We start from the raw sequence: 261388 nt of genomic DNA on the forward strand, positions 1-261388 counted from the left end.
AAACTCTAATCAAGAAGTGGAAAATAAGGGGTTCTGTTGAAACGAAACCACGGTCAGGTAGACCAACTAAAATTTCAGCCACAACTGCCAGGAAAATTGTTTGGGATGCAAAGAAAAACTCACAAATAACTTCAGGCGAAATACAGGACTCTCTGGAAACATGTGGTGTAACTGTTTCAAGATGCACAATAAGGAGGCAATTGATGAAAGATGGGCTGCATGGTCGAGTTGCCAGAAGAAAGACTACTACTACGCAAATGCCACAAAGTATCCCACTTACAATACGCCAAACAGCACAGAGACAAGCCTCAAACCTTCTGGCACAAAGTCATTTGGAGTGATGAGACCAAAATTTTGTTTTTTGGCCACAACCATAAACGCTTCATTTGGAGTCAACAAGGCCTATGATGAAAGGTACACCATTCCTACTGTGAAACACGGAGGTGGATCTCTGATGATTTGGGGATGTGTGAGCTACAAAGACACAAATTTGGACAAAATTACTGGCAAGATGAATGCAGTATGTTATCAAAAATACTGGAGGAACATTTGCATTTATCAGCCAGGAAGCTGCACATGGGACTTACTTGGACATTCCAACATGACAATGATCCAAAACAGAAGGCCAAGTCGACCTGTAATTGGCTACAGCAGAATAAAGTGAAGGTTCTGGAGTGGCCATCTCAGTCTCCTGACCTCAATATCATTGAGCCACTCTGTATTTACAGGAACTGGAGGCTTTTTGCCAAGAGGAATGGGCAGCTTTACTATCTGAGAAGATAAAGAGCCTCATCCACAAATACCACAAAAGACTTCAAGCTGTCATTGATGTTAAAGGGGGCAATATACGGTATTAAAGAGGAGTTCCACCCAAATTTGGAACTTCCTCTTAACCCACTCCTCTCCCCCTTACATGCCACATTTGGCATGTAATTTTTTTGGGGGGGGAGTGGGGGCTTCAGCAAGAGTGGGACTTCCTGTCCCACTTCCTCCTTCCTGTAGGCGACTAAGCTTAATCGCCTTCAGGAAGGGGCTGCTGTAGGCGATCACCTAGGACACGTCACAGGTCCTAGGCGATCTCCTGGCCAATTACACGGCGCCGGGCCGCGCCGCGCCGCTCGCGCATGCGCAGTGCCGCTCGCGCATGCGCAGTGGGTGCCCGGCCGTGAAGCCGAAAGCTGTCACAGCCGGGTGCCCACACTGAGAATGAAGACGCCGGCCGGGGAGGGGGGAGAGGAGCGGAGCCCCGGCCGGCGCGTCGCTGGAGCGCTGGAGCAGGTAAGTGTCTGTTTATTAAAAGCCAGCAGCTACACTTTTTGTTGCTGCTGACTTTTAATAAACATACAAATGGCTGGAACTCCCCTTTAAGGACTGGGGTATGTAAACTTTTGATCAGGATTATTTGGGTAGTTTCTGTTGTGATTTATGATTTAAAAAGAGTAAACACAGTTGATTGATAATAAATGTCTTCAGCCAAACACTAACCATGAGTGAAAGAAAAGTTTTTTGTGTTATCATTCATATTCTCTGAAAAATGCCCAAGAAATGGACATCCAACACTGGGATGGGAATGTGCAATTTCTAATGTTTCCCCATCGCACCAATATAGGGTTGTGTTCCATAACAGCTTTGCTGTTTTCAACGACTTGGCATTTTATAAGGCCTCTTCTAGATTATGGTGCTTAGGGAATTTCTGACAGACTTTGTTGAGGAGTCTCCAGAGTCCCATGACAGGAGTGTGATACATTGAAATCTGATGTCTTGATAGCTGGTCAACCCCTGGTGGGTTTTTCGTCACTGGGTTGAACTTTCCTTGACAGAACCGTGCTCTAGAACAGTCCTTACAAAGGGAAGGTTCTCCAGTGAGCAGGTTGTGTGCCTGTTGAAGGGCCCCAGGGCTAGAGCCTGGGTTTAGAGGATCTGTCCCTCTTACAGGCTGTGTGCCTGGATGCCATCTAATTTAAATAGCGTCCTTTGAGGCAGTTAGAGAGCCAGAGACCTGGAATAGAGTGACCAAAGAACCTTCTGTTTTGTGCCTGGATTGCTCCGGTGTGCTCTTGGATGAAGGAACTCACCAAACAACTGTCAACCAGAGAAGCCGTAGGAGCCCTGGAACAGATTTGGATAGTTTGCCTTCTTCTGTCCTGCTCTACCTTCATTTTTGTAGTTAAATGTTGCAAAGCAGGGGTCAAGTCCTGGGGAAAAAAGTGTGGGAACTCCCACCCAAGATCCACTCCCCCACCAAAAAAAAATAAAAAAATTATACGCTCATATGCATAATTACTAAACCGCATTTTTTTTTCTTCCGATCTACTGTACCTTAGTAATCCTTTATGTTACTGGCCGCTTCCTGTATATGGATTCATCGGGTAGTGTGCAGGTATTCCATCACTTCCTCGATGCCGCAATGTCTCCTGGGAGCTTTTGTCATTGTTCCCAGGAGACATTGCAGAGGTCTGTCGCGAGTTATCGCAGGATTTAGAAAGAAGCAAGTTCTTTTTAAATCCTGCGATAATTTGTGGCAGACCTCCGCAATGTCTCCTGGGAACAATGACAAAAGCTCCCAGGAGACATTGCGGCATCGAGGAAGTGACAGAATACCCGCCCACTACCTGATGAATCCATATACAGGAAGCGGCCAGTAACATAAAGGATTACTAAGGTTCTCATGCCCCTGACAGTGACTCGAGCTGGGCATCGCCGCTTAGTGAAGGATTGGCTAGGGCGGCTCGGCTGCTCTTGTCCTGCAAAGGGAACTGAGTTTCTGCTGTGAAAAAAGTGCAGGGACGCCGTTCCCACACGTTCCCGTAGGACTTGAGCCCTGTTGCAAAGGCATTTGAGGATTGGACCTCTATTTATTGTAAGATGAAGTATGTTTATCTTTGTGGAATAAAGGTCATCTCCACTTTCAAGCTCAAGGCCCTTCTAACCAAAGGCAATGTAAGAGAAAGAATAAAAGCACAATCCCCAATTCCCCACTTTACAGAGGCCTAAAGCTGAACTCCAGCTATACTTTGAGTTTTGCACACTGTTGTAGGTGGGGTGCAGCATGATGCAGGGGCAATGACACACTCAGTCTTGTATTGAAATAAGGCAAGGACATTTCACGGACCACGGTGGGAAGGTAGCCCAGCTGGCAACACTCACAGCTCCAACAGCATGTAGAGAGCAGGATTCAGCTGAAATGACAGCACCTGTTGAGAGGGGTAGAATTCAGCCTGGCCATCTTGTGCCCAATCAGGAAGATGCCCAGAGAAGTTGCTACCCCTACGCTTTCCCTTCTCATCAGAAACCTCTCCCTACAGCTAGTTCTGTCCCTACCAGATGAGGTTCCTGTCTCTACTAGACATGTGCATTCGTTTTCGTCAGAAAGCATTTTCGTTCGAATTTCCGCGCTTGTTTTAACAAATGATAACGAACGCGCAGAATCCGAAATCCGAAAAATCCGACATAAAAAATGGTTTATTTTCGTTTTGCTGCGACAACAGTTCGATATAGATAGAAGATTCGACATGATGGTGACAGTAGAGATCTGTGTCTATCGAATCTGCGGTTGAATGTGCCTAACCTGATGCCGCGTACACACAACCGTTTTTCGGGTTCTAAAAAATGATGTTTTTTTTTTTATGTCATTAAAAACGATTGTGTGTGGGCTTCAGTGCATTTTTCGGGTTCTAATTTTTTTTTTTCGAACGTGCTCTATTTTTGTCGTTTTTAAGGTTGTAAAAAATGGTCGTGCGTGAGCTTTAACGACGTGAAAAATCCGCGCATGCTCAGAAGCAAGTTATGAGACAGGAGCGCTCGTTCTGGTAAAACTACCGTTCAAAATGGAGTAAGCACATTCATCACGCTGTAACAGACAGAAAAGCGCGAATCGTCTTTTACTAACACAAAATCAGCTAAAGCAGCCCCAAGGGTGGCGTCATCCGAATGGAACTTCCCCTTTATAGTGCCGTCGTACGTGTTATACGTCACCGCGCTTTGCTAGAGCATTTTTTTTTTCATGATCGTGTGTAGGCAAGGCCGTTTTAATGATCGGGTTGAAAAAAACATTGTTTTTTCTAGACCCTTAAAAAGTAATTTTTTAGGAACCCGAAAAACGGTCCCGTGTACGCGGCATAACTCCAATAGTCCAAGATTTTTTCGACACAGAGAGAAAAGATTCGACATTATAGAGACATTAAAGCGGGAGTTCACCCATTTATAATTTTTTTTTTTTTCTCCCCTTAGATTCCTGCTCGTTCGGTCTAGGGGAATCGGCTATTTGTATTAAAATATGAGCAGTACTTACCCGTTTTCGAGATGCATCTTCTTCCGTCGCTTCCGGGTATGGGTCTTCGGGAGCGGGCGTTCCTTCTTGATTGACAGTCTTCCGAGAGGCTTCCGACGGTCGCATCCATCGCGTCACTCGTAGCCGAAAGAAGCCGAACGTCGGTACGGCTCTATACTGCGCCTGCGCACCGACGTTCGGCTTCTTTCGGAAAATCGTGACGCGATGGATGCGACCGTCGGAAGCCTCTCGGAAGACTGTCAATCAAGAAGGAACGCCCATTCCCGCAGCCCATACCCGGAAGCGACGAAGAGGATGCATCTCGTAAACGGGTAAGTAATGCTCATATTTTAAAACAAATAGCCGATTCCCCTAGTAAAAACGAGCAGGATTCTAAGGGGAAAAAGTGCCCTCTAAGGGTGAACCACCGCTTTAAGATTATACATAGAGAGAAAAGAGTCGACATAGAGAGAAAAGATTTGACATTATAAAGACATGAAGATTCGACAAAGCAGCTAAAAACATACGATTGTCGCGAGCAAACTTTTATGGTCAAATGCTCCACCCATAGGCTGTAGAATAATTCTAATGTTGGTTAACTAGTAATAATAAATATTAAATATAATTTTTAGAAGTCATACAACATTAGAATTCTACTATAGCTTGTAGGCGGAACATTCCACTGTAAATGTATGATCGGACTAATGCATTTTTTAACAAAACAAAATAAATAAAAATGAATTTCGAGAGTAACTAAATAAATACATTTTTCTGATGAAACCAAAATTTGGAAACAAAATATTTCAGTGTGCACATGTCTAGTCTCTCTCTACTCTACCAACTCACAAAATGCACACCAAACTTGGGAGTGAGGGCCTTATAAAAGGCTCTGCCTGACCCAAGATGAGTTTTGGAGTCACATGGGAGTCAGCATCCAATAGAATAAGTTCCCAAGTGACCCAAGAAACCATAGAGGAACCATGTTCTTCTTGACTTTCTCTCCAACTGTGGAAGAGCACCACCTGCACTTGAGAAAGTAGACTACATCTGCCTAGAGAATTATTTTCTGTACTGAAATTGCTTCTCACATTGGAAGCATTGAACTTCATTTTTTTCAGCACGTCGTTGTGTTTTACGTCACCACGTTCTGACACGATCGGTTATTTAACCTATGGTGTGTATGCGTTACGGACCATCAGTCAGCTTAATCGGTTAACCTATGACAACGGTCCTTCAGACCATTGTCCTCTGGTTAACCTATCATGTGTACGAGGTTTTACTATCCCTGGCCCACCCATTTTAATAACCTAATATCAGTTCAGTCATGGAGGTTCAGCATCACATGGGGCTTTATCAATGTCACCTTGTGACATTGTTTCACTGTTCAGCTGCTAAGGTTTCCAGGAATATGGCTCTACTGCCCAACTGCTAGTATTCCCAGTGACATTGCTCTACTGCTCAGCTGTTAATGCTTCAATGACACCTTTCTACTGCCCAGCTGTATATATTTAGGATGACACCTTTCTACTGTTAATATTCCAGTGACACCATTCTGCTTAGCTGCAAATGTTTCCAGTGATATTGTTCTACTGTCTTGTAATAATAATCTCTGTGATATGGCTTTACTGGAAAGCTGTTAAAACTTTGAGTGACATCGCTCTGCTTCTCTGCTGATAATATTCTTAAAGCGGTAGTTCACCCTCTCGTACTTGATGTTACCATCGAGACAGGCATTGTAGCGCGAGCTACAGTATGCCTGTCCCGATTTTTTTAACCCCGTACTCACCTCGTAGTCGTCCATCGTAGATTTCGGCTCCCGCGGGGAATGGGCGTGCCTATGGAGAGGGAGGATGATTGACGGCCGGCCCTGGCACGTCACTCTCCCCGAAGACAGCCGGAGTAGGTCTCGGCTCTTCACGGCGCGTGCGCACAGGCTATGCGCACGCGTCGTGAAGACCAAGCCTATTTCGGCTATTTCCGGAGAAGCGTGACGCGCCAGAGCCGGCCGTCAATCATCCTCCGTCTCCAGAGGCACGCCCATTCCCCGGTATCTTCGATGGACGACTACAAGGTGAGTATGGGGGGAAAAAATTCGGGACAGGCATACTGTAGCTCGCGCTACAGTGCCTGATTTAAAGGTAAAAGAAATTTTTTTTTTTTTTTTCCTGTCGATAGGGTGAACCCCCGCTTTAAGGATAGGGTTTGATTTTCCTGCTGCTAAAACCTTGAGGTGAAAGAAGTATGTGCTGGATTTTGCTGGATTACTAGCGGCTGCACTAGCTTCAGGTCAGACACGTTGCTCAGCCTGAGTTTTTCAAAGACATAATGTTATTTTATTCTAAGTAATGCCAATGCTTATGTGGTGTTTCTATTTAGATTAAGTTATAAATGGACTTCTTTTGAATCAAGAATGAAGGCAATAGGATTATTAAAAGACTGTATAAAGACTGTGGATGTTTAGAATACTGGAGGTTTAGGCAGGCTTTAAATGGGTTGAAAAGCTTCGCGTTTTTCCGCCTTAATGCATCCTATGAGAGCGCTTCCCAGAGGGAACTAGGGTATGGAAATTCCGATGTGAGCTTTTGGTCGAAAATTCCGACTGTGTGTATGGTCCATCGGACTTTTACTGTTGGCATTTCACAACAAAAGATTGAGAGCAGTTTCTCTATTTTTCCGACAGAAAAAGTTCCTATCGAAAAATCTGAGCCAAACTGCCTATTGAACTTCATTGATCCCGGCTCATTGTACGTCACCGCGTTCTTGACGGTTGGAATTTCCGACAACATTTGTGTGACCGTGTGTATGCAACACAAGTTTGAGCCAACATTCTGTCAGAAAAAATCCACGGTTCTCTTGTCGGAAATTTCCGATCCTGTGTAAGCGGCATACCTCTTTCAGGAAGCCATCCCATTCGGCTCCTCAAGACAGATGCTGTCAGCATCTCTAAGTCTTCTGACTGCTGATTCCACTACTGTACCGCTTGTGAGTGACTGCAAATGGGGGCTTCCTGACAAGCTTGTTTGCATTGGCCTGCCCACTGCTTGCATTTGAGGTGGGGGCTCTTGAAAGGAGTACTGAGGCAGGGTTCTTTAATGTTTTCAGGAAGCTATGTACAGTAGGGTGACCAGACATCCCCGGTTTCAGGGGACAGTCCCCGGATTGAGCACTCTGTCCCCGGACCAAGTCTGTCCCCAGTTTGTCCCCGGATTGGATTTAAAAGGGGCTGGGGCAATTTCAAAGACAGTCAGTGCAGAATAAAAAAAAATCTGAATTACACCCCCCCCCGCTCCGCTGCTCTTACTAGCTTAGGCGGGTGTATTTTTTCCCATTATCTGTGCCCCTTTCTGATGATCATGTGCCGGTCAGAGCGGAGGGAATATTTCTTCAGTTTCGGGCGCATGCCCATTCAGCTCTGCTCCCATGTTCTTCTGCCTTGGCTCAAGTCCCGGCCAGCCACCTGCCTGCTTATCTCCATGCCTTCCCATGGCGGAATGATCTTCCTCCCCTCCCCACCCAGAAGTAAGCGGGGTTTGGAGAGTAAGACTTGACAGGCTGTGAGGTGTGCGGCGGCGGCGACGGGCAGAGAGTCGTTGATTTGCTGCCATTATTAGTAAAAAAAAATATGTCCCCGGATTTCATTTAAAAAATCTGGTCACCTTAAAGCGGGGGTTCACCCTTAGAGGGCACTTTTTAGCCTTAGATTCCTGCTCGTTTTGTCTAGGGGAATCGGCTATTTGTTTTAAAATATGAGCAGTACTTACCCGTTTACGAGATGCATCCTCTCCGTCGCTTCCGGGTATGGGCTGCGGGAATGGGCGTTCCTTCTTGATTGACAGTCTTCCGAGAGGCTTCCGACGGTCGCATCCATCGCGTCACGATTTTCTGAAAGAAGCCGAACGTCGGTGCGCAGGCGCAGTATAGAGCCGCACCGACGTTCGGCTTCTTTCGGCTACGAGTGACGCGATGGATGCGACCGTCGGAAGCCTCTCGGAAGACTGTCAATCAAGAAGGAACGCCCGCTCCCGAAGACCCATACCCGGAAGCGACGGAAGAAGATGCATCTCGAAAACGGTAAGTACTGCTCATATTTTAAAACAAATAGCCGATTCCCCTAGACTTTCCATTGGGGAAATTTCCCCTCATTTCTTCTTCCAGTGGCACATTTAACTGAAACAAGGAGGGACAATTTCCCTACCCTCGATACATCTATCAGTAGAGTCCAACCTTTCCCTTCCATCCAAACTGAAGAAAATAGCTTGAGCGGAATATTTATTAAAAGAAAAAAACGAAATCTACCATACAAAATCTGTTACTTTAAAGGTGGAGTTGGTCAACATTGAAAACAGAGAAAAAAAGGCCATACAAAATATAAAAAATTGGCCACCATGTTAAAGCGGAGGTCCACACAAAAAGTGAACCTCCGTTTTTTTAAACCCTCCCCCCTCAGGGGGAAGGGGTGTAAGACAGGTATTTGCACCCCCTTCCGGGAATAGATTACTGCGGGAGTCACGCCCCTTCCTGTCGTCCCCCCCTTCTGTCTTCTGGGAAACACACTGGTCCCGGGAGATAGCAGGGACCAGTGAGAATGGGCCGCGCCGCTCGCACATGCGCAGTAGGGCACGGGGCAGTGAAACCGCCAATCCTTCACTTCCTGATGCCCTCACCTAGGATGGCGGCTGGGGCAGCTGAAAGATGAGCGATTGCTCTGCTTCGGGTGCTGACATCGCGGACGCGCTGGACAGGTAAGTGTCCATTTATTAAAAGTCAGCAGCTGCAGAATTTGTAACTGCTGGCTTTTAAAATAAAAAATCGGGTGGACCTCCGCTTTAAATACACCTATTAATGTCTAAATAGTTTTCCAGATATATGCATCAAAAAAAGAACAAACCCAGAAAATAACTCAATCAGAGACCTCTCTATGCCAGCCTGGGAACCATTGTTGGTATTCGGTGACACTTTGATCCTTCTGCTGTTTCGGTTGAAGTAATTGTGTTCTGTAATTTGATGTCCTTTTGAGCTTAGTGAGGAACCATGATACGACTTACCATTGGAGGAACCATGATATGACTTGCTAGGATTTTAATACAATAATGTTTTTGAAGAATGCCAAAATTATATTTGGAAAATACCAATAATGTGAATTATTCTGAGCTCTTGAAGTAATAGAGGCTGATGATTTATGGCTCTGGTAATTGTGGAAAAAAGAACAGCAAAGAACACTATAATGTTGTTGTGTTAAGGAATTACTGTATCTTAATTTAGAATTCCTGTAATGGACAGTCAGAATGTAACTACATATAGGTTACTTTTAAATTTTTCAGGCATATGTTATCCAGTCCACTGATGTGTATATTAACACCTTCCCACCCGGGTTATAGCGGATTGACAGCCGGGCGGTGGCTTTACTGTTCTGACTGAATGTCATATGACATCCTTCAGAATGGGCCGCTCGTACGAACCCCCCAGGGCATGCAGCGCAGCAATCAGTGGTGTGTCCCTCGGACACACTGCATCGCCAATCATGGTAAAGAGCCTTGACGTGAGAAGAGGACAGCCGATAAGTGGATTTTCTCAGTGGGGACATCTGCGCTGATAATCAGTGCCCTGATAATTAGTGCAGCCATACCAGTGATGCCTACCAGTGATGCAAATCAGTGCCCATCAGTAGGGATGAGCCGAACACCCCCCCGTTCGGTTCGCACCAGACCAAAAGTTTGTGTGAACTTTAGAACCCCATTAAAGTCTATGGGACTCAAACATTTGAAATCTAAAGTGCTAATTTTAAAGGCTAATATGCAAGTTATTGTCCTAAAAAGTGTTTAGGGACCCGGGTCCTGTATGAATGCAAAAAAAAGTTTTTTAAAAACAACCGTTTTTTTGGGAGCAGTGATTTTAATAATGCTTAACCACTTGCTTACTGGGCACATATACCCCCTTTCTGCCCAGGCGAAATTTCAACTTTCAGCACTGCGTCGCTTTAAATAAAGTTGCGCGGTCGTGCGACGTGCCTCCCAAACAAAATTTACGTCCTTTTTTCCCCACAAATAGAGCTTTCTTTTGGTGATATTTGATCACCTCTGTGGTTTTTATTTTTTGCGCTATAAACAAAAAAAGAGCGACAATTTTGAAAAAAAAAACACAATATTTTTTTCTTTTTGCTATAATAAATATCCCATTTTTTTTTTTTTAAAACATTTTTTTTTTCTCAGTTTAGGCCAATACGTATTCTACATATTTTTGGTAAAAAAAAAATCGCAATAAGCGTATAGTGATTGGTTTGCGCAAAAGTTATAGTGGCTACAAAATAGGGGATAGAATTCTGACTTTTTTTTATTATTTTTTTTTTATTACTAGTAATATGGCGATCTGCAAATTTTGTCAGGACTGCGATATTGCGGCGGACACATCGGACACTTTTGACACATTTTTGGGATCATTCACATTAATACAGCGAACAGCGCTATAAAAACTCACTGATTACTGTATAAATGTGACTGGCAGGGAAGGGGTTAACACTAGGGGGGGCGAGGAAGGGGTTAAATGTGTATCCTGGAAGTGATTCTTACTGTGGGGGGAGGGGACTGACTGGGGGAGGTGACCGATGCTGTGTCCCAATTACAAGGGACATAGCATCTGTCTCCTCTCCCTGACATTGCCGTTCACGGGTACCCAGTGGCCGGAGGACATGAAGACGGCTGGAATTTATAGAGCCACCTTGCCGCCATCATTTGACTATATGCCGGGGCTCAAGTAGTTAAAGTGAAACAATAAAAGTGAAATATTTCTTTAAATTTTGTACCTGGTGGGGTGTATAGTATGCCTGTAAAGCAGCGCTTGTTTTCCATGCTTAGAACTGTCCCTGCACAAAATGTCATTTCTGAAGGAAAACAAGTAATTTAAAATCACTCGTGGCTATAATGAATAGTCGGCTCCCGGCAATAAAGAAAAAAATCAATTATAAAAAAAAAAATGTGTGGGGGTCCCCCCAAATTCAACACCGTTGGGAAAGTCCTTTATTAAAAATAAAATAAAAAAAATGAAAAAAAAAGATTCCAGTCTTTTTATGAATGACTTTCTCTGTATTGCCGGGAGCCTGTGACAATTCACTATAGCCGCGAGTGATTTTAAATGACTTTTTTTCCTTCAAAAATTACACTTTGTGCAGGGACAGTTCTAAGCACGGTACGAAATTTTAAATATTTCACTGTTATTGTTTCACTTTAAGCATTATTAAAATCTTTGCTCCCGAAAAAATTCCAGTTTTTTAAAACTTTTTTTTGCATTGATACATGTCCCCTGGGGCAGGACCCAGGTCCCCAAACACTTTTTATGACAATAACTTGCATATTAGCCTTTAAAATTAGCACTTAAGATTTCTCCTATAGACTTTTACAGGGTGTTCCACGGCTTTTCGAATTTGCCGCGAACACCCCAAATTGTTCGGCGAACAGGCAATGTCCGAGTCGAACATGAGTTCTACTCGAACTCGAAGCTCATCCTTACCCAACAGTGATGCCTGTTAGTGCTCTTCAGTGACTCTTCATCAGTGCCTCCCATCAGTGCCCATAAGTGCTGCCCATCAGTGCCGCCTATCAGTGTCCATCAGTGCTGCATATCAGTTCCGCCTATCAGTGCTGCATATTGGTGCTGCATATCAGTGCCCATAAGTGCTGCCCATCAGTGCTGCCTATCAGTGTCTATCAGTGCTTCATATCAGTGCTGCATATTAGTGCCTCCTCATCAGTGCCCATTGGTGCCACCTCATCAGTTCCACCTCATCAGTGCTGCCTATCAGTGCCCGTCAGTGCAGTCTCATCAGCGCACATCAGTGAAGGAGAAAAATTACTTATTTACATTGTGTAGCATAAACGAAGAAAAATTTTTTTTTCTTCCAAAATGTTTGGTCTTTTTTTCGTCTGTTTAGCAAAAAATAAAACCCCAGTAGTGATTAAATACCACCAAACAAAAGCTCTATCTGTCTAAAAAATGTTTATAAAAATTATGTTTGAGTACAGTGTTGCATGACCGTGCAACTGTCATTCAAAGTGCAACAGCGCTGAAAGCTAAAAGTTGACCTGGGCAGGAAGGGGGTAAAAGTGCTCAGTATTGAAGTAGTTGATGAAGAATTGTGGCCAGGCAAAGGATATTCAATTATTTGCATATTCCTAACAAGTGGAAAATAGGCTTTAAAGCAAGCACTCACTGATCTCTGTAGCATCACACACTGTTGCACAATTCATCCTCAAAGCTCATAAGAGAAGCAGTAAAATCCTCCATGTCTGGTCTCAGCACTCTGCTCCCTCCTATTCCGGTGCTCCTGCACTGTTGTTACTTTAATCCCTGATTACACATGTGGGCGGGCAATGCCGGGCATGCATTCCCAAAGCATACAGTCCAATATCGCATCTTTCTTCTAGGTGCACTGTGGTGCAATTCATCTTTAATGGCATAACAAAGCATCAAACATGCATGTTTTGTTGCGTTGCCATTAACCAAAGAAAAAAAAAACATTGATGTGTAAATATGCCGCACTGTACCCAAGCCTTAGAGATTACAAGGCTGGTAGGCTCCCACGTCACTGTATTTTTTTTATTTATTTATTCTGCACCGACTGTCTTTGAAATTGCCCCAGCCCCTGTTCAAATCAAATCCGGGGACAAAACCGGGGACAGACTTGGTCCGGGGACAGTGTCCTCAATCCGGGGACTGTCCACGGAAACCGGGGATGTCTGGTCACCCTTAGCTAGGCTACAGAGAGAACCCTGGCTGAGAATGGCTGATTTGGTTGTTTGGAGCTGACTATAAAACGGTGGCGGCTGGTGCTCCAAATTTTTTGTGGGGCACAAACAAACGATAAAAAAAAAAAAAACAATTGCAGCCTCACTGTGCCTATAAAATGCAGCTACTATACCCATCAATTGCAACCACTGTGCCCATCAAATGCAACCACTGTGCCCATCAAATGCAGCCACTGTGCCCATCAAATGCAGCCACTGTGCCCATCAAATGCAGCTACTGTGCCATCAATTGTCACCACTGTGCCATCAAACGCAGCCACTGTGCCATCATTTATCGCCACTGTGCCCATCAATTGTCACCACTGTGCCATGCCATCAAACACAGCCACTGTGCCATCAATTGTCGCCACTGTGCCCATTGTCACCACTGTGCCATCAATTGTCACCACTGTACCCATCAATTGTCACCACTGTGCCATGCCAAACGCAGCCACTGTGCCATCAAATGCAGCCACTGTGCCATGCCATCAAACACAGCCACTGTGCCATCAAACGCAGCCACTGTGCCATCAATTGTTACCACTGTGCCCATCAATTGTTACCACTGTGCCCATCAATTGTCACCACTGTGCCCATCAATTGTCACAACTGTGCCCATCAATTGTCACCACTGTGCCCAGCAATTGTCACCACTGTGCCCTGCAATTTTCGCTGCCACTGTGCCCAGCAATTTTCGCTGGCTCTGATAGGCACTTCCACAGCCAACCAGCTGCCGTCATTTAGATGGCCGGCGCTCACCAGGGGGCCGGCCATCTGAATAGTCGGCAGCAGCGGCGGATACATAGATTTATGCAATCTATGTATTGTATCAGCGGTGTGTGCGGGAGCCAGAGGGGGCGGCACTCCGGCGCCCTCTATGGACGCACCGCCACTGCTATAAAATGTTTATCTGGGTTTACCTTTAGATAGATGAAACATACTTTTCATTTTTGTGTAGATTTAAATATCCCTTTTCCATGTTTTTATATTTTAGAATGCATGAAGTGATTTATTCATGGGGCTGCCTAGTCTTATCCATCATTCTATAATCCATACTACAAGCCTTTGGACAGAGATGAATGATAAACGCTGTGTGCGAAGTATCTGAAGATATTGCTGTGAGCAGATATACTGCAATGTTCCACTTTTTGTCATAAATAAAGTGAAAACTCATCGCAATGTGGTGGAGCGATGTCTATCACAGGGTAAGGGTCATCTGCAATCTCTCCTGATATGCAGTAAAAGACCCTACAAAGCTTTTCCACCGCCGCCACCTAGAACTGCAGCTCTTATACCTCACCAATACTCTGTTTAAAAATGCGGAACAGAAGCAACATCAGCTCGGTATTATGTTCCAAGTGTCAAAATGGTTTCATCAATCACCGCGTTGCCACCAGGGGTCGGGAACTCATCAATCAGGCGGATTTACCAGGTGTCAGCTCCTAGCAGCATGCAACAATCCAACAGACACACCAGGGTTTATTTAAAGTAAATGTAAATTCTTTTGTTTTGTTTTTTTTCCATCAGAGTTTTCATTGTGATTTTCATAATGTAGCAAAAAATAAATATATATATATATATATATATACAAGGAAAAACATTACAGGAAGATCCGCGTAATCTATGTGATTTACGATCCGCCGGCGCACTTTTGCGAGGCTTGTGCAGTATTCACAAAGCACTTACCTCCAAACTTGCGCCGGCGGATCGTAACTCCCCCGGCGGAATTCAAATTCCGCGGCTAGGGGGAGTGTACAATTTAAATCAGGCGCGTTCCCGCGCCAATTTAACTGCGCATGCGCCACCGGCGATATTTCCCAGTGCGCATGCTCCAAATGACGTCGCTAGGACGTCATTGTTTTCGGCGGCAACGTAAATTCTGGCCATCCGTATTCCCGACCGACTTACGCAAACGACGTAAAAATTTGAAACTCGGCTCGAGAACGACTGCTATACTTAACATTAGCTACCCTTCACCCAGAGGCGATTAAGTTTGCATGTGCTGCGCTATATACGTTTTCATTCATTCATTCATTCATATAGCAGGGGTAACTATCCGCCGGAAAAAGCCGAACGCAAACGACGTAAAAAAAAAACGACGGGCGGGCGTTCGTTTCTGAATCGGCGTATCTCCTAATTTGCATATTCGTCGCGAGTAAAACACGAAACGCCACCTAGCGGACAGCGGAAGATTGCAGCCTAAGATCCGACGGTGTAAGTCACTTACACCAGTCGGATCTAAGGGAGATCTATGCGTAACTGATTCTTATGAATCAGTCGCATAGATCCGACCGTCGGATCTCAGAGATACGACGGCGTATCAGGAGATACGCCGTCGTATCTCTTTGTGAATCTGGCCCACGGTTTTCAAACATAGGAGCAAAGGAGGTTCCTGGTTTGACTTCAAGATGGCTAGCATACAATTTCCATTGTTGATTGGCTAGGCTGGACGGATTGATAGCCGCGCAGCCATTGGCTGGAGCTGCTGTCAATCACATCCGATGACGCGGTGCACCGGGGGCGGGGCCGAGTGATACAGTCGGCGGCTATGCCCGCCGCTGTATCACGGGAGCGTGACCGCAAAAGCTTTCCACCATGCTCGCTCGCTCGCATGAAGGTGGAAAGCTTTTGCGGGGAGGAGCCGAGACAGCCGCCGAGGGACCCCAGAAGACAGGGTTCGGGGACACTCTGTGCAAAACGAGCTGCACAGTGGAGGTAAGTATAATGTGTTTGTTATTTAAAAAAAAAAATGTTTTGCCTTTAGTGTTCCTTTAAAACAGTAATATATCGATTTAGAACAGTAGTCAATACAGCAGATACCGTCAATATAGAAAAACTCTGGCCCAGATTCACAAAGCACTTACGCCGAAGTATAACAAGTTACGCCGACGTAAGTGCAAATGTGCGCCGTCGTATCTGTGCGCCAGACCCACAAACAGATATGCGCCTAAACTCAGGTTACACCCCGCCGGCGTAGGGTGGGCGCACATTTAGGCTGGGAGCATGGTGCCGCTCCCATTGATTAGCCATTCAAACATGCAAATGAGGGAAATACGGCGATTCACGAACCTGCGTGCGCCCGACGCAGGCTACGAGAGGTGCGCGTAAGTTGTACGTCCGGCGTAAAGTTATTCCCCATAAAGGAGGTGCAACCCAGCAGCAGACATGCAAAGGTCTGCACCAGGGAACACAAGCCGGCGTATTTTACGTTGGACGTGTGTCTGGCTGGGCGTAGGTTACGTTCACACCGTACGCAGTGATCCGGCGTAGTTGTGAGCAGGCGCAGGGGGATGCGTCCACGTCACGGCGCATGCGCCGTTCGTGATACGCATCTGTCTGGCGCTCGGCCCATCATTTGCATGGGGTCACGCCTCATTTGCATGGGTCACGCCCACTTCCACCTACCCCGGCGTACACCTTGGAATCCCACGCCACGCTGGCGCAGCGTTGGGAGCACTGGCTTGCTGAATGCATTGCTTGCCTCTGAGCGCTGCGTTGGCGTAGCGTACATTGGTTACTCTACGGCGGCGTAATGTGCGCCTTGCTCTCTGTCAATCTGGGCCAGTGTCAGCAATTTATACATCAACCATGACAACAACTCTGTCATTTACTGCTGATTTAAGAATAGATTTAACATCTTTTGTAAAGTAAGCAAAAAAACGTAGTTTGTGTTACGCTGCTGAGAAAAGCAATTTCTTTTGTGTTGCCACAAATAGCAGAAGGAACTTGATTGTAATTCAAAAGATTTATTTGACAATGTGACTAAGAAAAGATGTAAAAGAGAGTGGATACAAGCATAGGTGTGTGCAGCCTATTACATTAGGGTGTGCACCCCAAAGCTCAAACACACATGCGTATATATATATATATATATATATGGTTATGACGTATAACCAGCGGCCCGAAATCCCGCGCATGCGCCGAATTGATTTGACGCATGCGTGGAAGCATTGACCTTCCGTGTCAGAGAATGTCGGTGTCGTCTACGTCACCGCGTTCTCTGTCCGCGGGGATTTTGGTCTGATGGTGTGTACACGCATCAGACCAAAATCAGCCAGCAGACATGTCCGATGAAAACGGTCCGTGGACCGTTTTCATCGGACATGTATGGTCGTGTGTACAAGGCCTCAAAGTAAGGCATGTTGAACCTTACAAAGTGAAACCAGGATCAGAAGATGGTTTTCTGACTTACAATGATAATAGACACCTGGTGACACCTGCCCTTAGATTAGGGTAACCAAATGTCCCCGGTTCCCAGGGTAAGCCCCTGGACTGCCCCCAGAGAAAATCTGTCCCCAGTTTTTTTCTTGAATTCAGGGCCGATCCTGAAGGGGAGGGGGGATTATACAGATTGTGGATCTACTGCTTATCCGGCTGTCAGACGAAGTCCCGTCTCCTGGGTCAACTCCTATGATAGGCATCACACTGGTGACGTCTATCATAGAAGGCGGGACTTCGTCTGAGGACATCGATTGCACAGGGTAAACAGGATATCCCCGCTCTGTATAATGCGTTTCCTCTCCTCTCTACGCACTGATCACAGGTAAGGCTGAGCTGCTGAGCACTGAACAGGCTGCATTGATGGGCACGGAACAGGCTGCATTGATGGGCACTGAACAGGCTGCATTGGTGGGCACTGATGAGGTTGCATTGATGGGCACTGATGAGGCTGCATTGATGGGCACTGAACAGGTTGCATTGATGGACACGGATGAGGCTGCATTGATGGGCATGGATGAGGCTGCATTAATGGGCACTGATGAGGCTGCATTAATGGGCACTGATGAGGCTGCATTGATGGACACTGATGAGGCTGCCTTGATGGCACTGATCAGGCTGCATTGATGGGCACTGAAGAGCCTGCATTGATGAGCACTGGTGAGTATAATACACTCTTCAAATGTGCTTTAAAATGCATGGTTTTCCCTTTCATGAACTAGAAAATAATGGTGTTTTGCGGTTGGGCTGATATAATAATGCTATAGGGCTGGTATGAACTATTTCTATAAATAACGTACCGTATAAACTATAAGCCAAGTTTTTCAGCACATTTTTTTGTGCTGAAAATGCCCCCCTCGGCTTATACTCGAGTCACCATTTTGCGCCTGATCTCCAGGACTTTGGGGACCCGGTACCGGCGAAACTTGGCACACATGTAGCCCCACTCTTCCTCTATCAGTGCGCAAAGTTTGTTATCCATGGGACCTACGGCCGGGGGGCATCTATTTTTCAAAGCCGGGCACCCCTTCCATAGACTCCAATGTTAAACTGCCATTTCTCCGGTGACTTTGGGGACCCGGTACCGGACAGTCGTAGGTCCCCTGGACCTGAAACTGGCACACATGTAGCCCCATTTCTCCTCTACAAGTGTGCAAAGTTTGTTGTCTGGGGGACCTACAGCTGGGGAGCACCGATTTTTCAAATCCAGGCACCCCTTCCATAGACTCCCATGTTAAACGTCAGTCTAGGCATGGGCATAGTGAGGCATGGGCACAGTGAGGCATGTGCATAGTGAGACATGGGCACAGTGAGGCATGGGCACAGTGAGGCATGGGCACAGTGAGGCATGGGCACAGTGAGGCATGGGCACAGTGAGGCACAGTGCCTCGGCTTATGTTCGGGTCGGCTTTACTCGAGTATATTCAGTATATATCATACAATCATATAAACACATACCACATACACTTCATATATCATTTGAGGGAAAATATGCCTATAAAATAGTTTACAATTTGCCAATAAAAAATATATATATGTCCCCGGATTTCATTTAAAAAATCTGGTCACCTTACTCTAGATGGGACTTTAACTTATAGAAGTCTAAGGCAGGGACAGACTCTCTTTAGGACAAAGGCTAAGTACACAAACCTTTTGGCTTTGGCAAGCAGATATGAGTGTTCTGCTCTGCTTTATATACCAAGACTGTTTATCAGAATAATCGCACATTATGAAGGATTTGGCCCCAACTTCATCAGATAACTTTCCCAGCAAACAATTTTAAGAACCACAGTGGTATAGAAGTGACAACTTTAATAAACTTGAGCATAAACTTATTGCTGCTTCTTGCTGGCGGAGGAGAAGAGCCTTGCGAAAGCCTGCATAGCTTTGGTATTAGATCTGTCAAAAGTCTGGAAGACATAATTGAATTTTGGATAATTAGAAACCGACTGTAGATAATGAGAAACTGAATCGTTTCCACAACTCATACGGCAAATATTTTGTATCTGTGATGTTAGCTGGAGCTGTGAAAAAAATATCATCTTGAATGTGGCTGACAAATCAATCAACAAGAAAGGCACAGCATATGTTGACTTACTTTGTGTTACATATACACTGTTATGCCGCATACACACGACCATTTTTTATGGTCTAGAAAAAACAATGTTTTTTTCACCCGATTATTGTTAAAACGGCCTTGCCTACACACGATCATGAAAAAAAAATGCTCTAGCAAAGCGCGGTGACGTACAACACGTACGACGGCACTATAAAGGGGAAGTTCCGTTCGGATGGCGCCACCCTTGGGGCTGCTTTTGCTGATTTTGTGTTAGTAAAAGAGAGACGATTTGCGCTTTTCAGTCTTTGTGCTTTTCAGTCCCTTACAGCGTGACGAATGTGCTATCTCCATTACGAACGCTAGTTTTACCAGAACGAGCGCTCCCGTCTCATAACTTGCTTCTGAGCATGCAGATTTTTTTTCACGTCGTTAAAGCCTACACACGACATGAAAATTTAGAGCATGTTCTAAATTTTTAATGCCCATTTTTTACGTCGTGCAAAATGCTCTGGAGCCCACACACAATCATCGTTTTTAACCTCTTGACAACCGAGGACGTCCCTGGGACGTCCTCGACTTTGTGCGGTGATATCTGAATGATGCCTGCAGCTACAGGCATCATTCAGATATCACCGTCTTCAGCCGTCGATTCTCTGCACGATAAGAATGATCAAATCAGCAGTTTCGCCGATTGATCGTTCTTATAGGCAGCGGGAGGGGGTGTTTCTCCGGGCTCTCCCGTGCCATCGGGGGGCCCGGAGAGTGAATCGGTCGGCACTGGCTGGGAAGCATAGAGATAACTGGTGACCAGATGGTCACCAGTCATCTCTATGACCGTCGGAGGCCCGGGCGCGACGTTATGACATCACGCCCGGTACCCAGAAGTAAACAAAGCCGTGATCGGCGATTATTTTTTCACGATCTCATGCTTGTAAGCCTGGAGGAGAGATGTGGGGTCTTATTGACGTGGTGACGTCAGCACGATGCTTCTCCCTGCGCGTTTCGTCACAACTGACGTCCTGGGGCACAAGCGGCGTGCTGACTCATCGCCTTAAATACATCTTTCCTTCCTGAAACCACACCCAATCTGAGTTTTAAATTATGTTTCAACCTCAGTTGAAGTGTTTAAGCTGGGCCAGTACACAAGTCTCAGGCAGCTGGACTTGTGCAGCTCATAATACACTACACGAATGCTGGTGGACAGGGTCCTGGATACAATGTACACAGTGTAAACCTGGCTGGGGCTGGAGTGGTGGTTGTCTGGGGAAGAAGTCACCACTCTGGCAGTGATGAGCAGACCCCTCTTTGGAACATGCACTAGGAGACCTGGGCCCCCATGTGACATGAGCCCCAGGTGTTCGGCTGGACTGTTTGTAGGCAGGTGCAGACTGTACTCCCCTCTGTAGGTGGTGCTCGACCAAAAGTGCATTGCAGAAGAGTGAAGGAAGTCGTGAGGAACTTGGTTCCTCTAGGATTTCCTAAGGTCACTAGATGAACTGCTGACAACCAGAGAAACAGCTGGCAACCAGAGGAATAGTAGGGAAAGTGGAGGAACTATTCTATATCCACTTAGGAAACCCCTCATTTGGGTGTGGACCAGCCAGGCCACATTCCCGCTCCTCGCTGCAGAAGCTGTCGTCACCATTCCAAGATTCCAGTCCTCTACTACTGTTTGTAAGTGGCTGTGGTCAGCTGTGCCTATCTGGTGGGCCGGATTGTACATTGTAGAGACTTTTTCTTAATAAATTTAACTCATCCACATTGGCCTCTAAGTGTATTCTTTGCCTCCACGCTTTACCTTGCCAACATGTTGGAGCCCTGACCTGGAACCATGGAATAATGTAGGGCCCTGCACAGGGGCGGACTGACAACTCATGGGGCCCCCGGGCAATAGAAGATTATGGGGCCCCTGGGCTTACAGATGGCCACCACGCCAGGAGGCAGTGCAAAGGCAGGGCAGCTAAAATCTCGGGATTTTCATATCAGAAGCATATTGGTTTCACACATATCAGGGACAGATGTAAAAAAAACATAGATTTTTACATACTGTCCCTGGTTTTACTGAGCCTGAGCCTAGTGACATGGGGCCCTCGGGCAGTGCCTGAGTGACTCAATGGTCAGTCCGCCCCTGGCCCTGCAACATAACTACTCTAGAACATTTTTGGGTCAGTGCTATGGTGGACCAAGAATAAGGATTTTCAACCAACCATTGTACGCAAGTTGGCAGACAGTGCAGTCTGCTTGGGCTGTGGGCTTAAAGGGGTTGTAAAGACAAAAATATTTTCCTCTTAAATTAAAGTCTGACAGTAGTTGATAAAATAAAAAGTAATGTTTTGCATTATAACTAGTTTGATACCTGTTGAAATCAAGCTGTTTTATTCACCTCCGTCACTCCTAAATCATTATTCTCACTGACTTCCTGGTTTGCGGTGCGCATTCATTCTTGCTACATCACGGCCTAATGGGAACTACAGTTCCCATTAGGCTTAGCCTCCATGCATGTGAGGGATAAGAGAGCATCTTCACGCAGGGCTGTAGTCATAGGGAGGGGGTGAGCACATTCTGCTTTCCACCATGCAAAACGGCTCAGATGCTGGTGGAAAGCAAGAAGAGGAGAGACAGGAAATGGCATTTTCAAACCTGGATTACTGTATTTTGGAGGTCAACAGGAAAAACGAGGTAAGTGATATTTAAATGCTCTAGCTTACAGCAATCAATTGATCTAATAAAAAACGAACCTTTAGTGTTCCTTTAAGTGTAAGGTCCTGGACAGCCTTATAACTGTGTGTCCCCTAGTGATGTGTTCAGAGTTTGTAATGCCTAGCGACTTGACAACTGCCGTATTGGGTCACAGGTTGTACTATGCACATGTGCAGAACTTCGGGCAAGGCCATTCATTCGATCTTCCTGACAGAAGGTAGAAACATGAACCAGCAAAGAGGTGAATTCAATCCCTGTTTTCTGACAGCGACCTTTCATCTATATTTTTTGTTAACCTGACAAAGTTGCTTTAATGGAACGGGCATGTACAAACTAGTCATGGAAAACATTTTCTTTTCAGCAATATAGAACTATTAATACTTTCCTGTTCCATCACTCGTGCCTTCAGTCTATGCTATCTTGGAGAACTATGGGGTTCTTCTGCATTCTTCTGCATCCATGACCAGGGCTGGACTGGGACAAAAATTTGGCCCTGGACTTCATCCAGACTGGCCCACTTTGACAGGTCTCTCCCATGGCGACCGGACAACTCCCACCCCCCCCCCCCCCAGCCACCCAAGCCCCCTCTCCCCCTTCACTAGCCGTTCTACTTTATTAGAGTACAATGGTTGGTACTGGTACTCTTATAGGCAGTACCAGTGGGGAAGCTAGACATTATTTCACCCGGGGAAAGAATCAGTTTGGTGCCCCCCCCCCCCATGGGACAAGATTAGGCAGAAGTGAGAAACTTCGAGGGCCATAGCTGTTGAGTCAGCTGTCTGTCCCCTCCCCCGTGCTCATTCTGGTCCCCCCCTGCTCCTCTTGTCCTCCCCCTGCTTCTCTGTTCCCCCCCAGGTGAGCGATGCAGGGAGGGAGAGGAGGTGAGCGCTGCGGGAGGGAGAGACAGAGGAGCAGAGGGGGGTGGTCCGCTGTCACTGAAGCCGGCCCACTGAGCCATCGGCCCACCGGGAAACTCCCTGTAGTACCAATGGCCAGTCCATCCCTGTCCATGACACATTTGCAGGTGGCATCTCTTCAGGGAATCAAATACTTAAAGGGGTTGTAAAGGTTTATTTTTTATTTTCTAAATTGGTTCCTTTAAGCTAGTGCATTGTTGGTTCACTTACCTCTTCCTTGGTTTTCCCTTCTTAATGTTTTTTTTTTTTTGTCTGAATTTCTCACTTCCTGTTCCTCCTCAGTAAGCTTTCCACCATCATCTTCGAGTCGTTCTGGAGAGGGCACGCTGACTAACCCCCAGCCAGAACGGCTCAGATGATGGGGGTAAGCTTACTGAGGAGGAACAGGAAGTAAGAAATTCAGACAAAGAACATTTAGAAGGGAAATCGAAGGGAACCAACAATGGACTAGCTTAAAGGAACCAATTAGAAAATAAAAAACAAACCTTTACAACCCCTTTAAGGCAACAGCAAAAGGACAGATAAGTATCAAAAGTCTTTATTTAATGGAACTTTTATTTTTTAGGAGGCTACAGAGTTGCTTTAAACTACTTTAGAAACCTTAAGAAAACAAAAAAAATGTGAGACTATCCATTTGTTTGATAAATTAATTTCAGGCATTAATTGCTGTCAATGTAGCTGAAAGGCTATTGCTCATTTCTAAATAATTTTCTTTTGGTGATAAATATGTTTTGGTTTCTTCCTAATTCACCAATGCTGTTTACAAAGTCTTTGCAAGCAGATTAATGACCTAAAAAAATCAGTTCTGTAAAACTGAAGTTTAATCTGCTTCTATTTTGCCTTGCCTTGTTCCTTCTTGCATCCTCATTAAGATGTTAATGACATTTTTAAATAAAACCTGTTTTATTTGCATATCTTATTTTTGACTCATTGGAATCATCACTCAGGCCTCGTACACACAACCGTTTTGTTTGACAAAATCCATCAAGAAACTTGGTGGCAGAGCTTTTTTGCCGAGGAAAATGGTCGTGTGTATGCTTTTCGTCAAGAAAACTGTCGTGGATCTTGACGAAAAAAAAGTTCTCTTTTTTCTCGCCGGGAGTCTCAATTTCCTTGTCGTGTTTCTCGTCGGGCTGGTTTACGAGAAACACGTTTGTGTGTATGCTTAGAAACCTGCGCATGCTCAGAATATAGTGTGAGACGGGAGCGCACCTTCGGTAAAAGTAGCGCTCGTAATGGAGATAGCACATTCGTCACGCTGTAACAGACTGAAAAGTGTGAATCGTCTCTCACTAAACTTTTACTTAACACGCAGTAACATGAGATTAGCAAAAGCAGCCCCAAGGGTGGCGCCAGTGGAATCGAACTTCACCTTTATAGTGTCGTTGTACGTGTTTTACGTCACCGCGTTTGAGAACGAAGAGATTTTGTCTTGACAGTGTGTATGCAAAGAAAGCTTGACAAGATTCTCGTCAAGCCTGTCAAGGAACTCGTCGAGGAAAACAATGTTTCTTTTACGGCAAGTTTCTCGGTCGCGTGTACGAGGCCTGAGTCTCTGTGCTTGGCTGGTGGGAGGGGCCAGCTGGGTGCTGTACATGGCTTCCTGAAAACATCACAGCGCCCTACTTAAGTATTCTTATGAAGAGTCCTCATCCCTGATGCAAGCAGTGGGTTGGTTCTTGAGAGGCGTTATGCAAAGATAAAAATGCCTTGATGGTTTGATATTAGTCTGGAGGAGTGGGCATTCCTAGGCACACTGGCCCAGATTCAGATAGAGATACGACGGCGTATCTCCTGATACGCTGTCGTATCTCTGAGTTACGTCCGTCGTATCTATGCGGCTGATTCATAGAATCAGGTTCCGCATAGATCTCCCTAAGATCCGACAGGTGTAAGTGACTTACATCGTCGGATCTTAGGCTGCAATTCCAGGCCGGCCGCTAGGTGGCGTTTCGTTTTTTGTACGCAAGGAATATGCAAATGAGGAGTTCTGCCGATTCAGAAACGAGCGCCCGCCCGGCGCTCTTTTTTAACGTCATTTGCGTTCGGCTTTTTCCGGCGGATAGTTACCCCTGCTATATGCGGCGTATCCTTTGTTAAGTGTGGTAGTCGTTTCCGGGTCGAATTTTGAATCTTTTACGTTGTTTGCGTACGTCGGTCGCGAATACGGATGGACGTAATTTATATTCACATCAAAACCAATGACGTCCTAGCGACGTCATTTGGAGCAATGCACGCTGGGAAATTTAGCCGGCGGCGCATGCGCAGTTCGATCGGCGCGGGGACGTGCCTGATTTCAATAGTATACTCCCCCTAGCTACGGAATTTGAATTCCGCCGAGGATTTACGATCTGCCGGCGCAACTTTAGAGGCAAGTGCTTTCTGAATACAGCACTTGCCTCGAATACTTGCGCGGGCGGATCGTAAATCAGATAGATTACGCGGATCTAAAGATCCGCTAATCTATCTGAATCTAGCCCACTGTATTTGCATGCAGCCCACCAGGGCCGTCTTAATAGCATCATGGGCCCCTGGGCAAAGTAATGCTCTGGGGCCCCTACAATGATGACAGTGCAGGTAAACAGACATCAAGAAGGTAGGAGGCAGACTGCCTCCCCTGTGTATCTATCACTCTCAGTACCATCATGGGGCCCCCAATTTCGGGGCAGCGTGGGTTCAAGGTCCAGCTGCTTTGGGGAAAGTGCAGGTGCCCCCATGCAGCTGGGGCCCCTGGGCAGTGCCCAGGTGTGCCCTCTCATTAAGACAGCCCTGCAGCCCACCCTACGTAACACCCACATGCAGGGCTGGACTGGGACAAGAATTTGGCCCTGGACCTCATGCAGACTGGCCCACAACTCCCGCACCCCCCCCCCCCCCCACGGCCACCCAAGCCCCCTCTCCCCCTTTACTAGTCATTCTACTTTATTAGAGTAGAACGGCTGGTACTCTTATAGACAGTACCAGTGGGGAAGCTAGACATTATTTCACCCGGGGCAAAGAATCAGTTTGGTGCCCCCCCTTATGGGACAAGATTAGGCAGAAGTGAGAAACTCCCAGGCTACAGCTGTTGAGTCAGCACTCTGTCCCCTCCCCCATGCTCCTCTGTCGTCCCCCCTGCTCCTCTGGTCCTCCCCCTGCTTCTCTGTTCCCCCCAGGTGAGCGCTGTGGGAAGAATGAGACAGAGGAGTGGAGGGGGCGGCGGTCTGCTGTCACTGAAGCCGGCCCACTGAGCCATCGGCCCACCGGGAAACTCCCTGTAGTCCCAATGGCCAGTTCATCCCTGCCCACATGTGATGCTGAGCCTCCACGACTAGAAAATTAATTAGTGAAAGGGGCAGGCCAGGGATGGTCAGGCAGGGGAGGAAAGAGCTAGATCAGCCTTTTTCAACCGGGGTGCCTTCAGGTTTTTTCAGGGATGCCTTGGCAAAATGCCTAAAAATTGCCCAAAAATTGTATACAAGCCAGTTGGCAGATCAAGCCTGCCTGAACAAAGCCATGTGTTTTCATTGTGCACCATTACAACCTTCCAGTTGCCAGCATCCTAACAGCCAATGATGTCATTGGTTGATAATGGGGATGTCGGGTGCCTGCACAGCATCCTTGTTTGCCCCTCCTCTACCCTTCTCCATTAGCACTGGGGTCACGTTAGCTGAAGGGGGGGAGAAACTGAGGGAGAGGAGAAACACTGGAATACTAGTCAGTACCAGAGTGCAAAGGTGTATTTGCTTTGGAAGAATAAATCACCTTTAATGTTGTGTGTCCTACACGTTTGTATGTTACTGCATCTTGTAAAACTATTAGTTTATTCTTTTTACATTTTAGAATGGATTGCCTTGACATACCTCCCAACCTTTGAACTTTAGAATGAAGAACACTTGAGGGAGGAAGTGATCTGTGACACGCCCAGAAGTGGGTGTAGCCAAACTCTTAACAGTGGGAGGTGCTTAAGAAGTGTTAATAAACAAAACCCAAGTTTCCTTGAACCTATAAAGCAGTGGTCTCAAAACTGCAGCCCGAGGGCCGGATGCGGTCCTTGGTTGCCTTTATCCGGCCCTTGGGGCACTATCCCTCCCACTGATACAAGACACTATTCTGACATCTGACACCGACAATGGAGCACCATTTCTCCCACTGACACCACTAATGGGGCACTATTCCTCCCTATGATACAAACAATGGGGCACTATTTCTCCCCCTATTACCATATGTTAAGTCCCACTGATGCAACGAAAATTTCCACCTTCCACTTGCCAAAGTCCAGCCCTTCAAGAGTCTGAAGGACAATAAACCGGCCCTTTGTTTCAAATGTTTGGAGACCCCTGCTATAAAGTATGCTTTGATTGCTTTGTCTGAGCTTACCTTAAAGAACTTCATTAAAATAGTCAGGGACTGCATAGCGACCAGCAACTGTTGGGATAATGAACACTTTCGTGAGAAGCAGGGCCGGATTTAGTCTGTCTGATGTGGGGGTGAAGTAAAAAATGTCAGGGGGACAGAGGATGCAAGGTCAGCAGGGCAATGTATAGGAGTCAGCAGGGCAGAGGATGAGAGGTCAGCAGGGCAGTGTACAAAAGTCAGTAGAGCAGAAGGCAGGAATCAGCTGGGTGGAAGACAGGAAACAGCATGGCAAAGGAAAAGGGTCTGCTGGGCAGTGTAAGGGGGTCAGCAGGGCAGAGCCCAAAGGTCAGTATGGCAGAGAAGAGGGTACACAGGGGAAGAGAACAGGGATCAGCAGGACGTTCGAAAGGGGGTCAGTAGGGAAGTGTAATAGAGTCAGCGTGACGGAAGAGGCAGTTAGTAGGACAATGTACAGGGGTCAGCAGGATAGAGGACAGAAGTCAATAGGGCAGGGTACAGGGGTCAGCAGGATAAAAAGACAGGGGGTCAGTAGGGCAGGGTACAGGGGTCAGCAGGATGTAAAATGGGGGATCAGTAGGGCAGTGTACAGGGGTCAGCAAGATAGAAGACAAGGGGTCAGTAGGGCAGTGTACAGGGGTCAGCCAGATGGAAGACAAGGGGTCAGTAGGGCAGGGTACAGGGGTCAGCCAGATGGAAGACAAGGGGTCAGTAGAGCAGGGTACAGGGGCCAGCCAGATGGAAGACAATGGGTCAGTAGGGCAGGGTACAGGGGTCAGCCAGATGGAAGACAAGGGGTCAGTAGGGCAGGGGTAAAGGGGCCAGCCAGATGGAAGACAAGGGGTCAGTAGGGAAGGGTACAGGGGTCAGCCAGATGAAAGACAAGGGGTCAGTAGGGCAGGGCGCAGGGGTCAGCCAGATGGAAGACAAGGGGTCAGTAGGGCAGGGTACAGGGGTCAGCCAGATGGAAGACAAGGGGTCAGTAGAGCAGGGTACAGGGGCCAGCCAGATGGAAGACAAGGGGTCAGTAGGGCAGGGTACAGGGGTCAGTCAGATGGAAGACAAGGGGTCAGTAGGGCACAGTAAAGGGGCCAGCCAGATGGAAGACAAGGCGTCAGTAGGGAAGGGTACAGGGGTCAGCCAGATGAAAGACAAGGGGTCAGTAGGGCAGGGCACAGGGATCAGCCAGATGGAAGACAAGGGGTCAGTAGGGCAGGGTACAGGGGTCAGTCAGATGGAAGACAAGGGGTCAGTAGGGCAGGGTACAGGGGTCAGCAGGATAGAGGACAGGGAGTCAGTAGGGTAGGGACAGGGGTCAGCAGGATGGAAGACAGGGGGTCAGTAGGGCAGGGTACAGGGGTCAGCAGGATAGAAGACAAGGGGTCAGTGGGACGGTGACAGGGTCAACCAGATGGAAGACAAGGGTTCAGTAGGGCAGGGTACAGGGGTCAGCCAGATGGAAAACAAGGGTTCAGTAGGGCAGGGTACAGGCGTCAGCCAGATGGAAGACAAGGGGTCAGTAGGGCAGGGTACAGGGGTCAGCCAGATGAAAGACAAGGGGTCAGTAGGGCAGGGTACAGGGGTCAGCCAGATGGAAGACAAGCAATCAGTAGGGCAGGGTACAGGGGTCAGCAGGATAGAGGACAGGGAGTCTGTAGGGTAGGGACAGGGGTCAGCAGGATAAAGGACAGGGAGTCAGTAGGGTAGGGACAGGGGTCAGCAGGACGGAAGACAGGGGGTCAGTAGGGCGGGGTACAGGGGTCAGCAGGATAGAAGACAAGGGGTCAGTAGGACGAATACAGGGTCAACCAGATGGAAGACAAGGGGTCAGTAGGGCATTGTGCAGAGGTCAGCAGGACAGAGGACAGGGAGTCAGTAGGGTAGGGACAGGGACCGGTGAATCCAGGACAGATGGGAAGTATGTTTTGAGATTGCTTATAATAAGTGTCCATTGACTGAAAAAAGGTTGATAGACACTGAGCTAGATGAGGCTGGATGTCCTCCAGCCAGGAAATGAGGCAAGCTAATGTGATTGCGCAGCTTCTAATGCAAGCTGTGATAAATCTCACAGTGTGCAGTTAAATAAAAGTAAGGAAGTTCAGTGCAGAAGAATAGCCCGTGCAACTGTACAGGACTAAAGGGAAGGCTGAATTTCAGCTTCAAAAGCTGCCGATTTCATTGCGCTGGCTGCGGTCTAATTAAAACTGGCCTTAAATCCCTCTTCCTTGAGTGGAAAATTCAGCGTAAAATCAGCAGTTTGTTTAGACACAGACCCGTTGATAAAACACTCCAGTTAAAGTCAGCATTTATTTTTTCTGAGATTAAGGAAAATGAAAAGAGCCGCTCAGTTGTTTGATGCAGAGCGGTGACTGAACTACCCCAAACCATTTACAATTTAGATTTCTGACTACGGTGGCGGACAATGTAATCTGTGCAGCTTCCAGCGGGTGTTCCTGGCTGGAGTTTATCACCAAACCCAAAGCTAAACCACCTGCGGCCTTCTCAGCCAATATAGAGTCTTACCCGTTTATATCAATTTTATTATCATTTATTAGAAGAATAATCTTTGTTTCAATTTTGTTTTATTATTAAGGTTTTCAAATATAGATAAAAAATAAATAAAAAATAGAGCCTTCATTTACCATAGACAAAAAAGTTCCATTATAAGAAGTTACAAACATTTAAGATACGATGTCTGCTTAACCACTTCAGCCCCGGACCATTTTGCTGGTCAATGACCTGGCCACTTTTTGCGATTCGGCACTGCGTCGCTTTAACTGACAATTCCGTGGTGGTGCGACGTGGCTGCCAAACAAAATTGACATATTATTTTCCTACAAATAGAGCTTTCTTTTGGTGGTATTTGATCACCTCTGCGGTTTTAATTTTTTGCACTATAAACAAAAATAGAGCGACAATTTAGAAAAAAAAAAAAGAATATTTTTTAGTTTTTGCTGTAATAAATATCCCCCAAAAATATATAAAAAAAATTTTTTCCTCAGTTTAGGCCGATACGTATTCTTCTACATATTTTTCTTAAGAAAAATCGCAATAAGCGTTTATTGATTGGTTTATTGTTTATTGTATTCCCAACTTCTTAAAGCGGAGGTTCACCCTAAAACAATTATATACCACATTACATCCAGCATACTTCCGACATCTACAGTATGCTGGTTTTTTTTGGCCGTACATACCGTTTTATTGTTATTTTCCCCCCGGCTTCCGGGTTCTGGCTCCCGCGGGAGTGGGCGTTCCTATTCAGAGGTAGATAATTGACGTCTGGTGAAAAACTTCCCCTGGCGCATAAGGCGCGTCACCAGTTTTCCGTAAGTAGCCGACCTGCGAGTCGGCTCTATACGACGCATGCGCACGCCGTATAGAGCTGACTGCGCAGGCGCCATATAGAGCCGACTCGCAGTTCGGCTATTTACGGAAAACTTGTGACGCACCTTATGCGCCAGGGGAAGTTTTTCACCAGACGTCAATCATCTAACCTCTGAATAGGAACGCCCACTCCCGCGGGAATCAGAACCCGGAAGCCAGGGGGAAAATAACAATAAAACGGTATGTACGGCAAAAAAAAACAAAAAAACAGCATACTGTAGATGTCGGAAGTATGCTGGATGTAATGGTATATACAGTAGATGTTTTTTTAGGGTGAACCTCCGCTTTAAGTGTGCATTGCGGTACTATGAAAAAAATGCAGCAGGACCAACATTTTTAGGCATTGATAAGCAAAAATGCGCTGCTACTGTGCAGCCCTCTGGAGGTGTTAGGGCTGAAACTGAGTCACTATATTCCAGTTTCCCATCATTGCTCTAGTCTAGAACTTGGAAATCAGTAGTAGAACCTGTAGCAGACATTACTACTCCAGTCATCTCTGTTTGCTTCCAGGTCCCTTGCCAAATGGCTGGCTTTCTGCAATCTGAACGCAGGAGGTCAGCAGCTCGGCACAGGTACCATTCAGAGAATGCTTTGGGTAAGGTGGAGAAACAGGGTGGTGCTTGGCTGGGGGCACAGAGGCTAGTAGATATCACTGTAGAAGTGGTGCCTACTTCAGTGATTTACAGCTTCTAGAGTAGGGGGACCAGACATCCCCAGTTTCAGGGGACAGTCCCCTGATTGAGGACACTGTCCCCGGACCAAGTCTGTCCCTGGTTTTGTCCCCAGATTGGATTTAATAGGGGGCAGGGGCAATTTCAAAGACAGTCAGTGCAGACTCCGCCGTGCCTACTAGCATAGGGGGGTTGTATTTTTCCCATTATCTGTGCCCCTGTCTGATGATCATGTGCTGGTCGGAGCGGAGGGAATATTTCTTCAGTTTTGGGCGCATGCCCATTCAGCTTTGCTCACATTTTCTTCTGCCTTGGCTCAAATCCTGGCCAGCCACCTGCCCATCTCCTTGCCTTCCCTGGCGGAGTGATCTTCCTCCGCTCCCCATCCAGTAGTAGCCGGGGCCCGAAGAGTAATGCTGCGTACACACGACCGTTTTTCGGGTTCTAAAAAAATGACATTTTTTTTAATATCAATAAAAACGATCGTGTGTGGGCTTCAGAGCATTTTTCGGGTTCTAAAAAATGGGCAAAAAAAAAATTCGAACATGCTCTATTTTTTCACGTCGTTTTTAAGGTTGTAAAAAATGGTTGTGTGTGGGCTTTAATGACGTGAAAAATCCGTACATGCTCAGAAGCAAGTTATGAGACAGGAGCGCTCGTTCTGGTAAAACTACCATTCGTAATGGAGTAAGCACATTCATCACGCTGTAACAGACAGAAAAGCGCGAATCGTCTTTTACTAACACAAAATCAGCTAAAGCAGCCCCAAGGGTGGCGTCATCCGAATGGAACTTCCCCTTTATAGTGCCGTCGTACGTGTTGTACGTCACCGCGCTTTGCTCGAGCATTTTTTTTTTTTCACGATCGTGTGTAGGCAAGGCCGTTTTAATGGTCGGGTTAAAAAAAATGTTGGGCTAGATTCAGAAAGAATTTACGCCGGCGTATCTATTGATACGCCGCGTAAATTCAAATCTTCTTTCTGTATTCAGAAAGCAAGATACGCCAAAATTAGGCTAAGATCCAACTGGCGTAAGTCTCTTACGCTGTCGTATCTTAGGGTGCATATTTACGCTGGCCGCTAAGTGGCGCTGCTGTCGATTTCAGCGCAGAATATGCAAATGACCTGGATACGCCGATTCAGAAACGTACGCGCGCCCGGCTGATTTTTTTACATCGTTTGCGTAAGGCTTTTTCCGGCGTAACGTTACTTCTGCTATATGCGACATAGCCAATGTTAAGTATGGACGTCGTTCCCGCGTCAAATTTTTTTTTTACGTCATTTGCGTAAGTCGTTCGCAATGAGGGCTTTGCGTAAATTACGTTTACGTCGAAAGCATTGACTATTTGCGACGTGATTAGGAGCATGCGCACTGGGATACGTTCACGGGCGGCGCATGCGCCGTTCGTGAGAAACATCATTTACGTGGGGTCATGTTTTATTTACATAAAACACGCCCACCTCTTGACAATTTGAATTCGGCGCGCTTATGCTGGCAGATTTACGCTACACCGCCGCAACTTACGGAGCAAGTGCTTTGTGAATACTGCACTTGCCCGTCTAAGTTGCGGAGGCGTAGCGTAAATAGGATACGCTACGCCCGCACAAACTTGCGTCCCCCTACGTGAATTTAGCCCGTTGTTTTTTCTGGACCCTTAAAAACTTAATTTTTTAGAACCCGAAAATGGTCGTGTGTACGCAGCATAAGACTTGAGAGGCTGTGAGGCGGGCGGCGACGGGCAGAGAGGCGCTGATTGTTGCCATTACTAGTAAAGAAAAAATATGTACCCGGATTTCATTTTAAAAATCTGGTCACCTTATTCTAAACGCATCCCACGGGTGTGGTATTTGCAAGCTTGGCCCAATGTAACCAGGTAAAAAATGCCATACCTGGAATTCTTCCTGGAATTCTACCTGGTAAGCTTACCATGTTCACATGTATCAAAAAAAAAAAAAAAAAAAGAATACACTGTTAGTTCCCTTTAATATTTATTCCTAATATTTTTGCAGTGACCTCTGAAGTTTCCTCAAGGAGTTTGTATGTGTCCTGCGCTGTGGAAGCAGACAACGCCATGTCTGCGATTCCCCTGGTAAATGTCCCTATCGTCCTTTTCTATAGTCTTATTTTTAAAGCATGCATGAGCATGTGTTTATTGTTACAGCAGAGTGAGCAGCTGACCAGTGAGGCATTGTAAGCGCAAATCATTTTATCTTCACATCCAACAATAACTGACATCGTCCAATGAACGCTATGCTGCATGCTGACATTTGCTCCCTCTCCCGGCCTAAAGAGCTGTAAAAACGAGGACAAGCAGACAACGTGGATCAGCCTGATGCGCATAGATCATGATTCTAAGTGAACGAAAGAGCCAAGAAAAAAAACATCTCTAACTTTAATAACTTGCTTATCCTTCTCTGCCTTTTTGGGATATGTTACGTTGTTGGAATTTATTGGTTGCATTTTGTTAAAGAGCAGCTCTGGACAAACAAATAAGCTCACAACCAGAAACCTGTATGGAACATTGGGGTAGATTCAGGTACCGCTGCGCACTTCTTACGGAGGCGCAGCGTACCGTTTTTACCCTGCGCCTACGCAAATTATCTGCGATACGCTTCATTCATGAAGCAGTAGCTACGTAATTTGCGCGGGCACTCCTTAAAAATGCCCGGCGTAAGGGCGCGTAATTTAAATGATCCCGTAGGGGGCGTGGATCATTTAAATTAGGTGCGTTCTCGCGCCGAACGTAGTGCGCATGCTCCGTCTGGAAACTTTCCCGACGTGCATTGCGGCAAATGACGTCGCAAGGACATCATTTGCTTCAAAGTGAACGTAAATGGCGTCCAGCGAATTTTAGTGGTAAAAAAGAAGCACTTGTGGGTTTAACCAATCTTGTTTTTTTGTACAATTCTCCTTTAAAGGGGCTTGGCAAGGGATGTGTCCTATGCCTGCATAATTTTGCTGATAGGTGTCCCTCATTCTCATCTCAAAAAGTTGGGAGGTATGACATACCATCCCTAGGCAGCAGATCCAGGAGGACAGGAACACCCGCAGACAGCAGACCCAGACAGGAACACCCGCAGACAGCAGACCCGGACAGGAACACCCGCAGACAGCAGACACGGACAGTAACACCCGCAGACAGCAGACACGGACAGGAACACACAGCAATGCACACCTCACCATACAGAGCCTTGGAGGCAAAAAAGCTTTCCAAGGTCCCCACCACATATTTACATCCTTCCCCAGCATGCAACACTGGGAGATATAAATATTCATAACTTAGGTTATTGTATCTTCTATTGCCAGTGACACTCCCCAACAACAGGCAAAAGCAGTAACATTGAGATGTACTAGAAGGTTTACATACACTAACAAACTGAAGCCAACCTTCATACTTTATAAGCAGTTACAGCAACATTTTTTTTTCTTTTGGGATAAGGGAGAAAGTGGCTACATTCCTACATATAGTGGGATCATAGAGAATAAACCTAACCACCCTCTAACACAGGGGTCTCCAAACTTTCTAAACAAAGGGCCAGTTTACTGTCCTCCAGACTTTAAGGGGGTCGGACTGTGGCCATCAGGAGTACAAAATCCCCCATCATTGATGTCATTGGATCCCATCATTGGTGTCATTTGAGGAATTCTGCCCTATCATTGGGAGGAATTCTGCCCTATCATTGGGAGGAATTCTGCCCCATCATTGGGAGGAATTCTGCCCTATCATTGGGAGGAATTCTGCCCTATCAATGGGAGGAATTCTGCCCCATCATTGGGAGGAATTCTGCCCTATCAATGGGAGGAATTCTGCCCCATCATTGGGAGGAATTCTTCCCCATCAATGGTGTCATTGTGAAGAATTCTGCCCCATCATTGGGAGGAATTCTGCCCCATCATTGGGAGGAATTCTGCCCCATCATTGGTGTCATTGGGAGGATTTCTGCCCCATCATTGGGAGGAATTCTGCCCTATCATTGGGAGGAATTCTGCCCCATCATTGGGAGGAATTCTGCCCTATCATTGGGAGGAATTCTGCCCTACCATTGGGAGGAATTCTGCCCTATCATTGGGAGGAATTCTGCCCTATCAATGGGAGGAATTCTGCCCCATCAATGGGAGGAATTCTGCCCCATCATTGGGAGGAATTCTGCCCTATCATTGGGAGGAATTCTGCCCTATCAATGGTAGGAATTCTGCCCCATCATTGGGAGGAATTCTGCCCTATCAATGGGAGGAATTCTGCCCCATCATTGGGAGGAATTCTGCCCTATCAATGGGAGGAATTCTGCCCCATCATTGGGAGGAATTCTGCCCTATCATTGGGAGGAATTCTGCCCTATCATTGGGAGGAATTCTGCCCTATCATTGGGAGGAATTCTGCCCTATCAATGGGAGGAATTCTGCCCCATCATTGGGAGGAATTCTGCCCTATCATTGGGAGGAATTCTGCCCTATCAATGGGAGGAATTCTGCCCTATCAATGGGAGGAATTCTGCCCCATCAATGGGAGGAATTCTGCCCCATCATTGGGAGGAATTCTGCCCTATCAATGGGAGGAATTCTGCCCCATCAATGGGAGGAATTCTGCCCCATCATTGGGAGGAATTCTGCCCTATCATTGGGAGGAATTCTGCCCTATCAATGGTAGGAATTCTGCCCCATCATTGGGAGGAATTCTGCCCTATCAATGGGAGGAATTCTGCCCCATCATTGGGAGGAATTCTGCCCTATCAATGGGAGGAATTCTGCCCCATCATTGGGAGGAATTCTGCCCTATCATTGGGAGGAATTCTGCCCTATCATTGGGAGGAATTCTGCCCTATCATTGGGAGGAATTCTGCCCTATCAATGGGAGGAATTCTGCCCCATCATTGGGAGGAATTCTGCCCTATCAATGGGAGGAATTCTGCCCCATCATTGGGAGGAATTCTTCCCCATCATTGGTGTCATTGTGAAGAATTCTGCCCCATCATTGGGAGGAATTCTGCCCCATCATTGGGAGGAATTCTGCCCCATCATTGGTGTCATTGGGAGGATTTCTGCCCCATCATTGGGAGGAATTCTGCCCTATCATTGGGAGGAATTCTGCCCCATCATTGGGAGGAATTCTGCCCTATCATTGGGAGGAATTCTGCCCTACCATTGGGAGGAATTCTGCCCTATCATTGGGAGGAATTCTGCCCTATCAATGGGAGGAATTCTGCCCCATCAATGGGAGGAATTCTGCCCCATCATTGGGAGGAATTCTGCCCTATCATTGGGAGGAATTCTGCCCTATCAATGGTAGGAATTCTGCCCCATCATTGGGAGGAATTCTGCCCTATCAATGGGAGGAATTCTGCCCCATCATTGGGAGGAATTCTGCCCTATCAATGGGAGGAATTCTGCCCCATCATTGGGAGGAATTCTGCCCTATCATTGGGAGGAATTCTGCCCTATCATTGGGAGGAATTCTGCCCTATCATTGGGAGGAATTCTGCCCTATCAATGGGAGGAATTCTGCCCCATCATTGGGAGGAATTCTGCCCTATCAATGGGAGGAATTCTGCCCCATCATTGGGAGGAATTCTTCCCCATCATTGGTGTCATTGTGAAGAATTCTGCCCCATCATTGGGAGGAATTCTGCCCCATCATTGGGAGGAATTCTGCCCCATCATTGGTGTCATTGGGAGGATTTCTGCCCCATCATTGGGAGGAATTCTGCCCCATCATTGGGGTCATCGGGAGGAATTCTGCCTCATCATTGGTGCCAATGAATAAAAAAGCACCCCAAGGGCCGGATAACATGAAGCAAAGGGCCACATCTGGCCCCCGGGCCGCAGTTTGGAGGCCACTGCTCTAACAGAAAGTCAGATCACAGCAGTTAAAAAAATAAAATAAATAGGAATTTGGAGATTTGGATGAGGCTGAGAGCAATAGAAGGGACTTTTTGCTGTAAGAATGCATACTTGAAAAGATATATATATATATATATATATATATATATATATATATATATAAAACCAGAATTTAGTGTCACTTTAAATGAGTCTCTTGCATGAAAGAGCGCTCTTCTGCGGGATGACGTGAGGACTGAAAACACAAATAGCGTCTCTTGTACACAAACTCACAAGGTCAGGATGAAATCAGGTCATCCTTTCCTGGAACACATGTGTAGAAGTTTGCTCAGTATTAGAATAAATGACCTATGAGCACTAGTCTCGCCTCTGTAATATTGCAATCAGAGTTGTTTTTCTGGTCTCGTTAAAAAGAGTGCAGCTGCAGAATCCAGATTTGTTCTCTTCGACGCTGATGTGCTGTGACTGTTCATATTTTAATGTTTTCTCCAAGCGCAAAAGACTGGAACTTTGGAGATTTAGGCATTGCCGGATTAAATGCAGATCGCTGTTAAACCTGTAGAATAAATGTGAACAAATTCCAATTTCTATGTTAATCCTTTTCCTGTGTTTCCCAACAAAGTTCACAGTCTGTGTGTGTGTAGAGACAACTGATATGTTGGTGTAGCTATAGTCCTAAATATACCTAAATCCAATCATTGGCAGTGCGTCCATAAGGGGTGCACGGGCGCCGCCCCCTTTCTCCTGCCACCCCTCTATCACCATAGATAGATTCATGCTTACCCTGGAGAGCTCTGGAAACTCTGGGTCCAGCTTCCCCGACCCCTCTTATGTGTACATCACCCTGTGTCTCTAATAGGGGCACAGGGTAAATGAGAACTCCATTCTGATCTGTACTAGTCGGACTCTCTTTACAGCCACACTGGAACCTTGTTAAATGTAAATATTGTGTATTGTCTCATGCTGTTGGACTATTTGCTGTGATGGTTTGGGGTGTGACTGTATTCTATTGTCTGCTCCAACTATTATGGGATGTGTAAGTGTCTGTGAGGAATGAGGGAGGGGGAAGGGCCGATCCTAGGCAGGGTGCACAGGGTGCTCCGCACCCAGGCACCTCAGAGGTGGGGGCGCCGAAGCTCCAAAGTGCTCCCCTCCCTCCTCCTTGTCTGTGTCCAGATGCGGAGCGCATGTAGCGGCTGCTGCGGTTCCCCATCCCGCTTGCTCTCTCTCCGCTGGCAACTGACAAGAACGCATACCTTCCGCTGTCCCCGGAATCCGGGCTGGGTACCACAGCAGAGTCTAGTACCAGAACACGTTCCGGCACTAGGCTCCACTAATTAATTCTGTCCGGTGTGCATGTAGCAATCTCCTGTCTGCCCCGTCCCCTCTGCGTGTGTCGGCTCTTCTCCCATAGGCGGTGTGATGAGAGGCTTCTGAGTTGGCTGGAGCTGCTGCCAATCATCCTGTGCACTCCCAGAAATGCTCTCCGAATGCTTCCCTCCAAGTAACCAAAGATGCCACGTATTCCCCGCCCCCTGTAATGTGCTTCTGCTCCCAGCGCACCCGAGCTACAGGGATCTATTGGACAAGTTCTGATCTATGGGGACACCTGCTGTGGGGGGCTCTGATGGGCACACCTGCTGTGGGGGGGCTCTGATGGGGGACACCTGCTGTGGGGGGCTCTGATGGGGGACACCTGCTGTGGGGGGCTCTGATGGGGGACACCTGCTGGGGGGGGCTCTGACGGGGGACACTAATGAAGACTTCTTAGGGGAGCATCTCTGTGTTTGAGTCATAGCCATAAAAACATTTGTAAAGGGGAGGAGTTAGTAAGATGACAACGCCCATGTGGGGGCGCCAGAAATATTTCTGCACCCAGGCGTCTGTGACTCTAGGATCGGCCCTGGGAGGAGGGATTCCTCCAGCAGCCCCCTGCAGATAAGACTGCTTACTGATGAGAAGTTTGAATACACCTGACCTGTGTGTCCATTGTCATTGGACAGTTTAACCCACCCTGTTTGGCATGGGTGGGAGGGAAGTGTTTTGAAGTGAGATATCTGTTGTGTTCATGTTGTTTGCCACTCTACACTGAGGTGTTGTCTGGTGACTGGGGGGGGGGGGGGGCTGGAGAGTCTTGGATGGTGCTGGTTCTGGACAGAGGAAGCATTGACGGCGGACCAAGTTTTGTTTGAGGACAAGGGTTCGTCACAAGTAGTCACATAAAGAGGATGATTTTTTTTGTTTTTGTTTTTATGTATTGGTATGCTTACCCAATGACGCCAGACCTAGGTTGGGAGTGGAGCAGTCTCTCATTTTGATTTTTCTTTTTTTGTAATGTAAGATCGATGTTTCAGAAGCAACAAATTGATGCATTTTTTTGGTTTGCATGTCAACAGAATATGAATTTTAATGAGTTGTTTTCTTCTCATTTCACAGAATGACAACTATGGAACTTGTATTTCTGCAAACAATGGAGGGAAAAACAAACTCCTGCTGCTTCTTCTTAATCATTCTTTTAATTGTAAGTATTTCCAATTGTTTTTTTAAATAACTAAGTTAATTTTCAATAAAACGCTTAGCTCCTTGATTATATTCAGGCAAATCAAGCAAACTTGCAAACATACGAGGGCCGGACTGAGATCAACATGGCTCTGGACGGTTCAAATGTCCTTCTATTTTACCTTTGTTCTCTGCCAATGGAGTTACTTCGGCAAATTCACAAAGACTTACGACGGCGTATCAGTAGGTACGGCGTCATAAGTCCGAATCTGCGCCGTCGTATCTTTAAGCGTATGCTCAAATTGAGATACGCTTCTCTGTTGCTAAGATACAACCAGCCTAAGTCTCCTACGCCGTCGTATCTTAGCTGCATATTTATGCTGGCCGCTAGGGGCGTGTACGTCGATTTACGCCGAGAATATGTAAATGAGCAAGATACGCCTATTTACGAACTTACGTACGCCCGTCGCAGTAAGCTACACCGTTTACGTAAGGCGTAAAGATAAACAACCAAAAAGATGGCGCAGCCAATGTTAAGTATGGACGTCGGAACAGCCGTCGAATTTCACGTTGTTTGCGTAAGTCGATTCAGAATGGGGCTGGGCGTAGGTTACGTTCACGTCGAAAGCATTGACTATTTAAGACGTGATTTTGAGCATGCGCACTGGAATACGTCTACGGACGGCGCATGCGCCGTTCGTTAGGCGCGTCATTTACGTGGGGTCAGGATTCATTACCATACAACACGCCCACTACAGCCTACTTTGAATTACGCGCGCTTACGCCCCGGCCCATTTACACTACGCCGCCGTAACTTAGGACGCAAGTTCTTTGTGAATACTGTACTTGCCTCTCTAACTTACGGCGGCGTAGCGTATATGAGATGCGCTACGCCCGCCTAAAGTTAGGCACATCTACCTGAATCTGGCTAACTGTATGTAGAATAAGCCATCCCTAGAATCCATCTAGATAGTTCATTGGACTTACTCAAGATTGCTTGATGAGCACAACTATGAGATAAATACATTTAAGGAAATGCCAAGATTGTCTTGATAGTCTTAAAATAAAAATGTATTTTTAGGCCACTAATCTATGGTAATGAAAGTCTGAGGCCCCGTACACACGGCCGAGGAACTCGACGTGCCAAACACATCGAGTTCCTCGGCGAGTTCAGCCCTGAAGCCGCCGAGGAGCTTGGCGGGCCGAGTTCTCCCATAGAACAACGAGAAAATAGAGAACATGTTCTCTATTTTCTCGACGAGTTCCTCGGCGGCTCCATCGGGCCGAAAGTGTACACACGACAGAGTTTCTCGGCAGAATCCGGCTCTGACCGAGTTTCTCGCTGAATTCTGCCGAGAAACTCTGTCGTGTGTACGGGGCCTAAAGCTAGCCATATAGACCAGTCGAATTTTGTTCGAAAATGTTAAGTTTTCAGAATGTTCCTTCAATTTTCCAATTGTTACTGGATGACATTTTAGGGACTTTCAAACAAAATTAGTTGACTCAATATCGGCAAGCTTGAATGCTCTGATTTACAAAATTTAGTTTGAAAGTTTAAACAAAATTCAGCCGCGGAACGATGATGGACCGAGTGGCAGCCGGAACAACCGCCGACAGGAACCAGCAGACGGAAACACCCGAGCGTGACGTCACACACGCTCGGGGAGCACAGGTATGGGTGCGGGTGTCACGCTCTGGTGTTTCCATCTTCTGGTTTCTGTCGGTGGTTGTTCTGGCTGCCTTTTCAGCTCCTCATCATTCCGTTCTAGTTTTACGCCATCTTGCCATTTACCACCGGGGCTTTGATTGAAACTCCATACAGTCCATCCAGCTCGGCACATGCTGGTTTCTTCCTTCTCAGTGGATCTCTCAGGAACGCATGAATGTTTTTCCATCGCAGCATTGCTTCACCAAGCCAACCCACCACCGACCGACCATGTTCAAGGTATTGTCATAGTGGGGAGTTAGCAGTTTAGTAGATCCATCTATGCAAAGATATTTTAACTACCGCATTTATCGGGGTATACCGCGCGCCGGTGTATAACGCGCACCCCAAATTTAGAAAGGTAGTTTTAAAAAAAAACTTGATAAAAAATGGGAAATCTAGTTAAGTGCGCCCTGCTGATAACCCACCGCAAAAGCTCAGGACCATTTGAAGGAATTTGGGGGCCCCAAGCAAAATGGACAATGACAAGGCGGGGTTGAGAAGCTTGGGGATGTGCTGCTGTCGGAAATGACATCCGAGTCTTTTCAAGTTCAGGAGCGGGGGTGGGGGGTTTGGCTGCTACCGAAAATGGCTTCTTAGTTCTTCCTCCTCCCTCATCCTCCTTCCTCCTCCCATGCAGCGAGTGAGTTGCAAGGGAGGGGGGCCCAGCATGCCAGCTCGGGGCCCCAGGCCAGCTCTGGGGCCCCAAGCAATTGCTTGGTTTGCCTGTCCTGTCGCAACGGCCCTGACTGCGCTGATTGGAAAAAGGATAACTGAATAAACCTAGCTGCTGTTTTAAATGAGTAGTGAATGAAAAGAAAATAAATGCCTAATCCTTTAAACCAAGTGTTAGTAAATATTAACAGCGCTAAAAAGAATAAATTAATTTTCTACTAAATAAACAGTGATGTACACAAATTACACAAACATGCAAAATGAATGTACAAAGATATATCACAAACATTCGATTGGAAATAAATAAATATAATGAACCCGTGAGATAACTAAATAACGTGAAGTAGCACAAAAAAAGTTCATAAAGTAAAAAGTGATCTTCCAATCTTCAAGGACTTCCACCACACCTCAAGTGTTTAGTGCTCCAATCACCCATCAGAATGGCCACTCACCGCAACAATATGCCTTACACTCTCGTGCTTGGCTAATGAGCATATACCACAAATCTCTCCGATGTGTCACACAGTTTGCATGATCCAAAGATATGATCCAAAACGTTTCCAAACGAATAAAGAAAAAAAGAGGAAAGTGCACAATAGTGTAAAATCGTTTAACCAGTTTAATAAAACACTCTGTACAAGCTCCAAAAGTTACACTCACAAACGCAATAAAAATGCAGACAGTGAATCACAGCAACAATCGTTTTTCTCAAAATCCTTAGCTGATAAACGGTGGTCACGGCGGACCTGCGATCAACCAGAAGCTCTCACCACAACTTGGCACTGCACCCCACTCGAACGGAACTTGCTTGCTCGGATAACCAAACAGCCGATAAGATGTCAATACTATTTCTCCTTAGCGCGTCACATAGACATCTTATCGGCTGATTTTCCCCTGATTTTAAGGGGAAAAGAGTGCGCGCTATACGCCGAAAAACATGGAGTCTTTGTGATGCTTCACTGCGCTACTGCTAAAGGCCCTGACTAAGCGGATCTGTCCACGAAATGCGTAGGCCACCTTATCACAACTGCTAGGGATTCACACACCATGAATTTAACAATTCCAAAACTGTAACTTATTTACAATTGATTCTATTTCTAGACTGTACTGCCTTATGGCAGAAAAATAAAATGTGTTTACTTTTCTACAAATCTATGTATTCGTACTCTATTTTCTACACTCGTCAGAGGCACAATTAAAGTCCCACCCCCGTTCCTATATTTTTTTGAAACACAGTTACATTCCATGTTTGGACGTGTCAGGGCACAGACCTTTCACGGTCACATTCCCCAGTTGGTTCTGGGTAGAATCGAACCTGAGACCTCTCCATTTTCAGGTCCGGCTCTTTGTCTCTGAGCCACTGCTCAGTTCTAGTCTGTGTGCTGTCCGTTGGAGCCTGGTTCTGAACCTGTACTTCTGTGGACCAATCAGTGACCAGTGCGGCCTATTTAAGCCAGCCCCTTCCCCTTTGCTAATTGCTGGTTTGTTGTCAGCTTTACCCTGTGAGAGAACCTTGAAACCTGAATACCCTGACCTGTTTGACCCGGATTGGACCTTGACTATTCTCTGCCGTCTCCTACACTTGACCCCTGCCTGCTTATCGGATTTGCTGTTGTCTCCTGCCCCTTGACCTTGGCTTGCTCTCACGGACTTCCTCTGATCTCTCCAACTCCTGACCCACGGCCTGTGACCCGGATTTGCCTTTGTTTCCTGTTGGTCCCTTCTGGACTTACCTGCCTGTTCCTGCCTGATCAACGACTGTCTCCAGTCCTCTGCACCTGCCCTGTTTTCGTCAGCTGCACCAAGTCTGCCTACCAGTTCCCGGCACCGGTGCCTCCTTGTGCCGTCCCTCCTCTGTTCTAACTCCAGGGAGTGGTCTGCACAGGGTCGCAAAGGTGAGCTCCCCTCAGCATCTCGGCCTCGGTGAGTACTTACCTTAATGGTCCTGACAGGACGCAATTTTGAAGCATCACATGTCGGGTATCAATTTACTCGACGTAACATTATCTTTCACAATATAAAAAAAAATTGGGCTAACTTTACTGTTGTCTTATTTTTTAATAAAAAAAAAGTGAATTTTTCCAAAAAAAAGTGCGCTTGTAAGAAGGCTGCGCAAATACAGTGTGACAAAAAGTATTGCAATGACCACCATTTTAATCTCTAGAATATTAGAAAGAAAATGTATAATGTTTGGGGTTCTAAGTAATTTTCTAGCAAAAAAAAACTTAAGTGGTTAACAAAAAAAGATTAATTAACTGCTTGCCGACCGCCCACTGTCCTTTTACGACGGCAAGTCGGCTCCCCTGCGCGAGAGCCCGTTGTATAACATCGGCTCTCACGCAGGCCACTAGGGGCACTCGCCCCCCCACCATTCGCCCCGACTTTCGTGCGCGTCACCGGCGGGCACGAATGCCGCCGGGCACATGCGATCGCTCGTTAGAGTGAGGACCAGGAACTGTGTGTGTAAACACACAGCTCCCGGTCCTGTCAGGGGGAGAAATGCTGATCTTCTGTTCATACAATGTAAAGTGTTCATACAAGTGATTTCCCCTAGTGAGGCCACCCCCCCTACAGTTAGAACACACTTAACCCCTTCCCCGCCCCCTAGTGTTAACCCCTTCCCTGCCAGTGGCATTTTTATAGTAATCTAATGCATTTTTATAGCACTGATCGCTATAAAAATGCCAATGGTCCCAAAAATGTGTCAAAAGTGTAAGAAGTGTCTGCCATAATGTCGCAGTACCGAAAAAAAACGCTGATCGCCACCATTACTAGTAAAAAAAAAATATTAATAAAAATGCCATAAAAATACCCCCTATTTTGTAAACGCTATAACTTTTGCGCAAACCAATCAATAAAAAAATAAATAAATATGTAGAAGAATACGTATCGGCCTAAATTGAGGGAAAAAAATGTTTTTTTTATATATATTTTTGGGGGATATTTATTATAGCAAAAAGTAAAAAATATTATTTTTTTTCAAAAACTGTCGCTCTATTTTTGTTTATAGCGCAAAAACTAAAAACCACAGAGGTGATCAAATTCCACCAAAAGAAAGCTCTATTTGTGGGGAAAAAAGGACGCCAATTTTGTTTGGGAGCCACGTCGTACGACTGCGCAATTGTCAAGTGCCGAATCGCAAAAAGTGCTCTGGTCTTTGGGCAGCAATATGGCCCGGGGGTTAAGTGGTTAAATCCACATAGGCTTTTTTCTATCACTACTATTCCTTTATATTGGCTTTTAAAATTGACAAATTCAGCAATTTAGAAATCAGATGAAAGGTTTAGCTCTGGGAAACACTTTTTGAAAGATAAAAAGTGCATTTTTATACTATATGGATCAGATCACAATGGGGAACAAATGAGGAGGAAAGAGGGACAAAGGGACTTTGCTCCAAATCAGGAACATTTGTGAGCTATGGGACAACCAATGCTGGGTGGATTGGGAGCAAAAATGGCCCCTGGCACGGGCCTGACATCACCCCAAGGGGCAGGTCCATGACAGCCTGGGCTCACAGGAAGAGGATTAAATTCTGACAACTAATGGTGGAGTGGAAGTACTTGAGAAAACAGCTACATTTTAAAGCTGAGTGTTGCAGCAAAAGCTTTTTTTTTTTTTTTTTTTTTTATTGTGACAGATGAAAGGCAGCAATGAAGAACAAAAATTAAATTCTAGAGTTTCAATTTTAAACTGAAATGCTTGAATTTGTTTCTTATTACATAATTATTCATTTCATATGCAGGCGATTATTTTTGGATTATGAGAGTAAAGAGAACGTGGATCAAACCCATGCAAGGATTTCTTATCAGTAACACAATTAATTAAAAAAATAATCACATTAATGCTATATAAATATATCCCGAGTAATGGCACGTAACAAGTATTAGTGCTGAGTTTCAAAGTGACATCAAAGTCAACTCAAGATTCATCTTTAATTAAACAAACATTTTTTTATATTTTAAATATGTATTTAGTTTCGCAATTTTTTTAGTTAAAGCGGCATTTGCGGGGGGAATGAGGGCTCCAACCTTAATGTGAAATGAATCACCTTCATCCCCCCCAAACCTTCAACTGGACAGTAAAAAGAGCACACTGATAACAACATCTTTCTACCATTCTGTTCTCTCCTCCTATCAGCATGCTCATTGCACTGTAGCACACCTGATTGACTCCTTGTGCTGCTGATTTTTCCTCTCTTTCTCTGGGCTCAGCTGTACAGGCTGTTGCCAAATCCGATTCAGGTACTTATACTGCTTGCATTTAAAAAATACATTTAAAGGGGTTGCAGTCCTCCTTCACTTACCTCCTCCTTCCATTTTGCTTTTAAATGTCCTTATTTCTTCTAAGAAATCCTCACTTCCTGTTCTTCTGTCTGAAACTCCACACAGTAATGCGAGGCTTTCTCCCTGGTGTGGAGTGTCGTGCTTGCCCCCTCCCTTGAGGGGGCGAGCAGGAGAGTCAGGATGCCCACTAACACACAGCTTCTTTCTCTATCTGCAATGTAGAGAGCTTCCTGAAAGTCAGCTTCATCGGATATCCGTCAAAAGAATCCATCGGATTAGATTCCATCAGATATCCGATCGTGTGTACAAGGCTTTAGAGTCTGCAAAAGACTTAAGACTGGGGTGGAGGTTCACCTTTCAGCAGGACAACGACGCTAAACATACAGCCAGAGCTACAATTGAATGTTTTAGATCAAAGCATATTCATGTGCTAGAATGGCCCAGTCAAAGTCCAGACCTAAATCCAATTGAGAATCTGTTGCGAGACTTGAAAATTGCTGTTCACAGACGCTCTCCATCCAATCTGACAGAGCATGAGATATTTTGCAAAGAAGAATGGGCAGAAATATCACTCTCTAGATGTGCAAAGTTGATAGAGACATCCCCAAAAAGACTTGTAACTGTTATGCCCTGTACACACGATCGGTCAGTCCGATGAAAACGGTGTGATGGACCGTTTTCATCGGTTAACCGATGAAGCTGACTGATGGTCCGTCACGCCTACACACCATCAGTTAAAAAAACGATCGTGTCAGAACGCGGTGACGTAAAACACAACGACGTGCTGAAAAAAATGAAGTTCAATGCTTCCAAGCATGCGTCGACTTGATTCTGAGCATGCGTGGATTTTTAACCGATGGACGTGCCTACTAACGATCATTTTTTTTCTATCGGTTAGGTATCCATCGGTTAAATTTAAAACAAGATTGCTTTTTTTTAACCTATGGATAAATAACCGATGGGGCCTACACACGATTGGTTTGGTCCGATGAAAACGGTCCATCAGACCCTTCTCATCGGTTTGACTGATCGTGTGTACGCGGCATAATTGTAGTGAAAGGCGGTTCTACAAAGTATTAACTCAGGGGGCTGAATACAAATGTACACTTTTCACATATTTATTTGTAAAAAAAATTTAAAAACATTTTCCTTCCACTTCACAATTATGTGGCACTTTGGCCGCGTACACGTGGTCGATCCATCCGATGAGAATGGTCCGACGGACCGTTTTCATTGGTTCACCGCTGAAGCAGACTGATGGTCTGATGTGCGTACACACCATCGTTCCAAAAAACGATCGTGTCAGAATGCGGTGACGTAAAACACACGACGTGCTGAAAAAAATGAAGTTCAATGCTTCCAAGCATGCGTCGACTTGATTCTGAGCATGCGCGGGTTTTGAACCGATGCTTTTGTGTACTATCCATCGGTCAGCAGTCCATCAGTTCGATTTTAAAGCAAGTTTTCTAACTTTTGTCCGAAGGACAAAAGACCGATGGGGCGTACACACGGATGGTTTGGACCGATGAAACTGAACTTCGGTCCGTTTTTATCGGTTTGGACCGATGGTGTGTACGCGGCCTTTGTGTTGGTCTATGTATGGCATAAAATCCCATTGAAATACATTGATGTTTTTGGTTGTAACATGACAAAATGTGGAAAATTTCAAGGGGTATAAATACTTTTTCAAGACACTGTAAGAAGGAATGCTCAAAGCTGCATATGTAATACAGTCTTAAAAATGGGAAACATCAGGCATATAAAAATTTTACAGCAAAGTAAACCTTTAAATATTAACTGGAAATGTGTGCTTAGAGCAAATAAATTGCAGTTTTCCTGTAAAAAGAGGCAGCCGGGCTTCTTCTGCATTAACTTTCCAAACTGCATTAACATGCGGCCGGCCATCTGCACCTGTAAAACCTTAAGACGCATCTCTGTACGAAGCGCCCGCTGAAGCTGGAATTTATATGGAAATGAAAACGGTGTGTCTCTCTGCATACTGTAATAATTGCTTGTATTTCTGTCTGGGAGCACAAAGTGGCAATTTATTTCGGTCTGAGCTGCGGCGATAATTCAAGCCCGGCTGTGGTTATAAATTCAACTTCATAATTGAGGTTAAAGAAGGACTCTAGTGAGAACCATTATGCACAGTCATAGGTATATCACAAGTCCTTGGTTAAAATTCTAAGCATTCCTGGTTTAGGATATTGACACGCATTTCTGGTCGATGTCTGTAGCCTTCTATCGCAGACAAATCAAGTTTTCCTCTTTTATGTGTAGTTGCACAGGAAAAAACTGCCATTGGGCATCATCAGAAGACAGAACCCCAGTCAATCGGTGCTGATTGGTTGGCTTTCTGTTGAGTTCCTCCGGTTGAACTGTCTGTGGTAGACATGTGCAATTCGTTTCCTTCCCGAATCGAAATTCATACCAATTTTTCATTATAATTTGGATACATCCAAATTTCTGAATTACAATAGTAGCGAATTTAACCACTTCAATACCAAGCACTTTCCTCCCCATCCTTCCCAAGCCAATTTTCAGCTTTTTGCGCTGTTGCTGTTTAAATGACAATTGTGCGGTCATGCTACTCTGTACCCAAACTACATTTTGGAGCTTTAATTTTTGTGGTATTTGATCACCTCCGAGGTTTTTATTTTTTGCAAAAAATGTTGTCAGGACTGCGATATTGCGGCAGACATATCGGAATTTTTTTTTTTTTTTTTAATTCTTTATTTTTCCATTTTTTTCCCCTCACACAGGGATAATAACACATCACAATTAAACGTCATACATTTCAGCCAGAATTCAGGTTTTCTTAATCGAGAATAACCTTTCTCTTAACAACATTTTCTTATTCCTAATTAAGCAAAAAACAAGTAGAGGTTTACCTCACATTTCTACTACTTCCCATTAGCTAAACACTTAACGTGTTCTCTCCCTGTTTAAGGTGTCAGTAACCTGAGGTCTCCCCCTGTTATACCCACCCCCCCCCCCCTGCTCCAAAACTGTATGTCCAACCAGCAGAAGCATAAACAAAAAAATATATATATATTTTCCTTCTTCCCCACTACCCCTCCTCCCTACCCCATTCCCCTTGTTCCTTGTATCTAATATAGGGAATATCGGAAATTTTTGACACTATTTTGGGACCATTCACATTTATACAGCGATCAGTGCTATAAATATGCACTGATTACTGTATAAATGTGACTGGCAGGAAAGGAGTTAACACTAGGGGGGCGATCAAGGGGTTAAATGTGTTCTCTGGGAGTGATTTTTACTGTGGGAGGAGGGGACTGACTGGGGGAGGTGACCGATCTGTGTCCCCATGTACAAGGGACACAGCATCGGTCTCCTCTCCCTGACAGGACGTGGAGCTCTGTGTTTACACACAGAGCTCCACATCCTGCCTCTGTAACTGCCAATCGCGAGTACCTGGTGGACATCGTGGCTGCCAGGCACGCACATCGGCATCACGGGACATGGCGGGCACAGCTTTTCCCTGCCGGGCGCCCTCGGCGGCGTGCGGGGGGGGAACGTAAAAAGGAAGACGTCCAGGGACGTCCACCAGGCAGTTGGGAGCCACGCTGTAGACATCTCTCGAGAGAAGATACAATGAAGCACACGCATGTACCCGTGGAGTGGTGGAACGCACCTTTGGCATCCTGAAGTCCCGTTTCCGATGCCTGGATAAGTCTGGGGGTACCCTGTTGTATTCCCCAAACTTTGTGTGCAAGATCATCGGTGCATGTTGCATGCTACACAACTTCGCCGTGAGAAGGGGCCTGGAGATTGACATACGTGATGACCTGACCCCTGAACCCGACAATCCCCCCCTGACCGAGGCTACCCCGTCTTCTGAGATAAGAGCAGTCAGGAGATGCCTCGCATTAGGCATCTTTGCACGTTAAACCCACACATTAATCATGGCACAATGAGAATGCATGCATGCACACCACTGTGGTCCCTAGCACAGACACATCACATCCTCATCAAATTGGATTAGCACAAGCCCACCATGCAGGACTTGGGAGCAGCAACGCCACGCCAAGGCTCCAATTATGTCACTGTACATTCATACACCATTCACACGGACCTAGGGATCACTTCTCCCTGGTCCTGGGGATCCCTTCTCCACCAAAACTGAGGGTGACACCCCTTTTCCGACAGGAATGTCACCCCCACAATCATACATCATTCACAAACATAAAACAAATCATAAACACAGTAAAAAAAAAAAAAAAACACTGGAAACAAAAAAAGACAAAAACGTAACGCTGCTGGCGTGACCCACGCCTGGGACGGCCACGGCCACAGCCATGGCCCCGGCCCCCACTCCGCAGGGGAGACTCATGGGGGGGGAAATCAGGGGAAGGAGGAGCATCCCCTGGTTTCTGCCCACCTGGCGGCCTGCTCTCCAAGGCCACGGCTATTCTACTGAGGCCCACATTGAGGGCTGCCGTGTTGGCCTGGACTGCCTGGGTCAGGGCACGCACATCCTGACCAACGCCTGCTGTGGCAGTCTGCAGGTCGACACAAACCAACAAATAGCAACAGACAACGGAACAAAAGCACCTTGCTTCAGGAAGGGAAACAAATGGATGTACTTTTGCAATGGAAGGGCGTATGTCTGGGCCTATTTATGCCCTGGGCGTATCTCACTAAATCCTCCGGGCCTAGTTCCTATCTCACTGATTGTGCCAGGCCGAGTTCTGAGCATGCGCAGAGAGGCTCTGACCATAGTCGGCATCATGCGCATGCGCAGTCCGGCCGGCCCTTCATTTGCACGGGGTCATGCATTTGCAGGGGGACTATAAGCTCCTTCAGGTGCTGAAAAAGACAAAAAACAATATGAACCTTGAAAAGCAACTTTTCCATCTTTGTTTTTTGTTTCTGAAACACGCTTTCAAAAGAAAATGTAATGGTCAGTAATGTTTTGGGATTTTTTAGTAAGAAGCAAGGCTCAACTTTGAGAACTTATTGTTAGGCCCCTTTCACACATGCGGACCGTATGTCCGCTTTTTCATCCATCCGTTTGGACCGTATGTCCGCTTTTTCATCCATCCGTTTGGACCGTATGTCCGCTTTTTCATCCATCCGTTTGGACCGTATGTCCGCTTTTTCATCCATCCGTTTGCAGATGAAAAAGGGACATACATTGGTCCCTATGAGATCACGGATGTCAGCGGATGAACATCCCCTGACACCCGATCTCGTCCGCCTCCGCAAAGATCCGATTCTGCAGACGGAAGAAAACCCTATTTTTCCTTCCGTCTGCGGATCGGATGAACACGGACATACGGTCCGTGTTCATCCGATCCCCCCATAGGGGAGAGCGGAGAAAAGAGAGGGCGGTCCCTGCACAGTGTGCGGGGAGCACCCTGTCATCCGTTGGCTCAGCGGGGATCAATGGAGCGATCCCCGCTGAGCATACGGAGCATACGGAGGCGGAGCATTACTGATACGCCCCGTGTGAAAGGGGCCTTATGGGATGTGTATTTTTCCAAGCAATGTATCCAAAAACACGCATGAATAAAGAGATTTGTATTTGCACATTTATGGCACAATTTTGTGTTTTTCCTGGATGTCACTTTTAACGAATGTTCTTTTTCAGAAAACAATGATACGTAGTGGATTGTTAGTGCATTGTTAGAAAGATTTACAGTAACCTGGATCTCATCTATGATGAAGAAGAGAAGCAGCTCCGAGACACTGGTGGTGGCTTAGTGGTCGTATGTATGACGTCATTTACTTGGTTTTTTAGGAGTGACATCATATGTACGGCTGCTAAACTGCTGCATAATTCGTCTTCCAACTTTCCTCTGAAGTCATCTCTGCGACGGGCTTCATATTTATATCTTGACTCAGTTTCATGTCACTATATTCTGTTCTGGGGTTACCAAATCCCTCTGGTGAAGAATGAAAAAAAAGATGTTTTCGATTTGTTATTTACATAAATTTGTTTAGTTAATTTACTTTGTTTTCAGAATTTGTTTTGTTTATTCGAGTTCAAACCAATTCAAATTTTCCAAATTCGTTTCGACCAAATTTAGAAAATTTGAATCAATTTGAATTCCAATCAAATTTCATTCAAAATCCATTCAAAATCGCATTCATCCTTTTCGGATTTCGAATTTTGGAAGATGGTTATTTTCTTTCTATTCCATTCTATTCTATTGTTTTTTCGATTCTAGTCAATTATTTTCTATTCTATTAGTTTATTTTCTAGAATTGTTAAATATTTGTTAGATCACCAACCACAGGATGGACTGTGGGGGCCAGATTCAGGTAGGAGATACGACGGCGTATCTCCTGATACGCCATCGTATCTCAGAGATACGACGGTCGTATCTATGCGCCTGATTCATAGAATCAGGTTACGCATAGATCTTCCTAAGATCCGACAGGTGTAAGTGACTTACACCATCGGATCTTAGGATGCAATACTTCGGTGCCCGCTGGGTGGAGTTTGCGTCGTTTTCCGCGTCGGGTATGCTAATTAGCTGTTTACGGCGATCCACTAAGCTAGGCGCGCTCGTCGCATTCTCTTACGTTGTCGCTAGTCGGCTCTTCCCGTCGTAAAGTTACGAGTCCTATTTCTTGGCTTATGTTAAAGTATAGCCGTCGTTCCCGCGTCAAATTTCAATTATTTATTTTTTTGCGTAAGACGTCCGGGAATACGAAAGGACGTTACGCACGTCGCCGTTCAAAAAACACACAATACATAACATCAAATACATTTAAAACTAAAAAAGCTACAGTGACAACTGCAGTAACCAAAGATGATCCAATAGAAGTCCAAAACTGGTCAGCACATTTTACAAAGAAAAAGTGTGACTGTATTGTATAGTAGGATAAATTATTTTAGCTTGACATGTTTCGCGGAGGTCGCTTCTTCAGGAGCTAGTAGTGTTTCTAAGAAAAAGCAGACTATTATTGGTTTTGGGGTTACATAGCACAGTATAAACATAAAAGTACATAGAAAGCATAAAAAATAAAAGATAACAACAAAAGGTTGTTATATAGATCAAGTTAATGTAGCACGTGCAATCAAGCACTATTTAAAAAACAGTCAGGACGTACAAGACAGAACCAGGGAGCACCCAAAGGTAGAATCACCATAAAGGAACCACCCACACAAGGTACCAAGGAGGAGATGTGGGGACACACCTAGTAGTAGTTTATTTTCTATTCTATTTGTTTCTTTTTTATTCTGTTCTTTTCTAATATATTTTTTTTCTACTCAAATTTATTCTATTTGAAAATCGAATTTAGGAAAATGATAGTATTGTTATTTTTTTCTTTTCCATTTTATTGTTTTTTCAATTCTATTATTTACTATTCTATTATTTACTATTTTATTCGAATGCTAATGTGTTCTATACAAAATTAGAAATTCTGGAAGATGGTTATATTCTATTTTATTCTATTGTTTTTTCTACTCTATTCTATTTTATTCTATCATATTCTTTTATTTTCTAAACTATTCTTTTCTATTCTATTTGAAATTCGAATTTCAGAAGAAGGTTATATTCTTTCTATTTTATTATTTTCTATTGTTTTTGTCTATTCCATACTTTTCTATTCAATTTTTTTTTTCTATTTGAATTCAAATGTATTCTATTTGAAATATGAATTTCAAAAGTTGGTATATCCTTTCTATTTTACTTTATTTTATTATATTCTTTTTTTATTCTATTCTTTATTTTCTATTGTATTCTGTTTTTTTTCTATTCTATTTTGTTCTGTTTTACTCTATTATTTTCTTTTCTATTCTATTATATTCTTTAATTTTCTATTCTATCCCTTTATTTTCTATTCAATTTTTTCCATTCTTTTATTTTCTATTCTGTTCAGTTTGTTCTATTATTTTCTTGTCTTTTATTTTCATTTTTTTTTGTCAATTGGTTTTTATTAAAGTTTTAACAGTTACACAAAATAGTAACAATAATACTGAGAGTTACATAATATTGAAGAATGCACAAGGTACCGTCCATGGGGATATTAATGATACATCAAGTAAGTTGAAAGAATAGGAATTCTTCCCTTATGTAGGTTACTTGGTTATGTTAGCTTTAAATCGATTCTAGGTGCGGTATCGACCTCGTGCTTCAGGCACCCCCAATGGGATCAAACGCCATAGGGGGTGCCACAGAGTCGCACCATTATGTAGTGCTGTACACACCGCCAACTAATTATACTTCATAATACCTCAATTTTTGTATTGTTCCCTATTCCCTATCCCTATTTTTACTATGTGTAAATAAAGGTATAACTCCCTCAAGACAAAAAGAAGAAAAAGAAAAATATAACCATATCAACATAAATATCATAATAAAAACAGAAAAAAATTCACATGTACCACTATTTTCTATTCTTTTTTTTTTCTATTCTATTATTTTCTATTCTGTTTCTTTATTTTCTATTCTATTTTATTCTCTTCTGAAATTTGAATAGAAAAGTATTCAAATTCGATTTGAAAACGATTCTAATTTCGACCAAATTTTTTGTTTTGTTATTTCAGATTTGTTTAAATTGGTTACTATTGTAATTCAGAAATTCGGATACAAAAACAAAATGTTTCCGAATTTCAATTCAGAAAGAAATGAGCCGCACATGTCTAGTGAAAATACATATTACTTCTATTGATGCAGAATACTAAGGGCCAGATTCTCGTAGAATGGAGTAAAACTTGCCTAATTCAAATGATCCAGGTAGGGGGCGTGGATCATTTAAATTAGGCGCGTTCCCGCGCCGATCGTACTGCGCATGCGCCGTCCCTAAAATTTCCCGACGTGCATTGCGCTAAATGACGTCGCAAGGACGTCATTGGTTTCGACGTTAACGTAAATGGCGTCCAGCGCCATTCACGGACGACTTACGCAAACGACGTCGATTTTTAAATTTCGACTCGGAAACGACGGCCATACTTAGGCACAACTTTACGCGTCGCAAATGCTATGGAAAAGTTGTAAATTCACTGCGTTGACCGCGCGTACGTTCGGGAATCTCACGTAAATAGCTAATTTGCATAGACGACGGGGAAAACAACGTCGGCGACACCTAGCGGCGGGAAAAAAAATTGCATCTAAGATCTGACAGCGTAAGAGCCTTACGCCTGTCAGATCTAAGGGATATCTATGCGTAACTGATTCTAAGAATCAGTCGCATAGATATGTCGGGCCAGATTAGGACTTACGACGGCGCAAATGGCGTTGCGCCGTCGTAAGCCTTTTGAGAATTTGGCCCAAACTGTCTTGATAGCAATCCTTTGGAAATGTCCAATGATATATACACATTTATATTATCCACGTTTGTTTGCCAGATGCTAATGCCAATTGTACAAATATTGGGGAATATGCAGGGCCCTCTCTGCTTCCAGGCCCCATAGCAGTCTTGTGATTTTCCATGGCTAAAGTTACACCCTTGTATCCATGAGGATCTCTCCTTATACCTCTTAAGCTGTGTACACACGATCGGATTTCTGATGGACTCAAATCCGATGGATTTTTTCGGCTGATACCTGATGAAGCTGACTTTCATCAGTCTTGCCTACACACCATCAGACCAAAATCTTGTTCGTGCCAAAACGCGGTGACGTAAAACGCTACAACGAGCCGAAAAAAATGAAGTTTAATGCCTCCGAGCATGCGTCGACTTGATTCTGAGCATGCGTGGATTTTTCTCTGATGGAGTTCCACACAGACGATCAGAATTACCTATCGTTTTTTTATCCATAGGAAAAATGTAAAACATGTTCTATTTTTTACACCGATGGAAAAAAGACCGATGGGGCGCACACACAATCGGTTTGTCCGATGAAAACGGTCCATTGGTCTTTTTTCATTGGACAAACCGATCATGTGTACACGGATTTATAGTGGTCCTAAAGGGCAAGTTGCAAGTGTTATTTTTATTTTAACCGGTTCCCGACCGCCGCATGTACATATACGTCCACAGAATGGCACGTACAGGCACATGGGCGTACATGTACGTCCCCGCCTTTCCGCAGGTTGGGGGTCCGATCGGGACCCCCCCCGGTACATGCGGCAGTCGGAAACCCGCGGGGAGCGATCCGGGACGAGGGCGCGGCTATTCGTTTCTAGCCGCCCCCTCGCGATCGCTCCCCGGAGCTGAAGAACGGAGAGAGCCGTATGTAAACACGGCTTCCCCGTGCTTCACTGTGGCGGCTGCATCGATCGAGTGATCCCTTTTATAGGGAGACTCGATCGATGACGTCACACCTACAGCCACACCCCCCTACAGTTGTAAACACACACTAGGTGAAGCCTAACTCCTTCAGCGCCCCCTGTGGTTAACTCCTAAACTGCAACTGTCATTTTCACAATAAACAATGCAATTTAAATGCATTTTTTGCTGTGAAAATGACAATGGTCCCAAAAATGTGTCAAAATTGTCCGAAGTGTCCGCCATAATGTCGCAGTCACGAAAAAAATCGCTGATCGCCGCCATTAGTAGTAAAAAATATATAATTAATAAAAATGCAATAAAAATATCCCCTATTTTGTAAACGCTATAAATTTTGCGCAAACCAACCGATAAACGCTTATTGCGATTTTTTTTTACCAAAAATATGTAGAAGAATACGTATCGGCCTAAACTGAGGGAAAACAAATGTTATATAGGTTTTAAAAAGTAAAAAATATTGATTTTTTTTCAAAATTGTCGCTCTATTTTTGTTTATAGAGCAAAAAATAAAAACCGCAGAGGTTATCAAATACCACCAAAAGAAATCTCTATTTGTGGGGAAAAAAGGACGTAAATTTTGTTTGGGAGCCACGTCACACGACCGCGCAATTGTCTGTTAAAGCGACGTAGTGCCGAATCGCAAAACCTGGCTTGGGCATTTAGCTGCCTAAAGGTCCGGGGCTTAAGTGGTTAAAAAAAGAAAAAATAATTAAATTTTAATATCTGATTAGTTGATGAAGGCAATGCAGATGACACTTTTTATACCTCCATTTGTAATTTTTGCTTTTGCAGAATAAAAGTATATAAATATATAGAGAAAAAAACTCCCCCACCTTTACCAGATTATGTTCCTTCTCAGCTTTAGTCTTTATCTTTGTCTACAATCATTAGCGTACAGTTAGTCATTCTCTCACTAAGAGAAGAATTAGTCAGTAGATGTACCCACAGGTTGCCTAGGAAATTAAGATCTAGATTATTTTGTCCCCTTGACATTATCCCTTTTTAGAAAGAATTTCAAATATTAAAGGCTAATAAAAGGTCCATCATTAGTTGGTAGATTTTGCAGGAACATCAAGGAACTTTTGTTAGAAAAATCATTAAATGTGATTGGCCTTGTACACACGGTCGGTCAAAACCGATGGTGTGTGGGCCCCATCGGTCAGTTATCCTTCGGTCAAAAATTTTAGAACTTGCTTTAAAATTGAACCAATGGGCTCATAACCGATAGGTCAAAACCGACGGTTACTATGCAAAAGCATTGGTTAAAAACCCGCGCATGCTCAGAATCAAGTCGACGCATGCTTGGAAGCATTGAACTTCATTTTTCTCAGCACGTCGTTGTGTTTTACGTCACCGCGTTGGACTCGATTGGTTTTTGAACTGATGGTGTGTAGGCACATCAGACCATCAGTCAGCTTCATCGGTTAACCGATGAGAACGGTCCTTCAGACCGTTCTCATCGGATGGACTGATCGTGTGTACACGGCCTGACACTCATATTTGATTAATAGGAACAATCAGAAAAATATGTAAATTAAAAAATAAAATAAAAATTAGTATGTAAAAAAATACTAGATAGATAGATAAATGAGACATACAGCACTGTGTAAACGTTTTAGACAGTTGTGAAAAAATGCAGAATGCTTTCAGAAATAGTGTTAATAGTTTATTTTTCTCAATTAACAAAATGGAAATAATGCCGCGGAAACACGATCAGTTAAAACAATGAGAACGGTCTGATGGACCGTTTTCATCAGACCAAACCGATCGTGTGTAGGCCCCATCTGTTATTTATCCATTGGTTAAAAAAATTCAATCTTGTTTTAAATTTAACCAAAAAAATCCACGCATGCTCAGAATCAAGTCAACGCATGCTTGGAAGCATTGAACTTCGTTTTTTTCAGCACGTCGTTGTGTTTTACGTCACCGCGTTGGACTTGATCGTTTTTTTAACTGATGGTGTGTAGGCGCGACGGACCATCAGTCAGATTCATCGGTTAACTGATGAAAACGGTCCATCAGACCGTTTTCATCGGATGGACCGATCGTGTGTACAGGGCATAAATCAACCAAAGAGGAATCCAAATCTAATCAATATTTGGTGTGACCATCCTTTGCCTTCATAACAGCATCAATTCTTCTAGGCACACTGGGCCATATTCTCAGTGAAGTTACGATGGAGTAAGTCAGATACTCCATCGTAACTCCGGGCCATATTCTCGTAGATCGGCGCATATTTACTCAGGTGTAGCGCATCATAGTTGCGCTACGCCGGCTTAACTTGGAGAGAGCTCTCCCATATTCCCGTACCACATGCGTCCTACGTTGCGCTCGCGGAGCTGAAATGTGTCGGCGTAAGTAGGCGCAAGTGACGGTAGGAGGGATGTGGGCGTGAAGAATGCTAATGAACCGTGACCCCATGCAAATGATGTCCAGACCGAACGGAGCATGCGCCGGACGTGCCCCGCCCTCTGCGCATGCGCAAAACAACAGTAGGCGTAAATCCCTGCTGAGTTGGGCCGGCCCAGTGTATAAATGCGTCACCACATGCGCCCAACGAGTGCAAAGTGACTCCATTGATTCTGTTGGTGGAGATTTTTCTCTTTAGCTTTGCAATGCCTGGACCCAGGAAGGAAAGGAGAAAAAAGAATTTCAGCCAAGATGAGAGGGCCATCGTAGTCTCTGCCATGGAGAGATACGATTCAAGACTCCATGGTGCTGACAGTGGCAGCACAAGTAAAACCAAAAAGGAGGAGATCCTTAGGAAAGTGACTGCCCAGGTCAATGCCTTAGGCCATGAGGCAAGGACCCCCCAGGAAATTCAGAAAAAAATGAATGACCTGCGTGGTGTGGTCAGGAACAAGATGGCCATCATTGCAAAGCATGCCAGGGGCACAGGAGGGGGGCCACCCTGTTCTACCCGGCTCACTCAAGAGGAGGAAGTGATTGCCCACTGCCTTCGGAGGGAGCAGGTGGAGGGCCTGGAGGGCCATGACTCAAGTGAGCCACCCATGAGGACAGGTAAGTGTGTTTTATCTTCTGGTGTGTTGCATGTGTGGTGGGGGTGGTGGGTTATGTGACAAGTGTGTTGGTCCACCAACATGTGACTGTTTTGTGTCATCCACAGGTGAGCAGGATGAAGCGGGGCCATCCAATGCTGCCAGTGGCCGTCACAGACCATCATCCACTGAGCAGTCTGCTTCTGTGACTGACCTCCTGGGAAGCCAACAGGCCTTGGTGGAGGGGAGTGGTCAGTCCTCCGCGCAGGAGGTTGTTGAGGAGGAGGTCCATGAAGAGGAGGTCCAGGAAGAGGAGGTCCAGGAAGAGGTGGTCCAGGAAGAGGTGGTCCACAGCGAGCAGGAGGTCTTCCTTTTTTTGGAGGAGTCGCATGTGGTGGCAGGACCATCACAAAGCCCCCGCATATCCAGCCCCTCAGGGTCCTCCAACACCCTCTCCAGTCCCTCCCGTCCCATCCCCCTCATCTCCAGCCCCTCCAGGTCCTCACTCTATGCAAGGGGCCCAGCCACTCCTGTCCCCAGGAGGGCTACCCACAGGACAAGGGGTGCGGCAGAAATGCTTCATGAGAATCTGGCCAGGCAGCAGGACCAGCAAACCCGTCATATGGGTGAAATCTTGGTGGAGTTGAGGCGCCTGTCCGACAGCTTGGCCTCCTCGGGAGCAGTACCAGATGCTCTGCAAGATGTGGCTGGAAACTGCGCAGCCACAATCACCAGCCTGGGTGAGCTGCAGACTACAACTGCCGAACTTGTGGGGGAGGTCAGGTGCCTGCGAAGGGCTGTTCAGGCCCAGACAGCTACCCAGGAGTCATTGCTCACCCGCATAGCTCTAGCTTTGGAGGGCAGACAGGCAGGCAGGGAGGCACCTGGGAATGTTCCTCCACCTGGAGATGTTCCTCCACCTGATGCCCCAGCTCCCCCCAGGCAAGTGAGGGCCAGGAACCTGGGCACCAGGCGTAGCCCGCGCCGGGGCAAGTGATTATTTATTGTTCATTTGCTCTGGTTAAGAGCTTATTTTATTATTTGCTCTGGTTAAGAGCTTATTTTATTATTTGCTCTGGTTAAGAGCTTATTTTATTATTTGCTCTGGTTAAGAGCTTATTTTATTATTTGCTCTGGTTAAGAGCTTTTTTTTTTAGTTTGGGTGCTGCACACAGGCAGTGTTGCAGAGTACAGTGTGAATGGTGTGTGAATGTGGGGTGGTGACATTCCTGCCAGTAAGGGGTGTCACCCTCGGGCGCTGGTGATAAGTTCTCCCCAGGTCCGTATGAATGACGTATGAATGGACAGCAACATCATTGGGGCCTTGACGCGGCGTTGCTGCTCCTTAGTACCGTGCGGTGTACTTCGGTCTAATCCAATGTTCTGTGCATGTGGGGTGTGTGTTAGGGACCACAGTGGTGTGCATGCGTGCATTTTCTGTGTGCCATGTTTAATGTTTGTGTTTAACGTTCAAAGATTCGCTCCACGAGACATCTCCTGACTGCTGTACCATCAGCAGACGGGGTAGCCTCGGTTAGGGGGGGACATGGTGGTTGGGGGGTCAGGTCATCACGTAGGTCAATCTGCAGGCCCTTTCTCACTGCGAAGTTGTGCAGCACGCAACATGCAGCGATGATTTGGCACACGAAGTTGGGGGAATACAGCAGGGTACCCCCAGTCTTATCCAGGCATCGAAATCGTGACTTAAGGAGGCCAAATGTTCGCTCAACCACTCCACGGGTGCGTGCGTGTGCTTCGTTATATCTTCTCTCTCCTGGTGTTTGCGGATTGCGGAATGGAGTCATGAGATGAGGTCCCAGGGCATATGCAGAGTCACCTGGAAGGGAAAAGACAGGAGGATGTTAGTCATGCATGTGCCCCTCGTGATGTCTGCATCATGGGGGGGGACAGTCATACCTGACACCCATGTCACTCACCAACCAGCCAACTGTCCCCATACACATTCTGCTCAAATTGTCTTGGGATGTCACTTTGCCTGAATATAAAGCTGTCATGGCTGGATCCGGGGTGTTTTGCACGGACGTGCCATATGAGGCCATGTGCATCCACGATCACTTGGACATTGATAGAATGCCAATGTTTTCTGTTGCGGTATATGTGCTCGGTCTCGTGGGGGGGCTGTATTGCCACATGGGTACAATCAATTGCACCCACAGTGCGTGGGAAACCATCAATTAGGCAGAAATCTGTCATTGCCTTCAGCCGCATGTCCTCCTGGGTGGGTCTGATTATGTGGTGCGACATGCGTCGGAGTATTGCGGGGACAACTTGGTGCACGCATCTACTCATGCTGGTTTGGGATATCCCAACCACGTCTCCACTGGTTCTTTGAAAAGAGCCTGTGGCAAGAAAATGCAATGTTGCCAGGACCTTCACCAGTGGCTGCACTGCATGGGATCGTTGTGTTGGGCTGCTGATGTCATTCTTCAGGGCTCTGGTAATTTCAAGTATGGCATCAGGGCTGAATCTATAACGGTGAAACACATCCACATCAGCCATGCCAAAGAGGCTAATGCGCTGTGGGTAGATCCTCTCACGTGCCCTCCTCCGTGCCCTCCTCCTTCTAAGTGCCTCTTCCTCCTCACACACTAGCAGTGCTAAGACCACGCCTGCCCCTGGCATGTTGGCATACGAATGTGTTGTCCGCAAAATTTGGTTGCTCAGCTCGTCCGGGATGGTGCTGCTGTATTTGCTTTTTTCAAGCTAACTTACTCAGGTCTGGAGCAAAGTTAACCGAGCTTTATAAGGGGTAACTTTCCGCCGGACAATCGTCTTACGCGCACAGCGCGTAGCCTAAGCCGATCGCGCGTAGGTTCGGGAATCAGCGCATCTACATCATTTGCATATTTGAATACTAATTCTATGGCAGCCTAGGATGCCATCAGCTGAAATATACGCCTACGCTGCGTAAACTTAAACTAGTTAAGACGGACAGGAGTAGCCTGATTTCTGGCGGATCTGGTTCTGTGACTACGGCGCATAGATAGGACGGCGCATCTTTACACTTACGCCGCGCATCTCCATATACGCCGGTGTAACTTGTTTGAGAATATGGCCCTCCCTTTTTTGGCCAGTGTATCTATGCTCCTGATTCTTAGGGCCAGATTCACAAAGAGATACGACGGTGTATCTACAGATACACCATCGTATCTCTGATTTTTACTGGTCCTATCTATGCACCTGATTCATAGAACCAGTTACGCATAGATAGGGCTGAGATCCGACAGTGTTACACTGTGTTACACTGTCGGATCTTTTTTTGGATTTAAAAATGGCGCCGGGGGCGTTCCCGCTGATTTACACTGAATAATATGTAAATCAGCGAGATACGCGAAATTCACTAACGTACGCGGACCCGACGCTGTGTTCTTACGTCGTTTCCGTAGCGCGGTACCCGTCGTATACTTACCCATGCTAAAAGCAGGGGTAAGTATTGTTAAGTATGGCCGTCGTTCCCGCGTCGATTTGTATTTTTTTACGTAGTTTCCGTAAGTCGTTCTCGAATACGGAACTACGTAGTTTGCGTACGCATCGAAACCACTGACGTCCTAGCGACGTCAGTGGGAGCAATGCACGCCGGGAAATTCCCCGGACGGCGCATGCGTATTTAAATCGGCGCGGGAGCTCGCCTGATTTAAATAGTACACTCCCCCAGCCGCGGAATTAGAATTCCGCCGGGGGAGTTAGGATCCGCCGTCGCAAGTTTGGAGGTAAGTGTGTTGTGAATTTGACACTTTCCTCACAAACTTGCGAGGGCGGATCTTAAAACACATAGGTTACACGGATCTAAAGATCCGCTAACCTTTGTGAATCTGGCCCTTAGAATCATTTTTGCATAGATACACTTAAGATCCGCCATCTGTAAGTCACTTACACTGGCGGATCTTGAATACGACTTTACGTCAATGACGCACACGTCGGCGTCATTGACGTTTTCCGCCGAGAACTGGAGCATGCGCACTGGGCTTTTTGCAGCCCGGCGCATGCCCAGTTCTTTTGTATCGGGGGCGCGCTTCATTTGAATAGAAGCCGCCCCCTTGGAGATCCGCCAGGCTACGCCGGGACACTTACACTCCGCTGTCCCAACTTATGGAGCAAGTGGTTGGGGAATACAACACCTGCTCCAGTAAGTTGGGACAGCGGAGTGTAAGTGCCCTAAGCGAAGCTGGCGGTCATTTACTCAGAATATGGCCCCAAGTGTTTGGGGAATACAACACCTGCTCCAGTAAGTTGGGACAGCGGAGTGTAAGTGCCCTAAGTGCAGCAGGCGGATATTTAGAGAGAATATGGCCCACTGTTTTTGAAGGAACTCAGCAGGTAGGTGGTTCTTAAACATCTTGGAGAACTAACCACAGATCTTCTGTGGATGTAGGCTGCTTCAAATCATTCTCTCTTCATGTAATCCCAGAAGGCTCCATAATGTTGAGATCAGGGCTCTGTGGGGGCCATGTCATCACTTCCATCAGTTCTTCTTTATGGCAAAGATAGTTCTTAATGACATTGGCTGTATATTTGGGGTGATTGTTCTGCAGCAGAATACATTTGGGACCAATCGCAGGTCTCCCTGATGGTATGGTATGATGGATAAATATCTAAACAACAGCATTGTAAGGTGCTAGACTGACTCCACCTTGATGAAAAGTCCACCGCCATGAGTGATCCAGATATCAATAGTCATTTAGAAGGGCTGCCTCAGAGTGACCACTGGGATAGTGATGAGAAACACATGAGAACATAATACTGACAATGTGTAAATAGGTTCCTTTAAGCCAGTGCATTGTCGGTTCACTTACCTTTTCTTTCCATTTCCCTTCTAAATGTTTTTTTTTTCTTTGTCTGAATTCCTCACTTCCTGTTCCTCCTCGGCAAGCTTGCCCCCATCATCCGAGCCGTTCTGGCTGGAGATTAGTCAGTGTGCTCGCCCCCTTCCTTGCGAGAGAGGACAGAGTGGGGAAGAAGAACTGTCAATGCCGGCTCTGAGCTATATGAGAGAGATGCTCTCAGCTCAGAGCTGTGCTGAGAAGGCCGATGGCATTGATGAGCAATGATAGGCTGCACTGATAGGAAGCACTAATGGGCACTGAAAGGTGGGATTGATGAGCACTGATAGGCTGCACTGTTGAGCACTAATAGGTGGCATTGATGGGCATTGATGAGCACTAATATGTGGAATTAATGGGAACTGATAGGTGGCACTGATAGGCATTGATGGGCACTGGCAGTTGGCACTGATGTGCATTGTTGAGCACTGATGGGCAGAACCCATAGGCAGCATTGATGAGCACTGATAGGTGGCACTGATGGACATTGAGCACTGATAGGCATCACTGATAGGTGGCACTGATAGACGTATTGATGAGCACTGATAGGTAGTGCTAATAGACAGCATTAATGAGCACTGATAGGTGTAATTGATGGGCACTGATAGGCAGCACAGATAGGCGGTATTGATGGGCACTAATAGGTGGCATTGATGAGCACTGATAGGTGGCACTGATGATCAGTGTATACAATTTACCGACGGCAGTCCTTTCTTCGCATAGACACAGTGTGGGAGGAAAGGGCTGTGGATAACCGGCAAGTCTGTTTACATGTGATCAGCAGATCACATGGTAAAGTTGAGCTATGATTGCTCTGGATGCACGTCCCAGGGGACACGCAGGAGGCAGGGTTCTGGGATGATATCCAAGGACAGCCTCCCAAAATTGGAAGCCCGGGGCTCAGGTAGAGGGGGCCCCATCATGGTTTCTTACGCCGAGGCCCTGAAGGTTCTAGTTACGCCTCTGCTACAGACACTCATTATTGTACCGCTCTCCAGCCCGTCGGTGAACAAACGGCGCCCTGCTACAGCCAAATATTTCACATTTTAAATCATCAGTCCAGAGCACCAGCTGCCTTTTTTCTGCACCCAGCTCCTATGTTTTTGTGTATAAGATATAGGAACAAAGCTAAGCGACTCACCTATGCCATGCAGCATTCCCACCCCACCATGAAAACACTGCACCATGGGCGGCTGACCCCCCTGATCCCCCCATCTTCACATGAAAAAAAAACACTGCACCAGGGGCGGCTGTCCCTCCTGATCCCCCATCTTCACATGAAAAAAAAACACTGCACCATGGGCGGCTGTCCCCCCTGATCCCCCCATCTTCACATGAAAAAAAACACTGCACCAGGGGCGGCTGTCCCTCCTGATCCCCCCATCTTCACATGAAAAAAAACACTGCACCATGGGCGGCTGTCCCCCCTGATCCCCCCATCTTCACATGAAAAAAAACACTGCACCAGGGGCGGCTGTCCCTCCTGATCCCCCCATCTTCACATGAAAAAAAAAACACTGCACCATGGGCGGCTGTCCCTCCTGATCCCCCCATATCTACATGAAAAAAAAACACTGCACCATGGGCGGCTGTCCCTCCTGATAAAACACTGCACCAGGGGCGGCTGTCCCTCCTGATCCCCCCATCTCTACATGGAAAAAAACACTGCACCAGGGGCGGCTGTCCCTCCTGATCTCCCCATCTCTACATGAAAAAAAAACACTGCACCAGGGGCAGCTGTCCCCCCTGATCCCCCCATCTTCACATGAAAAAAACACTGCACCAGGGGCGGCTGTCCCTCCTGATCCCCCCATCTTCACATGAAAAAAACACTGCACCATGGGCGGCTGTCCCTCCTGATCCCCCCCTCTTCACATGAAAAAAAACACTGCACCAGGGACGGTTGTCCCCCCTGATCCCCCCAACTCTACATGAAAAAAACACTGCACCAGGGCAGGGTCATCTTAATAGCATCATGGGCCTCTGGGCAAAGTAATGCTCTGGGGCCCCTACAATGGAGACAGTGCAGGTAAACAGACACCAAGTAGGTAGGAGGCAGACAAAACGAAGCTTGTTCTTTTGGGTGGAGATCTGCATTAACTACATGAACAATCATTCTGTACAGCAAAGAAGCAGGGGGGGGGGGGAATAATACATACATAAAGTAACAAAGCTGTCCTTTGCATATAATATATCTGCTAGAATGATGCCTCCCCAGCAGTCTGACCCCTCTATGCCCTAGATATCCCCCTAGCACTCCGACCCCTCTACGCCCCAGATATCACCCAGCACTGTAACCATATACTATAAGATTCCCCTTGTATTGTGACCCCACTACATTCCTGATATTCCTACACTGTGGCCTCTTTACATCCCTGATACCTCTAGCACAGTGGTTCTCAACCTTCTAGTGCTGTGACCCCTTGATAAAATTTCACAAGTTGTGGGGACCCCTAACAGTTGTCAGCACCCAAGGCATGACAAGTAATTTGCGCCTAAACGACAGACATTTAGCGCTCCCTGAGTCCTTTTAATGGAAACTATAATCACACTCACTGTGACTTTACTGTGTCTCTGACTTTGTGGTGTCTCTCGGTAGTGACACTTATGCCAAAATCAGGAGATAGGGTCTCCTCCAGCCCATCCCACTTCACATTCCTCACCAGTCAGCTGACCTCTAGTCTCTGCCCCCAGCCATGCTGTGAACTGAATGGGTGCCTGCAAAGAGGCTGAGTGGACGGCCGCGGGCTCCAGAAACAGCCCAGCTGGGCAGCCACAGGATCCAGGGACAGCCCTGCTGGGTGGCCGCAAAAAGGCTGGAAGAGTGGTGCGGGCTTCAGGAATAGCCCAGGATTCGGTGACCCCTGGCAAATTATCATTTGACCCCCGAGAGGGTCCCGACCCCCAGGTTGAGAACCAGTGCTCTAGCACTATAGACACCCAAGCTACCACAAGCAGTGCTACCCTCTATACACCCCAGATCCCCCCTCAGCATTGTTTTCCCTCATATACCCTTGATTTCCCCCAGCACCATTATTCCATCCACGTAGTACCCTCTTTTCCAGTGTAGATACAGTGTATATAAACTTTTGGCTCTGTGCCCACCTCCAGCACTGCACTCACCTATACCAATCAAGCAGGCAAAAGGAGGGGCAGAGGAGGGAGCATCCCTCTGGGCATTCCAATCCTTACAGTGCAAACAGTGCTGGACAGCTGGGCTCACCATGACACCACCCACAATGCTACTTCCGCAGGTGGGCTCTCAGTACTACCGACTCAGCAGCTCTCACTCCAGATCCTACCCCACAGCCTTTGAGTCTTGAGCATTTAAGCTGCATGGGGGGGGGGGGGGGGGTCAGAGCATCACTGACGCTCCGGCCCTGCCCCTCCCTGCTGACTGTGAAATAGGTGTTTTTCTGCACAGCATGGCAAATCACTCTGAGTGCCATCATAGGGCCCACAATTTCCAAACAGTGTGGGCTCAAGTTCCAGCCGCTTTGGGGAAAGTGCAGGGGCCCCCCATGCAGCTGGGGCCCCTGGGCATTGCCCAGGTGTGCCCTCTCATTAAGACCGCCCTGCACCAGTGGCGGCTGTCCCTCTCCCCAGTCCTGTAGAAATGCATTAAAGAAAAGCTTATGATACAATAAAAATCATCTCACTTTGATAATGAAATGGAATTGAGCTTTGAACATTGTGCGTGACCGGGAATAAAGAAACATTTCATGCGAAATAGATAAAGTTCAGAGCAATCTTCTCTTTCTACATCTCAATGCAAGTTTTTTGGAGATTTCAAATTCTGCCCTTTTGAAGGTAAACATAATACTAAAACAGGAGCCAACTTTATACATACACAGAGGACAGTTTTAAAGATGTAAGATAGTAAAGATGCTTTTGCATGAACAAAAAAAGCGTTTTCTTCAGTGCCGACATTTTTTGCAAAACTCTAAAAGAACAGCTGGATTTTTTCTGTAAATGGGTTTGATTACTTTATGTGCTGATTCTATTTGGTATTCAAAGCAAGAGTAAAGCGGTATTAAACTCAAAACAACTGTATAGCACCTTGCCAGTCCTTGGATGTGGCGCCTGCATTTGTTTTCTTTATGTTTTTGGGCTTTTTTTTCACCTGGTGATCCAGCCAGTAACACACCTCCTTTGGGATGAAGAAGCAACAATGGCCCAGATTCAGGTAGCAATTGCGCCTGCGTAACCATAGTTACGCAGCGCAATTGCTGACTTGCGCCAGCGTAACGAGTTCTCCTGATTCAGAGAACTCGTTACGCCAACTGCAGCCTAAAATCTGCGTGGCAGAAGGCTCTTATGCCACGCAGATTTTAGGCTGCATTCTAGCGATGACCGCTAGGGGGCGCTCCCATTGTGATCTGTGTATAGTATGCAAATTGCATACTAACACCGATTCACAACGTTGCGCGAGCCCTGCGTATGCAAATTACGTAGTTTGCGTACGTCGGGTTTCGCGTAAGGTTACACATCCTAATAGCAGGCGCAGCCAATGCTATAGGATACCCGGCGTTCCCTAGTCGCGACGTTTGAATTTTACGTCGTTTGCGTAAGTGAATCGTGAATGGCGCTGGACGCTATTCACGTTCACTTTGAAGCAAATGACGTCCTTGCGACGTCATTTGCCGCAATGCACTTCGGGAAAGTTTCCCAACGGGGCATGCGCTGTACGCTCGGCGCGGGAGCGCGCCTAATTTAAATGATTCCCGTCCCCGGCGGGATCATTTACATTGCGCGCGCTTACGCTGGGCAATTTTGCCGGCGCGCCCTCGCAATTTACTGCTCCGTGAATCGAGGGCAGCGCAAATTATTTGCGGGGGCGTAGGGCAAAATCGTTGCCCTGTGCCTCCGCAAATAATGCACAAGTCGTACCTGAATCCGGGCCAGAGACACGTTTGGGCAGCAGCATTGTCAGTCTGGGGAGAGAGCAGTGTTAGATGGACTTGACTAATAAATTAAAGTTGAACTCTAGCTCACACTCCTTTTTTTCCTTAAAAATTTTACATTAATGAACCAAAGCTGACCATTGTAAGCACCCTTGTCAGTGCTAAATGATTTCTCTCAACTCTGTAACACCCTGGAGCCTAACCTGCAGCCCAAGGGCCGCATACAGCCCTTGGGTGTTTGATGTTCAGACCTCAGCAGTCTGTAGTGTGAACCTTGATAGGACAATGGATATGTGCAATTTGTTTAGTTCCGAATTCGTTTTTTAACAAATTTTGACAAATTAGTTAATTCCGAAATCTCTGAATTTTTAAATTTCCAAATTTTTCGGATTTCCGAATTTTCGGATTTTAGAATTTCCAAAATTTTGAATTTCCGAAATATGAATTTCCGAAATTCCGAATTTCAGAAATATCTGAAATTTGGAAATTCTGAATTATTGAAATTCTGAAATTCAAAAATGCAAATATTTGAAAATTCCAAAATCTGAAATTCCAAAATTCAGAATTAGAAGATTCTGAAATTAGAAAATCTGAAAATTTGGATTTTCAAATTATTGAATTTCCAAATTTCTGTATTCTGAATTTTCAAATTTCCAAATTACCGAAATTTTGAATTTGCGAAATTAGAAAATGCTAAAATTTGGAAATTCCAAAATCTGAAATTCGAAAATTCAGAATTCGAAAAATTCGAAAATTCTGAAATTAGAAAATCTGAAAATTTGGATTTTCGAATGACTGAATTTCCAAATTTCCGTATTCTGAATTTTCAAATTTTCAAATTAGAATTTCCGAAATTCGAGTTTCTGAAATATCGAAAATTTGGAAATGCAGAATTTCCAAAATTTAAAAATTCTGAAAATTGAAAATGCAAGAATTTGGAAATTCCAAAATCGGAAATTTCAAAATTCATAATTCAAAAATGTGAAAATTCTGAAATTAGAAAATTAGTATTTTCGAATTATTGCATTTCCAAATTTCCGTATTCTGAATTTTCAAATTTCCAAATTCCGAAATTCCGAATTCTGAACTACAAATTCCGAAATTACAAATTACGAAATTTTGAGTTTCTGAAATTTTGAATTTCCAAAATTCGAATTTCAGAAATATCGGAAATTTGGAAATTCAGAATTTCAGAAACTCGAATATTCGAAAATGCTAAAATTTGGAAATTCCAAAATAGGAAATTCCAAAATTATTTATGTAGTATTCAGAATTTTCAAATATCCGAATTTCCGAAAAAAGCTAAAAAACGAATGAAACTAAAGTGAACCAGTTTTTCGGCAGTGCACATGTCTAGTCCTCAGTTTCTTAGGCCTCGTACACACGATAGGTTAACCAGAGGACAACGGTCTGATGGACCGTTTTCATCGGTCAAAACCGATCGTGTGTGGGCCCCATAGGTTATTTAAACTTTGGTTAAAAAAAAGCCAACTTGCTTTAAAATTTAACCGATGGATTGCTAACCGATAGTTATATTTAGAGTTACGATTGCCCTGGGGTGGTAATCAAACACCCCTTAGTATAAGGTGCCACATCCTAAATAATGTAGATATATAGAAAAAGACTGTGAAGTCTGAGACTAAGAGAAAGTGGACTTTGTAGGCACCAGATTTAAAAGATATAAATAATTTTAATTTGAACAGTACAGAAGCACAAAAACACTGAACAATTGCTCAATAGGATAATGAAAGAAAAAGAAAACAAAAAATACAATAAGATGCACAAAAAACTCAATTCCTATCCCTTTCTGAAGACACCGCTGATAGCCACAGGGCTGGATGTATGAAATACACAATGAGCGCTGGGTGGCGTTGTAACTTCGAGAGGTAGTACAGGATGAGTTTTGATAAAAGTGGGGTTCAGCTCGACATGTTTCGCGACGTTGTCGCTTCTTCGGGAGCTTCTGGGTATTTAAAAAGACAATACAATGTTGCCATTAGAGATATGCATATAAATAAATACAATACAATATTGTTTTACATTAGGCATATTGTACATAAGTACATAGAGGCCTCTGAGCATGTTCAAAAAAAGCATTTAACTGTGACCATAATACTCACCGAAAAACGGTGTTTAGTAACTTTGGAGAATGCTCAGCAGCGTCCTGATACGACCAGACCATTTGCCTTAGAAGATGGAATAAGATACCATGGGTCACACCCACATTGACCAAGCACAGCCGGGCAAAATTGAACCAGTTGGGGTATCTAAGAATGGGTGGTAAACAAAAGTAATGGGTCCAGATTGAATGGGACCATAAAGGGTAAAACACGGAATTTAGAAAAAAGGAAAGGGCAGGTATAAAGAGAATATAAATAACACAGTATGGATATATATATTTAGCTAATATGGCATACCTTAGAAAGAGGTATAGGCGCCTGGGCACTGAGAGGACAATTCCAGGGGTTAGAAAAGGGAACACCCTTAGGGAAAAATTGTTGTTGGGACAGCAGAAGGAGAACAGTCCATATGAATCCCCTCCTAACTGTAAAGAATCCAAAGAATAAAGAGTGAAAAAAATATATATATGTGTGTAAAAAGCAGATATATATAGTATAATTAATTGCCAAAAGGTAGGCTTAATATTGATGGACACTTGATTTGTAAGGAATGTTGTTAATGTTTTTTAAAAACAAAACCTAGCATTGTGCAAAATGTTGATGTATTAACAGTCTATTACCTTAATCGTGGAAGACTGGATGACAGGTCAATTCAAAAACTGCCACAAGATGGCAGCGGTGAGCGTTAAGCTGATGCAAGGAGAAAAGAAACCCCCAGGGAGGAACAGCAATCAGCTGTTGAAGATACAGAGAAAACGCTCTTAATGGAAGCATGGTCATATACAAACGCTGACAAAGGTAGTGAAGGAAAGGATGTACATACCCAAAGTTTTGCTAACAAGTTGGAAAATCGTGGGCAGTGGGATGGCGTGCGGTCCCGCTGGACATCCGTCCTAGCTAGCATTCAACAAGAGCACCTGCAGACACAGGCTCTTGTTGAGTTTAAATACCCCGCACGGATGACGTCATGTGATTGACAGTCATCCGGCTGGCCAGAGAAAGATACACCGCGCGTGCGCATGCGCACAAGGAGCCACGATTGGGCAAAGAGCCCAATCGCGGCTCCTTGTGCGCATGCGCACGCGCATGCGCGGTGTATCTTTCCTTACAAATCAAGTGTCCATCAATATTAAGCCTACCTTTTGGCAATTAATTATACTATATATATCTGCTTTTTACACACATATATATATTTTTTTCACTCTTTATTCTTTGGATTGTTTACAGTTAGGAGGGGATTCATATGGACTGTTCTCCTTCTGCTGTCCCAACAACAATTTTTCCCTAAGGGTGTTCCCTTTTCTAACCCCTGGAATTGTCCTCTCAGTGCCCAGGCACCTATACCTCTTTCTAAGGTATGCCATATTAGCTAAATATATATATCCATACTGTGTTATTTATATTCTCTTTATACCTGCCCTTTCCTTTTTTCTAAATTCCGTGTTTTACCCTTTATGGTCCCATTCAATCTGGACCCATTACTTTTGTTTACCACCCATTCTTAGATACCCCAACTGGTTCAATTTTGCCCGGCTGTGCTTGGTCAATGTGGGTGTGACCCATGGTATCTTATTCCATCTTCTAAGGCAAATGGTCTGGTCGTATCAGGACGCTGCTGAGCATTCTCCAAAGTTACTAAACACCGTTTTTCGGTGAGTATTATGGTCACAGTTAAATGCTTTTTTTGAACATGCTCAGAGGCCTCTATGTACTTATGTACAATATGCCTAATGTAAAACAATATTGTATTGTATTTATTTATATGCATATCTCTAATGGCAACATTGTATTGTCTTTTTAAATACCCAGAAGCTCCCGAAGAAGCGACAACGTCGCGAAACATGTCGAGCTGAACCCCACTTTTATCAAAACTCATCCTGTACTACCTCTCGAAGTTACAACGCCACCCAGCGCTCATTGTGTATTTCATACATCCAGCCCTGTGGCTATCAGCGGTGTCTTCAGAAAGGGATAGGAATTGAGTTTTTTGTGCATCTTATTGTATTTTTTGTTTTCTTTTTCTTTCATTATCCTATTGAGCAATTGTTCAGTGTTTTTGTGCTTCTGTACTGTTCAAATTAAAATTATTTATATCTTTTAAATCTGGTGCCTACAAAGTCCACTTTCTCTTAGTCTCAGACTTCACAGTCTTTTTCTATATATCTTGCTAACCGATAGGTCAAAACCGATCGTTAGTAGGCACAACCATCAGTTAAAAATCCACGCATGCTCAGAATCAAGTCGATAAATGCTTGGAAGCATTGAACACGCGTTCTGACTCGATCGGTTATTTAACCTATGGTGTGTAAGCGTGACGGGCCATCAGTCAGCTTCATCGGTTAACCTATGACAACGGTCCTTCAGACCATTGTCCTCTGGTTAACCTATCGTGTGTACGAGGCTTTACAGTTTTCTCTTAGGCCTCGTACACACGGGCAAACATGTCCGATGAAAACGGTCCGCGGACCGTTTTCATCAGACATGTCCGCTGGGATCATTTGGTCTGATGGCTGTACACACCATCAGACCAAATTCCCCGCGGACAGGATACGCGGTGACGTGGCAGCGCCGTGGCCGCGCCAATGACGCAGCGATGTGCGCGACCCTGGAAGGTCAATGCTTCCGCGAATGCGTCGAATCCGCGGACCAGTTTCAGCAAACATGTTCGGTCGTGTGTACGAGGCCTAACATACAGTATCTCACAAAAGTGATGTACAGTGTGTGATGTATGATGAACGGACAGGCAGATAACACTGACAGGTCTTCAGGAGTCCTGCATGGAATCAGAGATCTGCTGATTGCTGGTATAATGCTTTCCTGGCTCCTAAAACAAAAAATACTAAAGGCACTTTTTTACCTGCAAAAAAATGTGCATTTATTATTTTTTGTTAAAAGATGAACTTATCCTTTAATCAGGGTTTAAAGGTGAGGGCAGCGAGATCAGAAATGACACCACATCCCAATTTAACATATAAAAAGAGAGGAGGAACAAAACACAGGACTTTTAAAGTGCCAAAAAAAATTTGATTACAATTGATAAAATTCAATAAATGTTATTATAACAATAACAATTGATAAAAAAACTCCTTGTTATATCACTTGTTCAATTCATAAACCGATACAGACACTACCGCTCTACATGTTTCGCTCCAAAAGAGCTTCTTCAGGAGACTCACGAGCGCTGTATAAATGTAATGCTATAAATGACAAAGAAACATAGGAATAATTACACAAAGTTCTGAACAATGACGTTGAATCCATCACAATATTGGTATACAAAAGTACACATTTTTCATTGTATTTATATGTATTATCATCAAAGAAAAAGAAATTTAAGTAGTATGTGAATTGAGAAAAAGATGGACCTACCGGATATACTTGGACCTAGGTTAGTCAAAAAAGCAGAAGAATCCTGATTGATTTCAGTAGATGTCCAATCAATGGGATATTGTCTGACCACAGGGAAGAGATCGATATAACACCTACAGTATCTCACAAAAGTGGGTACACCCCTCACATTTTTGTAAATATTTTATTATATCTTTTCATGTGACAACACTGAAGAAATGACACTTTGCTACAATGTAAAGTAGTGAGTGTACAGCTTGTATAACAATGTAAATTTGCTGTCCCCTCAAAATAACTCAACACACAGCAGTTATATTGAGGGGACAGCAAATTTACACTGTTATACAAGCTGTACACTCACTACACAGCATTGTAGCCAAGTGTCATTTCTTCAGTGTTGTCACATGAAAAGATATATAATAAAATATTTACAAAAATGTGAGGGGTGTACTTACTTTTGTGAGATACTGTATATCCTATAGTAAAAATATATATACAAGAGAAAGTTTCCATATTTTATATAATTAACTAAAAAAAAAATTTTCCCACAGATAGAGCTTTTTTTTGTGGTATTTGAACACCTCTGCCTTTTCTTGTTGCGCTATAAACAAAAAAAGAGCGACAATTTTGAAAAAAATATTTTTTTTTTACTTTTTGTTATAATAAATATATATATATATATATATATATATATATATATATATATATATATATATATATATATATATATATATATATAAAAAGATGAATTTCTTCATCAGTTTAGGCTGGTATATATTCTTCTACATATTTTTTGGTAAAAAAGAATCGCTGATCCCCTGCTTGTTGTTTACAAGTAAAAATCTGTATTTTTTGCTAGAAAATTGCTTAGAACCCCCAAACATTATATAACATATATATTTTAGCAGAGACCCTTAAGAATATAATGGTGGCCATTTACAATATATTATGTCACACTGTATTTGCACAGCGGTCTTTCAAATGCAATTTTTTTAGAGAAGAAAAAAACACTTTAACCACTTCAATACCGGGCATTTTCATTTTCTTCCTGCCCAGACCAATTTTTAGTTTTTAGCGCTTTCACAACTTGAATGACAATTGCGCGGTCGTACGACGTGGCTACCAAACAAAATTGACATCCTTTTTTCCCCACAAATAGAACTTTCTTTTGGTGTTATTTGATCACCTCTGCGATTTTTATTTTTTGCGCTATTAACAGAAGAAGAGCGACAATTTTGAAAAACAAACAATATTTTGTACTTTTAGCTATAATAAATATCCTCCAAAAGTATATAAAAATGTACTCAGTTTTAACCGATATGTACAGTATTCTTCTACGTAGTTTTGGTAAAAAAACAAAACAACGCATTAAGCGTATATTGATTGGTTTGCGCAAAAGTTATAGCGTCTACAAAAGAGGGTATAGATTTATAGCATTTTTTTTTTTACCAATAATGGCGGCGATCTGCGATTTTTATCATGATTGCGATATTGCAGCGGACACATCGGACACTTTTGACACTATTTTGGGACCATTCACATTTATACAGCGAACAGTGCTATAAATATGCACTGTTAGGCCTAGTACACACGAGAGGATCGATCCGCGGAAACGGTCCGGAGGTCCGTTTCCGCGGATAAATCCTCTGGCGGATTTTGATCTCATGGTTGTACTAACCATGAGATCAAAATCCCCGCGGAATTCCCTCCACGGTGACGTGTCGCGCCGTCGCCGCGATGATGACGTGGCGACGTGCGCGACGCTGTTATATAAGGACGTCCACGCATGCGTCGAATCATTACGACGCATGCGAGGGATGGATTCGGACGGATTGATCCGGTGAGTCTGTACAGACCAGCGGATCAATCCGTTGGACTGGATTCCAGCGGATCGATTTCTTAGCATGTTAAGAAATTTTGATCCGCTGGAAATCCATCGCGGAGAAAAATATCTGCGGAAAAATATCCGCTGGATCGTACACACACCAGGGGATCTATCCGCTGAAACCGGTCCGCGGATAAATTCCAGCGGATAGATCCTCTCGTGTGTACAGGGCCTTACTGTGTAAATGTGACTGGCAGGGAAGGGGTTAACACTAGGGGGCGATCAAGGGGTAATGTGTTCCCTGGGGAGTGATTCTTACTGTGGGGGGAGGGGACTGATCCACGGTCCTGCTCAGTTACTGGGCCATCGCGGGTGCCCAGCGGACATCGCGGCAACCGGGCACGCACATCGGGTTCCCAGTGACGCGGCAGGCGCACCCCCTAGTTGCTCAGGAAAGCGCAACGTCATATGACGTCCGCCCAGAATAATATGCTCACCGTCCCGCCGTCATATGACGGCTGGCAGTGGAGTAGTGGTTAATGAATAAAAAAATTAAAATAAAAAACAGTAATGTTAGCCCAATTTTTTTGCAAAATGTGAAAGATGATGTTACACTGAGTAAATAGATACCCAACATGTCATGCTTTAAAATTGTGCACGCTTGTGGAATGGCGACAAACTACTTAAAAATCTCTATAGGAGACACTTTAAAAATGTTTAAAGGTTACCTGTTTGGAGTTACAGAGGAGGTCCTGCACTAGAATTTTTGCTTTTGCTCTAACAATAGTGGCAGGGCCAGATTAAGAACATCATGGGCCTGGTGCTGAGGATTTTGGTGGGGCCTTTTAGGCTGCATTCACACGTATTTTGCCGCGAATAGTGTAACTTTTTTTTTACAAATCCTTCCTATTGCTTTGTATGGCCGAACGCCAATGTCGCCTGAAAAAAAGGGTCCGGGACTTTTTTTCATGCCGCAGGTGTACGGCGTCTATGAGATGTGAACCATCTCATAGACAGCAATGGGAATTCTCCCCTCCAGCGGCACGAGCGGCCGGCGTCGGGCGTTCTGTCGCGGAGGTGTGAATGGGGTGTAATAAATAATAAATAAATGCGTGGGAATGACATGAACGCAGCCCAGCCAAGGCAAGCGACCAAAGGCACAGAACAGAAGGAAGACCGGGTGAAGGTGAAAGTGTCCAGGCCCCGCCTGATTCATCGCAGCGCAGCACTGGAGGGCTCAGTCTGAAAATGTAAGTGTACACTAATGTGCTAATATGCTGTGCATACTTGTACGTTGTGGCATAACCTACCCCAGGGCCTCTAAAAAGTAGTAATGTCAGGAAAGTTTACTACTGCTTTATTATCACAGGATCCCAGGAGCCTCTCATGGGGCCCCCTACTGACCCGATGGACGGTGGCCCTTGGGCAGTGCCTAAGTGCACAGTTGCCAACATTTAAAAAATATTTTCAGGGCCACTTTTTTATATAAGTGCTATATTTAGAGTAGCCGAGATCCCCGATGTTCCTCTATACATCATAGTAGTAATCACAAAATTAAATGAGTACTAATAATGGGGCAGAACAAATATGAGAACTGATATTTTCTTTAGTTGAACTAACAAAAGTGTGTCCATTCTAGAGCTGGTAACATTGAGGATATTCAGTATAATTTTAAAGAACTGTTTTTGTGGGTAAGCGACATAGGGGAGGAGTATGGACGGTATATAAGTGGGAAGTATGTGCAGGTGAGGGAGAGGAATGTGGAGGGTCTAACAGTGAGCACTATGTACAGGAGAGGAGTTCAAAGGGTACGGAAAAAAGCACTATGTACAGGAGAGGAGTTCAAAGGGTACGGAAAAAAGCACTATGTACAGGAGAGGAGTGTGAAGGGTATGACAATGGGCAGTATGTACAGGAAGAGTGAGGGGGTATGACAGAGGGTAGTACGTACCAGAGAGAAGTGTGGAGGGTATGATGGGGCAGTATGTACAGGAGAGGAGTGTGGAGGGTATGACAGTGGGCAGTATGTACAGGAGAGGAATGTAGACGGTATGATAGTGGGCTCTATGTATAGGAGAGGAGTGTGGAGGGTATGACAGTGAACACTATGTATAGGAGAGGAGTGTGGAGGGTATGACAGTGGGCACTATGTATAGGAGAGGAGTGTGGAGGGTATGACAGTGAGCAGTATGTACAGGAGAGGAGTGTGGAGGGTGCGACAGTGGGCACTAAGTACAGGAGAGAAGTGTATGACAGCAGGCACTATGTACAGGAGAGGAGTGTGGAGGGTATGACAGTGGGCACTATGTACAGGAGAGGAGTGTGTAGGGTATGACAGTGGGTACTATGTATAGGAGAGGAGTGTGGAGAGTATGACAGTGAGCTCTATGTACAGGAGTGGAAGGATATTTAGGGACGGAGTAGTGGTTAAGCGGGTCATACATGGATTGAAATTACGCCAATTATGCAGAGACCAGCCATAGTCAATCTATGTATGGGCTAGCTGGTTTTACACAAGTCAATCTATTAATCAACTTGAGTACAACCAGCCTGTTTTTTTTTTCTTAAAACAATCAGTGCTGCCAGCTAAAGTTAGCAACACTGATCATTGTACGCACTGGCAGAACACAATAACACTGCAGGAGTGATTCCCCCATCCACAGGTCAGCAGGTGAGAGGGTGTGTGGGGACAGGCTGGGGAGAGATACTAGTCAGTGGCTGGGTAGGCACTGGTAGTATCAAAGCCAGATACACACAGGTTACATACACCACGATCGTTAGAGCGAGAACAATAATTCTAGTACTAGACCTCCTCTGTAACTCTAAACATGTAACCTAAAAAAATGTAAAGCATCGCTTAGGATACCAAAAAAAATTGTGCTAACTTAACTAACTAACTGTTTTTTTAATGAATGAAACATTTTTTTCCAAAAAAACATGTTTGAAAAATTGCTGCGCAAATACCGTGCTAGAGCTGCACAATTAATTGTTAAAAAAATTGTGATCTCGATTCAACCCCCCTGACAATCTCCAATGCAGAGTTTGCTGATTCTTTCATATAACAAGTGGAGAGACTTTCAGCTGTCAAAAGAAAATATCTGGGCAGTCTGCCAAGTTTTTAACAGGAAACATTGGGCCAAATTCTCAAAAAGTCTGCGTAACTTAAATTTCAGCAGTTAAGTTACACTGACTTAAAATTTCTACCTAAGTGCCTGATCGTCAAAGCACTTAGGTAGAAATTACACGCTGTGTAACTTAAGTGCCGCCGTCGTAAGGCGGTCCTCCTCTCCTGGGGGCGTTTAAAATTTAAATGAGGCGCGCTCCCGCGCCGGCCGTACTGCGCATGCGTGTGACGTCATTTTCCCGACGTGCAGCGCGCGAACGTAATTAACGCCGGTCGGCTTTGAGAATTTCGACGGGACACTAAAGTTGCGACGGGTGAAAAAAAAAGACGCGCCGGGAAAACAAATAATTATAAAAAAAAATGTCAGCGTCGCTCAGCATGCATTCCTGAGAGGGAGAACTCCATGCCAATTTTCAAAGAAAAAAACGGCATGGGTTCCCCCCCCAGGAGCATACCAGGCCCTTAGGTCTGGTATGGGTTGTAAGGAGACCCCCCCACGCCGAAAAATTGACGTAGGGGGTCCCCCTACAATCCATACCAGACCCGTATCCAAAGCACGCTACCCGGCCGGTCAGGAATGGGAGTGGGGACGAGCGAGCGTCCCCCCCCCCTCCTGAGCCGTGCCAGGCCGCATGCCCTCAACATGGGGGGGTTGGGTGCTCTGGGGCAGGGGGGCGCACTGCGGGCCCCCCCACCCCAGAGCACCCTGTCCCCATGTTGATGAGGACAGGACCTCTTCCCGACAACCCTTGCCATTGGTTGTCGGGGTCTGCGGGAGGGGACTTATCGGAATCTGGGAGTCCCCTTTAATAAGGGGGCCCCCAGATACCGGCCCCCCACCCTAAGTGAATGGATATGGGGTACATCGTACCCCTATCCATTCACCTGGAGGCAAAAAGTAAAATTTGGTAAACACACAACACAAGGCTTTTTAAAATAATTTATTATTCTGCTCCGGATGCCCCCCCTGTCTTCGTTATTAGCTCAATTAGCCGGGGGGGCTTCTTCTTCCACTCTCCGGGGGTCTTCCGCTCTCCGGGGGTCTTCCGCTCTCCGGGCGTCTTCTCCGCTCTCCGGGGGGGGTTTCTTCTTCCGCTCTCCGGGGGGGGGGGCTTCTCCGGACTCCGGGGGTCTTCTTCCATCTTCTCCCCTCTTCCGCTGTTGACTCGGCGAACCCCGGTTCTTCTGCAGCTCTCCGGTGCCTTCTTCTTCAGCGCTGGCTGCCTGCTATGTTTGTGTGTTAGCTCGATTTCAAACAGGCAGCCGGCGCGGTCTTCTGTGACGTCATCTTCTCTTCTGTTCTTCTCCCCTCTTCCGATGTTGCCTCGTCGCCTGTTGTCGCTGTAATGATGGAAGCGCGCCTTGCATCACATTTATATAGGCATCACCGTCCCATCATGCTCCGGTAGGTACCCACGTGGTGGGTGCCTACCCACGTGCACCCACCACGTGGGTACCTGCCGGAGCATGATGGGACGGTGATGCCTATATAAATGGGATGCAAGGCGCGCTTCCATCATTACAGCGACAACAGGCGACGAGGCAACATCGGAAGAGGGGAGAAGAACAGAAGAGAAGATGACGTCACAGAAGACCGCGCCGGCTGCCTGTTTGAAATCGAGCTAACACACAAACATAGCAGGCAGCCAGCGCTGAAGAAGAAGGCACCGGAGAGCTGCAGAAGAACCGGGGTTCGCCGAGTCAACAGCGGAAGAGGGGAGAAGATGGAAGAAGACCCCCGGAGTCCGGAGAAGCCCCCCCCGGAGAGCGGAGAAGACCCCCGGAGAGCGGAAGACCCCCGGAGAGTGGAAGAAGAAGCCCCCCCTGCTAATTGAGCTAATAACGAAGACAGGGGGGGCATCCGGAGCAGAATAATAAATTATTTTAAAAAGCCTTGTGTTGTGTGTTTACTAAATTTTACTTTTTGCCTCCAGGTGAATGGATAGGGGTACGATGTACCCCATATCCATTCACTTAGGGTGGGGGGCCGGTATCTGGGGGCCCCCTTATTAAAGGGGACTCCCAGATTCCGATAAGTCCCCTCCCGCAGACCCCGACAACCAATGGCAAGGGTTGTCGGGAAGAGGTCCTGTCCTCATCAACATGGGGACAGGGTGCTCTGGGGTGGGGGGGCCCGCAGTGCGCCCCCCTGCCCCAGAGCACCCAACCCCCCCATGTTGAGGGCATGCGGCCTGGCACGGCTCAGGAGGGGGGGGGGGACGCTCGCTCGTCCCCACTCCCATTCCTGACCGGCCGGGTAGCGTGCTTTGGATACGGGTCTGGTATGGATTGTAGGGGGACCCCCTACGTCGAATTTTCGGCGGAGGGGGGTCTCCTTACAACCCATACCAGACCTAAGGGCCTGGTATGCTCCTGGGGGGGAACCCATGCCGGTTTTGAATTTAAAAATTGCCGTGGAGTTCTCCCTCAGGAATGCATACCAAATGCCGTCGCTGGAATGGGCCTTTACAAGGTTTGGCTAACTTTCCACATTATAAAACCAGCCCTAGTTTTGCGCCGGCAAATTCGGAACTTAGGCAGAAATCAAAGTGCTGAAATGCTTTGAAAATCTGCTTAAGTCCTCATTTGCATACGCAAAGCTGCATTTCAATGAGAAATGCCCCCAGTGGCGGATGCGGTACTGCATCCTAAAATCTGACCGTGTAAGTGTCTTACACATGTCAGATTTTCTGCCTAACTTTGGAAAAAGCCTTTTGAGAATCGTTTCCAAAGTTAGGCACAGGGATACGCAGGCTGAACAGCAGTTAAGTCTGCGTATCTCTTTTGAGAATTTGGCCCATTGTAACTAACACTTCCTTCTTAGATCAAAGGGATACACTTCTGTGTGTAAAGAACAAATCTGGGCAGTCTGCAAAGTTTGTAAACAAAATGAAACATTGTAACTAACTAACATTGTAACTAAATTTAACCACTTAAAGTCCAACACTTGTTTCTTAAGTTAGAAAGCAATATTATTTGCTAGAAAATTACTTGGAACTGCCAAACATTATATATATTTTAGCAGAGACTCTAGGGAATACAATGGCTATTGCTGCAATATTTTATGTCACACTGCATTTTCCCACTTCAATGAATAATAAAAACCATAAAAACAAAACAGTGAAGTTAGCCCATTTTTTTTTTTTTTTTATGTGAAAGATGATGTTACGCCGCAACAATCGTGAGAGAATCGTGATCTATCTTCTAAGCAAAAAAATTGCAATTCTCATTTTAGCCAGAATCGTGCAGCTCTGTACCCTGCAACATAAAAAGTGCAAAGACCACCATAGAGTAATTTTCTAGCAAAAAACAAATGATGATTTTTACATGTAGTAGAGAAGTGTCAGAATTGGCCTGGGTGGCAAGGGGTTAATTACCATGAGTAATATACAAATAATTATTATAAGCACTGTGATCCTATCAGTCTGCTGTAGTGTGTCAGCTTGTATTTATATTGGCCGCTCTGAATGTAGCTTCTGACAGGCTGTGCAAGCAGGCCCGTATCTCCGGAACCATAAATGATAGCCGTCCCATATTTTAACCAGTTGTGGGGTAGCTCTTCCCATGCCTACCCCCAAATGTGGGGTTTCTGTGACCTCTGGTCATCGAGCTACAACCCCCCAAATTCGATCTTAGAAAAAAAAAATCTTAAAAAAAAAAAAAATTTTTTTTTTTTTTTTTTTTGGGCAAATGGGCCTATCTTGAGAAAGGGGCCTGGAGCTGCAGCTCCATCAGCCCCATTGTTAATCCGGCCCTGAATAGTGGTGATACCTCACATGTGTTTACATATGAGGGCACGACTTACGTATGCGTTCACTTCTGCATGCGAGCACGGGGCGCTTTCATTTTTCTTTTTTTCTTTTTACATTTTCGTTTTTCTTTTTTCTTTTTTTTTTTTACACTGTCTCTTTATTTTTTATTTATTTTATCACTTTTATTCATATTACAAGGAATGTAAACATCCCATGTAATAGAAATAAGCATGACAGGTCCTCTTGGGGTGGAAGAACTTGACTGGCACGCAACCCGATAGAACAACTTTGACATGAATTAGAGCAGAGACTGCGAGCCAGGCCTTCTCTTCCAATATCAGTGCCTGACCTCACAAATGCTCTTCTGGAAGAATGGTCAAACATTCCCATAGACACACTCCTAAACCTTGTGGACGGCCTTCCCAGGAGAGGTGAAGCTGTTAGGCCCCGTACACACGGCCGAGGAACTCGACGTGCAAAGCACGTCGAGTTCCTCGTCGAGTTTTGGGATGAAGCCGCCGAGGAGCTCGGCGGGCCGCCTTCTCCCATAGAACAACGAGAAAATAGAGAACATGTTCTCTATTTTCTTGTCGAGCTCCTCGGCGGCTCCATCGAGCCAAAACTGTACAGACGACAGAGTTTCTCGGCAGAATCCGGGTTTTGACCGAGTTTCTCGGTGAATTCTGCCGAGAAACTCTGTCGTGTGTACGGGGCCTTATAGCTGCAAAGAGTGGGCCAACTCAATATTGAACCCTACAGACATTGGGGCAGATTCACAAAGATCTGCCCCGGCGCATCGTATCTGAGATACGCTACGCCGCCGTACCTTACCTGGCTTTGGTTCGAATCCATAAAGATTTTGCGCCGTAAGTTACGGCGGCGTAGTGTATCTCAAGCGGCGTAACAGAGCGGAATTCAAGTTGGGCGGGTAGGGGGCATGTTTCATTTAAATGAAGCGTGTCCCCGCGCCGAACGAACGGCGCATGCGCCGTCCCTAAATTTCCCGCTGTGCATTGCGCGAAATGACGTCGCAAGGATGTCATTTTTTTGAACGTGGGCGTAAATTACGTCCATCCCGATTCACGGACGACTTACGCAAACAAAAAAAAAAATTCAAATTAAACGCGGGAACGACGGCCATACTTAACATGGCAAGTCTAACTATACGCTGCAAAACAGCAGCTTTAACTATACGCCGGAAAAAGCCGACTAGAGACAACGTAAGAGAATGCGACGGCCGCGCGTACCTTCGTGGATCGTCGGAAATAGCTAATTTGCATACTCAACGCGGAAAACAACGTGAACTCCACCCAGCGGACGCCGAAGTATTGCATCTAAGATCCGAAGGCGTATGAAGCTGTACGCCTGTCGGATCTAACCCAGATGCCGTCGTATATTGGTTTGAGGATTCAAACCAAAGATATGACGCGGGAAATTTGAAAGTGCGCCGGTGTATCATTAGATACGCCGGCGTACTCTGTTTGTGGATCTGCCCCTAAGACTGGGATGCCATTAAAGGTCATGTGTGTGCAAAGGCAGGTGTCCCAATACTTTTGGTAATATAGTGTATCTTAGTCTAGGATGGCTTAATTGCCAGGTAGCACATCATAAATGATATCGCTGTTTGATAAAACCGAGCCTCACATAACATACTTCTCACCTTCTTTTTTAAATGCTTGTTGGCTGTCTGCCATGCTTATCTTTTTGGCTTCAATACATTCTGGGTCACTGACCTGGAACAAGCATGCAGCCATTGAAGTGATAGCTTCTGATTTGCCTATTTATGGGTCAGGGACTCAGAAAGTGTTGGGACAGTCAGGCATGTTACATTTTCACAAGTAGGTCAGCAAGTTTTCCTTTAAGCCCAAGAAATGTTGACTCTTTCTTCCAATGTTGCTGTAACATATTTCCTTTCTGTGCAGAGAATGGTTCCAGGTCACACCTCTACAGTCAACTATGCCGATCCCACCCTCATGCCACTCGCCCACGAGGAAGCCATCGCCAGGCAAAGAATCATAAACTCCCAGTTCAAATGTTACGAGAAAATGAAAAGGGATGCGCCGTATTCCAAATCAGGTGAACCACCTTCATCATTTTTCACTTCTGTTCTACTATGTTGTCTTTATATTGTTGCTGGATTTATTTTATATCACAGCGTACTGCAGATTCAGGATTTATTTCTCACTCCTCCATAGATAACAATTATGTTAAGAAAAAAATGTATGTTGATAGTTCTTTTTTTTAGGGGTTTATAGCTGAACTCCAGGCAGATTAAAATGGAAACTGGAAAAAATGGAACCTCCACTTTTTGGAACCCTCCCCCCCTCCGGTGTCACATTTGGCACCTTTCAGGGGGGAGGGGGTGCGGATACCTGTATAATACAAGTATTTGCACCCACTTCCGGGGAGAGACTCCCACGGGAGTCACGCCCCTTTGTGTAACCCCTCCCCCGCTCCCTTTTGGGAAACACACAGGTCCCAGAAGGTAGCGGGGACCACTGGGAACGTGCCGCGCTACTCGCACATGCGCAGTAAGGAACCAGGAAGTGAAGCCGCAAGGCTTCAGTTCCTTATTTCCTCACCCAGGATGGCGGAGGGGGGCAGCAGAGAGATGAGCGATTTTTTTTTTTTTTTTTACCAAAAATATGGATATTTATTATAGCAAAAAGTAAAAATAAAAATATATTTTTTCACAATTGTCGCTCTATTTTTGTTTATATCCCAAAAAATAAAAACCGCAGAGGTGATCAAATATCACCAAAAGAAAGCTCTATTTGTGGGGGGAAAAAGCACGTCAATTTTGTTTGGGAGCCATGTCGCACGACCGCGCAATTATCATTCAAAGCGTGACAGTGCTGAAAGCTGAATTTTCACCTGGGCAGGAAGGGGGTATATGTGCCCAGTAAGCAAGTGGTTAAAAGTCAGCAGCTGCAGTATTTGTAGTTTCTGGCTTTTAATATTTTTTTATATTTTTTATTTCGCGGAACCTCCGCTTTAAATGACAATTGTGCAGTAATGTTACACTGTACCCAAACTTTGAATTTTTTTTTCTTTTGTTTCTGTTATAAAATTTTGTAAATAAGTATGTTTTCTCCTTCACTGATGGGCACTGATAAGGCGGCACCGATGAGGCAGCACCAATGAGTTGGCACTAATGGACACTGGTAGGCAGCATTGATGGGTGGCACTGATATGCAGAACTGATGGGCATTGATAGGCGGCACTGATGGCCACTCATGGGTGGCACTGATGGGCACTGAAAGGCTGCACTGATGGGTACTTATGGGTGGCACTGATAGGCGGCACTGATGGGCCCTTATACATTGCACTAATGGGCACTGATATGCGGCACTGATAGATGGCACTGATAAGCATCTCTGGTGGCACTGACACTGGCACGCATTGTGGATGGGCTTTGATTGGCAGCTGCCTGGGCACTGATTGGCATATCCCTGGTGGTCTAGGGGGGCATACCTGGTGGTCCAGTGTGGGTGGCCATCCCTGGTGGTCCTGGCGGCATCCTGGTGGTCCTGGGCGGGCATCGAAGGGGGGAGGCTGCGCTGATAAACAATCAGCACAGACCCCCCCTGTCAGGAGAGCAGCCAATCATCTCTCCTCTACTCGTGTCTGTCAGGCGCGAGTGAGGAAAAGCCAATCAACGGCTCTTCCTGTTTACATCGTGATCAGCCGTAATTGGACAGGGCTGATCACGTGGTAAAGAGCCTCCGTTGGAGGCTCTTTACCGAGATCTTTGTAGCGGTGTGTCAGACTGAGCACGAGGTGGCTGTTATCCTTCGTTTGTAAGTTTATTAGGGAAAAACAGGTGTAAAATTACACTCACATTTAATAGTGCCTATCGTCCTGGCACCCTGTGTGTACAGCATGTGCTTTTTGGGCGGGAAATCGGGCCGAAATCTGCCGATTCCCAGAAGTAGCATGAGTGTACGTGTGTCGCGATGACGAGATCAAGTCTCGACGCATTTCAGCCAATCCATGGGCCGTCATCAGGAAGCTCTGGGACGTCCATCTAGGTAAGTATGAATCTAAATTAAAGAAAAAAAAAACAGACTTCTCTTTTAAATGTTTTTCATTAGTAGATGGCACTATAGAGTACCATAAGCACCATAGAAAATGCCATCTAGTGGCCAAATGCATTATTTTCTGTTTTAAAGCACTGCAAAACATTCAACCAGTGCAGCGTAATAATATTTTTCTTTTTGTTTTTTGTGCCCCATTAGTACAGAACATACATACAGTACATATGCTTTCACTGGGTGTATTTTTTATCCATTTTTATTGTAACGTGAACCCGGGCTCCCTCTACCACCCTCTCCTATTCAGCCATTGAATTACCTTTAATAAAATATAAGTAATGTAAAGCTCTTGCTCTCTTACGTACAATAAGCCAGCATCTCAGAGAACTGACACATATCACATTTAAAAGCTGTATTAATACCAACACAGCAATGCGCTTAAATGTATAACGTCTATAGAAGCAAAACTCATAAAAGTGGCCTATTTCGCCAAACCGTAAATTAAAAAAATATTATCTTTGGAAATCCGTACAGAAAGTCGTTTTGGATACGCGCTGATAAAGATCCCACCATATTCCGATAAATCATAATCCCCCCCACTCTATACATTCATAATTACAGATGTCAGTCACTTTCACCTGTAGGGAAAACACATCTACACGGCACGTCTGGCTCGAGTAATTCGAATGTCCCCCAAACAACCTTCACCGCTTCTCTAAGAACAGATCTGGTCCAGAATCCAATAAAGTTCTGTGCTTGTTCCTGGAAACGTTTTTATCTCGGCGATAGGAAATCCAATAGAAATTCTTAGAGGACAAAGCCGGAATGTAACGATATATTTCCCAGCACCGTGCTGGAGGAGGATTGCAGGCCGCCGAGTGGCATTTTGTAAGCTTTTCCCTTTTTATCACTAAACTGTTGAAATTGGATAATAGAATTCTGATTCTCCTAAAGCTAAACCAATATTTTATGGAGCAGCTGAGGGGGATTGGATTTTGGTTAGCTTTCCTTTTGCGGTAACACGCTTGAAAAAAGTAACATTGATTTTACTGTTGTGGGTTTAGTAACACTTTAAAGGGGTTGTAAAGGTAAAATGTTTTTTCCCTAAATAGCTTCCTTTACCTTAGTGCAGTCCTCCTTCACTTACCTCATCCTTCCATTTTGCTTTTAAATGTCCTTATTTCTTCTGAGAAATCCTCACTTCCTGTTTTTCTGTCTGTAACTCCACACAGTAATGCGAGGCTTTCTCCCTGGTGTGGAGTGTCGTGCTCGCCCCCCCCCCCGGACTACAGGAGAGTCAGGACGCTCTCTACGTTGCAGATAGAGAAAGGAGCTGTGTGTTAGTGGGCATCCTGACTCTCCTGTAGGCCAAGGGAGGGGGCAAGCACGACACTCCACACCAGGGAGAAAGCCTCACATTACTGTATGGAGTTACAGACAGAAGAACAGGAAGTGAGGATTTCTCAGAAGAAATAAGGACTAGGGATGAGCTTCGAGTTCGAGTCGAACTCATGTTCGACTCGAACATTGCCTGTTTGCCTGTTCGGTGTACAACGAACAATTAGGGGTGTTCGCCGCAAATTAGAAAAGCCGTGGAACACCCTGTTAAAGTCTATGGGAGAAATCTAAAGTGTTAATTTTAAAGGCTAATATGCAAATTATTGTCCTAAAAAGTGTTTGGGGACCTGGGTCCTGTCCCAGGGGACATGTATCAATGCAAAAAAAAGATTTAAAAACTGACGTTTTTTCGGGAGCAGTGAATTTAATAATGCTAAAAGTGAAACAATAAAAGTGAAATATTCCTTTAAATTTCATACCTGGGGGGGTGTAAAGTTAGCATGTGAAATAGCGCATGTTTCCAGTACTTCGAACTGTCCCTGCACAAAGTGTCATTTCTGAAAGGAAAAAAAGTATTTTAAAACCGACTTTGCGGCTATAATGAATTGTCGGCTTTCGGCAATTCAGAGCGAATTCATTCATAAAAAAGAATAATAATAAATAGCGTGGGGGTCCCCCCAAATTCCATTACCAGGCCCTTCAGGTCTGGAATGGATATTAAGGGGAACCCCCCCGTCAATTTAAAAAAATGACGTGGAGTTCCCCCAAAAATTCACACCAGACCCCTTATCCGAGCACGTTAACCTGGCCGGCCGCAGAAAAGAAGGGGGGACAGAGTGCGGCCCCCCCTCTCCTAAACCGTACTAGGCCACATGCCCTCAACATGGGAAGGATGTCCCTATGTTGATGGGGACAAGGGCCTCATCCCCACAACCCTTGCCCAGTGGTTGTGGGGGTCTGCGGGCGGGGGGCTTATCAGAATCTGGAAGACCCCTTTAACAAAGGGGACCCCCAGATCCAGATCCTGCTCCGCAGCTTTTCGAATTTGCTGCGAACACCCCTAATACGTCACTGGGGAAGCCCAGCAATGTACCCCATTACCAATTCACATAGGGGGGCCAGGATCTGGGGGTCCCCTTTGTTAAAGGGGTCTTCCAGATTCTGATAAGCCCCCCGCCCGCAGACCCCCACAACCACCGGGCAAGGGTTGTGGGGATAAGGCCCTTGTCCCCATCAACATGGGGACATCCTCCCCATGTTGAGGGCATGTGGCCTGGTACGGTTCAGGAGAGGGGGGGGCGCACGCTGTCCCCCCCTCTTTTCTGCGGCCGGCCAGGTTAACGGGCTCGGATAAGGGGTCTGGTGTGAATTTTTGGGGGAACTCCACGCCATTTTTTTTTTAAATTTGAGGTGGAGTTCCCCTTAAAATCCACACCAGACCTGAAGGGTCTGGAATGGATATTTGGGGGGAACCCCACGTCATTTTTTTTAAAGGGCCTGGTAATGGAATTTGGGGGGACCCCCACGCTATTTTTTTTTTTTTTATGAATGAATTTGCTCTGAATTGCCAGAGCCGACAATTCATTATATCTGCAAAGCCGGTTTTAAAAGACTTTTTTTCCTTTCAGAAATGACACTTTGTGCAGGGACAGTTCTAAGTACTGGATACATGCGATATTTCACATACTAACTTTACACCCCCCCCCCCCTAGGTACAAAATTTAAAGGAATATTTCACTTTTATTGTTTCACTTATAGCATTATTAAATTCACTGCTCCCGAAAAAACGGCCGTTTTTAAAACTTTTTTTTGCATTGATACATGTCCCCTGGGACAGGACCCAGGACCCAGGTCCCCAAACACTTTTTAGGACAATAAATTGCATATTAGCCTTTAAAATTAGCACTTTAGATTGCTCCCATAGACTTTAACAGTGTGTTCCGCGGCTTTTCGAATTTGCCGCGAACATCCCTAATTGTTTGTTGTTCGCCGGCTGCTGCAGTGTATTGTGGATGGGGGGTCCACGAGTGGTTAATTCCAGGGATATTGAATTACCGGTAACCAAAAAGCTACCATTCTGAAGTCAGTGACACATTGGGGTTTATTTACTAAAGGCAAATCCACTTTCCACCACAAGTGCAGTCCCTGTAGATCTGAAAGGGACATGCAAGGAAAATAAAAAAACATAATTTTTGCTTGTACGTGATTGGATGAAAAAATCAGCAGAGCTTCCCCTCATTTCAGATCTTCCCCTCAGATCTAAAGCGACTGCACTTCCAAGTGCACTTGTAGTGCAAAATGGATTTGCCTTTAGTAAATCAAGCCCACTGTTTACTAGATGTGGGTAATATCATTTGACATTTGATGCAAACCTCATACTCAATAGAGTTTGGCTTCCTTGACTTGAAGGTCCACCACTGCATTTCTTCACATCTCAGCGTTGCTGATCTCCTCCAACTTCTTTCAGCCGCTCCCTGTATGTATCTACTTCAAGCCGCAGATTTTCAAAGCCTGAAAACAGCTTTTGTAATTGCATTAGTTAAAACTTATGTCAGATGTTGATGATTAGGACTAAATCTACATTGAATAGAGACACATGTTTTCTTATGTAGCGCTGGCCCTGACCTCCAAAGGCCTAATGGTGACCTCTAGGATCAGGGAGAGCAGACATCCTTCCTTTTGGGTGTGGATTACGAGGCATTGTGGGTGTAACACAAGATGGAATGATTTGGCGCAAATCACTTTTTGGATGCAAACAGAAGAGATTTATTCACTCTTAACAAGAACTGGAGGAGAGAGGGTTAGGGCCAGGACACCCTTAGGCAGATGCAATGGTAATTGGCAGACTCCGAGACAAAATAGACAGACAGCTATACAGGTTAAGGGCCTTCCAGCCGGATACGGTCCCTGTATTTGTAGAACTGCTGTCTCCTATGACAGTGTTCCCCAACCCCCGGTCCCCGGCCCACTACCGGGCCGAGGCTCTTCTTCAGCTGGGCCGCAGGTGCGGGCGGCCGGCAAGGGAGATGCTGGGCTGCCGTTGTCTTCCCGAGAACTTTCCCCCGGCGCATAATGCCCGCAGGACACCGGCATGAGAGCGCTGTGTGGATGGGGAAAAAGCGAGCGGGCAAGCAGAGATGATATCTCTCTCCGCCCCCCCGCATCACCGCTCTTCCGCCCTCAGTGCCAGTGCTCTGTATGTCGGAGATGCGGCGGGGAGCAGAAAGATGACATCATCTCATACCGCTCTCCTGCAGCTCCTAATGGCATCCAGGTTAGTACCATCATATCCCTTCCTTTTTGTGGACTCAGATATCTTCAGCCTCTCTTCCTTTGAACAAGAAATCTCTCTGCCACTTAGATTCCTTGTTCAGCCGGCGCAGATTGTGGTGACAGGCAATGTGGTGACATCTGGTGACAGGCAATGTGGTAACATCTGGTGACAGGCAATGTGGTGACATCTGGTGACAGGCAATGTGGTGACAGGCAATGTGGTGACATCTGGTGACAGGCAATGTGGTGACAGGCAATGTGGTGACATCTGGTGACAGGCAATGTGGTGACATCTGGTGACAGGCAAGGTGGTGATATCTGGTGACAGGCAATGTGGTGACATCTGGTGACAGGCAATGTGGTGACATCTGGTGACAGGCAATGTGGCAGGTGGCAATCCACATCTGGTGACAGGCAATGTGGCAGGTGGCAATCCACATCTTGTGGCAGGCAGCGTGGCATGTGACATTCCACATCTGGTGACAGGCAGCATGGCAAGTGACTATCCACATCTGGTAGCAGGCGACAGTGGCAAGTGACACGCCGGGGCTTCGACTGATTCTACATTATGGTGAGTTGAATAATTTAATTCATTACTACAATGTAATAATAGAAAAAATGCGCTTCAATCACCCTGACACCATAACAAGCATGGTGCCGGCATGATTGAAGAGCTAAAAAACAGCCATTGCCCGCGAAAAATAGTGCCCCCAATCCTTGGCACAATTTTCTTCTACGCAGCCGATCCCCGGGGCCAAAAAGGTTGGGGACCACTGTCCTATGACACTTGTAACAGTCAGTAGTGATCCTTACATGTAACTCACAGTAACTTGGTATAGATCTTCTCTTACATCTCACAGTGTCCCACTGTAGATCTTCACTGACAGAGCTCCTATTCTTTCACTAGACTTCAATATCCCAATTGTCATTGGATGCCCTGAGCTCTTCCACAGCTATCCTGCTGTATACTGCTCAAGCGTCACCCCCGCTATCCTGCTGGGTCCCTGGCTTGGCACTTGCTGAAGCTTTCCCACTTCATCACCATCCCTAACTAGTGAAAAACGCTGCTCTGCTCTGGTAGTTCTTTCAGACTTCCATAACCTGGCTTGTGATAACAGTCAGTCAGTCCCTTGGTGTGACTGCTTTCCCTTTACCTCTGGCCTTGATTGCCGTTGGCAAACATAATGATCATCCCTGATAGCAACAACTTGGTACCCCATCTGGCCGAACCTGCAACTTGGTTGGACTCCAAGCCTGGAGTCCCGACCCCACTCTGCTTCTCCTACTCCTGGATAGACAGCCTAGCAACCAGGTACTCCCGGGATGGGCCTCTGGCTTCTGGCCCAGCAACCCGGGTCATTCCATCACACGTCCACCCAGACAGCCGTCTAGGTGGCACAGAACAGCGATCACCCAAATAAATAGGATCCCCCAGCAGGCCAAGGGACTAAAGAGACCCCTGCCAATTGGCTGAGACAACCCATCCACTGATAAAGATGTCCCCTGGCACAACTCCAGGGCATTACCTAATCTGCCTCTGAGCCAAATTTCATAATAGTAAAACATGCAAACAAGAGGGAAAATCAATTCAGTCTGCATCCTTCACCATCCCAACAGCAAGAGAAGGAGCTTTATTGAAAGTCACAGCTTTATAGACAGAGTGACATAAGCAACCATCATTCATATGGGTGCATCTGATTGGCTGATTCATATAGTCTTCTCTTGTTACATCTTCTGCTTGCCATGATGCTTTACTCATGGGGGCCATCTTTCCTTTGCTTGGTGGAAAGAGGGAGGAGGGGTAGCAGCTGGTTTGGAGTGCAGTAGAAGGGGTGTTTGGAGACGTCTGTTTTCAGTTTTACTTCCCGGGCCGAGATTTAACTCTATAATGACTCTTTCAAGGAAAACAATGCTAGCGTATTACACACATACACTATACATGTATATATATGTATATATATATATATATATATATATATATATATATATATATATCAAGAAATAAAAGAAACAAAACAATATGAGAAAGAAAGCAATATTTGAGTGGTTAGGAGAAAAATAACATAAACCCAAAATAATCATTTTATCAACTCCATCACACCACTCATAGTCCGACTTTGCTAGGCTCTCGTCAATCCAAAGTCACCCGCAACAGTTCCACCCAGTCACAGAAGCGAGAAGTGTGGCAAATCCAGATTTAAGGAGAAAAAACAGTGGTTCCTCTAACAAATAGCCAAGACCCTTACTACCTGGCAGACTACATTTTATAGTAAACACCAGGGGGCTACACTTACCTGAATCTTGGTGTCATTTGCGCATTTCATCCAGATCTGTGCAATAATCCAGCATCAAACTATTCTGCAATTTACCTCTGTGTAGGAACCTCCTGTAATAAAGACCGGTCACTGCTTCTCTCACTCCTTGTGCAGGGTGACCAGTCTTGTCTCCGCCCCTTCCTGTATTTATCTATAGGCAGCCTGTATTGGGTGGAGCTGCTAGGTCCCTCCCAAAGCTCTACTCTCAGCACAGGCTATGTACAGCACACTGCTACTTTTACAATGCATTATCTGGTTTTGTTCAGTCAAAATAATGCACACAAAGTGGATTTACATCCTTTGTGACTGTAAAAGAATACCGTATATGTTTAAATGACATTTCTTTTGCCCAGAGTTCAGCTTTAAAGTGTTAGTAAACCCACAACAGTAAAATCAGTCTGTATTTTCATTATACTCATTGTGAAACCTAAGGGGTTAAACCACATTGTGTAATAAAGCTATTTGATCCTGTAATATCTGATCCTCCCCTTCTTCCACTGTACCCAATCCACCTCCTGATAGGGCAGAGCCTTTGGAGTCACTCTGCACATGCTCAGTTCAGAGTGTGTTGCTATAGTATTTTTTATTTATTTTTCCTAGGGATGGTGAATGTGATCAGCACAGGGCCAATCCAGACAGAGGGTCAGGGGATCTACAGCTTCATAGGACAGTCAGAGTAGAATGAAAACTCCTCCAACAAGCTTTAACCAGACATTCATAGAGGTCACAAGACTGCTATATAATACTAATGAGAAAAGGTATTTAGCAATTAATATTTATGAAAATAATTGCATTTTCATGTTCTGTGTACTGTGGGAGACCAGATATAGTGAATGCAGGCTCCTGGGTTTAGTAACACTTTCAGTATAATTGATATATTTTATGTTTGTACAAAGGCATATCTGCCAGTAAATAAATCTGTGTATTCTTTTAATGAATAGGTCTGTATTGTAACCGCACCTGGGATGGGTGGCTTTGCTGGGACGACGCTCCGGCCGGACAAAATGTTACCCAGAACTGTCCAGACTATTTTGCAGATTTTGATCCTACAGGTAGATCACTGATTTATTTTCTGTGATTGTGTTTCTGTAAATTACAGGCTTACTCTCATTCACAGTGTTGTCTTTATGCATTTGAGTTCACATCATTTTTTATGCATACACACGGTCCTGTACCCATGAATGGAATTTGTGGCAAATTTCCTCTTGAAATGGCTTTAAATTACTTAGTAAAAATGCACTTTCTTGCACTAACACGTCAGTGTTCTATGCTGGCAGAGCTGAGTAACAGCTACACCCCCAAGCATCCTCATAGAAACTTCTACTATAAGGCTCCATGTTCACTGAAGCTGATAAACTGCAGTTTATTGGCGTTTTGGCTTTTTTTTTTAAGCCCATAAACTGAACTCTATGTTAGCCTATGTGCCCATGCACACCTGGGAGTTTTTTAGTGTTAATGAGCTTTGGAGTTTATTGGCTTTTTTCTGAACGCCCAAAATTTGCGTTTAAAGTGCCGTTTTTTGGCGGGGAAAAACGCTCAAAAACGCAAAACGCTGAAAAACGCAAAAAAACTCTCAAAAACGCCAGTGCCAGCGTTTTTTAGCGTTGTTTTAATCCATTGTTAAAAAAAAAGGAAAAAAAAAAGCTACACTGAAAAACGCTGATTAAAGCTATTGCAAAAACACTAAAAACCGTTGAAAGGCTCCCTGCAAAGCTACTGGCGTTTTTTAAAGAGAGGGAGCATGTCTGACCAGATCTGTTGCTAAGAGCTGATTACAGAGAGTGCTGGCTCTAAGGCCCCGTACACACGACCGAGTTTCTCGGCAGAATTTAGCCAGAAAATCGATGGGAGCCGTATTCTGCCGAGGAAACCGGTCGTGTGTACACTTTTGGCCGAGGAAACCGACGAGGAACTCGTCGAGCCAAATAGAGAACATGTTCTCTATTTCCTCGTTAGTCAATGGGAAAACTTGGCTCGCCGAGATCCTCGGCGGCTTCACAAGGAACTCGACGAGCAAAACGATGTGTTTTGCCCGTCGAGTTTCTCGGTCGTGTGTACGAGGCCTAATTCTGGTGCAGTCATTTCTAGACACATTACAAATGGCCTTATGAAAGTGAAGGTGTAAAGGTAAAGCCATGAAAGTTGAGGTTTAGCGTTGTTTTAATCCATTGTTTAGTTTAGCGTTGTTTTAATCCATTGTTAAAAAAAAAGGAAAAAAAAAAGCTACACTGAAAAACGCTGATTAAAGCTATTGCAAAAACACTAAAAACCGTTGAAAGGCTCCCTGCAAAGCTACTGGCGTTTTTTTAAAGCTTTTATCAGCTTCAGTGTGCATGGAGCCTAAAGGAAGAGAGGGAGCATGTCTGACCAGATCTGTTGCTAGGAGCTGATTACAGAGAGTGCTGGCTCTAAGGCCCCGTACACACGACCGAGTTTCTCGGCAGAATTTAGCCAGAAAATCGATGGGAGCCGTACTCTCCCGAGGAAACCGGTCGTGTGTACACTTTTGGCCGAGGAAACCGACGAGGAACTCGTCGAGCCAAATAGAGAACATGTTCTCTATTTCCTCGTTAGTCAATGGCAAAACTTGGCTCGCCGAGATCCTCGGCGGCTTCACAAGGAACTCGACGAGCAAAACGATGTGTTTTGCCCGTCGAGTTTCTCGGTCGTGTGTAGGAGGCCTAATTCTGGTGCAGTCATTTCTAGACACATTACAAATGGCCTTATGAAAGTGAAGGTGTAAAGGTAAAGCCATGAAAGTTGAGGTTGTTAGTTCAATGCCTGGCTGACTGCATATCTATTTCGGTGATGCCAGTTGGGTCTAAAAGGCTCACCATCATCTACAGTAGGCCCCCAAACTTTTAAATAGGGACTCGACTATATCCAAGTAGTGATACTTTGCGGTGCAATTTACATCCCCAGTGCTCATGGGTGATTCCAGGCTTGTCATAGTGAATTTGGTCTGGGATCACACAGGAGTGGTATGGGAAACCACATGCAGTTCGGACAGGAATCGCACCGCATTCCTGTTTAAAATGCATGAGATTTTTTGCAGTGCATACATTAATTTTGTATGGATGCAAATCTCAATGCAAAGTATCGGTTTTGGTATCTGGAGCATTTTCACAAGTACAAATATTTGTGAAAATACTCAGTATCGTCACCGATACTGATCCCAACTTTTTAAACAACGAGTTGGTTTATTGTCCAACAGCCTGCTTGAGATTTAGGCTGAGCAAGGAGGAGTAAACAAATTTCCCCTGCATCAAAAAAAACAACAACCCTTCATCAGAGAGTAAAAAATGCATGCCCTGGTGTCAGATGTCAGTAGGGGTAATAAAGCATCAGAGGTCAGTGGGAGAAATAAATGCCCATGCTTTGGTGGTCAATGGGAGTAATAACTGCCTCTGTGGTTACTGGGAGTAGTAAATGCCCCGCTGTCAGTAGAAGAATTAGTATCAGTGATCAGTGGGAGGACTTTTGCTTCTGCAAATGGGAGGAATGGTCCCCTATCATTTGTGTCAGTGTCAATTGGGAGAAATGGTGTCCCAGCATTGGCATTCATGGTTAATAGGAAGTATGGTGCCTCATTATTGATGTTAGTGGTCAACAGGAAGAATAATGACAGAGCAATGGGGTCAGTGGTGGGTGGGAGGAAGGATCTCCTATCATTGGTGCCCCTGCATTGTTGTCCAGTGGTCAGTTAGGAATGGTGTCTCATCATTGATGTTAGTGGTTAGTGAGAAGAATAATGCCCTGACATTGGTGTCAGTGGTGAGTGGAAAGAATGGTCTATCATTGGTGTCAGTGGTCGTGGGAGGAATAATACAATGGCTTTTGAGTCAGTAGTGAGTGGGAAGAATGGTCTCTTATCATTGGTGTCAGTGGTCAGTGGGAAAAATAGTGTCCCAGCATTGGTTTTAGAGGTGAGTGAGAGGAATAATGCCTCAGCATTGGTATCTGTGGTGAGTGGGAGGAAGGATCCCCTATGATTGATGTCAGTAGTCAGTGAAAAGAATGGTTCTCCAGCATTGGTGTCTGTGGTCAATAAGAGGAATGGTGTCTCATCACTGGTGTCAATGGTCAGTGGGAGAAATTGTGTCCCCAGCACTGATGTTTAGTTGCTCTTCCTTCTATGCAGGCTCCATGTCCTATGCCAGTCGCTGTGGTACCATCACGGCCAGTGGTGGCTGGTGCTCAAAATTTAAAAAAAAACACATTAATTGCAGCCACTGTGCCATCAAACGCAGACACTGTGCCCATCAAACGTTGCCACTGTGCCCATCAAACGTTGCCACTGTGCCCATCAAACGCAGCCACTGTGCCCATCAAACGCAGCCACTGTGCCCATCAAACGTTGCCACTGTGCCCATCAAACGCAGCCACTGTGCCATCCAATGCTGCCACTGTGCCATCCAATGCTCCCACTGTGCCCTCAAACACTGCCACTGTGCCCTCAAACACTGCCACTGTGCCATCATACACTGCCACTGTGCCATCAAATGCTCCCACTGTGCCATCCAATGCCGCCACTGTGCCATCCAATGCTCCCACTCTGCCCATCCAATGCCGCCACTGTGATCCGCCCACTCATCGTCTGCCCGGCACTTACCCTGTCTCGGTGGGGCAGTGGGTGGCGGCGAGCGGTATCCTCCATGGGTCTTCTCCCCTCTTCTCCTCCCGTCTTCTCCTATAGGCGTCCAATCACAGCGCCTGACATTTCAGTCAATCAGGTGACGGGTAACAGACCCGAGCACCTGATTGGCGGAGAGACAGTTCAGTGTTAGAACAGAGAATATTCATTCGCTGTTCTAACACACCTGGGTGAACTATGGCTCTTACCAGGTGCTTCAAAAACACCACCCACCAAAAAGGGGCCAGGGCGCCTGAATAGGGAGTGTCAGCAGTGGCCATGGATAGATTCATGCAATGCATGAATCTATCAATTGGTCATAGAGGGGGTGGCTGGAGAGAGGGGGCGGCGCCCCTGCGCCCTTAATGGACGCACCGCCACTGGGATTTTACAGGCACCATTGACATAGTTGCCAACATTGCAAAAAATTAATCCGGGACACTTTTTGCATGTAGGCGGAGACTTGCTATAATTAGGGGGAGTGACATTCGTTTAAATCAGAGTCCCCTCCACACTTGTGTCATCAGAGCCCCTCCACACTTGTGCCCCCCGCACATTCCTTTCCCCACTATCGCCTGCTATAGATCTGTGTGAATAGCTTACTGGCCAAGTTAGAAGCCCCGCGACTCCGGCAACTCAACCAGAGTCCGTACCTGCACTAAGTCTGATGACTCTGCAGGCCGGATAAAAGCACATAGCGGGCAGGATGATCAATCGTACCTCGGGGACCCATGAACTTTGCAGACCCATGAACTAGGTGGCGGCAGCGACGGGTAGAGGAAGATCGCATCCCATACACATGTTCAGTGGATATCGGGGAGGGGCCGCCAAAAGAGAGAAGCCGATTGGCTGCCCCTCTCCTCTACACTGAACACAAGAGGACTATAGGAAACAACACAGTGGCGGCCATTTTGGTGTAGCCGTTGCCGTTTATTGGCAAAAACATTTTTGAATTTCCCGGGACAAAGTCTCGGGACAAAAACAATCCGGGACAAGGGTCCTAGATCCGTGAATGTCCCGGGAAATCCGGGACTGTTGGCAACTATGCATTGAGCAGGAGATCCCCCAGCCTGATAATTGCTCTTCTTTCTAGCCATTGGCACAACAACCAGAGAGCCGTAACCTGCAGGCCATAGTTTGGGGACCAATACATTTGGCCATATTCTACAGGTGTATTGTTCAGTTGTCCACAAACTTGTAAAGGTGCACTTCCATTAATCCTCTAATATCCAGGAGACGTTTAGCAGCCTTTGTCAGCAGAGATTCTTACTTTTAAAAACCAGGGACATCATTGCATATTATTTACATGATTTGAAGACCTTCCGCTTTGATACATTAAAATGTATTTATTATGCTTAAGCATTTGTGAATTGGGAAAAAATGGCAAATCACCATCAAACAGAAAAAGGCCTTCTTTGCTTTCACATTGCCATCTGCTCAATGACAGTTCAGCTGCGAGGCATCCCATCTACATGACAGAAGCAGGGCACCATTTCTTAATTCATAAAACATCCTCGAAAAGTGCAGCGTGCCGGCGCCACCGTGCTGTTAGTAAACCAAAGTCAAATCTTTTTCCCTGCAGGCAGCACATATTTCCCTATGTGTGCTTCTCCGTGCACAGATGTAAGATGAAATAGCTCTAGGCATGTTCTCCAGTATGTTTAAATATAAATATGATTTTACTAAACGACTTTTTGATCTGCGATTTTCAGCCTAAGTTGAAAAAACTGTAACATTTCCGGTGTCAGAGCCAAAGAAAATGGGAAAATCATTCTAAAATATAAGATAAATGACAAATGTAAGTCTTTTTCATATTGGGTTTTTTCCCGGTTCCTGTGATGTTATCCCTGAAGGGGCTGCTTTGTTAATATACAAATGTATTTGGGCAGATATACAGTATATTCCCAAGAATGATGAGTATGTAGGATTATAACTAAGGGCATAACTCTAGTCATAGCAGACCAGGCAAGTACTATGGGGCCCAAAAATAGAGATGAGCCAAACGTTCCATTTGAGCAGGGCTTGGTGAACTTGGCCAAACTTTGGGTGCTGAATCTGAACCCCATTGAAGTAAAGGGTAGCCAAGTTTTTTTAAAAAAAAACTTCTGCCCATTTTATAGACCAATAGGCAAGGGATTGGTAAAGAGGGCTGGGCACTGATATAGAAAACTAAAGCAAAAATAAAATAAAAAAATAAGTATTAATAAAATCACTGCTCCCAGCCAAACAAAATGAAAGTAAAAAAAATAAAATGCAAAACTTAATTAAATACAATGCCTGGGAGATGCGCTGACCCTGTATGGGAGGTGGTGCATGATCCATGTGTAGCACCCTCTAGTGCTAGAAGTGTAGAACGTTTTTTTGTGTGTGTATAGTGTAGGTAAATTTGTGCAAGCTTGGCTGGCAGCCAAGCCTGTCTCGGTTTTTCCTGGGTTGGGAAGAGATCTAGAGATAGCTAGATGGCTCAAAGGCAGCATCACTGAGACCTCCCCCCTATTTCTAGAATGTACTGGAACCTTCCAGAAAGATGGGAGGGGATGTAAGGTGGAGCCATCTGAAGTATTCTGAGGGACCTAACCAATCCCCAACTTGGGTTTGCAGGGGGTAGGCCCCCTCAATTACACTGGGTCAGCCCAGCTGGGGAGAAGAGTTTGGGTGGGAGCTGGAGATGGAGTGTTAGGTTGTCATGGCCTTTGAGGGAGCTCCCCAGTCTGGGGGATGGGTGACCTTGGGCCTGGGCTTGGGTGCGGACCTGACCTTCCCAAAATTCACGGGGTGTCCAGGCCAGGAAGCACTGAGAGCAAGGAGAGGACAGTGGAATAACACTGCCGGACAAGTCTCCAAGAGGAACAGCCAAGAGGACTGGTGCGTGACACACAGTCAGGAGGACTGGGAGTCAGGCTTGAGAGGACTGGGATGGAGCAGTCTGGGATGAATGCAGATCCAGTCATGAGGGCTGGCAGTACCTGAAGAGGTGGTACTGGGAGTAGTAGCCACATATAGGATAGCTGGCTATTGCTACACAATAGGGGCTAGCGGTCCCTGCCTGCAAAGGGCATTCAACCAGACCCAGCTGAGATTGTGCTGGGCCTGAAACCTGTGCTAGCTGGTCCTGGGAGTGATAGTCTGCAAGCAAGTGTGTGCTGGGGGTAAAAGAGAAGAAGAGAGAAGAGAATGTATATAGTGTATATAGTTCAAGCCCCTACAGAGTTTCTTTGATCAAATAGGCATCCCTTATGCACCCTTCCTCATCCAAGTTCAATTCCCCTAATAAAAAATAAAAAAACAAAGCTGTAAGGACTGCTTCTTGTCTCTGAGTGACTGAAAATGTGTGTGCCTGGCTGTGCAGGGTGGGAGATGACCACATTCACCAGCGGCCCTTACAAGGTATACAACCTACTACAGGAACATTTCCAAAGTTTCAATTGCTAGCAAAATGACAGGTACTACCAGCCTCCTCGTTCTGTTTCTTAACAAAGCAGACAGAGATTCCATTCATTCATCTATACCAGAATCTTTCCTAGATGATGGTCTGGTATAGATATCAATGGGGAACTCTCAAACACAAAAAACAGCATGGGCTTCCCTCCTAGTTCATACCAGGCCCTGGTATAAAATATATAGGTATAGTATGAATATGAATAAGGGGGATCCCCCCAAAAAAAACAAGTGGGAGGCCCCCTGAATTCTGTCCGAACAGTCAAAGTTCTAATCGAACCTTTGCTCATACCTGCCCAAAAGCACAGGGAGTTCAAAGTTGATTGGCTAATGCATTTGGATTAAATGCATCTATGTAACGCAGGGGTAGGCAACCTCGGCACTCCAGCTGTGGTGAAACTACAAATCCCAGCATGCCTCTGCCTCTAGGAGTCTTGCCTGTGATTGTCAGGGTCTTGTAAAGTTTCATGGGACGTGTAGTCTCACAACAGCTTTGGGGCCGAGATTGCCTACCCCTGACCTAAGGCATGGGAATTCTTCTACAATTTCTATAAAAACAATTAGAATTCGATCTCACTAGGTGCTTGCTGAGCTGGAGATTAGAAACAATAGGGGGGCCCTTAAAGTGATTGTAAACCATTTTTTTTTAAATAACAAACTTCCTTACTCATACTTTCCTGTTCTGTGCAATGGTTTTGCACAGAGCAGCCCTTATCCTCCTCTCCTAGCTCCTTCTCCCCTGCCGAGTGCCCCATAGCAATCTGCTTGCTATGGGGGCACTCCTGCGGACCCAATCCTGAGCTGTGCTGTGTGTGTCCATTAAAACACATACAGCAGCATGGCCCCACCCCTCGCTTTCGTCACAGGTTGTGATTTATGGAAGCAGGAGCCAATGGCTCCCATTGCTGCCTCCATGTCAGTGAGGAGACAGGGAGTGGGGAGAGCACAGGGAGCCAGTGCTCTGGGGCACAGCACTGGACTGAGGTCAAGCTTAGGTAAGTATAAGGAGGGGCTGGGGCAGGAAACTGATCATAGAAGGTTTTTTACCTTAATGCAGAGAATGCATTAAAGTAAAAAACATTTTACTTTTACAATCACTTTAATGGTTTTATTGCATTGTATTTGGCATAGATGTGCCTGCTCACAGGAGCATAAGCAATGGACCATCAGTTGTAGTGGGACCATAGAATAAAATGCTACTGTATTATATCACCCCTAAACAAAACAAGCATTTACGGTCAACACTGAGGACAAGGGGGCACTCTTTACGTCTAGAGGAAAAGAGATTTCACCTCCAAATACGGAAAGGTTTTTTCACAGTAAGAGCTGTGAAAATGTGGAACAGACTCCCTCCAGAGGTGGTTCTGGCCAGCTCAGTAGATTGCTTTAAGAAAGGCCTGGATACTTTCCTAAATGTACATAATATAACTGAGTACTAAGATTTGTAGGTAAAGTTGATCCAGGGTAAATCCGATTGCCTCTCGGGGGATCAGGAAGGAATTTTTTCCCCTGCTGTAGCAAATTGGATCATGCTCTGCTGGGGTTTTTTGCTTTACTCTGGATCAACTGTGGGTATGGAGTTGGGTGTATGGGATTGTACTGTGTTTTTTATTTTGTTTGTTTATTTTTTGTGGTTGAACTGGATGGACTTGTGTCTTTTTTCAACCTGACTAACTATGTAACTATGTAACAATGTAAATCCTTTATTAGCTGGGGATAGGATGTGGAGGAATGGGGCCATTTTAATAACTTTAGAGTTTATCTTTAAGAGCAGAGATTCGGATTCTTACTAATCCCATTCATGATTGGTTGCTTGCAAAGGCAATGTTAACACCGCCACACCCTACACAGCTCAATTTTCTCCTGTTCGGCCTGTAACAATCAATTGATTTACCCATCCATGCTAACAGCATGAATGGAGGGTTCAGCCCTGCCAGGGTAGCCTGAATACAATGACACTGTTGAACAGTCACCCCATGACAGGAAGTGCCTGAACAAGAACCTTCATGGCAGGATCACCAAAGAATTCTATTAATAAAACCTACAAATTAAAAAGATTTTTTATTTTTTTCTAATCCTATTAACGTGATAAAGCTTGTATGAGATTTGAGTAATCGAGTTTACATCTGCTTTAAAGTGGTTGTAAAGGCTGAAGGCTTTTCACCTTCATGCATTTTATGCATGAAGGTAAAAAAAAACTTCTGTGTGCTGCTCAGTGTCGGGACAAAGTCATCCAGCACCCAGGCAGGTGCCGGTGCTACCACTAGGCAAACTAAACAGCCACCTAGGGCGCCAGGACAATGGTGTTCCCACTCTCTTCTCTCTGCGGCAAGAAACTAAGTCTCAGCATCAGCAGACAGCTGACTGTGTCTGTGTCCCGATTCCCAAATGAATGGAAGCAAGCAAACATTCATTGATGGACTCTGGTAGGCTGCATTGATGGGCACTGGTAGACTGCATTTGATGGGCACTGGTGAGGCTGCTTTGATGGGTGCTGATGAGGCTGCATTGATGGGTGCTGATGAGGCTGCATTGATGGGCGCTGGTAGACTGCATTTAATGGGCGCCGGTGAGGCTGGATTGATGGGTGCTGATGAGGCTGCATTAATGGGCACTGGTGAGCTGCATTTGATGGGCGCTGGTAGACTGCATTTGATGGGCGCTTCATTAAAAAGGTGGGGTTTACATGGGCAGGGTAAATGGGATGGAGTCCGTGCAAACGTAGTGGATCCTACACCCAGCAGTCACTTGCTTGTCAAAATCACTGCCACTGTCACTACTCCTGTCAGCCTTAAAGCAGAAGGAAGGAGCCACCAGTAAACCATTGCGCACGGGGCAGCCCCCCCTCCTGCCCACCCCTTGTCCCGGCCCTGGTGATGCTCCCCCCCACAGCCCCCCTTATACTCACCTGAGCCCCCTCTCATTCCAGCGATGTGCAAGGGAGCCTCAGCTGTCCCGGGTCTTTCTTTCCTCATTGGCTGACACAGGAGCGGGAGCCATTGGCTTCCACTGCTGTCAATCACAGCCAGTGAGCCAATGGGGAGAGAGCAAGGGGCGGATCTGATTAGTGGCTCTATTAGCTAGATTCAGTAAGAGTTAGGCCGGCGTATCAGTAGATACGCCGACCTAACTCGGAATCTGCGCCGACCTAAGTTTAAGTGTATTCTCAAACAGAGATACACTTAAACCTATCTAAGATACGACGGCTTGCGCCGTCCTATCTTAGGGTGCAATATTTAGGCTGGCCACTAGGTGGTGCTTCCATTGCGGTCGGCGTAGAATATGTAAATCACTAGATACGCCGATTCATACGTCCGGCCGCCGCAGTACAGATACGCCGTTTACGTAACGCATTATCAGGCCTAAAGATATTCCATCGAATAGCTGGAATAGTAATGTTAAAGTATGGCCGCCGTTCCCGCGTCGCAATTCGAAAATTTTACGTCGTTTGTGTAAGCCGTCCGTGAATAGGGATTTACGTCATTTACGTCCACGTCAAAACCAATAGGGCCGTGCGGCATACGTTGCCGCAATGCACACTGGGATATGTAGGCGGACGGCGAATGCGCCGTTCCAAAAAAACGTCAATCACGTCAGGTCAAACCAAATTAACATTAAACACGCCCCTTCAGCCTATTTTGAATTAGGCGCCCTTACGCCGGCCCGCTTTAGGCTAGGCCGTCGTAACTTAGCAGGCAAGTACTTTGTGAATCATGTACTTGCCTCACTAACTTACGGCGGCGTAGTGTAAACACGATACGCTACGCCGCCGCAAAGTTAGGACGCCCTTTGTGAATCTACCCCTATGTGTCTTATACATGCCTAGAGCATGGCTCAGGAGCGAGCACACATCAGTGCCCCCATAGCAAACAGCTTGCTTACGGGAGCACTGGTCAAGGGGGAGGAGCCAGAAGCACTAGACCCAGAAAAAGAGGATCAGGGCTGCTTTGTGCAAAACCACTACAGAGCAGGCAAGTATGATATGTTTAATATTTTTATAAAAAGCTTAAGCTTTAATATCACTTGAACAGGTGTATGAAATCTTTAATTCATATCATGCATTGTGCCTTCCACCATTCTGTCCAAAGTATATCTCCCGGGTTTCTTAATCATACTTGTTTCTTCTTCTACATAATAATGAAGGACTGCAGCCATAATTAAGGCAAAACCAATTCCAGACATCTCCAGCTATTCATTATATTTTAATTTAATGAACGAAGGAGGGATGAATTTATTTTCCTGCCATTTTTTATTTTGCTTAAATACATAATTTGCTTATCGGCTCCAGAATAGATTAAGTAGTATGTAGAAGAGAAAAATAATGCCGTTAATTATAATTTGGTCAAAGAAAGAACATTAGACGATTCTTGATGCTATAAAGATATTCCTTCTATTACTGTACAATACAACACGCTGTGTAAAATCTACATAAGAACAGAATGCAATGATTTGCAAATCTCATCAACTCATTTTTTATTCACAGTAGATTAACCACTTGCTTACTGGGCACATAAACCCCCTTCGTGCCCAGGCGAAATTTCAGCTTCCGGCACTGCGTCGCTTTAACTGACATTTGCGCGGTTGTGCGACGTGGCTCCCAAACAAAATTGACGTCCTTTTTTCCCCACAAATAGAGCTTTTTTTTGGTGGTATTTGATCACCTCTGCGGTTTTTATTGTTTGCACTATAAACAAAAAAAGAGTGACAATTGTAAAAATATATATATATATTTTATTTGTTGCTATAATAAATATCCCAATTTTTTTTTTAAAAAAATATTTTTTTTCTCAGTTAAGGCCGATACGTATTTTTCGACGTATTTTTGTAAAAAAAACGCAATAAGCAACTGGTTTGCGCAAAAAGTTATAGCGCCTACAAAATGGGGAACAGAATTATGATTTTTTTTTTATTATTTTTTTTTTACTAGTAATGGCGGCGATCTGCGATTTTTATTGGGACTGCGATATTGCGGCGGACGTATCGGACACTTTTGACACAAATTTGGGACCATTCACATTTATACAGCAATCAGTGCTATAAAAATGCACTAATTACTGTATAAATGTGACTGTCAGGGAAGGGGTTAACACTAGGGGGTGAGGAAGGTGTTAAATGTGTATCCTGGGTGTGTTCTAACTGTGTGGGGGGAGGGGGGTGACTGGGGGAGGTGACCGATGCTGTGTCCCTATGTACAAGGGACACAGATCGGTCTCCTCTCCACTGACAGGACAAGGAGCTGTGTGTTTACACACAGAGCTCCACATTCCTGCAGTGTTACCAACGATCGCGTGTACCCGGCGGACATCGCGGCCGCCAGGTACACGCATCGGCTCTTCAGCAATGCGCTGGGACAGTGTTTACCCGCTGCGCGCCCCCCAGAGGCGCGCGCGGGTAATGCACTTTAAAAGACGTCCAAAGACGTCCACTTGGCACTTGAGAGCCGCGCTGTTGACATCTTTTGTCAATAGCGTGGGTCTCAAGTGGTTAAGAAAAAAATAAGGTAAAATTGAAATTGATGGCAGCAACACGTCTCAAAAAAGTTGGGACAGGGCAACAAAAAGCTGGCAAAATAAGTGGTACTAACAAGGAAGAGCTGGAAGAACATTTTGCAACTAATTTGATTAATTGGCAATTAAATAAAACTCTATGAGAAGCTAAAAGAAAACCTAAGTCCTACAATAAGTACATTTAGTTGGGCTCCTGTTGTAGCCAGAGAAACCAGGGTTATTCTGTTTAGATTTAGGTTGGCAGAGCTCCGACGGGTGAGTCTTTGCTGCCTCACCCTGGCTTCTAGAGCTCAAAAGAGTTCTAGAACTTAGAGAGCCGAGGGGCAAGGGTAATGCCTGAATATGTATGGGGTTTATTCCAATCCTTGGGTGAGGACAGCCCAGAAGGTGGAGAGATAGCCTATAAGTTTTCTGCAGCCTGGCCGTGTGGGAGCAGAGTCCAGGGTTCAGTGGCCTGGGAGCAGTGGTGGTGCATCCATAGTGGGCGCAGGAGCGCCGCCCCCTCTCTCCTGCACCGTCACTCAACAATATATAGATTCATGCTTTGCATGAACCTATGTATTGTCGCTGCTGCCGCCCACTATTCAGGTGGCTGGCCCCCTGTTGAGCGACGGCCATCTGAATAACAGCGGTGGGTGTGTTTTGGAAGTGTCTATTAGAGCCAGCGGCCAGTGGGTTCTAATCGGCTTCCAAATGGTTAACTAGAGGGCGCACAGGGTGTGCGTTCCCTGGTTAACACTGAATCAGGTGTCTGGTCACCGGTCACCTGATTGGCTGAAGCAACATCAAGGGCGGGAGAAGACATTGAGGGAATCGTGGAGGAGGATGGCTGACCCGAGAAAGGTAAGTGCCGGGCGGGGGGGGGGGGGGATCAATCTGGCGGTATTTTGGGGAAATCTGGTGGCATTTTATGGGGAAATCTGGCGGCATTTTATGGGGCAAACTGGCGGCAATTGATGGGCACAGTGGCGAAAATTGATGGCACAGTGGCGACAATTGAGGGCACAGTGGCGACAATTGATGGCACAGTGGTGACAATTGATGGCAGAGGGGCTGCGTTTGATGGCACAGTGGCGACAATTAATGGCACAGTGGCTGCGTCTGATGGCACAGTAGCTACGTTTAATGGCACAGTGGTGAAAATTAATGGCACAGTTGCTGCATTTGATGGCACAGTGGCGACAATTAATGGCACAGGGGCTGTGTTTGATGGCACAGTGGCCACAATTGACGGCACAGTGGCGACAATTGATGGCAGAATGGCGACAATTGATGGCACAGTGACTGTATTTGTTGGCACAGTGGCTGCGTTTAGTGGGCACAGTGGCGACAATTGATGGTACAGTGGCTGCGTGTGATGGCACAGTAACAACAAAAACCTGGGGAATGCCCAGGGAAAAACCAAGCCTACTTACCGACCAGCTTGCAGAAAACCAATTAACCTGTCTACAGTATGCGTTAAAAACAGGGGTTCAGTCCGCACGCATTTGCAAACGCATGCGTGAGCCACAGAGCCGCGCCAAGGCACCCTGTAATATCTGTGGTCCTAACACTAAACAATGAGCGTCCCCACAGTGGAGGCACATGCATTTTAATGGATAGACAGGGGCAGGTGAACTGAAGGGAAGCCACCCCTCCTTTAAAGGTACAAGAGCACACCAAGCACCCAGCATATAGCACAATGGCTGCAAAGGTGTTGGTGCACTGATGGACCAATATAAACACCACAGGTGAAGCATAAACATGTCCACTGCCCCCGTCTATAGCTGGCCATAACAGTAAGTAGCATTGGAAGGCTAAAGCAGATAACAACAAAAACCTGGGGAATGCCCAGGGAAAAACCAAGCCTACTTACCGACCAGCTTGCAGAAAACCAATTAACCTGTCTACAGTATGCGTTAAAAACAGGGGTTCAGTCCGCACGCATTTGCAAACGCATGCGTGAGCCACAGAGCCGCGCCAAGGCACCCTGTAATATCTGTGGTCCTAACACTAAACAATGAGCGTCCCCACAGTGGAGGCACATGCATTTTAATGGATAGACAGGGGCAGGTGAACTGAAGGGAAGCCACCCCTGTTTTTAACGCATACTGTAGACAGGTTAATTGTTTTTCTGCAAGCTGGTCGGTAAGTAGGCTTGGTTTTTCCCTGGGCATTCCCCAGGTTTTTGTTTGATGGCACAGTAGCTGTGTGTGATGGCACAGTGGCTGCGTTTGATGGCACAGTGGTGACAATTGATGGCACAGTGGCTTCATTTGATGGCACAGTGGCTGCGTTTGATGGCACAGTGGCAACAATTGATGGGCACAGTGAGGCTGCGATTGATGTTTTTTTTTGGTTGCGCCCCCCCCAAAAATTTTGAACACCAGCCGCCACTACCTGGGAGGGGACCAATGTGCTGGGGGCTCTGCCTCCAGGCACAAGGAGGCAGAAAGGGAAAGGGAGAAAGCAGCATAGGGAGCTTGACACCCTTTCAGCCTCAACTAGGCTTGGCTGAGTCACCCTGGGAGCCATTGGGACCTGTCAAGTAGGAGGAATGTTCAGTGGTCACCACGTGAGTTACAGGATCTTAAAAAGGGACTGAGTGAGTAACTTCAAGTACTATGCCCCAGAGCCTATAGAGGAGAAGCAACTCGTTGTAATACCCAGCTAGCTATCATTAGGGGGACAGCTTAGGGCCATCCAGAACCAGAATAGCTACTCTACACTTCTTGATTGGGGAGAAGCCAGGTGCCTTGGTAGGTTCCACAGAAGTAAAGCACCTGCATTCAGTGTTGTTAAACTCGTTTCTTTACCAGTCAAGCTGATCCTACATGAGGACAGCCATGTGATTTTTAATAGCAGAGACAGGTTCAAGTCCTCAAGTTACAATCAACTAACAGTTCTAGGCATCCCATATCTTTCCATCGTCATCCATGTTTATTCCCCAATATACTAAAAACAAAACACCTTGGACTGGTTTTTGACTACTAAGTGAATACCTGAAAATTCCTGTTGCCTGGCTGTGCTTGCAAAAAGGGGTCCCAAACATTCAGCAACCTCCATGACGGTAGCACTAAATAAGCATACTGCATGTCTAATAGTAAAAACAGGGTGTGTTAGATAGTGAAGGTAAAACCACTTTAATTTACAAAATTGCACTTGTAATGAAGTGACTTGATCAAGACATATCACCAAGACAAATAATCCAGAGGAACATAAGGACACTCCAACGAAAGCTGGAACTCTCTTGCAAGGTAGCCGGCAAGAGCAGAAGATGCTAGCCAAGATAGATTCTCAGGGTGGACCCTGGGAGAACCAAAAGGAAAAATATCCCAAAATAGTGCAGAAGGGGGACAAGAATTGTATACTAGGTGGTAATAGTACCTTCACTTTAAACTGACATGTTTCAGGACCATGAACTCAAAACCTTATGTATTTATACATGCTGATAATATCCCCCCTTTATTCTATCTTTTTTTTTTTTTATGTGACAACACTGAAGAAATGACACATAGTTAGTCAGGTTGAAAAAAGACACAAATCCATCCAGTTCAACCACAAAAAAATAAACAAACAAAATAAAAAACACAGTACAATCCCATACACCCAACTCCATACCCACAGTTGATCCAGAGGAAGGCAAAAAACCCCAGCAGAGCATGATCCAATTTGCTACAGCAAGGGAAAAAATTCCTTCCTGATCCCCCGAGAGGCAATCGGATTAACCCTGGATCAACTTTACCTACAAATCTTAGTACTCAGTTATATTATGTACATTTAGGAAAGTATCCAGGCCTTTCTTAAAGCAATCTACTGAGCTGGCCAGAACCACCTCTGGAGGGAGTCTATTCCACATTTTCACAGCTCTTACTGTGAAGAAACCTTTCCGTATTTGGAGATGAAATCTCTTTTCCTCTAGATGTAAAGAGTGCCCCCTTGTCCTCAGTGTTGACCGTAAAGTGAATAACTCAACACCAAGTTCACTATATGGACCTCTTATATACAGGGAGTGCAGAATTATTAGGCAAGTTGTATTTTTGAGGATTAATTTTATTATTGAACAACAACCATGTTCTCAATGAACCCAAAAAACTTATTAATATTAAAGCTGAATATTTTTGGAAGTAGTTTTTAGTTTGTTTTTAGTTTTAGCTATTTTAGGGGGATATATGTGTGTGCAGGTGACTATTACTGTGCATAATTATTAGGCAACTTAACAAAAAAAATATATATACCCATTTCAATTATTTATTTTTACCAGTGAAATCAATATAACATCTCAACATTCACAAATATACATTTCTGACATTCAAAAACAAAACAAAAACAAATCAGTGACCAATATAGCCACCTTTCTTTGCAAGGACACTCAAAAGCATGCCATCCATGGATTCTGTCAGTGTTTTGATCTGTTCACCATCAACATTGCGTGCAGCAGCAACCACAGCCTCCCAGACACTGTTCAGAGAGGTGTACTGTTTTCCCTCCTTGTAAATCTCACATTTGATGATGGACCACAGGTTCTCAATGGGGTTCAGATCAGGTGAACAAGGAGGCCATGTCATTAGTTTTTCTTCTTTTATACCCTTTCTTGCCAGCCACGCTGTGGAGTACTTGGACGCGTGTGATGGAGCATTGTCCTGCATGAAAATCATGTTTTTCTTGAAGGATGCAGACTTCTTCCTGTACCACTGCTTGAAGAAGGTGTCTTCCAGAAACTGGCAGTAGGACTGGGAGTTGAGCTTGACTCCATCCTCAACCCGAAAAGGCCCCACAAGCTCATCTTTGATGATACCAGCCCAAACCAGTACTCCGCCACCACCTTGCTGGCGTCTGAGTCGGACTGGAGCTCTCTGCCCTTTACCAATCCAGCCACGGGCCCATCCATCTGGCCCATCAAGACTCACTGTCATTTCAGCAGTCCATAAAACCTTAGAAAAATAATTCTTGAGATATTTCTTGGCCCAGTCTTGACGTTTCAGCTTGTGTGTCTTGTTCAGTGGTCGTCGTCTTTCAGCCTTTCTTACCTTGGCCATGTCTCTGAGTATTGCACACCTTGTGCTTTTGGGCACTCCAGTGATGTTGCAGCTCTGAAATATGGCCAAACTGGTGGCAAGTGGCATCTTGACTTTTCTCATTTCATGGGCAGTTATTTTGCGCCTTGGTTTTTCCACACGCTTCTTGCGACCCTGTTGACTATTTTGAATGAAACGCTTGATTGTTCGATGATCACGCTTCAGAAACTTTGCAATTTTAAGACTGCTGCATCCCTCTGCAAGATATCTCACTATTTTTGACTTTTCTGAGCCTGTCAAGTCCTTCTTTTGACCCATTTTGCCAAAGGAAAGGAAGTTGACTAATAATTATGCACACCTGATATAGGGTGTTGATGTCATTAGACCACACACCTTCTCATTACAGAGATGCACATCACCTAATATGCTTAATTGGTAGTAGGCTTTCGAGCCTATACAGCTTGGAGTAAGACAACATGCATAAAGAGGATGATGTGGTCAAAATACTCATTTGCCTAATAATTCTGCACTCCCTGTATTTGTACATGTTGATCATATCCCCCCTTATTCTCCTCTTCTCAAGAAAGAATACAATCAGTTCCTCTAATCTTTCCTCATAGCTGAGCTCCTCCATGCCCCTTATTAGTTTGGTTGCTCTTCTCTGCACTTTCTCCAGTTCTCCGATATGGTTTTTGAGAACTGGTGCCCAAAACTGAATCTCATCTTCTCAAGAGAGATGTTGCTCTTTCTCCAGTTGCAAAACTGAACTGCAAATTCTAAATGAGGTCTTACTAATCATTTGTACATGGGCACAATATATCTCTCTCTGGAGTCCATACCTCTCTTATGACAACAAAGGATTTTGCTCACTTTGAAAACCGCAGCCAATGTTAAGCTTATGATCTACCAAAACACCCAGATCCTTTTCCACCATTGATTCCCCCAGTTGTACTCCCCTTAGTATGTATGATAGATGCCATGGATCCTGTTTTAATATGGCAGTGTCGCAGAATTTATTGCCTGACAAATGGGTGGGACAAGGGAACATTTTGAAAAATGCTGGAAAGTGCCAGGCAACAGCCCCGACACCATCATGTGGGTAATGACCAGCATTGATTTATTGGAGTGAGAATCATGAGAGAGAAGCTCAATCCCCCTCTTGATCCTGATTGCATCAAGGGACGAATCCAACACAGGGTAAAACTTTGTTAGCCAATTTTTCCAAACATTACAAGATTGGTCGAATACAGAACAGGTTGCATAGTTAGTCCGGTTGATCCCCCCCCCCCCCCCCCAATCTTCATGGTCTAAATCCAGCTCGGACTGTTTCCCTCCATTTTGTAAAGAGCTGCACAAACTGTTGCCGCAATATAAATCTTGAATAATAATAATAACTGGTGTCTACATTGTAAGAAAGCATATTTTGGCACAACTCAAAGTTTCTCTGTAATGGGTAATATCAATATCAAGTCACTTCACTGTGAGTGCAATTTTACCTTCTAAAGTGGTTTGGTACACAGTGTTTCTGTTGTTTCTACATTTGAAGATTATATGCTATCTATATTAACCATAAACTGCCTATTAAGCTGTGTGTTTGGAGACATAATCTCCTGTATGTATTGTCTCATTCATACCCATCTGCCTATTTTATTTTAAAATAAATGAGACGCCTTCATGGTAATGCATTGCCGACATTAGGCATTTACGAAACGTGAAGACTTTCGCAAGTTCATCATTTAGTTTCCCATTAAATTACTAGACCCACTAAATCCTTGCAACCAATACTGCACTTTATTTTCTTGAAAAATACAATACACCCAAAAAAAAACTGTACTTGTGTTTATCTCAATTACCGAAACCGTTCCAGTTTTGTCACGACCGCTGAAAGACTTCTCTGCTGAAATCTCCTGATATGATCTTGGTTCCCCATTCAAAATGAAACCAAAATGAATGCCTCAACACGAAATGATAAAACTACTTTATAAGACCGAGCGAAATGCAATACCGTTGGCGGTCTTCTAATAGATTAGCCGTTCATACCCAACCGACAGTTCTGCTTGTACAGAAAGTGCAGAATCTATAAACATTTTAATTATAGCTGGAGGTGAAGAGAAATGTTATTTGTAAGGATCATTACAATGAAAAATGGGAGCTAAAAATCATAATTTTCTCCGGTATTAAGCCGACACTTGCAGCGCTCTGAAACAGATTGGTAAAAGTTTCCTAACTCAATCAGCTGAGTAAGCCAAAGCGGAGTGAAGCTGCCGAGAACCTCAGCTAGAACTTTGGTGTGAAGAGTTTTTATGATCAGTGACTGTCCCCGGTGAAGGTGCATTAACCACTTGAGTACCAGCCTGTAATTCCTTTTTATTACCAGGCCATTCTTCAGTTTTCAGTGCTGTCATAGTTTGACTGACAATTATCCTGGTTATGCAACACTGTACCCAAATGAGTTTTATACATTTTCATGAGACAGATACAGATTTATTTTGGTGGTATTTAATAACCACTGTTTTGTTATTTTGTTGTTGTTTTTTTTTTTCTTTACAATAAAAAAAGAAAAAAGATCAAAGATTTTGAAAAAAAAAAATCCTTAAAAACACTAGCATAGTATCAAAGCTCCAGAAATGACTCTTTTGCGGAAAGTAGACACCAGCAAAAGCCGATCTTGTTTTTCGGGACAATTTTGGAAATAAAGAAGCATCCCAGTACTGGGGGGGGGGGGTTAAACCCTAACAATGATAATGGTACACTAGATACATTAACTGCTTGGCGACCTTTTGCGCAATTGTCAGTTAAAGCGACGCAGTGCCGAATCGCAAAAAGTACTCTGGTCTTTGACCAGCAATATGGTCCGGGGGTTAAGTGGTTAAAGTTGTTGTAAACCCACTTTAAAAAAAAAAGACAAATCCCCGGCAGCCGTCCTCGTACACCACTCCGGCGGCTGACATCTCTCCCGGGGGTTACTTCCGGGTTTCGCGGCTCCAGCGCTGTGATTGGCCGGAGCCGTGATGACATCACTCCCGCGCGTCATGGCATGACCTCCTTTAGAAACGACACGATCGCCGTTTCTGAAGTGCTCCTGCACTGTTGTCTACGGCACATGCACGTCAGACATCGGCGCAAGTCTCTAGTGTAAATATCTCCTAAACCGTGTAGGTCTAGGAGATATTTTTTGCACCACAGACCGCTACATTGGCAGCACAAGGCATCACAGGCACTTTGTGCAGTGGGGTCCAGAGGAGTGGCCAGGATATTTTAAGTTAGGGAGCCGCCAGTCATGGCATGACCTCCTTTAGAAACGACACGATCGCAATTTCTGAAGTGCTCCTGCACTGTTGTCTACGGCACATGCGCGTTAGACATCGGCGCAAGACTCTAGTGTAAATATCTCCTAAACCGTGTAGGCATCACATGCACTTTGTGCAGTGGGGTTCAGAGGGGTAGCCAGGATATTTGAAGTTAGGTCACCTTTTAATTTTTCCTTAGGGAAAAATCCTTGAGGAGGTAAGTTGCCATCTAGATAAAGGAAGGCCCATAGACGTGGTGCATCTGGACTTTGCAAAAGCATTTGACACAGTTCCCCATAAACGTTTACTGTAAAAAATAAGGTCCGTTGGAATGGACCATATGGTAAGTACATGGATTGAAAACTGGCTACAAGGGCCAGTTCAGAGGGTGGTGATAAATGGTACTCAGAATGGTCAGGGGTGGGTAGTGGGGTTCTCCAGGCTTCTGTGATGGGAACAACCCTATTTAATTTGTTCATAAACGACCTGGAGGATGGGATAAACAGCTCAATCTCTGTATTTGTGGACGATACTAAGCAAAGCAGGGCAATAACTTCTCCACAGGATGGGGAAACCCTGCAAAAAGATCTGAACAAATTAATGGGGTGGGCAACTACATGGCAAATGAGGTTTAATGTAGAAAAATTTAAAATAATGCATTTGTGTGGCAAAAATATGAATGCAATCTACTCACTGAGGGGAAAAACCTCTGGTGGAATCTAGGATGGAAAAGGACCTGGGGGTCCTAGTAGATGATGGGCTCAGCAATGGCATGCAATGCCAAGCTGCTGCTAACAAAGCAAACAGAATATTGGCATGCATTAAAAAGGGGATTAACTCCAGAGATAAATCGATAATTCTCCCACTCTACAAGACTCTGGCCGCACCTGGAGTATGCTTTCCAGTTCTGGGCACCAGTCCTCAGGAAGGATTTACTGGAAATGGAGCGAGTACAGAGAAGGGCAACAAAGCTAATAAAGGGTCTGGAGGATATTAGTTATGAAGAAAGATTACGAGCATTACAGATGGGACGTGATTTCAATTTACAAATACCATACTGATGACCCAACAATAGGGATAAAACTTTTCCGCAAAAGGGAATTTAATAAGACATGCAGCCACTCTTCACTTTACTGTAAGAGCGGCAAGGATGTGGAATTCCCTTCCACAGGCGGTGGTCTCAGCGGGGGGGCATTTGATGGTTTCAAAAAACTATTAGATAAGCACCTGAACGACCACAACATACAGGGATATACAATGTAATACTGACATATAATCACACACATAGGTTGAACTTGATAGACTTGTGTCTTTTTTCAACCTCACCTACTATGTAACGATGTAAGTAGGCATGGTCCACTATGAGAATCTGGAAACTCACCCTGAGAAATGCCATGCAGCCAGTGCAGAGTGCATGTAGGCAAGTAGTGGTTGCAAAGAGGCCACAATAGATCAGAAGTACCGAAATGTCACACAAGATAAAAAAAAATATGAAAACAAATATTTAATTGGAAAATAAATGCCAATGGTTTATGCTACACATTGCTTTAGTAAGTTAATCGTCATTATTTTAGAATTTACATCTGAACTATAATGTATTTCTAGTGTGTTCACATTCTTAATTATCACTATAGCATTTTCTTGGAAGTAACTGCTTTAAAATATTTCTGATTTGTAAAAGAAATTATCTATATACCAGATTTTTTTTTTTCTACATGCTTCTTTTTTTTTCAGAGAAAGCTTCCAAATATTGTGATGAAAAGGGAGGTTGGTTTCAGCACCCGGAAAGCAATCGGACATGGTCCAACTATACAATGTGCATCACCTATACTACTGAGAAACTGAAGGTGAGTTAAAGGTGTGTGTGGGACTTTTATCCAAATAAAGAAAATATCTGGCTAATGTTGTAAAAGGGAACCCCCCCCATCCTTCCAAAAGAAGGAAAGCCAGGATACCTGCACCACCCCATCCCATAGAGTGGACCTCATCCCCCTGTTTATATGAAACAGCAACCATTAACCCCTTCCCGTCTGCCTCGGTGTCCCTTTATTGAACTGTTTTGGGAAAACGTTTAACCACTTGAGATCCGCGCTATAGACGAAATACGTCCGCAGCGCGGCTCTCAAGTGCCAAGTGGCCGTTTAAACACGGCCTCTTATGTGCATTACCCGCGCGCGCCACTGGGTGGCGCGCGGCGGGTAAAAACTGTCCCGACGCATCGCCGAAGACCCGATGCGTGTACCGGGCGGCCGCGATGTCCGCCGGGTACACGCGATCGTCGGTGACACGGCGGTGACAGCAGGGACGTGGAGCTCTGTGTGTAAACACAGAGCTCCACGTCCTGTCAGGGGAGAGGAGACCGATCTGTGTCTCTTGTACATAGAGACACAGCATCGGTCCCCTCCCCCAGTCACCCCCCTCCCCCCACACAGTTATAACACACCCAGGCTACACAGTTAACCCCTTCCTCACCCCCTAGTGTTAACCCCTTCACTGCCAGTCACATTTACTCAGTAATTCGTGCATTTTTATAGCACTGATCGCTGTATAAATGTGAATGGCGCCAAATTTGTGTCAAAAGTGTCCGATACGTCCGCCGCAATATCCCAGTCCCAATAAAAATCGCAGATCGCCGCCATTACTAGTAAAAAAAAAAATAATAAAAAAAATCATAATTCTGTTCCCCATTTTGTAGGCCCTATAACTTTTGCGCAAACCAGTCGCTTATTGCGATTTTTTTTTTTTTTTTTACAAAAATACGTCGAAAAATACGTATCGGCCTTAACTGAGAAAAAAAATAGTTTTTTAAAAAAAAAATTGGGCTATTTATTATAGCAACAAGTAAAAAAAAATTTATATTTTTTTTAAATTGTTGCTCTTTTTTTGTTTATAGCGCAAAAAATAAAAACCGCAGAGGTGATCAAATACCACCAAAAGAAAGCTCTATTTGTGGGGAAAAAAGGACGCCAATTTTGTTTGGGAGCCACGTCGCACGACCGCGCAATTGTCAGTTAAAGCGACGCAGTGCCGGACGCTGAGATTTCGCCTGGGAACGAAGGGGGTTTATGTGCCCAGTAAGCAAGTGGTTAACCACTTGCCTACCATGCATTAAAAAAAAACTGTAAAGTTAGCCCAATTCTTTTTGCATAATGTGAAAGATGAAGTTACGCCGAGTAAATAGATACCTAACATGTCACGCTTCAAAATTGCACACGCTAGTGGAATGGCGCCAAACTTCGCTACTTAAAAATCCCCATAGGTGATGCTTTAATTTTTTTTTTACAGTTTACATGTTGTGAGTTACAGAGAAGGTCTAGGGCTAGAATTATTGGTCTCCCTTTAACGTTCATGGCGATACATCACATGTGTGGTTTGAATGCCGTTTACATATGTGGGCACGACTTACTTATGCTTTCGCTTTTGCGAGCGAGCACACTGGGACAGGAGCACTTTAAATTTAATTTTTTATTGTTAATTTTACTTTTATTTTTTCTAGTTTGAGATGTGGGCATCCCACATCTCACCTTTGTCCATTATTCCATTAGTTAATGTTGGCCAAGAAGTGTTTTCCATTTTTCGTGGACCTCCCTAAACCTCCCTAGAATTAATACTGAGAACATAGAGAGACTGCCCGCTCTTCTAGAAGCATCACCTTATTTAGTCTTTTGTACCTAGCATTGAACAGTACTGTTGATTTATGAAAGACCTAAAGAGCATTTGTCTGGAGTTGTCTAATGCCCTGTACACACAATCAGAAATTCAGACAGCAAAAGTCAGATGTGAGCTTTTGAGCGTAAATTCCGACCGTGTGTAGTGTGACAGGAAGTCAGGTAAATCTGTGGGTGTTGTCACGGACGTGTTAAATCCAATTTGGGGGTCTTAATTAAGACGATCAGATTAGATGGTAGATAAAGATAATAAGTAGGTGCTTTAATTAAGACATTGCAATGGAGAAAGACAACACAGATCTCGGCTACTATAAGCGAGTAAAAGTGAAAGTGTTTCTGAGCTTACAACTACAGGGGAAAACAATTTATACGTATGAATATTCATAAGATATGGGTATGTATCAACTGTATTCTAGGCGTGATAAAGGTGTGATCGTATAGTTTTAGTCCAATCAAAGTCCATATCTTCTTTATAGCATGGGAACAGTTAAATGGGGGGTTACATCACGTGACTGGCAGAAAAACCTTCCCCAAGAGTCTCTGGTCAGTTCAAACTGGTTTAGTAGAAAAGTCTATTTTCAACTGGTCTTATCAGTCTTCTGTCTGATTCCCAAGGACAAAACGAAGAAGCTGTGAACATCTGTGAAAAAGCAAACAAAAGTGCATTATCAATCCTTAAAGTGAACGTCTATATTATATATCTATATCAACATTATCAGACCCCTAAATTATACTCATTTCCCTCCTCTTGACCCCCATGGCGGGGTCACTACCATATCTTCTCTACCTAGTATGACACCAAAGGGTCCACAGTACTACTTCACATCTATGTGGAGTAAAGCTCTTCTTAGGGTGTATGTGGATACATATCTTTACTCATTCGTATCACCCATTTTGGTATCATACAAATTTGCTAATCTGACAATCTGATAACACTCTATTTCTTCCTTGGGGGGTCATCTCCCTCAGATCTAACTGTCATTGTATTTCACATTTAGCACACCTAAAAAAAACAAATAAACAAGCAATCCTCTAACGATAATTCCTATGAGGACAAAAACATATCTGTTGAATCCATGAAAATGTACCATATCTAAACAGTGTAATCTGAGTTTTTCATATTTCCTATCATAATGTCACATTGTATACCTCTTTTCCTTACTAAACAAGGAGGTATTCCAAAAGGCCTCAAGTTATATTTAGCATAAAATGTATTTTCACAATAATACAACATTTGTGATATTCTTGACATACTAGTTTGGGCAGCCTTGTATTGCTTAAACTCAAAATGAACGTAAACGAGTACTAGGTGTGTGCCTTTTTTTTTTTTTTTTAACTGTCTGGCCTATGTGAACATATCTAGCAATTACTCAAATGGCTCCTTATGCCTGTCAGCGTGTGTAATTTGTACAGGTGATTTTCCTCTATAGCCTTGACTAAGATCAAGCAAAGGCATAACAGTAGTTTACTCATCTTTTGAAATTAGCTGTACTTTCTTGCAATGGCTGGCATGTATCCACATCACTTTACAGCTGTAGCAGTTGTCAGGAACACTTGGTAGGGTCCTTCAGACTTTGGTCTCAAAGGTACTTTCACATGTTCTTTTACTAGGACCCAATCATCTGGCTGTAAATCATGTGTTCCAATTTCTTGATCTAGAATTGAATCAAAAACAACTTGTGCATCGCAGTTAGTTGCTTGTATTAGACAATTACATAACAAAACAAAATCATTATACATTACAGCAGTCTGATGTGGAAAATACAACCCTGTCTTAGGTGGGCCCCCAAATAAAATCTCATAAGGGCTCAAATTTTCTGACCTATAAGTAGGGGTAATCCTGATGTTGTAAAGAACCAAAGGCAACAATTCTGGTCATTGTTTCCTTACTGACCTGTCTTTCCTTTCCCTGCATTAATTTGGCTAGCCTGTCTTTAATGATTCCTATATGTTTCTACCTTTCCTGAACTCTGAGGATTATAGAGGCATGAAAGGCCTGCTCAATTGCCAAGTCCCTGCATGTAATTTGCATGATCTGTCCAGTGAAATGTGTTCCTCTGTCATTCTCTAGGATTTCAGGGACTTCAAGCGGCATATTACTTCGGAAAGGAGTTTCCTTGCTGTTGTCTTGGCATTTGCTTTAGCCACCAGTCAGGCTTCTATTCAGCTTAAAAACATGTCTACGCACAACAAAACATTTTGATATTAGCCTGATTTGGGCAATTGGATTTAATTACTCTGAAGTCTTTGGAAAAGGAATAGTGACTTGGCCAAATGTCTTTGTTTTACTCTGGTTGGGTTTCCTGGGTTATTTTTAGCACAGATTATGCATCCATCAACAAAGTCTTGATATACATTTCTGGAGTATCGAATAAACCATCCAGCCTTGCTTATGTCTCTCTCCATTGCTTAGGGCATACATGACTCAGTCCATGAGCTAGTGGCATGATCATCTTCTCCGTTTGAGACGGGACACATATTCCTTTTTCCTTGCACAAGTCCATCTTGATCCTTCTTTGTTCCGTCCCTTTACATGATTTTATTCCAATCGTCAGGTGCAGATTCTTGCAATTTCTTAATCAGTTGCTTTACTTTCAGTATTTGTTCTTTTCTTTTCCTTCAATCTGTTTCGGGCTTCTTCTTATTCCATTGCAAAATCATTTATTAGGGTCATGATTGCTTCCATGGGTGTTTCACAAGTCTTCCTGGCAGTATGATCAGACAACGGTTTCCTTTGTCTTCCTTCAGTATGTGCGTTGACCTTCGGGGGTGGCTACTTTCTTTGGGAGGGTGACTGGTTCAAAAAGTTCTTGAACATATTTTCAGTTTTGAATTGGTTCTCTTGCAGCAGTTGTGAGTCTTTTGTTCTTCCTTATGGGTCCATAATCATGGATTACTTTGACAGCATGCTTGCTATCAGTGTAAATGTTGGCTGTTTGATCCTTTGCAGTCTCACTAGCTCTTTTGAGTGCTACCACTTTGGCAACCCGCGCTGAAAGTGATGAAGGGAGTAGTTGGATCTCAATCACTTCCTCCAATGTTGTCACCGCATATTCCATTCTTGGGACTCCATCTTTTGTACAGGCATGTACCGTCCACAAACAGGATCAGATTGATGAGGATTTTCAAGAGTAGTGTCCTTTACTGGGGAAATTTGCTGCATTTCTTCTTCCATAAGTTTTAAGCAGATCTGGTCACCCTCCTCTTTGAGGTCTTCTTCTCTCTCTAGGAAAAATCTGGCAAGCTTGATTGTAGTACATCTTTTCACTTCCATTTCTCCAAATTCAAGCAGTATTGCTTCATAACATTCATTCCAAAGCATGTCTTCTCTTTTGTACAGCACCACTGTCACAGGTTGCAGCTGCAGTTTTCTTTTTGTGTTCTTCCCACAGCATGGATCTTGGTGCATCCACCAACCAGATCTATTTTATACATGGCTTCGAAGGGGTTGCAGTCAACAGGGCAGGATGAAGAGGTTTTACACCATTTAAGATTGCAGGATACAGAAAATGTGACAACAATCTTCTGGAAAGTCAACCTTCAGAGAAAGACTGTTCAGACAAATTGGACACCTCTTAGTTGAACTTAATGTTAAAGTACTGGCACCAGTCCCATCTTTGCCTTCGTCACCATCTTTTTCTTCATGTTGCTGGTCTTTCAGATGAGCATAAACGCTTGCTCCTCATCCTTCCCACTAAACCTAATAATGTCATTTATCTCAGCAGGATCAGAAATGAATCCAACCATAAAATCACCATTCAAACAAAGGCTATCGTAGCTTTGATTTCTCAACTGCAATTCTATTATTCCATCATAACGTTAGTTGAAGTGGAAAGCGTAATGTTACAAACATTCTTTACCATCCGTCTCAGAGATGCACAAATTAACTTCTGTGTGCTCAGAAAGTTCATGCTGCTTTACTATTCATTCATCATCTTTCTCTTTCTTCTGCTTACGTCTGTCAGGCAATCTGCATTTCTGGCCAATCCTGCCACAATTCTAGCATTTCCTGGTTTCTTTTTGAGAAATGGCTCCTTGACCATCATATTGGGCTACAAAAGCATTCAGCCTTTTCTCTTTTCTCACATCCAGCAATCCTTAATAATTCTACAACATTCTGTCCACTTTCTTCATAATGCAATTCACTTTAATGTTCCTTTAAACCTTATCCTCTTATAAATAAACTTGCCTTTCTCCACTTTCTTGTTTCTTGAAAACATTTAAATAATTATAATAATCATGGCTACCTTTTCTTTCTTTTTTTAAAAAATGAATCCAAGAGTTACATAACACAAACTAACTATTTTAACTAGGATTTCACGTTGCCACATAATTAAACATTTCTTAGATATTCGGAACTATCTGGCTCTATTACACAGGAATTTAAAGGGGGGAGCATCTCACTCTTTTCTTCACACACTAACCCAAGCACAAAGGAGGGGGGAATAAACTGCAAAAAGCAGCAGGCTCATCTCATCATTATCTTACAATTATCCAAAAGTAGCATTGATTTTCTGCTTCTCAAACATTTCTTAAATATTTATATAACAACAATGGCATTGCCTGGTCTAATTCTCTAACTTTGACAGGCTCATAATTAGTCAGTTTCATCACATTGCATACTTTCAAAAACACATTGTACATTTTTAATTACCTTATTCAACTCTGTCATAAAAATGAACATACACAGATACCCAATTTGATCATAACTCCTGCAGGTACAAGATCAGCTCTGTTTTGGTCCAGCCTATAATAGTCTTGGTGTCATCTTAACCATTGTCCACATCTGTCTGTCATGTCAGTCATAGGACTTACTTGTGCCACTTCTACCTTTCCCGGTTTGAAAGGTCCATGGGAGCACCGTACTCCCAATCTAGAGAACTCACTCTCGAGTCTCTACTTAAAAATTTATGGGTCGTCACCCAAAATTTCTCCTGGGCTACACACAGTAGCCATCAAATGGCACTTCTTTTACACTTGGCCACACAGGCCTTACTCGCCACACAGGCTCACTACTACAGTCCTCTGGTCAGACCTTTTCACAAGTCTCATAAAACTATTGACACCCCAAGCATATAAACAAAACATTAGCAATCCACCAACAATGATTATTATAGACTCTATTATTTCTGCAACAAGTGAAGTAGAGGAGTTATTTGGGTCAAACTGTGTAGCATTTACATTACTCTGGTTTGCATCAATTTTATCTCACCATCTCATCAAAGAAAAACAAACACATCAGACGTCAGCCAATAGACTTCAGACACCGACTGGTACTTGCCGTGGTGGGCAGAAAGAGTAAGAATAAAAGGTTTTCTTACCGTGGCCACTGGTTCTGCCCAACATGGGTTTCCCGTCTCTTTGGTCGGAAGTCCAACGGAACTGAATCCGAGTCACAGGCACCAACTGTTAAATCCAATTTGGGGGTCTTAATTAAGACGATCAGATTAGATGGTAGATAAAGATAATAAGTAGGTGCTTTAATTAAGACATTGCAATGGAGAAAGACAACACAGATCTCGGCTACTATAAGCGAGTAAAAGTGAAAGTGTTTCTGAGCTTACAACTACAGGGGAAAACAATTTATACGTATGAATATTCATAAGATATGGGTATGTATCAACTGTATTCTAGGCGTGATAAAGGTGTGATCGTATAGTTTTAGTCCAATCAAAGTCCATATCTTCTTTATAGCATGGGAACAGTTAAATGGGGGGTTACATCACGTGACTGGCAGAAAAACCTTCCCCAAGAGTCTCTGGTCAGTTCAAACTGGTTTAGTAGAAAAGTCTATTTTCAACTGGTCTTATCAGTCTTCTGTCTGATTCCCAAGGACAAAACGAAGAAGCTGTGAACATCTGTGAAAAAGCAAACAAAAGTGCATTATCAATCCTTAAAGTGAACGTCTATATTATATATCTATATCAACATTATCAGACCCCTAAATTATACTCAGACGGGACATACATTTCTGCCTTGTTAGACAATACACTAATTGTTATTAGGCGTCGGCTGAAAAATGTAGCCAGGAAAGGTTTGAGGCCATTGAAAAACTTCAGCTGTTCAGAATGAGGCAATTAAGGCCTCTATAAGTAGTCAAAAGGATTACCACTAATTGGCTGCATCATTCCTGAGGCTTTATGAGTAGGAGAGCAGCACTGAAGGTCTTATGAGGAGGTGAGGAGAGGATTGATTTTTCTGTGTGATAAAAAATCAAAATGTATGACCAGCAGTGTCTGCCCAGTGCTAGGCTGAGCCAGAGTCCATAGATAGGTTCCTGTGTGGAAGGTAGACGCCCAGAGTGGCTAGGGTTTATTTTATGTTTGATTTGTTTATGCTGTTTGGATGCTTGCAATTGTTTTCCAGCAAGATGGAAAAATAAACCAAAAACGTTGTTTTCAACCGTCTTCGACTGCCAGTCTGTATAAATTCATGTGTGGGGAACCCATCCAAGGGATCACACACCCCGCTACCGAGCTAACCCCTTACAGTAGGCTCCATCGGACTTTTGCTGTCGGAATTTCCGCCAACAAAAGATTGAGAGCTGGGTCTCAAATTTTCAGTCTGTAGCAATTCCGACTCGCAAAATTCCGGCGCATGCTCGGAAACATTGAACTTCATTTTCTCGGCTTGTCGTAGTGTTGTATGTCACTGCGTTCTTGACAGTCAAACGTTCAGAGAACTTTTGTGTGACTGTGTGTATGCACGCCAAGATTGAGCGGAATTCCGTCGGAAAAAACATACAAGGTTTTTCTGACGGAAAATCTGATCGTGTGTACGCGGCATAAGAGTCTTGTGACTCATTCTTCAGTTCAGCTTTATTCATTGTATCTGTAAGGTTTGGTCTTAACAAATATATTTGCAGTGTAGTTTGTTGCATACAGTAATATTGGGAATGTTAAAACTGATCATGGTTTGTAGGCAAGAGGGTTTGGGATTCCTTAGTTAAACTTGATGGCTGACTGTTTTGCTCCAATGGGTTAGCTGTGCTGGAGAGTGATACTGCAGTCCAGCGATTGATAAATCACTTCCTCCTTGTCTTTAGCAGTAGATGGAGTGATTGCTGCTTTCTCCAGTTAGTACTGGTGCTAGGAGGAACACACCATAGGATTATTTTGTCCTTTGCTATGGGCTAAAGCATGGATGCTCGCCCTGTGGCCCTCCAGCTGTTGTGGAACTACAAGTCCCATCATGCCTCTGCCTTTTTGAGTCATTCTAGTAACTGTCAGCCATGCAATGCCTAATGTTCCGCAATAGCTGGACAGCCACAGGATGGGCACCCATAGGCAAAAGGCTCCATCTTGGTGTCCAGTTTTTGACATGGAGCAGAGATGTGCAAGATGGAAACATTTGTTTTGTTTCAGTCTCATTCGTTAAAGCGGAACTTTACCCAGAACAAATTGTTAAAAAAAGAATGTTCTTTAGCAAGAAAAACACATTCAACATTAATAATTATGCCAACAAATAGTAAGTGCTGTAAATTGCCTCCAGTATGTTTCTTGCAACTGAGCATTTGCCGAACAGGGTGAGACAGTGCATTACTGGATTTTAAATAGTTTAGAGTTTACTTATCTTTCTCCGAAGCTCTAAGTGCCATTCTTCTCTGGTGCTCCATTTTAATGTTTTACATACCTATACCTGCAAAAGAGGCCAGCCTGAAGTCATCTAGCAGGATTTAATTTTTCTGACTAAAGTTACATTTTAATCTGTTACAAGAAATAGAAAAATAACGGATCTACTGGCAAGAACGGGTTAAAACTGTGCCTGGAAAAACAAAAACTGCTGTTCCACTTTAATCGTTAAGTAAGAATGATTTCGGAATTTTTTTTGTGTATTTGTTGTTCTGAATCAATTCGTATTTTCAGAAGCTCTGACATCCTTTCATTATTTTGAAAGATTGGCTTTATCTCTGCTAGTTCAACCCACAAAGAGAAATGGAATGAGCTGATTGGATGATATTGATTAGAATTGTGGATAAATACTGCGCAAATGTTAATGGAATAAATACAAATGAATAAATTTAAAAAAATAATTTGCAGAATGAAAAACGCTGCTGCAGCAATAAATGTTAGATATAAACACGTGCCGATATAAAAGTGAAATTTGCTGCGCTGCATAAGCTAATTAACACATATGTGTCAACACTGATATAGCTATAAACATATTGTGACAACACCTGTGCCAAAAAATATAATCCAAAGTGATAACAGTATAATGAAAACAGTATCATGAAAAAATCGGTGACTTAAAAATAAAATTAAAATTAATTTTTTTTTATATATAAATAAGTCCATAAAAAATTCAAATCCCATGTGAGTCCAAAATAAATATAGAAATGTGCAGACAAAAGAGATCCCAGGAAGAAAATATCCGATAGCAAGATAGACAAGAGAGCCTCCACCTCCTATTATCTATCTGCTTACCGACTCCATAGATCTCTAATGAGATCACTTGCGCGTATAGCTGTGTCAGCCCTGCAGTTTCCCAACATTAATTTCTGTGTACACTCCACCTTCAGATAAATAGGTCTCCAGCAAATATCTCAGCAGTGGATGGCCAATAAAGAAAAGAAGGATGCCAACATAGAGTAGTAACGTAGAAACAGTCAATTTATTAAAAATACAAGTTGCACTCACGGTTAGGCAGAATAAAAGTAGCATAAAAAGTTTTGTAGCTGGCCGGCTCTCTCTTTCCGCCCGTCCTTCCGGATGGTAACGAAGAGTGTAGTAGTGGCGTCAACACGCCGTTCCTCCCTACGTCGTTTCGTCCAATGACCTCCTCCATTGGACATAGGTGGATGCAGCATCTGTCCCCCGGCATCTCTGCACTGAGAACCATGCCACCGAACACCGCCGATAGCTCGGTTCTCTCAGCTCCCCGAGAGGAAAGCTGCTGCCTGTCAATCAGCAGCTCTCCTGCTCTGCTCCTCCACGCTCACTGGAGCGCTTAGCTGTGGAGGGGCAAGGAATTGCACTCCTGTGACCCTTAGAAAAAGCCCAGCCAAACAAGCTCAGGCTGGACTTCCCTTTAAGGAGCTTACAGCCTTGTTGTAAGAACTGAAGAGCTTTATTCCAACTTGTGCCGGTTGGTCAAGTTGTTTGCAATCTTCAGTTGCTGGGTTAAGCAAGTCATTGCTAAGCAATGAGAAGGAACGGTGGTGTTGAGATCTGTCTTTTACACTTTCACTGCCCAGGTTATACCCGCTACAAGTTACCACAGTGTTAAAGGTCATGTTACCGAAATACCACTTGCTACATTGTTATGGGTTCTTGATGTAACTGAACCGAATAGTTTCTATTATTTGCACACTTATCCAATTGGGGGAAAATGAACATTACAATTAAAATTGTTATGCACTATTAGAATGTACAAAATGTAAGACAGGAATTACAATTTTGCGCAAGGAGGGTCTCATGTAATGTGCCCAATTTTTTTAAATATAATTTTACTATTTATAGAGAAACTACAAATTAAAAGTCAGCAGCTAAAAATACCGCAAATATTAACTAATTTAAACCACCATTCTCTTAAAAACCTTAGGCCGCGTACACACGGTCGGTCCAAACCGATGAAAACAGACTGAGGTTCAGTTTCATCGGTCCAAACCGACCGTGTGTATGGCCCATCGGACTTTTGTCCTTCAGACCAAAGTTTTAGAACTTGCCTTAAAATCGGACTGATGGGCGCCTGACCGTCGGTCAAAACCGATGGTTAGTACACAAAAGCATTGGTTCAAAACCCACGCATGCTCAGAATCAAGTCGACGTATGCTTGGAAGCATTTTCAGCACGTCGTGTGTTTTACGTCACCGCGTTCTGACCCGATCGGTTTTTGAACTGATGGTGTGTACGCACATCAGACCATCAGTCTGCTTCAGCGGTGAACCGATGAAAACCGTCCGTTGGACCATTCTCATCGGATGGACCGGTCGTGTGTACGCGGCCTGACTGTTGTTTCATAGTTATGCTCAGAACTATTAAACTTTCCAAATTAAAGAAACCACGTATAACATGGCGGCAAAATTTACAGCTTTAATAATAATGTGCAAGCTAAAAATAAATAAAAATTCTTGAATATTCTCACAAAAAAAATAGTAATCACAGAGAATACTGTATATCTACTTTTTGGAATCTTGCTTATTTTTTATACACGGTGGTCAATTTAGTCAGTAAACCAAAGTAGTTTTTCTTCACTGACCATCATTTGCTATTTTTGATAATTGACATGTTCTATCCACTAGAGATTTTATTGCATGGCTCAGTTACATTTTCTATTTAAATAATCAACTTTTTGTGGTATATTGATTGTAAAAATCTATTTTGCAGAATACTGCATGGGTTTTCACTCTTACGCACAATTAGCTCCTAAATGTCAATAATCATGATTGTTTTCTGTGGAGGAGATGACATTTTTACTTGTTATCAGAAATACATGCTTGGAGTAATTATTTCATGCAACAAAAAAAGATATGTAATATTTATGCATGTAATTGTTTTGATAAGAAAAAGTATTAAAGTTAAAGGAGTTGTAAAGGTAAAAAAATGTTTTCCTAAATAGCTTCCTTTACCTTAGTGCAGTCCTCCTTCACTTACCTCATCCTTCCATCTTGCTTTTAAATGTCCTTATTTCTTCTGAGAAATCCTCACTTCCTGTTCTTCTGTCTGTTACTCCACACAGTAATGCAAGGCTTTCTCCCTGGTGTGGAGTGCCGTGCTCGCCCCTCCCTTGGACTACAGGAGAGTCAGGACACCCACTAACACACAGCTTCTTTCTCTATCTGCAACGTAGAGAGTGTCCTGACTCTCCTGCAGTCCAAGGGAGGGGGCGAGCACGACACTCAACACCAGGGAGAAAGCCTTGCATTACTGTGTGGAGTTACAGACAGAAGAACAGGAAGTGAGGATTTCTCAGAAGAAATAAGGACATTTAAAAGCAAAATGGAAGGATGAGGTAAGTGAAGGAGGACTGCACTAAGGTAAAGGAAGCTATTTTTTACCTTTACAATCAGGGCCGGATTTGCTCTCCCTGACGCCACAAGGCCAAGTTCCGCAATGCACCCCCTCCCCGCCAACCGGACTACCCCCCCCCCCTCAAATCAATGGAGAATGGCAACCGGATGGCAGGGGCGGCACGGTTAGTTCAAATATTTTTTTTCTTTTTTTTTTTACTTTTTTTATCACTTTTTTTATTTTCTATTAATTTGTAGCTTGTCGCTTACTTTTTTTATTTTTGTATAATTTTCTTATTATTTTTCTTATTATTTTTCTTATTCTTTACTTTTGAATTACTTTTTTATTTTATTCATTTAATTATTATTTATTTTTTTTTATCAATTTTTTTTCACTTAACTTTATTGCTATCATACAGTAGAAGACACTTCCCTGTGTGATAGCAATTGGAGGTGACAGGTTCTCTTTATTGACCATGTCACCTCCAAAACAGGAGTCCTAGCACTGTGCTAGAACTCCTGTCACAGCTGAGATGGGAAGAGCACAGCTCTCCCCTCTCACTGTGTACATCGACAGCAGGAACAGGAGACAGACTCGGTGGCCGGGGGGAGGACAGAGTACCGAAGACAGAGCCAGCAGAGATAGGTATGTGGGGTGGGGGGGGGAGGGGAGGACGGGCGGGAGCACACATTTTACAAGAGATTTCGGCGACATCGCCGCAATCACTTGTTAACAAGGGAGCGGATTCCCCCATAACTTACCGCCCTTAACTGTATGTTACGGGCGTCAGGGGAATCCATGCCACTGCCGCCCCTTGGCGCCCTGCCGCCCCAAGGCCTGGCCTCAGTGGCCTTGTGGGAAATCCGGGCCTGTTTACAATCCCTTTAAGCCTAGGTTCACACTGCTGCGAATTCAAAATAGCGCTAAAATGCGCGATTTTACCGCGATTTCGCGGCTGCGATTTTGCCGCGATTTCGGCCGCAATTTAATGTAAATCACGGCCTGAAATCGCAAAAAGTAGTACAGGAACTACTTTTTGAAATCGCAGATGCGGTGTCGCACTGATTAGGACAGTGCCATTGCCGACAATTGCCGCCGATTTGAGATCTCAAATCGTTCCAAATCGTACCCAGTGTGAACCAGGGCTAAAGGGCGATTCACAACACGTCCAACAGAAAGGCACCCGACCGGAAACACTCAGGCCCGTACACACCATAGAATCCATCCGCAGATAAATCCCAGCAAATGGGTTTCAGCGGATAGATCCTATGGTGTGTACACGCCAGCGGATCTGTTTCCGCGGATATTTCTCCCCTGGGATGGATTCCAGAAGATCGGATATTTGCTGACATGCAGAACATATCCATCTGCTGGAGTCCATCCCAACGGATGGATCCGCTGGTCTGTACAGACTCACCGGATCCATCCGTCTGAAGGGATCCTCCGCATGCGTCGTAATGATTCGACGCATGCGTGGAATTCCTTATATGACAGCGTCGCGCACGTCGCCGCGTCATAATCGCGGCGACGGCGCGACACGTCATCGCCAGAGGATTTCGGCGCGGATTTCAATGCGATGGTGAGTACACTCCATCGCATTAAAATCTGCTGAAATCCTCGAGAGGATTTATCCGCGGAAACGATCCGCTGGACCGTATTCGCGGATAAATTCTATCGTGTGTATGGGGCCTCACACAATGCAAAAGACATGTGTAGCAGAGCAGGTCTCAGATGTGCCAATAGTGTCTGTCTTGAGGGGTGGAATACAGCCTGGCCAGTCCATGCCCAAATGGGAAGGTCTCCAGGAAGGATGTCCCTATCCTTTCCCTACTTGTCTGGAACCTCTCCCTGCCGCTAATCAGTTTTCCTCTCACACAGGTGACCTGTCCCTACACTGCCCACATGTGAAATGTGCACCAAGCCTGGGAGCCTGGGCCTTAATAGACATGTGCAATTTGTTTCAGTCCGAATTTTTCAGTACACCTGAATCTCTGAATAAAATAGTAACGAATTCCATTGAAATTGATTGAGATTTATTTTGTTTAATTGTTTTCTAATGAATTCAAAATTTTCAGGATGGGGGGGGGGGGGGGTGTCACGCTGTTTTTTCCGGAATTTTCTATTGCCTGCATTATTTTGTTAAAAAATCAGCACTCAGTGAGGAAGACTGCTGCTGAGTCATCAGTTTTTAAGCATGTGGCGGCCGGCTTCCCGGCCCACTCCTTAGCAACCAGCTATTCTTCACATAGAATTCGAACCGGTCAATTATTTTTTAACCAGTCTGATTTCATCGTTCAAAAAATTTGGTATTAGTTCTAAAAATTGTTTACATTCTGCACATGTCTAGCCTTAAAAGAGAAGTATGGGAATGTTTTCTATCCCATAATTATACTTACCTAGGTGGATGCAGCATCGGTCCAATACTGCATTTTCCCCCACCCGCTGCCTCTTCACTGAGAACCGAGCCACCGAACACTGCCAATGTCTCTGTTCTCTCATCTCCCTGAGCGGAGAGCTTCTGGCGGTCAATCAGCAGCTCTCCTGCTCTGCTCCTCCATGCTCCATGCTCCATGTCTATCAGTCCAGGCACCTGGCTGATCCAGACTTCCAGAGTTGGGATGACGCGGAGCCTGGACTGATCTTGGTGACATCAGCAGAGAAAGGACTTCAGACCACTCTCTGCTGAAAACGAATTGCACTCCTGTGACCCATAGGAGAAGCCCAGCCAAATGAGCTCAGGCTGGACTTCTCCTTTAAATATGCTCTGCCTGACCCAAGATGATTGCCAGTCACTTGGGGTGGCATCATCCAATTAGATAGCTTCCCCAATGATTCAGGAAACCATAGAGGAACCATGCTCCTCTTGACTTCAACTTTACCTGCCTACATACAGCTATGTACATAAAAAATCCTGTACCTGCACAGAGAACGAAATATCTGACTCCTAATTACAATAGTGGAGCACCCCATGGTGTGATATTAGCTGCCATTATAGACTTATAGCTAGATTCAGGTAGATACGCTGACCTAACTCGGAATCTGCGCCGACCTAAGTTTAAGGCCTCGTACACACCACCGGATCTATCCGCTGGGATTGATCCGCGGATCATTTCCAGCGGACAAATCCGGTCGTCTGTACGGCCTAGCAGATATTTATTCGCGGAGATTTCTCGGCCGGATCGATTTCAAGCGGATATAAATTTCTTAGCATGCTAAGAAATTTATTTGCTTGAATCGGGTCCAGCGGATTGATCCGGTGGTCTGTACAGACTCACCGGATCAATCAGTCTGCTCCCCTCCCTCGCATGCGTCGTAATGATTCGACGCATGCGTGGAAGTACTTACATTCCAGCTTCGCGCACGTCGCCGTGTCATCATCGCGGCGATGGCGCGACACATCACCGCGGATGAATTCCGCACGGATTTTGATCCGATGGTGAGTACAAGCCATCGGATCCAAATCCGGAGGAGGAATCTCCGCTGGAAACGGTCCGGCGGACCGTTTCCAGCGGAGATCCCCTCGTGTGTACGGGGCCTAAGTGTATTCTCAAACAGAGATACACTTAAACCTATCTAAGATACGACGGCTTGCGCCGTCCTATCTTAGGGTGCAATATTTAGGCTGGCCGCTAGGTGGCGCTTCCATTGCGGTCGGCGTAGAATATGTAAATCACTAGATACGCCTATTCACGAACGTACGCCCGGCCGACGCAGTACAGATATGCCGTTTCCGTAAGAGATAGGCCGCCTAAAGTTATTCCATCGTTCCCGCGTCGAAATTGGAAAATTTTACGTCGTTTGCGTAAGTCGTCCGTGAATAGGGATTTACGGCGTTTATGTCCACGCCGAAATCAATAGGCCGTGCGGCGGACTTAGCCGCAATGCACACTGGGGAATGTAGGCGCCCGGCGCATGCGCAGTTGATAAAAAAACATCAATCACGTCGGGTCAAGCCTCATTATCATAAAACACGCCCCCTCAGACAAATTTGAATTAGGCGCCCCTACGCCCACCCGCCCGCTTTAGGCTACGCCGCCGTAACTTAGCAGGCAAGTACTTTGAGAATCAAGTACTTGCCTCGCTAACTTACGGCGGCGTAGCCTAAACACCCTAAGCCGCAGCAAAGTTAGGACACCCTACGTAAATCTAGCTATAAAAGAGTGACAGTTGCCTCCACTATAGGATTACTGAACAAGAAGACAGCTACGTGTTTGAAAATATCTTATCCCACTCGTTCATTTTAATTACCTTCTTCCTGAGAATTTCAAATATTCATGGCACATTATTAAAAGCTTTATTGACTAGCTTGTGATGGATGTTTGGCTTTGCTTCAGTTCCAATAAGCTATAAAACTTGGAGCTTGATTTGTCATTTTTCCATCACTAAGGAACTTACATGGAATTCCACAGCAATTATATACCGAATACATACATAGCGTCCCCTGCGTTAGCATGTCTAGGAAATCTCCTAATATAATATAAATGGTTTGGAATAATGAAGCGTATGAGTGGTCGGATCCATCTAGCACCTGCTGATGCAAATCTCGTTTTCCATTCCAAATGCACTTTTCATGAGCTCCATACAAAGCCTTAATGGGCTGACACGCATACATTTTTCTGGGTAATTAAATGCATTTAAACATATTAAAGTAGCACATGCAGAGTCTGGGTCATTGTCCCCGTGGCCGACGGTTCTACGCTGTTTGTTGGACATGGAAATCTTCCTTGGCATTCCCATTGGAAAATATATTTGGCAAGAAATAAATGTAGCTTCCTGGGAAGCTGGGTTAAGAAATATCTGTACACTGAGCTGTGACAGCACTATCCATTATTGCAATATACTACCCACTTTGTCTTCATATAAAGGGGAAAAAAGAGGGAAGTCAAAAGCAGGACTTTCCGTGTAGCACAGGGAGGATACACACTACAACTTGGATAAAAACGTCTCACTTTATTACATTGTTAAAACGTTAAAAAAGTCACAGAGTAGTCAGACTGCCACAAAGATTTCGATAACTTGGTGCATGAATCAGTGTCCCAAAATGGTGTAATGGATCAACGCGTTTCGAAGTAACACTTCCTTCATCAGGATCCACTCCTTTTGGATACAACCAATATATCTCTAAGTATATAACAAAAATACATCATATTAATGTATGCCCAAGACTGAGGCCCGTATCCGCGGATAAATCCTCTCTAAGATTTCAGAGGATTTCAATGCGATGGCGTGTACACACCATCGCATTGAAATCCGCGCTGAAATCCTCTGCCGATGACGTGTCGCGCCGTCGCCGCTATTATGACGCGGCGACGGGCGCGACACTGTCATATAAGGAATTCCACGCATGCGTCTATTCATTACGGCGCGTGCGGGGAATCCCTTTGGACGGATGGATCCGGTAAGTCTGTACAGACGAGCGGATCCATCCGTTGGAATGGATTCCAGCAGATAGATATTCTGTGCATGTCGACAAATATTTATCTGCTGGAAATCCATTCCAGGGGAGATTTATCTGCGGATAGATATCCGACGGAGTGTACACACCATAGGATCTATCCGCAGAAACCCATTTGATGGGATTTATCTGCGGATAGATTCTATGGTGTGTATGGGGCCTGAGAGTTCGATTTGTGGTAGATGCTGAAAATGTTTATTCAGATGCTGGAAAAATAGTACTGGACCTGTAAGGTCCTCCTTTTTTCTTAAAGTAGTTGCAAAGCTTTTCTCTTTTTTGTATTAAAATAACAAACATGCCTATACTTACCTGCTCTGAGCAATGGTTTTGCACAGAGCAGCCATAATTCTCTTCTTCTGGGGTCCCCCACCAGTGCTCCAGGCTCCTCCTCTTCATCAGTTGCCCCCCACGGAAAGCCGATTTCCATGGGGGCACCTGTGCAGGCTCGATCATGTGCCCCCGTGTCACAAGATCTGATTGACAGCAGTGGGAACCAAGGGTTCCTACTGCTATCAATCTTGCCAGTGAGGAGAGTCTTGTAGCGGGCCTTGGGGATTTGGAGTAGATTTTGGTTAGTTGATCGAAGAGCGCGATTGGGCTTGTGGTTTTTTATTTCCTCACATAAATATTGGGGGGCGATTCCTTGTATACATTTGTGCGTCAGGCAGAGGGCCTTAAATGTGATCCGGTCCTTTACGGACAGCCAGTGGAGGGACCTCAGGGAGGGAGTAATTGATTCCCAGGGTTTTTTCCCTGTTACCAGTCGTGCCACCGTGTTCTGGACGACTTGTAGACGTGCAATCTGGTATTTTGGGAGTCCCAGGTAAAGGGAGTTTGCATAGTCAAGCCTGGAGTTGATTATTGTTCTGATGAGAAGGTTTGCATAAAGATGGCCTAGGCTATAAGAAGATTGCCAAGACCCTGAAACTGAGCTGAAACATGGTGGCCAAGACCATATAGCCAGTGGCGTATCTAGGGTATGGTAGATATGGCAAGTGCCATGGGCGCCATCTGATGGGGGCGCTCATGAGTGGCTGGGCAGCAAGGCACTTACCAGGGCCAGCAGATATGATTTTGCTGGGACATTCCCAGGTTTTGTCCCAGGCTGGGATGGACTGGGTCGAGTTGTCTGATATCTCCTCCCCTTAAAAAAGATGAACCGCTCCAGCTCACCCGGCGCCGCCCACACAGTATGCTGGGAGGGATGTAACAACCAGCTACTAGCTAAGGAGATAGCAGGGGCTGCACTGGGTCCTAGCCAATCAGTGTCTGGGGTACAGAAGGCTCTGCCCTCATAGGTGTCAGCTGACTGCCATCACAGGACAAGAGAGATGACCGTCACGTGCAGCATGCTGCTGAGGCTGTTGTTGGTTCCCCAGGTGTCCGTCATCCGGAATACGCTCTCCGGGAGCCCCAGCACTGTGCCAGGTAGAGGGGGGACACCGTGGCTTGGGCTGCACTGAAGGACACCATCAAACAGGGCAGGAGAACGGGTGAGCAATACAGGCTGACCGGCGGAGGGAGGGAGATCATAGAAGTGATGACAGGGATTGAGCTCTGCTAGATAACGTGATGGCAGGAGAACGTGGAAGTTCATTATAGAGCTGATACCAGGAGGAGCTCCCATTTTTTTATGACACCTAATGAGGCTGGAGGAGCACTCATAGCGAAGGTGATACCAGGAGATGGGTCTCTCTCATTCTCTCTCTCTCTCCCTCTCATTCTCTCTCTCATTCTCTTTCTCTCTCTTTCTCATTCTCTCTCTCATTCTCTCTCTCTCCCTCTCTCTCATGCCCTCTCTCTCTTTCTCTCTCTCTCGTTATCTCTCTCATTCTCTCTCTCTCTCATTCTCTCTCTGTCACACGTAATGCCAGCTGCAGACGTCTAAGTAGCACCTCGCCCGTCCTGTATGCAGATCAGCCAATGCTCACACTGGTTAGGAAATGAATCCCCTCGCTCTTCTCTTTATTTACACTGCACACAGGATGGGTGAGCACACTGATTATTTAAAAAAAAACTTTATTTAAACGTCAAAAACTTATTTAAGTATGAAAAAGAAAATCCATGCCATTCTTGCTTTGTACTTATTCTTAATTTTCAGTGCTGTGTTACTGTAAACAAAAAATAATCTAGACATATCACCCCAGCTACTTCTGCCAGAAATGGCTTAAAGTGGATGTAAAGCCACTCTCATCCTTTCTGAACTACTGCCATAGTGCTTATCTACAAGGATATAGATGCCTCCTGCATGTATCCTTACCTGTCAAATGTTTCCCCTCTGTCTGTTATAAGAACTGAAAAACTTCAGATTCTGTGGGTGGATCTGTTGTCTGGAGCTCGGTGGGTGGAGTTGTGATGTCAGTAGACTCCCCGCCCTCCTCTACACTCCCCTTGTCAACGTGCATTTTTTCCTGTATTTCTTACACTATATTCTGCTATGATCACTAACATCCAGTCAAAATTCAGAAAAGTAACCACATGACTTCAGAAAAGGAGTGGGGGTTGGAATTCAAAAATAATGCCTGTTTCCAGGCTAGTGCATGAGATATGTAAATAACCTGTCACTCACAGCAAGGGGGCGGAACGGACTAAAGTTTTTCTCTATAAGTCTGTTTTATTTCACTGAACAATAAAAGAGGATTGCTCAGAGCTGGATTAACTCTGTGTGGCAAGACTGGGCACAGATTATAGGAAATCTTATACTGTACATTGTGACATTAAAAAAAAGTGACTTGGGACGCAAAATCGCAGTTCCAGAATAAATGTTTTACAGTTTCTCTCTTTTCCCGCCGCGATCCTCTGCGTGTTTTTTGCTTGGCAGTTTTCCTATGGGAAACAATGCAGTGGAGCATACACACGGCTGGTTTTCCCGAACTAAAGCTGTCATGGCAGTTTGTACATGGGGAAAAGCAACCAAGCAGGTTCTCGGTTTTCCCCTCGGTTTTCCCAGCGGACTTTTGACCGCGGGGAAACAGATCGTGTGTAAATTTCTGGTTTGGCAAGCATTCGTGTAAGCCCATCCATACAATGTCCCACTGTCTTTTTGTGACCCCTTTTACCTGTACCTTTTTCCAATCTAAGCTGCTTTGATTAGAGTTTAATCCCGATATAGGGGACACCAGTTCATCTCTTCTTAGCCAGTTCTTGAGAAATTGTTTGTCGCCCATCTTTTCTCCTAGTTCATCCAAATGATATTTACTTCTCTAAATTTCTTGAGGATTGAGTAAAATGGAGGTACCACTACTGCATATGGTTTGGTTAGATCTTTTTGAACCAGTCCCCATTTAATGAACCACCAACCTGCTATATATCCTATCATAATTGCTGCCCGATCTCCCTCTTTCAACATTCTGGGCCAGATTCACGATCAATTACGGCGGCGTAACGTATCCCGTTTACGTTACACCGCCGCAAGTTTTCAGCATAAGTGCTTGATTCACAAAGCACTTGCGTGTAAACTTGCGGCGGCGTAGCGTAAAGCCGTCTGGCGCAAGCCCGCCTAATTCAAATGGGGCGTGTACCATTTAAATTAGGCGCATTCCCACGCCGGACGTACTGCGCATGCTCCGTTTTGAAATTTCCCGCCGTGCTTTGCGCGAAATGACGTCGCCCCGACGTAATTTTTTGAACGGCGACGTGCGTTACGTCCTTTCATATTCCCGGACGACTTACGCAAAAAAAAAAATTGGAAATTCGACGCGGGAACGACGGCCATACTTTAACATGGGCTGTCTATTGTTACACCACCTAAAGAGCAACCGTAACTTTGCAACGCGAAAAGCCGACTAGCGACGACGTAAGAGAATGCGACGAACGCGCGTACCTTCGTGGATCGCCATAAACAGCTAATTAGCATACCCGACGCGGAAAACGACGCGATCTCCACCCAGCGGCGGCCGAAGTATTGCATCCTAAGATCCGAAGGCGTACAAAGCCATACGCCTGTCGGATCTTAGCCAAATGCCGTCGTATCTTTGTTTGTGAATTACAAATAAAGATACAACGCGGCAAATTTGAAATTACGCCGGAGTATCAGCAGATACTCCGGCGTACTTCTTCTCTGAATCTGGCCCTCTGAGTATAAGGCACCAGTAGTGCAAATGTTTAAAATTCCTTATATTCGGAAAGTCAAAACCACCATTCGATTGTGTGAGCATTATTAGCGGGATAAGCGCTCCATTTTAGATCCCCAAAAAAATAAGAATATTTGTCTTGTGATCCTTTGTATCCCCAAATCTGAGGGTGAAAAAAAACTAGTGCAGTATACAGTAACAGGGGTAATATAATGACTTTAACAACTAAAGTCTTCCCAGACAATGTAAGTTCCCTTAATTTCCATAGGTTCAGCTTCCTATTTATGTTAGCAGACAACTCCTTTAGGGCCCTTTCACACGGGCGGACCATCATTAGGAGCTCATGTCACATGACGTGTGAAAATCAATGTCTCCCTATGAGACCTGTCTTAACTAACCCGACACAAGTCGGTCCGACTTTGAAAATGCTCCCTGTACTACTTTGGTCCGACTTTGTTCCTACTTTAGCCCATTGAATATCATTGAAGTCGGATCAAAGTAGGAGCCTTGTCCTTACTATCCAACTTTTGACATCCGACATGTGATTACAGCAGCAGTAAAAGGAATTTATCTCACACTGGGATTGTTTTGATTGGTCAAAGGACAAGTCAGACTATCACAAAGTCGGATCAAAGCAGTATCCTGTTCATTCAAGTCGGATGGATGTAGGACCAATGTAGGACCGATGTAGGACTGATGACGCAGAGCAAAGTAGGATGACTGTTTTGTAGTATCAGTGTGAACCCAGCCTTTGGCCCCTTTACACTACTGCAACGTCAAGGGACTACTTTGAAGTTGGCTCGACTTAAAGTCGTGCCAATATGAATGGTAGTCATTGAAAATCATGGAGAATAACTTGTCATGCGATTTTGAAGTCCAAAACAAGTCTTATAAATGTGAAAGGGGCCTTAGGCTGGTCAGGTTTGGAGCTTCACAGACTTATTAACCATTAACCATTTATTGTCTTACTAACTGTGATTGGAAAATGGACTGTTAGTAAGACAGAAACTGCAGTCTCTGATCTCTTGAATCATGTCTGCAGTCTCTGTCTCCTGCACCATGTTCGCACACTTTCTAACCATCTCTTGAATCACCTCCGCAAACTCTAATAATTATCTCTTGTATCACCTCCGCACACTCTCTAATTATCTCTTGTATCACCTCCGCACACTCTCTAACCATCTCTTGTATCACCTCTGCACACTCTCTTACTATCTCCTGTATCACCTCCGCACACTCTCTAATTATCTCTTGTATCCCCTCCGCACACTCTCGAATTATCTCTTGTATCCCCTCCGCACACTCTCTAACCATCTCTTGTATCACCTCCGTACACTCTCTAACCATCTCTTGTATCACCTCTGCACACTCTCTTACTATCTCCTGTATCACCTCTGCACACTCTCTAATTATGTCTTGTATCCCATCCGCACACTCTCTAACCATCTCTTGTATCACCTCCGTACACTCTCTAACTATCTCTTGTATCACCTCTGCACACTCTATAATTTTCTCTTGAATCACCTCCGCACACTCTCTAACCATCTCTTGTATCACCTCTGCACACTCTCTAATTATCTCTTGTATGACCTCCGCACACTCTAATAATTATCTCTTGTATCATCTCCGCACACTCTCTAATTATCTCTTGTATCACCTCCGCACACTCTAATAATTATCTCTTGTATCACCTCTGCACACTCTCTAATTATCTCTTGTATCACCTCCGCACACTCTCTAACAATCTCTTGTATCACCTCTGCACACTCTCTTACTATCTCCTGTATCACCTCCGCACACTCTCTAATTATCTCTTGTATCCCCTCCGCACACTCTCTAACCATCTCTTGTATCACCTCCGCACACTCTCTAATTATCTCTTGTATCCCCTCCGCACACTCTCTAACCATCTCTTGTATCACCTCCGTACACTCTCTAACCATCTCTTGTATCACCTCTGCACACTCTCTAATTTTCTCTTGTATGACCTCCGCACACTCTCTAATTATCTCTTGTATGACCTCTGCACACTCTCTAATCATCTCTTGAATTACCTCCGCACACTCTAACCATCTCTTTTACCTGTTTGATGGGATCTGCCTAGGGGGATGGTGTTTGGAGTATCTTTATCTGCTTATCGTTAAACTTTCTGGAATACACATGTAGCACTACCCCCTGAAGGAGCTGCTGGTTTGTTTTGGGTGGCACATTTACCTCGTGGCTCTCCGAATTCCTAGTGGTGTATGGTGCATATAGCAGAAGTAAAGGAATATCCGCGACAGGTGTGCTGTGCTCTTTATTACCCAGCCAGGTAAAAACAAAAAAACTTGTGGTGAAGAAGGTAGAGTTGAAAGAAGAAGGAGAATAGCAAATTCAGACATAGCAATAGGGAAAACAATCCTGCTCCCACATGTAATACTTCTTGCGCCACTCCTGCTTGAGTGGGAATAGCGTACCTGGACAGGCCCCTTTCACTGACCGGGCAGCCAGAGTATCGCTCGAACCTTTGAGGAGAAGTCTCTGCCACAGATCCTCCTGATGGTGATTTCGGGGATGAACCTCCTTGGTGAAATTACGCCTGGGTCTCCTTCTGAATTCTTTCAGGTACCGACTGACAGGTGACCAACCTCCCAGTGTCCGGATACCTCGATCCCCGGTGGATTGTCGAGACCCTATTAGATCGCCAGCCTCTCATTGGCTCTCCTCAGATGGATTCCCCACCGAACAGCTATACCGCTTGGGATCTTCAGAACTGGGAACCCAGTCGACCACTAGGCTCCCTGCCACGACTCAAATGTTCCGGACCAGCCTGGCAGGGAGCCCAGTGGTTGACTGGGTTCCCAGTTCTGAAGATCCCAAGCGGTATAGCTGTGGGAAGAACACTCCACTACAACAGAATGAGCCCACAGTACAGACAAGCTGAGACAGAGACCCAATTTGAACATATTAACCACATCAGAGTTTAACTACACTCTGATCTCCCTCTAAATTTAAATAGCACCGGTACTTTGAAGTAACCAGGCGCTACACACATATTGCTATTGTGGTGTAGGAGCTGGGGCCACTGTCCTTCCTTCCTTCTATATCTTTCTTTCTTTCCCTTCACTTTCTTTCCCTCCCTTCTCTTTCTTTCCCTCTTTCATCTCAGACTCTAACAACCCCTTTAGGTTATATGAAAGATGGGTTTTAAATGTTTTGACAGGGGCGCAGTTTCAATGTTTGCCATAGGTGCCATTTTCACTAGATATGCCTCTGCATACAGCGGTTTAACAGGACAGGTTCGACTCAGAACAGGCCTCGCCATGGTCGACCAAAGAAGTTGAGTGCAGGTGCTCAGCGTCATATCCAGAGGTTGTCTTTGGGAAATAGGCATATGATTGCTCCCAGCATTGCTGCAGAGGTTGAAGGGGGTCAACCTGTCAATGCTCAGACCATACGCCGCACACTGCATCAAAGATCACATGAAAAGATATTATAAAATATTTACAAAAATGTGAGGGGTGTACTCACTTTTGTGAGATACTGTATATATTAACCAATATAGTTTTGTGAGTTTATTAACAAATAATTAAGGTCTCCTCTACATTGAAACAATATGCTCAATTACAATGTATGGCAAAAAATGTTACATACGTTGACGCATTGTAGTGCTGTTCATTTAAAAAAGCACCCTGGTGTGCTAAGATGATGTTGTGGTACATTTGCAAAATGTCTGATATTTGAGACATTTTGTGCATTGAAAGCCTATTAATTTCAGGATTACAGGATGTCGCCAATTTACAAGCCGACCTCAATGCTCTGTCTAATTGGGCAACTATGTGGCAGATGAGGTTTAATGTTGATAAATGTAGAGTTCTGCACTTGGGGACTAAGAATATGCATCATACACACTAGGAGGAGTACAACTGGGGGGATCCGTAGTGGAGAAGGATCTGGGGGTTTTGGTAGATCATAAGCTCAATAATGGAATGCAATGCCAATTTCCAAAGCAAGCAAAGTCCTTTCTTGTATTATGAGCGGTATGGACTCCAGAGAGAGAGATATAATTTTGCCCCTGTACAAATCATTAGTAAGACCTCATCTAGAATATGCAGTTCAGTTTTGGGCCCCAGTTCTCAAAAAGGATACCGGGGAACTGGAGAAAGTGCAGAGAAGGGCAACCAAACTGATAAGAGGCATGGAGGAAAGATTAGAGGAACTGAATTTATTCTCTCTTGAAAAGAGCAGGTGATCACCATGTGCAAATATATAAAGGGTCCATATAGTGAACTTGGTGTTGAGTTATTCACTTTACGGTCAACACAGAGGACAAGGGGCACTCATGTCTAGAGGAAAGGAGATTTTACCTCCAAATACGGAAAGGTTTCTTCACAGTAAGAGCTGTGAAAATGTGGAACAGACTCCCTCCAGAGGTAGTTTTGGCCAGCTCAGTAGATTGCTTTAAGAAAGGCCTAGATACTTTCCTAAATGTATATAATATAACTGGATACTAACATTTATAGGTAAAGGTAATCCGGGGAATATCCGATTGCCTCTCTCGGGATCAGGAAGGAATTTTTTCCCCTGCTGTACAAAATTGGATCATGCTCTGCTGTTTTTTTTTTGCCTTCCTCTGGATCAACTGTGGGTATAGAATTGGGTATATGAGATTGTATGTTATTATTTTCTTTTCTTATGGTTGAACTGGATGGGTGTTTTTTTCAACCTGACTAACTATGTAATGCAACACACATTAGCATATGCTATAACACGTGTTAATGCATATGCATTACCATATAGCACAGATGTAAATTAGCCCTTTATGTATTTTAAATCCAACTGTAATGTAAATTGTAATGTAGTGTAAATATTTGCATTTCACTTGATTACAGGCTATTGTAATCCCAAGTAAACCAGTCTAGGTATGAGGGGGGGGGGGGTGTATTCGGGTATTCTGCACATGACTGACAAGGAGTATGCTGCAAGGGTAAGAGCTTCAGATTACAGAAGCAAATAAAAGAATTTGGAGATTTGGTTGAGTCTGGGAGCAATAGAATGGACTTTTTTTGAGTTAGGATTACATACGTTTTTGTTTTGTTTACCAGAGTTTAGTGTCACTTCAAGTCAGAAAGTCCATTCAATTTACCTATAGGTGTAAGCTGGGTTGACATATTTTTCTAGCTCCATTGCGCTGCTCAACTTGCTTGCAATCGATTGTGCAGATTAGAAATCTATTGCTAGCTGCTGCAGTAAATAACTCCCTGTGGTGGGTGTAAGCTATTCCATAGCTTGTGATAACAATTAGTGGCACACAGAGCACAGTGCATGATCGTGTATCTCACGCCTTATGAACCATTTGGTTCCATTGATCTCTGTTCTTCCTATCTGTTCTCATAGCATGTGCTCATCAAGTTTGAACTTTGGTGGATCGATGGCTTCACAACAAGAAGCAGTTTTATGTGTTGCCATTTTACTTAAACAGCAAAGTGCGCCCCCACCTCCCCAAAACCCTGCCACTACCCTCAATTTTGTTTTATAATGATTATGTAGATCTACCCCCGAAGGAGCTGCTGGTTTGTTTGGGTGGCACGTTACCTCATGGCTCCTCCTCCGTCTAGGGGTGTATGGTGAATGTAGCAGTAACGGAATATCCACGAAATGTGTCTTTTTCTGTGCTCTTTATTACCCAGCCGGGTAAAAACAATAAAACTTGAGGTGAAGAGTAGAGATGAAGTGGAAGGAGAAATAGCAGACTCAGGCGTAACAACAGGGAAACAGTCCTGCTCCCAACAACACTTAATTTTCTTTGCCACTCTAGCCAGAGTGGGTATAGCGTACCTGGACAGGCCTCTCTCACTGACCTGGCAGCCAGGGTATCACTCGGAACTTAGAGGAAAAGTCTCTGCCACAGACCCTCCTGGAATGCACTTATGGAAAAGTCTCTGCCACAAAACCTCCTGGAATTGCGATAGCGGAGATGATCTTCCTTAACAGATTTTGCGCCTGGATCTCCATCAGGTAGTAGGCAGGTTACCGACTGATAGGTGACCAACGTCCAGCCTCTCAGTGTCCGGTTACCTTGATCCCTGGTGGTTTGTCGAGACCCTATTGAATCGCCAGCCTCTCTTGGCTCTCCTCAGATGGACTCCCCACCGAACAGCTTCCTCGCTTGGGATCTTTTCTGGATTTAATGTTTCTGGATTGGGGACCCAGTCGATTACTGGGGCCCAACCACAGCTCAAATGTTCATTAAAGATTTGGGGTCCATGTGCAGGAAACTCCCCAAACCTTAATCCCATTGAGAAATTGTGGTCAATCCTCAAGAGGCAGGTGAACAGAAAAACCCCACAAATTCTGACAAACTCCAAGGGCCAGATCCACAGACGAAGTACGCCGGCGTATCTACTGATACGCCGGCGTACTTTCAAATTTCCCACGCCGTATCTTTAGTTTGAATCCTCAAACCAAGATACGATGGCTTCTGGTTTCGATCCGACTGGCGTACGGCTTCGTACGCCTTCGGATCGTAGGTGCAATGCTTCGGCGCCCGCTGGGTGGAGTTCGCGTCGTTTTACGCGCCGGGTATGCAAATTAGCGAATTACGACGATCCACGGATCCACGCATTTTCTAACGCCGTCTGTAGTCGGCTTTTTCCGGCGTATAGTTAAAGCTAGTATTTTGCGGCGTATAGATAGACTTGCCATGTTAAGTATGGCCGTCGTTCCCGTGTCGAAATTTGAATTTTTTTTATTTTTTGCGTAAGTCGTCCGTGAATAGGGATGGACGTAACTCACGTCTAAGTTAAAAAAAATGACGTCCTAGCGACGTCATTTAGCGCAATGCACTTCGGGAAATTTCTGAACGACGCATGCGCAGTTCATTTGGCGTGGGGACGCGCTTCATTTAAATGAAACCCGCCCAATTTGAAATCCGCCGCCAGAAATACACTACGCTGCCGTAACTTACGGCGCGAAATCTTTGTGGATTCGAATATACGCCAGGTAAGGTACGGCGGCGTAGTGTATCTCTGATACGCTGCGCCGATCCAAATGTATGTGGATCTGGCCCCAAGTATTTATTATGCAAGAATGGGCTGTCATCAGATAGGATGTGGCCCAGAAGTTGATTGACAGCATGCCGGGGAGAAGAGGTATTGAAAAAGAAGGGTCAACTCAAGACTGCAAATATTGACTAAACCTAATGTAATTGTCAATAAAAGCCGTTGACACGTATGAAATGCTTGTACTCATACTTCCGCATACCATAGTAACTTCTGACAAAAAGATCTAAAAACACTGAAGCAGCAGACTTTGTGAAATGTAAAATTTGTGTCATTCTCAAAACTTTTGACCATGGCTGTACATACAGAGTTTCTGTTCTGCTTAGTACTATCACATTAACCACTTCAGCCTCGGACCATTTGGCTGCCAAATGACCGGGCCACTTTTTGCGATTCGACACTGCGTCGCATTAACTGACAATTGCGCGGTCGTGCGACGTGGCTCCCAAACAAAATTTCCTCTATTTTTTGTTTAAAAAAGCATTTTTTTCTCAGTTTAGGCCGATGTGTATTCTTTCACATATTTTTGGTAAAAAATTGCAAAAAGCGTATATTGATTGGTTTGCGCAAAAGTTATAGCGTCTACAAAATAGGGGATAGTTTTATGGCATTTTTATTATTAATATTTTTTTTTACTAGTAATGGAGGCGATCTGCGATTTGGATGTCGCTACCCTTGGGGCTGCTTTTTGCTGATTTTTCGTGTTTAGTAAAAGTTTGGTGAGAGACGATTTGCGCTTCTCAGTCTGTTACAGCGTGATGAATGTGCTATCTCCATTTACGACGTTAAAAACGACAACGTTAAAAACGACACGAAAAATTAGAGCATGTTCTAAATTTTTAATGGCCATTTTTAACGTCGCAAAAAATGCTCTGGAGCCCACACACGATCCTTTTTAATGACATTAAAACATTTTTAAATTTTTTACATCGCGAAAATAGGATCCTATTTTGAGAGACATCCAGGACTGCTGCTTTTTCCACCTATTGTCTTGCAAGCTTTTATCTTTGATACGTAAATATAGATTTATGGCCAAATTCTGGTGACTTGCGGAATGGTAATGATGCGTAAATTATTCGTGCTATTTTACAGCCCGTCATTTGGTTAAGGTGGTTATGTACTTATTAAATCTCTGTGTTTCTCTGAGAACACTGTGTAACTCACAATTATTTGTTGGGACACAAAACACTTATTTTTATTCCGCGTTCGATCCCAGGCACAACGTGAGCTCGCAGCGACTGGCAATGCAGACAGGTGTTTGCATCCCTGTAAATCAGGAATATGCTTAACTCAATAACGTCAGCCAAGTTTTCCAATTATTCAGCGGCAGTGCATTCAGAACAAACTGAGTTGTGACCTTGAAATTGTAACACTTGAGGATAAGACACATTCTGCAATGAAAAAAAAATGATAATTTCAACAAAAACTGCCACAATACACCACAAGACAGCAGACATAAAAAATGTGTTCCTTGTCATGAATTTTAGATTAAATTGGCGTTCGTTTAAAGGTTCTATTTATAAAAGATTGCTCTGCGATTTGCATATTGATCTTACATTTTACCGTATTTATCATTTTCAAAGAGGACTCACCTATCAGCATACAAAACAAGAAAATGTGTACATATGTGGGATTTTTAAGGTGCCAAACGTAAGGAAAAATTATAATTAAAATCTTTTTTTTTTATTAAAAGAGAAAATCAGTAAAAATGCCTGGCCGAAGTCAGGTAATTTATACTGACCCAGCGCCCTAATGGATATTGACTTATGCGATTTTTGGCTGATTGGCTGATTTGGCTGAATTTTTTTTTATTATTATTGTAAAGAAAAACTCTCAGTGAAGCAGTTCTATCATAGATTTTAACAATCGTGCAACTTAAAAACATCACAGAATTGTTCCCCCCTAATTTAATTACAACCTTATGTATCTTTATTACATTACATATGCACCATTACATATCCAAATATGTTGTATGGGTAATTAAGTAGTTCCAGTAGAATTTCATTAAAGTGAATAAGGTACAGGTGGCGTCTTGTTCTTCAACGCATTTATTATAAAAAAAAAAAAAAGATTTTAATTATGTCTTTGTCTCAGTTTTGGCACCTTAAAAGTCCCAAATATGTTCACCTTTTTGTTGTCTATCAAAATGGGGATATGAGCTGCCGGCCCCGAGTTGCCCCCCTCCGCAGGAAATGGGTGGGGGACATACCGGAGCTGGACGAGGACGACTGGAGGGAGATTTGGGACTTTCCCTTCTCCTCTCTGGTCTCAGCTAGGGACAAACTGGTCCAATACAAAATTGTGCATAGAGCTCACTACACGCCTCACAGGCTGCACCAGATGTCCCCGGCACATTCTCCGGCGTGCTGGCATTGCTCCTACTAACCGGGTGACTTTTTCCAATTTTTTGGGGTTTGCCCAGCAATCGAACATTATTGGAAAGAAGTACTCCAGGTGATTGCTAAGGTCACTTAGGCCCCGTACACACGACCGAACATGTCTGCTGAAACTGGTCCACGGACCAGTTGCAGCAGACATGTTCGGTTGTGTGTACGGCCGATCGGACAGGATTCCAGCGTACATTTGCCCGCCAGACCGTTTTCGAGCGAACAAATGTTTCTAAACTTGCTTAGAAACATGCCCGCTGGAATCCTGTCCGTCGGACATGTTCGGTCGTCTGTACAGACTTACCGTACATGTCCGAGCGGCCACCATCCCTCGCATGCGTCGAATGACTTAGACGCATGCGTGGAAGCATTGACCTTTCAGCGTCGCGCAGGTCGCCGCGTCATCGTCGCGGCGACGGCGCAAACACGTCACCGCGCTGTCTGTCCGCGCGGATTGTCTCTCATTTCTGTATGATGGTGTGTACAGCCATCATACAGAAATCTCCGGGCGGGCATGTCCGCTGAAAACGGTACGGCGGACCGTTTTCAGCGGACATGTTTGCCCGTGTGTACAAGGCCTAAGACTCGTGTTCCTTATGATCCTAAATATTGTCTGCTGGGGCTGGTGGAACAACTGTCATTGCCCAGAGCCAGGAAAATACTCATATCCCTGCTATTGTACTAGGCTGGTAAGGCCATTACTATAAACTGGAAACAATCGTCTCCCCTCTGTCAGATTCCGTAAAAGCCTAGTGAATGCCAGTTTACCCCTGTAATAAAGCCACCTACTCGGACAGGGGTTGTCCACAAAAATTTGAAAAGATATGGACCTGTTGGCTAGATGACAATACCACGGCAACTGATGCAGTAACCAATTCCTAGATCAGGGATCTTCAAACTACGGCCCTCCAGCTGTTGCGGAACTACAAGTCCCATGAGGCATTGTAAAACTCTGACATTCACAGACATGATTAGGCATGATGGGAATTGTAGTTCCTGAACAACTGGAGGGCCATAGTTTGAGGACCTCTATATCTCTAGTCTGTTAGTATATTGACCCAACTATTCTCATGTTGCATTATCCTGTTGGTACCAATTTGAACACAGATTCTCCTGAACTGAACCTCACCCCACATTGGGGTTATAGTATTAGTTAGTTTGTCTATGTTGTATGTTGTTCCCTGTTGCGGTATGTTGCCGCATCAGGCTCCTGCGTGGTCAAAGGTTTGGCCCCTGCGTGGGCTAATTTTGTATGCTAATGAAAAATGTAATAAAAAAGATTTTTGCAAAAAAAAATAAAAAATGGGTATATGATGCCAGTTGATAACCCATTAATCCTTCTTCTGTATATACACCGATCGCCTATAACTTTATGACCACTCACTTAACATTGAGAAGGTCCCCCATTTTCTGCCAACACATCTCTGAGTCATCGAGTCATGGACTCTTCTAGACCTCTGAAGGTATGCTGTGGTATCTGGCACCAAGTGATGGAGTGATGGACGCCGGGTCCCAGGACATCCCTTGCTTTACCAGGCATTGAGCTACCATTTTGCTATCGCCCTTCCTGGCTTTAGTGGGATAGATTGCGTTTGACTTCCCACCTCACCAGCAGCAATCGCTGCTTTTTGTAACTAATTGCCACGTTTTGAAGCACCAGCCCAAGCTGGATCCCTTGTCCTGGGACCCCCTACCTCTGCTCCCTATCTTTATAGCTGATAGGTCCATCTTCACATACATCCCCCTTGGTCGCCGCGGGAGACCCCATTGGTGGCCCCTGGCATTTCGAACTGACGGGGTATTTTAGAATTTCTCCTGACGAAGCGGAAACTGGCCGCGAAACTAGTAGACACGTTTCCTGTGACTCCTACCTCCACCGCAATTTTCCCCTCTCGGGAATCATTAGTTTGGTGACACGTATGGTTTGTCACAACGTTTTTAAACTGTATATTTTTGTTTCTGTTTTATTTGATGTTATATTAATAAAAATGTATACTTTTTCATACTGTATATGTATCTACATATTTGAGTCTACTTATTTATCTGTACCGCAATAGTCCAACTGTCCCCCTCTTCTGTTTTTGTTTTGTTTTGGAGACCAAAAGTCCCATCTATTCGTATCTGGCACCAAGCCGTCAGTAGTAGATCCTTTACTCTTGTAAGTTGTTAGGTGGGGTCCCCATGGATCAAATTTGTTTTTCCAGCACATCCCTCAGATGATAGATTGGGTTGAGAACTGGAGAATGTGGAAGTCAACACTTCTAACTTGTTATTGTGTTCCTCAAACCATTCCTGAACCATGTTTATGGTGTGGCATGGTGTATTATCCTGCTTAAAGAGGCCGCTGCCATCAAGGAATACTGTTTCCAAGAAGGGGTGTACTTGGTCAGCAACAATGTTTAACTAGGTGGCATGTGTCACCACCTCTACTGTCTTGCCTTTTTCCCATAGTGCATACTCGTGTCATCAGGTAAGCGACCCACCTGGGAAGGTGGTTGCAAATATCCTAGAGTTGGGCTTTAAAAATCAAGAGTCGCCCAACACATTTCAAAATCAAACAAGACTTGGCCATCAGAACTACATATGTAGCAAATTCTGTAAAAAATGATAGCCGATTGCTGTAAAATATAGATGAGCGAATGCCCAGAAAACATTTGCCGTGCCTGACAGCTACTGAAAGAGCCATTCTGTCAGTCTTTGCTCTGCAACCACATATAATGTTATATCCAGTGGCAGCTGGTGCTCAATATTTTGGGGGCAGTGGGAAACAAACCTGCCCCCCCTCACCTCGCACAACCACCACCACTCCATGCAGGACGGACGGAAATGTGGCGATCTGATGGGAAGGCGGCGATCATTCCGGCATTACCTGCACTTCGCTTCAGCTTGCACAGGTGTTGCTCTTCCTCCCGGCAGAGCAGAAAGTGGGTCCTGAAACCCGATTGGTCAGGAGTCGACTCCCTGGCCAATCTGGTCTCAGGACCCACTTCACGATTGGCCGGGAAGAGAAGCAGGAAGACATCAGCAAATATAAATTCGCTAATGTCTCACAACTGGCTCGGGGCACAGTTTTCTCCCCCCTGAGCCCACCCTTTTTTGAAGCCAATTAGAGCCTTATTGAAAACCCCATTGAAATCTATGCATCCGGCACCCTGCATGTAGATAAGGAGTCGGATGCATGGATTAACGGGACTACACCCCTAATGGAGCAGCCACCACTGGTTATATCTTTATAATATTGTTTGTAATCCAGCAATGCAGAAGTGTCCATGCCAGCCAGTCTCCAATGGTCCCCTTTTTCTGACGTCAATACTGAGATTCCTCCTCTGGATCCTGAGAGAACCATGCTGCTAAATAGCTAATAGGGAGTACCCATGTCATGCAGGTAGTGAAAATAGACACCTGAAGAGGGACCCCACCTTTTGTACACAGAAAAAAACTTAAGATCGCAACATCACTAGACAGCAGATTTAGGTTAGTGAAAAGGCAGGAGTAGGGCTTTAATATATGACAAAGGATTCCTAGAGCACAATACACGATGCAAAGACATAGCTCCCAACAGTCCCTGATTTTGAGGGACTGTCCCTGATTTGGAACAAAGCCCCTCTGACCCTCTTTCCTCCTCCTTTGTCTCTGATTTTAGTCTGATCTATATAGTTGTGTATAAAGTACACTATTTATCGTTCAAATAGTGTTTCCCAGTGCTAAACCTTTCTATCAATTTCTTTGGGTTTAACATTTTTTTTGGTTAAATTCTCCTTTAACCACTTAAGGACCGCCTCCTGCACATATACGTCGGCAGAATGGCACGGCTGGGCACATGTACGTACAGGTACGTCCTGTACTAGTACCCAGTACCCAGCCGTGGGTTGCGGGCGCACGCCCAGTCCCAGTCCGAAGCTCCGGGACCGCTGGAGTGCACTGGAGTGCGGCGATCGGTCCCCGGAGCTGAAGAACGGGGAGAGCCGTGTGTAAACACGGCTTTCCCGTTCTTCACTGTGGCGGCTGCATCGATCGTGTGATTCCTTTAATAGGGAGACACGATCGATGACGTCACACCTACAGCCACACCCCCCTACAGTTGTAAACACACACTAGGTGAAACACAACTCCTTCAGCGCCCCCTGTGGTTAACTCCCAAACTGCAACTGTCATTTTCACAATAAACAATGCAATTTAAATGCATTTTTTGCTGTGAAAATGACAATGGTCCCAAAAATGTGTCAAAATTGTCCAAAGTGTCCGCCATAATGTCGCAGTCACGAAAAAAATCGCTGAGTAAAAAAAAGAAAAAATTATAAAAATGCAATAAAACTATTTTTTTTACCAAAAATAGGTCGAAGAATACGTATCGGCCTAAACTGAGGGAAAAAATGTTTTTTTATATATTTTTATATATTTTTGGGGGATATTTATTATAGCAAAAAGTAAAAAATATTGCATTTTTTTCAAAATTGTCGCTCTGATCTTGTTTATAGCGCAAAAAATAAAAACCGCAGAGGTGATCAAATACCACCAAAAGAAAGCTCCATTTGTGGGAAAAAAGGACGCCAATTTTGTTTGGGAGCCACGTCGCACGCCCGCGCAATTGTCTGTTAAAGCGACGCAGTGCCGAATTGTAAAAACCCCTTGGGTCATTTAGCAGCATATTGGTCCGGTCCTTAAGTGGTTAAGGGGGCATGGCAGGGTGTGTGTCCTATGCCTACATACTTTTGCTAATAGTTGTCCCTTGTTCCTAATTTAAAAAGATGGAAGGTAAGTAGAGGAATGGTTAGTGGGGGCGAAATCACAACAATGACTGCCATGTGAATTTCAACTTGAGCCACTGATCTCTGTGAACAACAGTGTATTTACATCAGAAGGGAAAAGGAAACTGGAAATCATGAAGCCAAAAACTCCTACCTTCTCATTGGTTATGAGAATACATGCTAAATATACACAAGATTTCATATTTACCTGACCATAAAAAAGAAAATATGTATGAAGCTCTAAATCCCTTTAATGTCTGTTTTTCCTTCCAGAATGCCTACATCCTTTATTACATGGCAATAGTTGGACATGCCCTCTCTATTGTCTCCCTGCTAATTTCCCTTGGAATTTTCTTCTACTTCAAGTAAGTGCCACCAGAATGCATAATTTCGATTTTAATTGTTTTTGATTTCCAGGGTTACATATTAATGAAAAACAGGAGGGGAGGAATACTGATTTGTGTGGAAATGGAATTTGTTCACTAGCTAATGTAAGTCACATCGTATTTTTCTCTCCAGCCTCAATACCCAAAACACAAAGCTCATTTTGAACTCCAGACAGTCTGCAGAACTTCATGCGCACAGATGTGGATGATTCAACTTTTGTAATGCGGTAGATTATGCTGGGGTGTCGTGGGGGCAAGGTGATGTCCCAGCACTTTTTTCCCAAGAGCATATTAAGAAGGAGGTGGCACGTCTCCTACCTCCCGTCTGGGGCCCCTCATGTGTATATACAGTATATATATATATATATATATATATATATATATATATACAGGGCTCAAAATCAAAGTCTTGAGCCACTAGCCAGGCCTCAAGGGTTACTCGTCATCAGTTGCCCAACCCCATACCTACACTGCTCACACCCTCATAATTTATCTCATGAAATTAGACTTACATTTTTTATGCAGAATTAAGTTTTAAGTTACGAAAATAAATATTAACAACAACTTTATCAGTTCCCCCCAGCTCAGCCCCACTGTGCCCCCATTGCAAACTCATTGTGCCCCCATTGCAAAGTCCTTGTGCCCCCTATTGCAGAGTCATTGTGCCCCCCATTGCAGAGTCATTGTGCCCCCCCTTGCAGAGTCATTGTGCCCCCCATTGCAGAGTCATTGTGCCCCCCCCTGCAGAGTCATTGTGCCCCCCCTTGCAGAGTCATTGTGCCCCCCCTTGCAGAGTCATTGTGCCCCCATTGCAGAGTCATTGTGCCCCCCCTGCAGAGTCATTGTTCCCCCCCTTGCAGAGTCATTGTGCCCCCCCTTGCGGAGTCCTTGTGCCCCCATTGCGGTGTCCTTGTGCCCCCCATTGCAGAGTCCTTGTGCCCCCTATTGCAAAGTCATTGTGCCCCCCATTGTGAAGTCCTTGTGCCCCCATTGCAGACTCATTGTGCCCCTCATTGCGGAGTCATTGTGCCCCTCATTGCGGAGTCATTGTGCCCCTCATTGCCGAGTCCTTGTGCCCCCCATTGCCGAGTCCTTGTGCCTCCCATTGCCGAGTCCTTGTGCCTCCCATTGCCGAGTCCTTGTGCCCCCCATTGCGGAGTCCTTGTGCCCCCCTATTGCGGAGTCCTTGTGCCCCCCATTGTGGAGTCCTTGTGCCCCCCATTGTGGAGTCCTTGTGCCCTCCATTGGCGGCCAGATCATGACAGGATGAAGAGGAGAGCCACGGATCGCCTGGGAGTGGGGGGGAAGCACCACGGTGGGCTGGGTTGATCGTGAGCTGTCAGAGATCACGGAGGAAGAGGAGAGCTGTGGATCGCAAAGCAGTATTGCCCGCTGTTAGAACTTACATTGAAATTTCCTCTGCTCTGCTCGCTCACACAGCCCCGCCCCCTCCTGACCCCGTGCCTGTGATAGACAACACGTCCCAGCATTGGACCCGCATTCTGTCTATCACAGGTGTGGGGTCAGGAGGAGGCGGGGCTGTGTAAGCGGTATCTTACATGCGACGGGCGTGCGTACGTTCGTTAATAGACGTATCTTGATAATTTGCATATTCTCTGCGTAAATCGACGTCCACGCCCCTAACGGCCAGCGTAAATATGCAGCTAAGATATGACGGCGTATGAGACTTACGCCGGTCGTATCTTAGCAACAGATAAGCGTATCTCAGATTGAGAATACGCTTATAGATACGACGGCGCCGCATTCGGACTTACGATGGCGTATCTACTGATACGCCGTCGTAAGTGTTTCTGAATCTAGCCCTATATTGCCAAAAGTATTGGGCCACCTGCCTTTACACATACATGAACTTTAATGGCATCCCAGTCTTGGCCCGTAGGGTTTAATGTTGAGTTGGCCCACACTTTGCAGATATAACAGCTTCAACTCTTCTGGGAAGGCTGACCACAAGGTTTAGGAGTGTGTCTATGTGAATGTTTGACCATTCTTCAAGAAGCGCACTTGTGAGGTCAGGCACTGATGTTGGACGAGAACACCTGGCTCGCAGTCTCTGCTCTAATTCATCCCAAAAGGTGTTCTATCGGATTTCCTCCCCCTCGCCTACCTGTGAATGTGACCATAAACAGCTTTTACCAAGTTAATAGTCTTTTATGCAGGAAGGAAAGTAGGTAGGTATAGATGAAAGAAGATATAGGTGGAAGGTAGGAAGAAAGGAAGATAAAGATGGATAGAAGGAAGGAAGGAAGGAAGGAAGATATGGGAGGAAAGAAGGTATAGAAGAAAGGAGGGAAAGAAGATATAGATGGAAGGAAGGAAAATGTAGATGTAAGGTAGGAAGGTAAAGAAGGAAGATATAGATGAAAGGAAGAAAAGATGGAAGATATACATGGAAGGAAGGAATAGAAGAAAGGAAAAAAATAAAGGAGGTATATATAAATGGAAGGAAGAAGATATATATGGAAGGAAGCTATAGATGAAAGAAGGAATATATACTGTAGATGGAAGGAAGGAAGGAAGAAAAATATAGATGGAAGAATGGAAAGTAAAGAAGGAAGGAAGATATAGATGGAAGGAGGAACATATATAAGACACATATGAAAGGAAGGAAGGTATAGATGGATGGGAGGAAGATATAGATGGAAGGAAGGAAGATATAGTTTGAAGGAAGGTATAGTTGAAGGAAGGAAGATATACTGTAGATAGAGGGGAGGAAAGAAAATATGGATGGAAAGAAGGAATTTAGAGAAGGAAGGAAGATATAGATGGAAGGAAGAACAGATGGAAGGTATAGATGGAAAGGAAGGAAGATATAGATGGAAGAAAGGTATAGATCAGGGATATGCAATTAGCGGACCTCCAGCTGTTGCAAAACTACAAGTCCCATCATGCCTCTGCCTCTGGGTGTCATGCTTGTGGCTGTGAGAGTCTTGCTATGCCTCATGGAACTTGTAGTTGTGCAACAGCTGGAGGTCCGCTAATTGCCTATCCCTGGTATAGATGAAGGAAGGAAGATATATTGTAGATGGAAGTGAGGAAGGAAAATATAGATGGAAGAAAGGAAGGTAGAGAAAGAAGGAAGATATAGATGGAAGAAAGAACTGATGGAAGATAAATATGGAAGGTATAGATGGAAGGAAAGAAGATATAGATGGAAGGAAGGAAGGCATAGTTGAAGGAAGAAAGATATACTGTACATGGAAGTGAGGAAGGAAAATATAGATGGAAGAAAGGAAGGTAAAGAAGGAAGGGAGGTATAGATGCAAGGAAGAAAGGTATAGATGAAGGAAGTCAGATATACTGTAGATTGAAGGGACGAAGGAAAATATAGATAGAAGAAAGAAAGGTAGAGAAGGAAGCAATAGATAATGTAAGATATACAGTATAAGGAAGAAAGAATGGAAGATATATATGAAAGAAAGGTATAGATGGAAGAAAGGAAGGAAGAAAAGAAGAACGGTATAGATGGATAAAAGAACGGTATAGAATGGAAGGAAGGAAGATAGAGATAGAGCAAATGTTGAAATAGGATTGGTCATAATGAAATAAAAGCATATTTGATAAATAATTGAAATGCCGCCCATGTTTTGTGTTCTAGGAGCCTAAGCTGTCAGAGGATTACACTTCATAAAAACTTGTTTTTCTCCTATGTCCTGAATTCCTTATTTACTATCGTCCATCTTACAGCTGTGGTCCCAGATTTGGACCTGGTGAAAAGAGACCCGGTAAGCATTTACACCTTTCCTTTGTAAGAAAATGTCCAGCTCTCATTTATTGCTCATCTTCAGCCATCTGACAGATTTCTATATACATTAGCCCGGATTCACAAAGCACTTACGCCGACGTATCTCGAGATACGCCGCGTAAATGCAAATATGCGCCGTTGTATCTGTGCGCCGTGCCCACAAACTAAGATACGCCAGAAAATAGGCTTCATCCGACCGACGTAACTTGCCTACGCCGGCGGAGAGTGGGTGCATATTTACGCTGGACGTATTTGGCGCTCCCATTCATTTTCTATTCGTATATGCAAATGAGGGAGATACGCCGATTCACGAACGTACTTGCGCCCGGCGCATAATATATGCGGTTTGCGTAAGTCGTTTGTCCGGCGTAAAGTTATTCCCCATATATGAGGCGCAACCCATGCAAAGGTATGGACCAGGGAACGCAAGCCGTCATGCGGTCGTATTTTACGTCGTTTACGTTGTACGTGAATATGGCTTGGCGGAGGTTACGTTCACGCCGTAGGCAGTGATCCGTCCTATCTTAGGCATTCGTTCCGACCTGATTATGAGCATGCGCACTGCGATGCGTCCACGGGACGGCGCATGCGCCGTTCGTTATTCGTATCTATCTGGCGCTTGGCCCATCATTAGCATGGGGTCACGCCTCATTAGCATGGCTCACGCCTACTTCCACTTACGACGACTTACATCTAAGAAACCCAGCGCAGATTTGGCAGCACTGGCTTTGTGAATCCAGTCCTTGCCTCTCTGCGCTGCGCCGGCGTAGCTTAAAAGAGATACGCTACGGCGGCATAAATATGCGCCGATGTATGTAAATCCGGGCCAATGTTTTTTTTTTTTTCTTTTTTTTTCAACTAAACATTGAATACACAAGGCAGGATTCCCTCAGCACTAGGAATTATCTAAAGAGACAGCACAGCAGTGACAGCCTGCCTTGCAGCACTGCTTAGTCTGAAGCGGTATTAAACCCAAAATAAAACATTTATCACATAAATACTCAAGTGATATTCACTAGATTCTGGGTTCTATGTCAAGTGGATTTCCTTCTGTATTGTAAGCACAGAAGGTCGGACGCTCAGAATGCTCACCATTAAGAGGATGCTTTGCATTTCTTCTGCAAAGCATTATCCGATTAGATGAGCTGGAGAGCATGATGACACTTATTATCTAATCATATAATGATTTGCATTTATTAACAAATTGCAAATTATTCTCTGAATGGAACTCGTGCCAAGCTGTCGACCTCCTGGCTTCACCATGCAGCAGGACAGATGCTTAGGATGGGACCCAGAAGCTAGTGGAGATCAGTGGAGCAGTGGTGTCTATTATGCTGATTTCCAGCTTCTAGAGGGATCACACAGGTTTTGTGTATACATAGTTTACATTGGTCCAAGCCAGTGTTGCCAACCGTCTGTATTTTTAAGGACAGTTTGTAAAAACGGGCACTTTTCCCCCCGTTCATAAATGTCCGTGGTTGGGGAAATGCGCCAGTAAAAATAGCCGAGATCAGTTCGGCTTGGAACTGCGCATGGAGATTGGAGGCATGGGGTGATTGGAGGGAGGGGGTGACGGTGGCTGCAGTGGCACCGCAGAGGGTGATGGAGGCAGGGGGTGTTAGTGGCAGGGGGTGATTGGAGGCAGGGGGTGTTGGTGGCACCGCAGAGGGGGATGGTGGCACCGCAGAGATTGGGGGATGGAGACAGGGGTTGTTGGTGGCACCGCAAAGGGGGATGGAGGCAGGGGGCCTAGGGGAGATTGGAGGCAGGGGGAGATTGTGGCACTGCAGAGGGGGGTGAAGGCAGGGGGTGTTGGTGGCAGAGGGGGATGGAGGCAGGGGGTGATCATGTGACTAAATAATTTGCTCTTATTATATCGAAAATAACAAAAATATGTTTTTTTACCTTAATATCTTACCTTAAATCACATTGCCATTTGCCTAGCGTACTTGTTTGTAGCCTAAATACAGAAATTTGCACCTAAAAATTTAATTTAGTAACTTTTGCGAAATGTCAGTAAAAACGTGACTGCGCCAGTAAATTTTGGGTGTCGTGCCAGTAAATTTTAATCTGGTAGGTTGGCAACACTGGTCCAAGCCTGACCAATGTAACTATGAAAAATAGCCATACCTGGAATTCTTCATTAAAGTAGATTGAAACCCTACCTGGATTAATATCAGCTTTCTAAAGCACGGTGTATCATGAACAGTTCTCATGTTATGCTTAATCAAGCAGTGTAACAGAAGTTGTGGGGTTTTAGGGTTATCCTTTTGAAAATGTTCATCTCTTCCACAGTCTTAGGCCCCGTACACACGACCGGATCTGTCTGCTGAAACTGGTCCGACGGACCAGATTCAGCGGACAGATCCGGTCGTGTGTAGGCCCGACCGGACAATTGTCCGGCGGATCGGGCAGTTTCCAGCGGACAAAAATTTATTAGCTTGCTAAGAAATCTGTCCGCTGGAAACCTGTCCGCCGGACGTGTTCGGTCGTCTGTACAGACTCACCGGACACGCCCGACCAACCGCCATCCCTCGCATGCGTCGTACTGATTCGACGCATGCGTGGAAGCTTTGAACTTCACGTCACGTCACGCCACGTCACCGCGTATTGTTTACGCGCGGATTTCTGTCTGATGGTGTGTACAACCATCAGACAGAAATCTCCGGGCGGACATGTCCGCTGAAAACGGTCCGACTGTCCGTCCGTGTGTACGAGGCCTAAGGCCCCTTTCACACAGGCTTATTGATCAGGTCCGCTTGTTAGTTTTTCAGGTGGACCGGATCGCATGCTACATTCAGCCCTATGGAGTGGCTGATGTTAGTGGTGACATGTCCGCTGACACCCGCCGCTATCCAATCCTGTCCATGAAATCCAGATGGATGGAGACCCTATTTTTCATCCATGGAGGATGGGGTCCATTTTCATCCGATCTCCCCATAGAGGATAGCGGGACTCTGACAGATCCGTCTCTGTACCCTGAGCGGAGACGGACCTGTCATCTGCCTGCTCAGTGGTCGGTGAGCAAAACAGTCTGCCAGGTGGAAATTCCGTGTGAAAGGACCCTTATGCCTTGTACACACAATCGGGTTTTCCCGGCGGTAAAAAGTCAGCCGGGAAAACCGTTAACCTGCATGGTAGTTTTTCCTGTCGGGAAAACTGCTATGGAGCATACACATGGCCGTTTTTCCCAGCCAAAAGCTTTCATTGCAGTTTTCCCAACAGGAAAACTGGTCGTGTGTACGAGGCATTAAACAACTTTTCTCAACATTTTACCCCAGAGGAAACCTTTAAATAATTTTTACGTCTCAGTGAGCCTGCTAAAACCAATTCATTGGTGGTCAGTGGGAAGCAGGCCTCTTACATTGTTAATCAGTGGGCAGAATGCCCCTTACATTTGTGGTCAGTGGGAAGAATGCCCCTCAAATTGGTGGCCAGGAGGGGAAATTCCCCCCTTATAGACAGAAGGAAACATCATTAGTGTCATGCAGTTGCATCTGCTCTGGAACTAGGGAGGCATCATCAGAACAGAGGTCAATCATCAAGGAACCCCTATCAACCTCTAGAGCAGCTTTTCTCAACCTTTTCAACAGAGGAATCCTTAAAAAAAACTTTACAGTCTCAGGGAACCCCTGCTAAAAACTACTATACCTACACAGTGGTGGCTGTTGCTCCACATTTTTTGGGGGGGCGCAAACAAACTGAAAAATTCTGAAAAAAAACCCATCAAACACAGCCACTGTGCCATCAAACGCAGCCACTGTGCCATCAAACGCAGCCACTGTGCCATCAAACGCAGCCACTGTGCCATCAAACGGAAACACTGTGCCATCAAACGCAGCCACTGTGCCATCAAACGCAGCCACTGTGCCATCAAACGTAAACACTGTGCCATCAAACGCAGCCACTGTGCCATCAAACGCAGCCACTGTGCCATCAAACGCAGCCACTGTGCCATCAAACGGAAACACTGTGCCATCAAACGCAGCCACAGTGCCATCAAACGCAGCCACTGTGCCATCAAACGCAGCCACTGTGCCATCAAACACAGCCACTGTGCCATCAAACGGAAACACTGTGCCATCAAACGCAGCCACTGTGCCATCAAACGCAGCCACTGTGTCATCAAACGCAGCCACTGTGCCATCAAACACAGCCACTGTGCCATCAAACACAGCCACTGTGCCATCAAACGGAAACACTGTGCCATCAAACGCAGCCACTGTGCCCATCAAACGCAGCCACTGTGCCCATCAAACGCAGCCACTGTGCCCATCAATTGCCAACACTGTGCCCATTAAACGCAGCCACTGTGCCATATCAAATGCTTCCACTGTGCCCCATCAAAAATGCTCCCACTGTGCCATCAAATGCTCCCACTGTGCCATCAAATGCTCCCCTGATAGGTGTCCAATCACAGCACCTGTTGTTTCAGCCAATCATTTGACGGTAACAGACCCGAGCACCTGATTGGCGGAGAGGTGGTTCAGTGTATTATTCATTTGCTTTTATAACACAGCTGGGTGAACTCAGGTGCTTCAAAAAAATATCCCGCCGCTGTAATATAGGCAGCCGGTGCCCGAAAAGGGGCCGGGTGCCTGAATAGGGGGTGGCAGCGGCGGCCATAGATAGATTCATGCAATGCATGAATCTTTCTATTGGTGATAGAGGGGGTGGCAGGAGTGAGGAGGCCACTGTATCTACAACTCATAATGCATAAGTGTGATGGTTAGTGGGAAGAATGCTCCTTACACTTGTGGTCATTGGGAAGAATTTGCTCCTTACAGATATATAAAAATATCAATGGTGTCCGGGGGAATTTATCTGAGAGCGGCAAAAAAATTGCTGATTGCTCAAGGAACCCCTAGCAACCCCTGGGGGAACCCTGGTTGGGAAACCCTGCTCTAGAGGAACCCTAGGGTTCCACGGAAGCAAAGTTGAGAATGACTGCTCTAAATCCTACATACTGAATCATATTAATGAAGGAAGGACAGTTTTTTACTATTCCAGGGTTTTTTCAGCTGGAACTTGGTGGAACTCAGTTCAACCACCTCTGGCTCAGGCCTTCTGCTTCTTATTCACCTCTATCACTTGTAAACACAGAAGTTCGGCTTCTGTGTTTACAAGTGACAGTTTGTCTCCCAATGGCTCCCACTGAGTGCAAGATCGGGGCAAGGGAGATGCAGGTACCCAGGGTACAGTGCAGATGCCCACACCCCCACTGGATGATCTCCTTGCATCCTGCCCCTTTAAAGTGGAGGTTCACCCGGAAATAAAATTTTTTACCCTTAGATTGATGCTCATTTTGTCTAGGGGAATCGGCTATTTTTTTTTTAAATCAGAGCTGTACTTATCGTTTTAGAGATGCATCTTCTCCGCCGCTTCCGGGTATGGGCTGCGGGACTGGGCGTTCCTATTTTGATTAACAGTCTTCCGACAGGCTTCCGACGGTCGCCTCCATCGCGTCACGATTTTCTGAAAGTAGCCGAACGTCGGTGCGCAGGCGCAGTATAGAGCCGCACCGACGTTCGGCTTCTTTCGGCTACTCGTGATGCGATGGATGCGACCGTCGGAAGCCTATCAATCAAATAGGAACGCCCAGTCCCGAAGACCATACCCGGAAGCGGCGGAGAAGATCGCTCTCTAAAACGGTAAGTACTGCTTCGATTTTAAAACAACTAGCCGATTCCCCTAGACAAAATGAGCCTCAATCTAAGGGTAAAAAAAATTGTGAAAATAAGCCCTGACTATTACCATTACCATGTGTAGTCTTTGGTGACCTTCAAACCCAGAACCTTACCGCCACTATGGCTTTACAATTGGCCTTGTATTTTGCCAGGTCAATATTGCATTTTGTGGTTCCATGTTTGAATACCAGGATTGCATTAGCCACCCAAGAGAGTGCTCTGAGGTCTGCCACAAGGATGATGCAGTTGGTATTTTAGAACTAAAGACAACTATTATAGATTGCAGCATAACCTTTGCAATAATGGATGAGCATTAGCTCTGAAAAGAATAAAAAAAGTCATCTACATACTATTTAGCCACTTGAATGTATATTTAAATATATTGAGCGGACTGTCAGATCTATACATTTTTAGTGGAGTAGAACAAATTAAATTGCAGCCAGTCGAGCTTTTCTCATTATCACACTCAATGAAGTGAATAATTAACAGTATTTGAATAACTGGTGGGGAAAATAGGTATAGGAGGAGGTACAGGTCCTCTGGTAGAAGAATTACTCCCTGTAATAGAATTATGAACTTGTTTGAAATGCTCAGGAGTCTCCGTAATTATTAACATGTGCAAAAATTGGGTCTACGTTTTAAAGTGTGCATGTACTTAACTGCTTGCCGACCAGCCGCTCTGTAACGAGCGATCGCGTGTGCCCGGCGGCGATCGCGGCCACCGGTCACGCGCACTGGAGTCGGGGGAGAGAGGGGGGCGCGAGAGCCGACGTATAGCTACGGGCTCTCGCGCCCCCCTCTCTCCCCCGACTCCAGTGCGCGTGACCGGTGGCCGCAATCGCCGCCGGGCACACGCGATCGCTCGTTACAGAGCGAGGACCGGGAGCTGTGTGTGTAAACACACAGCTCCCGGTCCTGTCGGGGAGAGAAATGCTGATCTTCCGTTCATACAATGTATAAACAGAAGATCAGTCATTTCCCCTAGTGAGGCCACCCCCCCTACAGTTAGAACACACCCAGGGAACATACTTAACCCCTTCCCCCAAGTGTTAACCCCTTCCCTGCCAGTGGCATTTTTATAGTAATCCAATGCATTTTTTATAGCACTGATCGCTCAAAAAATGCCAATGGTCCCAAAAATTTGTCAAAAGTGTCCGAAGTGTCCGCCATAATGTCGCAGTACCGAAAAAAAATCGCTGATCGCCGCCATTACTAGTAAAAAAAAATATTAATAAAAATGCCATAAAAATACCCCCTATTTTGTAAAGGCTATAACTTTTGCGCAAACCAATCAATAAACGCTTATTGCGATTTAAAAAAAAAAAATAGATAGAAGAATACGTATCGACCTAAACTGGGGGGATATTTATTATAGCAAAAAATATTGTATTTTTTTCAAAATTTTCGCTATATTTTTGTTTATAGCGCAAAACAAAAAACGCAGAGGTGATCAAATACCACCAAAAGAAAGCTCTATTTGTGGGGAAAAAGGGACTCCAATTTTGTTTGGGAGCCACGTCGCACGACCGCGCAATTGTCAGTTAAATCAAAGCAGTGCCGAATCGCAAAAACTGGCCAGGTCCTTTACCTGCATAAAGGTCCGGGTCTTAAGTGGTTAAAGAGTAACTGCAGTCTGCTCACATAATTTGTAATAAAAACATCTTTGCCATTCTGAAGCTTCCCTCCAACCACTTTGGATATTATTTTACATATACTGTGATTCTGTACTTATCAAATTTGCTGCAGAAATCTCCCTCCACCGAGTCTGGCTGCATCCATTTTAACTGTGGGCAGCTGAAGCTGCTGCCTGTTCACTTCCTGGATTTACACACAGACACACATCCAGCTCTGTAGCTCTCATTAACCCTCTTATGACTCAACGCCTCCCTTCCTGGCAAACTCTCACAAGAGAGAGAGAGAGCTGTGCATGATGTCAGCAGCCTAGGCTAATGACCAGACAGGAAACAGGAAGTGGGTTGTATAAGACTGCTTTTACACTGAAAGCACTATGTTTTAGCAGCGCTTTAGCGCTGTTCAAGCAACGCTTTTGCACTGATTTTCAGCCGATACCAGGTTAAAAACCTCCCGTTTGTTCTGCACTTTCGAATCGCTTTTCAGGCGCTTTGAAAGTGCTGCCTATTCATTCCAATGGCCAGGGAGTTTTGGGAATGCTAAATACAGCGCTCCCAACTCGCCCCAATGATGCTGCTTGCAGGACTTTTCGCAAAGGTTCTGCAAGCGCACCGCCCGAGTATGAAAAGTCACACTTGAATGAATGGGAGGCGGTTTTCAGGCACATAGCAGAGGCTATTTCAACCACTAAAGCGCCTGAAAACCGCCCCAGTATGAAAGGGGTATTTACTGGCAGAAAAAAAGGGCCAGATTCACGTAGAAGAGCGCCGGTGTAACGTAACCCGTTTACGATACACCGCCGCAAGTTTCCAGTTTTAGTGCCCGATCCACAAAGCACTTACCTGGAAACTTGCGGCGGTGTATCGTAAAGACGTTCGGCGCAAGGCGGGCCAATTCAAATGGGCGTGTGCCATTTAAATTAGGCGCGCTCCCGCGCCGGACCTACTGCGCATGCTCCGTTTCGCAATTCCCTGCTTTGCGCGCAGTGACGTCATTTTTTCGAACGGCGACGCGCGTAGCGTAATTCCGTATTCCCGGACGGCTTACGCAAACGACATTCATTTTAAAATTTCGACGCGGGAACGACGGCCATACTTTATACAGCAATACGATTGCTGACTAAAGTTAGGGCACCTAAAACGACAACTAACTTTGCGACGGGAAACTAGACTAGCGGCGACGTAGCGAATGTGAAAATCCGTCGTGAATCGCCGTAACTCCTAATTTGCATACCCGACGCTGGTTTACGACGCAAACTCCCCCCAGCGGCGGCCGCGGTACTGCATCCTAAGATCCGACAGTGTAAAACAATTACACCTGTCGGATCTTAGGGATATCTATGCGTAAGTGATTCTATGAATCAGTCGCATAGATAGAAACAGAGATACGACGGTGTATCAGGAGATACGCCGTCGTATCTCTTTTGTGAATCTGGCCCAAAATGTTTTACTATTCAAAGTTAAAACAACAAGGGCAGAAGATTTAATAGATGGAAAGATGAGAAAAAAATGCCTGAAGTTCCGCTTTAAGCTGTGCAGCAAAAACGGCGTTTAGAGGCCTGGAAAATAACATATTACACCGGCGGCGTTCTTAACATAATCATGTTTTATTCATATGGCTAAAAATAAAACAAAACCTGTTGCTGTAACTGCTTAAAAATGAATCACTCAAGTTAGGATTTAATGTAATTGTCGTTTTAAAGTCCATTTAGATTACATGTCCATCTAAATGTTCCTTAACCACAGGAAGACGATCGTTCCTGCTGTGCCAACTCACTTTAGAAGGAACAGCGCTGTAACCCTATTACAGGAATGGGAAAAGCAACGGATCTACTGGCAGGAGCAAAAAGGGTATTAAACGATGTCACAGGGAGAAAAACAAAATCTGTCGTTTCATTTTATTAACAAACTACATCATATACTGTGTGTAATTACTGGTTTTGACCATAAGTTCTACTTTAATCACTTCAGCCCCGGAAGAATTTACCCCCTTCCTGACCAGAGCGCTTTTTGCGATTCGGCACTGCGTCGCTTTAAATGACAATTGCGCGGTCGTGCGACGTAGCTCCCAAACAAAATTGACGTCCTTTTTTCCCCACAAATAGAGCTTTCTTTTGGTGGTATTTGATCACCTCTGCGTTTTTTGTTTTGCGCTATAAACAAAAATTTTATATTTATATTTTTATTTTGAAAACAATTCAATATTTTTTACTTTTTGCTATAATATCCGCAAAAAAAGATATACATTTTTATTTTTTTCTCAGTTTAGGCCGATACGTATTCTTCTACATATTTTGGTAAAAAAATCACAATAAGCGCTTATTGATTGGTTTGCGCAAAAGTTATAGCATCTACAAAATAGCGGATATTTTTTGGTCATTTTTATTATTATTATTATTTTTTATTAGTAATGGCGCCGATCTGGATTTTTATTGTGACTGCTACATTATGGCGAACACATCAGACACTTTTGACGCTATTTTGGGACCATTGTCATTTATACAGCGATCAATGCTATAAAAATGGACTGATTTAACTAGCACCGGTACTTTTTTAAGTAACCAGGCGCTACACTTTCAATGCTGTATTTACTAGACCAAAACAAAGCAAATAACAGAAGTTTATTGTTAGGGTTTACATACACTTTTGCTACCACTTAGGAGAAGTTCATAATTTAGTACATTAGGAGTTAACATTTGTTTAGGAAATTTCCTTTTATTAGAGAACATTCTTGCACGTTTCAAGGTTCTGTTTGAAATGTTGTGCCATACCTTTTCCTTTTCTATTAGTGAACAGAGGAACTTTCTTGACTTTTAATGCCACCGGTGTGTGGATGACAGACAGCTCAATCTCTCGGTGAGCCAACCTGACACTTGCAATAGAAGTTCAGGCTTCCTACTGACTCCTGGCAATTTATTTCTCTATGGATCAAACATACTTCAAAGACAACATGTCAGGAAAAGACATTGACCCACTCGGTGCCAGAAGCAAGTTCCATTCCAGAGCTGGCTTCTTCATTGACCCCTTGTAATGTGCCTTGCTGTTAAAAGACAACTATGTCTTTGGTACTATAGTCCTTTAATTAATTCCTCCATTCACCAGTGCAATTCCCCTATTCCTGTCAACAAATACTTACCCTTTTCCTCCATCTAGAGATCATGCATGCACCCCAGTCATTACTATGGATAAACTGTACTACCTAAGGCCACTATGAGTACAACTTACCCATTGGAATAAGTAAGTCTATAGTACTGATGCTCATTAAAGCGGAGTTCCGGCCACAATTTCACTTTTTAAATATAAATACCCCTGTAATACACAAGCTTAATGTATTCTAGTAAAGTTAGTCTGTAAACTAAGGTCCGTTTTGTTAGGTTGTTACAGCATTTAGACACTTTATAAAATAGAAATTGACTGGGGCCATCTTAAGTGTGGGCATCATGAAGCCAGACTGTATGACTTCCTGGATTTCAGCCTTGCAAAATCTCGCACATGCTCAGTGCGTGCTGCACAAGCAGTGTAATAGGTTTCAGATCAGGTTTCAGCACCTGTACTGTCCAAGTCACATGATTCTTCGAGACTGGGGAGTGCACAGACTCCTGGAAAGTTACACCCACTACATTCCCAGGAGTCTGTACGGTGTAGGTTAGGAAGCTTAAAGCGGAGGTTCACCCATGGAGAACACATTGTCCCCATAGCTGGATGCTCGTTTTATCTAGGGGAATCGGCTATTTGTTTTAAAATATGATCCGTACTTACCCGTTTACGAGATGCATCTTCTCCGTCGCTTAAGGGTATGGGCTGCGGGACTGGGCGTTCCTTCTTGATTGACAGTCTTCCGAGAGGCTTCCGACGGTCGCATCCATCGCGTCACGATTTTCCGAAAGAAGCCGAACGTCGGTGCGCAGGCGCAGTATAGAGCCGCACCGACGTTCGGCTTCTTTCGGCTACGAGTGACGCGATGGATGCGACCGTCGGAAGCCTCTCGGAAGACTGTCAATCAAGAAGGAACGCCCGCTCCCGAAGACCCATACCCGGAAGCGACGGAGAAGATGCATCTCGAAAACGGGTAAGTACGGATCATATTTTAAAACAAATAGCCGATTCCCCTATACAAAACGAGCATCCAGCTATGGGGAAAACAGGAAAAAAAACACAAATGGGTGAATTCCCGCTTTAAGCACCTAGGTGCAGGAAGAGGGAAGATTAACTATTCTGCCTAGCAACAACACTTTGAAGGCATCTAAAAAACAAAAAAAAATTCTTAAAGGACTAATGACATTTTTTTAAAACTACTGATGTAATATTATATTTATGGGTGGAACTCCACTTTAAGAGGAAGACCCAGCTGGGACATTTTCACCTTCTTTTAAGATCCCCTATTCTTTAAAGTGAATACATGTAAAAAGGCTTCTGCGCTACTCAGTGACGTCTTCCTATATAGACAGAGTGAATAATTGCAGCAATAACTATGAAGTGTGTACACAACAACAAAAATAGAGCAATGGTGAATGGGTTATTGCGCAGAAAAATTCATAATACATAAATAATATTATATATCTCAAGACACATAGATAGGTGTATAAAGCAAGTGAAAAGGGTGATCAAAATAAATCAATTGATTCCACTGGAAAATAAGAGTGAAAAAGTCCAAAAGATGAAAGTGCAGATAAACTGCTAATGTGAGGTGTCCATTAATCCCAAGAGGAATGAAACTCCACCAAAGACAGCAGTCTGGTCTCCCAGAACTCTCACCTCAATGAGGGCTAGAATCAGCAATCAATGTGAAATACCACCATGCATCAATCTCCTTGATATCCCCTGGTAAAGGCAGATGGAACACTGGTGCCTTAACAGAGTACCTAAATTGCTCAAGCCGGGGGAACAAGAGGGACAAATGAAAGGCCTCCAATAGTGTAGTACGTAAATAAACAGGGCATTTATTGAAAAACAGTTGCGCTTACATGAAAATAGATAAAAACGAGCATAAAATTGAACAGTGGCGTCCACAGCGCCTTCTCACGTGACTCCTGGTGTACGTCTGTCCACGGCCAATCCCTATGCATTACGACACGGTCACGTGTCTTCATCTGGGGACAAGATGAAGACACGTGACACGTGATATTATGAGAAGTCATGAGCTGACTCAGCCCACCAAGCACCACGTATTCCTAAATTATAATGTTTAAGTAAATACTATCTGAATTTTACCTAATAAAACTGTATTGTAAGGTTGTTGTTCTACTATGTGCTGCTATTAGTTTGCATTGCCTCTGTAGCCCAGATTTGACATTGTAAAAGTAGCAGTGGCATCATTGTCACTATTGTGCTGTACATTAAAGGGTCACTAAAGGATTTTTTTTTTTTAGCTAAATAGCTTCCTTTACCCTACTGCAGTCCTGGTTTCATGTCCTCATTGCTCGTTTTTGCTCTTTATTGTTGCTGTAATACTACTCTGTTCTGAACACTTCCTGGTTGTCTGGCTCCTTATGAAAAAAGTCATGGGAGAGTTTAGTTTCGTTTTCCTAGCCATGGCTCTCTATTGCACTGTCCAGCACAGAGGCATAAAACATGCAAAGACTAAACTAGTTTCAGTTTCGTTTTTGCATCTAAGGCCGCGTACACACGGGCAAACATGTACGATGAAACCAGTCCGCCGGACCGTTTTCACCGTACATGTCTGCCCGGGGATTTCTGTACGATGGCTGTACTCACCATCATACAGAAATCCGCGCGCAAACAACACGCGGGCCTGTCCGCGCTGTCGCGGCGACGATGACGCGGCGACGTGGGCGGGCCTGCCAGTTAAATGCTTCCACGCATGCGTCGAAGTCATTCGACGCATGCGAGGGATGGCGGGCGCTCGGACATGTACGGTAGGTCTGTACAGACGACCAAAAATGTCCGAGCGGGCAGGATTCCAGCGGACTGTTTTAAAACAAGTCCAGAAATATTTGCCCGCTGGGAAAAGGCCCGGCGGGCAAATGTTTGCTGGAATCCTGCACGCTCGGGCCTACACACGACCGAACATGTCTGCTGAAACTGGTCCGCGGACCAGTTTCAGCAGACATGTTCGGTCGTCTGTACGGCCCATAAGAGGCACATTATATGATTGATTTTTATCTGTTTTTATTCGTTTTTAAAAGGAATCAGTTAACTATTATGTCTCTATACCCTGTAAACAGTCATTTCAGCAAAAAAAAATGTTTCCTTTAGTGATCCTTTAAGGTTCTTTGCGGTAAAATCAAGGAAGCATAAAAACCTCTATATCATGTATCATGATTTGCTTTACTAAACAATAATTCTACACTAAGTTGTAGGAAAAACAATTCATGGCATACAAAGTATCACAAAATATGCATACAATATACACATTCACAAACTATCTATCCTTCCCAGCAAATTACCTTGCATAATGTGTGCAAGAGGAATACACTAATAGTTACCGTACTTAACGTGGGTTGTAGATTTAGGGCCAGTTCACACCAGTTCAGTTCCATGTGCTTTTTATTGCACAAAATGCACGCAGAGTGTTTTCCATGTATTCCAATGGCTCTAGTTGGCTCTAGTTCACACCATGCAGTCAGTTTCCGGTCAGTTTCTGCACTGGAAACTGACTGCATGGTGTGAACTAGAGCCAACTAGAGCCATTGGAATACATGGAAAACACTCTGCGTGCATTTTTAGTGCCGAAAAAATGCACTGTACGGAACTGTGTCTGGTGTAAACTAGCCCTTAGGGTCAACCCCAGGTAACTTTCCTATTTTCAGTCTTTCTTTATGATGGAGCTGTCTTCCAGGATCTTCCAGACAACTTCTTGTTTCTTGGAGTCCTGTAAAAGCTTCTACCAGTTCCTTATGTCCTCAGCACATGGTTTGTTCAAGTCTTTTGTTCCCTCCTCCTACTTTCTGTAGCATCACTTCCTGTCCTGAGCTCATGAACTAGTCCAACAAATTCATTTGCTTATGACTAGATGAATAGGGGAATCCCAGTCTCCAAAAATAACAAATGCATTACTCCTATATCTATGCTATATAAAATCACTAAAATAGCCATAGCAACATAATAACCTTTGCAGAGAGCAGAGTTCTAGAAGGGACTCTGAAGTCCCCACCCATTACAGGCTGTCTGCAAAAAAATACAGACGGGGTGGAGACTAGATCAGTCACTCTGCGCAAGGAAAGAGAGCAGCAGTGGCTGGTCTTTATTACAGGAAGTTTCTACAAAGAAGAAATGTCTGTTTCTTTTATATCTATTATTACGATGTGTTTCATTTCATCATCAGTAATAAAAATACACGTAGAGCAGCCAGACAGAAAAACCCTGCTCCAGGTGTCTAAGTCACAGAATCTCCTCCCCCCGATATATAGAGCAGCGCTTGGTGGCAAATATGCTAAGTGTGCCACTTTCCTTATACTTTTATCTATTTAAATATCTCAGCTTACTGTTTACACTAATAAAGTGTGAGTTGTAGATATAGTAATTATTATTAAGGTTCCCTAACATCTTTTCAAGGGTTCCTCTATGTTAAAAAGGTTAAAAAGTCTGCTCCGTGGAATTTGTGGGTGTGTTCTGTGCATTCCAATTGGCTATAACCCAACAAAAGTTTGGCCCTTAATGCTGATATCATAAGACATAGGGAGGAGAGGGAAGTATTATGCCGCGTACACACGACCATTTTTCTGGTTCTGAAAAATTACGTTTTTTTTTAATGTCATTAAAAACAATCGTGTGTGGGCTTCAGAGCATTTTTCGGGTTCTAAAAAATGGCAATTTTTTTTCGAACATGCTCTATTTTTTCACAATGTTTTTAACGTTGTCGTTTTTAAGGTTGTAAAAAATGGTCGTGTGTGGGCTTTAACGACGTGAAAAAAAAGGCGCATGCTCAGAAGCAAGTTATGAGACGGGAGCGCTCATTCTGGTAAAACTACCGTTCGTAATGGAATAAGCACATTCATCACGCTGTAACAGACTGAAAAGCGCGAATCGTCTTTTACTAACACGAAATCAGCTAAAGCATCCGAATGGAACTTCCCCTTTATAGTGCCGTCGTACGTGATGTACGTCACTGCGCTTTGCTAGAGCATTTTTTTTCACGATCGTGTGTAGGCAAGGCCGGTTTAATGATCGGGTTGAAAAAAACGTCGTTTTTTCTAGACCCTTAAAAGTGTCAACTTTTAGAACCCGAAAAATGGTTGTGTGTACGCGGCATCACTCTCATCCAATCAAACTCTGCCGATGTATGACTTTCAGATGGCCTTTTTACTTTTAGTAGGGATGGTTAGTCACTCACAACTATACAGGGTGGTAACTTAGATGCCGTTTTGTTGCTTGAAAACAACAAATAATCTTGAATTTCCCTTTACATTTTTTGAAAATAATATTGCATCATGGCAAAAAGCTATTACAACATGTTTGTATTGTAAAAAGCTAAAACGAATGAAATGAAAGACTCATATTTGCATTTACTGATACTGAAAATATAAAAATCTAGCTCTAAATTGTGCTTGGCAGTTTGCCAATGTATTATTTTTTTACCGACTCTTCACATTTGAGAAGCATGCATAATATACCGAGTTATATTGAGTGTATTCATGTGGTACCGAGGATCACTCCATCCCAGAACTTTAATGGAAAGGATTAGCGTAATTATTATCGCTTGTTTATGAGTCATTGCAATTACGCCGCACTGTTTTACGGAGCGAGTCAAACTCCTATCTGGATCCCAGCGTAGCGCTGATTGAATACCGAGACGTAAACTAGCAATTATTGGCATCGTAATACAAGCATTAACCTTCTTAATTGTTGTACAATAAAAAGTAATACAGAAATAGATTTCAGTATATAAAAGCTGAAATGGAGCCTTATGCCGCGTACACACATTCATCTTTTGGCTTGTAAAAAACAATGTTTTACAGCCTCTAGAAAAAAACATGTTTTTGTTCAACTTCATCATTAAAACGATGTTGCCTACACACGATAGTGAAAAAAAAATGCTCTAGCAAAGCGTGGTGACGTACAACACGTACGACGGCACTATAAAGGGGAAGTTCCATTCGGATGATGCCACCCTTGGGGCTGCTTTTGCTGATTCCGTGTTAGTAAAAGACGATTCGCGCTTTTCTGTCTGTTACAGCGTGATGAATGTGCTTACTCCATTACGAACGGTAGTTTTACCAGAACGAGCGCTCCCGTCTCATAACTTGCTTCTGAGCATGCGCTGGTTTTTCATGTCGTTAAAGCCCACAAACGATCATTTTTTACAACCCAAAAAACGTTAATGTTTTTCAGAACCTGAAAAAGGCTGTGAGGCCCACACACGATCATTTTAAATTACATTTTAAAAAAACATAGTTTTTTACAAGCCGAAAAATGATCGTGAGTACGCGGCATTAGGCTACATTCACACAGGTGCACGGGGGGGGGGGGGGCAGCCGCTGGCGAAACCTACAGGTGGTATTACATTTTGTCTGCACATTCTGTGCACGACCATCAGCCACTGTCAGGTTTGTACAAATCAATGGGCGGTACAGCCAATACGGTTCACATGTAATCACTTATCTGAAAATAGAACCTCTGATTGACCATGGACACAGTCATGCCGCGTACACAGGACCGGTTTTCGGGTTCTAAAAAATTACGTTTTTTTTTAAAATGTCATTAAAAACGACCATGTGTGGGCTTCAGAGCATTTTTCGGGTTCTGAAAAATGGGCAAATTTTTTTTCGAACGTTTTTAATGTTGTCGTTTTTCGGGTTGTAAAAAATGATCATGTGTGGGCTTTAACGACGTGAAAAATCTGTGCATGCTCAGAAGCAAGTTATGAGATGGGAGCGCTCGTTCTGGTAAAACTATCGTTCGTAATGGAGTAAGCACATTCATCACGCTGTAACAGACAGAAAAGCGTGAATCGTCTTTTACTAACACAAAACCAGCTAAAGCAGCCCAAAGGGTGGCGTTATCCGAATGGAACTTCCCCTTTATAGTGCCGTCGTACGTGTTGTACGTCACCGCGCTTTGCTAGAGCATTTTTTTTTTCACGATCGCGTGTAGGCAACATCGTTTTAATGATCAAGTTGAAAAAAACTTTGTTTTTTCTAGAGCCTGAAAACCTTATTTTTTTACAACCCGAAAAATTATCGTGTGTACGCGGCATCAGTGTGCATCCAGGGTCGGCTTTCTGCAGAGTTTTGACCACACACAAACTAGTCACAGCTAATTGGCCAGTCTTTCTGCAACTGCAGCGCAGTATTGTGGTCTCTAAAAATTATCCGCCCTTGGCAGCCAGTATACATGTGCGGTTTGTTTCATTACGAATTGACATTCGGATGAAATTTTCATTATTCTGAGATTCTGAATAGCAATAGCAATACATTTCAATGAATCCGAAATAAATTAGAGTGAAACAATTAAATTCATTAGTTTCATTTGGCTAATTTAAATAAACTCACACCAAAAAAAAACAACCTTTTGAAGAGAAGGGGTCACTTAAGCGACTTGGTAACCGGTCTCAGGCCACAATGAGTGGATCGGGTGGATGGCAGCCCACTCAGCTTTATAGAGCCCACTCTACTCTCAGCACACTAAACTCACAGGTAATAGAAGTCTATGGCTCAGTGCAGGTAACCCCAAGATGCACTTCTCTGCACCTGTGGATCAGTTTGAAAGCAGCCCAGTAACCACTGCAAAACAGATATGCCCATATATACTGTACACTGTGATTTTAGTAATTAACTTACCTTTAATAACATTATTCTATTCTATTTTATACCATTCCAGAGCAGGAGGTTCGTGGGCCACATCAGAGGGCTCCGCGGGCTACATCAGAGGGCTCCACGGGCTACATCAGAGGGCTCCGCGGGCCACATCAGAGGGCTCCGCGGGGCACTGGTTGGGCACCCCTGCTTTAGAGGAACATGGGTTCTCTTGATCCTCCAATCACTCTCTGAATGGCAGCTGCCGGACAGCACTGTTTATGCAGGGAGGCCAAACTACCCCCTGCCTACAAGTAGAACCCTAGGTTCCTCCAGGGGTGGCTCAGGATTACTTAAGCTGTGGTCCCCATCTGATGGTACCTGCTGTAGTTCCAGGTCCAGTGCCACTTGGAAGAGCCAGCGCCATGACTGCACGGGTGTCATCCTGGCCACCCTGTCAGGGGGACATTCGTTCCCATTCTACCACCACCAATGAAAGGGGCATTTTGCCAATGACCCATGAATGGACTAATCTTACCAAGCATTTCCTGAGACCTGAAAATTATTTTAAGGTTTCCTCTGGGATAAAAAAATAAAAAAATTGAGAAGGGCTGCCCTATATAGTAATCAAAAGAGGAAGATATGTGAAATATAATAGGTAAAATAGGGAACAGCAAACAAGTGAAAAAAAGTGAATGTTTCATTAAAATCTGTTTTCAGATAAACATTACAGGCCAGATTCACATAGAATCGGGCTACGTTGCGGCGGCGTAACGTATCCCATTTACGTTACACCGCCGCAAGTTTACAGCGTAAGTGCTTGATTCACGTTCCCGCACCGAACGTACTGCGCATGCTCCGTCCCTAAAATTACCCGACGTGCATTGCGCTAAATGACGTCGCAAGGACGTCATTGGTTTCAACGTTAACGTAAATGGCGTCCAGCGCCATTCACAGACGACTTACGCAAACAACGTGATATTTCAAATTTTGACGCGGGAACGACGGCCATACTTAACATTGGCTAGACCACCTAGAGGGCAGCTTTAGTTTTACGCGACGTATCTCTACGGAAACAACGTAAATTTACATCGACGGGCAAAGCGGACGTTCGTGAATCGGCGTAACTAGTCATTTGCATATTCTACGCCGACCGCAATGGAATCGCCACCTAGCGGCCGGCCTAGAATTGCAGCCTAAGATCTGACGGTGTAAGTCAGTTACACCTGTCGGATCTTAGGGCTATCTATGCGTAACCTGATTCTATGAATCAGGCGCATAGATACGACAATCGTATCTCAGAGATACGACGGCGTATCAGGAGATACGCCGTCGTATCTCTTTTGTGAATCTGGCCCTACATTAATACATCGCAATTGGAAATGCACTTTTGTTCCCCTTTAAAATTTTGTGGAGACATGTTGCTTTTGTGCCTCGGATTTCACATTAGCAATGTTAATGCAATCGTAATTTTATTTAATCTTATAACACACAGACGTGTCATTAATGCTTTGAGACTGGTGATCATTCGTCCTCATCCAATTAGCTTTTCATGAGTCTGTGGTTTCGCTGTGCTCTAGTATTGATTCCCCGATCATCTTTCATATTAAGCTGATATGTTTGTAAGAAACGACTTTTGACTACTGCAGATATTTAGAAGCAGTTCGAGGATGAGCGCTTGCGATGATGTCAGCTTCTTGATGCGCATTACCCTTCTGTCTAGACAGGTTAATAGGATGCAATTGTATTTAGGGGAAAAACTTTGCAGGCCGGGTACTGTTTGATAACACTTTCTGACGGGTGGTTTTTGATACTTTAAACTGCACTGTAGGGAGATATAAAAGACACAGCTCGCAGCTGTAATCAATATTACATCATTAAAAGGAGAAATATGGCCAAAGCTATTTTGGATATACTTCTTCTATGGATCACAGGAGTGCAGATCGTTCTGCATTCCGTGATCTGTTTTCAGCTGACAGCGGGCTGTAGCCCGCTGTTGGCTGATGTCAGAGAGTCGGTGTTCTGACGAGAAATGACCCCCGTCAAATAATGCCGCCCTGTACTGCTCAGGCGCAGCGCATGTGCAGTACGGAGCACTACGGAGTCCCCGAACATGAACAGCTGTACACGGCGCCTGCGCAAAGAAGACAACATTGTGCCACACACTCCTGCCTGCTCCTGATGCTCGTGCAACTCTGCAAAGGGTGGGTGTATTATACATCTGCCCCCTTGAGAAATCCACCCCCATCGTATCGGCTGTGCCCATCATAATACAATACGGCTCTTATGTAAGCATCCGCCCCTTGCAAAGTTCAATCAATAATACACCCGCCCCTTGCAGAGTTGCACGAGCATCGGGAGCGTTTGGTACGATATCGTCTTCTTTGTGCAGGTGCCGTGTACAGCAAATTATTTTTATTTCCATTGACTTCTATGAGGAAACTCGCTTTGATATGTGAGTGCTTTGGATTACGAGCATTCTCCTGGAATGGATTATGATCGTAATCCAAGGTTTCACTGTATAGATATTGATTTTTACCTTATTTGGAAAAAACTTTCCAAAAACCCTCTAGAAGCCTTATTAAATCTCAAACCAAAAAACTTTACTAATACCCAGTTCTGTCTTTTGACATTTTTATTCACTGCTGCTAAACAAACATTGGTAAAAGCATGGTGGTCTTCTACCCCAAATTCCACTTTGGTCAGGAGCAAAATGAATTAGTTGATGTCCAATGAAAAAAATGTCTGCTATTGCTTGTAATAATATAGACAAATTTGAGAAAACATGGTTCCCATGGATTACATCTTACCACAAAATTATGATAGATCCCTTCTACGTTTGTGATATATCCTTAAAAACTCTTGTACATTTGTTATTTACCCTTATTTGATTATTATTTCTTCCCTTTCTTAACTAATAATATGTAAATACAGTGGAACCTTGGATTATGAGCATAATCCGTTCCAGGAGAATGCTTGTAATCCAAAGCACTCGCATATCAAAGCAAGTTTCCTCATAGAAGTCAATGGAAATGAAGATAATTCGTTCTGCATTGACTTCTATAGCATGCATGTGGCCAGAGGCGGAGGGCGCCGGAGAGCCTTGGAAATACTCGGGGACAGCTCGGCTGATCTCGAAAACCCTCGGAAAGGTTCGGAAACACTAAGGAATGAGGTATTTCCGAGTATTTTCCGAGTTATTCCGAGTATTTCCGAACTGCTCTGAACCCCGCCGAGTGACCCCGCACCTCAGTAATGCACACCCCATCAGCTTGAATTCTGCTCGTGTTGTGAGACAACACTCACAAACCGAGTCAGAATTACAAAAAAAGTTTTTAAGCTTGTTTTTCAAAACGCTGATTAACCGTATTACTCGTAAACCAAGGTTCCACTGTATATGTATTTTAATATACTAACTTTTACTTATATGATTTAAACTGTTCTTCTTTCTTGAAAATAATAAAAAATATTTATCAAAAAAACATTTACACACCATTTACATTTACACACCATTACAATTCCTGTTCCATGGAACCCCAAAGCTATAAAAACTTATAAAAATAGCATTGTACCGCATTTATTAAATTAGGCCAAAAGATTAATACCAAGGTATTGGAAGCAAGTAACATGTCCCACCCTTCAAGAATTAAAAAGGGAAGTAGTTATAATAATGGGAGCAGAAAAATGAATACATGACATCAGGCATGAACAGGAGATATTTAAAAAAAAATCTGGGAAATCTGGGAAAATCATAATCAAGAAATAGACGGATAAAACCAAAAGCCTTATGAAGCTCGGAAAAGGAGATAGGAACTTAAAAAAAAAGAAAAAAAGAAAGATGGGGAACAATTCACAGCTTTTATTTTTAATGTGTAGAGAATGTGACACTATAAGAATATGGGAAGGTGGCTAACTATTAGGCTTTCTAGAGTTCCCCCATAATATCAATGCATTGTAAGGCTTGCTAGAGTTACCCCATAATATCAATGCTTGTATAAGATGTATGTATGCTTTAACCCAGAACCGTTAGGATTAATTACACAGAAGCTAGAGATAGCCTTGCAGTATGTTATTGTGTACGTGCAAAGAACAAGTACATCTTGCATAACAAGATAAGGCATGTGGTAGAACAAGTTTTAGTTGGTTACACAGAAAATAGATTGCTGAGTTCCATGCTTCCAGGGCAGATGGTTACACACTCAGGAATGTTGTATAATTGTGATGTACTGAATTACTTGTATAAACGTATTACTTTACTATAATTGGCTGAACCAAGGGCATTCCTTTTCTTGTATGTTTTGAATAAGTGCAGTGTGCACAAGGAATAAAATTCTAGTCTTTGATTCACCATATCCCTGCGTGTATCTTGACTTGCCGACGCATCAGAGGTCCTAAAGCATCCATACATCCAGAGGTCCTAAAGCCCGGGTCCAGTTGAACCACCAAGCTCACAGCTAACGATCCTCCTCACCTGTTTTAAGGGGGGGGGGGTTCTCTTTTTCTTCTCTTTTCTCTTCTTTCCCTTTGGGGGGGGGGGAGGTCCGAAAACACGTATAATTTAGAAGGGAACACAACAATTCTAAATAAGAAGACGCATATAAATATAACACCTAAAACATAATTTTATACAGTATATATATATATATATATATATATATATATATTTTTTTTTTTGGGTGTTTATCCCTCAATAAGGGAGGTAAACCTGAATCACGGATAAATAAGTATAAGAAGGCACAGAGGAAACATAATAAATATCACAATTATATAGCACTAGGAATACATATACATATTAATATTAATACATTATTTATAGTCACAAACACTTTTCCACGCTCTCCCCTCCCCCCTTTTTTTTTTTTTGGGAGGATTCGGAGAAACCACCATATAGTAAAGGAAGGTAGTATCGAGCTAACATTAAGTGTTAAGACATGTAAAGAAAAAATTTAAAGAGAGATTAAATAAAAAAAAGTGAAGGAGGTAAAGGAAGCTATTTAGGGGAAAAAAAATGTACCTTTACAACCCCTTTAAGAATGAACACAGGAGCGATCGATACAGATCACTCACTGTGTTAATTCAGCAAAGGAAGGGGCCATGAAACCCCCCCCCCCTGCAAAAGGGGGAGACGCGGGGTGCCAGGAAGTACGGGGAATCCGCACAGTAGGGGGTGATTAGGGTGTGCCCAGGCACACCCAGCACACCCCTATGGTAGATACCAGTGGAAACATGAATGCATTTCCTTCTCACCAAGAATCTGTACACGAAAACATGACAGATGACAAATACTCTATGACATGATGGAATCACTGTTTGATATGACAATACTACTTTACCCATTAGACAATCTTGGAATGGTTTATAGACTGTGATGGATATGTTCTGTCTTCCAGGTCAGCTGCAAAGTCCTGCAGTTCTTTCATCAGTATATGCTGGGCTGTAATTATTTCTGGATGCTGTGCGAAGGCATTTACCTCCATACGTTAATTGTGGTGGCCGTGTTTGCTGAAGAACAGCATCTACATTGGTATTACCTCCTGGGCTGGGGTAAGTTCCAGACTCTCCCCGACTTACTCATTATAAAGCCAAAATACCATTATCCACTCCAGCGATCTAGAAACACCTACAAACAGGGAGAAAAAAGAACAATATGTCATTATAAATGATGTGGAAAGAAGGAAAACAGGTCTATTCTGTGTACATTAATATCACTGGGAAATAAATCTTGTTTTCTATAGCGGTAATTGTGGTTCTGTTTATACCGATCATACCCAGAAAAATAATTATAAGAATGATCACGATGAAGCAGGTTATAACTATATCCCCTCCTCCGATCTGAATTCAGGGAAAGCTATAACTGCCACCATTTAACCACTTGAGCCCCGGAAGATTTTACCCCCATCATGACCAGGCCATTGTTAGCGATACAGCACTGTGTTACTTTAACCACTTGGGCCCAGAAGAATTTACCCCCTTCCTTACCAGAGCACTTTTTGCGATTCGGCACTGCGTCGTATTAACTGACAATTGCGCGGTCGTACGATGTGGCTCCCAAACAAAATTGATGCCCTTTTTTTTCCACAAATAGAGCTTTCTTTTGGTGGTATTTGATCACCTCTGCGGTTTTTATTTTTTGCGCTATAAACAAAAATAGAGCGACAATTTCGAAAAAAAATCTATATTTTTTACTTTTTGCTATAATAAATATCCCCAAAAAATCTATAAAAAAAAATTCCTCAGTTTAGCCTGATACGTATTCTTCTATATATTTTTGGTAAAAAAAATCGCAATAAGCGTATATTGATTGGTTTGCAGAAATGTTATAGCGTCTACAAAATAGGGGATAGATTTATTGCATTTTTTATTTTTTTTTACTTTTAATGGTGGCAATCTGCGATTTTTATCGTGACCGTGACATTGCGTCGGACATATCGGACACTTTTGACACATTTTTGAGACCATTCACATTTATACAGCGATTAGTGCTATAAAAATGTACTGATTACTGTATACATGTGACTGGCAGGGAAGGGGTTAACACTAGGGGGCGTTGAAGGGGTTAATATGTTCCCTAGTGAGTGATTCTAACTGTAGGGGGAGGGGACTCAGAAGGGGAGGAGACCGATGTGTGTTCCTCTGTACTGGGAACACACATTGGTCTCCTTACCTGACAGGACTGTGGATCTGTGTATTTACACACACAGATCCACAGTCCTGCCGTGATTGCGGGCAAACGCGGGTGGCCGGTGGACATCGCCGGTCCCACTTCCCTACCGCCCAGGACGTCATATCACGTCCACCCAGGATGGGAGATCCCATCTGTGGACATCATATGTCTATGGGCGGTAGGAAAGTGGTTAAACTGCAATTGCGCAGTCGTGCGACACTGTACCCAAATAAAATTGTCCTTTTTTCCCCACAAATTTAGCTTTCTTTTGGTGGAGTTTAATTACCTCTGCATTTTTTTTATTTTTGCACTATAAACAAAAAAAGTCAGACAATTTAAAAAAAAAAACAATATTTTTTACTTTCTGCTATAAAACATCCAATAATAACCACTTGCTGACCAGATGCCATCATTATACTGAGACAGGTCGGCTCGTTCCTGCAATTCGCCGTAGGTGTACGTCAGCACCTGCACGCCCACTGCACGGCGGGAGACCCTATGCGCATGGCCGACAGCCACGATGTCTACCAGCCACCCACGATCGCAGGCACGAGAGCCAGAACAGGAATGTGTGTATTTAAACAGAAAAATCCCCGTTCTGACCGGAGAGAAGAGACAGATCGTCTGTTCCTAGTAATTAGGAACAACGATCAGTCTCCTCCTCCAGTCAGTCCTATCCCTCCCACAGTTAGAAACACAGACGAGGGAACACATTTAACAGCTTGATTGCCCCCTAGTGTTAACCCCTTCCCTGTCAGTGACATTTATACAGTAATCAGTGGCTATTTGTAGCACTGATCTCTGTATAAATGTCAATGGTCCCAAAAAAGTGTATCCGATCTGTCCACCACACTCCTGCTAAAAATCGCAGATTGCTGACATTACTAGTAAAAAAAAAAATTTAAATGCCATAAATCTATTGCCTATTTTGTAGAAGTTCTAACTTTTGCGCAAACGAATCAATATACGCCTATTGCGATTTTTTTTTAACCAAAAATATGTAGAAGGATATATATTGGCCAAATGGATGAAGAAATTCCTTTTTATACATTTTTTGGGGGAGGATATTTATTATAGCAAAAAGTATAAAATACTGTTTTATAGCACAAAAAATAAAAACCGCAGAGGTGATCAAATATCACCAAAAGAAAGCTCTATTTGAGGCGAAAAAATACATCAATTTTGTTTGGGTACAGCGTCGCATGACCAGGCAATTGTCAGTTAAAACAACGCAGTGCCGAATCGCAAAAAATGGCCTGGTCATTAAGGGGGAAATTGGAGTCTTAGCTATTATATGATGTTTATGTTGTTGCATGGAACTGTTTTATGATACACTTCTATGTCCCCGCTGTCTCAGGGACTTTTTTTAATGTTGTTTTAATAAAATATTGTCCTTTTACCTATATACTTCCTACATTTTAAAGCGGAAGTAAACCGATCAATTTAACAGTTTAAAAAAACAGTTATATTTCCAGCACGTCCAGAAAATGTAACTGTCACATTGCTTGTGCTCTCAACCAAACTGTCAAAACATCCAATGGCTGGTGTCATAACTGATCACATGTGCAGCATCATGGCAGTTATCGGAAAGTCCCAACTCCTTATCTTTTCCCCTTTGTGGGTTTCTATTCAATTATGTATGTATTGATTTTATCTAAATTACTCCATAATGCTTGCAGCTACAGAGGTCAGTGAGGGGTTGTCTTACTGTTGGATAATATGATGTGAATATGTTAAAGTGGATGTAAACCCTCCATACACCCAGTGAAGTGAAGAGCCTCAGATGATACACAGGGATGAAACCAATCTCCCTACATAGGTTTTACATCCATATCTGCTGTCTTCACATGTGTATACTGTTTGGAAAGTTGAGATTGTGTTAGGAGATTTTCTCTTCCTGTTTAACACAGAGTGTGATGTCTGGACATTCAGCCAAGCTAGCTAAATTTGCTGATTGTAGGAAAGGTATACACCCCCTCTCATCATAGGCAGTGACTCGCAGAGGTGTTTTGTAATGGGCCAGCTCCCTGTTAATCTATTCATAGCGACCTCACCTGACAGAAATGGCGGTCTGCTTTTATCTGATGTGTCAGAGAATTTGTTAGGAGTTATCAGGCTGATAACAGAGGAACGGGTCAGGGGAGAGCTACGGGACTTAGCTCTTTGAAGAGAGATAACAAAACACTGCAGATATGTGTGCCCAGCTCAAATTTCATGAATCGAGTTTACATCCACTTTAATGTTAATATTCTGGGCACAATTGCACTTTAACCACTTAAGGACCACCTCCTGCACATATACGTCGGCAGAATGGCACGGCTGGGCACAAGCACGTACAGGTACGTCCTCTTTAAGTGCCCAGCCGTAGGTCAGGGGCGCGCACCCGCGGCGCACGCCCGCGACCCGGTCGGAAGCTCCGTGACCACGGGACCCGCGGACCCAATCGCCGCTGGAGTCTCGCGATCAGTCCCCGGGAGCTGAAGAACGGGGAGAGCTGTGTGTAAACACAGCTTCCCCGTTCTTCACTGGCGCAGTCATTGATCGTGTGATCCCTTTTATAGGGAAACACAATCAATGACTTCACACCTACAGCCACACCCCCTTACAGTCAGAAACACAAATGAGGTCACACTTAACCCCTTCAGCGCCCCCTTTTGGTTAAAGCGGTAGTTCACCCACAATCCCATGATTTTACCATCGAGACAGGCATTGTAGCGCGAGCTACAGTATGCCTGTCCCGATTTTTTTAACCCCGTACTCACCTTGTAGTCGTCCATCGTAGATTTCGGCTCCCGCGGGGAATGGGCGTGCCTATGGAGAGGGAGGATGATTGACGGCCGGCCCTGGCACGTCACTCTCCCCGAAGACAGCCGGAGTAGGTCTCGGCTCTTCACGGCGCCTGCGCACAGGCTATGCGCACGCGTCGTGAAGACCAAGCCTATTTCGGCTATTTCAGGAGAAGCGTGACGCGCCAGAGCCGGCCGTCAATCATCCTCCGTCTCCAGAGGCACGCCCATTCCCCGGTATCTTCGATGGACGACTACAAGGTGAGTACGGGGGTAAAAAATTCGGGACAGGCATACTGTAGCTCGCGCTACAATGCCTGATTTTAAGGTAAAATAAAAAAAATAAAAAAATTTCCCGTCGATAGGGTGAACCCCCGCTTTAACTCCCAAACTGCAATTGTCATTTTCACAGTAAACAATGCATTTTTAATGCATTTTTTGCTGTGAAAATGACAATGGTCCCAAAAATGTGTCAAAATTGTCCGAAGTGTCCGCCATAATGTCACAGTCACAAAAAAAATCGCTGATCGCCGCCATTAGTAGTAAAAAAATGTTTTTTATAAAAATGCAATAAAACTATCCCCTATATTGTAAACGCTATAAATTGTGTGCAAACCAATCGATAAACACTTATTGCGATTTTTTTTACCAAAAATATGTAGAAGAATACGTATCGGCCTAAAATGAGGAAGACAAATATGTTTTATATATTTTTTGGGGGTATTTATTATAGCAAAAAGTAAAACATATTGCATTTTTTTCAAAATTCTCGCTCTATTTTTGTTTATAGCGCAAAAAATAAAAACCGCAGAGGTGATCAAATACCACCAAAATAAAGCTCTATTTGTGAGAAAAAAAGGACGCCAATTTTGTTTGGGAGCCACGTCGCACGGCCGCGCAATTGTCAGTTAAAGCGACGCAGTGCCGAATTGCAAAAACTGGCCAGGTCCTTTAGCTGCTCCTTAAAGAGCACACAATGATGAACATGAAACATTTTGTAAATTCTATTGTTCAGTCAAATTCTATTTTATATTGGCTTGGCTAACCTTTATGTCCTCTTGTCCCTTGTTCAGGGTTCCCTTTAGTGCCTACATCAATTCATGCTTTTGCAAGGACAAAGTACTTTAATGACAAGTAAGTAATAACGTATTGTTGTCAGTTTTTGTCACATTATTACAGTACACAAACACACAAAAATGTCTCTCAAATTTAAAGTTCAAGTAAAGTCACCACGTTTTCCAAAGCACACAACATTATAAACACTTTTGGCCAGATTCACGTACGGCGGCTTAAAGTTGTGCGGGCGTAGCGTATGTAATTTACGTTACGCCGCCGCAAGTTAGAGAGGCAAGTGCTGTATTCACAAAGCACTTGCGTCCTAAGTTACGGCGGCGTAGCGTAAATGTGCCGGCGTAAGCGCGCCTAATTCAAATTGTGAAGAGGTGGGCGTGTTTTATGTAAATAAAGCATGACCTCACGTAAATGAAGTTTTAAACGAACGGCGCATGCGCCGTCCGTGGACGTATCCCAGTGCGCATGCTCCAAATTACGCCACAAAGACTCATTAGTTTCGACGTGAATGTAAATTACGCCCAGCCCCATTCACGGGCGACTTACGCAAACAACGTAAAACGTGGAAAAAAATTCGCGGTTCCGACGTCCATACTTAACATTGGCTGCGCCATCTTTTTGGTGGTTTATCTTTACGCCTGAAATCTTTACTGCTACGGCAGTGCGTACATTCGTGAATAGGCGTATCTCGCTGATTTACATATTCTAGGCGTAAATCAGCGTACACGCCCCTAGCGGCCAGCGTAAATAGACAGCTAAGATACGACGGCGTAGGAAGACTTACGCCGCTCGTATCTTAGAACATTTAAGCGTATCTCAGTTTGAGCATACGCTTAAATGTAGGACGGCGCGGATTCAGAGTTACGACGGCGTATCTACTGATACGCCGGCGTAACTATACCTGAATCTGCCTATTTGTATATTTTTTAAATACAATATTGATTTAATTTCTTTTACCCTACCTTGCCTCCCCCCACTGCTGATATCTTGCTGCCATTTCCTGTCTTCATTCATGTACTTCAGCAACTGCTGCACATCATTTCCTGGGACAGGCCTCCTAATGGTGTCCACAGAGGACCATGGCAATATGTGTCGGCAATAGACATGTGCAGAATGAAAAATTTGTTTCGTTTCGATTCATTAGTTACATAAATTTGTTTAGTCAAATTACTTGAATTCATTTTCAGAATTAGTTTCATTTATTCGAACTTGAATCGATTCGAATTCCATTCTAAACCTAATTTATTCTATTTTGAAATTTTAATTTTGAAAGATGGTTATATTCTTTCTATTCCATTCTAATCTATTGCTTGTTTTATTATTTTCTATTCTTTTATTTTCCATTCTATTATTTTAGTTTCTATTCTAATATTTTCTATTCCATTAAAATTTTAATTTATCCTATTCGAAATTCGATTTTTGGAAGAAGGTTATATTGTTATATTCTACTTTATTGTTTTTTTATATTCTATTCTACTCTATTCTTTTCAATTCTATTATTTTATTTTCTATTTTATTATATTATTTTCTATTAATTTAGTTTATATTCTATTATTTTTTATTCTATTCCAAATCAAATTTATTCTTTTTGAAATTCGAATTTCGGATGCAGGTTATATTCTTTCTATTCTACTCTATAATTTTTTCTATTCTATTCCTTTCTATTCTTTTTTATTCTATTTTGTTCTTTTGTTTTTTAACCGGTTAAGCCCCGGACCTTTAGGCAGCTAAATGCCCAAGCCAGGTTTTGCGATTCGGCACTGCGTCGCTTTAACAGACAATTGCGCGGTCGTGCGACGTGGCTCCCAAACAAAATTGGCGTCCTTTTTTTCCCACAAATAGAGCTTTCTTTTGGTGGTATTTGATCACCTCTGCAGTTTTTATTTTTTGTGCTATAAACAAAAATAGAGCGACAATTTTGAAAAAAATGCAATATTTTTTACTTTTTACTGTAATAAATAGCCCCCAAAAACATATATAAATTATTTTTTTCCCTCAGTTTAGGCCGATACGTATTCTTCTACATATTTTTGGTAAAAATAAGCGTTTATCGATTGGTTTGCCCAAAATGTATAGTGTTTACAAAATAGGGGATATTTTTATTGCATTTTTAATAATTTTTTTTTTTTTTACTACTAATGGCGGCGATCAACGATTTTTTTCATGACTGCGACATTATGGCGGACACTTCGGACAATTTTGACACATTTTTGGGACCATTGTCATTTTCATAGCAAAAAATGCATTTAAATTGCATTCTTTATTGTGAAAATGACAGTTGCTGTTTGGGAGTTAACCACAGGGGGCGCTGTAGGAGTTAGGCTTCACCTAGTGTGTGTTTACAACTGTAGGGGGGTGTGGCTGTAGGAGTGACGTCATCGATTGTGTCTCCCTATAAAAGGGATCACTCGATCGATGCAGCCGCCACAGTGAAGCACGGGGAAGCCGTGTTTACACGCGGCTCTCCCCGTTCTTCAGCTCCGGGGACCGATCGCGGGACCCCAGCGGCGATCGGGTCCCGCAGCTTCGGACCCACGGCTGGGTAGATGTACAGGACGTGCCGGTACGTGAATCTGCCCAGCCATGCCATTCTGTGGACGTATATCTACAGGCGGCGGTCCTTAAGTGGTTAATTCAAATGCATTCTATTCTAAATTCAAATTGCAGAACATGGTTATATTATTTCTATTTTTTATTCTAATCTATTCTATTCCTTTATAACATGGTTATATTATTTCTATTTTTTTATTCTAATCTATTCTATTCCTTTATTTTCTATTCTATTGTATTATGTTCTTTTATTTTCTATTCTAATTTGTTCTGTTTTACTCTATTCTTTTTTAATTTATTCTTTTGTTTTCTATTCTATGCCTTTTTTTTCTATTCTTTTATTTTCTATTGTGTTCTTTTTTTATTCTACAATATTATTTTCTATTCTTTTCTATTCTATTCCATTCTATTCAATTCTATTCCTTTTTTTTAATTTTCTATTTTATTTAGAAATTAGAATTCGATCAAAAAAATATTTTAAAAACTATTTTAATTAGAATTTCATCAGAAATATTGTTTCGTTATTTCGGATTAGTTTAAATACATCCGAATTTTCAAATAAAGAAAAATATGTCCGATATTAGATTCGGAACAAAATGAATCGCACATGTCTAGTTGGCATGGCTGCTTGTAGTCTCCATGTGCATAGCTTGTGACAGGATGACAACACAGGAGCAGAATTAAGAAACAGAGACAGAGAGTTGTCACCTATGACAGGAAGTGCCTACACAAAAAACTTCATGGCAAGATTACCAAGTACTGTATTATTACTGTATTATTTTTATGTAAGGTCTGAAAATATTGAAAATTATTCTGAAGTTACATTAACATGGTAAAGATCAAGGCCAAGATTCTCAAAGGAGATACGAGGGCGTATCTCCAGATACGCCATTGTATTTTTGAGTGTGAGCGGTCGTATCTATGCGCCTGATTCTTGGAATCAGTTACGCATAGACTTCTATTAGATCAGACCGGCATAAGTCTCTTACGCCGTCGGATCTTAACTGCATATTTACGCTGGCCGCTAGGGGCGTTTACGCCGATTTACGCCTAGAAATATGTAAATCAGCTAGATACGCGAATTCACGAATGTACGCCCGGCCGAGGCAGTACAGGAACGCCGTTTACGTTAGGCTTTTCCCGGCGTAAAGTTACCCCTGCTATATGAGACGTACATGCGGCGTACCAATGTTAAGTATGGATGTCGTTCCCGCGTCAAATTTTAAATATTTTACGTTGTTTGCGCAAGTCATCCGTGAATGGGGCTGGACGTCATTTACGTTCACGTCGAAACCAATACGTCCTTGCGGCTTACTTTGGTGCAATGCAATGTTATTACTACAAATTCCTGCTCAGGGCTCCTTGGTACTAGTGTAGTGGCCTCACGGACCTCTAAAGGCCTGGTAGTGACCTCCAGAGTCAGGGAGGGCTGACAACCATCTTCGTAGAGTGGGTTACCAGGCATGTTGGGTGTAATGCAAGATGAAATGATGGGCGTCAGTCACTTTTTGAATGCAAATAAAGAGATTTATTGTCTCTTAACAAGAACTGTGGGAAAGAGGGTTAGGGCCAGGACACCCTTAGGTAGATGCTATGACAATTAGCACACTCCGACACAATAGGCAGACAGCTATACAGTTCAAAGCCTCCATCCGGATGAAACTTCTGTATTGGCAGGACTGATGTCTCCTATGGCAACTAAGCTTTTAAGTCTCCAAAGATCTTCACACATAGAACGTGGCAACAGAGTACAGTTCTTCTCCTCACAGTTTCCCAAAGTAGGTCTTCAATCATTGAGCTTCCAGTCTCTCACTAGGCTTCCAGATCCCAGCCACCCCCTGGATCCCCTTAACTCTTTCACAGCTAACCCGCTGTATACTCCTCAAGCATCACCCTAGCTTACCTGCTGGGTCCCTGGCTTGGCACTTGCTGAAGCTTTCCCACTTCTTCACGGTCCCCGGCTGGTGAGAAGACTGCTCTTGTACTTCTTCAGGCTTACTCACAGTAGTCTCTGGTAATAAGGTGGATGGTCCCTTAGTGACGAATGCTTCCCCTTTACCTCAGACCTTGACTGGTTCCCTGTCCGGATTAACCTCTGTAACTCAGTTGGACTCCAATCCTGCCGTCCAAACCCTACGCTGCTTCTTCTGCCCCTGGATAGACCTCAGGCAGCCTAGCAGCCAGGTGTCCCCAGGATAGCCTGCAGGCTTCTGGCTTAGCAACCCGGGGCGACATAACACATGTCCACCCAGACAGCCGTCTAGGTGGCACAGAACCCCAGATCACCTGACCCCCACACAAAAAAATATGCTCTCCTAGCAGGCCAAGGGGCCAAAGAAACCCCTGCCAATTGGCTGAGTCACCCCATTCATTCATAATCTGAGCTGGCTATTCCCTTGTCAATCCAATGTCACCAGCAATAGTGCTACCCAGTGACAAAAGAGAAAAGGTGCAGCAACTCCAGAATTAGAGAGGGATCAGTGGATCTTCAAACAATTAACCAGAAAATGTACTATCTGGTAAACTAAATTTGTGAGCAACCCTGCCTGAACACCAGGGTGCTACACTAGTGATCTGGCTATTGCCATCATCCTAGCAACCAGTAACGTATCCCCAACTGGCCCACTTAGCTGTCTGCTATCAGCTGGGGATTCCCGACCGACAAGTGAATGTAAACAAATGGATACAAACAGCATGAGGTCATCCCCAAAGTTCATACCAGGAGGAACCTCACATTAAAAACAAGCAAAAAAAACATGAAAGCCCCCCTTGACATGCATACCAGACTCTCATAAAGGATAATGTAGGGGGTCTGATATAAATAAAGGGAATCTCCAGCTGTTTAAAGTAATTTAGCATTTTTAATGTTGCCCTTTAAAGCAGTTGTAAAGCTTTGTGTTTTTTCACCTTAATGCATCCTATGCATTAAGGTGAAAAAATACCTTGCACTCTCCGACCCCCCGTTTTACTTATCTGAGCCCCTAATCTCCGTGTGCGCGATCCCGCGATGCTTTCCCCCAGCTTGAGGCAGCTCTTTATTGGATGATTGATAGTAGCGCAGCCATTGGCTCCCGCTGCTGTCAATCAAATAAATGATGGGGCGGGGCCGAGTGATACACTCGATGGCTGTGTCACACAGGAGCGTGCCCACAAGCTAACCCCCTTGGGAAAGCGCTTCCCAGAGGGGGGTTAGCTCTTGCGGGGAGGAGCCAAGACAGCCGCAGAGGGACCCCAGAAGACAAGGAGCGGGCTACTTTGTGCAAAACGAACTGCACTGTGGAGGTATGTATGGTATGTTTGTTATTTTAAAAAAAATATATAACTTTACAACCCCTTTAAGCATTTTTTTTAAATCACTGCTCCTCACCAAACAGGCCTCTTTCACAAGAGATCAACTGCTGCTGGGATCCACTTGCTTAGCAGGGGATCTCTCCATTGATCCTCTCTGAGCAGGTGGATGACAGGTCCTTGTCCGCTCCACTTATTCAGAGCAGACATGGGCCTCCTCTGTGGGCGGCCAGATGTCTGCTGGACAGAAGAGGAATGGATCCCCATCCGTCTCTTTTTATCAGACCGGATGTAGGCGGGCGTAAATGTTTACACCGCCACTCCATAGAGAACAATGGAGGCTTCCTATCAGGTCCACCTTAAAAATGGAAAGGTGGACCCAATCGGAATGTCTGTGTGAAAGGGGCCCTTGGCTTTGATAGACCTAACTCACGGCAGTGCCCAGAACCCCCCAAGCCTATTTGTTTGACAACTGCATTCCTATTAGCCTAGAAAATGGGCATTCTTGGTTTCTAAGATTACCTCCCATTGGTTTCATTGGGATTCGGCTCATCACTAGTGCAGCGGGTTTGAAGTATATATAAAAATAATTTGGTGCAGCTGTGTTACAGGTCAAAGCTGATCCTTCTGGTTACATACAACTTTCTCCAAACAATCTAGCTTGGAAAGATGTTTAAAGTAAAGAGAAAAAAAGACGCTAAAACACAAGGATTGTTGGCTGTGAAAGAAAGAAAATGTGTTTTTAATTTATGATATTTATACAACTAAAAAGCCTGAATGATTGATTGGGTATACGACGTGGCGATATGTAAAAAAAAAACATTGGAACATGCTCTGTAATGCTGGAGGGAGGAAAATACAGGGAAAGCTACAAGAATGTTCTACAACTGAAAAAATGTTTGCAAATAAAATCTGATAAAGTCTGGATCAGATTTACCCTAAATATGTGTGTTTTTTTTCAGCTGTTGGATGAGCGTGGAGACACATTTATTATACATCGTTCATGGTCCAATCATGGCTGCATTACTGGTAAGATTATATTTTCATTGTATATGGAGCAAAATGAATAAACATTCTGCGTATAGTGGACATTTTTTATAAAAAGTGGACAAATTTGGGCAAATTTGCATGCATGGTAACATACACTGTATTACCATAAGTATTGGGACGCCTGCCTTTACATGCACATGAACTTTAATGGCATCCCAGTCTTAGTCTGTAGGGTTCAATATTGAGTTGGCCCACCCTTTGCCGCCATAACGGCTTCAACTCTTCTGGTTTAGGAGTGTCTATGGGAATGTTAGGGAGATTGAAAAAATTCAATGTGTAATTTAGCAGAAAACATTTATACATTATGGCCAAAAGAAAGTGAACACCTGATTATCACATCTATATAACATTTTTTAACATCATATTCAAAAAACAGTCATTAACCAACTCAATGCCGGGCACTTTCACCCCCTTCCTGCCCAAGCCATTTTTCAACTTTCAGCGCTGTCACACTTTGAATGGCAATTGCGCAGTCATACAACACTGTACCCAAATGAAATTTTTTAGGGCTGTGCAAATTAACTTTTAATTAATCGATTAATCTTTAGTTTTTTTGATCGATCAAAATCTTTTTGATCGATTAAAATTCTTTTGATTGGTACTCGCCTCTCCGCCGGCTTCCGCGTCTTCAGGTCCCGTCGGAGATCCAGTAATGTCACGGACACCAGCGGGGCTTGCCGTGTCCATCTGAAGGGCTCCTTTGCTGTGCCTTCATATCTGCATGCCGGCGGGACCTCACTATCTGCCACACGCAAGGGCTGTTACACTTCCTCTATCACTTCCCTCTATCAACCTGGGATTCTACAACCATCCACTGGGAGTTGTGATAGTTCCCTTCATGGGACATCTACATGCCGATGAACTGATGTTAACCTCTCCTCATCTGGATTCAGCAGTGGTATCATTGTACACATTTTTATACCAGTATCATACTTAGCTACATGTTTTTATGACTTCTTTTGGTACCGTTTGGTATTACTCGCACCGTTTTTACAGTTTATGTAGCTACATCGATTTTATCTCCAGTGCAATATTTATTTGGTTACCTACTTGAAGACTATAAAAGTTTTAATGCTATTTCCATCGAGCGCTGCCTTTGTGTGTTTTTTGTATCCTGCTATCCATTTTTCCAGTGGTTGGTAGCTGCACTGGGAATCAGCCTGCAAGGAGATCAGCTAAAAGTAGTTGGATCTGTATGTGCGTTATAATTAATCGAAATTAGTCGATTAATCGATTAAAAAAAAAAATGATTAATCGAACAGAACAATTTTGATCAGTAACAGCCCTAAAATTTTTATAATTTTATCCCCACAAATAGAGTTTTCTTTTGGTGGTATTTGAACACCTCTGCAGTTTTTATGCGCTATAAACAAAAGAATAGGGGCAAGCTTGAAAAAACATAAAGGCCCAGATTCACAAAGCACTTACGCTGATGTATAACAAGATATGTCGACGTAAGTGCAAATGTGCGCCGTCGTATCTGTGCGCCAGACCCACAAACTAAGATACGCCTAAAAACAGGCTTCATCCCGCCAACGTAACTTGCCTACGCCGGCGTAGGGTGGGTGCACATTTAGGCTGGATCGAAGGTGAGTATTGCAGCCTAAGCTATTTTTTTTTCATGATATCTCTAAAACTTTTTTGCTAAATAAAAATGTAGCCCTTTAGGCTTAATGTACAAGGGATGTTTTAAAACCTCTCCTGAATGATTTAACTGATGTTTAAAAATGATGGTTTTGCCACGTTTAGCCGTGTTTGCAATCAGAAGCTTTATTTTTTTTCCAAATAGTCAAAAATGTATCTCCATTAAAAACACCTGTAAATGAAATGTGGCTAAAAGCGAGTTACCATGATTACGTGCGTTTAAAAGCTAATAAATTGTGAATAATATACTCAGCGCTGCTCCAACAAACAATAAAGTGCCTATATTAATATAATCAATACGTTAAAAATGATTTAACAATATAAAGTGCTCAGTGCAAACTTATAAAGTGCAATCATATAAAATCCATCCATATATATATCTTCCAGTCAGCCCAGCCCACATACAATTAGAAACACCTCCCAGGAAACACAGTTAACCCCTTGATCACCAATGGACTTAACCCCTTCCCCGTCAGTGTCATTTATACAGCGATCAGTGCATTTTTATAGCACTGTCGCTGTATAAATGTCAGTGATCTCAAAAAAGTGTAAAAAGTCCCCGATCTGTCCGCCGCAATGTCACAGTCCCGCAAAAAATTGCCGATCCCCGCCACTACTAGTAAAAATAATAATAACAAAAAGTCCCTAAATCTTTCCCCTATTTTGTAGATGCAATAACTTTTGCACAAACCAATCAATATACGCTTATTGGGATTTTTTTTTACCAAAAATATGTAGCAGAATACATATTGGCCTAAACGGATGAATACATTTGTTTTTTTATATTTTTTTTCGGATATGTATTATAGCAGAAAGTAAAAAATATTGTTTTGTTTTTTTTCAAAATTGTCACTCTTTTTTTGTTTGTGTAGGCTCCAGAGCATTTTTCTCGACGAGAAAAATGGGCATAAAAAATTTAGAACATGCTCTATTTTTTCTCGTCGTTTTTCACGTCGCCGCTTTTCTCGCCGTGAAAAACGGTCGTGTGTAGGCTTTAACGACGGGGAAAAAACGTGCATGCTCAGAAGTAAGTTATGAGACGGGAAATTAGCATAATCAGCCCAAAGGGTGGCACCATTCGATTGGAGCTTCCCCTTTATCGTGCCGTCGTACGTGTTGTACGTCACCGCGCTTTTTTTTTTTCACGATCGTGTGTATGCACGGCAGGCTTGACAAGAATCACGTAGAGAAAAATGTTGTTTTTTTCCATGACATGAAAAACGGTTGTGTGTACGCGGCATTAGTGTTGTTTTTTCAGTAAATTCTGGCCATCTTCAAACATCAACATAAAAAAAAGAAAATTACAAAACAAAACATAAAACACCCACGTTGTAGGAAAATTTGGACTTACGATGAACTCCAAGTGAAAAGCAAAAAAACAGGATTATGAACATGAATTATTAGATGTCTGAAACACATCAGAGCAATTTTCTCATTGGACTTCAAAGATTCCTCTTTACAGACTGATGGAAACGTCTTGCAGGAGTTGGGGAAGCGGCCAGGAGGTGATGTGCGGTGCCAAAATGCTGATTATTAGCATGTGCGCTGAGAATCCTTTTTGGTTCTGGAAGATGGAACTCCAGGAGAGCATAAATTACAGCTCATGCATAGAAAACATCATTTTTTATGTAAGAAGAACAAAGAAGACGGAATACTTGCAAAAAGCTTCTAAAGTATATGTGTCATCTATACACGGCATAGGTGATATTTTTCAAACCAGAAATCCTTCACACTTTATTCCAGGTTCTCACTCTCTCTGTTTTCTGCTGGAAATATTTTCTTCTCCCTCTGTCAGGACTGAAAGCGAGGAAAAAATCTCTCCATGAGAAATACAGACAAAAAAAAGAATACCGTATTTTCCGGCGTATAAGACGACTTTCTGGATGCAAAAACATGCATCCAAAGTCGGGGGTCGTCTTATACGCCGGGTACGGTCTCAGTACTCACTTTTTTTTTCCAGCGGTGACAGTCTCCCGTGCTGCGAGCGTGAGCGTGAATGATTTCAAAGCCGCGCCTTCTCTTCAGAGTGTTCTGTGATAGGAGGAACACAAATCTTCCCAGCAGCGCCTCTGTTCTGTGTTCCTCCTATCACAGATGCCTTCTCATCCTCGGACGAGATGAGAAGACGTCCGTGATAGGCGGAAAACAGAACAGAGGCGCTGCTGGGAAAATTTGTGTTTCTCCTATCACAGAACACTCTGAAGAGAAGGCGCGGCTTTCAAATCATTGATGCTCGCGCTCGCAGCATGGAGACTGTCACCGCTGGAAAAAAAACTGAGTGTTTGCGGTCAGGCACAGTGGGGGAAAGTGATGGGGGTATTACTTCTTCTTACCACCAATGTAACTTGATTATCATACAGATCGCTCATGTAAAGCACCTTCCCAGCACTTACCACCAATGTAATATTGTTATCCCACTATCCACCAATGTAATATGGTTATCCCATTATCCACCAATGTAACTAACTAGGTTATTCTACAAAGTACCCTTGTCAGGGGGGGCATTCCTTCTCCTAAACATGGGCAAGTGATGGCACAGAGAGGGGCAAGTGATGACACAGTGAGAGGCAAGTGAGGGGCAAGTGATGGTACAGTGAGGGGCAAGTGATGGCAATGTGGGGGCATGTAATGTAATGTAATGTAATGGCACAGTGATATTTGAAAAAGCCTGTTTCTGTCAGCGGTTCTGGCTACCCCTCAGCTTCCAGAAAGACTAGTAGGAAGGGGGTAGTCTTATACAGTGAGTATATCCCAAAATCAACATTTTTCCTGGAAAATTGTCGTCTTATATGCCGGAAAATACTGTATTTTCTTGGTGGGGGCGGGGCCAAGTGATACACGGGAGCGTGCCCGCAAGCTAACCCCCTTGGGAGAGCGCTTCCCAGAGGGGGGGTTAGCTCTTGCGGGGAGGAGCCAAGACAGCTGCCGAGGGACCCCAGAAGACGTGGATCGGGGCCACTCTGTGCAAAACGAACTGCACAGTGGAGGTAAGTATGACGTGTTTGTTATTTAAAAAAAACGAACCCATACAACCCCTTTAAACTGAAAAAATATGCAAAATATGAAAACATTGTTGACTAGAGTCCACACAGGGGGATGGAGAAGGAAGGGGTGGTGCACCAGCTAGGTAAGCAGATTGTGCTGTATAATAGTAGGAGAGAGGATTAGAAGAGAAGAGAGGAGATATGGAGATAGAAAGAATTTCTGGCATAAGAGAGAGAACATTAGGTAGTTACAGCACATTTTCGATGTGTGAACCAAGATGACCATTTATACAGAAATTTTTCCATACTAGGAATTCGTCTATCCATCTGGCACCGAAGGTTCAGATCTGCAATTGTACTGGAGATGAATGTGGGTTCTGTCAGTTTCTGGTGATATTTATTTTTGCCGCAAGTAGTAGGTGTAATATTACCACCCCCTCCTTCCCATCTGTTATTACGCCCCATTTTTTTCTTTATTTTTTATTCATTTAGTCATTCTATTCTATTTTTACTCTCTTCCCTGTACATCTGTAATTACCCCCCCCCCCCCCCCCCCCTGCTTCTTCTTCCCCTTGTACCTTTAAGACCTAATTTCCATGCCCCCTTAGCTCCTATTTAAACTTTCCAGGCTGTCCAATCCACATGATTTGATAAAGGACCATGCCGAAAAGCATTATCAGTATAACAGCCTGCTGACAGCTTTCCATGTGCTCTACAACTGCACATTTGTTCTATCCCAAGCCTTGTCGTGGTGAATCGGTTCAACATCGCTCTGTTTGGTGATGTCACATCCAGCTCGGGATCCGACTACACAAGCTGCATCATCTGGCGATTTGGAGTCCAATGTCTGGCCTGTTGGGGGCCTCTCCACATCACTGACCCTTACAGGTTCCACCAGTGGTCTGTCATCTCTTCCATTGGGTGGATGCCCATGCGACATCTGGCACCTTTACACCTTTTGGTTGCCCCCAGAATCGGCCTTGATGTGCCCAAGTCAGTCTGCTGAGGTTTGGGTGAGATTGAAGTTCAATATCAAGCATGATGTTTAACATTGATTGCCTGTCAGCCATGTTTTAACCTTTTCCATTCTTGGAATACTTTGATTTTACAATAAATCTTTTTACACAAACCGAGGCATAGTCATTTTTATGACTTCTCTGAGGCAGTGGCGGCCCATACATAGGGGGCGCACGCCCTCCCCAGGCAGTCACAAAAAAATTGAAAAAAAAGTCCTTTTAAGTGCACTGTGTTTGGGCGCCGGACACAGTGATTTATGGGAAGCACCACAACTATGCAATCACAAGATTGCAGACGAGATGCTTAATTTGCAGAGTTTTGAGCTGCCCTGTGGCACGCTCTATCGTGCAAGACAACTTCCACACGTAGTATCACTACGGCCGGGTGCTTTGTTACGACGTCACTTCCGATTTCCCTATGCGCACTCTGCACTGTCTGGAGAGGAGGTGTCCCGGCCGCACTGTGTCCCCACTGTGCTCGCTGACTGGACAACCCACCAGGCACCGCTGAGAAGGACTGCTGTGTGTGGGATGTCGGCGCTCTATCTTGGGACATACAACACCACCATCCATCGGGGACCCGCTGAGTGAACACAGTGTTATACTGTTATATGTCTATTGATCTTTATATAAGTGTGAGTAGCCATTTGGGTGATTTTAATTAAATAAACCATTTGTTGCATCTTCTGCTACACTTAGTTTTTGGAGCACCTTGCTTTTCTCCCATCGATAGCTGACTAGCCCGTGCTCATTGGGAAGATGAGTATGGCATGAGAGACACTGGGTCAACATGCTGGCATTGCACAGTATGCCCGGCTAGTTGTGGAAGACACCTCTGGGAAGTGTCAAGTTCAGCAGTGCAAGAGGGAGGAAGAGAAGGTGCCACATTTTTTTATATTTTTTTTAAGTTTAGGAATAAGGAAGGATTAAGGCAGAAGTGGCAATAGGGGCTCTTTAAACATTTATTAGCTTATGGTCCTATGTGGTTATATGGCTTTGCTACTCCAGACCCATTTTAGTGCTGGCCATAAAAGAGTGAAGAGTAAGGGATTTGGTGACATGACCTCTTCAGAAAGTTCCCATTCTGCTCTATAGCAGGGATCATATGAATAAGCTTCTGGGTAACCAGCTCTGGAAATCATCAGAAGCCGCATGTTTCCATGTAAGGTACGCATTTCAGTATCCATCTCTGTATCCATTAATCAAGGTTATTGATGTATTTATTTCAGACATTTAGGGCCAGATCCTCAAACGAATTACACCGGCGTATCTATGGATACGCCGCGTAATTTCAAAGTTCCCCCGTCGTACCTCTGTTTTGTATCCACAAAACAAGATACGACGGAATCTGGGCTCGATCCGACAGGCGTACGGCTTAGTACGCCGTCAGATCGTAGGTGCATATTTATGCTGGCCGCTAGGTGGCGTTTCCGTCAAATTCCGCGTCAAGTATGCAAATTAGCTAGATACGGCGATCCACGAACGTACGTCCGGCCGGCGCATTTTTTTACGTCGTTTGCGTCCGGCTTTTTCCGGTTGTATAGTTACCCCTGCAATATGAGGCGTATCCTATGTTAAGTATGGCCGTCGTTCCCGCGGCGAATTTTGAAAATGTTACATCGTTTGCGCAAGTCGTTTTGCGAATAGGGCTTTGCGTAGAATGACGTCACCGTCGTAAGCATTGGCTTGTTCCGGTTTAATTTCGAGCATGCACACTGGGATACCCCCACGGACGGCGCATGCGCCGTTAAAAAAAAACGTCATTTACGTTGGTTCACGACGTATTAACATAAAACACGCCCCCATCACATACATTTGAATTGCGCGCCCGTAGCTCAAACAAGTTCTGGGACTTTTTTTTGGCAGATTTTTTATTTTTTTTTGCTTTTTACATTGGTAACCTTTTGACCTGTACAAAATCGCGGCAAGAACGCATTAAAAAATGCTGCAACGCTCACAGGGGTTATAACCCTCCCTTCTCAAAATAAAAACTCTTGCCTTCAGTTACACTTTATTTGTGGCATATATTGCAGAATGCACATGTCAGAATTACTAATATGATGTATAAATACATTTTCAAACGTTACTAATGATTGACAGCACATTTCTTTTCTCTCTTTTCAGGTTAACTTGTTTTTCCTTTTGAACATTGTACTAGTACTTGTGACGAAGTTACGAGACACCCATCGAGCAGAGTCCAATATGTACATGAAAGCAGTACGAGCCACGTTAATTCTGGTGCCATTATTAGGGATCCAGTTTGTTATATTTCCATGGCAGCCGGAGAACCGTCTGGCGGGGGAAATTTATGATTATTTCATGCACATATTGATGCATTATCAGGTACCGGACACTTGTCTTTTCCTGCTTTTTTTGTTTGTTTTCATCAAATTACAGTATATACATCAAGGAGTTTCATGTATTTGAAATAACTAAACATTTGCAAATTGGACCTTCCACTAGGGTGACCACGTGTCCCGGATTGCCCGGGACAGTCCCGCATTTTGCAGGTCTGTCCCGGGCACCTTCATTCCAGGACAATACAGTGTCCAGGAATGAAACTGAAAAAAAGCAACCCCCCCCAGGCCAATCTGATGCCCCCAAAAAAGCCTGCCACATCACCGCTTTACTCACTGACAGTACTTGTCCTGGCCGGGAATGCCTGGAGGAGCACAATCCCCGCCCCTTGCTTGTGATTGGAGAAATCATAAATCCCGCCTCTTGTGTCCAATCACTGTGCTGTGATTCGTTACAGCACAAGCTGATTTTTGTTAAGGGAGAGTGTCCCTGAATGGTAGTTTGGAAATGTGGTCACCCTACCTTCCACTCCTCCAACTTTAAATGGTAAGATAAAGGCAAAAGTGATGTCATTGGACCTGCTCTAAGAGTCTTAGGAAAGCTGAGGATCCCAGGACAGGACAGCTGAAACAGATTCTTGCAAAATTTCCCAGAATTCCAAGAGAAGGCCAGTAATGTTAGACTTACCCCCAGCAAGCGGCTAGAAGGTGCTGTCTTTTTTTAGAGGTTCCTATGGTGGGTGGGGGGGCTACAAAAGAATAAATAGGCCTGGAGCAAAAAAAAAAAAAAGAATAAGCACAGGGCCTACATGATTGGGTGGATAGAGAGGGGCAGATTCACAGACAAAGTACGCCGGCGTATCTACTGATACGCCGGCGTACAGTACTTTAAAATTTCCCGCGTCGTATCTTTAATTTGAATCCTCAAACCAAGATACGACAGCATCTGGGTAAGATCCGACAGGCGTACGGCTTCGTACGCCTTCGGATCTTAGATGCAATACTTTGGCGTCCGCTGGGTGCAGTTCGCGTCGTTTTCCGTGTCGGGTATGCAAATGAGCTTTTTCCGACGATCCACGAACGTACGCGCAGCCGTCGCATTCTCTTACGTCGTCTCTAGTCGGCTTTTTCCAGCGTATAGTTAAAGCTGCTATTTTGCGGCGTATAGATAGACTTGCCATGTTAAAGTATGGCCGTTGTTCCCGCGTCGAAATTTTAATTTTTTTATTTTTTGCGTAAGTCGTCCGTGAATAGGGATGGACGTAAGTCACGTCTAAGTTAAAAAAATTACGTCGTTGCGACGTCATTTCACGCAAAGCACAGCGGGAAATTTCAAAACGGAGCATGCGCAGTTCAATCGGTGCGGGGACCCGCTTCATTTAAATGAATCACGCCCCCTACCCGCCGATTTGAATTCCGCCGCCAGAAATACACTACGCCGCCGTAACTTACGGCGCAAATTTGTCCTGGATTTGACTTAAAGCCAAGTAAGATACGGCGGCGTAGCGTATCTCTGATACGCTGCGCCTGTCCATTTGTATGTGAATCTGGCCCAGAAAGTCTAGGTGTATGAGAAGTTAAATCTTTAAGTTACAGGTGATTTGGAAGTCACTTACCTGATTGGATGGGGGTAGGTTGGTTAGGAGGGGTTTCTGAGAGGAGGAGCATTGCAGCATCAATTGGTGATCAGCACATGGTCAGAGATGCTCACACATTTATTGATTTTATGAAGGTGAAAGCAGCTAGGAAAGCAACAGTCTTTGAAGGCTGTCAACTTAGTGTTATTGTGAAATAATCAGGAAGCTATTTCATTATGGGGTCTTCTATTTCATTGTGGTCAACTGGTAGTGATTATGAATCTGGTTATTTTAGTGGTTCATTTTGAGACTATCCCCGAGGTGCCCAATATTGCTACTGGGGTCCTAATATATGGAATTGGTTCCACAATATTGCTGCTGGGTGCCTAAGGTATGGAACTGGTTCCACAGAGACGTAGATTGTGATTGTTCCTAGTGCCTTCAAAGACCTGCAACCTTAGTCTGCTTTATAGTAGACATGTGCATTAGTTTTCGTCTGAATGCATTTTCGTCCGAATTTCGTTTTTTTTTTCGCATTCGTTTTAACAAACAATAACGAACACGCAGAATCAAAAATCCGAAAGATTCGACATAAAAAATGCTGTATTTTCATTTTTTTTCGAAAACAGTTTAATATAGATAGAAGATTCGGCATGACGGTGACAATAGTGATCTGTGTCTATCAAACCTGCGGTTGAATGTGCCTAACCTAACTCTATTAGTCGAAGATTATTCGACATAGAGAGAAAAGATTTGATATTATAGAGACATGAAGATTCGACTAAGCAGCTAAAAACATACGATTGCCACGAGCGGACATTTATGGTCAAATACTCCGCCCATAGGCTATAGAAGAATTCTAATGTTGGTTGACTAGTAATAATAATTAATAAATATAATTATTACTAGTCATACAACATTGGAATTATACTATATTTCGGCCGGAAATGCATGATTGTGGCGTTGTACAGTTTAGCTGCTTCGTCAAATATTCTTAGAACATTCGACAGACACCATAAGCCTTCAATTGACAGATTCGACCTTAATAAATTCTGATTTTCGGACAAATGGATTTTTTAATGAAACTAAATAAATAAAAACTAATCTGGAGTAACTAAATAAATACATTTTTTGGACGAAAACAAAGGCCCAGATTCTCAAAGGGCTTACGACGGCGCAACGCCATGTACGCCGTCGTAAGTCCTAATCTGGGCCGTCGTATCTATGCGACTGATTCTTAGAATCAGTTACGCATAGATAACCATTAGATCCGACAGGCGTAAGGCTCTTACGCCATCGGATCTTAAATGCAATTTTTTTTTTGTCCGCTAGGTGTCGCCTCGTTTTCCCCGTCGAGTATGCAAATTAGCTAGATACGCGAACATACGCGCGGCCGACGCAGTAAAGTTACGACGTTTACGTTAGGCTTGTCCCGGCGTAAAGTTGCCTCTGCTATATGAGGCGCAACCAATGTTAAGTATGGCCATTGTTCCCGTGTCGAAACTTGAAAAGTTACGTCGTTTGCGTAAGTCGTCCGTGAATGGGGCTGGACGCCATTTACGTTCACGTCGAAAACAATGACGTCCTTGCGACATCATTAGGAGCAATGCACCCTGGGATTTTTTACGGACGGCGCATGCGCAGTTCGTTCGGGGGGTGGACGCGCTTCATTTAAATGAAACACGCCCCCTACCCGCCGAATTTGAATTACGCGGCCTTACGCTGCGTGATTTACGCTACGCCGTCGCAACTTTACACGCAAGTGCTTTGTGAATAAAGCACTTGCATGAAAAAACTTGCGGTGGCGTAATGTAAATGACATACGTTACGCCGCCGCAGAGATACGCCCGATCTACGAGAATCTGGGCCAAAATATTTCAGTGTGCACATGTCTACTTTATAGTTGTATTGTTGTGTAAAAGAAATGCATATTGTATCACTTGCTATTAACTCAATTTCAAGTGTGATTTGGTCAATTGCAGAGAATGTTATGGTAGTGTGGATGGAAGGTTGACTGAGAACATCTGTTCTATCCTAATCATTATAGTGAATCTTTAGTGAATCTTTAGTGAAAAATAGTACTTAATATAAAGTGATTATATTAAAATAACATAAATAAACACATAGGGCCATATTCTCAAAGAATTACGCCGGCGTATCAGCAGATACGCCGACGTAAGTCCGAATCTAAGGCCGTCGTATGTCTAAATGTATTCTCAAACTGAGATACACTTAAACATGCCTAAGATACGACGGCCAGCGCCGTTGTATCTTAGGCTGCAATATCTACGCTGACCGCTAGGTGGCGTTTCCATAGCGGTCAGCGTAGAATATGCAAATGACTAGTTACGTGGATTCACGAACGTACGCTTGCCCGTCGTAGTGATTTAACGTCGTTTCCGTAAGAGATACGCGGCGTAAAGATAAACATGCCCCCTAGGTGGCGTACTCAATGTTAAGTATGGCCGTCGTTCCCGCGTCTCAATTTTAAAATTTTACGTCGTTTGCATAAGTCGTCTGTGAATGGCGCTGGACGCCATTTACGTTAACATCAAAACAAATGACGTCCGTGCGACGTCATTTAGCGCAATGCACATCGGGTAATTTACCCGACGGAGCATGCGCAGTTCGAACGGCACGGGGGCGCGCTTAATTTAAATACAAGCCGCCCCCTTGGAGTTACGCGGGGATACGCCGGGCCAATTACACTACGCCGCCCCAAACTACGGAGCAAGTGTTTGGGGAATACAGCACTTGCTCCTGTAAGTTGGGGCGGCGTAGTGTAAATGGCTTACGCTACGCCCGCCTCAAATCTACAAGAATCTGGCCCATAGCAATTAGCACTTAAAAATTAACAAGTGTAAGTGAATTAATAGTGCATGTGAATGATCCATAAACATATAAAGAAAGTTGAAAATAAAATAAATTCATATAAAAGTTTTCATAAATAACACCGATTAAGCAGTGATTGATCAATGGATGGTATCTTTCTTGAAGAAATCTTGATACAAACTTTCCACCACACCTCATGTGCTTGTGAATCCACTCCCAAAGGAAAAAAACTCACCAAAACAATATGCCTCACATTCACATGTTCGGCACAATAGCTTCATAACCCACTCGGGTTGATAGACAATTCCAACGGTGATCACAAATCAATCAAATCCACATGAAAAAAATGTAAAATACTTCCAATGGTGAAGTATGTAAAACCAATTTATTTAAAAGTGCTCACAAATCTTCACTCATTGTACTCACATGTTATAAAATTAACACAGACACTTTAATCCAAAACGTTCTCTAATGAAGGAGACTTGCAGTAAGAGGTTAGGTTATTGCGGTCGCGGCGGACACAGAACACCCAGCAGATCTCACCCTCCACTTGCTCGCTCACTTCCCCAGCCGGAACAGATACCTCCCTCGGCGGTGATAGTACGTATAGGGATCACACAAATTTGCCGTGCAGGCCCCGCCCAGACATGTTTCGTCAGTATAGACTTTTTCAATGGGATTGGCTGCATGGCATAGCAGCATCATCTTTATAGTCCGCCCCCCCCCCCCCTCCCTTGGAATGGAAAGTGGTGGAAAGTTTGCATCAAGATTTCTTCAAAAAAGATACCATTCATTGATCAATCACTGCTTAAACACTTGAAGATTGGTGTGATTTATGGACACTTTTATATGAATTTATTTTCTTTTCAACTTTCCTTATATGTTTATGGATCATTTGCATGCACTATTAATTCACTTTCACTTGTTAATTTTTATGTGCTAATTTTTATGTGTTTATGTAATTTTAATATAATCACTTTACTAGTACTGTTTTATGAAACAGAGCGCTACTATTTTTTTCACTAAAGATTCACTATATTCATTTCTATTTAAGTAGCAACTGTAGGTAATCAAGTTTATCCTGTGCGCAGTGGTGGTTTAGAACGTTACTAGGGGTGTTAATTAGCTTTGTTTACCAGCGTTTATTTATCTATCCTAATCATTGCATTTTTATTTTAGGCCCTCTTTAACCACTTCCATACAGGGCACTTACGCACCTTCCCGCCCAAGCCAATTTTCAGCTTTCAGCACTGTCGCACTTTGAATTGCAATTGCGCGGTCATGCTACACTGTACCCAAACAAAATTGGCGTCCCTTTTTCCCCACAAATAGAGCTTTCTTTTGGTGGTATTTGATCACCTCTGCAATTTTATTTTTTTTGCGCAACAACTAAAAAAAGACTGAAAATGTTGAAAAAAAAATACGTTTTTATTTTTTTCTGTACATTTTTTTGTAAATAAGTAAGTTTTCTCTTTCAATTACGGGCACTGATATGGCGGCACTGATGGGCACCGATGAGATGGCACTGATGGACATCGATGAGGTAGTACTGACGGGCACAGATGAGGTGGCACTGATTGGCGGCGCTGGTATGCGGCACTGATGGGCACACATAGGCGGCACTGATGGGCACACATAGGCGGCACTGATAGGCACTCATGGGCGGCACTGATGGGCACTCATGGGCGGCACTGATGGGCACTCATGGGCGGCACTGGGCACTCATAGGCGGCACAGATGGGCACTCATGGGCGGCACTTATGGGTGGCACTGATGGGTGGCACAGATGGGCACTGATAGGTGGGCACTGGGCATGGATGGGCACTGTGGGGTGGCACTGATGGACACTGTGGGGTGGCACTGATGGACACTGTGGGGCGGCACTGATTTACCCATGTGTGCCAATCAGTGCCCATTTGTGGGCACTGATTGGCAACTTTTTTTTTTTTTAAAGCTTTTTTTTTTTTTGCTCAGACTTTTTTTTATTTATTTTTTGCCCCCTTTTTTTTTGCCCTTCCCTGGTGGTCCAGTGTGGCGATCCGAGGGGGGGCTGCGCTGATAAACAATCAGCGCGAACCCCCCCTGTCAGGAGAGCCGCCGATCGGCTCTCCTCTACTCGCGTCTGTCAGACGCGAGTGAGGAAGAGCCATCAACGGCTCTTCCTGTTTACATCGTGATCAGCCGTGGTTGGAAGTTTGTTGTCAAAAAGTCCTATCGTGTGTATGGGCCTTTATAGCATTTATCTGTGTTGAAAGTCGTATAAAACTTACCTGTATTGGTGCTCCATTTCTGGGTCCAACATTATACCATGTGTCCCGCGACAGCTTATTGTTGTGGGCATCAATGTCATCAGAGCCTTTGAAGTCTTCACTACCATGAACTCCCTAGTGCATCAGGTGTACAGGGACAAGAACACTGAAAGACCTACTTGACAAAGTGGACAGCAATTATCTGTGTTGAAATCTGGACAGGCATGCTGATAAAAAAATGGACAAAGAAAGAGCAAAAAAGGACTTCAACAAAATATCAAGAAAACTAAGGTTATAACAAAAAGAAGGACAGCTAATGTCAGAGTTAACATGGAAGACATAGAAGTAATAGACAGCATCTGCTTCCTTGGATAAATGATTAACAACAAAGGATCCAGCAGTCAAGATATGCTACATAGACTGGTACTTGGAAGAGCAAGGATGAATGATTTAGAAATGATCTTTCAAAGTTCTGATCTGCCTACCAAGAGAAAATGCCACAGCGTGTGCAGTTCAGATGTCACTCTCTGCGGATGTGAAAGCTAGACAATGAAAAATCAGAACACGAAATGTAACTATGTCTTTGAAATTTGTTATTGGCAAATAATTCTAAGAATCTCTTGGACCGCAAGGAAATCAAATAATCAGCACAGCCAGCCCAGCCGTTCATTAGAGGCCCAGACCACTAGGCTGAAGATGTTGGCCCGGATTCACAAAACACTTACGCAGACGTATCGGGAGATACGCCGCGTAAGTGTAAATGTGCGCCGTTGTATCTATGCGCCGTGCCCACAAAACGAAATACGCCTGAAAATAGGCTTCCTACGACCGACATAACTTTCCTATACCGGCGTATCGTAGGCGCATATTTACGCTGGGCGCATTTGCCGCTCCCATTGATTTTCTATGCCCATATGCAAATGAGGGAGATACGCCGATTCACGAAAGTAGTTGCGCCCGGTGCATAATATACGCGGTTTACGTAAGTCGTACGTCCAACGTAAAGTTATTCCCCATATAGGAGGCGCAACTCATGCAAAGGTATGGACCAGGGAACACAAGCCGTTGTATCTTTTGTTGTTTACGTTGTATGTGAATATGACTAGGCGTTGCAAAAGAAAAGCTGACGTTTCGCACTATGCCTTAGCTATGAAGAAGCACTAAGGCATAGTGCGAAACGTCAGCTTTTCTTTTGTTGTGCTGTTTTTTGCTGTGGCATGTATTTTGTGATTTTTAATTAAAGGAGGAGTTTTTTTGGAGTGCGGCTGTCCCAGCTTTTTTCCTTCATCCTAACCTGCATGACTAGGCGTTAGTTACGTTCACGTCGTAGGCAGTGATTCGACGTATCTTAGGCAGTTGTTTCGACGTGATTCTGAGCATGCGCACTGGGATGCGTCCATGGGACGGCGCATGCGCCGTACGTTATTCGTATCTTTATGACGCTCAGTCCATCATTTACATAGGGTCACGCCTCACTAGCATGGCTCACACCCACTTCCACTTACGCTGGCTTACGCCGAGGAAACCCAGCGCAGATTTGGGGGCGAGTGCTTTGTGAATACTGTGCTTGCCTCTGTGCGCTGCGTTGGCGTAGCGTATATTCGATACGCTACGCCGGCATTAAATATGCGCAGAGGTATGTGAATCCGGGCCGTTGTATTTTCGACATATGAGAAGATCCCACTTACTGGAAAAGCCAAAAATGCCTGTAAAGGTTGGAACATGCCATTGCGAGGACTAGGGGATGATCTAATGTTCTGGCCCAACTCTGTTCAGTCCGAACTCAGGGGAAACTGCCGCATGATAGCAGGTTGTCAACCCAGTCAGTTGCAGCCATGCAATTTCCCACCTCACAGCCACACATAACAAAGGGATAGGGATGCTGGTGATACCATTGACCTAATATGGTTTTCACTCACCCAACATATTAAATTCAAAATACTAACAACAACTTACAAAGTCACCCACAACTCAGCCCTCGGCTAAATCACTGACCTACCGGTAGTCTCAAAATACCAACCTAATCGTTCTCTTTGTTCCTCCCAAGACCTCCAGCTTTCTAGCTCCCTTGTCACCTCCTCCCATGCTCTCCTCCAGGACTTTTCCAGAGCCTCTCCTATGAAACTCCTTACCCCAATCTGTCAGATTATCTCCTACTCTGTAAGATTTTAAACAATCCTGGAAAACCCTCCTCTTCCTGCTCACACCTAAGGCCCCTTTCACACGGTTGGACCGTTCAGGTATGCCTGTCAGTTTTGTCAGGGCCGATCCTAGGCACCCAGGCGCCTGCAGAGGTGGGGGCGCTGAACATCTAACATACTCTTTAACAGAAGCCCTCTCTGTGTCCATCACAGAGGCCCCTCTCCAGGTCCCAATAAAGTACTCTGCTTCTCTTCCTGTATTTTGTTTATTGTTAAGAGATCATGTAGGGATCCCAGGTTAATCAAGACTTCATGGGGGAGCATCTCTGTGGTTGAGTCATTGCCATATAAACATTTGTAAAGAGGAGGAGTTAGTAAAATGACCACACCCATGTGGGGGCGCCAGAAATATTTCTGCACCCAGGCGCCTGTGACCCTAGGATCGGCCCTGAGTTTTGTCATGTGGTCTATCATACAGTCAGGCCAAGTACACACGACCGGTTTTCTTGGCAGAATTCAGCAAGAAACTCGATGGGAGACATATTCTGTCGAGAAAACCGGTCGTGTGTACACTTTTCGCCAAGGAAACCGACGAGGATCTCGTCGGGCCAAAAAGAGAACATGTTCTCTATTTCCTCGTTGGGCAATGGGAAAATTTGGCTCGCCGAGATCCTCGGCGGCTTCACAAGGAACTCGACGAGCAAAACGATGTGTTTTGCCCATCGAGTTTCTCGGACGTGTGTACGGGGCCTCAGTTTTGCCGGCGGACTTGAACTCCATGCAATTCTATGAGACATGTCCGCTGACATCCGATCTGCCAAAATCAGACGTATGGCGATACGTCCCCATCTGTCCATGGCGGATCGGATAGGGTGAGATCTGATGAAAAGTGAGCAGAGAGGGACCTGTCATCCACCAGCTCAGCGGAGATCTGCAGAGAGATCGCCCGCTGAGCTGGCGGGAGCTGGCGTACTCCGTAGCGACGGAGTCCGCCTCATGTGAAAGAGGCCTAACAATTGTATGTTTAATTTCTCCATCAGCTCATCCGCCACAGTTATTACCTTTTGTATCACTTGACCCTCCCTTCTAGATTGTAAGCTCCAACGAGCATGACCCTCTGATTCCTCCTGTATTAAATTATATCGTAATTATACTGTCTACCCTCCAGTTGTAAAACGATGCGCAAACTGTTAGCGCTATATAAATCCTGTATAATAATAATACGGCCATATTTGGACAATGCAATTTACCGAAGATGGCCATACTAGGTCAATTAGCTGATCCTTACTGAAGAACCCAATAGAAGATAGATCATTCTAGAGGAACATTATCCATGTGGTTGCCAGGAGTCAACATCAACTTGATAGCACTTGATAATAACCTATTCTCCATACTCATTCACTCATTTTTTTAAAGTGGACTTCAACTGTGGGTTTTAGATTAATCTTCAGCCCCGGGAGATTTGGCTGCCCAATGACCGGGCAATTTTTTTGCGATTTGGCACAGCGTCGATTTAACTGACAATTGCGCGGTCGTGCGACGTGGCACCCAAAGAAAATTGACATCCTTTTTTTACCACAATAGAGCTTTCTTTTGGTGGTATTTGATCACCTCTGCGGTTTTTATTTTTTGCGCTAGAAACAAAAAAAGAACAACAATTTTGAAAAAAAAAAAGCAATATTGTTTACTTTTTGCTATAATAAATATCCCCGAAATGTATATAAAAAAATGTGTTTTCCTCAGTTTAGGCCGATACGTATTCTTCTACATATTTTTGGTAAAAAAAAAAAAATCGCAATAAGTGTTTATTGATCGGTTTCTGCAAAAGTTATAGCGTCTACAAAATAGGGCATAGTTTTATGGCATTTTTATAAAAAAAATTATCAGTAATGGTGGCGATCAGCCATTTTAATTGTAACTGCGACATTATGGTGGACACATCGGACACTTTTGACACTATTTTGGGACCATGTAATTTTGTAATTTTGTAATTTATACAGCGATCGGTGCTATAAAAATGCACTGATTACTGTGTAAATGACACTGGCAGGTAAGGGCTTAAACACTAGGGGGCGATGAAGGGGTTAAGTGTGTCCTAGGGAGTGATTCTAACTGTGGGGAGGGCGTAGCTACAAGTGACATGACAGTGATCACTGCTCCCAATGACAGGGAGCAGTAGATCAGTGTCCTGTCACAAGGCAGAACAGGGAAATGCCTTGTTTACATCCATCTCCGTGATACGATCGCAGGACACCGGCAGACATCGAGTCCCACGGTCACACTCACAGAGCTTGCGCGCATGCCCACAATGGTGCGATTTAAAGGGGACGTAGAGGTAAGTCCCTTTTCGCAGCTGTGCCCTTCTGCCGACGTATATGTGCGTGGTGCGGTCGGCAAGCGATTAAAGTGACTGTAAAATCTGGTGTAGCTCTACATAGAAACCAATCGACTTCCAGGTGTTTTTTTGCCAAAGCTTAACTGAACAAGCTGAAGTTAGAAGCTGATTGGCTACCATGAACATCAGCACTATATATTGCACTCTCCAGTTTCAGTAAACCAACCCCACTGTCACCATGCCCATTTGGAGGAAAATGACAGTGACTTAGTAAAGACCCCCCAGCTGTAGAAACTCACCTTTCTACAGCTTCCATTACTGCTCCTTCCTCTGTCACAGCTGGCACTAAAATATATAGGGGCAGATCCACGTAGCGCGGCGCATATTCCCGCCGGGCGTAGCGTATCCAAGAAACACTACGCCGCCGTAACTTTTTTTTTTTTTTTCAAATCCTCAAAGAATGCGCAACGTAAGTTACGGCGGCGTAGTGTATCTTTGGCGGCGTAAGGGCACGCAATTCAAAACGATGTGATGGGGCGTGTTTTATGTAAATACGTTGTGACCCGACGTAAACAAAGTTTTTTTTTAACTGCGCATGCGCCGTCCGTGGGGGTATCCCAGTGCGCATGCTCGAAATTAAACCCGAACAAGACAATGCTTACGACAGTGACGTCATTCTACGCAAATTTTGGCATAGATCCGACAGGCGTACGGCTTCGTACACCTTCGGATCGTAGGTGTAATTTTCCGGCGGCCGCTGGGTGGAGTTCGCGTCGTTTTCCAGCTTCGGGTATGCAAATTAGCTGTTTACGGTGATCCACGAAGGTACGCGCGTTCGTCGCATTCTCTTAGGTCGGTTTTTCGCGTTGTAAAGTTAAGAGTGCTATTTAGATGGTGTAAAATGACACCATCCATGTTAAAGTATGGCCGTCGTTCCCGTGTCAAATTTTACATTTTTTTTTTTTGCGTAAGACGTCCGGGAATACGAAAGTACGTTACGCACGTCGCCGTTCAAATAACACGTCGGGGCGCCGTAATTTAGCGCAAAGCACGGCGAAAAATTTCCAAACGGAGCATGCGCAGAACGTGCCTAATTTAAATGGTACATGCCCCATTTGAATTAGGCGGGCTTGCGCCGGACAGATTTACGTTACGCCGCCGCAAGTTTACAGGCAAGTGCTTTGTGAATCAAGCACATTTACGTCGAAAACTTGCGGCGGCGTACCGTAAACGGGATACGTTATGCCGCAGCGCAGGTACATGAATCTGGCCCTTTGTCATTACTTAAGATAACAAAGTAACACACACACACACATATATATATATATATATATATAGCATTTAGCTGCAGATGGGGACAAATGTCCGAGCCTGGACGCAATACCCTAAGAATATTCGACTTTGCCTCATTCACACAACAGCCAAAGCTCTATACATTGTGTGAAAAATTACTAAAACCAGTGAGCAAATGTTGGTTTGTTCACACAGGTCGAAGGTACATGCCGTTTCACTGGAATATGTCCTTTTATTTATTTTTTTAGCCTGCTAAAAGAGTTAAAAAAATAACATTCTTTGTACCCAATACAAGGTTCACTTATTAAAATATTATTTATTATTATTAATAATAATAATAATAATAATAATAATAATAATAATAATAGTAGTAGTTATAATCATAATAATAATAATAATGTAATAATATATATATTAAAAAACATGTAATTCTTATTGATTAATGTTTAAATGGTGAACCTCTTTATGCTTTTTTAGCGATTAACACATAATGTTTGTCTTTCTTTTAAGGGATTACTTGTTGCCACGATCTTCTGCTTCTTTAATGGAGAGGTAAAATTATTATTATTATTATTATTATTATTATTATTAATATTATCAGCCTCTTTTCTTGTATTGTGTCATTATGATGGAAATTCATTTTACATGGGAACTTTGTGGTTTCTATTCTGAAGAGTACCTGTCCCCGTTGAGTTTCTATAAGGCCGCGTACACACCATCGGTCCAAACCGATGAAAACGGACCGAAGTCAAGTTTCATCGGTCCAAACCGACCGTGTGTACGGCCCATCAGTCTTTTGTGATAGAACTTGCTTTAAAATCGAACCGATGGACGCCTAACCGATAGGTCCAAACCGATGGTTAGTACAAAAAAACATCGGTTCAAAACCCGCGCATCAGAATCAAGTCGACGCATGCTTGGAAGCATTGAACTTCATTTTTTTCAGCACGTTGTGTGTTTGACGTCACCGCGTTCTGACCCGATCGGTTTTTGGAACGATGGTGTGTACGCACATCAGACCATCAGGCCACTTCAGCGGTGAACCGACGAAAGCTCATCGGATGGACTGACCGTGTGAACTCGGCCTAAGACTCTGGACACAGTAACACCTTGGATTACGAGCATAATCCGTTCCAGGAGAATGCTTGTAATCCAAAGAACTTGCATATCAAAGCGAGTTTCCCCATAGAAGTCAATGGAAACAAAGATAATTTGTTCCGCATTGACTTCTATTGCAAGCAATACCGCATGTGGCCAGAGGTGGGGGGGTGTGGAAACACTCGGAGACAGCTCTGCTGAACACGGAAACCCTTGGAAAGGCTCGGAAACACTCGGGAACTGAGTAATTGTGAGTATTTCCAAATGACTCCGAACCGTACCGAGTGTCCCCAGCGCCCCCGCACCTCTGGCCAAATGCGGTACTGCACACCGCAGAGGCTTGAATTCTGCTAGTTTTCTGAGACAACACTCACAAACTGAGTCAGGATTTAAAAAAAAAAAGTTCCTCGTCTTTCAAAACGCTTGTTAACCGCGTTACTCGTAAACCAAGGTTCCACTGTATTTGGTCTCAATATATTATAATTGTTCAGACTTGTGTATGAAAATTGTGCATTTCTTATCTACAGAGCTATGGTATGTGATGGTGTTATGCACACTCTGGAGTCAGCAGGTGTCCAACGTGGAGGTCAGGCTGTTGGCAGTGCAACAACTGTTAGACCCCACACATACTATACGACTTTTGTTGTCAGATTTCCGTTCGATTTACCAAAACCATGTAGTGAAGGGCCTGCCTGATTGCATACAAATTGAAACTCTTAAAGTGGATGTAAAGCCACTCTCATCCTTTCTGAACTACTGCCATAGTGCTGATCTATAAGGATATAGATAAATACTTTTTCAAGTCACTGGGCCAGATTCACATAGATTAGCGGATCTTTAGATCCGCGTAATCTATGTGATTTATGATCCGCCGGCGCACTTTTGCGAGGCTAGTGCAGTATTCACAAAGCACTTACCTCCAAACTTGCGCCGGCGGATCGTAACTCCCCTGGTGGAATTCAAATTCCGCGGCTAGGGGAAGTGTACAATTTAAATCAGGCACGTTCCCGTGCCGATTTAAACTGCGCATGCGCCGCCGGCGATTTTTCCCAGTGCGCATGCTCCAAATGACGTCGCTAGGACGTCATTGTTTTTGGCGGCAACGTAAATTCCGGCCATCTGGATTCCCGACCGACTTACGCAAACAACGTAAAAATTTGAAACTCGGCGCGGGAACGACGGCCATACTTAATATTAGCTACCCCCTCATATAGCAGGGGTATCTATCAGCCAGAAAAAGCCGAACGCAAACGACGTACAAAAAAAAGCGACGGGCGGGTGTTCGTTTCTGAATCGGCGGAAATCGGAAATTGCATATTCCTCGCGTAAAAAACCGAAGCGACACCTAGCGGCCGGCGGGATATTGCAGCCTAAGATCCGACGGTGTAAGTCACTTACACCTGTTGGATCTAATGGAGATCTATGCGTAACCTGATTCTTATGAATCAGTCGCATAGATCCGACCGTCGGATCTCAGAGATACGACGGCGTATCAGGAGATACGCCGTCGTATCTCTTTGTGAATCTGGCCCACTGTATGTAAACTGATGCATTCTGATGGCGAGCTTGTGCTTTTGAAAAAACAATAGACTTGCAGTGTCTGTGTGTGCTCTGCATAGCGGAGCAGACACAGACCGGTCATTAACCTTCTTCAGCAGGGATCAGCGGACAGACTCCCTGCTGAGGAGGCGGATCCTTTTGAGGGATTTCTTCTCACTTCCTGTTGTGGCTATGGGACAGGAAGTGGAGGGAAATCTTCCCAATGGGACGTAGATGGCGAAAAAATAAATATGATGAAAGGGGTTATAACCCTTCTTCACTCTTTTCAAACTGATAAAAATACGTTTTTGTCTTTAGCTCTCCTTTACCAGACTAAAAAGGCAGAAAATAAGAGAAGTTCATTATTAGGGTTTTATGCACTTTAATGTAAATGTTTTACATTTCTCTTTCCTCTAATCATAAAGATGTCATATAGAGGAGCAGAATATGTAATTCTATCAGTAACCGTTTTCATTTGCATTACTTTTCATACCCCGCAGTGCAGCTGCGTGTTTTCAGAACTCTCTGTGAATTTTAAACAAATCTTTGGCTTTCGGTGTTATTTTCTGGAGGTTTCTACTTGTGTCAGGACAAGTCTAGATGGCGGCATACAGTCAGCCAAAGGCCCCTTTCACAGGGGACGAATCAGTTATGATCCGCCCTTGCTCAGTGGGGATCACTCCGTTGATCCCCCCTAAGCCGGCGGATGACAGGGCGGTCCCCGCACACTGTGCAGGGACCGCCCTGTCTTTTCTCCGCTCTCCCCTATGGGGGGATCGGATGAACACGGACCGTCTGTCCGTATTCACCCGATCCGCCAGACGGATGGAAAAGTAGGTTTTTCCTCCGTCACACTTTGGCGGGTCGGATGTCAGCGGGCATGTCAACGCTAGAGGAGCACGGAGCGCCCGTCCGCAAAAAAAACTGTCAGGCGGACCTGAACGGGCCGCCAGTGTGAAAGAGCCCAAAATCTACCTAAAACATTGATTTTAGTGATTGTAAAATCTCAAGGTTTCACATATACATACCTCCCAACATTTAAAAAATCCACTGCGGGACATTCTTTAAATTTTTTACTAAAGTTGTTGAGGGAGGGCTGCCGCGAATCGAAGTTGTTAAGCGGGGGGGGGGGGGGGCGCAGATCGAAGTTGTTGAGCATAGGGGGGGTTGCCACGGATCGAAGTTGTTGAGCGGGGGGGCGCGGATCGAAGATGTTGAATGTAGGGGGAGTTGCCACAGATCGAAGTTGTTGAGCGGGGGGTTGCCGCGGGTTGAAGTTGTTGAGCGGGGGGTTGCTGCGGGTTGAAGTTGTTGAGCGGGGGGTTGCCGCGGGTTGAAGTTGTTGAGCGGGGGGTTGCCACAGATCGGGGAGTTGTTGAGCGAGGGGGGTTGCCACGGATCGAAGTTGTTGAGCGGGGGTGGGGGGTTGCCGCGGACCAAAGTTGTTGAGCGGGGGGCGCGGCGGATCGAAGTTGTTGAGCGTAGGGGGGGTTGCCACGGATCGAAGTTGTTGAGCGGGGGGTTGCCGCGGATTAAAGTTGTTGAGGGGGGGCGCGTATTGAAGTTGTTGAGCGGGGGGGTTGCCACAGATCGGAGTTGTTGAGGGGGGGGGGGGCGGATTGAAGTTGTTGAGCGGGGGGGGTTGCCGCGGTGTTGTTGAGCGGGGGGCCGCGGATTGAAGTGTTTGAGCGGGAAAATTAACCCATTTGCGGGACTGCGGGAAGATGTAGTCTGTGCTGGAAAGTCCCGCAGAATCAGTGCGGGTTGGGAGGTATGCATATACATTCTATGCATTAAGGTGAAAAACCTTCTTTGGTGCATCTCCTCCCCAGACCCCCCCCCCCCCCTTATTCTCAAAGCTGGATCCTGTCCTAGGCCAACAAGGCCCAGGCCTAGGGCAGCCGGCTTGTGCTACACGGTTAGGAAAATTAGTCTAGCGCCCCATAAAGCGGCCGCACTGCTTTTGTTATGCAGGCGGCTGGCATTCCATAACTGTCCTATCATCCTGGACCACAAACCCCAATTGTTCGTAGAGAGGCAGAATGGCGGTCTGTCAGTGAGGAAGAGGGGGATCTTGCGTTCTTGCTAAGCAGGAACACGGATCTCTCTCTTCCTCCAGTCAAACCATCCCCCACACAGTTAGCAAACACCCCCTAGGCACGCATTTAACCCTTCAATCCCCCTGAAGTTAACCCTTTCCCTGTCAGGGTCATTTATACAGTGGCAATGCATTTTTTTAGCTCTGATCACTGTATTGGCGTCACTGGTCCCCAAAAAGTGTCACTAAGGCCCCGTACACACGGTCGGACAAAACCGATGAGAATGGTCCGACGGACCGTTTTCATCGGTTCACCTCTGAAGTGGCCTGATGGTCTGATGTGTGTACATACCATCAGTTCAAAATCCGATCGGGTCAGAACGCGGTGACGTCATACACACGCTGTGCTGAATAAAAACGAAGTTCAATGCTTCCAAGCATGCGTCGACTTGATTCTGAGCATGCGCGGGTTTTGAACCGATGCTTTTCTGTACTAACCATCGGTTTGGTCCGATCAGGCAGCTGTCCATCGGTTTGGTTTTGAAGCATGTTTAGAAATTTTGGACCGAAGGAAAACAGACTGATGGCCTATACACACGGTCGGTTTGGTCCGATGAAAATGAACTTCGGTTCATTCTCATCGGACCAAACCGACCGTGTGAATGGGGCCTTAGTGTCAGTATCATCCGCCGCAATGTTGCAGTCCCACAAAAAAAGCTGATTGCCACCATTACTAGTGAAAAAATATTTTAAATCTATACCCCATTTTCTATACGCTTATTGGGTTTTTTTTTACCAAAAACATGTAGCAGAATACATATTGGCCTAAATTGATGAAGAAATTATTTTTTATTTATTATATATTTTTTTATATTTATATATATTTTTATATATATTTTTTATATATATATATATATATATATATATATATATATATACAGTGAGGAAAATAAGTATTTGAACACCCTGCTATTTTGCAAGTTCTCCCACTTGGAAATCATGGAGGGGTCTGAAATTGTCATCGTAGGTGCATGTCCACTGTGAGAGACATAATCAAAAAAAAAAAAAATCCAGAAATCACAATTTATGATTTTTTAACTATTTATTTGTATGATACAGCTGCAAATAAGTATTTGAACACCTGTCTATCAGCTAGAATTCTGACCCTCAAAGACCTGTTAGTCTGCCTTTAAAATGTCCACCTCCACTCCATTTATTATCCTAAATTAGATGCACCTGTTCGAGGTCATTAGCTGCATAAAGACACCTGTTCACCCCATACAATCAGTAAGAATCCAACTACTAACATGGCCAAGACCAAAGAGCTGTCCAAAGACACTAGAGACAAAATTGTACACCTCCACAAGGCTGGAAAGGGCTACGGGGAAATTGCCAAGCAGCTTGGTGAAAAAAGGTCCACTGTTGGAGCAATCATTAGAAAATGGAAGAAGCTAAACATGACTGTCAATCTCCCATGTATTGCGAGATTTTGGGCAACAACCTCCTTCCCTGAGTTAGAGCTTTGAAGATGGGTCCAGGCTGGGTCTTCCAACATGACAATGACCCGAAGCACACAGCCAGGATAACCAAGGAGTGGCTCTGTAAGAAGCATATCAAGGTTCTGGCGTGGCCTAGCCAGTCTCCAGACCTAAACCCAATAGAGAATCTTTGGAGGGAGCTCAAACTCCGTGTTTCTCAGCGACAGCCCAGAAACCTGACTGATCTAGAGAAGATCTGTGTGGAGGAGTGGGCCAAAATCCCTCCTCCAGTGTGTGCAAACCTGGTGAAAAACTACAAGAAACATTTGACCTCTGTAATTGCAAACAAAGGCTACTGTACCAAATATTAACATTGATTTTCTCAGGTGTTCAAATACTTATTTGCAGCTGTATCATACAAATAAATAGTTAAAAAAATCATACATTGTGATTTCTGGATTTTTTTTTTGATTATGTCTCTCACAGTGGACATGCACCTATGGTAACAATTTCAGACCCCTCCATGATTTCCAAGTGGGAGAACTTGCAAAATAGCAGGGTGTTCAAATACTTATTTTCATCACTGTACATATATATATATATATATATATATATATATATATATATATATATATATATATATATATATATATATATATATATATTTGTTTTATTTTATTTGTTTTATTTATTTTATTTTTTATTTTTAACGTTATAAACAAAAAAAACTAAAATTTTGAAAAAAAAACAATATTTTTTTATTTTCTGCTATAGAAAACAACCAATAAAAAAAAAGAGCATCAATTTAAAAGAAAATATTTATATTTTTGACTTTTGAAAAAAGGCAAACATATAAATATTTTCTTTTAAATTGACGCTCTTTTTTTTTATTGGTTGTGTTTTTTTAGCAGAAAGTTAAAAATATTGTTTTTTTTCAATTTTAATATTTTTTTTGTTTATAACGTAAAAAAAACAAAAACGCAGAGGTGATCAAATACCACCAAAAAAAAGCTCTATTTGTGGGGGAAAAAAAAGACATAGGGCTAGATTCACAAAAGAGATACGACGGCGTATCTCCTGATACGCCGTCGTATCTCTGTGATCCGCCCGTCCTAACTATGCGGCTGATTCATAGAATCAGTTACGCATAGATAGCCCTAAGATCCGACAGGTGTAATTGACTTACACCGTCGGATCTTAGGATGCAATTCTAGGCCGGCCGCTAGGTGGTGATTCCATTGCGGTCGGCGTAGAATATGCAAATGACTACTTACGGCGATCCACGAAGGTTTTTGCGTTCGTTACGTCGTCGCTAGTCATTTTTTCCCGTCGCAAAGTTAGATCTGCTTTAACATGGCTTATCTTTAGAACAGCCATGTTAAAGTATGGCCGTCGTTCCCGCGTCAAATTTCAATTTTTTTTTTTTTTGCGTAAGACGTCCGGGAATACGAAACGCCGTAACTCACGTCGCCGTTCAAAAAAAACGTTGGGGCGCCGTAATTTTGCGCAAAGCACGTCGGGAAATTTCCTAACGGAGCATGCGCAGAACGTTCGGCGCGGGAACGCGCCTAATTTAAATGGTGCCCGCCCCATTTGAATTAGGCGTGCTTGCGCCGATCGGATTTACGTTACACCGCCGCAAGTTTACAGGTAAGAGCTTTGTGAATCAGGCACTTACGCTGTAAACCTGCGGCGGTGTAACGTAAATGGCATACGTTACGCCGCCGCAGCGTAACGTAATTCTCTCTGAATCTGGCCCATAATTTTTGTTTGTGTACAGTGTCGCACGACCACGTAATTGTCAGCTAAAGCGACGCAGTTCCGAATCGCAAAAAAACGCTCTGGTCAGGAAGGGGGCGAAACCTTCCGGGGCTGAAGTGATTAAATAAATGTTAAAAAAAAATTATTCTTGAGACTCCTAAAGCTATTTCTACCACAACTTTCCCGTATTCATTTCTAAATAATATCTACGGTCTTTGTGTGCCGCTAGCAGGGAACGCAAACACATTCTCATTGGTTTTTGTTCATTTTATTTATAGAGTATTGTACTGTATTTTCCAGTAAATAATGGCATTATTCCAGTTACCCTCCTGTGGCAGGGAACGGTGTACTTGCATATTGAGCTCTTAATTCATTTCTATTAAATTACATTGCCGTCAATGATTATAATTCATTAACTAAAATGATTAGGGTTCCCAGATGAATTGTTTTGCCCGTAACCTCAGTGTGATTTGCAGTAATTATGTTATATCAACTTATTTGTATTTTCAGCACTCCACAATTGACGGGGGATTATTGCTAAATTTTCCATCATTATCATAGTAACAGTTCAACTGTTTAAACAGGAACTTCAGTTTTGCTAGAGAAAAACAAAAATATAAAGGTCAACTACATCCATTGAAAGGATTTTGACAAACGTTGTTATAGGTTCTTACCTGCTTCTGTTTCGTAGATTTTCAAAAAGTCTATTTCAGAGCATGTGATAAAATACTTACACACTGAAAATTTCGGGGCAGATCCACATAGAATTAGATCAGAGATACGCTACGCCGCCGTACCTTACCTGGCGGATCTTCGAATCCTCAAAGAATTTGCGCCGTAAGTTACGACGGCGTAGTGTATTTCTGGCGGCGGAATTCAAATCGGCGGGTAGGGGCGCGTGATTCATTTAAATGAAGCGCGTCCCCGCGCCGATTGAATTGCGCATGCTCCATTTTGAAATTTCCCGCCGTGCTTTGCGCGAAATGACGTCGCAATAACGTCATTTTTTTTTAACTTAGACGTGAGTTACGTCCATCCCTATTCACTGACGACTTACGCAAAATAAAAAAAAATTCAAATTTCGACGCAGGAACGACAGCCATCTATACGCAGCAAAATAGCAGCTTTAACTATACGCCGGAAAAAGCCGACTACAGACGACGTTAGAAAATGCGACGGCCGCGCGTACGTTCGTGGATCGTCGTAAATCGCTAATTTGCATACCCGATGCGGAAGACAATGCGAACTCCACCCAGCGGGCGCCGAAGTATTGCATCTAAGATCCGAAGGCGTACGAAGCCGTACGCCTGTCGGATCTTACCCAAAAGCTGTCGTATCTTGGTTTGAGGATTCAATGACTTTTTGCCATAATAAATGTCCCAAAAAAATATATAAACATTTTTTTTTCTTAGTTTAGGCCGATATGTATTCTTCTACATAAGAAAATCGCAAAAAGCGTATATTGATTGGTTTGCGCAAAAGTTATAGCGTCTACAAAATAGGGGATTGATGTATGGCATGTTTATTAGTACGTTTTTTTTATTTTTTGTCGTGACTGCGACATTATGGCGGACACATCGGACACTTTTGACACTATTTTGCGACCATTGTCATTTATACAGCGATCAGTCCTATAAAAATGCACTGTTTACTGTGTAAATGACACTGGCAGGGAAGGGGTTAAACACTTGGCGGCGATCAAGGGGTTAAGTGTGTTCCAGGGAGTAATTCTAACTGTGGGGGGGCTGGGCTACCAGTGAGGCCGCGTACACACGGTCGGTCCAAACCGATGAAAACGGCCTTAAGTCCAGTTTCATCGGTCAAAACCGACCGTGTGTATAGCCCATCGGTCTGTTGTCCTTCGGTCCAAAATTTGAAAACATGCTTTAAAATCGAACCGATGGACCGCTGCCCGATCGGTCCAAACCGATGGTTAGTACAGAAAGCATCGGTTCAAAACCCGCGCATGCTCAGAATCAAGTTGACGCATGCTTGGAAGCATTGAACTTTTTTCAGTACGTCGTGTGTTTTACGTCACCGCGTTCTGACCCGATCGGTTTTTGGAACGATGGTGTGTACGCACATCAGACCACTTCATCGGTGAACCGATGAAAATGGTTTGGAACGACCGTGTGTACGCAGCCTAACACGACATTGATCACTGCTCCCGATGACAGGGAGCAGTAGATCAGTGTCCTGTCACTAGGCAGAACATAGGCATCTCCCAGTTCTACCGCTCCGTGACACGATCGCGGGCCGCCAGCGAACATCGCTGGCACGGTCATGGAGTGCGCATTCAACAACGCAGCTAGCAAGGAGATTGCCGCTTTGACAAGCGGCACTTTTCTCCATCTCTGAGCACTTACCCACTTGCCTCTTCTATTTGTCTCAGGCAAGTCCTTGGAAAAGCAGCCATCCCTTTGCCAGCTGTGTTGTCGGGTGGCCATGGGAGGAGAAGGGGTGGCCTGTCTGAATTTAAAGCCAGCCATAGACATAGGAAGACATAAGGTAGAGAAATGGACGGGGGGGGGGGGATTTAATGGTGCCACTAATAAAAACCTTTTTTTTTTTCTTATCATTATTATATGCAAAAAGGTATAAAAAGAGAGAAAATAAAGATAATTCTCTATGACATACATAAAATCATCATAGATTGATAAAAAAAAAAAGTATATGTAGCTATATAAATGCTTTTTAGGCTCTACATGTTTTGATGTAGTGCTTCTTCAGGAGCTGTAAGGCCCCGAACTCACGACCAAACATGTCTGCTGAAACTGGTCCGCGGACCAGTTTCAGCAGACATGTTTGGCCGTGTGTAGGCCCGTGCGGACCATTTTCGGGCGGATCGGACAGGTTTCCAGCGGACAACTGTTTCCTGGACTTTCTTTAAAACAGTCCGCTGGAAACCTGTCCCCCCGGACATGTACGGTCGTCTGTACAGACCTACCGTACATGTCCTGCCGCCCGCCATCCCTCGCATGCGTCGAATGACTTTGACGCATGCGTGGAAGCATTTTAAAGGCAGGCCGCCCACGTCGCCGCGTCATTGTCGTGGCGACACCGCGTCATCGACACGGCGACACCGCGGACACGCCCCGCATATTGTTTACACGCGGACCTCTGTTCGATGGTGTGTACAGAAGTCCCCGGGCAGTCCCCGGGCAGACATGTCCGATGAAAACGGTCCGCGGACCGGTTTCATCGGACATGTCTGCTGGTGAGTACTCGGCCTCAGGCATACATTGGCTACACAAAAAGGAAAATATATAAAGAATACATATAAGATATGCAGAATAAACAAGAATCAAATATCAAATCACAATATATAATACATATATAAACAAAAATAGTGAAAGATATGGCCTAATTCCACTATCTCGGCGCTATGGGGCTCAAGGTATTCACAACAAAGCAGGGAATAAAATCAACATTAATACATCTATAATATTGATAAAGCAGCCACTTAAATCATAAGAACAATGTATCAATGGTAAAAATTGATAACATTTTAGAAAGAAACCTTATCAAAATATACAATTTATAATATAAATAATTTTTACCATTGATACATTATAATACATATAAAAGAATAACACAGGATGAAATATATTAATGAAAATAAGTGTATGTGAAAATAAGTGTAAGGCCCCCGTACACACGAGAGGATTATCCTCCGGACCGTTCCAGCGGATAAATCCTCTGGCGGATTTTGATCTGATGGTTGTACTAACCATCAGATCGAAATCCGCGCGGAATCCATCCGCGGTGACGTGTCACGCCGTCGCCGCGATGATGACGCGGCGACGTGCGCAACGCTGGAAGATAAAGACTTCCACGCATGCGTCGAATCATTACGACGCATGCGAGGGAGAGGAGCGGACGGATTGATCCGGTGAGTCTGTACAGACCACCGGATCAATCCGCTGGACAGGATTCCAGCGGATAGATTTCTTAGCATGCTAAGAAATTTTTATCCGCTGGAAATCCGTCGGATGGAATTTTTTCCGCCGATAAATGTCCGCTCGGACGTACACACCACCGGATCTATCCGCTGGAACTGATCCGCGGATAAATCCCAGCGGATAGATCCGGTGGTGTGTACGAGGCCTGAAGTGTAAATGAAAATAAGTGTAAAGAAGACTATAATGGGGAAGATGGGAGAAAATACTACATGTATTATTTCCCCTACGGAAGAGGATACATAAATAAAATCAGAATTGAGGCTTCTATAACATTTCTGATCCATCTTGGTGGATTGACTCTAAGGTGCCCTTACTGCCGGGATGTGGGAGACATGTAGCTGAAGTAAAATTGTGCATACTCCTGACACTCAAGCCCTCGGTTTTCTCGGTGGTAAAAAGTCTGCAGAGAAAACGGAGGGGAAAGCTGAGAGCCCGTCAGGAAAACTGCCCTGGAGCTTTGGCCGGGAATCCCAGCCGTGTGTATGCTCCATCGGCACTGCCTTGCAGTGTTTCCCATAGGTAAGTAGTAGATCTGGTGGGAAAAAAAAAACGCCGGGAATCCAGACGGGAAAATAGATAGCAGGTTCTCTATTTTCCCGCAGGGATTCCCGGCTGTTTTCCTGACGGGAAAACTGCGAGGGTGCATACACACGTCCGGTTTTCCCGGCCAAAAGCTCTCCTGGCAGTTTTCCTGCCGGGAAAACCGGTCGTGTGTACAAGGCTTCAGATTTGGAGAAGAGAGGAATGCTGATAAGAAATCACTGGAACCTTACAGTGCTTGCTATTCCTTTGACACCAGTTTGCACTGTTCCAATGACGGTTTTCCCTTTAAGCATCAGGACACTCATTGGCTATGGAGCTAACATCATGCGCACAGCAGATTTATTTAAACTTATTCTATTTCCTATTTCCAAAGTCCTGAGATAATTTATGTATTGCAGTAATTTCTGAAGGAGAATGAAATAGAGGTCATTAAATTCCCTATATCGACAGCGACATTTCCAGCAACAAATAAACACTTACCATATATCTGATAGCTAAACTACAGGGACGAGCCGGGCCCAGAAGGTGCATCAATTGTCATTCACTTGTATAAATTATCAGCTTGCAAAGCAAATGTGTCCGCGATCCGATTACCATAGATTGCAGAGCAGTCTGCTATGGGCTTTTATATCCGGACAATAACAGTCTGTAATTAAAATTAAGAGGCAGCAGGTTTCTTATTAATCTATTGTTCAACAAAGAGAATGCATATGGTGTTCTGGCATTTTCAGAAGATGTGTGGTTGTATAGTATAAAAGGAGCAAAATCTTAACAATATACCCATCTCACCCTGCATTAGGCACCCTCCAATGCCCATTTAACCCCCCTCCTCTCCCGTTTTGCCAGCCACCTGTGCAAAGTCCATACCTCCCAACCGTCACTGATTTTGGGGAAAATGTCCCGTGATTCGCGGTAAACCCCGCGGTCCCGCGTGCAGTGCTATTGTCCCGCGAATTCGCGACAACCCCCCCGCGAAAAAAACTTTGATCTGCCCCCCCCCGCTCAACAACTCCGATCCATGGATTCCCCCCCCCCCCCCCCACCTGCTCAACAACTTCGAAATCTGTGAATGTGAACCCCCCCCCGCTCAACAACTCTGATTCCCGGAATTCCCCCCACCCACTCAACAACTTTGATCCGCGGACCCCCCCCCCCCCCCCGCCCCGCTCAACAACTTCATTTGGGGGGTATGCTCATTTGTCCCTCATTCTGAAGTTGAAAAGTTGGGAGGTATGAAAGTACCCTTCAAGTTTTTCACAGTTGTGACAGCACTGGGGACTGGCCATTGACTACTCAGTCCCTACGCGTGGGGAGGCAGGTAGTGGGTCATATGCTTCTTCATAGCGACATGTAGTGGTGGCAGTGCAATGATGATAAACCTAAGCACAGGCACTTGAGAGTTCCTTGAATGGTGAGGGAAGTGGGGGGGGGTGGGGGGGGTGTAATTTGGGTTGTGTCTGTGATTGCCCCCTCTCTTATGTAGCACCTTCTAGTGTGGGCTACTAGTGCTGAGAGTATGAAAAAGCTTTTTCTGGCAAGGAATAACCTGAATGAGTGAATTTGGTCAGGGTTACTAGCGGCCAGGGCTAGATAACTCTTCCTGGCAGCTCTCTGGTGCCTCCCCCTGGTGTCTGGAAGGTTGGAGAATAGGGATGAGCCGAACACCCCAGGTTTGGTTCGCAGAAGAACATGCAAAAAAATTGTTCAAACACGCAAACACCGTTAAAGTCTATGGGACACGATCGTGAAAAATCAAAAGTGCTAATTTTAAAGATTAATTTGCAAGTTATTGTCATAAAAAGTGTTTGGGGACCCGGGTTCTGTATCAATGCAAAAAAAAGTTGTAAAAACTAAAAAAAATTCAGGAGCAGCGATTTTAATAATGCATAAGTGAAACAATAAAAATGAAATATTCTTTTAAATTTCGTACCTGGGGGGTGTCTATAGTATGCCTGTAAAGTGGTGCATTGTTCCAGTGTTTAGAACAGTCCCGCAGCAAAATGGCATTTCTAAAGGGAAAAAAAGTCATTTCAAACTACTCACGGCTATAATAAATTGTCAGGGTCCCGGCAATACAGATAAAAGTCATTGAAAAAAACGGCATGGGTTCCCCCCCTCAGTCCATTACCAGGCCCTTTGGATCTAGTATGAATATTAAGGGGAACCCCAAACCAAATTCCATACCAGGCCTTTTCTTGTCTGGTATTGATATTAAGGGAAATTCTGCACCAATTTTTTTTTAAATGGCGTAGGAGCCCCCCTCAAAATCCATACCAGACCCTTATCCGAGCACGCAACCTGGCAGGCCACAGGAAAAAAAGGGGAAGAGAGAGCGCCCCCCCCTCCTGAACCGTACCAGGCCACATGCCCTCAACATGGGGAGGATGCTTCCCAAAGCACCTTGTCACCATGTTGATGGGGACAATGGCCTCATCCCCACAATCCTTGCCCGGTGGTTGTGGGGGTCTGTGGGCGAGGGGCTTATAGGAATCTGGAAGCCCCCTTTGACAAAGGGGACCCCCAGATCCCGCCCCCCTATGTAAATTGCTAACAAGATACATTGTACCCCTACCATTTCACAAAAAAAGTGTCAAAAATTGTAAAAAACACAAGACACAACTTGGTACAAGTCCTTTATTAAAAAAGAAAAAAAATTACAGCGATGTAATGCATTCTCGACCCGGGATACTGAAAAAAAAGCCGCCACGATCTGATTCCACCTCCATGTGAGGTGCCTGCCGAATGTCGCTACACCCGCCGTGACAGCTCTTAAATAGCTGAGGGCGGGGCCACCCGTCACATGTGTGGGTGACCCCGCCCCGCTCTGATGCAACGGGGGGTTTCCGGTGGTTTCCCCGGTGGCGTCATGGGTGACCCCGCCCCCTCTGACACCAGGGGTCTGAGACAACTCCATAAATAGACATGAGCCATTCCAACAGGGGAGTCGAGGGTGGGATATGGAGAAGCAGTGTGGAGGAGAGGCTGTCAGTGGCCCCGGAGGGACCCCTTACCGGAGGGGGGTTTCCTTGGGCTGGGTGCTCACGATAGCTGGCCTACAGGAATCCTAACACAGGAGGCAGTGGAAGAATTCATGCTGGAGAGGCAGCAGAAGCAACGAGAGACAGTGAGTAGATCAGCACGGTGCAGGGACAGGCAAGGTCCTGGGGCTGCATGAGTGCTGCCGGCACTGGGGAGCTACAGCTCATTAAAGGAACCATGAATGCCAACATGTACTGTGACATACTGAAGCAGAGCATGATCACCGCCCTTTGGAGACTGGGCCGCAGGGTAGTATTCCAACATTATAACGACCCCAAACACTCCTCCAAGACAACCACTGCCTTACTAAAGAAGCTGAGGGAAAAGGTGATGGACTGGCTAAGCATGTCTCCAGACCTAAACCCTATTGAGAATCTGTGGAACATCCTCAAACGGAAGGTGGAGGAGCGCAAGTTCTCTAACATCCACCAGCTCTGTGATGTCGTCATGAAGGAGTGGAAGAGGACTCCAGGGGCAACCTGTGAAGCTCTGGTGAACTCCATGCCCAAGAGGGTTAAGGCAGTGCTGGAAAATAATGGTGGCCACAAAAAATAGGGGGGACAGAAAATGTACACTGTTATACAAGCTGTACACTCACTACTTTACATTGTAGCAAAGTGTCATTTCTTCAGTGTTGTCACATGAAAAAAAGATGTAATCAAATATTTACAAAAATGTGAAGGGTGTACTCACTTCTGTGAGATTATGTATGAATGTATGTATGTGTGTGTGTGTGTGTATATTTATATACATATATATATATACTGAAAATAGAGTCACTCCTGCCGTGTTATGCACCTCTCACCACATCAAGATCACATTAGTCAGGCTGTTGATCCACCGATAATTAATGGCAAAAACACAAGGATGAGATCTCTGTATATTGCAATTGATCTTTACTTCGGAAATCCATCTTCATATACAATAAATGATCCAAAAAGGAACTGTACAGTTTCAAGCAGCACTTTGCTCTTTCCCAAGCCAAGAAATTGATCCACCGATAGTTAACAACCAAAAACAACAGCAAGCCAAGAGTGACAAACGTAGCTTGAGAAAGAGCAAAGTGCTGCTTGAAACTGTACAGTTGCTTCTTGGATCATTATATATGGAGATGGAGTGTATATACGCACACACACAGACACAATGTTGCCTAAAGTATTGGGACGCCTGCCTTTACACACACACATGAACTTTAATGGCATCCCAGTCTAAGTTCATAGGGTTCCATACCGAGTTGGCCCAACCTTTGCAGCTATAACAGCTTCAAATCTATTGGGAAGCCTGTCTACAAGGTTTAGGAGCGTATGGAGTGTGTTAGGAGTGGGAATTTTTGACCATTCTTCCAGAAGCGCAATTGTGAGGTCAGACACTGATGTGGACAAGAAGGCCTGGCTTGCCGTCTCCACTCTAATTCATTCCAAAGGTGTTCTATCGGGTTGAGGACAGGACTCTGTGTAGGCCAGTCAAGTTCCTCCACCCCAAACTCACTCATTGATGTCTTTATGGACCTTGCTTTGTGTACTGGTCCAAATCATTTGGTGAAGGGGGGATTATGGTGTGGGGTTGTTTTTCAGGGGTTGGGTTTGGCCCCTTAGCTCCAGTGAATGGAACTCTTAAGGCGTCAGCATGTCAAGACATTTTGGACAATTTCACGCTCCCAACTTTGTTAGGAAAACTTTGGGGACGGCCCCTTCCTGTTCCAACATGACTGCGCACCAGTGCACAAAGCGAGGTCCATAAAGACATGGATGAGTGAGTTTGGGGTGGAGGAACTTGACTGGCCTATGGACTAATACTGGGATGTCATTAAAGTTCATGTAAAGGCAGGTGTCCCAATACTTTTGGTAATATACTGTAGTGTATATATACAGAAAGAGAGAACTTTTTAATTTTTTGGTGGGTGGGTTATGAAATACAATATACATCCTCTATCTGTATGTTTCTTGTTTAGTTCTTGTCTCTATTGTATTCTTTTGTATATGAATGATAGAATTACTATTTTTTCACTTTGCTTTACAGTCCTAGGATGAGATTATGTTTGAGCGGGGGTAAAGAATAGGATTAGGGTGAAAAATTTAGCATGAATTGTGTGGTCTATGTTTAGGTTTATAATTGCTGCATAGTCTACAATTATTTTTATTTTTATTATTATTAAAAATTTTAAATTTTAAACTGCACATGCACATTATGTGCTACTTGTTTACTAATTTGAAATATATATTTTTTAAATATTCTCCTTAGTAAAATAGTATTAGCACCCCTATAGCACAGAGAAAAAAAAGGAGCATAAGAAAGGAAAAGGAAGAAGAAAAACTCATAGAATGTTAACCGCTTCCTCTTGCCATTTGCACAATAATCTTAAAGTCATCATCACTGTCATTGGAAAGGTCAACCATCCAAATTAGTGATAATTGTATTTAATGGTAAATTACTCAAAACCACTTTTCTGCAAATAACGTGTTTCAGTCAATTTCCAACTTAAAAAAAAATACCCAAATCAATAAAGAGCAGAAAGTCTCAAAAGTTAAAAAATCAATAACAAACCATTAAGATTGTTTGTAACGTTGTGTAAAGTGCACGCCATAATGAAAAGACATTCAAGCTTCTTTTGAATCCCTTTTGCCTTGTCAGCCTGTAACATTTAATCTTAAAATAGTATACTAGCTGAATTATATTCAATATAGAGTTACACAACAGCCAGCCTCCTCATTTTACCCTGTGTATAACAAATATATAGCCTAGGCATTTATTACTGAAGTTGAGTTTTCCACAAAATTAATTATTTCACCATTGACAAAACTTTGACCAGACAGAATTCTCAATTTTGAGCTACTTAGGTGAACTTTGCTCAAAAATGCAGATCTTCCTTACCTGTTTAAAGGCTGCCCACCATTTGTTCAGTCCAACTAGCACTTCAGGCTCAGTCAAGAGGAGCCTTTTTGATTTTTTTTTTAAGAGCCGGTTCACACTAGGGCGGCACGACTTCGGGGGCGACTCGGCCAGGCGACCTGAAGACGACTTCTAAGGCGATTTGCAAAATTACTTCTGTATAGAAGTCAATGCAAATCGCCCGAGTCGCCCCCGAAGTCGTACAGGAACCTTTTTCTAAGTCGGAGCGACTTGCGTCGCTCCTATTAGAACAGTTCCATTGACTACAATGGGACGCGACTTGTCAGGCGGCTGTGTCACCTGACGAGTCGCCCCTAGTGTGAACCGGCTCTTAAGAGGACCGATTCCTGGAAAAATCCTGATTCAGCAGTATTGGACCATTTAGTAGCAGCCTTAAAATAATACTGATACTGAAGGAGACAGCCAGTTATCTTGCGACCCTATGTGAGCAGCCACCTCTGACATCTAACCCTCAAACACTTTCTCACCTGGAGCTATGGCTGAAAGGTCTTGCTCATGATGTCCAAGGGCAGCTCTCAACCAGCAACCTGCAACACTCTTCAGCCTTTCCAGCCCAGCTTTTCACGACGAGAAAACTGAAATTTTTTATATTGGTCAAGAAAACCGGTCGTGTGTATGCTCCCTAGCAGTTTTCTCGACAAAAAAACTGCCCGCAAAAAATTTGAAACCAGCTCTCTTTTTTCTCGTCGTGTTTCGCGTCAGTTTTTTTCTCGTCACGAAATCCAGTCCCCAAGGGGAAAAAAATGTGCATGCTCAGAATCAAGTATGCAGCCCAAAGAGTGGCGCCATTTGAAAGGAACTTCCCCTTTATAGTCCCGTCGTACGTGTTGTACGTCACCGCGCTTTGGTCAGACGACTTTTTGTATGAACGTGTGTATGCAAGTCAGGCTGGAGAGGAATCACGTCGGGAAAAACAATGTTTCTTTTCCTGCCGATAAAAATGGTTGTGTGTGCGAGACATTAGTGTCATCCAGCAAGTCTGTCTCCCTTCAGCTATAGTACCTGCTGAGGCTCAATATCAGTAGTTGTTCTGTATCACAAACATGTGTTGTATAAATAACCCAGCGCTGCCTGTGTGAAAAATAGCAGCTAACACAGCTAGTTGGATAATAGCTAAAAAACAGTGGATATATATAAGTGTAGCGCTTGAACAGTTGAAAAACCGAATTAGTTTAATGCTAATAAAGGAATGTGCACCCTAGAGGTGATGTGCTAACTGTGGCAATAATAAAGTGACAACGAATGTGTTAACAGCATACATTCACCAAAAAAAACTCATGTAAATGACTTCAGAGTCCATATAAGTAAAACTAAAATTCTAAACTAAAAAGAGTCCACCATGTGTGAGCAAGGAAACTTATGAAGGAGGAACACCAACAACTCCAAGTTCAGTTCACAAGCTTCTATATAGTAAACGATCACTCTTGCATATGTTCTGCAGAACCACCACGGATAGAAGTGTAGTCTTACCAGATGAATTGGACCCAGGTGGACGTACGTCTCCGTGAGCCTAAAAGGCATATACTGTTGGAAACCGACAGAATGAAGGCTTAAGAATCCTCAATGGTAATATCGTATGACATCCATAAAGGCAGGGTCCATATACAGTCACGTCCATAAATATTGGAACATCGACACAATTTTAATCTTTTTGGCTCTATACACAACCACAATGAATTTGAAATGAAACAAACAATATGTCCTTTAACTGCAGACTTTCAGCTTTAATTTGAGGGTATTTACATCCAAATCAGGTAAACGGTGTAGAAATTACAATAGTTTGTATATGTGCCTCCCACTTTTTAAGGGAACAAAAGTAATGGGACAATTGGCTGCTCAGCTGTTCCATGGCCAGATGTGTGTTATTCCCTCATTATCCCATTTACAAGGAGCAGATCAAAGGTCCAGAGTTCATTTTAAGTGTGCAATTTGCATTTGGAATCTGTTGCTGTCAACTCTCAATATGAGATTCAAAGAGCTGTCACTATAAGTGAAGCAAGCCATCATTAGGCTGAAAAAACAAAACAAACCCATCAGAGAGATAGCAAAAACATTAGGTGAGGCCAAATCAACTGTTTGGAACATCCTTAAAAAGAAAGAACGCACCAGTGAGCTCAGCAACACCAAAAGACCCGTTCACCTGATTTGGATGTAAATACCCTAAAATTAAAGCTGAAAGTCTGCAGTTAAGGCACATCTTGTTCGTTTCATTTCAAATCCATTATGGTGTTTCATAGAGCCAAAAAGATTAGAATTGTGTCGATGTCCCAATATTTATGGACCTGACTGTAATCCAAAGGGAGGAATAGGTCACTGGTGCGTGATAGAAGGCTCACACCTCCATATGTATTTTCAATTCAGTAGGACTTCTAATATCAGATGCACCACAGTGCCTGGCTAGACGTCTCGTTATCAGCTCCTTCCCTCTAGACGCATATCGGACAATCACGGGCCTTCCTCAGTAGATGGTAAAAAAGGGTTTATATATGTTTTTTTTTAAAATCTATACACTAGTGTTTTGCCTTTCATTTTAATTATAAACTGAATATGATGTTTTACGAGGTGAGCGTTTACAATCACTTTAAAGGTTGCAAATTGATTTGACTGTCTTCTAATATATTCTATTTTTCCATCCAAGGTACAAGGAGCACTGAAGAGGCAGTGGATGCAATATAAAACTCAGTGGGGACAAAGACGTCGAGAACATTGTTCTATGCGTTCTACTTCCTATACGGCAACGTCTATAACAGAAGTTCCTATTTACTTGTACCCTCAAGATTCCAACAGTGAACAATTAAACGGAAAATATGGAGATGACTCTGAAATCACTGCACTTAACTCTGGGGATACGTATGCCTGAACTAAAAAAAAAAACACAAAAAAAGACATTCCTTCAAAACGTTGAGATCTGCTCCTCAATGGAATAAAAGCCTTTACACAAGTTTCAATAAGGTGACTTCTTTCTGGGGGTTGGCTTTACCGAGCACCCTATTGAGCTCGTCTCTGAAGGAGTTCAAGTGTTGATGGACCGGATTGATCTGACGCTCTGAGTAAATCCAGAGGGAAGTGCTTATAAAATGGTGAAAACAAAATGACATTCAAAGAGACAATTAACTATAGTAAGCTAGTTCTTCAGAAGCAAAACTCATGGACAGGGATATGGTGTAACTTGTGCTGCTAACAGCAAACTGTTATTGCTATCAAAAGACTTTTGACCTAGGGTGTACAATGTGCTAATCTTTGACACAATGCCATCAGTTATGTTAATTGCCACTACAGATAAGATCACACTCTCATTCCATTGTTAAAAAAAAAGTAGAGAGCACAATTGTGTAGTTGTAGGAGGTTGCTAGGCTATCTATGCCAATGTTTCCTTTAAAGTTAATTTCCATCTTTTTGGCTAACCTATCGGAAGGGGCATTTTGTACCAGTACTTGTTAAATTTGTAACTAGTGTTTATTGCTTGTGTTGTACCCCAAGCCTTTACAGGACTTTGATGTATACAGTGTGCCCAGTAGGTCATTTTACAACTTACCTAATTGGCTTGGGGCCCAACACGCAAAATGCTAAGCCTATGTTGACTTACATCATCACAACCATCTGTTAATAAGCAAAATGTTAACAATTGTCTTTGGACACATGGGATACTTAAAGGTCAAGTATATTTTTTAGAAAGAAACCATCAGCCCACCTCAGCCCCAAAACTACACTAGAAACCCCCACCCTGTTGCTTACTTACTTCTCCATGACAGTTGTATCTTCTGATGTTTAGTGCTGGTTGTAACAGTGCAGCAACATTTAACAGTGGGTTTAGTTCTTAAAGTGGTACTAAAGGTTCTTTTAAAAAAAAAAAAATAACAAACATGTCATACTTATCTTCACTGTGCAGTTCGTTTTGCACAGAGTGGCCCCGATCATCCTCTTCTGGGGTCCCACGGCAGCTCCCGCGGCTCCTCTCCGCAATAGCTAACCCCCTCTGGGAAGCATTCTCCTGAGGGGATAACTTTGCCGGCACGCCCCCATGTCATACACTCGGCTTCAATAGACACCGGTCCAGCCCCCCTCTCCTTCACGCGTCATTGGATTTGATTGACAGCAGCGGGAGCCAATGGCTGCACTGCTATCTATCTATCCCATCAACGTCGGGACTTTTTGGAGAAGAGGACGCCGGGGACGAGCCGATGAGATGAATGGGCGTAGCCCTTGACAATTGCTCCCCTTTTCCTCATTTAACGGTGGGTATTGGAGGAACCAAAGGTGTGTTCCTCCAATAAGGGAAACCCAGACCAGGGAAACCCAAAACTACAAGGTGGGGTAAAACTGAGACAGAAACCACTTCAACTGAGTCCTCAAATGTTACAGTAAGCCAATGATTGGTTTACTGTAACATTTGAGGACTCAGTTGAAGTGGTTTCTGTCTCAGTTTTACCCCACCTTGTAGTTTTGGGTTTCCCTGGTTTGGGTTTCCCTTATTGGAGGAACACACCTTTGGTTCCTCCAATATCCACCGTTAAATAAAGAAAAGGGGAGTAATCCTATGCATTATGGTGAAAAAACATCCGGCTGTCATGGGCCCCTCAGCCCCCCATTTTACTTACCTGAGCCCGTTCATCTAATCGGCTCGTCCCCGGCGTCCTCTTCTCTACAGTTCCACTTATACTCGTGATATCACTTTTGGGTGGCCTAACTTTGTAAAAGCCTGTGCAAACAACAAAAGAAGGCTGATCATTTTTTTCCTACTTAAAAAGATTATTATTTACCTTTCCTAGTTGAATATACAATAAAACCTTGGATCGTTCTGGAAACGTGCTTGTAATCCAAAGCACTCGTATATCAAAGCGAATTTCAATATAAGAAATAATGGAATCTCAGATGATTCATTCCACAACCATTTATTCATAAGTCCTTCAGTCTAAAGTCCACATAAAATGATTATAGCAATGTGATAGGTTGTGTAACCATAAAATGTCCATCCACAAATGGAAGCCTCCACAAGGGGATTAGAAGCAAAATCCAGCAGGAGCTACAGAGTATAAAAGAGAAGAGATGCGCCTCTAAGTGTAGCAATACGGTTACATTTATTAAAGGTACAACATTTAGCAACTCACATGGTTGATGATTAAAAGAGGCATATCTAAGTATGCAGGGATCCGGGGTAAAGCTGTCCACATAGACCGTCCTCCACACCGCCGGCTCTCATCGTTGTCAGTCTGCAATTGTGAACGGGAAGACTACCTTGCAGTAGAGCGATCTGAAAGTGAAGCTTGAACCACTCGTGGAAGGGATTATGTCAATGGCGGTGCAGAGGATGGTCGACGTGGACAGCTTTACCCCTGATGCCTGCATACTTAGATGTGCCTGTTTTAATCATCAACCATTTGAGTTGTTAAATGTTGTACCTTCATTAAATGTAATCATATTGCTACACTTAGAGGAGCCTTTCTGCTCTTTTATATACAGTTGTGACGTGGTGCTACCCATATTGCAAGACCACTCATTTTTTATCAAGTTAAAATGTATTTAAAAAATTAGCTTGTCTTGTAAAACACTCGCAGATCAAGTTACTCGCAATCCAAGGTTTTAGTGTTTTGTTGTTTTCACCAAATGTAGAATTTAAGTAGTAGTAGTAATAACTCTACCCTTGTAGAGACAGACAAGGGGAATATGCAGGCACCTTTTCTTCTCAGCGCTACCATGTAATTGGTCTTAGAACGTGGCTACTCTTTAGAATAAACCTATTATTCTTCCCAGGCTTTTTGTTAGGGTTTAAAAGGTTTTTTTTATAATGTCAGACTTTTTGGGACAAGTCGCCCTTTCCACCCTTTTGGAGCAACTGCAGTAGTCTAAAACCCAATGCAGTAAATAATGTAATTTAAGTAAGGTAAGATTTTGCAGATCGCAATCAGTAGTACCCGAATATATCTTCAGATTAGCTTCCTTTACCCCCTACAAAGGTTGGCTCAGCATCCAGAGCCAATTATACATTTTGACCAGTGCTGTCCGGCATTACGGCATATATGGGAGTTGTTTTCCATCCAACAGTCTACCTCTTCTGGAATAAATCAAGTAGAAAACCTTAAATATGGGAATAAGGGGCCTGATCCACAAAAGGGATATGCCGGCGTATCTACTGATACGCCGTCGTATCCCTGTTTCTATCTATGGAACTGATCCACAGAATCAGTTTCACATAGATAGGCAGAAGATCCGACATGTGTAAGGGACTTACACTGTCGGATCTTAGGATGCAGTACCGCAGCCGCTGCTGGGGGCATTTCTCGTCGAAATCCAGTGTCAGATATGCAAATTAGCACTTACGGAGATCCACAAAGCTTTTACGCTTCGTTTTTTCTCTGTAAGTATTAGTTTGCCGTCGCAAAATTAGGTCTAAACTGTTTACACCTTGTAAAAGTAGACCCTTCTATCCCGCGTCGCTGTCATTTTATGGACTCACCCCATTAAATTAGGAACGCCTTGCGCCGGACGGATTTAAGTTACACCGCTCAAAATTTCTAGGTAAGTGCTTTGTGGATCGGGCACTTAGGTAGAGATTTTGCTGCGGTGTAACTTAAATCTGGATATTTAAGTTAAGCCCGCTCGTTGTGGATCAGGCCCAAGGTCTTTACTCCATTATGAGTTGTCATAGAATGCCCAGTGTAAAGGCCAGAGGAATTCAATTTTTTAACTATACAAGCAATTTTGTAATGTAATATTATTAAATTTACTTTTTTTAAATCTGCAGCACCTAGAATGTTTTAGAACCTTTAAAAATTCAGATATTGCCTCTTGGGAATCTCATTTCTTGCTTGTCTGCTTTTCTCAAAAGTCAGATTTCAAGCATCACGTACAAGAGAACTAGCATTGTTTTTCTGATATTCTCTCTAGGACTCATCTAATCCTAAAGGGATTCAGACTTGGCAGCTTTTTTCATTACAATCCTAAGATTACTCAGGTGAATGAAAGCTGACCCTCCCCATCAGAAATCAGTTTGTGATGAAAAAAAAAAGCAGTTTATTCAGAACAGAGACAAGTATAAACCTGCAAAGAGTGTCCCATTATACTCACAATGTATATAGTTTGTATTGGGGTCCCCAAACTTTTTGAACACTTGGCCAGTGCATTATTCTTCAAACTTTAGGGAGGGAACAAGGTGGCAAGTGTGTGTAGAAAATGCCAGGGTGTGACTGGGAGTACACAGTTCCTCGGGCTTGGTGGTCAGTGGAAGGAAAAACTACCTAGTGCCTGCAGTCATTGGGAAGAGGAAGTATGCCCCATTGTTGGTGTCAGCTTAAGGATTAGTGCTCAATTGTTGGTGTCATTGGGGAGGATAATGCAATATCAATGCATTAATTGGTGTCAATTGAAGGAGTAGTGCCCATCGTTGGTGTCAGTAGGAGGAATAGTACTACCTTGGTGTCAGTGGGGAAAAAGTGCACCATCTTTAGTGTCAATGGAAAGAATAGTGTCACATCATTGGTGTTCATGGGAAGAATAATGCCCCATTGTTAGTATTAGTGGAGGGGGGAATAAAAGTACCATCATTGGTGTCAATGGAAGGGATAGTACGCCATAGTTGGTGTCAGTTGGAGGAATAGTGCCCCATCCTTATTGTATGTAGGAGTTATAAAGCCCCATCACTGGGGGGGATAGTACACCATCACTGGTGCCCTATTATTGGTATTGGGGGGAATAGTGCTCTGTGTTAGTGGAGAAGGGGGGGGCTAGAGAACCATCATTGGTGTCCATAGAAAAAATAGTGCCCCATGGTTGGTGTCAGTAGGAGAAATACTGCCTCATCATTGGAGTCAGTTGGGTGAAATAGTGCACCATTTTTGGTGGTTGATGTGAATGGAAGAAATAGTGCCCCGTCCTTGGTATCAGTGGGAGAAATAGTGCTCCATCATTGGTGTTTTGGAAGAAATATTGCCCCATTGTTAATGCCAGTGGGGGTTATTGTACCCTACCAATGACGTCTGAGAGGAATTGTGCCCATCATAGATGTCAGTGGGAGAAATTATGCCCCATCATAGGTGTGGAAAGAATAGTGCCCATTGTGTCAATGGGAGGAACAGTGCCCAAGAGAAGCTAAAGGCACACTAAGGACTGCACTTTTATGACTATTGGTTTATATGAAGGGGATTTATTTTCTTGACAGCCAGCTGGATCCAAAGTTATAAAAATCTGTAGGATATACAGTGTCTTGAAAAAGTATTCATACCGCTTGAAATTTCCACATTTTGTCATGTTACAACCAAAAACCTAAATGTATTTTATTGGGATGTGATAGACCAACACAAAGTGGCACAGAATTGTGAAGTGGATGGAAAATGATAAATGGTTTTCAACATTTTTTACAAAGAAAATATGCGAAAAGTGTGATGCTTATTTGTATTCAGCCCCCCGGAGTCAATACTTTGTAGAACCTCCTTTCACTGCAATTACATCTGCAAGTCTTTTTGGGGATGTCTCTACCAGCTTTACACATCTAGAGAGGGACATTTTTGCCCTTTCTTCTTTACAAAATATCTCAAGCTCTGTCAGATTGGATGGAGAGCGTCTGTGAACAGCAATTTTTAAGTCTTGCCACAGTTTCTCAATGTGATTTAGGTCTGGACTTTGACTGGGTCATTCCAACACAAGAATATGCTTTGATCTAAACCATTCCATTGTATGTTTAGGGTCGTTGTCCTGCTGGAAGGTGAACCTCCACCAGGTTTTTTTCTAAGATTGCCCTGTATTTGGCTCCATCCATTTTCCCATCAGCACTGACCAGCTTCCCTGTCCCTGCTGAAGAAAAGCATCCCAACAACATGATGCTGCCACCACCATGTTTCACAGTGGGGATGGTGTGTTCAGGGTGATGTGCAGTGTTAGTTTTCCGCCACACAAAGCATTTTGCTTTTAGGCCAAAAAGTAAAATTTTGGTCTTATCTGACCAGAGCACCTTTTTCCACATGTTTGCTGTGTCCTCCACATAGCTTCTCGCAAACTGCTATTGGAACTTCTTGTGGTTTTCTTTCAACGATGTCTTTCTTCTTGCCACTCTTCCATAAAGGTCAGATTTGTGGAGACTAATAGTTGTCCTGTGGACAGATTCTCCCACCTGAGCTGTGGATCTCTGCAGCTCCTCCAGAGTTACCATGGGCCTCTTGGCTGCTTCTCTGATGAATGCTCTCCTTGCCCGGCCTGTCAGTTTAGGTGGACAGCCATGTCTTGGTAGGTTTGCAGTTGTGAAATTCTCTTTCTATTTTCAGATGATGGATTGAACAGAGCTCTGTGAGGTGTTCAAAGCTTGGGATATTTTTTTTATAACCTAACCCTGCTTTAAACTTCTCCACAACTGTATCCCTGACCTGTCTGGTGTGTTCATTGACCTTCATGATGGTGTTTGTTCACTAAGGTTCTCTAACAAACCTCTGAGGGCTTCACAGAACAGCTGTATTTATACTGAGATTAAATTACACAGAGGTGGACTCTAATTACTAATTAGGTGACTTCTGAAGGCAATTGGTTCCACTAGATTTTAGTTAGGGGTATCAGAGTAAAGGGGGCTGAATACAAATGTACCCCACACTTTTCACATATTTATTTGTAAAAAATTAAATAAAAACAATTTATCATTTTGGTCTATCACATAAAATCCCAATAAAATACATTTACGTTTTTGGTTTTAACATGACAAGATATTAAAAAAAATTCAAGGGGTATAAATACTTTTTCAAGGCACTGTATATCATCCAATTAGCTTCCATCAGCTAGAATTTTTAAGCTAAAAAAGTTAAAAGAAAAACTATTCTCTCCAAGAGACCTCTATAATATTGACATGGTTTTGTGTAAGTTTTTGCTGTACAGTCTGTTCCATTAAATGTGACCTGTACGGAACACGCCGAAAAAATAGCCACGATTACTGAAAAAGGACTGTTGGCATAGAAATGTAACTTTTCCCGTAGTATAAAAGTTAAACTTCAACTGTGCTGAAATCTGTACTGAGATAAATGTAGACTGCCATTGCTGACCCTTCCTTCCGATAATGCTAGTTGGTGGCCTGTCATGCTGGTCAGGTGACTTTCTGAGTCACTGGGCTGGAACAAGTATAAATATCAGGAGTTTTCTGTATTTCTATTTTGGGTCAGCATCTAGGAAGCCAGAGACAGCCAGACAAATAGCATTTTCAGAATGTGGTCAGCATTTGCAGCCTTCATATTTCTCTCAGTACAGGTTTGCTTATAGTTAAACTTCAGGCAGACAGCTAAATACACTTATAAAATACATATACTGGAGTATTTTACCTGCCAATGGGGTTTGTATTTGGGAAAAAGCAGCACAATGGGGCCAACCAGTTTTTCTGCAGCATTCATGTGCTAAGAATGTTTGTTCTGATAGGAGAGAGCAGAGTGAGCTAGAGATTGGCTCATTAGTGTCCTTCTTCTCTTTTCACTGTCCAATCAGAGGCTGGGGGAGGGACACGACCTGTAAATGTTACTTAACTGCAGGAGAGAAACATCTGGTCTTTTGGCTGAAGAACAGCTCTCTTTTTTTGCCAGGAGTACAGCTTTAAATAGTTAATATACAAAATAAAAAGGTGCAACGCAAAATAAATAATATTCAAAAGTTAGTCATTAAACAAAAAATCATAAGATGCTTGAACACTAACCACTTGCCGACCGAGAGCACGTAATATGACGTCCTGTCTATTAGCCGCCACTAGGGGCGCGCGCGCGCGCCCCCCGCTCGCCCCCGACTCCCGTGCGTGTGCCCGGCGGGCGCGATCGCCGCCGGGCACACGCGATCGCTCGGTACAGAGCGGGGAACGGGAGCTGTGTGTGTAAACACACAGCTCTCGTTCCTGTCAGCAGGGGAAATGCTGATCTTCGGTTCATACAATGTATGAACCGAGGATCAGTGTTTCCCCTAGTGAGGCCACCCCCCCCCCACAGTAAGAACACACCCAGGCATACTTAACCCCTTCCCCGCCCCCTAGTGTTAACCCCTTCACTGCCAGTGGCATTTTTATAGTAATCCAATGCATTTTTATAGCACTGATCGCTATAAAAATGCCAATGGTCCCAAAAATGTGTCAAAAATGTCCGAAGTGTCCGCCATAATGTCGCAATACCGAAAAAAATCGCTGATCGCCGCCATTACTAGTAAAAAAAAATATTAATAAAAATGCCATAAAAATACCCCCTATTTGTAAACGCTATAACTTTTGCGCAAACCAATCAATAAACGCTTATTGCGATTTTTTTTTACGAAAAATATGTAGAAGAATACGTATCGGCCTAAACTGAGGAAAAAAAATGTTTTTTTATATATTTTTGGGGGATATTTATTACAGCAAAAAGTAAAAAATATTCATTTTTTTCAAAATTGTCGTTCTATTTTTGTTTATAGCGCAAAAAATAAAAAACGCAGAGGTGATCAAATACCACCAAAAGAAAGCTCTATTTGTGGGAAAAAAAGGACGCCAATTTTGTTTGGGAGCCACGTCGCACGACCGCGCAATTGTCTGTTAAAGCGACGCAGTCCCGAATCGCAAAAAGTACTCTGGTCTTTGGGCAGCAATATGGTCCGGGGGGTAAGTGGTTAAAGTGAGTAGTGGCGAATAAAAAATAAAAAAAGGCCATTGAAGTGATATCCCCAAAAAATTGATGTTTAGGTGAATATCCACTAGGTGTACCTCCACTGTGATAATAAATAGAATGTAAGCTTACCAGATCTCTAGACTCCACGTTATAGGAGCCTAGACAAGCTTATGGATAATGGCCCGGCACTCAAAACGAATCCCTCAGTGGTTAGACTGGAAAGGATGGTAACATGGCTGGCCAAACAGACCCCTAGTGTTCCTCAGACGTGACCAAATAAGGAATAAATAGGGGTCCTCGTAGTGTAAAACCATAAAGCACTTTATTTTGAGAAAAGGTTACTAAACACTTACATCAATCCAGTAAATATTAAGCAGTTAACATAGTAGTTCCCAGAATACAAGCTCAGATGGTGTGGTTGGTTCAGACATAGACTCCGCCCTACATGTTTCGTCAGATGTGAGGTCATTGGGGTTAGTTTAAGTTACTAACTTTTGAATATTATTTATTTAGCACAGCAATTTTTTTATTTTGTAGGTTTTTGTAGGTTTTTGCACAATTGGCTCTGTTGTGACATTGCAAGCAGCTTTATTTCACCTATGGTTATTATCACCTGCGCAGAGATATATTTTTAATTAAATGGTTAATAACCTATGTAGGTAAGGGCTTATGTAGTTTGTGTCCAGTATATTATAACACTTTTTTACTAAAGGGGAGCTTCCCTTTAATCATATCGACAATTTCAAATAATTTAGCTTTGTTTGTAATATACAGGACTTGTTTTAAACATGCACACATGCTGTTAAAGTAATCTTCTTCTAATCGGAAACTTTGAAGGGAACAACTATGGTATATTATCATTTCAAATAATCACTTGTTTTCTTTGTTTTTTTACACAACCCATGTATGAAGTGCTTAGAAAATTTACTGCTATGCTGACCAGTAATTAAAGAGCACCTGTAATTAGTAGTAAACCCATACCTCCCAACTTCCCTAAGATGAGAGAGAGGGACACCTTTTAGAAGAAAGTATATAGGCATAGGACACTCACCCACAGATCCCCGATTTAGCTATACCATAAAGAATGAATATGTAAAAAATTATTGTTTAACCCAGCCTTTCTTAAACTTTTCAACACAGAAGAGAACTCAAAAATCGCTTTCCAGTCTCAGGGAACCCCTTTAAAAATCACTATAGATTTGAATTGCGAATAACGTTTCGCAATACGAGCACTGTACTTGGTTTGCGAGTGTTGTCTTGCAAAACAAGCAGGATTCAAGCCAAAGCCGATCAGAGCCGGTTGGAAAAACGCGGAAATACTCAGTTCCCGAGCCTTTCTGAGTTCAGCCGAGGTGTCCTTGGCCCTTTCCAAGTGTTTACGAGGCTCTCCGGGGGCCCTATAGCCGCATGCAGTATTGCATGCCATTTAAGTCAATGCGGAACAAATTATTTTAATTTCCATTGACTTCAATGGGGGAACTTGCTTTGATATGCGAGTACTTTGGATTACGAGCATTCTCCTGGAACGGATTATGCTCGTAATCCAAGGTTCCACTGTATCTACAACTCATGTTACATTAGTCTGGTGGTCAGTGGGGAAGAATGCTCCTTATGCCCTGTACACACGACCAGGTTTTCCATCAGGAAAACTGCAAGGAGAGCTTTTGGCCAGGAATCCCAGCCGTGTGTATGCTCCATCGCAGTTTTTCCGACTGCAAAACTGCCGTAATCGGCTGGCAAAAAAAAGAGAACCAGCTCTCTTTTTTCTCATCGGGATTCTTGGCGGACTTTTTCCCGGTGGAAAACGGCTGTTTTTGGCAGATTACCTCTGGGGAAAAAGACAGATGAAGCATACACTCGGTCGGGAGTACCGAGGAAAAGCTCTCATCTGATTTTTCCCAAACTTTTCCCCCATACGTGTATACCGGGGAAAAAGTAGAGTGCAGGTTCTCTGTTTTCCCCTCGGGATTTCCGACAGGGAAATTTTGCCGTCAGGAATCCTGGTCGTGTGTAGAGGGCATAACACTTGTAGTCATTGGGAAAAATTACCCTCTTACAGATATAAAAAAAATATCAACGGTGTCAGTGGGAACTTATCTGAGAGACAGAAAGTGCTGATTTCTCAAGGAACCCCTAGCAACCTCTGGAGGAACCCTAGAATTCCATGGAACCCTGGTCAAGAAACCCTGGTTTAAGCCCACAAGGACTTTTTTCACCACTACTTTTTTTAGTACCGTTTTTTCACAGTAACCTATCAAATAATCTAGAGGTTGAATAACGTGTTTAGCATAGTTTAACACTTTCAGTCATTTTATAAAGAAATTTAAATATTAGACAAAAAAAGGGACACAAATCTGACCTCTTATAAACATCCAACTATACTGCACATTCCATTAATTCAGTACTGGAAGTAGAGCTTATTCCACGTGAAAGGCAGAGTGTAAAGTACATTGCGATGTCAAAATGGGTTTCAGGTCCTACAGAAAAAGGGGCAGTTGGCAACTATGGATTAAGGCCCCTTTCACACTACCTCAACTCCAAAGTCGTGCAATTTTGACGCAATTTCAGGGAGACTTGAGGTTTATGAACCTGAACTCACATCAAAGTAGGACCAAAGAAGTGCAGGGACTACTTTGAAGTAGGCAATTTGAAGTCGTACTAATATGAATGGTTGTCATTGGAAATCATGGGGAACGATTTGCAGTCCCAAATCGTGGGACAAGTCGGACAAGTGTGAAAGGGGCCCAAAATGATAGGAGAACCGGAAAGAAGACACCTAGAGGTGTAACTTTTATACTTTATTTTAGCATTTAGAACAGTTTCTCCAAGGGGTTGGTTCGCTTTAACATTACTTTGAAAAAAACTTCAAAGTTGGAAGAATAAAATCCAATGAGTACTGACACTATGTAGCCAGATGTTGGCCAGATGACCATGATGGCTCCATAAATTTACTGGACATCCTATTCCAAAACCCATTCCCCCTCTACCCAATTATGTGCAGTGATGAAGCCTACACTCTTCTAGGAAGGCTCTCCACAAGATTTGGAGTGTGTTCAGGGCAATTTGTGTCCAGCCAAAAGAGCATTTGTGAGGTTAGGTAATGAATGGGAAGACCTGACTTGCAATCAGTTCATCACAGAAGTGTTCAGTAGGGTTAAGGTCAGGGCTCTGTGCAAGCCACTCAAGTTCCTCCACAAAATTGGTCAAACCATATCTCAATGGACCTGGCTTTGTACACCTGAACTCAATAGTTTGGAAAGTTGTTCACATATCTTTAATCACATTGGGGTTGATTTACTAAAACTGTAGAGTGCAATATCTAGTGCAGCCGTGCACGGTAGCCAATCAGCTTCTAACTTCAGTTTGTTCAGTTAAGCTTTTTCAATAAAACCCAGAAGCTGATTGGTTTCTATGGAGAGCTGCACCAGATTTTACACTTTCCCATTTTTGTAAATCAACCCCATAGCGTACCTTCCATGTTGGGGGCATGGTGGTTGCTCTGAAACTACAGGTGCACTTTAATGGTTGGTTATCTCCATCTTTACATGTTTCACATTGACAAAGAACTTCAGGTTTGTAATTGTATACGTCAGAAGGAAATGTTACCTGTGCTATTTAGTAATAATGTGCATTTGAGTGAGAGTGGAAGATGCCGTGTGCCAGCTCTTGTGCTGGATGCGGAAAGAGTTAAGAGATATTTTCATGACAAGTATTTTGCTCTACAAATATTTCTACTAGAGACGGCTTGACTTTGGTCAATCCAGAATTTTATACCCGTTAAGTGTTACTTGGCAGCTTGAAGAAGACATTTAAGTTATTTTATAGCTGGTTTTGAAAGATAGTTTCATTATTTTTTATGAAGACTATACAAGTTATTATATCATTCTGAAAAGGCTAGAAAATGCAAAATATAATCTGAAAAAATAATATATATCCTACATAAAGACTATTTGTAGATTTAAGTATATTAAAGAGAGTTATATGTCTGATACATCAGTATTTTTCTAATCAGTAATTACATTTTTATCATAAATGAAAGATATAGAATATGTGAAAAATAAGTAATCTATTCATGCTATATTTTGGCTACAGAGAATTCAGTCTTATTTAAGGGGTTGTTCCACTTTTTAGCAATAATGTGTACAATGCCTATACGCTTAGTCCAGTGGTTATACAGTTCAGATCCTTTTTTACTACCGGCCCTTAAAGTTATTTTGTCTCAAAAATAAATGAAAAAATTGGGCAAAAGCTGAGAATTTTTTAACTTTTCCATATCCTTCTCTTAGAAACCTGTCTTTATTGCAGAGCAAAGCCGCCAGCGGGATCTTTAGCCTGGGTTCCCCTCTGCTGCATTATGGTTCAACCTGGTTCAAGCGCGTCGGGATCCTTTGGGTAAATGACCGTGCTATATCAAGATGCCGCTCAACTCAACTAAACTCAACATACTGCTATGTCGCTACTGTGTTTCAGGGAAATAGTAGTGACAAATCGGCCAGCAAGTTGAACCGCAGCATGTGACGTTGGATGGGAAACCAACACAAGATTCCATCGGTGGCTTTGCTCTGCAAGAGTACATATTTTTAAGTAATGAGCATTAGGCTTTATTTCACTGTGAATTTTTGTTTACAGTGGAACCTCGGATTACGAGCATAATCCGTTCCAGGAGAATGCTTGTAATCCAAAGTACTCGCATATCAAAGCGAGTTTCCCCATTGAAGTCAATGGAAACACAAATAATTTGTTCCGCATTGACTTCAATGGCATGCAATACCGCATGCGGCCAGAGGTGGGGGGCGCCGAAGAGCCTCGGGAACACTTGGAAAGGCAGGCCCAAGGACAGCTCGGCTGACCTCGCCAAACCTCAGAGAGGATCGGGAATGGAGTATTCCCGATCTGCCCCTAATCAGCTTAGTTTGGCACTGCTCCACTCCGGCGCCCCCCACCTCAGGCCAAAACACGGTACTGCACACCGCTGCGGCTTGAATCCTGCTCGTTTTGCAAGACAACACTCGCAAACTGAGTCAGGATGTTTCCAAATACAGTGCTTACTCGCAATCCGAGGTTCCACTGTAATTGGTAATGGAATTACTTTAAAAAGCTGTTTGCAGGCTGCTGGAGCTTATTAGTAAGCATGGCTTCCAATTCCAAGAAACCTCTTAGGTGCCTAAGTGCAGATGTAGGAGGCTGTTAAAGAGACAGTCTGAACCCCTCTACCCTGGACTGTGTACCTTCCTCTCTGTCTATTAGGTTCGTTGAATTTTACGAGCAATGGTCCAGCTGTGTACATATGCTTTGGACCATTTTTCCAAGGAAGGTGCCAAGTTCCTTTCAAGGAATGTGCTCTATTAAGATCCTTTGCACTGAGTTTGCCAAAGCATACAATCACAGCCCAGAGTAAGTGAAGCAAAGGTGGCCTTATCTAAAAGCTTCAGAAGAGCTCTTATTATGTTGATACCTGCCAATCATCACCACTCTATAAAGGAGAGATTTTTCACTTTATTGCTAATACTGAAGAAGACCCCTTTAATAAGGCAACGTAAAGAGCAATGGTGTGCAGTAACCCAGAGTGACCAATTATATTCCCTTTTTATTTATGAAGCACTTTTGTTTTGTACCACTGAGGTTATGGGTTAAATCTCCACCAAGTGGACATGCTGCATGAAGTATATTATCCTGGTGTTTGTATAGACTTCTCAAATTAATAATTTCCCTTGGAAAAAATAAAGTAGTCTGAATCTGAAGGCTTCAGGTCTCTAAAGAAATCAAACTCCCCTTCAATAGAAAAGGTATTATCGTCGCCTTTTCTTCGGGCTGTGTGTTCTACCCCTCTCCTCTTTCCAGCACTGCAGCCTCCATCAGTTTCTTCAGTACATCTGGGAGCATTGGAAGGCTGTGTTCCCCACTGCACCCTGTGGTTTCTTGTGCCAACCCTTACATCACTATAGCACTCAACAGTAAGGTTGGGGTTGGAGGATGGAACTACAGTGCATGGTGGGGGGACACAGCCAACCAACTCTCCCATGGAACCCTGGTTGAGAGACCCTGGTATAAACGAAAAAATATTTTTTAGACTTCTGTCATTTGGTCTAGCGCACCTTCCATTAGTTTGTATTTTTTATTTTTTTCAGAAAACCTGCTGGGATACCCACTGGAGGGTAGGTTTGTCTGCTGTGAGCAGCCTAAGAGCCCATTCACACAGGGGCAACACGACTCTTTGGAGGCGACCTTGAAGCGACCTGAGCCCGCACCACAGCGCAACATGGGGCGACTTACAAGGCGACTTCAAGTCGCCTCCAGGACAGGAGGCTTTCCAGTGGCCAATCAAACTTGAATCAGCTCTGTGGGAGGGAGGAGTTTGCCCTAAAAACTATTTTCACTTCCTGAAAAGCCACTGCAGTAAAGACAGTGATCCGACTTCTGAGGCGACTTCCATTGAAATCAATGGATACAAGTCGCCTAGAAGTCAGATTGAAGTAGTACAGGTACCTTTTCTGAAGTCGGAGCGACTTCAGTAGTGAACATTAAGACGGCTCCATTCACTTCAATTGCTTTTCTCAACAACGCGACTTGGGGCGACTTCAAGTCGGATCCCAAGTTGCCCCGGTGTAAATGGGCTCTAACTCGAGCTAGTAAGGTCCGTGAATGGTTTTGTTCTCTCAATACTTTGTATGAACTCACATCAAAGTCCCAGCACCTCTTGGATACTTTTTTATTCATTTGAAGATACTGATGAAGGTTGCAACACTGGATGGAGGGAAGGCGGAAACATGGACAACCTGAGCGACGAGTAGACTTTGGCCCCGTACACACGAGTTTCCCGGCAGAATTCACCCAGAAACTCGATCGGAGCTGAATTCTGCCGAGAAACCGGTCGTGTGTACACTTTCGGCCGAGGAAGCCGACGAGTTCCTCGTCGAGCCAAATAGAGAACATGTTCTCTATTTCCTCGTTGTGCAATGAGGAAAGTTGGCTCGCCGGGATCCTTGGCGGCTTCACACAGAACTTGACGAGCATGAGTTTTGCCCGTCGAGTTCCTCGGACGTGTGTACGGGGCCTTAACTTTTCTATTGCAAGGGAAGGCCAGTTTGATATTTTTAGCAATCTGATAGGGTCTCCTTAAAAACATGGGTGGGTTAATAAGCCTCCTACTAAACATGCAGCAAGGTTCAATCAAAGCTCAGTTTTGGACGGTTAAAATGAAAAACGTGCTGTAATCATTCCTGTTTAGAACAGTGAAAAGAATACAAGGGAACAGCTGATTGGTTACTTTGGGCTATTGCACTTTGCATATGGATTTTTCTTTTCATGTTGAAGATCACACTCTATTACAGTTCATGTATTTAAGGGCTAACTTATCATCATCAATGCATTAATTGTAATGCAATACTGGCTGTGTCTTTGTTACAAGGACTGCAGAATACAGTATAGAGAGGAAAATAGGAATATTTTGTGATTACATATTTACTGTGAATTCTATACATGTTTAAAAATCTGAATGGTTTGATTTTCAAATTTTGTTAAGGCAATGCTGAATCCAGGTCTATTGATTGCAGGTAAACAATTCAGTGGGCGTTATGAAAGTGTTGAACATCTGTGTAAAATATATTACTTTGCCTTTCTTTAATAAAATAAAACAGTAAAAATAATAATATATTGGTTATGTGTAAGTGATATGGTGTCATTAATCAGAAGGCAATTGAGGACCTGTACATGAGGCAGGAGAAAAGGAAAACAAAACAAAAGAAAGAAAGAAAGAAAGAAAGAAAGAAAGAAAGAAAGAAAGAAAGAATGAATGAAGGAAAGGAGCGAGGAAACAAAGAAAGAAAGAAAGAAAGAGAGAAAGAAAATGGGGAGGGAGGAAAGAAATAAAGCAATAAGGGTGGAAAGAAAGAAGGGAGGGAGGAAAGAAAGAAAGAAAGAAAGAAAGAAAGAAAGAAAGAAAGAAAGAAAGAAAGAAAGAAAGAGAAAGAAAAATAAAGAAAGAAATGTAGCACCCTTATGTTTAGGCAGGGTTGCTATTAAATGTATATACCAAGTGATAGTTGCCCTGGTCAATTGATAGGAGGTCAATTGATTTCACCCTAATTCTGGAATTGCTGCACTTCTCTCTTCTGCCACTAAATGGCCGGGTATCTGGTGACATTAAATAAGACAAGGACAGATTAGGAATGAATGGGGTGTCTCAGCCAATGGGCAGGGCTTTTCTTGGGTCCCTTGGCCTGATGGAAGAACCTATTTATTTGGGTGGAGTCAGGTGATCGGGGTTCTGTGCCACCTAGATGGCTGTCTGGGTGGACGTGTGTCGTATTGCCCCGGGCTGCTAGGTCAGAAACCTAAGGCCTATCCCGGGGACATCTGTCTGCTAGGCTAGCTGAGAGCCTATCCAGAAGTATTGCAGGGTTGGGACTGCGGGCTTGTAGTCCAACCAGAAGTAACAGTTCCGCCAGTTGGGGAACCTGTCGTGGTCAGATGTAGAGGGAAGCTGTCGCCAAAAAGAGAACATCCACCTTGCTACCAGAGACCACAGTGAGTGAGCTAAGGTCAGTACTAGAGCAGACTTCTTACCAACTGGGGATGGTGAAGAAGTGGGAAAGCATCAGCCAGTGCCAAGTCGGGGACCCAGCGGGACAGCAGAGGTGACGCTTGTGGAGTGATAAGCCGGAGACCTAACTTGTCAACAGGGGTGAAGCTTGAGGCGTATATGTGAGTGCCAAGCCAGGGAACCAGCAGTGAAGTGGGGCAGACATTAACATTGCATCTACCTAAGGGTGTCCTGGCCCTAATCCTCTCTCCCACAGTTCTGTTTAGGAGACAATAAATCTCTTTGCATTCAAAAAGTGTCTGGCGCCAACCTGTTCATCTTGTATTACACCCACCATGCCTTGTATCCCACTCTATACTGGATGTCAGCTGTCCCTACCTCTGGAGGTCACCATTGGGCTTCAGGGGCCCTGGGACTTTGCTACAGAAAGAAGGAAGGGAGGAAAGAAAGAAAGGAGGAAATAACCCTAAATATATCTCCAAAAAATGTAGCTCTATTAGCAAAAATTACATTTAACAACAATAAAAAATGTGTAATTTCATTGCAAAATCAAAGAAAAACTGATTTCTAACGATTACTGCACTAATGCCAATTTATCTCAAAGTATAAATTGTATATGGGAATCATTCTATCACCAGCATAGGAGTGACTAGAAGAGAAAAACATTCTGGAATGGATAGTGAACGTATCAAAGTCTTTGGGAACAGTCCCCCCCCCCTTTTACAATAAGTCCGGTCAGGCATCTGTTTAAACATGTAGCAGTGCGCAGGGGGTTAATTGATAACTCAGGCTAAATATCATCCCGTGATCTCTTTTATTATTCATAGCAGAGTCCAGGCATTGAGTCCGTGGGATTAATAATGAATGGCAATAATGTTTGGATAATTTATTGGCAGCCAGTCTGATCCCACATCATCCCGAGGTGACGGACGTAGAAAATGTTCACGGCTCTTGTGCCTTAGGTTTGTCATTTACTCTATATAAATCAAGACCAACCATTGACGTAAAGAAGAAAATCTATTTAAATAACCAAAAATAAAGGTAAACAATACAGGCTGGCCCCTTTTGCAGGTATAGCTATGTAACACATAAAAAATAAGTATCTATATTGTTTAAAATCCAGTAATACACTGGGGCTGATTAACCGCTTGCTGGCCGTATACCGTATAAATACGGTGGCAAAGTGGCTCTGCTGCGTAGTACATGATCCTGCATATCTGAGTAGGGGGGGGCGTGTCTACAGGGCCGATCCTAGGGTCACAGACGCCTGGGTGCAGAAATTTTTCTGGCGCCCCCACATGGGCGTATGGGCGTGGTCATCTTACTTACTCCCCCCCCATTACATATGTTTCTATGGCTATGACTGAAAACACAGAGATGCTCCCCTAAGAAGTTTTCATTAGTGTCCCCCATCAGAGCCCCCCACAGCAGGTGTCCCCCATCAGAGCCTCCCAGCAGGTGTCCCCCATCAGAGCCCCCCCAGCAGTTGCCCCCCATCAGAGCCCCCCCCCACAGAAGTTGCCCACCATCAGAGCCCCCCCCCACAGCAGGTGTTCCCCATCAGAGCCCCCCCACAGCAGGTGTCCCCATCGGAGCCCCCCACATCAGGTGTCCCCATAGATCAGTACTTGTCCAATAGATCCCTGTAGCTCGGGCGCGCTGGGAGCAGAAGCACATTACAGGGGGCAGGGCATACGTGGCATCTTTGGTTACTTGGAGGATGGCACTCGGAGAGCATTTCTGGGAGTGCACAGGATGATTGGCAGCAGCTCCGGCCAACTCAGAAGCCTCTCATCACACCGCCTAAGGGAGAAGAGCCGACACACGCAGAGGGGGCGGGGCAGACAGGAGACTGCTCCATGCACACCGGACAGAATTAATTAGTGGAGCCTAGTGCTCCGCTGTGTACGTGTTCTGGTAATAGGCTCCGCTGTGGTACCCAGCCCGGATTCTGGGGTCAGTGGGAGGTATGCGCTCTTGTCAGTTGCCAGCGGAGAGAGCAAGGCGGGATAGGGAACCGCAGCACCCGCTACATGTGCTCTGCCTCTGGACACAGACAAGGAGGAGGGAGGGGAGCACTTTGGAGCTTCGGCGCCCCCATCTCTGCGGCGCCTGGGTGCGGAGCACCCCGTGCACCCTGCCTAGGATCAGCCCTGCGTGTCTAAATACAATGGTAGCTGATCAGATGGTACGACGGACTCAATGTCTGCTTATGGAAACAAGGCAGATTGCTGTCCTGTCAGTACAGAAGACATGCATCCTGTGTCTCTGCTAAGCAGAGGCACTGATCCATGCCTTCTTCTAGTACAAGCACCCCCCACAGTAGTAAACCACTGGCTAGGCACACAGTTAACCATTTGATTGCCCCTGATGTTAACCCCTTCCCAGCCAGTGTCATTAGTACATTGACAGTGCATATTTTTTAGCACTGATCACTGTATTAGTGTTACTGGTCCCCAAAAAGTGTCAGTTAGTGTCCGACTGTCCACCGCACTCCCGATATAAGTCACTGCCATTATGAGATTTTTTTTTTAAAAATACCCAGTAGTTTGTAGACGCTTTAACTTTTGCGCAAACCAATCAATATACGCTTATTGGGATTTTTTTATTTATTTTTTACCAAAAACATGTAGCAGAATACATATTGGCCTAAACTGATAAATAAATTTGATTTTTATAGCAGAAATTAAAAAATATATATATATATTTTTAATTGTCTATTTTTTTTGTTAATAGCGCAAAAAATTAAAACCGTAGAGGTGATCAAACACCACCAACATAAATTTATATTTGTGGAAAAAAAGGACATAAATTTTATTTGGGTACAACGTCACACGACCACCCAATTGTAAGTTAAAGTATTGCAGTGCCGTACCACAAAGAATAGCCTGGTAATGAAGGGGTGTAAACTTTCTGGAGGTCAAGTGGTTAACACCCAGTACACATGGGCCAAATGTCCGGTGGCATCAATCGGTTCAATAGAAACCGTCCGACATTTGGCCAGTGTGTACTGGAGTCGGTCTGACAGAAGCCACTGAGGTTATGGGTTAAACTAAGACTCTGTTGAAAGGAGCATGACCGAAAAAGGTCTGCCGATCGACTCTCGATCAACGCTGGGTTGAACAGAAACAAACTAGTGTGTTCAAGGCTCTACTAAAACTGGACAGTGCAAAATCTGGTGCAGCTGTGCATAATAGAAATCAACTTCTAACTTCAGCTTGTTCAATTAAGAATTGCCCCCCAAAAAATCTGGAAGCTGACTGGTTTCTATGCAGAGCTGCACCAAAATGTGCACGCTCTAGTTTTAGTAAATCAACCCCACTGTCTCCCACTGCTCTGCACATGCTCAGTTACTTCCATTTTTGGCCACTGTGCCCAGAATCAGAGCCACTAAAGGCAGATCTGCTGACAGTCTAAAGATTTACTGCTGTTCAGGGGCTCTGGGCTTCAACAAAATAGCAGCCTCCCGCAAGAAGAAACAAGGAACAATGCTGAAGGTAGTTTACAGAACACACAAATAGTTATTAATGTGGAATGTGTGTTCCTTGCTAAAGAACATTCTTTTTTTTAGTTTTGCTTTAAAAGAATATCAGAACTGGACCTAGGAGCAATGGAAGAAGCTGGCCTAGTCTGATGAATCCTGTTTTCTTTTGCATCATGTGGATTACCGAGTGTGTGTGCATCGCTTACCTGGGGAAGAGATAGCACCAGGATACAGTATGGGAAGAAGGCAAGCTGGTAAAGGCAGTGTGATGCTTTGGACAATATTTTGCCGGGAAATCTTGGCTTCTGCCATTCATGTGGATGTTACTTTGACATGTACCACTGTGCATACCTCGCAACATTTTGAGATTGGAATGAGAGACACCTACTAGCAAATGTATGTAGGCATAGGACATGCCCCCTGCCACACCCCCTTAACCACTTGACGTCCATATGACGTCCTCCACTTTGTGCGGTGATATCTGAATGATACCTGCAGGTACAGGCATCATTCAGATATCGCCGTCTTCAGACGCCGATTCTCTGCACGATAAGAATGATCAAAGCGGCGGTTCCTCCGCTTGATCGTTCTTATAGACAGCGGGAGGGGACGTCCCCACCCTCCCACCATCCGGTGCTTCTCCGGGCTCTCCCGTGCCATCGGGGGCCCGGAGAGCGAATCGGTCGGCGCTGCCTGGAAAGCATAGAGATGACTGGTCATCTCTAAGACCGTCGGAGGCTCGGGCGCGACTTTATGATGTCACGCCCAGTACCCGGAAGTAAACGAAGCCGCAATCGCGGCTGTTGGCATGTGATCTGTAATTTTTTTTCACAGATTTCATGCTTGTAAGCCTGGAGGAGAGATGTGGGGTCTTATTGACCCCACATCTCTCCATAAAGAGGACCTGTCACACTGATTCCTATTACAAGGGATGTATACATTCCTTGTAATAGGAATAAAAGTGATCAAAAAAAAAATGTTAAAGCGTCACCTATGGAGATTTTTAAGTACCGAAGTTTGGCGCCATTCCATGAGTGTGCGCAATTTTAAAGCATGACATGTTAGGCATCTATTTACTCGACGTAACATCATCTTTCACATTATACAAAAAAAATGGGCTAACTTTACTGTTTTGTTATTTTCTTAATTCATGAAACCGTTTTTTTTTTCCCCAAAAAAGGCGTTTGAAAAATTATTTCGCAAATACCGTGCGAGAAAAAAGTTACAATGACCGACAGTTTTTTCCCTAGGGTGTCTGCTAAAAAAAAAATATAATGTTTGGGGGTTCTGATTAATTTTCTAGCAAAAAAAATTGTGATTTTTACATGAAGCAGAGAAGTGCCAGAATAGGCCCGGTGGACTAGTGGTTAAAGGAGAATTAACCAAAAAAATAGGTTAATTAAATCCACAAGGGCTTTTTTTTTTACCTTTACTCTTGCTTTACATTGGCTTTTAACATTTACAAATGCAGCAATTTAGAAATTGGATGAAAGGTTTAGCTCTGGGAAACACTTTTTGAAACATAAAAAGTGCATTTTATATACAACTATATGGATCAGACCACAATGAGGGACAAATGAGGAGGAAAGAGGGACAGAGGGACATTATTCCAAATCAGGGACAGTCCCTCAAAATCAGGGAGCTATGCACTTGCCTAAACATTGTTGATGACTGTGATGGACCCCTGTACTCATGAGTATGTCCGCCATATATGCTTCTCTTGCCCGGTACCAGCACGATCCAAGCTCCCTTAGCCCACCCAGTCACTTGTGGGGGCATCAGTGTAGGGTGTTAAGAAGCATAAGACTGTTTATTCAAACACAGGTACAAAGAGATATACTTTACCTCCTCCAGTAACATGACACACAGGTATATTCAACTTTCCAGCAGTAAACAGTCTTTAGTTGGGGCTGCTGGAGAAATCCCCCCTCCCCTCTAGCATTGAATAGCTGACAGTGGTTTCATTAACATGTAAGCCAATCCACATACACATATACATCCCATAATACTTTGCTTCCAAGGCAGACAGAAACAATAGAACAATGGGATACAGGCATTTACCAAACACATAATAAACCCCACCCCACCTCAAACTATCTAGCAATGGTATGAGGCGAAAGGTGAAATGTATCTTCATATATTTCTTGAGGGAAATTGTTTAGAAATATTACTGTCCCAAGTGAAAGAGCCCCTTCATTCTTTCAGTCACCCTGTGCCCCTAATAGACACAGGGTGACTTACACATAGGAGGGGCCCGGGGAGCTTGAAAAAGGATTTCCAGAGCTCTCTAAGGTAAGCTGGGTTCCACAAGCCCCCCACCCAAAGTGACTCCCGTCACAATGACAAAATTCCCCACTTCATTGAAACTGTATTCCCTGAGGGCAGTGACCTCTTTCAGCAGGATAATGTGCCCTCCCACATTGCAAACATGGTTTAAGAATGGTTTGAGGAACACATCAACGAGTCTAAAGTGTTGTCTTGGCCTCTGAATTCTCCAGATCTGCATCTGTGGGAGGTTCTGGAAAAACAAGTCTGATCCAATGAAGGTCCCATCTTGCAACGTACAGGACTTAAAGGATCAATGGCTTGGTGCCAGATACCACTGCATAGCTTCAGAGGGCTAGTGGAGTCCATGCTGTGATGGGTCAGGGCTATTTTGTGGCAAAAGGGGGGCCAGTTCAATATTAGATGGATCATTAAATAGACTTTGCAAGGGAATTTGCAGGGGAATTTTCCCCAGAACTTGCAAAGAACACCTAATCACATGCAAGGGAAATACAAGAACAGCATTTTTGCTTGCAGATGATTGCTTGATGGAAATCAGCAGATTTTCACCACATTCCCTAAACTCTGAGATTAATTGCAAAGTGCAATTTCCCTTGCAAAGTGAACAATCTATTTGCCTTTAGTAAATGAACCCCTTCCTGGACTTCCCGCTGGGTTCACCAAACCTCCTATGAACCAAACGTTTCCTGGTCTTCTCATCCCTTAGGCCTCGTACACACAACCGAGGAACTCGATGGGCGAAACACATGGTTTTGCTCGTCGAGTTCCTTGTGAAGCCGCCGAGAAACTCGACAAGCCAATTTTCTCCATTCCTGTCAAGGAAATAGAGAAGGCCTCGTACACACGACCGAGTTTTTCGGCAAAAAACAGCAAGAAACTTGCTGGGAGATATTTTTTTGCCGAGGAAACCGGTCGTGTGTACATTTTCGTCGAGGAAACTGTCGAGAAACTCGACGAGCCAAAAAGAGAGCAAGTTCTCTATTTCCTTGATGGGAATGGAGAAAATTGGCTTGTCGAGTTTCTCGATGGCTTCACAAGGAACTCGACGAGGAAAACGATGTGTTTCACCCGTCGAGTTCCTCGGTCGTGTGTACGAGGCCAAACATGCTCTCTTTTTGGCTCGTCGAGTTTCTCGACAGTTTCCTCGACGAAAATGTACACACGACCGGTTTCCTCGGCAAAAAAATATCTCTCAGCAAGTTTCTTGCTGGTTTTTGCAGAGAAACTCGGTCGTGTGTACGAGGCCTCACATGCAAGTAGTCTGTAACAGCTTTTTGTTAAATGCGATCAGCCACTGTCTTTTGCTTAAAAGGCACTTTCCCTAACTTTTTTTTTATTATTATTATTTATTTTTATTGGTTAATTTTCTTAACCACTTAACCCCCGGGCCATATTGCTGGTCAAAGACCAGGCCACTTTTTGCGATTCGGCACTGCGTCGCTTTAACTGACAATTGCGCGGTCATGCGACGTGGCTCCCAGACAAAATTGGCGTCCTTTTTTTCCCAAAAATAGAGCTTTCTTTTGGTGGTATTTGATCACCTCTGCGGTTTTTAGTTTTTGCGCTATAAACAAAAATAGAGCGAGAATTTTGAAAAAAATATATATTTTTTACTTTTTGCTATAATAAATATCCCCCAAAAACATATAAAAATATATATTTTTTTCCTCAGTTTAGGCCGATACGTATTCTTCTACCTATTTTTCATAAAAAAAAATCGCAATAAGCGTTTATTGATTGGTTTGCGCAAAATAGGGGATAGTTGTATGGCATTTTTCTTAATATTTTTTTTTTACTAGTAATGGCGGCGATCAGCGATTTTTATCGGTACTGCGACATTATGAAGGGGGGGGGTGGACTGACATGGGGAAATGACAAATCGCTGTTCATACATTGATAGGTAATTTCCCCCCCTGACAGGACCGGGAGCTGTGTGTTTACACACACAGCTCCCGGTTCTCGCTCTGTAACGAGCGATCGTGGGTGCCCGGCGGTGATCGCGACCCCTATTGGCTGCTCGGCGACGTATAGCTACGTGATCTCGCCCAGGAGAGCTGACCTGTCGCCGTATAACTGCGGCGGCTGGTCGGCAAGCAGTTAAATACAAAAAGTTTAACATTTAACTACTAGCCGAACAGCCGCCGTAGTTATACGATAGCAGGTCGGCTCGGCTGCGCGAAATTACGTAGCTATACGTCATTTCGCATTTCAGCCATTAAGGGCGTGCGCGCCCCCTGCTCGCCCCTGGTGCCAACGCGCGTGCCCGGCGGGCACGATCACCGCCGGGCACCCGCGATCGCTCGTTGCAGAGCGGGGACCGGAAGCTGTGTGTGTAAACACACAGCTCCCGGTCCTGTCAGGGGGAGAAATGCCTGATTGTCTGTTCATACAATGTATGAACAGCGATCTGTCATTGCCCCCAGCCAGTTCCACCCCCCTTCAGTTAGAACACACCCAGGGAACATAATTAACCCCTTCCTCGCCCTCTAGTGTTAACCCCTTCACTGCCAGTGGCATTTTTACAGTAATCAATGCATTTTTATAGCACTGTTCGCTATAAAAAT

At 44.1% G+C, this 261388-nt stretch overlaps 1 protein-coding gene and 1 long non-coding RNA gene across 2 annotated transcripts; one reads left to right on the plus strand and one right to left on the minus strand.

Annotated features, from left to right (window-relative positions):
• Nucleotides 1-39634: 39634 nt before the first annotated feature.
• CALCR (calcitonin receptor) lies at nucleotides 39635-235801 on the plus strand. The gene is made up of 12 exons (XM_040352334.1): nucleotides 39635-39710; nucleotides 85399-85552; nucleotides 95378-95488; nucleotides 118036-118148; nucleotides 154895-154986; nucleotides 158624-158750; nucleotides 182173-182326; nucleotides 187306-187366; nucleotides 194104-194170; nucleotides 201960-202178; nucleotides 215070-215111; nucleotides 235566-235801. The coding sequence occupies exons 1-12, from the start codon at nucleotides 39636-39638 to the stop codon at nucleotides 235785-235787; spliced, it is 1437 nt and encodes a 478-aa protein (XP_040208268.1). The 5' UTR covers nucleotide 39635; the 3' UTR covers nucleotides 235788-235801.
• Nucleotides 120199-125919, minus strand: LOC120939907. The gene is made up of 2 exons (XR_005749380.1): nucleotides 125291-125919; nucleotides 120199-120609 (listed from the first exon to the last, which is right to left on the minus strand). It is a non-coding gene; the product is annotated as an uncharacterized LOC120939907 (long non-coding RNA).
• Nucleotides 235802-261388: the final 25587 nt, after the last annotated feature.

Source organism: Rana temporaria, chromosome 5 (genome assembly GCF_905171775.1).
Source record: "Rana temporaria chromosome 5, aRanTem1.1, whole genome shotgun sequence".
NCBI classification, from domain to species: Eukaryota; Metazoa; Chordata; class Amphibia; order Anura; family Ranidae; genus Rana; species Rana temporaria.

Bases quoted from the DNA above. Each gene is read 5' to 3' on its own strand.
- CALCR (XM_040352334.1), top strand. From the start codon at position 39,636: ATGGAACTTGTATTTCTGCAAACAATGGAGGGAAAAACAAACTCCTGC. The intron at 85,553-95,377 runs GTGAACCACCTT...TTTAATGAATAG, and splicing joins TGCGCCGTATTCCAAATCAG to GTCTGTATTGTAACCGCACC. The intron at 154,987-158,623 runs GTAAGTGCCACC...TTTGTGTTCTAG, and splicing joins GGAATTTTCTTCTACTTCAA to GAGCCTAAGCTGTCAGAGGA.